The sequence below is a fragment of the Musca autumnalis genome, unplaced genomic scaffold, assembly GCF_047663935.1.
Source record: "Musca autumnalis isolate F117 unplaced genomic scaffold, ASM4766393v1 scaffold_5, whole genome shotgun sequence".
In the NCBI taxonomy this organism is placed as follows: domain Eukaryota; kingdom Metazoa; phylum Arthropoda; class Insecta; order Diptera; family Muscidae; genus Musca; species Musca autumnalis.
This window is the reverse complement of record NW_027412088.1, coordinates 7,769,261-8,057,618: the sequence shown is the minus strand read 5'-3', so window position 1 is coordinate 8,057,618 and position 288,358 is coordinate 7,769,261. Positions and strand designations below refer to the sequence as shown.

Sequence of the window (288,358 nt, the reverse complement as noted above, 5' to 3'; positions counted from 1 at the left end):
TCCAAATTGTACCAAATTTAGTACCATTTAGTACTTTTCGTACCCAAAGGTACGAATTTCCAAAACTATCTCAATCCTACACCCATACAGTAATCTTAATTCAAAACTTTAGGATTCCAGCTCTATCCGTTCACCCAAATCCAAAGTGAGTACTGCTCGTAATCATAAATACGAACTTCCAAAACCATTTCCTTATTTCAACGCCATTTCCCAACCTTGATTCCCATACCAAATTTAAATATGCAATTGGTACCAAATATGCAATTGGTACCAAAATATAAAAATATGCAATTGGTACCAAATTTAGAAACTTTTAGTACTTTTCGTACACTTATAGGTCGAGTTTCTAAATACCTTTTGGTACATCTTCCTAACTCTCCATCAATGACCACTCGTTCAAAATTTCAGAATTCTAGCTCTTCGCGTTTGCCTAATACAATGGATTCCATATTTAGTACACTTTAGCACTTTTCGTACCTTTCTACGACGAATTTCCAAAAACCCCTTTACACAAAAACAAATTGTACCAAATTCTGTACAATTCGATTTTCCAAAACAACCTTAATCCTTCACGTCGACAGTAACCATAATTCCAAATAACAGGATTCCAGCGCTATCCATGCACTCAAATCCAAGTTGTACCATTTGCTACATTTCGTACCCATAAGTACGAATTTCAAAAACTACTTCCATCTCAATCCTATACTCCAACAGCAGTCTGACCAAATTCCAGGATTCCACCTCTATCCGTTCTCCCAAATCCAAATTGTACCACAGGTAGTACCACTTAGTACTTTTCGTACCCTTACTACCTCAGTCCTACAATCCAATAGTAATCCTAATTTCAAATTTCAGGACTCAAACACTATCCGTCACCCAAATCCAAATTCTACCTCTATAGCCTACTGCGAACGGGTTGAAAATTCTAACTCTTTCCGTTTACTAAAATTCATACTTTAAATTAAAATAAATAAAATTAAAATACTTAAAATTCATGATTCCAGTTCTATCCGTTCACCCAAATCCAAATTGTAATAAATTTAGTACCATTTAGTACTTTTCGTACACATAAATACGAATTTCCAAAATTTCCCCAATCCTTTGCTCCAACAGTAATCTCAATTTCAAATTTCAGGATTCCAGCTCTGTCCGTTCACTCGAATCGCTATTGTACCAAATTTAGTACTTTTCGAACACATAAGTACGAATTTCCAAAACCACCCACATATCTCAGTCCTACACTTCACAGTAATCTTAATTCCAAATTTCAGGTTTCCAGCTACATACATACGTTCACCCAAATCCAAATTGTACTAAATTTAGTACCATTTAGTACTTTTCATACCCATAAGTATTTTCAAAACTACCTCAATTCTACACCCCATCAGTAATCTCAATCCCAAATTTCGAGATTCCAACTATATCCGTTCACCCAAATCCCCATTGTCCCAAATTTAGTACCATTTAGTACTTTTCATTCACATAAGTAAGAATTTCCAAAACTTCCCCAGTCCTACACTCCAACAGTAATATCAATTCCAAATTTCAGGAATGCAGCTCTATCCGTTCACCCAAATCCAAATTGTACTAAATTTAGTACTTTTCGTACACTCAAGTTTCCAAAAACCCTTTGGTGCATCTTTCTTACTCTTCATCAGTGATCCTCAGTCCAAATTTGAGGAATCAAGCTCTATCCGTTCACCCAAATCGAAACTGTACCAAATTTAGTACTATTTAGTATTTTTCGTACCCTATGTACGAATTTCCAAAACTTCCACAATACTAAACTCCACCAGTAATCTCAGTTCCAAATTTCGAGATTCCAGCGCTACCCGTTCACCCAAATCCCCATTATACAAAATTTAGTTCCATTTAGTACTTTACGTACACATAAGTACTAATTTCCAAAACCACCCTCATATCTCAATCCTACACTTCAACAGTAATATTAATTCCAACTTTTAGGTTTCCAGCTCTATCCGTTCATTCAAATCCAAATTGTACTAAATTTAGTACCATTTAGTACTTTTCGTACCCATAACTACGAATTTTCAAAACTACCTCAATCCTACACCCCACCAGTAATCTCAATTCCAAATTTCGAGATTCCAGCTATTATCCGTTCACCCAAATCCCCATTGCATCAAATTTAGTACCATTTAGTACTTTTCATACACATAAGTACGAATTTCCAAAAGTTCTTCAATCCTACACTCCAACAGTAATCTCAATTCCAAATATCAGGATTCCAGCTCTATCCGTTCACCCAAATCCCTATTATACCAAATTTAGTACTATTTAGTACTTTTCGTACACATAAGCACGAATTTCCAAAACTACCCTCAAATCTCAATCCTACACTACAACAGTAATCTTAATTCCAAATTTCAGGTTTCCAGCTCTTTACGTTACAACTGGTACTAAATTTAGTACTTTTCGTACACTTAGAGGTACCCTTTGGTACATCTTTCTAACTCTCCATCAGTTACCCTCATTCCAAATTTCAGAATTCTAGCTCTTCCCGTTTGCCTAATACAAAGGGTACCATATTTAGTACCTTTTAGTACTTTTCGTATACTTCTAGGTCGAATTACCAAAAACCCAGCCTTATCCCACCCCTACACACCGACAGCAACCCACATTCAAAATTTCAGCTTTCTAGCTTCGGCGGTTTCGTCTTGGCGATGATATGTCAGTCACTCACTCATCACTAAGCTCTTTTATATATATAGATATCGGACCACTCCTTCGGGTATCCCCCACACAAAATTACGCAAAAGTGTATTTTAAGACCTCCTCTCGAATCGTTTTGACTTTTGTTGTAACTAATTGTATTTGCTGCCCCCCCTACAACGGCTTAAGTTTTTTTCAGGGGCAAGTCCATACGTCCTGAGAAAATGGCCCGAAAAATGTAAAACCCACTATGGCACCATGTGTAGCGGATGGAGCGCACGTAACTCTCTAACAGATAAACCGATTTTGTCGAATATTTGGCTTTCGTAATATATTGTCCAAACTTAGTTTAATTTCAAAGAAGGAGCATATTGGTCCACTCGCTTGGGTGCCTACCCCACAAAAGTTCAAATTTTTCGCAAACATTATGCGCACGACAACTATCGAAGAGACTAACCGATTTGATCCATACTTTGGACATCTTAATATTTCTAAAAGACGTAGATCAAGTTCGAATATGGTAATTGGTCCACTCCTTCGGGTTTCCCTCCACAAAATTACGAAAAAGTGTAGTTTTAGACCTCCTCTCGAATCATTTGGACTTTTGTTGTAACAAGTTGTATTTGCTGTCCCCATTACAACGGTTTAAGTTTTTTCAGGGGCAAGTTCATACGTCCTGAGAAAATGACCCGAAAGCAGTAAAAACCCACTATTATTGCACCATGTGTAGCGGATGGAGCGCACGGAACTCTCTAATAGATAACCAAAATTTGGCAGTCGTAATATTTTAGGAAAACTTAAATCAAGTTCTAATATGGAACCCACAAAAGTTCAAAACTTTTCGCTGAAATGGTGCGCACCATAACTCTCAAAGGCAGTAACCGATTTTGGTCCATTCTGTGCACAACGATACGATATATAGACCAGGGGCCTAATTACGACATTCGATTCGATCGAGTATTTACTCGTGATTGAAAATATCGATCTATGAAAACCTATGGTTTCTTTAAAGAACTTTAAGAAGGTACAAGGTGGCGCAAAAGTAATCCTCCTATCAGAAAATGCTATAATTTTTGCGATTGGCCCCTAATGTCAGTTCTGTTTTGACATTTGTGTAGTAAACACATGCGAAATACACGTTGATAAGCAATGTTATGCTACACTGCTCCAGAACGGGGAATATTGGTGACTATTTATTTTACCAATAATCGGTCGCTGACTTTGGCACAACGTGAATTTCGTCGCTGACGTTTAGCCGCTCGCTTCGAAGAGACTGGCACAACACGAGATGCTGCCAGGCATGGCAGACCCCGGAGTATCCGTTCTGCAGAGAATATTGCTGATGTAGCCGAGGATGTCACGGAAGCGCCTTCGACATAGACCAGACGACGTGCCACGCAAATGGGTATCAGTTGACGATCTTTACAGCAAATTTTGTTAGGATATTTGAAGATGTTTCCGTACAAAGTCCAGACGGTGCATCAGCTGTTAAACGCTGACCTCCAATCGCGTCTAACATACGATCAATCCATCCTTAATCACCACCAAGATGAAGATGATTTTTCATCAAAAATAATCATGAGTGATGAGGCGCTCCAGACTTCTTTTTGTGGGGCTTTTTGAAGTCGCGGGTTTATGTCAACAAGCCTCAGACTCTTTCAGCTCCTAAAAACAATATCTACCAAGAATGTTAGCACCTATCGCCGGAAGTTTTGGCCAAAGTGATGTAAAATGCCATAAAAAGGGCTCAAATGACAATAAACTGTGGCGGCGGCCATTTATCTGATATCATATTCTCGACTTGATGTAAAAACCAGTAAGGAAAGGATCAAAGTCGGGCGCGGCCGACTATATAATACCCTACACCACTGTAAATATGTAAAATATATATGTGAGCTAAATCCAAATCAGAACAGATTTTGATATAATTTTTCACATTTTTTTGTAGACCAAATTCCGTCACATAGTCCAAATTTCATCAAAATTGGACATATATAGCGTGTTTCATGCATCAAATACCTCAAATCGTTCGAAAATATATATGGGAGCTATATCCAAATCTGAATCGATTTCGATATGATTTGCCACAGTTATTTCTAGACTAACCACCGTCACACATTGAAATCGGACATATATAGCGTGTTTCGTGCACCAAATTCCTTAAATCGGGCAAAAATATATATGGGGCCTATATCCAAATCTGAACCGATTTCTATATAATTTGGTACACTTATTTCCAGACCAAATCCCGGCAAACATTCCAGATTTTATTGAAATCGTACATATATAGCGCGTTTCGTGCATCAAATACCTAAAATCGGCCGAGAATATATATAGGAGCTATAGCCAAATTTGAACCGATTTCTATATAATTTGGCACACTTATTTCTAGACTAAATACCGTCGCACATTACAAATTTAATTGACATCGGACATATATAGGGTGTTTCGTGCACCAAATTCCTTAAATCGGGCGAAAATATATATGGGGGCTATATCCAAATCTGAACCGATTTCTAAATAATTTGGCAAACTTATTTCTAGACTAAATTCCGTCGCATATTCCAAATTTCATTGAGATCGGACATATATAGCGTGTTTCGTGCACCAAATGCCTTAAATCAGGCGAAGATATGTATGGGGGCTATCTATATCCAAATCTGAACCGATTTTTACCAAAATAAATAGCGTTCGTCCTTTGACCAAAAAAAAACTATCTTCCCCAATTTTCATGCGAATCGGACAATAAATGCGACCTGTACTTTGTTTACAAAAATACATGGACAGACGGACAGAAAGTGATTCTATGTATATCCCTAAAAGAAACTATGGGTCTATCTCGTTTCCTTTTGCATGTAACAAACTAATGCACAAAGACATAATACCCCTTACCGCAAGGTGGTGTAGGGTATAAAAATTAAAAGACCAAATAAAAATAATCCACAAGAAAAATCAAAGTTTTTCATTTTTTTTAAATTACAGCCAAAAAACTTCGGAAGATTACTTTTGCTCCACCTTGCAGATGGTGAAAATGTGTTTATTTGAAAGCAAAAACTAAAAAACAAAATTATTAATGAAAAAATTAAATATTTGTTGAATTCGTTGTACAATACTTTGGGTAATAATTTCGGAATGAGTTGTGCTAGAAAAATGTACGAAATTATTTATTTTTTAAAACTTTTTGACATTTTTGCAACAGATTGCTAATGCATCTACCTCAGTAAAGTTACTGTTGGTAGTGCCAATATGTTTTCATAGTTCGATTTTCTTCATACACGAGCAAATACTCGATCGAATCGAATGTCGTAATTAGGCCCCAGGTTATAATATGGGCAGTATAACAAGTGCAGTATAGGACCTTCTCTCGAATCATTTCTATTTTTCTTGCATCAGGCTGCACTCAAGTTTTTTGAGTGGCAAGTTCACACTTCTTGAGCATATATAGTGGCTGGTGCTCACGACAACTCTTGAATCGAATACTGCGTTGGTCTAAACTTGGCATATCGAAATATTTTTCGAATATTAGAAGAAATTTGAAGGTGGTACACATAGGTCCAGTCCTACCAGTACGTCTCCTACAGAAGTTCGAAAATATTCGCTAAAATGGTACACGCGATATCTGATAATCGGAGCAACCGATTTGGTCCAAACTTTGAATCTCGAAATATTTTGTCCAAACTTAGTTTATGTTCAGAAGTGGGCTCTATCGGTATTACCCTCACAAATATTCAACATTTTTGTTTAAGTGCGGTTAAGGGTCTGTCGGAGGATCCTTTGGAAATTTTTACCGGAAACCACTGGAAGTTCTACACGTTATTTACTTGTATAAAATGTATAAGAAGTACTTTTTTGCCTCCATATGTATTTTATGTATCGGCTATAAACAGTCGTACAAATCCATTTCATGCGCATTCGTAAACAAACTATTGGGACTCGGCTGATCAAAATTTTAATGTTTTGTCACCGACAACTGCCTATTGTAGAAGTGTAAATGATTGATTATGATAGCCAAAACTCACCTCATGTTATAGGGAGTCGATTGTAACTTGAGGAGGAAAAACCTCACAGTAGAAGAGCATGTTGTGATATCCGCCAAAGCTTATTTTCTTCAACTTTAATTCGCACGTCCTTAAGCTGTACTATTGCGAAAAACTTTGAAAATTTTACATAAATGTTTTAAACTTTTTTATCAAACGCCTAATTTGGATACGCGACCAACAAGTGCTACATATAAAATCTCAAAAAATTCCATTGATAACTTAATAATTTATAGGACGTCAAGGATTTGAGGACTGACCAGTTTCTCTGGACGAACTCATGCCTTAGGTGGTAGACCGAACATTTAATGCTTTCTCCTATAAACAGAAGAAAAACCAGTTACACGAAAGAATTCCCCTTTTTTTGTTAATAAGTGAAATGTTCCCATTAATTACCCCCAACTCTCTCTCTCTCTCTCCTACAAACCGAGGAGTGGCGCATCTAAAAACACCTAACTAAAATAAATATTAATTGAAATGAATACCGATCATTTCAATTAATAACAATTAATTTCCCAAGATTTCCTTTAATTTTATTAACATAATAAATTGTAATCCATTTAGAAATATACAAATCATTATGTGTAATTAATTCTGTAACTGGTTTATTTAATAATTAAGAATTGACAATATGTTTTAAACAATAAAATAAATATGACTTACATCTGTAATATGTTTTTCAACTTTTAAAGTTCAAGGTTACGAGCCATTCATTGAACGTCATCAGTAGGCATTAACGTCATCAGTAAAATAATAATTTTTGTCAATTTTTAAGAATTTTATAAAAAGGCAAGATTTTATTTGACAAAAGAGAGTTGAATCAAAAACTGAAGTATATATGTGGGGATTACTGAGTGAAATTGAACACTTTTTTCTAAATGAGGTTTTTGATTTCCTTTTTATACCCTACACCACACAGTGGTAAGGGGTATTATGTCTTTGTGCATTTGTATGTAACATACAAAAGGAAACGAAATAGACCCATAGTTCCTTTTGGGGATATACATATAATCACTTTCTGAGTCGATTTATGCATGTCCGTCCGTCTGTCTGTCTGTCCGTCTGTCCATGTATTTTTGTTCGCAACGTACAGGTCGCATTTTTTGTCCGATTCAGCTAAAACTTGGAAACTATAATTTTTTTAGCCATAGGAAGGACGCTATTGCTTTTGGTGAAAATCGGTTCAGATTTCGATATAGCTCCCATATATTTTTTCGGCCGATTTCGCGTATTTGCTGCACCAAACACGCTATATAAGTCCGATTTTAATGAAATTTTGAATGTGTGACTGAATTCGGTCTAACAATAATTGTCCCAAATAATAACGAAATCGGTTCCGATTTGAATATAGCTCCCATATATATTTTCGCCCGATTTCACGTATTTGCTGCACCAAACACGCTATATACGTCCGATTTTGAAGAAATTTGGAATGTTTGACTGAATTCGGTCTAGAAATAAGTGTGCCAAATTATGTTTAAATCGGTTCTGATTTGGATATAGCTCCTATATATTGTTTCAGCCTATTTCGCGTATTTGCTGCACCAAACACGCTATATATTCGTAAGTCCGATTTCAATGAAATTTTGAATGTGTGACTGAACTCTGGAAATATGTTTAAATCGGTTCTGATTTGGATATAGCTCCTATATATTGTTTCGGCCTATTTCGCGTATTTGCTGCACCAAACACGCTATATACTCGTAAGTCCGATTTCAATGAAATTTTGAATGTGTGACTGAACTCTGGAAATAAATGTGCCATATTATATCGAAATCGGTTAAGATTGGGATATAGCTCCCATATATATTTTACATATTCACAGTGGTGTAGGGTATCATATAGTCGGCCCCGCCCGACTTTGATCCTTTCCTTACTGGTTTTTGCTATGGTGATGCTGCTCATCAGCAAAACATTTCAGTTTATTTTTCAGATTTTTTACTAACGGTACCAGAGATCGCGCCTTGAAAAAGTCGAATTCTGTAAAAACTATATATAAGGGTCCAAGTAGAAAAAATATTTTTTTTTTGTATTTTATTTTATAAGCTATCTAAAAAAGTGGAAAACAATTTGTAGTGGACGTGGATGCAATTTTCGCGATTTAGTATTTAAAATCAATTTTTATCAATGATTGTACTCTTCGATTTTCTTGAAATTTTTGTTATATTAAACTACGATTAATTACAAAAGTTTTTTTATTTTATTTTTTATTTTTGTTATTATTTTTTTTTTAATTTGTCAGTACAATTTTTCCAATGTGAAACATTTGTTATTTTACCAAAAAATTAAAAAATCATTTTTTTTAACATTTGTTTTGTTGTTTAATTTAGAAATTTATCATAAACATCGTAAAAACGGAGTTAATTTTTAATTTTGAAAATGGATTAGCAATTATTGTACCAGCCGGACAATAACTTAACTCAATTTATGATCAAATAACTACAGCTAAGAATTATCGTATGACTGGGCATCCGAGACAAATTGTCTACCAAATATTAAAGTCAAATATTCTTCAGAAAATGATTATTTAAATATGAAAAAACTTCATTCAGTAATATCCACTATTACTGGTACGATAATAGCTAAATCATTTTTAAAATTGCAAATTGAAGAAGTTTTTGAGATGCAACGTTTTTTTTTTGGTAAAATAACATATTTTGCACAGTGGTATATAGGAAAAACTTTATTGACAAATTTTAAAAAAATAAGAAAAAATGGTAATTATTCGAATCCCACTATTAAATAGGACTTAACATTTTTGTAATTAATCGTAGTTTAATACAAAAAATTTTCAAGAAAAACGAAGAGTACAATCATTGATAAAAATTGATTTTAAATATTAAATCGCGAAAATTGCATCCATGCCCACTGTTCAAATTTTTTTTTTATTTTTTATTAGATAGCTGATAAAAAATACAAAAAAAGATTTTTTTTCCATTTGGACCAATATTAAAAAGTTATGAGTATTTCTTTGCCTATAACTTTTACAGAATTCGTCATAAAGAACTACAGATAGATCTTCAGAATCTTCAGTGCGGAACGATTGACTACTGAACCAATGTTTAGCCCATGGGTAAGAAATGAATAAACAGATTTTACGCAACCTGTTTCGGGTTTCAGGCATCAGAATTAAAGCAAAAAAAAAAAAAAAAAAACTGGCACGGGAGTTTCAGCGTGCATTGCAGATGTTTTTGATCTGCTTCAACTTTACAAAAGGTATCTCACTCCATCAGTGAAGTGACTCCTCTATTGCAGATACCTCCTTATTTGAAATTTCCTTATTCTATTCTCAATTTCAAATTCATTATTATTTTAGTTTTTATTGTTTTACGTTCACGTTTTAAACACAATTCAAATTATCGCAATAATACAATTATAAAACACAACAACAAATCCCCCGTTATAACTGGAAAATTCACTGGAATTATTTTTGGCCCCCACATTAGACAAACAAAGTTGTTGTTGTTGCTGTTGGGCCTGTTTTGTTGACTTTTATTTGCTGATATTGGGGTGGAGTTGCGATATCAGAGCAGCAATGATATGCCTCGATAATTGATTGATTAACAATTTAGAAGTTTCAGCACGGGACAACAACAACAAAAGCAACATTGCAAATTCTGGTTAAAGTCCATAGGTTTTTATTTGTTTTATTTTTTTTATAGATTGTTGTTGCATTTTTGTGTAAAAAACATTGGTAAACAAAAGAAGCAAAAGTTCATCGGTAGTGGAGAATTGTTTTTAGTTCTCTTCTCTCGTTCAACAAAATTTTTGTTAATAAAATTTGCCAATGTTTGTTTTTTTTTTGCTAGGAATTGGTGATAAAAAATGACTCAAATTTTTTGTTAAACTTAATTGTCAAAACAGAGAATAATTTGTTAATAATTGTGATGATAATAAACAAGCTTGACGGCCATTTGACAGTGCAGAACAAAACGTGATGAACTGGTGAGGAAGTTGTTGTTAACACCTTTATCAGGGCTATTTTTGTTTTAAGTCGGAATCAAAAAAGTTATATGGTTCAATGTTCTTGAAAAAAAAGTAAAACATTTAAAAAAGTAGAAAAAGAAAACAAGTTTGAAAAAAGAATAGTATGATCCCATGAGGAATTTGAAAAAATGTAAAATGTATTTATTAAAAAATGAACGTGAGCTATCTAGACTATCTCATGTTGTAGGATGCATGATGCTCCCAAAGCACAATCGATTCTGTTTATTCCCATTTTACCACGATTGCTTGGGATAACACATACAAAATTGTATCCATTATTTATAAAACCGCAAATCAACGTGGGCGTTATTGATGATATGTCATCAACCTGTTTTGTTTTTTTATAAAATATATTTGTTGCTATTTTTTAGAATTTATTATAATTTAAATAAATTTTATTTTCAAACAAAAAACCAAATACTTGACTTTAACCAGAATTTGCATATATAAAATCTTTTTATTGATATATAAATGTCGATTTTGTAGAGATTTGCATACAAATGTTACAAATTGTTATAGTATAATTCGTATTGTCACGGAACCGATGATTGTTAACAAATTAACAATATTTTCCTTTTAGCCAAGCTAAAATAAGAAGTAACCAACAGCTCTCACGAAAACAACAGTTAGTTATGAGTTAATGATTGAATTTCAATTATTGCAGTACAAATTAACGGAATTACACTGTAATGGATTAATGAAAAGAGACAGTATAGACATTTTGGCATAAATCAGTAGTATTTCAAGCTGTCTAAACTTTCCATATTATTCCGCTGTTTTTTTATTCTCTTTTTTTTTGGTTTGAGGCATATAATTAAATTTTATAAAATTCTATTGCGTTTCTTAATATTTATTTTATTTAATTAGACATATTTAAATGGTTCACGGAATCGCATTAAAATGATGGGGTTTTTTTGTCTGCGTCATAATTTACGTAAATGCCAGCGTAATGTAAATCCAGTTACAATGACTCTCTGTCTGAACTTTAGAAAAGAAAATATTGCATTTCAGTTCGATCATTTCGGTCAATTAACTTCAATTAATCCTATAATATTATTTGCATTTCCTTCCGTTGTAGCTTACATATAAAACAAAACAAAATATACTAAAGCTCAAAGACGTCACTATAAATCGTTTGTTCCTCCAAATTGTGAGGTTTGGTAATTTTCCCTTGCGTTTTATGTAACATTTCAGTTTTATTCGTTGCTGAATTCAAGTGTTTCAAAAATTCGCAAAAATGTTGTTAAATTAAAAAAAAATAAGTACAAACACACAAAACTAAAATTGTAACATTGTAACCACAAACTGCACCTGTTGAATGTGGGTCTAAAGACCTACAAGTTAACCAGGAAAGAAATTATACAACAACAAAAATTGTGGTTTCACAAATAACCCCATTTATTTTGTGTAGATTCTCTTTAATGGAAAAATGCTTATCTCACATTGAGTGAATCGATAATCCTCCAGTTGAAGTACCCTGGGAAAGGTTAACAGATTTTTTTCTATTTGACTTTTTTATACCCTCAGCATTTATGCTAACGAGGGTATATACACTTTCATACGGGCAAAATGTGCCTCATCGAAATAATGGTTTTAGACCCCAAGTATGTTTGGACGAAATGTGCTTCAAACAATTTGGAGTCGAATGAGCAATGTCCGTCCGTCCGTCTGTCTGGCTGGCTGGCTGGAGCGCACGATAACTCTCGAATGGATCAACCGATTCGTTCCAAAATTTGGCTTTCGTAATATTTGTCCAAACTTAGTTTAAGTTCGAAGATGGGTTATATCGGACCACTCCTTCCGGTACTTCCCCCACACAGAAGTTCGAAAATGTTCGGAAAATTTGTACGTACGATAACTCTTGAAGAAACTTACCGATTTGGTCCATAATTTGTAACTCGTGAAATGTCTACCAGATGAGGTTCCAATATGGACTCAATCGGTCCACTCCTTTGGGTACCTCCCACACAAAATTTCGGAAAAGTTCAGTTTAGGGCCATCTCTCGAATCGCTTTGATTTTTGTTTTAGCAACTTGTATTCACTGCCGCCCATATGACGCTATAAGTTTCATCAGGGGCAAGTCCATACTTCCTGAGAAAATAGCCTGAAAGTTACAAAAAAAAACCCTATGACACCGTGTGAGGTGGTTGGAGCGCAAGATAACTCTCGAACGGATCTACCGATTGGGTCCAAAAGTTGGCCTTCGTAATATTTTGTCCACTATTAGTTTAAGTTCGAAGATAAGCCATATCGGTCCACTCCTTGAGATGCCTTCCCCACAAAAGTTCAAAAATGTTCGGAAATATTGTGCGCACTATAAATCTTGAAGGGAGTGACCGATTTGGTCCATACTTTACACATCCTGTTATATCTATCACAAATAGAGCAGGTTCGAATATGGACTATATTTGTCCACTCCTTCGAGTATCTCCCACACAAAATTTCGGTTAAGTTCACTTTAAGACCTGCTCTCGAATCACTATGATTTTCGCTGAAGCAACTTGCATTTCCTGCCTTCATTACGACGGTAAGAGTTTTTTCAGGGGACAGATACTTCTTGAGAAAACAACCCGAATGGTGTAAAAAACCCCTATGGCACCATATTAGAGTGGGGCGATTTGAACACCATCACGGGCGCCCGGAGTTTCTGATTCTTGGGATTGTAGTGAGCAAAAAAGTCAACTAGACCGACCATATGCCCACGGTGAAAATCGAGCCCCCGGATTTTGACTTGAAGTTTTTTTCAAGGATTTTTGGATATTTTGGCATATAACAAAAAAACCACTGAGATTTTCGATCCAACACAAAGACAACAATTGAAGCCAAGGCAATAATTAAGAACTCTCTACTACATCGCAAAAGCATTGGAACGCTCCATCAGGTAGTTATGGTCTCGAGAAGGTGCACATTTTTCGGAAAATATCGATAAATGACACTGCGCTACAAAATGGGACTCAAAGTCAGTGGGTGGAAAATTCCTTGTGGAGATGAAAGCCCTTAATGAGTGTACTAAGAATCCAAAAGTAAATTTTCATCATAGGTCTAGTTTCCGAGATATCGCGTGATTAATGGTTTAATTTTGGCCCCTTAATTTGTGAGAAAATAGTTTTATATCTCTGTTAAGCGTTATTGTAGCTTCATTTTGAGATTACATGTTCTCAGTCAAATCAAATGGTAAATCTTTTTGTAGAATATTTCATCCCTCTAACTCAATTCCTTCCATGTCCTTTTCATCCTTTATTTTTTGAACCGTAGTAAAAGTACCACAAGACGAGATTTTACAGCATCCAAATATTCTGCAAAATTGTTGTTCAGAAGATTTTAAGTACGGTTCTCATTGATGACCAATCGATATTTCCCCGTTTTCAATGTCCTTTTTGACATTTACCCGGTTTTTGTTCAGAAAACTATGTTTTGTTTTTATGTACATTCGTTATTGGTCTGCGGTGCTTCAGAAATACTCACCATAAATAGCTCTTGTAATGACGAACACGTTAATAACAAATTTTATTGGAGGATAGATCCGGTTATCTAAATTTTTGAACCGGATATTCTGATATTAAAACCGATTTAGGAACCGGTTTTAAGTAACCGATTAACCGTATATGTATATCATTAGAAAGCTAATAAAATGGTCAATCAGAAAGCTAATAAAATGGTTCCTATGCTAGAACAAAAAAAAACCGCTTTCTTAAACCGATTTTGATGTAAAATATCACTGGGGTGAAAAATTCTTTTTGGCGATGAAAGTCGATTAAGATAATATTATAAATCTGGAAAGACAGTCATGCCATAGGTCAAACTTCTGAGTTATGGCGAGATGAATTTGTGTTATGTTGTTTTTTATCATGCCCTTCGTCATATTTTGTCCAAGCTGGCCAATACCGGTCCACAACTTGCGACTCTTCCCCCAATATTTAAAAAATTTCACTAGAATGGCATGTACGATATCTCTTGAATAGGGCAACCAATTTGGTCCAAACTGTGGATTTCCCAATATTTTATCCAAATTTAGTTTCAGTTTAGGATACCTATCCCAAAATATTCAACATTTGTGTCTAAGTGCAATTTAGGGTCTGTTCGAAGATCCTTTGGAAATGTATACCGATGCTGTTCGTTGTGTTCCTGTTTTCAGCAACATGGCATACTGCTCCAAAAGTTATACGATGACCCACTGAAACGACAAGTGGGTGCGATATCTATCGGAAATATATGACTCCCAAAATAAGATCCACTTCCATAATGAACAACACTTTCTTCTTCTGCTTTTTTGGCTTGGGGTCATTAAAATTGAAAAGACATGCATTTTTATACCCTCCACCATAGTATGGAGGGTATATTAAGTTTGTTTTTCCGTTTGTAACGCATTGAAATACTCATTTGCGACCCTATAAAGTATATATATTCTTGATCAGGGTAAAATTCTAAGTCGATCTGAGCACGTCCGTCTGTGGTAATCACTCTAGCATCCACAAAAATGGAGATAGGACGCTGAAATTTTGGGAAAATGCGTCTTTTGTTTGCAGGCAGGTCAAGTTCGATGATGGGCTATATCGGTCCACGTTTTGGTATAGCCCCCATATAACGGTACCCCCCGATTTACGGTATTTTGACGTTTTTAGCTACATTTTCAGACCGATTTGGCTATAATTTGACATTTGGGGTTCTTAAGTATCAATAAACATATAAAACAAAACTTGTGGACATAGGTCCACGTTTTGGTATAGCCCCCATATAACGGTACCCCCCGATTTGCGGTATTTTGACGTTTTTAGCAACATTTTTAGACCGATTTAGCTATAATTTGACATTTAGGGTTCTTAAGTGTTAATAAACTTATATAATAAAAGTTGTGGACATAGGTATACGTTTTGGTATAGTCCCCATATAACGGTACCCCCCGATTTGCGGTATTTTGACGTTTTTAGCTACATTTTCAGACCGATGTAGCTATAATTAGGGTTCTTAAATGTCAATAAACTTATATAACAAAAGTTGTGGACATGGGTCCACGTTTTGGTATAGCCCCCATATAACGGTACCCCCCGATTTGCGGTATTTTGACGTTTGTAGCTACATTTTCAGACCGATTTAGCTATAATTTGACATTTATTGTTCTTAAGTGTCAATAAACTTATGTGACAAAACTTGTGGACATAGGTCCACGTTTTGGTATAGCCCCCATATAACGGTACCCCCCGATTTACGGTATTTTGACGTTTTTAGCTACATTTTCAGACCGATATAGCTAAAATTTGACATTTAGGGTTCTTAAGTGTAACTAAATTTATATAACAAAAGTTGTGGACCTAGGTCCACGTGTTGGTATAGCCCTCATATAACGGTACCCCCGATTTTCAGTAATTTGATGATTTTAGCTACAATATTAAACCGAACAAGCAGTAATTTGACATTTGAAGTTCTTAGTGGTCACAACACCTCTCCATCAAAAATTGTCAACATAGGTCCATATTCGGATATAGCTCCCATGTAACGGTACCTCCCAAATTTCAGTAATTTGGCCATTTTAGCTACAATTTTTAACAGAACTAACTGTAATTTGACATTTGAAGGTTGTAGTGGTCACCACGCATCTGCATCAACAATTTTCAACATAGCCCCAATATAACGATACTTCCCGATTTTCGGTACTTTGAGGATTTTACTTAAAATGTTTAACCGAACGTAGGTCCATGTTTTTGTATAGCCCCAAAACAAACCTCCCGATTTTCCGTACCTTAGCTTTATTTTTGGACGAACTTTCTGTAATTTGAAATTTAAAAGTCAACAAAAATTCTGCAACAAAAATTGTTAATTTAAGTTCATATTTTCGTATAGCCCAGATACCTCCGAACTAGCTGTTAATGACATTTGAAGTTCCCACGTTATGTACCGATTTTCGATATTTTGAGGATTCTAGCTAAATTTTTTAACCGAATTAGGAGTTATTTGACATTAAAGGCTCCCATCAAAAACTCTCAACATAGACCCCGATTTAGCTATAATTTAACATTTAGGGTTCTAAAGTATCAATAAACTAATATAACAAAAGTTGTGTACATAGGTCCACGTTTTGGTATAGCCCCCATATAACGGTACCTCCCAATTTCTAGCCCACCAAAAATTGTCAACAGTTAGATATAGGCACAATAAAAAAGGGCCTCCCGAATGAAGCATTTTATGTACATTATCTGACATTTTAACGTACTCACTTAAAGTTGGGGACAGGAATGAATATTTTATGGTGGAGGGTATGAAAAGTTCGGCCCGGCCGAACTTAATGCTTTTTTACTTGTTGTTTTTCAATTTTGTTTTTTATTACCAATATTTCGACTATCTTCGATAGTCATCATCAGGGATTTGTGTTAATTGGATTATAAATGTTTCTTGTAGGTAACCGCGAGTTGCATCCTCTCCTTTTGACAAAGAATTTCCAACACTTTTAAACTTTAGGATTTGTCGGCAAGTTCAAATGTCCAAAAAGGGCCACAAAATTCTGAAAAGACCCTAAATACATTCGATCTGTCCGTAGATGAAAGTTTCATTTCACATAGGCTGAGGGTATATCTCAATCGGCAAAGCCGACTGATATTTTTTTACTTGTTTTCGATCACATTTCCTGAGTAGTCTTCAGTCATGAACAACTTCTCTATAAGTAGTATCTCTCGTGACTAGCCATTAAGAGGAGATCGACCCCTAAGGAGATATTTTAAATGGGTTAGCAATGTTCAGAAACTGTCCCCACTCACGCCACACTCAAAACAACGATAATAACTAATCTATAAAATGTCACGTCAAATATGAATTGTTGGATTTCACATTTTAATTTATGGTCTGAAGTGGTTTAGTCTATCGTCGGGTAGTTTTCCACAAATCAAATTAGCAAAGCAATAACTTTCTTTTAATCTCTGGACTGATAACAAATTTGAGCACCTACCTACAAAAAATGGAATATACATTTATTTGACAAACTAATATGAATTAGATCAAAATATTGAACCGAGTTTTGAAAAAGGACAGTATCTGCTTCTACGCAGATTAGTGAGCTATATGACGATAATGACATAGTCAAACTTATTACGATGGCAGGAACATGTTTGTGAAAGTCAGCCTAATACAGACAGGATTGAATGTTTATCCTAAGTTCGACTAGAACACACGATCTGTGGAAGAAATTAAAAATTCGCGTTATCGTACTTTTGTTTAATCTGATTTCAAACACAATGGTGGCGTGATTCTATTTCGCCGGTATTTCATTGTGTGTGTAGCCTAACTTTAGTAAACAAACATACATATCTAGTTGCTAAAACCGGAATTAAATTCTGAAACATCTCTAGGAACGCTAATTTATACCCACTTTTACCAATAAGGAAACCTGTTCAACACCTAACAGGACGATGTGACGTATGAGTAACATGATTCGACAATAATTACGTTACGTTCCATGTTTGGTAAAAGGAAGACACAAACCAACAAACATATTATGTATAACAAGTAATCAAATAAACAAAATAAAAAATATTCTTCGCTTAAAACAAAGAAATTGCAGGCGATCATGTGAAATTAATATTCTTCAGTGCCACGAAACTAAACAAAAAAAAAAGAAAAATAAAGCATATAACCAAATATTTTGGATAGTTTATCTGAATATTTTGGCCACACAAAACACAAGTGAGTGAGTGTGTGTATGTGCGTTTTCCCTCTTCCTCCGGTTAATAACAAAATAAATCAACACCTGAAATATTAATTGAAAACAAATATTCCCATAAAATAAAACACAACAAACAAAAATTCAATTGAATTGAAAAGATTTAATTAATTTTATGCAAAATACGTCAATGCGACGCGACAACGGTTTACGGTAACTGCCTCTCTAAGCGTTGGCAATAATTAAAATAAAATTAAAGAAACCCAAAAATCGGTGATAATAGCCATTGGCAGCTTAAGAACGAGCGCTGAGGGAAATGCCACAACAGAATATTGAAGATAATCGTGATTTGGCAAAAACAGCACCAAAACAAACAAAGCCTGTGCCAATGGCAAAACAAAATATGTAGCAGATCATGATGATGATGTTCATCAATGTGATGATGGATATTGAAAATGATGGTTGTTTTGTTGTTGTCATAATTGTTTATTTAATGTTCAACAATGGAATTATTGTTTGAAAATGTTAATTAAGCTTATTAAATATTTTTTTTTTCGTTAAATTATTAAATTATAAATTATTTATTTGTTGTACTTTCATTCGCTGTGCGACTTGTAGACTGACAGACACCCCCCTCAGCTGATGACGAAGTAGATTTAGATTTAGAAGAGAAAAAAACTGATTGTTGAAACTTCCTATTTCCTCGTTTACACTTGTTTTTCGTTTAGCCTATTCTCGTTGTTGTTTGTCTTCAAATTTGTCTCAAGCATGGGGAAGGAACGATACGGTTGGCCTGACACCGCTTAAAAGCTTAAGTCCATTAGTTTGAAACACTTGAGAAAATAAATAACATAATTTTTTTCATTTTCTACAGTCGGTTTCAATGATCTTCGGCGCGTCACTAGTACACATTTTTTTAATTAAAAATCGTACGATGCAATAGACCTGAGAGATGACTTGAGGTAATGAAATTATGCAGAATGACTAAAGATGAAATATTATGTTCGCTGCTCGCAGCCCCTCTTAGGAGGATACAATTTTTCGGGGGTTAGTCCATACCACCGGGTGCCACCGTATGCACGCCCGTCTTGCACGCTAAAGGACGTGGGTACGATTCTCCGGCCAGGCAACCTCAAAAATTTCAACGGTGGCAAAATACCCCTCAGCAATGTTGGCGACATTTACCGAAGTCCATACTTCGTGATATAATGTCCAAAAAGCTCAAGTTCCAAGAAGGTCTATATTGGAAAACATCATCGGGTACCTCCCTCACAATACTTCTGTTCATGGGCTGTTCGATGATCGATAGTACTTCTTGTGGCCCTGTTTACAGCGATAAAATTTTTGTCCATGTTTTCTGACATGATGGTCGAGAAGCTTTTAAAATCGCTGTTGCCAACTATATTGCCTGCTTGGTACTATCGAAAGTAGTGATTGACATTGGTCCAACCTTTGTCCATCGCAATATTTTATACGCACTTAAATCATGTTCGAATTGGGACATGTCTAGGATAATTTTTATATTTTTACATCAGCTCATAGTACGACAGTATAATTTTTATCGGGAGTATGTTTATCCATACTGGCTGAGATAAATACCCTGATAATTGTTCCACAAACATCCCAGATGGGACAAGGGGGAGACTTCTCTCATATCAATGAGTGCACCCCGATTCATATTAGCTCAATGATATGAGACCTACTGTTTATTGCCGAGGCTGAATGGCTGAAATACTCAGGAAATGTCGCCTACACCACTGAGGGGTATTTTGCCACCGTTGACAATTTAATGTTGCCGGACCTGGGAATCGAACCCACGATCTTTAGCGTGCAAGGCTTGTGTGCATACCATTGCACCACGGTGGCACCCATACCAATAAATACCCTATAACTGTAAAAACCCTATGGGTAATCCTAATCGTTCTTCCAAACTTAAGTCTAATTCGAAGATGAACTAATCGGTCCATTTCTTTTTTAACAATACACTTTGACACGATCAACTCTGTGCCTCATCGAAATAATGGTTTGGACAAAATCTGTTTCAGATAATTTGGAGTTCTCTCCTTACGTCTATTTGTCGGTCTGTCTGGTTGTCTAATGCCTACGATAAGTCTCGTCCTCACCTCATACTATTTTGATTAAACTTAGATTAAGTTCCAAGATGGTTCATATCTGTTCATTCCTTCAGTTACCTCACCCACAAAAATACAAAACTTTTCGCTAAATGACTAACAAAATTAGATTCAGTTCCAAAATAGACTTTGTCGGTACATTCATTCAAATTTCACACTTTTACTTTAATCCAATTTAAGGTTATTTCTCGGCTTGCAAGCCAATCGATTGTGTTGAAATTTTATTAGCGGGTAGTCATTATGAAGGCATAGGGAACCCAAAATTTTCTGAGAAAAAACACAGAGTTCCTCTACAAACGCCTCACCTTTTAATAGTTGGTTGGTATGATTAACGATAACTCACCACCTTTAACATTTGTCAAAGGTAAATTTGGAGATGAAACAGGGATCCAGATAAGTCCATGATAACAATCAAGACCCTAGTTCCCTATGTATCATCCACTACATCATACACAATGAATACAAAATTTTTATGTGTCTTAAAATCGTTAAAGAAGTCTCTATTAGACGAACGGTCTTTTCTTATGCACTGTTCAGCAATTGTGTGTCTAAAGAATCTGTTGACTGACAAAATACAAACAACTTCGATGTTTTTGATGTGTTGTTGTCGCCGTTGTTGATTTCTTAAATATTTACAATAAAGTTGTCAGCAGCCACACTTAAAGCAAAGTTCGAAAACCAGTCTGCTGGATCGACCGACTATACGATGAGAGTTGACTGGGGTTTTCCTTTTTTTAAATCATCCCCAGTCATCGTGAGTTACCATTTATGGGCGGAATATCAACATCAATAAACGTAGGTATTTGTAGAAAATATACATTAGGTTGTACTGAATTATTAGTTGTTCAATATAATTAATAGGAATTGAAAAATAATCTTCATAAAACTAAAAAAAAATCTTCATAATATATAATTTTATATAAAATTTACTTAGATAGATGTCGTACTGTACATATCGTACAGGCTCTGTGATAAATAAGTCGTTCCATATCCTTAAAATATAACTAGATTCGTGCTGCATTCTTTGATGTGAAATAAATCTCCACTCTCCCCTTCGGAATATTCGTGGAAAAGGTTTTTTTTTTAATATTGTAATGTTTCTATTTGAAAATTAAAATGTTTGTGTGCAAAAAGTGTGCATACCCTAATGTTTTAGGGGATTCTGGAATTCTTAGAAGAGTGAATGAGCTTAAACGTATAATTAGCGTTCAATAGTTAAATCGATTAATAAGTGGAGGCAAATGTACAAAAATCTTTAAAGAGACTCTCTTAACACTATCAAATACAAATACTTTTTCTGTCTTCCTACAGTGGAGAGCATATTTGCTGCATCATCCACGTTGGTAAGAAAATATGTTTTGTAACTTTCCAACGTAAATGCTTAGGTCTGTGAGGTAGGTATCATAAATATGGGCCTAATTAAGGGTAAGAGCATTACACTAATGGACCCAATCAACACAGTCGATATTGGCATTTTTGTTTGGATTTTTATCGAGAGAAGTATGGAGAAAAAAATTATAACATGTAGCACAGATCACAAAGACTACCAAAAACTTTAGTGTCATAGACGTATGTAGGTGTGCCCCTTAATATTGGGATATTCCGGGGGCCCTATCTCAGCAAGTATTAGTCACTCATTTGCCGATATTAAAATGTCTACACAATCCGCAAGGTGACTTTAATCTGGTTTAGAGCGCAAAAGTCTATAATCTTCCATCTTGGAAATGGATTAAATTTTGAGAGTCACTCCTTTGGATAGCTATCGTGCCAAGCAGCTATTTTAGTTGGTCACTGTATGAGTTTTTAGAGCTTTTGGGCCATTATGTCAGCTAACAAGAACTTTTCCACGAACATACTATCGTCAATAATAATTTCAAACAGTCGACAGTCAATTTCAAATTCGAACAATCCTCAAAATACATTTTTTCAAAAATGATGACATTTGGTGAGGTAGGTACCGGAAGGAGTTGTCCGGTGCAAAGGCTGGACCAATTTCACTGACAATTTGTCAGTCACTTCTTTCGATCCAACCAGCTATTTTAGTTGGACAAAGTAGGTTATTTTAAAGCTTTTGGAACGTTATGTCAGGAACTTGATCAAGAAAACCGTTGTAAACAGGAGCACATTTCAAAATAATGATCCCCAAATAGCCCTTAAACTGGACTTAAGCGAAAATTTTGTACTTTTGTAAGGGAGGTACTCGAAGGTGTTGCCCAATGTGCTGTACTATGTGCAAAGTTTCGACGTTATCAAATAACCTACAGACATTATTTACGTTATTCAAATAGTGTAGAAACATTATCCACGTTATCCAAATAACCTACAGGCAATATCCACGTTATCCACATAGTGTAGAAACATTATCCAAGTTATCCAAATAGTGTAAAAACATTATCCACGTTATCTAAATAGTGTAGAAAAATTATCTACGTTATCCAAATAGTGTAGAAACATTATCCAAGTTATCCAAATATTGTAAAAACATTATCCACGTTATCCAAATAGTGTAGAAACAGTATCCACGTTATCCAAATAGGGTAAAAACATTATCCACGTTATCCAAATAGTGTAGAATACATTATCCACGTTATCCAAATAGAGTAGAAACATTATCCACGTTATCCAAATAGTGTAGGCATATTATCTACGTTATCCAAATAGTGTAGAAACATTATCCAAGTTATCCAAATAACCTACAGACATTATCCACATTATCCAAATAGTGCATAAACATTATCCACGGTATCAAAATAGTGTAGAAACTTTATCCACGTTATCCAAATAGTGTAGAAACATTATCCAAGTAGTGTAGACAAATTATCCAAGTTATCCAAATAACCTACAGACATTATCCACATTATCCAAATAGTGTATAAACATTATCCACGGTATCAAAATAGTGTAGAAACATTATCCACGTTATCCAAATAGTGTAGAAACATTGCCCACGTTATCCAAATAGTGTAGAAAAATTATCCAAGTTATCCAAATAGGGTAAAACTATTATCCACGTTATCCAAATAGTGTAGAATACATTATCCACGTTATCCAAATAGTGTAGACATATTATCTACGTTATCCAAATAGTGTAGAAACATTATCCAAGTTATCCAAATAACCTACAAACATTATACACGACATCTAAATAATCTACAAACGTTATCCACCCTATCCAAATAGTGTTGAAACACTATCCACGGTATCAAAATAGTGTAGAAACTTTATCCACGTTATCCAAATAGTGTAGAAACATTATCCACGTTATCCAAGTAGTGTAGAAAAATTATCCAAGTTATCCAAATAACCTACAGACATTATCCACATTATCCAAATAGTGTATAAACATTATCCACGGTATCAAAATAGTGTAGAAACATTATCCACGTTATCCAAATAGTGTAGAAACATTATCCACGTTATCCAAATAGTGTAGAAAAATTATCCAAGTTATCCAAATAGGGTAAAAACATTATCCACGTTATCCAAATAGTGTAGAATACATTATCCACGTTATCCAAATAGTGTAGACATATTATCTACGTTATCTAAATAGTGTAGAAACATTATCCAAGTTATCCAAATAACCTACAAACATTATACACGACATCTAAATAACCTACAAACATTATCCACGCTATCCAAATAGTGTTGAAACACTATCCACGTTATCCAAATAACCTACAGACATTATCCACGTTATCCAAATAACCTACAGACATTATCCACAGTTGGGTGCCATCGTGGTGCAATGGTATGCACGCCCGCCTTGCACACAGAAGGTCGGGGGTTCGATTCCCCGGTTGCTTGCAACATCAAACATTTTTCGACGGTGGTAAAATACCCCTCAGTGACATTTCCTGAGTATTTCAGCCTTGAAAAACTTCTCCACAAGTGGTGTCTTAAGAAACGCCGTTTGGACTCGGCGATAAACAGTAGGTCCCATACCATTGAGCCAAATATGAATTGGGAAATGGCCTTCCATCTTGTTCCCAAATGGGCCTTTTTGTAGTCCTTGTCAACCTAACGTTGGTCACGACGATGGTTGACGTGCTTTCTGGCTGTGCGTAGAGCTCTTGGTTTACCCATAATTCCAAACTTTCTCAAGCTATGGCGGAAATAAAAACAGTGTAGAAACATTATCCAAATAACCTAAAAACATTATCTACGTTAACCTACAAACACGACCTGAGAGAATCTTGATCGTAATTCCGATCTTGTCGCAAATGGCTGTGGCTTGAGGGGAAGACTTAAACATGCTATCGAACATTGCACACAATATATGTATGTATTGGGGTAGTTAGTGGTGTAATTCTACGTTTACATTTACGAAATCCACTCGATTTAAACTGTCAATTCCTTTGCGTCAATGGAAATCTCATCTGAATTTCATTGGATTTTATTTGACGTTTGAGAAATGGAATTGACAGTTGAAATCGAGTGGATTTCGTAGTTGTAAACCTAATATAGTTTTAGCAAACTATTTCTGCAATGTATCATGCTCGCCACGACTTTTTTAACTCTGTGATACTCCTTTGTATCGCACTCAGGGAATTAAGGGTTTTTCTCTCTAATATGTCAATATACTCCTCTTGTTACTTCTGGAATGTTAGTGGCAAATAGTTAATTTTACTCCATTTTTTACTTTAGCCAAACAAGAGATGACAAATCATGAACATCACTGTTAATATTTATATCTTTTTCAATATCGTTTCAGGTGTTGGCCGAAAATGTTCATTGGTGGTGGTGCTGGTGTTGGTGGTGGCTGTGCTGTGGATGATGGGTTCTTCATAACGGCAGTAGTAGCAACTATAAGCTACGCTCAGCGGTTAAATTTACAGTTCATGGCTATTGTTCAAAGTCCATGTTTACGACAATTTACGACGAATAGTCTGGAAAGAATTACACACAGACAACGGAGTGTGACCGTAACACAGCACCTGCTGCCGCCGCTACATACTTTGCTGCTGGGAAAGGGAGGTAATCGATGAATGAATTGGACTTTGGAGTACGCAGCCAAAAATTAACAACAGCAATAACGAAAAGCTTTATTCTTTCTTACCCTCCGCCTAGCCCATGGTCGGACAACAACCACTCCGCACTCGAATAGAGTGGGGCATTTGCTGAGAGAAGTTGTTTGACCTGTTTTTTTAATGTTATGCTGTGTCATTCCATCTTAACGAAACTAAAGATTTTGACATTTTTTTGTGGTCAAGCTAAGATAGTCGTCTTCTCATCTCGTGTATTTATGTCAACAAGCTAATAATAACACGAATTATATTAGACAAATGAACATTTGTTGTTGTTATTCATATTAAATCTGACTATTTTGTTAATTCATGGCTTAAAATATTAAAAAAAAGAAGATTTTTTTGTTCGGATTCTGTCTTATTAAAGTGTCAATTAATTAAGACGGCATTGCTGGCCGGCCACTTAAAAAAAAAAAAAAACAAAAAATGATTGGCAAATCCCGATTACATGATTTGAATTTGAATTTTGATTTTAATAACATCAGACATAAAATCATTTTTGGCTTAAATATTGTAAACATTTATAAATATTTACATTTGTATCAATAATAGTCTGTCTGTTTTACTGTTTTATTTTCTAAAGTTCAGTGTACTCTTTATATCCATTTCAGACATAAAAAAACATTAATTTATTTGAGAATAAAAAAAATATTTTATTTAAACACGAAATAGAATTTTAATGAAGAATTTTTTGAATACATAAATTGGGTCAAAAACCCCTACAAATTGCCTATTAAAGGAGACATAAAAAATATGACTCTTACAGCAAAACCATGTCTCATCACGTTGACATATTTCATTGGTAAATCAACGGAAGACTGTAAGTAGCGGATCTTTTTTTTTTACGTAAATATGCTAAGAAGAGAGGGTGACGTAGGGGATGGAAGATACCAAGGAACGGTCCTGACCGGCTTTAACCCTCTCTCATCTCAAGTGGACACTGACCTCCCCGTGGTGTCACCCTCTAAAATTGCGAATCTGCACCTGGAATGTTCGCACTCTTTATAGAGAAGGTGCAGTGTACGCATTGGCAGATGTACTTGAAAAGTACAAGGCCGACATTACTAGCCATACAGGAAATACGATGGAACGAGAAAGGCGTCACAACAACACCTAAAGGTGACACAATGTATTATAGCTGCCATGACACAAAGCATGAGTTTGGTTGCGGATTTGTAGTTGGTCGGAGGTTAAAACATCTGGTCTCCAGCTTCACCCCAGTGAATGAAAGACTCGCTGCAATTCGATTAAAAGCAAAATTCTTCAACATCAGCTTTATTTGCGCTCATGCTCCCACTGAAGAAAAGGACGAACAGACCAAAGATATATTTTACGAGCGCTTAGAAGAAACTTATGACCATGACATTAAAATTATACTAGACCATTTTAATGCCAAAATTGGAAAGGAGAATATATCTGGCCCAAAAGTCGGGAAATTCAGTCTTTACAGTGAAACATCTGACAATGGTATTAGGCTGATAGACTTTGCAGCTGCAAGAAACATAGTAGTTAGCAGTACCAGATTTAAGCATCTCGATATTCATAAGGGCAACTGGCTGTCACCGTTTCAAAGAAAAAGAAATCAAATTGATCTCGTTGGAAGATGGAAGACACGCATCAAGCGTGCTGGATGTACGATCGTTCCAAAGGTTCGTACCAGAGTAAACGTAGCAAACAAAGTGCTAACAGACACAACACGGAAGTTGGACATCGGTAAGCTGCAATCACAACAGATAGCCACAGCATATTCCACTCAACTGGCCCAACTGCTTAATCAAAGCACTCCTCGTCCCGATAGCATATCAGGACAATGGCAAAACATTGCCCACTCCATGCAAACAGCCGCAAAATCAGTACTTGGATACCAGAGACCTCCACCAAGGAATCCATGGTATGACCAGGAGTGTCGTGCTGCTACCGAAGAGAAAAATGCGGCATATATGGCTACTTTACAATCAGTAGCAACGCATAGCGCAGGAGAGAGGTATCGGGAGAAAAGGAGAGAGAAGAATCGTCTTTTCCGAAGGAAAAAGAGAGAGAGATGGAAAAGCGGGAGTATGAACAAATCGAGATGTACAGGAGACAGAATGAAGTCCGAAAATTCTACCAAAGAGTGAAACATCAAACTGATGGCTTTGGAACTGGCACATCCTCCTGTAGAGACCAGCAAAGTATCTGATACAGATAGTGTGCTAAGGATATGGAAAGAGCATTTTTCCAAACTGTTGGTATCCCATAGTAGCGAAGTCGACGAAGATACCACAGATCCAATCCCAGAAGATGGTATTGAATGTATACCGCCCAGTCAAGATGAGGTAAAGACAGCAATAAATCGGCTGAAGAATAATAAGGCAGTAGGAGCTGATGGCTTACCAGCCGAGCTGTTTAAAACCGGAGGCGACACGCTGATAAGATGTATGCATCAGCTAGTTAGCTCCATCTGGCAGGGAGAACGCGTTCCCGACGATTGGAACCTGAGCATCCTGTGTGTCGTCCATAAGAAAGAAGATAAGACTTTATGCTCCAACTAAGTCTTCTTCCTATCCCCTACAAGATAGTCCAGGGATATTGTGCGAACGACTAAAGCCTATGGTCAACGAGATATTTGGGTCATACCAAAGGGGATTTAGACCTGGAAAGTCCACCATTGACCAGATTTTACCCTGCGGCAAATCCTGGAGAAGACCCAAGAGATGCAGATTGACACCTACCACCTTTTTGTCGATTATAAAGCAGCCTTCGACAGCCCGCTACGTTCAAAGGTATTTCAAGCTATGTCTGAATTTGGTATCCCCGCAAATCTCATTCGGCTTTGTAAAATGACTTTAACTGACACGAGATCCTCAGTTAAAATAGGAAATAACCTCTCCGATGAATTTTGTACCAAAAGAGGTTTCAGGCAAGGAGACTCTCGTGTGATTTCTTCAACATCCTGCTGGAAAAGGTTATTCGAGAGGTAAACATCAAAAGAAGTGGCACAATCTACACCAATAGCCAGATGTTACTTGCTTATGCTAATGATATAGACATCATAGGATGATCAGTAAAAGAAGTAACCGATACCTCGATCGAAGGAGAATCTGCTAAAGTGGGTCTGGCGGTAAACGGCGAGTAGACCAAGTTGATGATGTCGACGCGCAATGCGTACATTGAGATCGGACCAACTGTTGAAGTTGGTTCCTATAATTTTGAGGTAGTAAAAGACTTCGTCTACCTCGGCACCGCCGTAAACACAACAAACGACATCAGTTGTGAAATAAAAAGAAGAATTGTATTGGCCAACAGATGCTACTTTAGTTTAAGTAAGCAGTTCAAAAGCGAAGCCACATCTCGTCAAACAAAAATAACGCTCTACATAACACTGATACTACCCGTGCTGATGTATGGCTCCGAAGCATGGGTACTTGCGCAAGCAGACATGGCAGTGCTTGGTGTGTTTGAGAGAAAAATTCTTCGAAAGATCTACGGACCAATCTGCGTTGACGGTGAATATCTACGTCGCATGAACCACGAGCTGTATCTGCTATACAACGACATCAATATAGTTAAACGTATCGATATGCAGCGATTGCGTTGCCTAGGCCATATCATAAGAATAAGCGATGATGAACCCGCTAAAAAGGCGTATAAATTCGGGCCGCATGGCGGTGCACGCAGAATTGGCAGGCCAAGGAATAGATGGCGCAAACAAGTGGATGATGATGAAAAGGTGTGGTATTCCAGAAAGCGAAGCAACTTCTTTCTTTCTTTATTTCCACTTAACTCCTTGGGGAGCATAGGGCCTTTACAAAGTCCAAACTATTCTATCATTCGCAATACGTTTAATTTCATTCCAGCTACTGCCGCTGCTCTCCACTTCCTTCATCAGGCTTCTTCTCCAAGTGGTCTTTGGCCGACCCTTCCTTCTGTGCCCTTGGGGGTTCCAGTCTAGGGCTTGGCGACATATCTCATCTTGTTCTTTTCGCAATGTGTGACCAATCCATTGCCACTTCCTTCTTTTTATTATAACGGGAATAGGTTCTATATCACATTTTTTGTACAGATTTTCATTGCTTATTACATTTGGCCACCAGATTTTTAAAATAGATCGCAAGCATCTGTTTGTGAAGCTTTGCAATTTGTTGTTAAGGGTTGTTGTTGTTAACCATGATTCGCAACTATACAATAGTACTGACAGAACGTTTGATTTGAATATGTTGATTTTTGACTTCGTTAGTATAACCCTTGAGTTCCAGATGTTTCTTAATTGAAAGAAGGCGCTGTTGGCTTTACCAATTCTGAATTCAATGTCAGCCTGTGCACTGCTTTCGGTTGAGATCATGCTTCCCAGATAGCAGAATTTGTTTACGAACTCAATTTGTTCCTGTCCAATGACAAAATGATTGATGTTTGATGCTTTTATTGCTAAAGTCTTTGTCTTTGCGGTGTTAATTCTTAATCCGACTTTCGCTGAGTGGGCAACTAAGTCATCGAGTTTAGACTGCATGTCTGAGTGCTTGGTGGATAGTAGGCAAATGTCGTCTGCGTAGTCTAGATCCTCAAGATGGCTGCTTATAGTCCATTGGATACCACGACGGCTACCTGCGATTGTTTCCTTCATCACATTATCAATTACCAGAAGAAATAGTAGCGGCGACAGTAGGCAACCCTGCCTCACACCGGATTTTGGACGAAATGGTTCCGATAAACGGCAATTGTGTAGGACCCGGCAATGGAATCCGTCATACTGAGCTTTAATAAGGCTTATGAGCTTCGATGGGATACCTGTTGTTTGTAGTAGCTCCCATATTTTGGACCGGAATACGCTATCAAAAGCAGTTGTGTAGTCCACGAACGTCATATATATATTACTTTGCATTTCTATTGTTTGCTCAGCGATTATTCGGAGCGTATTTATATGGTCTACACATGACATATTTGCGCGGAACCCAGATTGTTCTTTCCGAAGATTTGTTTCTACCGTGTAGTTGATTCTATTAAGAAGAATTCTTGTGAGTATTTTGGAAGGTATGGAAAGAAGAGAAATCCCTCTATAGTTTTTACATTGGGAAAGGTCTCCCTTTTTCGGCAGTTTTAGTAGAATGCCTTGTAACCAGTCGTTGGGTAGTTTTTCTTCTCTCCAAATATCTTGAAATAGTGGGTAAAAAAGTCGTGATATTTTTGTAGGACAGCATTTTATTATTTCTGGGGGAATACGGTCGTATCCTGGAGCTTTGTTGTTTTTGAGCCTTTTAATAGCATTCTCTATTTAAATGAGGGATGGTGGTTCGGTGCTAAGTTGATTAGACGTAGGTATGGGTACGTCGGACATGGTATTAAAGTTTGAAGGAGAGTTCGGAGTGTTATCTAATGTTTCCATAAAGTGCGTGCGCCAGCGAGAAATTTGTTCATCAATGTTTGTTAGAACAGTCCCATCCTTTGATTTGATGGGGCGGTCATGTGGTTTATGTCTCCCTGCTAGCCGTTTTGTTATATCATAGACCGCTTTAGTGTCGTTCCTATTTGCCGCTTCGTTTGCTTGCATCGCAAGTTCATCAGTGTATGCCCTTTTGTCTCTTCTACAAGCAGTTCTTACTTCCTTGTTTTTTGTTGTGTATAACTTTTCCAATTCAATTTTTTTATGCGACGATTTTTCATTGTTCTTTGATATTTTCAGATTTCTTCTATCTTCTATTAAGCTCCAAGTTGATGGGCTCATCCATTCCTTTTTTCCGGGGGCATAGTGTCCAAGTACATTTTCGCACGTTTGTAAAAGATTATTTTTAATGTGTTCCCAGCGTTCTTCTATGCCTTCGTTTGGGACATTCTCCTGTTCTAACATCATATTTAAATCGTTTTCTACGGCTTCCTGATAACGAGGGTATTTTAATTTTTCTACGTCAAACTTCGATGACGTAAATTTTTGATGTGTATTTTTGATGGCGCTTACTTTCATTTGCACTATCGCGAGAAGTAGGTGGTGGTCAGAGCCAATGTCAGCACTACGTTTTACCCGTACATCACAAAGATTATGTTTCCATTTACGACTAATGCAAAAGTGGTCAATCTGGTTTTCAGTTCTCCTATCTGGAGATATCCATGTCGTTTTGTGACTACGTTTGTGCTTGAAACAAGTACCACCTACTATGAGGCCATGTCTGCTACACGTTTCTAATAGAAGTTCTCCGTTCTCGTTTCGTACTCCTATTCCGTGCTTACCCATACAGTGTTTGTAGGTTGTATTGTCTTTTCCTACTTTAGAATTAAAGTCTCCCATACATAACAGTATATCTCCCTTAGGTGTTTTGGAGAGTACTTTATCTAATTCACTATAGAATTTCGTCTTAATGTCTGAGACTGAAGGCTCTGTCGGGGCATATACTTGGACAATGGTGATATTTCGTATTCTGAAGTGGAATCTGGCTGTCAATATGCGTTCGTTTACTGGATTCCAGTTGATAAGGGATGTAGATGCGCTTCTGCTTAGGAGTAATGCAACACCGTCGCTATGTATATCCTTTTCATCCCGGCCAGAATAGATTAGAGTTTCACCTGATTGTAGTCGATGTAGTCCCGAGCCGTTCCATCTGCATTCACTTACACCCAAGATGTCAATACCCATTTTTTCACGTTCCTTTGCCAGTTGCGATAATTTTCCACATTCGTAGAGAGTTCTAACATTCCAGCACGCAATTTTGGTGCGTCTTTTAAATGCGAATGTTGATGTTGATTTAGTCTTTGTAGAGGTTTCTTTTATACTGTCTAAACATGAATTGCTCCCTCCCAGACCTGTGGAGCTTGCCGTCGAAACGGGGGGGATTTGACATTTGCCTGTGACCCCCTGGGAGATGTGTGATATTCCTTCGTGTTGTATTCATGTTACTTTGACATTTTGTCAGGGTTTCTCCAATGCTTGTAAGGACAAAGAAGAGCTTAGTAGAGCCCGACACTCTTGAACGACTAAGCACGGGTGTAGGCTTCCTGGAAGCTTGTGGGCGCTACCGTTGACAGTTATCTGTTCTTCCGCTACCATCCCTTTTACACAATCCGACCATAATTATGCAATTATCTGCCTGACCCTATTCCCCGACTATTTCGAGTTGGCTCATTGGCAGATGAGATATTGTTGTTTGGATGCTAATTTTAAGGACGGCATCTACTCGTCCTGACAATGAGGTGTTCGGGCTATGGAGCTTCCATACCCTATTCCTCATCCGCTGCTTGTTCGGGGTTGTTTATTCAATATATTCACAACTGGCCCCAACTAGGGGCTGTGCACTATCCACAACCTGTGACCCGTCCGGTAGCTTGCAGCTCAGCTCTCACGGGTATCTCACTCCCGCGAACCGGGAAAGCGAAGCAACAAATAGAGAGAATTGGAGATCTTTTCTTAGTTCGGCCTATAGAACAAATGTTCTGTAATGGGCCAGCTAAGTAAGTAAGTGGTATGAAACCTACCGATTCTTCACCATTATCCACTAATTCTGTCGCCCTTTCTGAGAGATGAGGACTTATTTCAGATATTCGAACTATCCGAACATCAAGGAAATTTGGCAGTTATCTAAAGCGTTGGTTGGTGTATTCTCAAATCTATCTAGTAAATCTTTGCTGGGCTATCGCATGGTTATGGAATGTACGGCGTTCAGAGGTTATGAATCGGGTGGTCTATTAATGGAGAGGGTTATGGTTAAATGCCTCAGAAAGCGCATTAAAAATGTATATGGCCAGTCGGTTATCGTCTTCCAAAAGTGACCTGCCTGGTGTCAGGCTAATAGTGCATTACTATCTTGGCTGCTTTTGCCATATAATCTAAGTATGGGTCACTAAAATTAAGCTCAAGCGAAATGGGTGTGTACTGGCCAGACTGGTTCAATGGGACTGCAAATCCATTGCTTCCACCACTCCGAAGACTGCAAGAATGTTTCATGTTCTGGAACTGGAACACCAATACTTGGTGTAAGTGACGGCGTGGGAGATTGCAGAGGAATTTTATAACCTAAAGACGAAGATTCACTGGGGGCCACGTTGGCTCAGCATGATGCAATATAATCCTGTTGCTGTAATCTCTCAGGAAGGCCAGGCATCAACGATTCCTGAAAGGTATGCATTTACGGCATCCGTTTCATCTCACCGACACCGACCTACGATGGATGAGACTGTGAAAACCGTGGTCTGACGTTACTCATTATTCCAGTACAGACGATAAGAAACAGTAGCAAGAATTCCGGGACATAGCGTATACAAACATGAACATGTTCTTGCTGGGGTGACGAACCCTGTTTTTCTGGGTTGTGCGTCCCATGAACGTATACATATATGGGATAACAACTTCGGATGTCACACTCATTAAAGTTCAAAATGTGCACTTAAGCTCAGTTTAAGGGCTGCTCGAAAATAGTTTTGGAATTTTCACCGAAGGTAGTCCTTATGGTTCTGATTAGAACGATTTTTTCATGGGCTAGTTGAAACTATAACTTTGGAAGGGATTATTTGCTACTTTCTGAGATTCCGGCCCGAAATGTCCCAATATTTCTTCTTACTACAAAACGACCGAATTGTCCCAAAACCTCGCCCATTGGTATTCCTGCAATATTGGAAAACGTGGTTGTATAATTTAAAAGGACGTACATCAAGCCTCAATTATTTGAAACACAATTGACTTTAAAAATCGAATGCTCTGGAACCTATAAATATTCATGAATTGATTACGCAAGAAACCACTTGATTCAAGTCAATTATCTCGACGAAACAGCCCCGACCACTGTTGCTGCTGCATCCACTGTCTCAAGAAGAAGAAGAAAAAAGATAAATAACCGAAATAAATGAGATTTTTAATTAAATAAAAATTGATTTAAGGAGGAATTTGTTTTAATTTTAATAACAAGACACGATTTCCAGACACAAAATTAAGAAATGATATCAACCTATTTGAAGCCATCCCCTACCCCCAATACGCCTCAAACAACAAATTAAAACGCAATAATGGCAGAACAAATGACAAGATGTCAGTGTTGCTTTGATGATCATCATAATCACCATCGCAATGATGATGACGATGTGCTAATGAAGTAATAACAGAATATCAATTAAAAATTAAAATCAACCGACCGTAGTACAACCACACTTTAAAATGGAAGCAGTCACACGAAAATAATTCCAAAAAACATAAAGAACAGAAACAATACACCGTTGACTAGTCGCACCGCAGCTTAAATGCACGTTTCGAGACGTGCTAACTTTTCTATAATTTTTTTGTTAATCACAAAAATCTGTTTAGTTATTTTTCAGATGATATGTATTTTATTTACTAGCTATCTGCATATGTGTGTGTGAGTGACATATGCAAATTAACCTCCAAATATGAAAATTTAAATTAAATTTGTTAACGAAGCTCAATAAATTAGGCAATCAAAATGGAAGTGGCATTCATTCTAAAAACACTCGTAAAGTTGATTTTAAGTCATTCTTGTTTGTCATTTAGTTGACAGACAAGACAGTATTAGAAAGAAAAACAAAACAAACAATTCTCTTGTTTTTTTTATATTATTTTGGAATTAGATTAAATTAAAAGTAACAGAAATTTAACCGGTTTTATTACACTTCATCAATTCATCAATTGTTATTCATCCATCAAAATACATTTCAGTTATTGGTAAAATATTCTAATTAATTTGCATTTTTGCTAATATTATACAAATGAGAAAGTTATTTTGTTTTTGTTTTTTGCTTTTCTATAAATAACTCTGTAAATTAGAATTTTTTAAATGCTTAAATCATGTTCAAACTTCTAGAGAGGTTTTTTCACTTTTCGCAAATACCCCGTCACGTTGCTAATCGTACGACTGAGTTTATGAACTTTGCATTAAGCAAAAGTGGTTCTGTTAATAGTTTTTTTCTTCTTGAAAAATATGCTAATAGTCAAAATAAATATTTATCTTAACACGTGCGTAATAGACAACTTCTAAATGGGAAAGCACAAAGCGGATCTAACTATTTTTTATTATCGGCGAAAGGGTGTTTCTCGAGGATTGATTAAAAATAAAATTATTTGACAAACTTTAAGTCTAATCTTCTATTTATGGGTAAAAGACTAATATAATGTAAAACGTTAAATATAAATGGAACTTCATGAAACTTCGTGATTTTAACTACGGTCCCAAGGAAAGTTACGAATCTTAATTTGTACCTTACGTCTCTCACTTTGGCCATGTAAACTACCACAGGCCAAGCCACTGCAGAACCATGTTCCCCTTCACCAACATGAACCGATATACTAAAGTCACCAGCAATACCAGGTGAATGAGAATTATTGCTTTAATTACACTGTGCAAAACTGGAAATGCAAACAACTTCTAATGAGCATTTTCTGAAAGTACATATTGAGACTACAAAAACCGTAATTTGGATTTGTGTTCTTAGATCGGGTTTATATTTTATGGCCTCATCTAAACCGACCTAAAATGAGCCTTTTTTCCAGTGATCGGACCTTTATCTCCGAAACTAAAATGAATTTTGCTTTGCAGTCTTCAGCAATATTGTAGCCCTAAAATATTGTATTGTAATATTGTAGCCTTAAAATATGTGTCAAACAGATGAACTAGGAAAAGCTGCATCTAGCGCATCAAACTCGTTTAATATATAAAAGTTCAAACAATGTTCACACAGGCTGTATATTCTCATGTTGGGGATTTCAATGAATTATTGAAATATTTACCAAATTGTTGTTGAAAAATTTGCTATAAACAATATAATGTTCTGAAGAGTTGTGTATTACATTCCAGAGAATATTTTCCCAAAAGGTAACATTAAGAAGAATTTAACATTTTGGGAGATACGTTGCGAAATATACACAAATTATAGAATTTTTAGATATATTATAAAATTTGAGGCAATAAATGCAGTTTTTCGAGTTCATTATTCCTCTAAATATTTTCATCTTGCTCTTATCTACAAGTTTGCTGCAGATGTTAAAACAAGATTCGTATTGGTTTCAGAGATACTGCCCCGATTTGTTTTAAAAATTCGATCTTTAACCATGTTTAGATGAGGCCATAAAAACCGAACCCGATCTAAGAAAACAGAACCCAAATATGGTTTTGCCTATTGGTCTCTACTTTCATAAAATTCTGGACAGAAGTTGTTTCCACGCGATTGGCTCAAAAATGTTGCACAGTGTTATTACACTGTTTTTGGTCTGCAGCTATAAAACCGATCAAATTTGAAGGAAACAACCAACTACAAAAATGTACCTCAGATCTCAATAAACATCTTTCTAGAACATACGAACTCTGTATAGACTGTTCTTAAAGGTCAAAATAAGAAAGCAAATTGGATATTTATCCTGTTTCTCCGGTTCTGGTCCACAGATACTAAACCGTTCAATATTCAAGAAAACAACCAACTGCAATAATGTAGTAAAGTCATCAGTGAACAACTTTGTGGAACATGCGAAATGTCTATGAACGGTTCTTAAAGGTGAAAATAGCAAAAAACATTGGAAAATATTCAATATTTACACTTTTTTCTACGATTCTAGTCCACAGATACCGAACCGCCCAATAATTAAGGTTACATTCAAATACAAAAATGTACCTTTGATTTCAATAAACAAGTTTCTAGAACAAATGAAGATTCTAGGAACGATTCTTCAAGCTCAAAATTCGATTATTTTTAGATCATTATTTCCTGTTCAGCTACGTAAATAACAAATCTCTCAACTTTTCTTGAGGTTTGAAAAGTTTGTTATTTCCAGACCAGTAGTGCGATTCTGTAACTTTTTTTAATAACGAACCGACATCGGTAGTTAACGAAAATATTCGGTTGAGTTAACGAATTTGCTATTCTGTAACTTTATGTTAACGATTGTAGAAATCGTTAACTCATACCGACGAAAATCGATAGGAAGAAAATGTCAAATATTATATTTTAATATTAATTAAAATATATTTTGAAGCTGAAAACATTATTTCGTTGCGAGTACAAAACATAAAGCGTTTAAGAAGGAAACAATTCAGATTTTTGAAGGAATTTGGCTCAAATGTGTGTCTTTTGGATGAATACGGATGCCAGTAATGAAGGATTTCTCAAGATGTTTTTATTGTGTGTGTGATTTAAAAGTAATAAAAGTGATAAAACCATCGTTAATCTTTTTTAAAAGCGCAGTTGTATTTTTTTAATTAAAAGTTGGGATCATATTTTGGGTTGTGGCGCTCTGTATGGAAATTCAGCTTTGATATTTGACATGACTTAAGCAGCTAGTTTATATATTCACATATTCAATTCACGCCCACATTAAATGAAATTTCTCATAGCGGAGAGTATGAAAAGTTCGAAAATCCAAGCTTATACGCCATTTTTAGCATTCTGATTGTTAGTGATGCTGAGTTAAAATCTATAAGATTATCACAGAACAAAGTAGGTTACAGTAATACTATTCACGTGTTGCTAAATTAAAGCCAACGAAAGATAGTGTTGCGGACATTGGCATAGGTCTTACATAGCAGTACCACACTTGAGTTCTTTTGAAGCATTAGATAACGTTTTTCCTCTTTAGTAAGTAAAACAAAGGTTAGCGTAATCTTCATATGTAGGATAGCATGGGGCAGCTTCGCCACTGTTGCGCCTTCGCCAGCGCCGATTTAATTGATGCTACATGAAGGTGGTCTAAAGGAAATTTATGAGTTAATCGAAGATCAAAGAGAACTTTGATGATCTTTATGCAGATTCAATAAAATCGGCGCTGGCGAAAGCACAACAGTGGCGAAGCTGCCCCATGCTATCATACATAGTTAACCCTTATGTAAACGCTTTAAGAAGATTTTTCTCAATAATGCAGAATTTACCTTGTGTACACTCCTCATTAACATAACATATGCTCATAAAAAACGCCGTTTTTAAAAGAAATCAACAAAATATTGCAATAAAGTACTGTCGTTAAGACTTAACAACAACTTTTTTTTGGTTGTTAACTTAACAATAATTTTCGGTAATTAACGACAAAATTTACCGACAAAAATTGTTAAAATTGGTATACAGAATAGCACTTACCGAAAATTATCGTTAACTACCGACATTCGTCGTTAATTCTGTCGTTAAGGAGTTACAGAATCGCACTACAGAACAGGGGGAAACATAAACAATAATTTAATTATTTGCGAATTTCAGCTTAAAGAATCATTCCTAGAATCTTTTTAGGTTCTAGAGAGTTGTTTATTGAAATCTTAGGTACATTTTTATAGTTGGCTCTATCCTTAATTTTTGAGCGGTTTGGTATCTGTGGACAAGAATAGGAGAGAATAGTGTAAAAATTGAATATTTTCAAAAGTTGTTGCTATTTTCACCTTAAGAACCGTTCATATACATTTCGCATGTCCCACAAAGTTTTCATTGATGTCCTTGCTACATTATTGCAGTTGGTTGTTTTCTTGAATATTGAACAGTGTAGTATCTGTGGACCAGAACCGGGGAAAACAGGATAAATATCCAATTTGCTTTGTTATTTTGACCTTTAAGAACAGTCTATACAGAGTTCGTATGTTCTAGAAAGATGTTTATTGAGATCTGGGGTTGTAGTTGATTGTTTCCTTCAAATTTGATCGGTTTGATAGCTGCAGACCAAAAAACGAGAAATTTTTTTAAAAAAAAAAATTGAACTTGGTGATTTTGACCTTGCAGATGAAGTTTGATGGATTATATGTATTCACAATTTTTGTTCTCTAAGACAAGAGCTACAACTTTGGCTCTGAGATAAAGTCAAAACTCCTAACGGTTTGAAGGATATAGTCCTGACTATATGACCCCTTTTGACATCAAAGCCTCAAAACTTTGGAGGCCTATAACCGCGTAAGTTGATGAGATAGGGAAAACGGCGAGACACGTGTCTTCTCTTTTTTGGTCTTCTATCACACTGTGAAGTCAGAATATGGTTAATAAAACATGACTCAAAAAATTACACACAGTGTAATGAATGGGCCAGGTAAGTCAGTAAGTATGTGGCCCGTTTTGTAAAACAAATGAATCGTTTGACGCCTTTGTAAAAAAATTCTTAAGGCGATTATATTTTGACTATAGTCGCAATGATCTTTCAGATGACTCTCATTAACTTCCACTTTTATACCCTCAGCATTTATGCTAACGAGGGTATATACACTTTCATAAGGACAACATATGGCTCATCGAAATAACGGTTTTAGACCCCAAGTACGCTTGGACGAAATCCGTTTCAGACAATTTCCAATCGATTTAGCCATGTCTGTTCGTCTGTGTGGCTGACTTGGCCTTTGTAATAGTTTGTCCAAACTTAGTTTTAGTTCGAAGATGGGTAATATCGGTCCACTCCTTCGGATACCTCCCCAACAAAAGTTCAAAAATATTCGGAAAAATGTGCATACGATAACTCTTGAAGGGAGTAACCGATTTGGTCCATACTTTGCACATCGTGGAATTTCTACGAAAGATAAGGTTTCAATATGGACTCTAGCGGCTCAATTCTTCGGCTACCTCCCAAAAACTGTTCCACAAAATTTCGGATAATTCCAGTTTAAGACCTCCTCTCGAATCGCTTTTTGTAATAGCTTGTATTCGCTCCCCCCATTACGATGGCACAATTTTTCAAGGGGCAAGTCCATACATCCTGAGAAAATATCCCAAAAGGTGTAAAACAGGCACCATTTGTAGTGGCTGGAGGGCATCGAACTGATCAACCGATTTGGTCCAAAATTTGGCGTTCGTAATATTTTGTCCAAACTTAGTTTTAGTTCGAAGATGGGCAATATTGGGCCACAACTTGGGTTAATATCGATCTTCTCCTTAGGGTACCTCCCACACAAAAGTTCAATATTTTTGTTTAAGTGCAGTTTAGGATCTTTTGGAAAACTATATCGATATTTCTCCTAATGGCCTTGTTTACAGCAATATTATGTTTTCCATGGACAAGTCCATGCTTCCTAATATAGTGGTCCAAATGATCGTAAGTTCAAATGTCCAAAAAGGGTCACACAATTCTGAAACCCCTCTAAAAAGAAAAGGATCTTGGTTTTGTAGCCAGTATTCGATTTGTCCGTAAATGAAAGTTTCAATTCACATAGACTGAGGATATACATATCTCTGTCGGCAAAGCTGACCGATACTTTCATGCTTGTCGTGATTAACTTTTAAATATATTTGTTATATTTTAAATGTAAAACACAATCATCGCATAATTACGCCATATACTTACAATGCTAGAATTCCGATAATGGCAATTGTAAATTATGTATTTAAATTCGATAGACACTTGTTGAAGGTCTTGAATTTGTTTTCGAATGAAATCGAAATTAAAATCACGCAATAACAAAAAAATGGTTGGTTTACATTAGAAAAAAATCGGCTGGCTACAATGAACAAAAAACTATTTTGGCCATATTAGCTATCAACGAAAATCCCTTCAATTATTTTGGCGACATTTGAAGTGTGTGTCTTGTGTTTGAATGTTTGCGTGTTTCTAATAAATCTTAACAAAATTCTTAAAGTTAATTAAGAGTGGTACGTGCCGGACTTTAAAATGGCACAATAACAAACGGACAAATATACATACATATATATTACATTTTGCATGTTGATGACATATAAATGTATGTATGTATGTAATTCTGTGTATGTGTCACAATAACTACCAAAGCTAACTACCAAACAAAATCTTTCTATCCACATACTCGTACATCATCTCATAAAAATGAAGTTCGTTGATCTGACATGACCTTTGGCAATGCAATCAGGCAGGCACAAAAGAAGAAATCTTGCTCGGAACTCTGTTAGAAGATAATAAACAAATAAACAAATATTCATTCAAACAAATGTCCATTATTCTTCAGGAGGTGGGGTAGATTTTGCAGAAGAAGTGACATTTTTAAAAGCTTTACATGAGAAAGAATTCTTCAATTGGTATTGGTATTCTTGTTAAAGCCAACTTTACAACTTACGTCTTCATTATTTCCCACACACTGCCACTCGTCGTTAAATGTGTTTCACATACATACAAACACAACTACTTCTGAGAGTAAATATACATATTTCTGGCATTACAAAAACGAGTCTGACAATGATTGTGAAACGCTTCAAAGAACACGTATGCCCTTTGGAATGTCTGCTGCGCGGCGTCTGTGTCTGATCTTCTTTTGAATTATCTCGCTTGACTTTGATTTTGGTAAAGGCCATACGGAAGTGACGGGAATTTGGGAATTCCCATGCGTTTGTTTTTTACAAATTAAGGTGATCAAGGATTCCTTCAGATAAGGTACAACTTTTATATTCCTTTCAAGAAACAAGTGTAATTTATTTATTTATTTTTTATAAACTGGTGGCAATCCATATTAAGGAGTTACAATTTGAAGATTATGAAAAAAGTGATATGTAAAATATGGTATAACAAATAATGTTGAATAAAGATGAGTGAACAAATTATTTGGATTACAAATTTATTTAAAACATTGATATATATATACTCATTAACATTAATGCATGCAGTCTTTAGAAGTATAAAACAAGTAAGAAAGTATCAGTCAGCTGTGCTGACGGAGATATACCCTCAGCCTCTGACCAAAAAAAAAAAAAACAAGTAAAAAGTATTAGTCGGATTTGCCGACAGAGGTATACCCTCAGCCCGTGTGAATTGAAACTCCTTTTTCCCAAAAAACGTATGTATTTAGGAGGACAATGATATGGATTAGGTCGACATCTCAAAAGTTTTGCGGTCCATTTTGGAAGTGGGTCTTATTTTGGAGTCATTTCTTACGAAAGGACCATTATATCAGGAACCATGCACTTGCTCACGAAAAACATTATATCGCTGTAAACAGGACTACTAGGAGTACCTACAGTAAAATTACCCAAGAATTCTCACACAGACCCTTAACCGAACTTAAACAAAAATCCTGATCATTTCTGGGCGCGGTGCGCCTTAACTAACTTTAAATGAAAGCTGCTTACACCTGGGAGGTTTTTGCGGATTTTGAAACTACAATGTTCATAGATGAGAAAAATCAAAAAACGAAACAAATCGCCAGAGGGATTTTCAAATAAATCGCTGTCAAACTTCAAATTTTTAGGGCTTTATTATGTTTTCACGATTTTGCTCGGAAACCGCAAGCCCTATCAAAATGGGATTAGAGCAAGCAGGATTAGATTAGCAGTGAAAATTCTCTACAAGATTGACCTTAATGTTATTTTCGTAGGTTTTACCATTTTTGAGATATAGAAGTTCAAATTGGGACAATGCACTGACTGTATCGCCTCCTTATAAAACAATGTCATAAAGGGTGCACCTTAACTAACATAAACCGCTTGCACCTGGGAAATTTTTGCGGATTCTGAGACAGCAATGTTCATAGATGTGAAAAATACAAAAAACAAGAAAAACGCTGGGTGGATTTTGAAATAAATCGCGGTCAAAGTTCACATTTTTAGGTTTTCAGGATTTTGCTTGGAAATGGCAAGTCCTATCGAAACAGGAGTAAAGAAAATTTTGTAGACGATTTTCACTGCTACAACATTTTCTTAAGACCCAAACAAAAGCATTATCTTCGAATTTCAGCTAATATTCGAAAAAATAATACGATATGCAAAGTGTGGACCAACGCAGTATTCGCTTAGGGAGTTGTCGTGCGCACCAGCCACTACACATGCTGGCCGTAGGGTTTTTTTTACAGTTTTCGGGTCATTTTCTCAAGAAGTATGAACTTGCCACTGGAAAAACTTGTACCACCATACTAGGGCCTTGAGTGCAACCTGTTGCAAGAAAAATCAAAACGATTCGATAGTAGGTCCTAACCTGCAATTTTCAAAATTTGGTGTGGGAGGTCTCCGAAGGAGTTGACATACATTGTCCATATTCTAACCTGATCTATGTCTCGTAGAAATATTACGATGTGCAAAATATGGGCCAAATCAGTTAGTCCCTTCGAGAGTTATCGTGCGCATCATTTTTGCGAAAAAAAAATTTGAACTTTTGTGGGGGAGGTACCCAAGGGAGAGGGCCGATATGGTCCATCTTCGAACTTATACTAAGTCTGGACAAAATATTACGAAGGCCAAATTTTGGACCAAATTGCCTAATCCGTTCGAGAGTTATCGTGCGCACCAGCCAGCCAAACAGACAGACGGATATAGCTAAATTGCCTGAAACGGATTTCGTCCAAACATATTTGGGGTCTAAAACCATTATTTCGATGAGGCACATTTTGCCCGTATATACCCTCGTTAGCATAAATGCTAAGAGTGGATATAATGGCGTATATAAAAATATTGATTTTGTATCACGAGTTTGTTTCAAAATTTGGGGTATTTTGTGACTTTGGTCAAGACCAAGTTCCGCATATGTTGTTGTACTGTACACAATGAACTTTTGGGGTTTTGATTTAGAAGTAGGCTGAACAAAAGTAATTTTGTTAACTTAAAATTATATAAAAGGAACAATTTTCATTTTTTTGACTCATCTCATCAAATTTCAATACATACTCCCAATACTTATTAACGATATTGATACTTTTTGTTCTTATAATATTTACACTTTTTATACCCACAGCCTTTAGGCTAGAAAGGGTATATACACTTTCATACGGGCAAAATGTGCCTCATCGAAATAATGGTTTTAGACCCCAAGTATGTTTGGACGAAATGTGTTTCAGACAATTTGGAGTCGATTTAGTAATGTCCGTCCGTCTGTCTGTCTGTCCGTCCGTCTGTCTGGCTGGCTGGTGCGCACGATAACTCTCGAACGGATGAACCGATTTGGTCCAAAAGTTGGCTATCGCAATATTTTGTCCAAACTTAGTTTAAGTTCGAAGATGGGTTATATCGGTCCACTCCTTCCGGTACCTCCCCCACAAAAGTTGCAAAATGTTCGGAAAATTTTTGGGCACGATAACTCTTAAAGGGAGTAACCGATTTGGTCCATACTTTGCACATCGTGAAATTTCTACCAGACTTAGATGAGGTTCCAATATGTATTCAATCGGCCCACTCCTTCGGGTACCTCCCACACAAAATTTCGGATAAGTTCAGTTTAGGACCTGCTCTCGAATCGCTTTGATTTTTGTTGCAGCAACTTGTATTCACTTCCCCCCATACGACGGTACAAGTTTCACCAGGGGCAAGTCCATACTTCCTGAGAAAATGGCCGGAAAAGTGCAAAAAGCCCCTATGGCACCTTGTGTAGTGGTTGGAGCGCAAGATAACTCTCGAACGGATCTGTCGATTCGGTCCAAAATTTGGCCTTCGTAATATTTTATCAAAACACAGTTGCAATTCGAAGATGGGCTATATCGGTCCACTCCTTCAGGTACCTCCCCCACAAAACTTCAAAAATGTTCGGAAAAATTTTGCGCACGATAACTCTTGAAAGGAGTGGCCGATGTAATCCATACTTTGCACATCCTAATATATCTACCAGATATAGATCAGGTTCGAATATGGACTATATTTGTCTACTCCTTCGGGTACCTCTCACACAAAATTTCGGATAAGTTCACTTTAAGACCTGCTCTCGAATCACTTTGATTTTTGTTGAAGCAATTTGCATTCGGTACCTCCATTACGACGGTAAAAGTTTTTTCAGGGGTAAGTCCATATTTCTTGGGGAAACAGCCCGAAAGGTGTAAAAACCCCCTATTTCACACATATGTTGCGGTCGGAGAGCACGATAACTCTCGAACTGTTCAACCGATTTGGTCCAACATTTTCGGTCCGATTTCGTCCAACATTTCCGGTTCACAATTTTCGGTACTTCTCGCCACTATTTAAAAATGTCACTAATGCTAGGACGTTATCACTTGAATATGGCAACCAATTTGTTCCAAACGTTGGATCTCCTAATATTTTATCAAAATTTAGTTTAACTTCTAAAATGGCCCATATCGGTCCTGCCTAAGGGTACCTGCCCTACAAAAGTTCAACATTTGTGTCTTAGTGTAGTTAATTCCTAATCCACATTTTTGTCGGGAAATTCAAATGTCCAAAAAGGGCCACAAAATTCTGAAGAGACCTTAAATACATTCGATCTGTCCGCAGGTAAATGTTTCACTTCACATTGGCTGAGGGTATATATCTGTCGGCAAAGCCGACTGACACTTTTTTACTTGTTAGTAATGTCATTAACCCATGTTATTCATTGTTCACCCATTTGTAAATCATTCAAGATGTTGAATTTATGTTTTAGATTTTCAAATATGAATCAGTATGATAATGTCGCGAGAGGGGAGGGGGATCTTGTAAGAGGTATGATAGGGCTGGCGCCAAAAGATTCGTCAGCAGGTAGGGCGGGTAAAGAACAAATATTCATCTAATGTTGCTCACCTTCGAATAACACCAATGTTCACACACACGCACCAATATACTCTTATACTGGCACATCTGTATGCACGTACTACCACACACACATATTCATAGCTACCTTAAAATCTTTACTTTTATGCGTACGTATCCAAATCTATACCCCAAAGGAGAAGAACTGCCCCAGACTGAGTACGGCCGGGGCCAGAAGGTAGCAAACTCTGAAGGGGATAGAACCAGGGATTTAGGACAAAAGCTGATCAAATTTCAAAACGATCCGAGAGGAGCTCTTAAACTTAACTTTTTCGGAATTTTGTGTGGAAGGCAGGTACCTGAAGGGGTGGACCAATATAGTCTATATTCAAACCTGATTAAATGGATGAAATAATATATATAACGCCTTGCTCGTCATCTTCTGATTACGAGCTGCCTCTATACTGGGCATAGGCTGTCTATAAATTGTCTCCATCTCTGCCGGTTTGTAGCTAATTCACTCAGTTCTGCAATGTTATTGTAGGAGCTTCCAATACTGTGGGACATAGAGTTAATTTCTGATATCGTTGACCTTCTTCATGTGGTTTTCGGTCTACCCCTTTTTCGGCTTCCTTGAGGGTTGTAGACTAATGCACGGTTGCATACGGATGAAATAATACGATCTACAATATTTGGACCAATTAGAAAACCCCTGCGAGAGTTATCTTGGAGGTTTTAGCCTATTATCTCAGCATGTATAAACTTCCTCTGAAAAAATGGTGCCGTCGTAATAGGGACCGTAAATACAATCTTCTGCAAAACAATTTAAAACGATCCGAGAGAAGCTCTTCAACTTCACTTTTTCCGAATTTTGTGTTGGAGGTACCCAAAAGAGTGGACCGATATAGTCCATATTAGAAGTTTGGACCAAATCGATTGCTCCCTTCGAAAGTTGTTTCACACAAATTTACAGAAAATGCTGAACTTTTGAATGGGAGGGTGGCGAAGGAGTTTCTCTTAAAATAACGATTACCAGAGATGTTTTGAAGGGCCAGAACCTCCAACATTATGCTTAGGGGTATTTTTGCCACCATTGAAAATGTGATATTGTCTGGCCTGGGATATTCAGTATGGAAGGAGCGTTTGTTTACCATTGCACCTCGGTTTTTAAAAACTTTAAAAAAATTTAGAATTTTCTGATTTTTTAATTTTTGCGTACAGCTTAATGACATGGATTTTTCTGAATGGCCTTGTTAATATTATTAAAATACAACCCGCTCTCTATAGCTTCGTTCCCGTACTTTTTAATAGTTAAACTCGAAAAAGAGAGAACTGTAAAAAAAAATATTCTCACACAAAAGTTTTTTTGAAATAGTTCGGGAACGGAAAAATGGAAAAGACGTCAAAAAACTGGAACAAATGTCAAAGTCGGCGTACCAGCCAATCAGACGCCGGCAACCATGTTACTATTTTTTACACGCTCAAATTTTCCGAGTAAAAAGTTTTTAAAGTGAGCGTAATAGAGCACCATTTTTGTTAAAAGAGAAGTGAACATTTTACAACTTTTTTGTGTACGGGAACGGTTTTTCGGATAAAATGTGTAAAAGTCGTAAAAATTGTAAAAACTTTTTAGTTCTGGAACAAAGCTTATATTTCAATAGTAACACTTTTAAAGCTTTTGTACTTTTATTTGTCATTGTCATTTTATACATTTTCCTATTGTGATTGATCTTAAATTTAACTGAGAAAATGCAACACTGTAAAATATATTTTATACTACTATTGTAAACAACTGTAAACTATTAAATAAAACATATGATACTAGATGTTATTCTCGCTTCTCAAGAGTTGTACATAAGCAGAGTGAATCTCAAATTTAATCACTTTGCAATCGGCAGTTGAGCCACTTGTAGTATCGTCCATTCCTGTAAAGTAAATTTTAGGCAGCTACAATGGTTTCCATTGTTCAACAAAACCAGGAACATCAATTCCGAAAAGTCACGTCGGTGAGTCATGACTTCTAATAAACCAAATACTCCATGCACAAGACTAGGCGACACATGTTTGACACACCTAACGCGTTTCATCTGTGATCATTTGAATTGTGCGAAGTTCAAAGTTTACACCCGAGGCATAATAACATGAGATAACGACATATCGCTCATTTACTCAAAGAGTGGCATAATTCAAAAAATGCGATTTCTGAGTTAGCAATTCTACTTTATCTTGTGTCAAATTTTCATGCTGATATCTCTAAAACTCAACGAGTTACAGCTCATTTACTACAAACTTCCCATAATTCATCACAACAGTTTTTGAGTTTACAAAGCACTAAAACAAATCAAATCATGCTTGATCTTGCACAGAAATTTAGCACTGATATCTGGCTAGCTGTTTGCAAAATATGGTCCAAGTAGTTATATTAGTTTTTGTGTAATAATCTTTTTAAGTTCGGAAGTCAAATTCCAATCGCGAACTTAAAACGGATTTTTCTCGAAACTGGATTTTTTGAAATGTGTCACTCTTTGTCTGTCTGACTTAACTTTCTATGAAACAGCTTATTACTATTTTTTATATCCGAGTGCACTGTAGGAAAATTCCTCTTGCAGATTCTCAGATCGGGTTCTTAAAATATTTGCGGCGCAGTCAATACTATGCTTATTTTTTCTACTTGTTTATTTTATTGATAGTAGTAGCCGTTCTTTTGTTTATTCCATATCCGTTCTGGAACATGTTTGAACAAAGTTTTGTGAGGAACTTATAGAGGCTGCATTGGTAGTCAGTATGGTATTGATTATGTTAAAAGTGGTGTTATTTAATTGTGTTTCATTAACAAACCTCAAAACAAGTTATTGAGACATAATCGTCTTTATAAATTATAGAATCATCAAATTGTGTATTATTAACACTGAATTTATGCCAGTACCAGATAATGGTGATCCATTCTAAGTTTTGTTAGACACTTGCCAAATGACGTCAGATATTTAAAATTGGTAATGAAGCATATACGAGTATACTATTTGCATATAAGACCGTCTGTCGATCAAGTTTTAAGACTCTGTTATGGGAATAATTAAAAATAAGTAGAACATACATACGTGGACAATTGGGACAAGAGTGAACTTTACGGAGGAAGGTAACCCGCAAAGGAAAATCCGGAGGCCAAGTTTACGACAGGAATCGTTTTAAAGTGAATCGAAATTAACATCTGTCTAGCATCTGTCGATTGATTCGTTTTTTGATTAACCTTTGCCTTTAAAAACAAATATCAGTGACAAATTAGCCGATAATATTCAAAAATATGGACATGTGTCAAACAGAATGAATAATTTAATTCTATCGTCGTTCTATTTTAAAATTTGATTATGCAAAAATTGTATTATTTCTATTGAATACTCCAAAACAAACAAAAAAGACCACAACAGGTCAACGATTTCACAAAAAGAAGAGAACATAAATACGGAAATTCGAAAATGTTCAAATAAAACAAATTTAAACTCGTTTCGGATTCTAAATCATGTGAAAATGAAACGAAGCGCCCGCCTAAACTTCAATGGCCTATGCAAAAGGGGGGAGAGAGAGGGTTCAAATGTGCCAAAGTTTACTTAATGGTCATTGAATAACTAATTTTAAATTAACTTCATGTAATTGACTAGAAATAAAGGCAATACGTTCTTTTTTGTTATTGTTGCTTTCTTGTAAAACTAATAATGAATTTTAAATATGAGATATGTTGAAATACATATGTTTTCTTTACCATAATTTGTTTTAACCAATACACTATGAACTTCCGGACAAACATTAAATATGTTAGGGTATATCAACAACTCATAATTATGCCGCAGCATAAACAAATTTATGAATTATTATGCAGAGCAAAACTACCAACAATAAGAGAAATACTGAAATATGCATGAAAAATTATGAAATGTTCTTCTTATTGGTTTCTACATAATTTAAATATTCGTTTTCACGATAGAAGCCTAGAGTGTGTAGAAAAATCTATGAGACAGGTCTACTTTCAGTGATTGGAAAGGGGACTATTACCCACGAACAAGGTGAAAATCGACCGTCACTGAGTGATATATGAGAATATCAATGATTCTATATTTCGGCCAATGAAGACTTCAATTATACCAACGAGTCAACACGGTGAGTCTTACGAACCCATTTGTACAGAAGTTTTAGATGGCTAAAAATACTCTGGAAATGAGAGTCAATATAATGCTTAGTGGTTTTTATTATTATTATTTATTCCTTTTTACTTCAATGTGGAGCATAGGGCCACAACAAAATTGTTCCATTCTAGTCTATTTAATGCTAAATGTTTAACTTCACTCCAACTTTGACCCGTACTCGCTGCTTCTGCCTCGACAGACCTTCTCCATGTATTTGCCGGTCTACCTCTCCTCCGGCTACCTTGCGGATTCCACCCAAGCGCTTGTCTGGCAATGTCGTCTCTGTCCTTCCGTAGGGTATGACCTATCCATTTCCGTCTCGTTATTTCTATGCTAACCGGTTCCTGTTTAGTTTCCCGCCACAGTGAGATGTTCGATATGGTGTTTGGCCAGAATATGCCCATTATCTACGCAAGCACCTGTTTATGAAGACTTGCAGGGATTTAACCTCATTTGTCGCTGCGTTCCAGGTTTCACATCCATACAGAACTACAGATTTAACATTCGAGTTAAATAACCTCAATTTTGTTTGCCTGGAGATAATTTGGGAGCGCCACACGTTTCCCAATGCACCAAACGCGCTACGTCCTTTTTTGATTCGGTGTACTATATCTTCCTTACTTCCACCGCTGTCATTTATTATGCTCCCAAGATATATGAAAGAGCTAACAGTTTCAATTTCTTCACCGTCGATGGTAATGTTTGATGTCATTGTTGTGTTAATGCACATCACCTTAGTTTTCCCAATATTTATCCTCAGCCCGGCTCTAGCTGCATAGCAGTGAATGCTTTGTAACTTTGCGGCCATGTGTGAGTGCTTGTGGGTGAGCAGGCATATATCATCAGCATAGTCGAGGTCTAGCAGTCTTCCTTATAGCCCCAATGGTATTCCGCAGGAGTTTCTCATCGCACTGCTCATTATCACGTCCAGTACGATATTAAAGATCAGTGGAGAGAGAACACACCCTTGCCTTACTCCTGCGTTTATGCTAATTTTATCGCTTAGCTGGGATTCGTGTAGGATTCGGCACGTGGCATTATCATACAGGGCTTTTACAAGGTTAATCAACTTTGCCGGAATTCCTTTGCAAACCAAAGCGCTCCAGATTGCATCGTTAACGTGGTCAACGCACGATCGGTGTGGTCGGAACCCTGCCTGTTCTCTTCTCAATAATGGTTCCAATGGTTCACCAAGGCGCTTGGCCATGATATGCGATATTACTTTCGCTACTGCATTCATTAACGAAACACCCCTCCAGTTCCTGCACTCTGTGAAGTTGCCTTTTTTAGGTAGTTTGATTATGATACCTTCATTGATTATACTAGGTAGTGACTCACTTGTCCAAAAGCTCTGTACTACCGGAAGTATAATCTGCGCACTGGTTTCGGTGTCACCTAATAGCAATTCTGGTGGTATATTGTCAGGACCAGGTGCCTTGCTATTTCGTAAAGACTTAATAGCTTCTATTACTTCGTTCCTGTTTGAGCTTTGGATCTCCATGTCTTCCCTGACTACGTGGTCTCTGCAATCACACAGTTGTTGTGTAGAATGTACCATTACCGATAGCATATTGGAGTAGTTGCTCTTGTTTGGATGTTGTTGATATGCCGTTCTCATCTACAAGTGGTCTTGATGGCACCATCTGCCTGCCTGATAATTCTCTAGCATATTTGTAAAGATCTCTGCTGCGATGTGTTACCGCGGCTACTTGTGCTTCTCTTGCTAAATTGTTTATCCACATACGTTTATCCTTCCTTTCGCTTCTTTTGACGGTACAGTTTGCTGCATTGTACTTTGTTTGCCACTCCTGCTTGGTGGCTCTTATTTTTGCGCTGTTGAGTTTATTTTTGATTTCCCTTCTTAGATTTATTGCGTTCCATGTGTCATCTGAGATCCATTTTTTCTAGCATTCTCCACAAAGCCTAGTTGCTGTTCAGCTACTTCTTTATATGTTTTGCTCAACTCTGCCCACTCCGTGTTAAGTTCTTTGTCTTGAAATACATTCCGCAAGGCTTCTGTGTATCTGGCTCTGATATTAGGGTTCTGCAGCTTATTTATATCTATACGCCTTCTTCGGGTTTTTATTTGCAATAGTTGCAATTTTTAATCGTTAAGGTTGCTACTAATAAGTGGTGATCGCTTGAGATGTCTGCGCCTCTTTTATTCCGCACGTCTAGTAGGGATCCTCGCCATTTACGACTAATGACGATGTGGTCAATTTGGTTTTCGGTGCGGTGATCCGGCGACGTCCACGTCACTTTGTGTACTCGCTTGAGAGTGAAGATGGTTCCGCCTATACATAGGTTGTTGGTAGTGCACATCTCGGTGAATAATTCGCCATTTTCCGTAAGAGAAATCCCCAGTCCATGACGACCCATAATGTTTCCATGCCCTTGTTTTCCGCACTTAGTTGTGCATTAAAGTCGCCCATAACAATCAGAATATCTCCCTTGTTAGTGCAATCGATGGCACGGGCTAAAGCGCTATAGAAATCTTATTTCACTGCGGTCTCTGCAACGTCAGTGGGTGCGTAACACTGGAAAATTGTTACATTACGAGCTTTTGTTAGTAGTCGTATAGATATTATTCTATCTGAGTGACACTTCCAGTCCATTAGTGCGGCATCAGATACCAAGGAACAGCCCTGTCCGGCTTTAACTTGTCAATGCCCAGGACGTATCTTGGCCCCTCTTTCATCTCAAGTGGACACTGACCTCTCCGTGGCGTCACCTGGATAGCTGCCTTTAACATCCGTTAAAGATAGTGAGCTAACATATGCCGCTCGTTCACCCATAAGAACGTTAAAAAGATGGGTTGACCGTTGGGCTAGTAACAAATTTCTTCAACATACTATGAAAAAAACACAAAGAAAAAAACAAACCCCTCTAAAGTTGACGACCCCCGCAAACATTTTAACGACAAATCTGCAAATCTGCACCTGGAATGGTCTCACTCTTTATAGAGAAGGTGTAGTTTACGCATTAGCAGACGAACTTGAAAAGTACAAGGCCAACATTACCATACAGGAAATACGATGGAGTGGGAAAGGCGTCACAACAACATCTAAAGATGACGCTCTGTGTTACAGCTGCCATGACATAAAACATGAGGTTGCAGATTTGTAGGTGGTCGGATGTTAAAACATCTGGTCTTCAGCTTCACCCCAGTGAATGAAGGACTTCCTACAATTCGAATAAAAACAAAATTCTTCAACATCAGCCTTATTTGCGCTCATGCTTCCACTCAAGACAAGGAAAAACAGATTAAATATAAATTTTCGGAGCGCTTAGAAGTAACATATGACCCAGAACAACGGTCATGACATTAAATTACTCTAGGCGATTTTAATGTCAAAATTGGAAAGGAGAATATCTTTGGCCCAACAGTCGGGGAATTCAGTCTCCACAATGAAACATATGACAATGGAATGAGGCTGATAGATTTTGCAGCGGCAAAAAACATGGTAGTAAACAGTACCAGATTTAAACATCTCGACATTCATAAGGGCACCTGGCTGTCTCCAGACCAAAAAACAAAAATCAAATTGATCACGTTGTGATAGATGGAAGACTTTCATCGAGTGTGTTTGATGTACGATAGTTCCGAGGAGCAAGCGTAGACTCGGAGACTCACCTTGTTGCAGCAAATTAAAATACGAACAGACACAACACGGACAGTTAGACATCGGTAAGCTACAATCACCACAGATAACCAGATAATCACAGCATATTCCACTCAACTGGCCCAATTTTTTAATCAAAGCAGTCCTCTTCCCGATATCTTATCAGCAAAGTATTGCCCAATGCATGCAAACAGCCGCCAAAATCCATACTTGGACACCAGAGACCTCCACCAAGGAACCCATGGTATGACCAGGATTGTCGTGCTGCTACCGAAGAGAAAAATGTGGCATACAGGGCTATTCTACAATCAGTAGCAACACGTAGCGCACGAAAGAGGTATCGGGATAAAAGGAGAGAGGAGAAAGGTCTTTTCTGCAGGAAAAAGAGAGAAATGGAAAAATCGAAAAAAAAAAATCGAGATGTAGAGAAGACAGAATGAAGTCTGAAAAGAAATTGAAAGAGTAAAACGTCCAACTGATGGCTATGGTACAGGTAAATCCTCCTGTAGAGACCAGCAAGGTAATTTGGTAACTGATACAGATAGTGTGCTCAGGATATGGAAAGATCATTTTTCCAAACGGTTGGTATTCGTAGTAGCGAAGACGACGACGATACAACAGATCCAATCCGATGGCTTAAAGCTAGAGGCGACACGCCGATAAGGTGCATGAATCAGCTAGTTAGCACCATCTGACAGGAAGAACGCCTACCCGAGGATTAGAACCTGGGCATCCTGTGTCCCGTCTTCAAGAAAAGAGATAATACTGTGTGCTCTAATTATAGAGGCACAAGTCTTCTCCCTATTCCTTACTAGATATTGTGCGAACGACTAAAGCCTACGGTCAACGAAATAATTGGACCATACCAAAGCAGCTTTAGATCAGCAAATTCACAATTGACCAGATATTTGCTCTGCGACAAATCCTGGAGAAGATCCAAGAGATGCAGATCGACACCTTTTGTCGATTATAAAGCAGCCTTCGGCAGCCCCCTATGTCCAAAGGTATTCCAAGTCATGTCTGAATTTCGCTCATTCGGCTTTGTAAGATGGTATTAACTTATACTCCTCGGTTAAAGTAGGAAAAACTACTCAGACCATTAAAATACCAAAAGAGGTTCCAAACAAGGAGACAGCCTTTCGTGTGATCTCTTCAACATTCTGCTGGAAAAGGTTGGCACAATTAACACCAATAGACACAAGTTAACTGCTTATGCTGACGATATTGACATCATAGGTCGATCAGTAGAAGGAGTAACTGATAACTTTAAGAAAATAAAGTAGGTCTGGCAGTAAACGGCGATAAGACCAAGCTGATGGTATCGGAGCGAAATGCGTCCAGACCAGATGCTACTTTGGCTTAATAATGAGCAATGAAGATCCCGCTAAAGAGGCATATAAATACGGGCCGCATGGCAGTACACGGAGAACTGAAAGCAAAAAATATAGCGAGGAATATAAATTTTTTCTTAGTTCGGCATATAGGACAAATGTTTTATAGAGGGCCAACTAAGTAAAGTAATACAAATGAAAATTGTATATGCCATATAATTAAAATGTAGCTAATAGTTGGGGTACCTTAACTCATAATAACATACATAGCTCTATAACCAATTACGACGTTACACCGTTCTCCCTCAGTGAACATGTTACGTCCGCCTTCTTTTGCCTTTACATTATATTAATTAATCATAGCTCCTCCTCCTTCTATTCCCCACCAGAAAAAAAAAATACTCCATGCATAACATTCAACGGCACATGTTTGACACACTTATGGTGTTTCATCTGTCATCACTTTCATTATGCGAAGTTCGAATATTAACCCGAGGCATAATAGCAATAGCATGAGAGAGAACGACGTATTAACCTTCGTAATTCATTCATAAAAATTGTGTTTTATTTGAGAAAAGAAACAACAAAACAATTGAATATAGCTATTTATGCACCTAAAAATCGGATTTTTTCATTCGTTTCATTCAAAGGTCAAAAACCAATTGTTCACACCATTCAATAAATCTGATAGATAAGTACCAAAATGTATCTGCATGAGATGGTGTGTATGTGTGTACCTGAGTGTGTTTGCTTGCTTATTAGTGGGTATTGATGTATACACGTCTCAAACAAATCACTCCCTCTGCCAACTAGCCATTAAATCAGTTAACAAAATCTTGCGATTTTTTTACATCAAACAACTCGACAATTAACCGGAGAAACTTTATTGACATCCATAAGTCAGTCAGCCACACAAATAAAAACAAAATTTTTAGTTGGCACAGTGGGATATAAACTGTTAAAGAAGTTAAAAAGCCCTTGAAATATTTAATATTACGTTTAAACATGAGAACGTGGTCACTGTTGAATTTCTTAGAACTTTTGGATAATTTTGTCAGGAAGCTAGGATGGATGAAAACTTCAAAACAATCCTTGAACTACCCTAGAAATGGACTCAAGCACAAATTTTGAACTTTTGTAAGGGAGGTCCCGGAATGAGTTACCCGATATAGTCTATCTTTGAACTTGATTTAAATTTAAGAGGGAAATATTACTATGCGCAAAGGTTAGACTAGTTTTAGTCACTAGTTTTTAAAGCTTTAGGGCCATTATGTCAAGAGACATGAATTTGCCCACGAAAAAAAATTATATCGTTTTACAGGAATACAAGGAGAATCTTCGGTAAAAACTTCACAATGGTCCTCCAACAGCCCTCAAACTGCCCTGAAGCGAATATCTTGATCTTTTGTGAAGAAGGTACCCCGAAGGTGTTGTCCGATATGGACCTTCCTGAAACTTAATGTGCGTTTGAAAGAAATTTTACGATGTACCCAGTTTCGGCCATATTGGCCGAAACATTGCAATAAAGGCCGCGAAGATACACGAAGTTTTTAACAAAATGTTAGATACCAACTGCCACAGTTGGTCCGAGCTTTCGGATTTTTTTAAAGGTATCAGTTACCGACCGACCCATGATGTCAATGTCGTCGCCATCGCATATAGCATTTTCTATATTCTGTCTGAAATCTCTTTCTTTGTACTAAACTACTCGGAGAGGTTCATTCCGCTTTAAACTGAGAACCGGGTATTAGTTATTGTCATCCTACAAAGCAGAATGAGCTTTGTCATCCTACAAAGCAGAATGAGCTTTGCGGGAATACCACATTCAAACATCGCTTGGAATACCTTTGAACGCAAAAATATGGCTGCCGAATACTTACTTACTTAGCTGCCCCATTACAGAACATTTGTTCCATAGACCGAACTAAGAAAATATCTCCAATCCTCTCTGTTTTTCGCTTCGCTTTCTGGAATACCGCGCCTTTTCATTTCTTCATCCACTTGTATGCTCCATCGAAGCTTAGGCCTGCCGATTCTGCGTGCACCGCCATGTGGCATGTATTCATACGCCTTTTTAGCGGGTTCATCATCGCTCATTCTTATGATATGGTCTAGCCAACGCAATCGTTGCATCTCGATACGTTTAACTATATTCATGTCTTTGTATAGCTTATATAGCTCGTGGTTCATACGACGTCGATATTCACCGTCAACGCAAATCGGCTCGTAGATCTTTCGAAGAATTTTCCTCTCAAACACACCAAGCACTGCCTTATCTGTTTGCGCAAGTACCCATGCTTCGGAGCCATACATTAGCACGGGTAGTATCAGCGTTTTGTAAAGCTTTATTTTTGTTTGACGAGATGTGGCTTTGTTTTTAAATTGCTTACTTAAACCATAGTAGCATCTGTTGGCCAATACAATTCTTCTTATTTCACAACTGATGTTGTTTGTTGTGTTTATGGCAGTGCCGAGGTAGACCAAAATCTTTAACTACCTCAAAATTTTAGGTAGCAACTTCCACAGTTGGTCCGAGCTCTATGGATGCTTTGTGCGTCGACACCATCAATTTGGTCTTTTCGCCGTTTACCGCCAGACCCATATTAGCAGATACTCCTTTGACCTTCATAAAGGTATCTGTTACTTCTTTTACTGATCGTCCCATGATGTCTATGTCATCAGCATAGGCAAGTAACATGTGGCTATTGGTGTAAATTGTGCCATTTCTTTTGACATTTGCATCTCGTATTACCTTTTCCAGCAAAATGTTGAATAGGTCACACGAAAGGCTGTTTCCTTGTCAGAAACCTCTTTTAGTACTGAACTGTTCGGAGAGGTTCTTTCCAATTTTAAATGAAGACCTAGTATCAGTTAAAGTCATCTTACACAGCCGGATGAGCTTTGCGGGGATACCAAATTCAGACATTGCATGGAATACCTTTGATTGGAGGGGACTGTCGAATGCTGCTTTATAATCGACAAAAAGGTGATATGTGTCGATCTGCATCTCTTGGGTCCTCTCCAGGATTTGCCGCAGGGTAAATATCTGGTCAATGGTGGACTTGCCAGGTCTAAAGCCACATTGGTATGGTCCAATTATTTCGTTGACCATTGGCTTTAGTCGTTCGCACAATATCCCTGACTCTATCTTATAGGCAATAGGGAGAAGACTTATGCCCCTATAGTTGGAGTATACAGTCTTATCTCCTTTCTTGTGGACGGGACGCAGGATGCTCAGTTTCCAATCATCGGGTACGCGTTCTTCCTGCCTTATCAGAGCGTCGCCTCCGGTTTTAAACAGCTCGGCTGGTAAGCCATCGGCTCCTACTGCTTTATTATTCTTCAGCCGGTTGATTGCTGTTCTTTCTGGGATTGGATCTGTAGTATTATCGTCTTCGCTACTATTGGATACCAGCAGATTGGATAAATGTTCCTTCCATATCCTGAGCACGCTATCTGTATCTGTTGCCAGATTACCTTGCTGGTCTCTACAGGAGGATGTGCCTGTACCAAAGCCATCTGTTTGATGTTTCACTCTTTGGTAGAATTTTCGGACTTCATTCTGGCTCCTGTACATCTCGTTTTTTTCACACTCCCGCTTTTCCATTTCTCTCTTTTTCTTGCGGAAAAGACGTTTCTCTTCTCTCCTTTTCTCCCGATATCTTTCTCGTGCGCTACGCATTGCTACTGATAGTAAAGTAGCTCTATAAGCCGCATTTTTCTCTTCGGTAGCAACGCGACACTCCTGGTCATACCATGAATTCCTTTGTGGAGGTCTCTGGAATCCAAGTATGGATTTTGCGGCTTTTTGCATGGAGTGGGCAATATTTTGCCTTTGTGTTGTTATGTTATCGAGACCAGGAGTGCTCTCATTAAGCTATTGGGCTAGTTGAGTGGAATATGCTGTGGTTATCTGTTGTGTTTGCAGCCTATCGATGTCCAACTTCCGCGTTGTGTCTCTTCGTGCTTTATTTGCAACGTTTAGACAGGTACGTACCTTTGCTGCAACAAAGTAATGGTCCGAATCAATGTTTGCGCCCCGGAACGATCCTACATCCAACACGCTCGATGAATGTCTTCCATCTATCACAACATGATCAATTTGATTATTTGTTCTTTGATCTGGAGACAGCCAGGTGTACTTATGAATATCGAGATGCTTAAATCTGGTACTGCTAACTACCATGTTTTTTTGCAGGTGCAAAGTCTATCAGCCTCATACCATTGTCAGATGTTTCACTGTGGAGACTGAATTTCCCGACTGTTGGACCAAAGATATTCTCCTATCCAATTTTGGCATTAAAATCGCCCAGAGTAATTTTAATGTCATGGGCAGGGCAACGGTCATATGTTTCTTCTAAGCTCTCGTAAAATATATTTTTGGTCTGTTCGTCCTTTTCTTCAGTGGGAGCATGAGCGCAAATAAAGCTGATGTTGAAGAATTTAGCTTTTATTCAAATTGCAGCAAGTCTTTCATTCACTGGGGTGAAGGTGGATACCAGATGTTTTAGTCTCCGACTAACTACAAATCCGTAACCAAACTCATGCTTTGTGTCATGGCAGCTATAATATACAGTGCGTCACCTTTAGGTGTTGTTGTGACGCCTTTCCCGTTCCATCGTATTTCCTGTATGGCAGTAATGTCGGCCTTGTATTTTACAAGTACATCTGCCAATGCGTAAACTGCACCTTCTCTGTAAAGAGTGCGAACATTCCAGGTGCAGATTCGCAGATCATGGTCCTTAAAACGTTTGCAGGGGTCGTCAACTTTTGAGAGATTTGTTTTTCTTTTCTTTCGTTTTTTCATAGTAGGCTGTTTTTTCTAGGGGAGGGTTACTAACCCGTCGCCCAAACCCAAGTTTTTAACGTTCTTATGGGAGTACGCGCGGCACATGTTAGCTCACTACCTTTAACGGGTGTTAAAGGCAGTTCCCCAGGTGACACCACGGGGTGACAAGATAAATTCTGGGCTTTGCCATGTTGAAACCGGTCTGGACCGTTCCTTGGTATCTTCCATCACCCACGTCAGCCATGGCTGCCGAATACTGCTTTATAATCCATAAAGAGATGGTAAGTGTAGATCTGCATCTCATGGGTCTTTTCCAGGATTTGCTACAAGGTAAATATCTATCTGATCAGTTGTAGATTCTCCAGGTCTAAAGCCGCCTTGGTACGGCCAAATTATCTTATTGACCCTAGGCTTTAGTTGTTCACACAATATCCCAGTTACGATCTTATATGAAATAGGGAGAAGACTAATGCCCCTAGTCATATGTATCTCTTTTCATATGTATCTCTTTCGTTCCAATCATCGGGTAAGAATTCTTCCTGGCATATGGTGCTAACTAGCTGATGCATATACCTTATCAGCGTATCGCCTCCAGTCTTGAACAGCTAGGCTGTTAAGCGCTCGTTAAATATGTTTTTGGCCTGTTCGTCCTAGTCTCGGGTGGGGCATTGGCACAAATAAGACTGATGTTAAAAAACTTAGTTTTTATTTTAATAGTAGAGGCTTCGGGTGCCACCGTGGTGCACCCGTCTTGCACGCTGAATGTCGTGAGTTAGATTCCCCTGCCAGGCAACATCAAATTATCAACGGTGTCAAAATTCCCCTCAGTTATGTTGGCGACATTTTCTAAGTATTTCAGCCATGTACAACTTCTCTACAAGTGGTGGTTTAGGACATGCCCTTCGGACTCTGCGATAAACTGAAAGTCCCATATCATTGGGCTAATATGAATCAGGGTGCACTCATTGATATGAGAGAAGTCACCTTGTCCCTTCTGACATGTTTGTGGAACAATGATTATAAAAGGCTTCGGTTTCTTGTGTAACCCAGAGACTTTGGGGTCCTGTCCCATATTGAGACTTTGGCGTCTAGAGAGATTTCGGCTTCCTGGCGCCAGAGAGATTTCGGCTTCCTGTGCTACACAGAGGTTTTGGCCCCTGTTCGTAGATGCATCTAGAATTTGTACTTATAGTTACTGCTGAATTTCATCACATCGTTTTCGTTTTGTTTCCGATCATCACCCGTAGAATTCCCGAACTCCATCATATCGCCGTCAATCAAATAACCAACAATCAACGTTAAATCGGATTATTCGTCATTCCCTATTGTAGTAGAAAATGCTTGACAATCAGCTTCGTCGTTCCCGATCATCGTAGAACCCGATTATCAATACATTCATTGTCATTACCGATAATCATTCAACAACGTCGTGGCTGATCATTCATCCAGCACTATCTTATTCTACCACAAGCAGCGAATATATTCGACTTATTCATGCAAAATTCGTTCAGTCAGAACAAACGTTCTTTTTTAAACACCTTAGTAATTAAGTACCTTCTGTCTGTCTGTGACTCCTATCAGTGCTGATATCTTATTCTCCTCCTTTCCATTTTTAACCACAAGGGAGACAGGAACAATTAAGACTTGTCTCACATCAATGAGTGCACGTCGATTCATATTGGCTCAATGAAATAGGACCTATTTTTTATCACCGGGTCCGAACGGTATGCCTTACGCGAGTACTTTGTAGAGAAGTTTTTCATGGCTGAAATACTCTGGAAATGTAAACCAGCGTTACCTTGAGGGGATTTGCCAGCGCCAATTATGTTGATGTTCTGATCAATGATTGAACCGCAAGTGCAAGGCGGTCGTGTTTACACCACTGCAGCACGGAGGCTCCCATTTTTAACCATTTATTTTGCCTAAATCATCCCACTGTGAAAAAAAACTAGCGTTCTATTGGTTTGCTGATCAACCCTACCGCAATCATCAAAAAAAGCAATGGATTTTTTTATGACAAGCCATGAAATGCGATATCAGGCGATAACATCAGATTTCTTTTTTATCCATCGGTAATATGACAAATAAACACCATACCGAACTTAACAACAACAACAAAATTTGCCAAGCAAACCACAGCCGCACCACCGACAAAAAATTGCAAATTTTGTTAAAAAGTTCGAGAACAAAAATAAAACGCCTGTAAATGGTAGTACAAACAATAAAAAATTGGGTATGTCTGGCCGTATGAATGTTCGTTCGTTCGTCTATCTGACTGAAAAATACGGTTCATTATGCAGATACTTTTGTGCGAATGTTTTGTAGGTAAGCATGCGTGTGTGTATTTTGCGAATTTAGAAATAAGAAATCTGAAAAAAATTAAACAGCAAAATAAAATTACGGTTTTCAACAACTTCGGCTAGTTTCTTAATTTGCCAAGCGGCGGCCCGACCAAAAAGCAGTAGAATTGTTAAGGTGTTGGCAGAATTCAGAATTATGGTTAACTGCCCCCTAAAGTCATGCAAAAACAAAAAACGATTAAACGCACACACTACCGTCTGCCTACCTCACTTGGCCGGTTGTTGGCTCCGTAGCTAGTTGGGTTTCAGTGGCTGCTTCTGTTGTCTGTTTTGGGGGTGGACTGTTTGTTACTGCTGCTGCCGCTTGATTTCTGCCATTGAATATCAATGAAATAATCAGAATATCAACCAACCTCCAACGTCAATGTTTGAAAGAAACATTGAACAAATTTGTTTTTTTGTCAATTAGATTTTATTCCATTGAAATTGTTTAAACATTTTGTTATTGATTTGTTATTTGAAACTGTTATTAAGTCGTTTTTTTTCTTGTGAATTAGACACTGCCAATTTGTTTACGTTTAGGCAGTGTCATGGAAAAGAAGTAAAATTAAGCGTAAATAAATAAAATCGTTAACAAAATTATACAAAATGTTCTTAACCTAAATCTTAAGCATGTCCAACTTATTTGTTCATGGCTTTAACTAGCTTTGATTTGTGTAGGAGGTTTTCGAAAAATAGGAAAATTGTTGTCTCTTGTGTGGTAATAGATTCAAACAGAATCCAAAGAGCCTTTAATGGCTTTATGTACTGAAGCTGTGATGTAGGGGATCAAAGATACAAAGCAACGATCCTGACTGGCTTTAACATGGCAAAGCCCAAGACTTATCTTGGTCCCTCTTTCATCTCAAGTTGACACTGACCTCTCCGTGTTACCTGGGGAGCTGCCTTTAACACCCGTTAAAGGTAGTGAACTAACATGTGCCGCGCGTTCGCCCATAGGCATGGTAAACACTTGGGTTGGGCTAGTAACCCAGTTGGTTGGTAGTTAAAACATCTTGTCTCAAGTTTCACCCCAGTGAATGAAAGACTTGCTACAATACGGATAAAAGAAAAATTCTTTAACATCAGCTTTATTTGCACTCATGCTCCCACTGAAGACAAGGACGAACAGATTAAAGATATATTTTCCCAGTGCTTAGAAGAAATATATGACCGTTGTCCTGCCCATGACCTTATAATTATTCTAGGCGATTTTAATGCCAAATTTGGAGAATATTTTTCGCCCAACAATCGGGAAATTCAGTATCCACAGTGAAACATCTGACAATAAAATGAGGCTGATAGACTTCGCAGCGGTAGAAAACATGGTAGTTAGCAGTACCAGATTTAATCATCTCGATATTCATAAGGGCGCTTGGCTTTCTCCAGACCAAAAAACAAGAACTCAAATTGATCACGTTGTGATAGATGAAAGACATTCATCGAGCGCGTTGGATGTACGATCGTTCCTAGAAGCAAACATGAACTCGGACCACTACCTTGTTGCAGCAAAGGTACGTACCCGATTAAACGCAGTAAATAAAGTACGAACAGACAGAACACGGAAGTTGGGCATCACTAAGCTGCAAACACAACAAATAGCCAGCCACAACCAATTGCTTAATCAAAGCACTCCTCGTCCCGATAACATATCAGGACAATGACAAAACATTGCCCACTTCATGCAAACAGCCGCAAAATCAGTACTTAGATACCACAGACCTCCACGAAGGAATCCGTGGAATCTACAATTATTGCAATACGTAGCTCACGAGAGGGATATCGGGAAAAAGGAGAGAGGAGAAACGTCTTTTCCGCAGAAAAAAAGAGAGAAAAAGAAAAGCGGGAGTGTGAAAACTTCGTGATGTACAGCAGCCAGAATGAAGACCCAAAATGACCCAATAGTAGTGAAGACGTCGCCGATACCACAGATCTAATACCAGAAGTTGGTATTGAATGTAAACGCGCGGCCAAGCTCGACTGGTAAGCCATCAGCTTATTTTTCAGTCGGTTTATTGCTGTCTTTACCTCATCAGTAGACAGCGGAATCCTATGCAAATGCATATATGGTTAGAATTTTGTAGAGAACTCATTTTATCACAAAATAAAACGAATCAGGCCTAGAAATTTTTGCATATCGTGCATATTTTGACATATTTTTACATATTTGCATAAAATGAGCATATGCAAAACCATATGCAAAAATACATACAAGGATTTGTGGTCTAAAAATCCCACCGAAATGGCTGAAATGTGGTATTAAGTCTTCGTTAGGGGTATGAGAATTTACACCTGAAATTTGTCCGCATGGGTCCACGACTTCGTATAGCCCCTATGGAGCGGTACCTCCAGATTTCTGGTATTTTGAAGGTTGTGGCCCCAATAACTCTCCGAAATGGCTGAAATTTTGTATTTAGTTTTCCTTGGGGATATAAAATATTTTACCTGAAATTTCTCGATATGGGTCCACGTCTTCATATAGCCCCCATAGAACGGTACCTCCGGATTTCTGGTATTTTGAAGGTTGTGGCCTCAATAACCCGCGAAAATGGCTGAAATTTGGTATTAAGTCTTCCTAGGGGGTAAACAACTTTCCACCTAAAATTTGTCGGTTTAGGTTCAGGTCTGCATATAGTCCCATAGAACGATACCTCCCGATTTTCGGTATTTAAAAGGATGAGCTGTGGTTATAAATTTCTCTATTTTATTGACTTGCCTGCAAAGAATTTTAAACAGAACAAGTAAAAAAGTATCAGTCGGCTTTGTCGACAGAGATACACCCTCAGCCTGTGTGGATTGAAACAATTTTTTTCCAAAAAAAACGTATGTATTAAAGAGGGTTTCCAAAGTTTTGGGCGTATGAATCGACAAAAATATTATTATATTAGGAAAATATGTAAAATGCATAAATTTTGCACATGCAAAAATTTATGCATTTTGCATATGTCATATGTTTCAACTGCAATTGAATCACAAGCCAAAAATATGTCCATTCCCAAAATTTGACATGAATCGGACCAAAAATAGAGGTTGCATAAAACTCCGCTGTCCACTCATCAGCAATAAACCGACTGAAGAATAAGCCGATGTCTTACCAGCCGAGTTGTTCAAAACTGCTCTGATATGGTGTATGCCCCAGCACCATCTGGCCGGAACCACAAGCACCAAAATAAAGGAGATAAGACTGTATGCTCTAATAGCCTAGACAGACGGCAGTCTTAATTTGCATTAACAGCCTTAATTCAAATTAATTTAAACATTATCCCCATTCTTAATGCACAAAAGCAAAGGAAATTTAAACTGAATTTAGCAATTTGAATATGGCAATGCTGTCAAATTTCCTTGTTTAAGAAAATAAAAAAGGAAAACAAATCAGAAATTTTCGCGTTTCTTTCAAATAAGTAGTTGTCTTTCTCGAATAGAATAGCAGCTAATCGTTTTTCGCGCGTTCTGTCCAATCTATTTTTAAAATTTTTATTTTCACAAGTATTTCATTACCCACCATACCAATTCTATCGAAAATTATATCTTCCTCAAATGTTTTTTAAATTTTTGCAATATTTTTATAATATTAAAAAGACTCAAAAATATCGCGAATAAATTAAAGTTATTGTTGCTTCATCGTGGTGAAAAGATCAAAGGTAGAAAGTGTATTTGTTTCGCATATTTTGGCGAACTTTTGTAAAGCTTTATGAAATGGTCTGCTGGGTACAAACAAACAACAAAAACAGCTGTTTCATAAATGCAGATACTATCGTCTGTCAGGGTGAAAAATTAATTCAAATTAGGACATTTTTAATGCAAATTAACTCTGCCGTCTGTCTACGGTATTAGCATAGGGACATAAGTCTTCTCCTTATTGCCAACAAGATAGTGTCAGGGATATTATGCGAACAACTAAAGCCTATGGTCAATAAAATAATTGAGCCATACCAATGCGGATTTAGACCTGGCAGATATTTTGCCTGCGGCAAATTCTAGAAAAGACCCAAGAGATGCACATCGACACCTAGCACTTGTTTGTCAATTGTAAAGCAGCCTTCGGCAGCCCCCTACGTTCAAAAGGTTTCGAAGTCATGTCTGAATTTGACATTCCCGCAAAGCTCATTCGGCTTTGTAAGATAACATTAACTGATACTCGGTCGTCAGTTAAAATTGGGAACAACCTTTCCTAACAGTTTAGTACCAAAAGAAGTTTCAGACTGTTATGTCACCCTTAATGCACGCAACGAAAACCACGTTACGTCGTGCAATAATTGCCCGATATTGATTTGACAATTATTTATTTCTTGTTGGCAACACCCAGGGGAAATGACGTGGCACATGAACTGCAACCAACTTCAGAGGACACGAGGGAAACCGATCCTTCCTCTTTTTTCTTGTGGTTGCGGTAGCAGAGGGATCAGCTGAAAATTGCAAGCTGTAAAAAGAGTTCATCGTGTTGGAAGTTTTTTTGTGAAACAGCTCGGACACAAGCCAAACAATTGAAATTGAGATTTGCAGAAAATAAAAACACACCTTGTAGGATGTGCCGACAAATAAACCTAGTTTAATTTTCGTGACAAACAACGGCTGAAACACCTTGCTGCAAATAATAAAACAAGTGTGCGAAAATTCATCTCGACGGCCACCTATTGCAAGTGAAAACTGCCGTCACCTCCACGTGTTTGAGCCTAGCATCCATGATAAGCGGCCACAACGAGAAGAAAACCACCAAAAGCTTGTCCTGAGTCGCCACGGAAGCTGCTGAAATCAGTGCATTTCTTTTGAACAACATCCCCTCGACTCTCTTGGAACTCGCAAACGAACCTGTGCGGCCACAATTAATTTGTCTTTTGGGGTATAAAACGGACTTTTGTTCCTGCTAGTGGCACTGTTTCATTCGCCGATCATCATGAGGATACCAGAACCCTGCCGGTTTGCTATGAAGTATATGAGTAGTTCGTGCTGATGAAGAATGATAATTTCTTATCACCAAGTACCATAGCCCAGATATAAGAACCGTCAATTTATCGCTATATCGTCTGCTCTACATAAATAAGTCCGCCCACACATTGTCCGTACATCATAACAAAATTAAGGAAAAAATACGTCGATCACACATCGAGGGCTGGTACAAGACAAGGAGGCAGCCTTTCGTGTGACCTATTCAACGTCTAGCTGGAATAGGTTATACGAAATGCAGATGTTAACAGAAATGGTCCAATTTTTACTTGCCTGTGCTGACGATATATGTAGATATCATGGGTCGATTAGTAAAAGAAGTAACTGATACCTTTAAGAAGATCGAAGAAGAATCTGCTAAAATAGGTCTGGCGGTAAACTGCGACAAGACAAAGTTGATGGTATCGAATCGAAATGTGCCCATAGAACTCGGGTCAAATGTGGAAGTTGGCAATTATAATTCTGAGGTAGTTAAAGACTTTCTCTACCTCGGTACTGCCATAAACTCAACAAACAACATCAGCTGTGAGATAAGAAGAAGAATAGTATTGGCCAACAGGTGCTACTTTGGCCTAAGTAAGCAGTTTAAAAACAAAGCCACACCTCGTCAAACAAAAATAACACTTTACAAATCGATACAGCCGTGCAATGTACGGCTCTGAAGCATGGGAACTTGCGCAAGCAGATAAGGCAGTGCTTGGTGTGTTCGAGAAGAAAATTCTTCGAAAGATCTACTGGCCAATCTGCGTTGACGGTGAACATTGACGTGTTATGAATACGTTATATCGAGATACAACTATTGCGTTGGCTAGGCCATGTCATAAGAATGAGCTATGATGAACCCGAAAAAAATGCGTATAAATGCGGACCGCTTGGCGGTACACGCAGACCTGGAAGGCCAAGGTTTTGAAGGAGTCAATAAGTGGAAAAAGAAATCAGACAACACGATATTCCGGATTGGCACGATAAAACAACAAACAGAAAGGAATGGAGATGTTTTCTTAGTTCAGCTTATGGAACAAATGTTCTGTAAAGGGCCAGCTAAGTACGAAAGTAATGTACAGAAACTTTTAATTTTTAAAGAAAGATTTAACAACTATCTTTAAAGAGATACCCATATTGTCGAATGTAAAAATTGAGGAAAAAATCATGGATACTTACGGAACTGAAGACCCATGTCTCGGGAAGTATTGGCTTCTGCAATATAAATTGTAGATCAAGGTTCCCCTGAAGTTAATCTTAATGTCTTTAAGAGGTATTATAAGGAACCCTGTATTGATGATTTCCTCTATCCACAGAATATTTTATTAACAATATGGTATTGTTTCAGTCTTGCACCCAATCCCCCTTAGATCGCATAAAACAATAACACGTTATTGCATCAGAAATCTAAAACAAATTTAAATTTCATCACAACATGGTGTAAATATTAAAAACGATTGCGAAATAAGTTCCCACTAAATAAACATGATTTTAAGTCTAGCTTTTCCATTCACATGCTCAGCATAAAACAGAAAATAACAACGATCCCCAAGAATGTAACTGAGGTTATTTGCAGGCTGTCAATTTCCAGAAAAATCTGAGATGAGAACAAAGAATGCCCAGCTAAAATGTAATTAGCCATTAAATAATAAACTAGAACCAGTTTGGATGGGGACAAGCCCTAAATATAAAAAAATCATCAATCCAATCAACGAAGCAATTGACAATGGCTAGACAATAACAACAAAAAATGTTTTCAAAATACTGCATACGTCAGAGATATTTTGTTAAAATTAATAACAAGCAATATTAACAACAGTTTTTTTTTTGCTTTTTTAATATTTTTGAAAATACATACGTTACACACACACAAACAAACCTGCATACCTTCCGACATACCGCTCATATACCACATATCGTCTGTATGTTTGTATGTATCAAGTCATTGGACTAGTTTCATAATGAACACAAAACAAAATAGTAAACAAAACTCAGCTTAACGAAAAACCAAACAAAAAAATACGCCAATCCATCAACAACATCGAATGAAGTACAGCCAACAAAAGCCTCCAGCAAAGACAACAACAGCAGCGACGTTGACTGCAGTCAATCATGACTGCTGCAGCAGTCAGTCAATAATCACAACAACTGAAAATTATCAACAAATTTGCAGCCTACAATGACCTTGAAGTCAACGACGAAGTCAAGACAACAACAACAGCATTGCTGCCAACAAATTGACCGATCGACGCTACAACACAGCACAGCTTAACGTATACATCGTAATGACCACAGTCACTTTAGCCAAGTTTTTGTTTTGTAGCTTTTAAAAGTGTAGAACAGCAGCAACAACAACAAAAGAGAGGTGGGATAAGCCACACACCACATCGCAGGTCAAACTTTAAAAGAAACACTGAACGGCAGTTGGCAAGATGTTAAATGTAGCGTGACTTAACGAGGTAGAGGGAGGTGTGTTTGTGTGTGGTGAGCTTTAAACAAAGCTTAATTGTACATACGAGTACACACTTTTCTTTATTGCCGACGTCTTACTGACCCACGGTCAGTTTGAACAAGGCATGGAATGACCGTGCATGGAATGTTTAAAAAAATCACGAGATCTGTATAAAATGTGTTTGCTGTCATTCTTGGTGTAGATTGATACCTGTCGGTGCACAGTGGTTAAGAACAGAATTTTTTTACAGAAAAGCTAAGCTATAATTTTTGGGAAGAGGTTTGTCTCTACTCATAAAACGTGGGGTAATTTTATTTGTATACAAGGACTCCTGCAGGTATATTCTGTAACTTTTAACAATTATCGATATTGTTTAAATTTCGGAAGAACTGTAACAGATATTGTGTTCATTGTTTTTTTTGTAAGGTAGGTAGGATTGTGGCTTTTAAAAATCGTTTTAGTAAATTACCGTAGCGTTTACACAACATGAGCTATTTTATTTTTCCTTAGGTACTAAATTTTATGAAATTCCAAATTTAGTGGACTAGAACTTTTGTGGGACAACACGGAACAAAGTTATGTTTTCACAGAAAGATGTCCAAGAGTCTTCTTTTTCAGCCCATATATACTTTTGTACCCGTCCCGGACCGAATTTGACCGCTTATAATTCGTCTGAAAGCTGATTGTGTTATCTGTCTAACAAAAAAAGAATTATAAAAATGTCTCCATTCGTTCACAAGTTACAGAATTTTGACCAGGAAAGAAGGTTCTGAACCACTGTGCGACGGTTCAATTTTTTTCGGGGCAAGTCCATAATTCTTGAGATAATATTCCAAAACCTCTAAGTAACCTTAACTAACGAATTGAGTACCGATTTTGCCGAAACTTGGCATATCGTATTTTTTTAACGATATCAAGTTGCAAGAAGGTATTTATTGGGAAACATTTTCGGATATATCCCTCACAAAAGTTCAACATTTTTGTTTAAGCGCAGTTTAAGGTCTAATGAGGATCCTTTGAACAATTTTACCGAGGGTACTCCTTGTGGTCTTATTTACAGCGATTTTGTGTTTTTCGTCATGATACCTGACATAATGGTATAAATGCTCTGAATTCTACGGTGATAAACTGAAGGCAAAGCCGACTGATACTTTTTACTTGTTTTACAGAAAAGCTCAGCTATCATTTTTGGAGGTAAAGGCTTTATTTCTATACAAGGGCTCATGTTCTCCATAGGAATAAAAAGCATTGCTATACCCGGAGCGAGTTTTGCCATAGTGGAAAATGTTTGCCTGTGAAATTGTCACTCACTTTTCGAAATTGCAGGAGGATGTTGATTAAGGAATTTATAGAATCTATAGCAGTCTTTGGCTTCGGTCTGTTGATGCACTGTTTTCATACAGTTCGCTATAGACTATCGGTTGACTTCCGATGAAATTACACCTTGGAGATCTTCATGAAAACATCATCTGAAATTGTTACGAATGTATTGGGAGGTGAATCTTTCATAACAGTTTAATGGCTGGAGCTACACAGCAGACAGGATGCCAGTAGCAACAGTCTAGTCAGCAACACATGTTGTTTACGAAGGCTACTAGAAAAGTTTCTGACTTAATAAAGAAAACGCGAATATTTATCATCAAAAATAGTTTTATTGTTTTCTAAAGTATTCTCCAGCATGACTTATATACTTTTGCAAGCGCTCACACCTATTGTCGAAGCACTTTTTCCACTCCGTTTGAGACACCTTCTGGCGACAAAAATCATTGACCACGCCTTGTTTTCTTGATGTGCGGAATAAATTGAAATAATTGGGTGCCAAGTGCGGCGGATAATCCATCAATTTCACGTTTTGTCTGGTCAAAACGACGCTGGTTTGAATCGATGTGTGAGAACTCACATTGACATGGTGCACAACTTCATGCAAACAAATTTTGGTGTACGACTCAGAATTGACCGTCCTACGTTGCTAAAGCGGAATAGTCGCCACATGTGCAGTTTTGCGGAAGAAACAGGCAACCATTTACTTCGAGAAGCTTCTCCCATGAACAACTATCGTTGCATTTGGCTCGTCTTTGAAGACCCAGACGGCCGATTACTATTTTGTTTCGGGCTCATACGCATAGATCCCTAATTCTTCACCTGTGACGGCCTTAGAAATGTCGTTTTTATACCCTCAGCCTTTATGCTAATGAGGGTATATGGTAAAAGCCAAAAACGTTTTGCAATCTATGAATCCGAGTTTCACCCTTTCAGAATTCGCGAACTGTTAAAATATTCTATATAGTATGACTGAAATTCCTTAAATTGAAGTGTTTTAGGAGGGATCCCATAATGTCGACCGTTAACATTCATTTTCATGGAAGCTGTGTTGGCATCAATGTAGAAAAACGGGTAAAAATGGGCTGAAGCCAACAAGTATTGTTATGTTCCCTTCCGATTTCTTGTTTAACCTTACATTTTATGGACATATGTTTAAAGAATCACAGAATACTCCACGAGGAACATAACACTAGTGTATGATTTTTCGATATAACCACTGCATCCACCTAAAATTGATGCTGACATTTTTAAAGCCGGAATTTCGAGGTTTTTTATTTTTTTTTTTAATAAATCGGACGCGCAACAAGATAATTTTCAATACTCATAATAGGCTTCTAGAACTCGTGATTTTACATCGTTAAATGTATATCTCATGAGTGTGCTCCATACAGCATCCTAGTAATTGAAGTCTAAAGGCCAAAATGTCATGCGTGAATTTTTTTTAAAAAACCTATTTTTTGAGTGTAGTATTTACAGGTGTCATTCAATTTTCTTTGAGCCCCGCATGAATTTATTTTTTTACGTGACGGATCTAATGAGCTCTTCCGCGATCGAATGGTAAAATTTTTTTCTTGCGCAAGTTCATACTTCCTGTGATATTGATTGGCCTAAGATTTCCAAGAAACCCTGACGGCACCAATCAAAACTGAAAATTCGCAAGATAATTCTCGCATCGTACTATTTCATCTAGTCATGTATCAAGTTTGAATATGGACTATATCGTTCCACTCCAGATTATTCTTTTTTCCAGTAGGTTGTTCTAGCGGCCTCATTTACAACGGTATATTTTTTTCCGGAATAAGTCAATACTTTAGGTGATAATGACCCGAAAGCTCCAGAACCCTGCCGGCACAAGGTAACTCTAAAACTTTTTCAAAAATTTCTTCCCAACTTCGTTTAACGCAATTTAATATTTCGAGTACTTTATGAAGAAGTTTGGTTACTAAAAATGTTTGGTATATGTCAATAATTTGGTATAGCCCCACATTACGTCACGAACAGCGAACTCGTGATACAAGATCAAGGTTTTGGTTGTTTTTTTTTTTTTTTTTGGTCAGTGACTTTGGTCAGTGACGGTATATCTCCGTCAGCACAGCTGACTGATACTTTCTTACTTGTTATACCCTCAGCCATTAGTCTGATACATCCAAAAAAATGTGCCTTATGAAAATAATGGTTTTATACCCTAAGTATGTTTGGACGAAGTCGGCTTCAGACAATTTGGAGTCCGTCTACCTGTCTGGCTGGTGCGCACGATAACTCTCGAACGGATCAACGAACAACATTTTGCACTTCGTAATATTTTGCCCAAACTTAGTTCGAAGATCGAACATGGGCCATATCGGATCACTCCTTTGGGTACCTTCCCCACAGAAATTCAAATTTTTCTGTAAAATGGTGTGAACGATAACTCTCGGAGGGAGTAATCGATTTGGTATAAACTTTGCACATCCTATTATTCCTTCCAGATATAGATTGGGTTGGAATATGGACTATATCGGTCCATTCATTCGGGTACCTCTCACTCGAAATTTGAAAAAAAAAATTGAAGTTTAAGAGCTCCTATTGTATCGTTTTGACGACGATATAATTTTTTTTTTGGGACAAGTCCAAACTGGCAAATCCGCAAGATAACTCTGGCTGGGTGTTTCTGATTGGTCCAAACTTTGCACCTTGTGTTATTTCATCTAGTCATATATCATTTTTATCCGCAAGATAACTCTGGCTGGGAGTTTCTGATTGGTCCAAACTTTGCATATTTCATCTAGTCATATATAATTTTTTTGGAAATCTTCTTGAGATAATGATCCAACATCTCCAAAAAACGCCTGTCGACACCAACTAAACTTGGTAGTATCTAAGATACCCCTCGAAAGGAGAAACCGATTTGGTCCAAACGTTGTATATCGTATTATTTCTCTTACAACTTCAAATTATGTCCGAATATTGACTAAATCCGTCCACTCTTTCAGGTACCTACCACACAAAGTTTGGAAAGAATGCAGATTAACAACTCGTCTAGAACCGTTTTTAAATTTTTGGTAAAATGTTGTGTATGAACCGGCTAAAAAGGCCTATAAATACGGGCCGCATGGCGACACACACAAAGCTGGAAGGCCAAAGCTTCGTTGGAGCGAACAAGTGACATTACTTACTTACTTAGTTGGCCCATTACAGAACATTTGTTCTATAGGCCGAACTAAGAAAAGATCTCCAATTCTCTCTATTTGTTGCTCCGCACTCTGGAATACCGCGCCTTTTCATCTCTTCATCCACTTGTTTGCGCCATCTATTCCTTGGCCTGCCAATTCTGCGTGCACCGCCAAGCGGTTCGTATTTATACGCCTTTTTAGCGGGTTCATCTTCGCCCATTCTTATGATATGACCTAGCCAACGCAATCGCTGCATCTCGATACGTTTAACAATATTGATGTCGTTGTATAGCAGATACAGCTCGTGGTTCATGCAACGTCGATATTCATCGTCAACGCAGATTGGTCCGTAGATCTTTCGAAGAATTTTTCTCTCAAACACACCAAGCACTGCCATGTCTGCTTGCGCAAGTTCTTTCCTATTTTGACTGAGGATCTCGTGTCAGTTAAAGTCATTTTACAAAGCCGGATGAGCTTTGCGGGGATACCAAATTCAGACATGGCCTGGAATACCTTTGAACGCAGCGGGCTGTCGAAGGCTGCTTTATAATCGATAAAAAAGGTGGTAGGTGTCGATCTGTATGTCTTGGGTCTTCTCCAGGATTTGCCGCAGGGTAAATATGTGGTCGACGGTGGACTTGCGAGGTCTAAAGCCGCATTGGTATGGTACAATTATCTCGTTGAACATTGGCTTTAGTCGTTCGCACAATATCCCTGACACGATCTTGTAGGCAATAGGGAGTTTACTTATGCCCCTATAATTAGAGCATACAGTCTTATCACAGGATACTCAGGTTCCAATCGTCGGGTACTCGTTCTTCCTACAAAATGGTGCTAACTAGTTGATGAATACACCTTATCAGCGTGTCGTCTCCGGTTTTGAACAGCTCGGCTGGTAAGCCATTTATAGCAGTCTTTACCTCATCTTGGCTGGGCGGTATACATTCAATACCATCTTCTGGGATTTGGCCTGTGGTATCTTCGTCGTCTTCCCTGCTATTGGATACCAACAGTTTTGAAAAATGTTCTTTCCATATTCTGAGCACACTACCTGTATCAGTAACCAAATTACCTTGCTGGTCTCTACAGGAGGATGCTTGACTCTTTGGTAGAATTTTCGGACTTCGTTCTGGTTCCTGTACATCTCGATTTTTTTCACACCCCCGCTTTTCCATCTCCCTCTTTTTCCTGCGGAAAAGACGTTTCTCCTCTCTCCTTTTCTCCCGATATCTCTCTCGTGCGCTACGCGTTGCTACGGATTGTAAAGTAGCCCTATATGCTGCATTTTTCTCTTCGGTAGAAGCACGACACTCCTGATCATGCCATGGATTCCTTAGTGGAGGTCTCTGGTATCCAAGTATGGATTTTGCGGCTGTTTGCATGTAGTGGGCAATATTTTGCCATTGCGCTGATATGTTATCGGGATGAGGAGTGCTTTGGTTAAGCAATTGGGCTAGTTGAGTGGAATATGCTGTGGCTATCTGTTGTGATTGCAGCTTACCGATGTCTGACTTTCGTGTTGTGTCTGTTCGTACTTTGTTTGGTACGTTTAACCGGGTGCGTACCTTTGCTGCAACAAGGTAGTGGTCCGAGTCTATGTTTGCTTCTCTGAACGAACGCACATCCAACACGCTCGATGAATGTCTTCGATCTATCACAACGTGATCTTGTTTTCTGACCTGGAAACAGCCAGGTGCCCTTATGGATGTCGAGATGGTGAAATCTGGTGCTGCTAACTACCATGTTTTTTTGTGGCTACGAAGTCTATCAGTCTCATTCCATTGTCAGATGTTTCATGATTTTCCGACTGTTGGGCCAAAGATATTTTCCTTTCCAATTTTGGCATTAAAATCGCCTAGTATAATTTTAATGTCATGGGCAGGACAACGGTCATATGTTTCTTCTAAGCGATCATAAAATATATCTTTGGTCAGTTCGTCCTTGTCTTCAGTGGGAGCATGAGCGCAAATAAAGCTGATGTTGAAGAATTTTGCTTTTATTCGAATTGTAGCAAGTCTTTCATTCACTGGTGTGAAGCTGGAGACCAGGTGTTTTAAGCTCCGACCAACTACAAATCCGCAACCAAACTCATGCTTTATGTCATGGCAGCTATAATACGACGCACTGTATTTACCTTTAGGTGTTGTTGTGACGCCTTTCCCATTCCATCGTATTTTCTGTATGGCAGTAATGTCGGCCTTGTACTTTTCAAGTACGTCTGCCAATGCGTTAACTGCACCTTCTCTATAAAGAGCGCCAACATTTTAGGTGCAGATTCGCAGATCATGGTCCTTAAAACGTTTGCGGGAGTCGTCAACTTTTGAGGTATTTGTTTTTCCTTTCTTTCATAGGCTGCTTTTTCTAGTGGAGGGTTACTAACCCCACGCCCAAACCCAAGCTTTTAACGTTCTTATGGGTGAACGCGCGGCACATTTTAGCTCACTACCTTTAACGGGTGTTAAAAGCAGCTACCCCAGGTGACACCACGGGGAGGTCAGTGTCCACTTGAGATGAAAGAGAGACCAAGATAAATCCTGGACTTTGCCATGTTAAAGCCGGTCAGGACCGTTCCTTGGTATCTTTCATCCCTACGTCACCCGAACAAGTGACATTAGAAAACTTTATATCCCAGAAAACTTTATATCCCAACAGTAAACAGAGAGGATTGGTGATCTTTTCTTAGTTCAGCTTGTGGAACAAATGTTCTGAAAAAAGCCAGATAAGTGAGTAATTTGTGTATACGTCCCAATTTTTCTGCGGGAAAATCAAAACTTCCTGAGAAATTGGCCCAAAAACGCAAAAAAACCCTAGGGACGTCAGAAGTATTGTGTTTGCTTCATTTTTAGGTCCGAGGCTGAGGGCGCCGCTGAGTGATACTTTCTTACTTGTTGCTTATCAAATTCTGCACATAGAAGTTTGGTGATTTAGTAGACCAATGGAGCTCATCTTCCATGGCACTGCGAAGAATACGACCCATCACATGATGCAGAGCTGGGGTGTCATCCACACCTCTCTTCAAACACTAGCTGCAGTCGGAATACAATGCCAGTAATGTCATTTAGCTGGTATTCACGTTTGTTGTATCGACATCAATCATCACAATCGATCTCAACAGGTTGAACACTTTTAACACATTCTGGAGTCCTTCTGCGGTTGTTTAAACTTTCCCAAAGCTCTCAAGGTATGTGGCAGTGCATGCTAGCTAGAACCAGATAAAGCGTACTTACCAAGTACTGCTTCAACCGAAAATTTTCAAGATTATCTTGTGGATTCCACACTAGCATAGGGTTGGGAAAGCGTGTGGCACATCGTTGCTGCTTTGTGGGACGACAGTCTTGCAATTTCTGTTGGGTTCTGCTTCCTTTCGCTATCTCCAGTGCTGTCGGATGAGTCTGTGGTATTTACTAAACAATCAGATATCGCTGAGCTGGAAAGTTGCTTCCATTGCCCTCTTTCGCTTGAATGAGGATAAGGTTGAGGATGGTACTGCCACCAGAAGGATTGCCGCTTGAGTATCTAATAAGAATAATTTATCATCCCAGTGTCAGCGGTGATTAAAACCCCACAGAAGATTTGAGTCTTATAAAACTTCTCTACTAATAGTGCTGTTACCGCCACTGGTGATCAATACACATCACGTCGCCCAGTAATTAAAATAAATATTTTTGTTTGTTCTTTTTTAATCAATCTTGATAACATGTATCAATTATTGATATTTATCTTTGATCCTTCATTACATTGTATTTCTTTGTACTAAAAATATGTAAAGCGAAGTTAAATTTAGAGTAACTAAAGAAGATCTCTTTCTTTACAATTTTTGGTCGAGCAGTTAACACACTGCAAATAAAATTTAACATTAATTTTAGCTGGTGGTTTGAAACCAAAAAGTATGTATAAACTTATATTCTAATGTGTAATAATTAATTTTCCTAATAAAATTGAATTCCTTTAGGAATTAAAACATTTGGTTGCGCCACAAGTTGGCAATAATGAAATAAATATTTTTCAATAAAATTAACCAGTGTTGGCGATTATTTGTTCAAATCATCGGCGGGCCATCTATTGTGAACAAATTTTTAATTCTTTTTGCTGTGACTAAGTAAGGCCGAGGATTTGCAGAAGACGCTAAATTGTCAAGATTGGGCTAAAAATTGGATTAAATCTGTACCCACTTTACCAATCGAAGCATAACCTCAAACCTAGCCACACGTAAGTATTAACATGGATTCTTCTTCTCATCAGGTCGAACCACATAACCTCAACGTCACCAACGATGCCTTGCCACAAGCATGCGAACTTTGCCACGAAAATATTATCGGTAACATTATAAACTGCCACGTCTGCAAAAGGCCATACCACGAATTTTGTGCAAAGGTTTCTCATCCCAACGAAGAGTTCACTTGCGTCTCATGTGCACAAAATACCACCAAATATTGTCGCTCTGTGCATGGTTCTCAATCATCATGGGACTCAAGCACGGCAAGCAGTAAGCGGGCTCTAGAGTTAAAACGGTTAGAGGAGGAGAGAGAATTAGCTAGAAAACGCGATGAAGAGTATCTAGCCAAAAAATATAAAATCCTTCAGGAAAATACGGATAATGGAGAATCTCCACCATCATCAAATATACAGGTAAATCAGACAGAAACGTCGGCCGAATTAAGGCCAATAAATGATTGCGAAGTCCAACATAGTATGAACAACCTAACCTCAATAAACACGTCATGTGTTCCAGTCATATCTTACACCGCACCTATTATGACAGCCACACATTCTTTTACGATCCCTACCAGTGCTTATGATTCGAATACTTTTAATACTACGCGTTTTACCGAGCCGATATTCAACCTACACTCAACAAGCTACCCAAATTGCACTATCCAGAGACATACTGCAGCAAATAATGGTTCACAGCGACAACAATCGTTTATAAACTCAGCACCAATGAACAGCGCTCAACAGCCAAGCTTTGAGGAGCAACAATCAACACATCGAAGGCTTACACCTAACCAAATGCAAGCTCGTCAAACCGTACCGAATGGCCACTATTTAGTTCTACCTACAACTGGTCTACATCTGTTTGCGGTTTGACAGATGCCGAAAATCTCATTAGGTTACAACGTGCACTTCGGGGAGAGGCGTTGGAGTCTGTAAAACGCATACTCATCCACCCCTCATGTGTCCCTCACGCAATTTCCATTCTGAGTGTATTATATGGTCAGCCAGAAAAAATATTGCATTCACTCAAAAACAAAATTAAAGCGCTGCCACAAGTAAATCCTAATAAAATGGACACAATAACAAATTTTGCTGTCCAAGTAAAAGGTTTGTTATCGACGATAGAAGCCTGCGGTTTGGATGACGAATTAAACAATTCATCTCTGCTCCAGGAATTGATATCAAAGCTGCCGTCATATTTCCAAATAAATTGGGGAACACAAAAATTAATTCTCCAACAAAACGGTAAGAAGGCAAATTTATCGGAGTTTACTGCATGGATATTTGATATTGGCTTGTCAGCGAGTACTGTAAACATAGCAGGTACAATTACACCCTCTACTTCGTCGTCCATTCGTAAACAGAACTCATTTTTACATACCCATGTGGAGACAAAGAGAAGAAAATGTTTAATATGTAAAGGTGAATGTGATAACATTGCAAATTGCAAAACATTCACCGCAGCTGATCGAAAAGAGAAGTGGGAATTAGTAAAGAAACTGCAATTGTGCAAGCATTGCTTAAAGAAACATTCCGGTATCTGTTACAAAAAAAACAATATCTGCAATGTTAATGGCTGTCAAATAAAACATCATCACCTTCTGCATGGTGATAAAAACAACAACACTGATATGCAGCCCAACAGGCAGACTGATGAGATTGAAACAAAATTGAATGAGAACAATGAAATTAACAGCGAGCACACTGTTAACTCACATAACATAAATAAACAGAGCGTTCTCTTCAAAATTATCCCAATAAATATTTATGGGAACAACAACAATGCCGTGTCAACATACGCTTTCTTAGACGATGGTTCGTCTGTAAGTCTAATTGAAGAAGAAATATTAAATCAATTAGAACTAAAAGGGGAAATGGATCAGCTGTGTATGACGTGGACAGCGAACATAAAGAGAACTGAAAATAACTCACAACGATTGAATATCAAAGTGAGTGGTGATAACAATAAAAAATTATCATTGGACGTGCGTTCTGTCAAAAAATTGATGCTGCCAAAACAAACACTCGATTATGAGTTATTAAGCAAAGAATTTCAATATTTAAGAGGTCTGCCAGTGGTAAGTTATTCCGATGCTGTACCAAAAATATTAATTGGTTTAAATAACGCAAACATGATAATTACACAGAGGGTGAAGGAAGGCGGTATGAAAGAACCCGTTGCCATCAAAACACCACTTGGTTGGACAATTTGTGGACCTTGTCACAATGACATTTTCACACTTTACAACATGCACATATGCGAATGTGCCGAAAGAGACGACAAAATACAACAAATGGTAAAATTGTTTTATAATATAGAAAGTTTGGGAATCAGCTGTGCGAAAACTTTGCAGAGCAAAGAGGATGAGCGGTCATGCGAAATTTTGGAAAAATTCACAAAGCAACGTGAGGATGGCCATTATGAAACGTCACTGCTGTGGAAATATGACAACATAAAGATGCCGAATAATTATGATATGGCGAAAAGAAGACTTGTATGTCTCGAGAATAAACTTCATAAAAATCGTGAGCTGTTTGAAACTTTTTCGAAAACATTAGCACAATATGCTACAAAAGGTTTCATCAGCAAGATCGACATATCAACCAAACATGCAAATGTTTGGTATTTACCAATTTTTCCCGTCTTTAATAGGAATAAACCAGGCAAATGCAGAATAGTTTGGGATGCAGCAGCAAAATTCCAAGGTATGTCGTTGAACTCTATGTTACATAAAGGTCCCGATCTTTTGTCTTCACTACCAGCAATTCTCTTCAAATTTAGGGAGAAGTCAGTGGCCATTTGTGGTGACATCGAACAAATGTTCCACCAAGTTTACATTCGTGAAGAGGATAGACACGTTCAACGTTTTCTATGGCGAAATTGTGAGACAAATTGAGAGCCAGATGTTTACATTATGAATGTGATGATATTTGGCGCTTCTTGTGCTCCATGCATCTCACAATATGTAAAGAACATAAACGCATCTAAATTTGAGAGTCAACTATCACAAGCTGCTGCCGCTGTTAAAGAAAATCATTATGTTGACGACTTTCTGTATTCCACAGATTCTGTTGAGAAGGCCATACAAATAGCAAAAGAAACCCAGTACATACAGAACAAAGGTGGTTTCAATCTGAGAAACTGGTGCTCCAACAAAATAGAGGTGGTCAATGAGTTAGAAAATAATCAGCTGGAATCGGAGAAACAATTAAATATGTGCACGGACAGACAAACTGAAAAAGTTCTTGGAGTTTTTTGGAAGCCAGCTGATGACACAATTATTTTTAAAATATCACCACATATTTGGAACAATGAAGTAATTCGTGAAGCGAAACCGGTAACTAAGCGTCAAGTTTTAAAAATACTCATGACCATATATGACCCTTTAGGTCTAATCGGTAATTTTCTGATGTACTTGAAAATTATTCTACAGGAAATCTGGAAAAGCGGAGTAGAATGGGACCAGCCGATTAATATTGAACAACAAGAGAAATGGTGTAAGTGGTTAAAATATTTACCAGAGCTGGAGAAGGTAAGCATACCGCGATGCTATTTAAAGTCACTCATTGATTATGGACATGCTGACCTACAGTTACACACGTTTGTAGATGCCAGCGAAAACGGATATGCAGCCGTGGTTTATCTTCGAATTTCAAACAACGATGAAACTGTTTGCTCTTTGATTGGTTCCAAAACGAGAGTGGCTCCACTACGTATGACATCGATACCACGTTTGGAACTAATGGCGGCTCTCATCGGCTCTAGGTTTGCCAAAAACATAATCCAGAATCACTCCCTTCCGCTTAAGGCAAAATATTTTTGGTCCGATTCCAGAACAGTCCTGAGTTGGCTGACCAACAACAGCAAAAAGTACCACCAGTTCGTTGCCCTTCGAATAAGTGAAATTCTAGAGACCACCGAGCTAAATGAATGGCGCTGGGTTCCTGGTAAGCAAAACGTAGCAGACGAGGCAACAAAGTGGGCCAAGAGGCCAGATATATCGAACGATAGCCGATGGTTTACAGGACCGCCCTTTCTTTTAGACCCTCAATCGAAGTGGCCAAAAGATGAACCAGCAGAACTGGTTGGTCACATAAACATACATCAGGATGAAGAAATATTAATTGATCCAAAACGTTTTTCCAAATGGAACCGGCTTTTAAGATCTCTTGCATATGCAGTGAAATATAAAAACATACTCAAACGGAAAACGAAGATAGAGTCAGAACTTACATCCGAAGAATTGTTCGAAGCAGAATGTCTACTGTATAAAATGGCACAGCAGGAGTTTTATTCCAACGAAATCTTCGTTTTAAAATCAAATAAGTTTGTAACTAAATCAAGCCAGCTATATCGACGGACGCATTGGGAACGCAGATGTTCCAGAATCAACAAAAACCCCAATAATTTTACCAAAAGGGAGCAGAATAACATTTTTGCTGATTACTCACTTCCATTCAAAAATGCATCATTTGAATCAAGAAACAGTGGTGAACGAATTAAGGCAAAATTATTACATCCCACGAATGAGAGTAGCAGTTAAAAATGCAGTGAAACAGTGCCAGCAATGTAAAGTAAAAAAGAGTGTTCCAGTGTGTCCACGAATGGCAAAACTTCCACCCGCTCGTCTCGCCGCCTTTTGCCCACCGTTTACGTACACGGGGGTCGATTACTTCGGCCCAGTAATGGTAACAGTCGGGCGACACACGGAGAAACGATATGGAGCTCTCTTTACTTGCTTAACATTAAGAGCAGTGCACATCGAGGTAGTCAACACTCTCAACACCTCCTCCTGTATAATGGCTATCAGAAATTTTATTTCTCGCAGAGGAACACCAAGAGAGTTTTATAGTGACAACGGCACTAATTTTGTGAGTGCAGAAAAAGAAATTCGAGCAGCCGTAATTGAAATGGATAAAAATGAGTTTGTTCGCAATTTTACCTCTGCAACAACAACATGGAAGTTTAATCCACCCTCCTCCCCACACATGGGAGGTGCATGGGAAAGAATGGTGAGGTCAGTTAAGACAGTTTTCTACAATATAACTCCAACTAGAGTACCAAGTGAAGAGTTACTTCGAAGTATGCTTGCAGAAGTAGAAAACATAATAAACTCTCGACCCCTGGTGTACGTTCCAATAGATCACGAGAATGCAGAAGCATTGACACCAAATCATCTGCTGTTAGGCTCTTCAAATGGCATGAAACCTTTAGCATCGTATGACGACAGCGCAGTGGCTCTTCGTAATAATTGGCTATGCTCTCAACAGTATGCAGACTCATTTTGGCGGCGGTGGGTAAGGGAATATTTACCTTGTTTAACAGTAAGATCAAAATGGTATGAAAAGGCAAAGCCGCTAAAAGTTGGTGACTTGGTTATTGTGGTCGACCCATCGAATCCAAGGAACGTGTGGCGTAAGGGGAGAGTACTGGAGACAACTCTAGCAAAGGATGGCCAGGTGCGAAGCGCAAAAATTATGACGTCCAGTGGTATATTGGTGAGACCTGCAACCAGATTAGCTGTGCTAGATGTGGCGGAGAAGTAGGAGTATGTCTTCGAAGGCTTCTCGTCATACTGAGGGGGGGTGTTACCGCCACTGGTGATCAATACACATCACGTCGCCCAGTAATTAAAATAAATATTTTTGTTTGTTCTTTTTTAATCAATCTTGATAACATGTATCAATTATTGATATTTATCTTTGATCCTTCATTACATTGTATTTCTTTGTACTAAAAATATGTAAAGCGAAGTTAAATTTAGAGTAACTAAAGAAGATCTCTTTCTTTACAATTTTTGGTCGAGCAGTTAACACACTGCAAATAAAATTTAACATTAATTTTAGCTGGTGGTTTGAAACCAAAAAGTATGTATAAACTTATATTCTAATGTGTGATAATTCTTTTTCCTAATAAAATTGAATTCCTTTAGGAATTAAAACATTTGGTTGCGCCACAAGTTGGCAATAATGAAATAAATATTTTTCAATAAAATTAACCAGTGTTGGCGATTATTTGTTCAAATCATCGGCGGGCCATCTATTGTGAACAAGTGCCGTTTAACACGCCGTTTGGACTCGTCAATAAAATGGAGATTTGATAGCATTGAACTAATATGAACTGGGTTCACTTATTGATATGACAGAGCGGAGCGACCATTATATAGTAGTTACCATATTTCAGAATATCTCCCAAAGCAGTTTTTTAGATCAAATTTTTAAAGAATATCTAAGAATATTCTAAATACTTATTTTTAATATTTTAATTTTCACCTAAGAACCACTGTGCAATAACATCTTCTTTTTGTTTCAATTGCTGTTCACAAAGCAACAATGTTCTGGCAGAATATTTATTTATTTTTTGTTCTTATGAAACACGCCCATCCCACATCTCCTGACTACAAACACACCCATACATACGAGTACATACATACATTCAACTGCTTCTAGCCATCCAACAGCATTCATTATTTTGAATTGATTATTGCCGGCATTTCAATCATTAAATTCAGTGATGCTGACTGACGGTGCAGTTGCAGCCGGTACTTTTTGTTGCTTTTGGAATATTTTCTGATGACGTATTGAAATTAAAGTTTTTTCTTTTGGTTTTTGCTTTTTGTGTATGGAATGGAATATTTCATCCAGTTTATTTTTAAACGTTTTTCAACCACTCCATTCCTGCATGATGGAATGTTTCAGAATTCAATAATTCCATTCGCACATGCCAGCAGACACTTAGAATAAACGAAAAAAATAGAGCTACGACAAGGCATATTTTGTAGTGGGTGATGAACAAAGGACGAGGCAACATTTCTGAGGTGTATCAAGTTGTAGTTGTTTGTGTGCAAAAATTTATGATAATGAACTTCTGATGTATGATAAAGAACAAATATTTCTTCAGATACATATATCCAATAAATATTCAGAAATATCCAACAAATATTCTCTACCTATATAACCTTTAACATGGACAATGGACGTTGCTTTCATTTGCTCAGTGTAATCGTATTTGAGACATTAATTGATTTAGGTTTGGCAACCACGCGTCCAATAAAACAATTCATTGATATTCTTGACACAATTGAATAATTGAATTAAATTATAGAATAGAATTGATTCTAAAATTCCATTCTACACACATTCGGCAAACATAATCATCAGGTAAGAGGGAGGAGGTGAGACAAGCACACGACATCATCACTCCCGAACTGTGTGTACTCATAAATGTTAACAACCATAAGTGGAGACAGATCATTTTGATTTGGAAATTTGGAATTGAAAGAAAAGAACAGAATCATGAATAAGAATGAGTAGTACCGGTTGTCGGGGTGTGGTGTCAAAATCAGTTACGTATTCATCTTTTGGCAATATTTTTTTAATATCAAATAATTCATTCATTCATTGATCATTCATAGACAGCAGCTAAATTTTTGATTTTAAAATAAAAGAGTTTAACACTTTTGCTTTTGGGGTTTCTTTTGGTCAGGTGAAATGACATCATCGGAATTTGCAAATATCACATCAAAGCTGATATTTCTGTGTATTCGAAAGTTTTTTAGTGTCTTTGTACAACACGTGATTCCTAAATCAATATCAGGCGATATTTTAAAATCAAGAGAAAGCAGAAATGGCCACAAACTGTACTGCAACAAGAGGTATGCAATATTTACTGCCTCCGTTCATTTATTATGCGATTTTATTTTTGGCATCCCAATATACATATTTTTGCAATTCATATTATGTTTCCAAAATGAGTAAAATATTTTGATACATAAATTTGAATGGTGTTAAATTAGAGCAGAGCAGAAACTGATGTAATACCAAACGGTTATAAGGAACAATACCGCCCTAATTTCAGAGAGAGCATGAGCAGAACTGGTAAACTAGTCGACCAAACGGTTATAAGGAACAATGCCGCCTTAATTTCAGAGAGATCATGAGCAGAGCTGGCAAACTATCGATGGTCGGACTGTTGTAAAGCTTTGTTTATATCGGACTCAGAAACAATTACACTGGTCAACACGACTTTTGTTTCAACCGAAGTTGTTGTTGTTTCTAAATGAAATCGGCGAGCTATTTTCAAATCTGGTCACGGTTTTTCTCCATCAGCTCTTGTTCTTGAGATATAGCTCAAAATCGGTTTTTACTAGTTTTACCCAGAATTTCGTTATTTTCGGATACAAACAAATATTTTATTGCGGGTTTTTCGACACTAATATATTAAGAAGATGTTATACGCTCGATACAAAACATTTTTTGAAATAATTATGGCGAATATATATCAAAAACAAGTAAAAAAGTATCAGTCGGCTTTGCCGACAGAGATATACCCTCAGCCTGTGTATATTGAAACATTTAATATCAAAAGTTTTGCGGAGGAGATACTAAAAAGAATGGATCTCCAGCCACTACATATGGTACCATAGGGGTTTTTTAGAACTTCAGGGATGTGTGCTCAAGAAGTATGAACTTGCCCCTGAAACAACTTTTACCATCGCAATTGAGGCAGCAATGCAAGTTGCTTCAACAAAAATCAAAGTGATTCGAAAGCAGGTCTTAAAGTGAACATGTATCCGAAATTTTGAGTGGGAGGTACCGGATGGAGTGGACAAATATAGTCCATATTTGAACCTGATCTATATCTGGTAGATATATTAGGATGTGTAAAGTATGGACCAATTCGGTCACTCTCTTCAAGAGTTATCGTACGCACAATTGTTCCGAACATTTTTGAACTTTTGTGGGGGAGGTACCTGAAGGAGTGGACCGATATGGCTTATCTTCGAACTTAAACTATGTTTGGACAAAATATTACTAAGGCCAAACTTTGGACCGAATCGGCAGACCTGTTCGAGAGTTATTTTGCCCTCCAACCTCCTCACACGGTGTCATAGGGGTTTTTTTGCAACTTTCAGGCTATTTTCTCAGGAAGTATGGACTTGCCCCTGATGAAACTTATACCGTCGTATGGAGGGCAGTGAATACAAGTTGCTAAAGCAAAAATCAAAGCGATTCGAGAGATGTTCCTAAACTGAACTTTTCCAAAATTTTGTGTGGGAGGTACCCGACGGAGTGGACCGATTGAGTCCATATTAAAACCTGATCTAAGTCTCGTACACGCTCCACGATGGACAAAGTATGGACCAAATCGGTTACACCCTTCAAGAGTTATCGTGCGTACAAATTTTCCGAACATTTTCGAACTTTTGTGGGGAGTGGACCGATATAGCTCATCTTCGAACTTAAACTAAGTTTGGACAAAATATTACGAAAGCCAAAATTTGAACCGAATCGGTTCATCCCTTCGAGAGTTATCGTGCGCTCCAGCCAGCCAGACAGACAGACAGACAGACGGACGGACATTGCTCAATCGACTCCAAATTGTCTGAAACACATTTCGTCCAAACATACTTGGGGTCTAAAACCATTATTTCGATGAGGCACATTTTGCCCCTATGAAAGTGTATATACCCTTCATAGCCTAAAGGCTGAGGGTATAAATATAGAAAACATACGATGAATTTTGTAAAAATTGCATATTTTGAGTACTTTAAGCTGTAATTACGTCATCGGGGGAAGTCATAGGAACTTCATATGGTATTCTGGATATGCTCAGGGTGTCTATTATATAGTCCTGTATTCAAATATATAATATAAAGTTCATAGCGCCCACGATTCGCCCATAACCTAAAAATCGTCATGAAGACTGCTAAAGGTACCACTTTGGTATTGTATAAACGGATTGGGTTGGAACTTCAAATTTATGTATAAGGGTCAATACTTTTGTTTAGATAAGGAGTTTTTTAAATGCGTACAAAATCTGAAATTATGTATGGAGGTCGCTGTGGGCCAAGTTATGGAGGTGGTGTTGCAAATCCTATTATAGGGACACGAAAAGTACTAAATTTGGTGCTGGGTGTGGGGATAAAGCTGGAATTATATAGTTATACTTTCATTTGTTATAAAGATCACACTAGAAATTGAGATAAAGTCCTGAGTTTGAAAAATGAATATAGTTCCATTGACTCTATGTTCACCGAAAGCGGTTTCTAAATAGTGTACAGAAATCAAGTAGTCAAACGTGAAATATCTTTTCAACAAAAAGGTTTGTTTTTTAACGTTTTAGGAAGTTAATTCGAGGCCCATGTCTATGCGATAATTTTATGTTGTCAGGGGGAACAAAAAGGCCTAACAAATTCATAAAAAATTACAGTTAGTTTTGTATGAAACAAGTTTTCAAAACTTTCTTTGTGCAAATTCCGAAAATACAGGTACTTCGCATGCAAAATATGCATGAAATCTTCCAAATGCTCTAAATCATCAAAACGTCCGTCCTAATAAATGTGGAGTGGATTGAATTGGATATTTTCTAACCTAAGTTTTTATATCATCTGAGAATTCAAGGTCCAAATTTAAAACAAAAAAATGGGACACTGTAAGTATGTTATATCTCAAAAATTACAAAGTCGATATGGAGTTATCGAAAACGTGGATTTCTATGGCCATTATGAATACCGAAAATTTTATGAGCCTATTCGGGCTCGAAACCGCTGAAAGTAGAACCTTGAATTTTGAATGTGCGCTATTGTTGTGAAAGGTTAAGACACAATTTCCATGGCGAAATATTTTCCATATAAAATATTGTTTATTTATATTTTATTTCCCTTCCGCATACGAAGTAGCGGGTATTTGCTAGTTAATTTATATGTGGGATTCTATAGTAAACATATTGAAACTTAGGAAACCAAAAAAAAATTAGGTCAAAATAAGTGAAGGTGTGGGCGTGGCGTGCTCCTAAAAATTACAATTTTTCAGACCATTTGGAGTCGATTTAGAAATGTCCGTTCGTCTGTCTGTGGCTGGCTAGTGCGCACGATAACTCTCGAACAGATGAACCGATTTGGTCCAAAATTTGGCCTTCACAATATTTTGTCCAAGCTTAGTTTAAGTTCGAAGATAAGCCATATCGGTTCACTCCTTCCTGTACCTCCCCCACAAAGGTTCGAAAATGTTCGGAAAATTTGAACGCACGATAACTCTTGAAGGGAGTAACCGATTTGGTCCATACTTTGTACATCGTGAAATTTCTACCAGACTTAGATGAGGTTCCGATATGGACTCAATCGGTCCACTCCTTCGGGTACCTCCATACAAAATTTCTTGTATTCACTGCATCCCATACGACGGTACAAGTTTCATCAGGGGCAAAACCGTACTTCCTGAGAAAATAGCCTGAAAGGTTCAAAAAACCCCTATGACACCGTGTGTAGTGGTTGGAGCGCAAGATAACTCTCGAACGGATCGGCCTAGTCGATCCAAAATTTGACCTTCACAATATTTTGTCCAAGCTTAGTTTAAGTTCGAAGATAAGTCATATCGGTTCACTCTTTCAGGTACCTCCCCACAAAAGTTAAAAAATGTTCGAAAAAATTGTGCGCACGATAATCCTTGAAGGGAGTGACCCATTTGGTACATACTTTACACGTCCTAATATATCTACCAGATATAGATCAGGTTCGAATATGGACTATATTTGTCCACTCCTTCGGTTACCTCCCACACAAAATTTCGGATAAATTCACATTAAGACCTGGGGCCTAATTATGTGATTCGATATCGAGTTGTTTCGACCTGAGTACTCAAAGTTGGGATGACAACATTCGTTATCGAGTAAAATTATCGAGTAATTGAGCATAAATTTGCGAGTAATTTATCGAGGCCAAATTGCCTATCGTAAACAAATAAAATTAAAGATTTCTTATTGTCTTTTTGTTTAAAATGTAAAAATGTTGTTTGTTGTCGTTTTATAGAAGAAAAACGATGTTAGTAAATAATTGGCAGCATTTTTTAGACAATATAACAAGAGAAATTGGGAAAAGTCCTTTGCAGTCGTTTTTAGAAATTGTGATAAATTTAGAATCAAAATGCAAGCAATCATTAAACAAAAACTAGTTTTGCAGTCGTTAAAAAATAAGTTGAAAAATAAACATTTCTGCAAAACAGAAAAAAATATTTAATATTAATAGCCTTTATTTTATAAGTGAAGTACATTTTAAACATTTCATCCCCCGTTGTTTACCAAAGGAAATATTCTCTCAGAGAGGCTAATGCAAAACACCCACCAAACTCTCTCTCATTTATTTTGAAAGAGGATTATTAAGGTAGATGTATTAGCAATCCTTTACAACAATGTCAAAAAGATTTCGCAAGAATTAATAATTTTCTTATTTTCTTAGCACAACTTCATACCGAAATTATTATTCAATGTATTGTTCAAAAAATTCCACAAATATTTACATTTTTCATTCATGATTTTGTTTTTTTGGTTCTTGCTTTCAAAAAAACACCTTTTTTACATCTACCTTCATAATATTCAGGGGCAAAACCATACTTCTTGAGAAAACAGCCCGAAAGGTGTAAAAAATCCCTATGGCACCATATAATAATTGTTCCACAAACATCCCAGTTGGGACAAGGGAGACTTCTCTCATATCAATGAGTGCACCCCGATTCATATTAGCTCAATGACATGGGACCTACTGTTTATTGCCGAGTCCGAACGGCGTGTCCTAAGACACCACTTGTAGAGAAGTTTTACAAGGCTGAAATACTCAGGAAATGTCGCCAACATCACTGAGGGGTACTTTGCCACCGTTGAAAATTTGAATCGAACCTACGACCTTTAGCGTGCAAGGCGGGTGTGCATACCATTGTACCACTATGGCACCATATGGAGAGCTCAAATCGAATACTGCGTTCGTCCGCACTTTGGATATCGTAATATTTCTTCAAATATTTGAAGAAATTCGAAGGTGGTGCTCGGTTCCGGTACCACCCCCACAAAATTTCGAAAGTGTTCGCTAAAATGGTACGCGCGATATCTCATAAACATAGCAACCGATTTAGTCCAAACTTTGGATCTCTAAATATTTTGCCCAAACTTAGTTTATATTCAAATGTTGGTCCTATCGGTCCATTTCTTGGGGCACCACCCACACAATTGTTCAACATTTTTGTGTGGTTAAAATTTTAAGGTTATTCGAGGATCCATTGAAAATTTTTACAGAAGGTTTTCCTAGTGGCGATATTATGTTTTTCGTAGGCAAGTATGAAACAAAAGCCATATCTATATCCCCCACAAATTTTTGAGCTTTACTCGTAATCCAATCCATATTTTTGTGTTTTTTTTTTTTTTTGGAAAAAAGTGTTTCAATCCACATGGCTGGTGGCCAAGACAAGAAGTACTATATCGGACAAAACCTTAGGGTGCCTCTCTCACAAATGTTCCAATTTTCCGTTTAAATGAAATTAAAAGGCTGTTCGGAGATTATTTCGTTGAAGGTTGTCCCTGTAGTTTTGATTACAAAGATAAAATTGGTTTCGTGGGCAAGTCCTTTTCTTCTGGCATAATAATAGCTACCTCACACATCCCCGAAGGGACAAGGGAAACTTCTATCATATCCAAGAGTGCACCACGATTCATATTATATCGATGATATGGGACTAGTCCGAACGACGTGGAGAAGGAATCATCTGCAAAAATTCAACCTCTCTCTCTCGATAAGGGTGAAAAAACGCCAAAACCCTCTCTTAAGTGGGCGAAGGATTATGATTTTGTTTGTGTAGCTGATTGGGTCTTACTTGAGAGCTAATATATTTCTACCTTCCCCCATCTCTTGCAATATCTTCTCAGTTTTGATACCACGGTCTTCGGTGTCATCTTTCACCTGTTCTTTCCATCGAAGTATTGGCCTACCAACTTTTCGTTCTTCGCCTTATGACACGCCCATGCCAACAACATAATCATTGTAACCCAATACGTTTAACTATGTCGATGTCAGTACATATCTGTTATAGCTCGTGTTTTATTCGTCGCCTAAAATCACGAGTTCTATAATCCTATTATGAGTTTCGAAAATTATCTGGTTGCGCGTCCGGATTATTAAAAAAAATTAAAAAACCCCGAAATTCCGGCATCAAAATGTCAGCATCAATTATAGGTGGATGCAGTGGTTATATCGAAAAATCATACAGAAATATCATTTTCCCAAAGGAGTATTCTGTGATTCTTTCTTTGGGCATAGGTCTATAAAATGTAAGGTTAAGCTAGAAATCGGAAGGGAACATAACAAACTTGTTGGCTTCAGCCCATTTCTACCCACTTTTCTATATTGATGCCAACACAGCTTCCACGTAAATTTATTTTAATGGTCGTCATTATGGGATTATTTCTAAAACACCTAATTTAAAAGAATTTCAGTCATACTATATAGAATATGTTAACAGGTCGCGAATTCTGAATAAGTGAAACTCGGATTCATCGATTGTAAAACATTTTTGGTTTTTACCAATATTTTGATTCTTTTTGCTTCTTTTGCCACAAGGTAAATATATTCTCAATTGTGGATTTGCCGAGACAAAAGCCACATTGGTATGGACCAATTATTTCGTTGACCATAGACTTTAGTCGTTCACACAATATTAAAAGACACTATCTTGTAAGCAATAGGGAGAAGACTTATGCCCTATAGTTAGAGTATACAGTCTTATATCCATTCTGGTGGACGGTATACAGAATGCTCAAATTCCAATCGTCGGGTAGGCTTTCTTCCTGTCAGAGGGTGCTAACTAGCTGGTACATACACATTATCAGCGTGTCCCCTCCAGTTTTGAACAGCTTGGCTGGTAAGCCATTGACTTCAGCTGATTTATTTCACTATTTACCTCATCTTGGCTGGACGATATACATTCAATACCATTTTCTGGTATTGGATCTGTGGTATCTTCGTCGTCTTCGCTAGTATTGGATACCAACAGATTGAAAAAATGAATTTTGGGACCTCATTGTGGCCCCATGTCGATTATTTTCTCACTCCCGCTTTTCCATTTCTCTCGTTTTCCTGCGGAAAATACGTTCCTCCTCTCTCCTTTTCTCCCGATACCTCTCTCGTGCCCTACGCGTTGCTACTGATTGCAAAGTAGTCCTATATACCGCATTTTTTCTCTTCGCTAGCAGCACGAGACTCCTGGTCATACCATGGGTTCCTTGGTGGAGGTTTCTGGTATCCAAGTAAAGATTTATCGGGTGGTTGCATGAAGTGGGCAATACTTTGCTGATTATCGGAACGAAGAGTGCTTCGAATAAGCATGTGGGACAGTGGAGTGTGTGGCTATATGTTGTGATTGCATCTTACAGTGTTGTGTGGAGACTGAGTTTCCCGACTGTTGGGCCAAAGATATTATCCTTTCCTATTTTGACATTAAATTCGCCTATAACAATTCTAATGTCATGGGCAGGACGACGGTCATACGTTACTTCTAAGCGCTAGTAAAATATATCTTTTGTCTGTTCGACCTTCTCCTCAGTGGAAACATAAGCGCAAAGATGTTAATTTTTTTATCCGTATTGCAGTGAGTGTTTCATTCACTTGGCTGAAGCTGGAGACCAGATGTTTTAACCTCCTTCCAACTACAAATCCGCAACCAAACTCATACTTGTATGTCATGGAAGGTGTTGTTGTGATGCCTTTCTCAATCTATGGCAGTAAGTTCAGTGTTCACTTGAGATAAAAGAGGGACCAAGATAAGTCCTGCGAATTGACATGTTAATGCCGGCCAGGGCCGTTGCTTGGTATCTTTCAAACCCTACGTCATCCTCGGTCTCGGAACTATATTAAGGAACTTGTTCCTTTTGGGAAAAGAACTAGATCGATCCGTACTGGGAACCAGATTTCTCTCGTTCTTCTAATATGCTACTAGTTCCTAGGTCTTTTTGTAAGCGGGGAACAGCACCCAGTAACATTTTGTACAAAATCTCAAACAAGTAAGTACATCTATGTATATCGATTTTAAATATTCTAAACCAAAATTTATAGAAAATTTTGACATAAACAAATCTCATCTCTATTCTGTAACTCTTTTCTTTTGTTACCGTCAAGAATCTTACATACTTACTTAGCTGGCCCATTACAGAAAATTTGTTCCATCCACCGTCCAGAATCAGTAAAATTAAAACATAAAATTATGAATTAATTAAAAGTTACTTTCGGTATCGGTAGGTCCCAACGAATACTTTATTTTATTTTTGTCGGTTGCATAAAAATGTTGCAACTTCTACTACTCATATTTTAAGAGCTATTGAACTGAAGTTGCAACAATTAAATTATTGATTAAATAAAACAAATAAATATAGATAATAATTTTTGCTTAAATGCAAAATAGTTTAGATTGGTCCTTTATTTTCCATACAAAATATATAAATATGTTTTTCATTATAACTGTTCAATAAATTCCGGTAAAGGGGTTTATGATGGAGTTGCCGCTTTTTTCAGCATTACGTTAAGGTCCACAGATTGTCGTGTATTAATAAATGTAGGAAGAGCTGGGAATCATAGGTGGGTTAGTTGCAATGTTTGCGGTTTTTAATGTGTGGTAAATATGTATGTCTTCATTATTAAGTGTTTAGATAAATACATCTGTATGTGTGTGTACATTTGTGTTTCTATAATTTATTTTAATTAAATAATTTCAATAGAAAAATATTTAGTAAATAGTATATTGTTGTATATGTATTCTACATTTTTACTACTACTTCCGCTTAATTGTTATCAGACTTTTGAGAGTAACATTTAAATAACACAAACTTTTAACTAACTGTGGAAAGTTTTTTTTATATAATCTTTTTATCAACTACCTGTTGTTCTATTTATAGGAAAACAAGTACTATTATCGTATTATAAATATTTTAATATTTTTTTTTTTAAACAAAAAACTATAAACTACTAATAAATAGCACCAGGCATTATGTCGTGTGCCGGTATTTGCATTAGCATTTGCACCATTTGCATTCCCTCAGACCAAACTTGTTCCGATACTTCCGATTACTAATTGTTGCAAATTGTATGCACAAAGTTATGATGGAAACAAAAATAAGGTCGCTCAGAAATACGTCAAGCATGGGGCCAATTCAATGCATAATTCAAAAATTGCTGCTAATTAATACCTACGTTGTGCTGGCGATCGATCGCTGCTCGCCATTGATTTTTTTTCTTTGCTAACACTGCTCTAAGACAAAGTATGAACGCATAAAAGGTTGAATCGTTTAAATGGCAAAAACATAATTGTTATTATTAAAGTTATAGATTAGAACTTATGTAAAGAACTCAATGCGAAGCTAATAAACATTGAAGAGATAATGATTGTTTTCGATTGATGATTATTACTGATATTTTTCACACAAACACATCGTTTTTCTGTATAAACAAGTAAGAAAGTATCAGTCAGTTGTGCCGTCAGAGATATACCCCAAGCCTCGGACCAACAGAAAAGAAGAAACGCAATATTTCTGACGTCTGTAGGGATTTTTTTTAGTTTTTGGGCCAATTTCACAGGAAGTATGGATTTGAACCAAAAAAAATGTACCGCCGTAACAAAGACCGTATAAACAAAATGTCGCCTAATCCGAACTTGAATGAAATAATACGATGTACTTCGAGGGTTATCTTCCGCTTTTTTGGACCATTATCTCATGAAGTCAAAGTTCACATTTTTAGGATTTTTGGTCTTTCACGATTTTGCTTGAAAACGGCAAGCCCTATCGAAATGGGACCAACGAAAATAATGTGGAGGATTTTCACTGCTACAACATTTTCTTTAGTCTCATTTCCATAGAACTTGCCGCTTCCAAGCAAAATCCTGAAAACCTAAAATAAACCTAAAAACGCGAACTTTGATCGCGATTTTTTTTTAATCCCTCTAGCTATTTTTTCTTTTCCATGAACATTGCTGTTTCAGATTCCGCAAAAATTTCCCAGGTGTAAGCGGTTTTCATTTAAAGTTAGATAAGGAGCACCGTGCATGACATTATTTTATAAGGAGGCTACACAGTCAATGCATTGTCCCAATTTGAACTTCTATATCTTAAAAATTATAAACCCTAGGAAAAAGCCATAAAGGTCAATCTTGCAGAGAATTTTCTACAGCTACACCATTATCTTTAGTTCCATTACTATAGGACTTGCGATTTCCAAGAAAAAATCGTTAAAACCTAGAAAATCCCTAGAGTTGTGGAATTTGACCGCGATTTATTTGGTAATCCCTCCCGCAATTTTTTTTTTATTTTTCTCATCTATGAACATTGTAGTTTCATAATCCGCAAAAACTTCCCAGGTGTAAGCACCTTTCTTTCAAAGTTTTTAAGGCGCAGTGTGCTGTACTTTTTTAAATTTTGTGTGGGAGGTACACGAAGATGTATACGATTTAGTCCATATTCAAGCCTGATCTATGCCTGAAAGTAATAATACCATATCCAAAGTTATGACCAATTCGGTTACTCCCTTCGAGAGTTATCGCGCGCATCATTTCAGAGAAAATTTTTGAACTCTTGTGGGGGAGGTACTGTAAAGAGTGGGCCAAAATGGTCTATCTTCGAATTTAAACTAATGTTTTGTTCCAGAACCTGCAAGAAGCTACTACTTGCTACTACGATAACATTTTTTCCTTTATGTTATCGAAGAAAATAGTAAAAATTAGTAGATTCTTGCAGTACTGGAACAGACCATATATTTGTACAAAATATTACAGTACCAAAACATAGAACAAATCGATTGCTCCATTCGAGAGTTATCGTGTGCAACAGCCAGACAGACAGTCAGACGGGCGGACATGACTAAATTAACTCCAAAATATGCGAAACGGATTTGGTCCAAACATACTTGGGATCTTAAACCATTATTTCGATTAGAAAAAAAATTTGGTCGTTAGCCTAAAGCAGAGATGAACACGCTGAGCGAGCGCCTTTAATTTAAATTACAATTCAGCATATAAATGCTCTCGCCGTGTTTTCATCTGGCCTAAAGGCTGAGAGTATAAAAATATAATATGTATTTTTAATAGGATGTTATTTTTCTAAATGTAGTGAAAATGTGTGAAATGGGAGCCACCGTGGTAACGTGGTGCAGTGGTAAGCACGTCTGCTTTGCACTCGGAAGGTCTGCGGTTCAATCCCTGACCACTCCGCGATAAAAAGTAGATCCCATATCATTGAGCCAACATGAATCGACGTACACTCATTGATATGAGAGAAGTTTTCTTTATCCCTTCGAGGATGTTGTGGGAAAATACATTTGAAGTGTCCTCTTCGGAACAGAATGCCTCTAAAAATGTTCAAGTTTCGCGGACAAAAAGAACTGATTTTGGGAGTATTCCCCTAAAACAAAAGACAACTATGGAAATCCCAAAAGATGGTATTGAGTGTAAAACACCCAGCCGGGATGAGATAAAGACAGCAATAAACCGGTTGAAGAATAATAACGCTGCATTAGCCCATGGTTTATCAACCGAGCTCTTCAAGACCAGAGTTTAGACGCTGAAGGGGTGTATGGATAAATGAACAGAACCTAGCTGGACTAATTGCGGTGTTAACAGGTCGCAAGACTATTAGTAACCATGCAAAGCGTACACAGAAAAAAATATTTCAAGGATTTGTACATATTTTCGTTCGTGATGTAGTTTTTTCATACTGTACAGGTACCTCACATAAGATACATGTGCAGTTTCTTATTTCCATCGAAAAGCCACTATTTTTTTTTTTTAAAAATATGTAAGATTTTCATGAGATGCAAAATCACTTTCCTATTTTTCCCTCTATTCCACCATTTGCTCTCATATTTCCTCTCTTGTTTGGTAAATGCTCTCAACTTAGTTCTCGTTTTCTTTTGAATGGTCTCGTCGTCTCACCATCGTAGCTTTGTTCCTTTACTTTTTTAATGGTAAAAGTGGTAAAAGAGAAAAGTGTCAAAATAGCTCAAAATTCCTCTCTCATGAACATTTTTACCAGAAAAGTAAAGGAACGGAAAATGGTAGATCTGGTAGGAATGTCAAAAATAAACATAAAAAACCAATTTTCTTCTCTTATTTCACAATTTTTAATTTTGTTTTGTCAGCGTTCAATTTTTTTCTTTTTATCGTTCATTTTCTTCTTCATTGTGAAATAATCGTCAAACAAAAGTCGAAAAATCAGTTCTACCATTTTTTACCTGCAGAAATTATTTTGGTAGCCTGTGGTAGAAGAGAAAGGCATATGTGCTCTCTCTCCTCTCTCACTCTCTTAAAAATAGCTGCCAGTTTTACCACTTTTTGGGGTTAAGGAACGCTTTGCAGGTTAAAAATGGTAGCAAATGGTAAAAATGGTAACCTCAAGTAAGTAAAGGAACACAGCTCGTATTGATAATGTATCAACAAACCACAACACAACCCCCACCATCGTCTCACCATCACATTGAGAATACATCAGGGATAATCGCCACTGGGCTCGCGAGCCGTGTCTGTGTGAACACAAACAATCTCAATTGTGGTGAGTTTGAACGTTACTCTCACCACCGATCATCTCCTTTGTTTTTGCAATGAATTATCGCAAACGATGTATATCTAGAGTAGGGGTGAGCACGCCTGTGTGCTAGCACACAGGCAAATTGTGAAAACGTACTCTTAGTTTTTTATGAACCATAAACAATTAAAAGTTTATGCAATTTTTTATTTATATTTTTTAATAATTTGCATTGTGGACGATTTTAGACAACATTAATATTTAGAAAATTATGAAATAAGTAATGAAACATCAAGAAAAATTAAATATTAATTCTCTCTTAAATTTGCCTCTCTCTCGATTTTGCTCAGCTCTGATCTAGAGAGGGTGAGATAATCTCGTGCGTGTGCCCAACACAAACGAAGTGGTTGCATTTGTTGTTGCTGGTGAACACTGACCTAAACTACCACTGTAGGTCGCAATAATTTTGTTGTTAGTTAACTGACAAACCAAACTACTACAGTGCGTTTGGTGTCGAAAAAAAAACAAAGTGTTTGCATGTATAGTTCGCAACTACAATTTTTTTAATTTCTTTAATATAAAGGCAACATATAATATCTCAACCTAGTGCTGATGGACTCAGCATGTATGTACATATGGTTCGTATTGTTCTGCTATGTTCACAAGACGATAACAACTACAGGTGAGAATCCATTAGAAGAAACGGTAAATTACAATAAACAAGTAAAAAAAGTGTCAGTCGGCTTTGCCGACAGATATATACCCTCAGCCAATGTGAAGTGAAACTTTCACCTACGGACAGACCGAATGTATTTAAGGTCCCTTCAAAATTTTGTGGCCCTTTTTGGTCATTTGAACTAACCGACAAAAATGTGGATTAGGAATTAACTAAAATTTTGATAAAATATTAGGAGATTCAAAGTTTGGACCAATTTGGTTGCCCCATTCAAGTGATATCGTCCTAGCATTTTAGTGACATTTTTAAATATTGGGAAGAAGTACCGAAAGTTGTGGACCAGTATTGCCCATGAAACTAAGTTTGGAAATAATATGACGAAGACCAAATGTTGGACCAAATCGGTTGAACATTTCGAGAGTTATCTGCTCTCCGACTGCCACATATGGTGACATAGGGGTTTTTTTTACACCTTTCGGGCTGTTCTCCACAAGAAATATGGACTTGCCCCTGAAAAAACTTTTACCGTCGTAATGGAGGCAGCGAATGCAAATCGCTTCAACAAAAATCAACGTGATTCGAGAGCAGGTCTTAAACTGAACTTTTCCGAAATTTTGTGTGAGAGGTACCAGAAGGAGGAGTCCATATTCGAATCTGATCAATATCTGGTAGATATATTAGGATGTGCAAGTATGGATTACATCGGTAACTCCCTTCAAGAGTTATCGTGCGCAAAATTTTTCCGAACATTTTTTAAAATTTTGTGGGGGAGGTACCTGAAGGAGTAGACCGATATAGCCCATCTTCGAGTTTAAACTATGTTTTGATAAAATATTACGAAGGGCAAATTTTGGACCGAATCGACAGATCCGTTCGAGAGTTATCTTGCGCTCCAACCACTACTCACGGTGCCATAGGGGCTTGTTGCACCTTTTCGGCCATTTTCTGAGGACTTGCCCCTGATGAAACTTGTACCGTCGTATGGGGGAAGTATATACAAGTTGCGGCAACAAAAATCAAAGCGATTCGAGAGCAGGTCCTAAACTGAACTTATCCGAAATTTTGTGTGGGAGGTACCCGAAGGAGTGGGCAGATTGAGTCGATATTGGAACCCCATCTAAGTCTAGTAGAATTTTCACGATGTGCAAAGTATGGACCAAATGGGTTACTCCCTTCGTAACCCATTAGTGTTACTACTGGCGCCTTTGGGAGTTGGTTAGAGGAGGATGATAGAGCAGCATAGTTCGTAAGAACTACACTCTAAATTTTTTGCAACAAGATTCGACACAAATGTGCGGAATTTTAAACATTTTTGTTGAAATGCGATTTTTACGCACAAAGTGTGCCGAAATTGTAAACCTTTGTGCCTAAAGTGAATGAATATGCTACAATAAATGCCTAAATTTGAAACATTTTATGCGTAAAAATCTTATTTCAACAAAAATGTTTAAAATTGCGCACATTTGTGTCGCATCTTGTTGCAAAAAGTTTAAAGTGTATATTCATAATTATTTAGGAATCTAAAGCTCAGCCTTTATACGAAATAGATAAGGATACATCGCTTAAAAATCGGCTGTCTATATTTTATCATAGGCGAGTAAACTAATCTACAAATTTTACAATTCGTTCAAAAAAGAATAAAAGTTTATACAAAAGGCAACAATTAGGACAGTACTGCCTAAAGTCCAATAAAATAGATGAATCTAAAGTCAAAACTTTCATTCACTTAAATACAAAATCTAAAAATCAAATAAATATTCAAATGCAAAAAATTCCTTAAATTTACCGCATACCAAACCATTTGGCCTCAAACTCAAAGTACAGCTTATCTTTCATACAGGTCGCTTGGTTTAGTCTACTTTGGTTTAATTTTTGTTTTGTAATTCAAAACAATCCGAGCGAGTAATTAAAATATTTTATTTTATGTTTCAATTTCAAAGAAAGGAAAGGAAATTAACGCATAAATTCTTCTTTGTTTTTATATTGTAATTGTATTATTATTATTGGATTTTTTCGACTTACCTTTGGTGGCGGATTGGATGTATGGCTAGCATTAGCATTCTAGCGAACACTTGGAATACAACTTAAAAGTGGAACGGGATCGAGAGGCTAAACAATGTAGCCATTGATTTAATTTTAAACAACTATTTAATAAGCAATTTTCACTACAAAGAGTAAACAAAACAACAACTACAACAACAATGGGTAAGGTCAATGAAATTAAACTACAAAAACAAATGAAGAACAACAAAATGAAAGATATACCAAAAAAAAAATAAATAAATAATTAAAAAGATGTTATATGGAGGTGTATGTTATAAGTACTTAAGTACTGTTATAAGTACTTAAGTCAAAATTTCAATAAAATCGCTCTCATTCTGTAGCTAGATTTGAAGGCTTAACATCATTACCACGCTTGCCCAAGTTGATGGACCTAGATGTTTTGCTGGAAATAATAGCTAAATGGAGAGTCAAGTATCATTTTAAATTAATTTCGTTGTTTTGTTCTTCTTTATTGACGCCCAACTCGTGGCCATGTAACACGACCACTCTATCATCAACAGCCGAGGACAACAACAACATTGAATGCGAAGCGTACGTATCTGGTGAAGATCAGTTGGCAACGTTTACAAAACTTATCCAGGCAATGCGTTATGATGGCAATCCCATGCGTTTTGTACTAGGCGATCCCAGAAACATAGAGATGTCTCTGTTGTGTATCAGTTTTGAACAACTTCCATCGACAATCATCCGGATTACGCAGCAAATTTGTGGATTGGCGTAAACAAGAACGTCAACTCCTTCGATCAAGCAAAGGCATTGATCAAAAACACATTTACGTACAAGTATGAATGCAAGCAGCAAAGACGACGCAGGCACATTCATCTGTATGAAAATGAGGGTTGAAAAACAACATTGTGATGATGTACTACAACAACCACACACAAAACATCAAGAAGAAAACGCACAATGGTGAACCGACGCACATCAAGCAAGAACAACAACGTCCGCACACATCAGCTCAAAATGTGCGTAACGTTCAGCCGAGAAAATCAACGCTTGCTGTGTTTGTCGTGCATATTGTGTTTACAAGCAGAACATCAATAACGCGAATATTAGAAGATCCCAGCAGAAAGATGTTTATCCAGGCAATTTGTGACAATTGTAACTGTGTACTTACTGTTGAAGAGATTATCGCTGTATTTGGACAACCTTAGCAGCCAGAAGATTCGCAGTTGTTATTCAATATTCTGTTGACTGCCAACCGATGACCTTAACCTATCATAGCTTTTTCCGACGAGTTTTACCAGGTTGTTTGGAGAACCAACAATTCGTGATGCAAAATAACTCAAGAAGGAGATTATGAGGAGTTTTACCAGCTTGTTTGGAGAACCAACAAGACTTGCGCAGCTTTACTCCAGGGGGAGGTTTCGATGACAGTCTGTTACATTGTTTGGACATGCAATAACAACTCCATCTACACACCATTATTGCAGTATTATTGAGGACATACCCGATTCAACAAACCATAATAATCATGCAGTTTACCGCAGCAGATTCAAAACTTATTGTTTCTGATGCTTAATCGGGACGATTGGAGCATCAGAAGGGGGAGACTGAAGCGGATCAACTTTAATTATTATAATTTCCCTTATGTATATATTTTATTTTACTACTTTACGTATACGTTTTCACTAATTCAATGAATATTACGAAACATATGCTTAAATATTTGAATTTAACAGCTAAAAATGCAACCATGTACATATTTTGTAAATAGTACAATTAATTACATCTTTGATATTAATACCATTTTTGTACAACTAATACTATTCGCGTCTCATCCTAAGCACTTAAGTAAATCGAAATTTCAATAAAATCGCTCTCATTCTGTAGCTAGAGTTGAAGGCTTAACATCAATACCACGCTTGCCCAAGTTGATGGACCTAGATGTTTTGCTGGAAATAATAGCTAAATGGAGAGTCAAGTAACACCTTAAATTAATTTTGTTGTTTTGTTCTTCTTTAATTTGAAGTAAAAAAAAATAAAACATGATATTAGCTGTGTCTTTTTACGTGATAATTTGTAATAATTATTACTAATGTTGCAGATTTTGACAGTTGTATAAAGGAAAAGTTGCTGAAAAAAATGTTTCAGCAACATTTAGTAAGTAAAAAGACACACCAATTGTTTTATTAATGGAATTGGAAAAAGTTGGTAATAAATGTTGTATTATTATTTGGCTGTCTATAGTTTTTTCCGTTACTTTGTATCAAATATAAATATAAATAAATAGGTACATAAAAAATAAATGCATAAATAAATAATTAAATAAATAAATACATAAATAAATAAGTACTTACTTAGCTGGCCCATTACAGAACATTTGTTCCATAGGCCGAACTAAGAAAAGATCTCCATTTCTCTTTATTTGTTGCTTCGCACTCTGGAATACCGCGCCTTTTCATCTCATCATCCACTTGTTTGCGCCATCTATTCCTTGGCCTGAAAATTCTGCGTGCACCGCCAAGCGGTCCGTGTTTATACGCCTTTTTAGAGGGTTCATCATCGCTCATTCTTATGATATGGCCTAGCCAACGCGATCGCTGCATCTCGATACGTTTAACAATATTGATGTCGTTGTATAGCAGATACAGCTCGTGGTTCATGCGACGTCGATATTCACCGCCAACGCTGATTGGTCCGTAGATCTTTCGAAGAAATTTTCTCTCAAACACACCAAGCACTGCCATGTCTGCTCGCGCAAGTACCCAAGCTTCGGATCCATACATCATCTCGGGTAGTATCAGTGTTTTGTAGAGCGTTATTTTTGTTTGTTTGTTTGTTTTTAAACTGCCTACTTAAACCAAAGTAGCATCTGTTGGCCAATACAATTCTTCTTTTTATTTCACAACTGATGTCGTTTGTTGTGTTTACGGAGGTGCCGAGGTAGACGAAGTCTTTTACTACCTCAATATTATAGGAACCAACTTCCACAGTCGGTCCGAGCTCAATGGACGCATTGCTCGTCGTAACCATCAACTTGGTCTTCTCACCGTTTACCGCCAGACCCACTTTATAAAGGTATCAGTTACTTCTTTTACTGAACGGCCCATGATGTCTATATCATCAGCATAAGCAAGTAACATGTGACTATTGGTGTAGATTGTGCCAATTCTTTTGACGTTTGCCCCTCGTATAACCTTTTCCAGCGGGATGTTGAAGAGATCACACGAAAGGCTGTCTCCTTGTCTGAAACCTCTTTTGGTACCCAACTCTTCGCAGAGGTTCTTTCCTATTTTAACTGAGGACCTCGTGTCAGTTAAAGTCATTTTACAAAGCCGGATGAGTTTTGCGGGAATACCAAATTCAGACATGGCTTGGAATACCTTTGAACGCAGCGAGCTGTCGAAGGCTGCTTTATAATCGACAAAAAGGTGGTAGGTGTCGATATGCATCTCTTGGGTCTTCTCCAGGATTTGCCGCAGGGTAAATATCTGGTCAATGGTGGACTTGCCAGGACTAAAGCCGCATTGGTATGGTCCAATTACCTCGTTGACCATAGACTTTAGTCGTTCGCACAATATCCCTGACACGATCTTGTAGGCAATAGGGAGCCGATTTATTGCTGTCTTTACCTCATCTTGGCTGGGCGGTATACATTCAATATCATCTTCTGGGATTGGGTCTGTGGTATCTTCGTCGTCTTCGCTGCTATTGGATACCAACACTTTTGAAAAATGTTCTTTCCATATAATTTTCGGACTTCATTCTGGCTCCTGTACATCTCGATTTTTTCACACTCCCGCTTTTCCATCTCTCTCTCTCTCTCTTTCCTGCGGAAAATACGTTTCTCCTCTCTTCTTTTCTCCCTGCATCTCTCTCGTGCGCTACGCGTTGCTACGGATTGTAAAGTAGCCCTATGTGCCGCATTTTTCTCTTCGGTGGCAGCACGACACTCCTGATCATACCATGGATTCCTTGATGGAGGTCTCTGGTATCCAAGTATGGATTTTGCGGCTGTTTGCATGGAGTGGGCAATGCTTTGCCATTGCGCTGATATGTTATCGGGATGAGGAGTGCTTTGATTAAGCAATTGGGCTAGTTGAGTGGAATATGCTGTGGCTATCTGTTGTGATTGCAGCTTACAGATGTCTAACTTTCGTGTTGTGTCTGTTCGTACTTTGTTTGCTACGTTTAAGCAGGTGCGTACCTTTGCTGCAACAAGGTAGTGGTCCGAATCAATGTTTGCACCTCGGAACGATCGTACATCCAACACGCTTGATGCATGTCTTCCATCTATCACAACGTGATCAATTTGATTTCTTGTTCTTTGATCTGGCGACAGCCAGGTGCCCTTATGAATATCGAGATGCTTAAATCTGGTACTGCTAACTACCATGTTTCTTGCAGCTGCAAAGTCTATCAGCCACATACCATTGTCAGATGTTTCACTGTGGAGACTGAATTTCCCGACTGTTGAGCCAAAGATATTCTCCATTACAATTTTGGCATTAAAATCGCCTAGTATAATTTTAATGTCATGCGCAGGGCAACGGTCATAAGTTTCTTCTAGGCGCTCGTAAAATATATCTTTGGTCTGTTCGTCCTTTTCTTCAGTGGGAGCATGAGCGCAAATAAAGCTGATGTTGAAGAATTTAGCTTTTATTCGAATTACAGTAAGTCTTTTTTGATACCAGATGTTTTAGCCTCCGACTAACTACGAATCCGCAGCCAAACTCATGCTTTACGTCATGGCAGCTATAATACAGTGCGTCACCTTTAGGTGTTGTTGTAACGCCTTTCCCAATCCATCATATTTCCTGTATGGCAGTAATATCGGCCTTGTACTTTTCAAGTACGTCTGCCAATGCGAAGACTGCACCTTCTCTATAAAGAGTGCGAACATTCCAGGTGCAGATTCGCAGATCATGGTCCTTAAAACGTTTGCGGGGATCGTCAACTTTAGAGGGGTTTGTTTTTCTTTTCTTTCGTTTTTTCATAGTAGACTGTTTTTTCTAGGGGAGGGTTACTAACCCGACGCCCAAACACAAGTTTTTAACGTTCTTATGGGTGAACAATGAAATAAATAAGTAAATAAATTTTAATAAATTTCTCGTTGGAATCGGCTTTAATGACCGTTTATTTTTGCAAGGAAAGCCGAAGATTCGAATTCCATTTGAGAGAAGAAAAGTTCGATGACAAGAAGCCACACCACATCCTATATGTCTGATGAGCCGCTCTACCAACGGCGAAACATGCATGTCACATAGTGGTGGTTGTGTGGGTTCGAATCTCGGCTTTCCTCGATTCCAACGAGAAATAATTTAAAATTAATATTAAAAATAATCTTCACCCTAATAGGCAACATTTTCAAATAAATTAATTAATCAATAAATAAATAAAAATGGTCAAAAACAAATTAAACATCTTCGGTTTTGAAAAAGAGCCAGGAAGACAATGCTACATTATATAGTATATAAAATAAAATTTATATATGTATGTAAATATCAACTTCCAACAGGGGGCTTCACTACAATTCTTCTAACAGAATTATTTCTACGAGTATTAGAAAATAAACAACTCAACTATTTTTTGTTTTGTTTTTTATATTTCAATACAATTTATTATCACTTGGCTGTTGTAAGTGTGTTTGTTGTATAATTATTATATAGAAATTCATATTGTTGTTATTTATATTATTTTAATTTTTAATATTATTTTAAGTTTTATTAATATTGTTCAGTAATACTTTTGTGGGATGTTTTGGGATGGAAATAATTGGGATTTATCATCCATGATGAGTTCATAGATATTTTAAATGGTTTATTGGTTACTAAATTCATTCTTTTTTTTTTGTTCTTTATTAAATCAATACTTTCTATATAAGATATGCCTTATGGTTTTCTTTTATTTTTATTTATCAAATGTAAGTATTCCGAATTGCAAGCCAATTCTCATATAAATCTACGTTTATGAATTATTATTAATGGTTTTTTTTTATTTTCTACAATTAACTCAAACACAACAACTGAAATCAGAGGAACTAAGGGTACTTATATGGGTACTTATTACAACTTAGAATAGAATACAAAATTCTAATCAGAATCATATCAATAATAATAATAATCTTAATAATCGTAGTAATAATTGAGCGAATTAACTAAATCGTATGATTTTATTGCACTACATTGGTATAACATTTTTTCTTTGAGCATTTTTTGGGATTTTTTCTTTTCTTTTAATTGGCATTTCAAACAACCGAGAACAAAATTTTTCTACATGTGTAATAAATCTTATAAATAAATGTTGTTTTATTTTTTGTTTAAATAATCAACATAATTATGTAACAAATTAAAAAATTACAATTGACTAAAGGAAATACTATTCGAATATATTTAAATGTACGTAATACGTATGTATGTGGTGTGTGTATTGCACAATGTAATTTCAAAATGTTTTGGTTTTAAGTTTAATGACTCTCAAATTAAAGTATCTTTTTAATCTATATTATTCATAATAATATTTAGGTGTATATACAACTGCCGTCAATAAAATAGCAGCACATCATTGTAATTTTAACACCCTCTTTGGTAAAAGGTCAAAGGTTAATTGTAATTAAATGTTATATAATTGCTATTTTATTGCACATCTGTGTAAATTATTAAAGGGGTTTTATTTTGTATAGATTTTTATGTTTGTCGGTTTTGGTTTTTATTACAGAGAAGAAGTCTTTACACTTTACTTTATAATGAAATCACAATGAAGTCATTTTATCTTTATTTTATTAAAATGTGGCAAGTTCTCAGTGAAACATAAGACGATCAAAGTCGAAGAGTTACTCACACCTGCCTGAAGGCAATATGTGCAAGCAAATACATATATGTAGCTCATTTACTCAAAGAGTGGCATAACTCAAAACTCTTATTTGTCTTGTGTCATATTTTCATGTTTAAAACTTAATGAATTACAGCTGATTTACTAGGAGTTTGGCAAAAATTAAGAAAAATACTCAAAATTATGCTTGATATTGCACAAAAATTTGGCACTGATATCTGGGTAGCTCTCTGCAAAGGATGGCTCTAACTACTAGTTAGTTTCTGTGTAATTCAAATTTCAATCGACAACTTAAAACGAGTTTTTTTCCCGAAACTGCATTTTTTTACCCTCCAGCATAATATAAAAGGTATAATTAAATTTGTCATTCCGTTTGTAACGCATCGATATATTCGTCGTAGACCCTATAAAGTATAAGTATATAGTCTTGATCAGCATAAAATTTTAAGTCGAAATAGCCATGTCCATGTTTAAAGTTTTTAGCCTCATTATCACACCGAAATGACTGAAATTTGATACTTAGACTTCTTTAGGGGTATAACACTTTCCACCTGAAATTTGTCGATATAGGTCCACATCTTCATATAGCCTCCATATGAACAGAACCTACCGATTTTGGGTATTTTGAAGGTTTCAGCTTCATTATCAAACCGAAATTGATGACATTTGGTATTTAGTCTTCGATGGGGGTATAAAATATTCCAGAAGAGAATTATCAGTATAGGTTCACATTTTCATATAGCACCCATAGAGCGGTTCCTAACGATTTTCGGTATTTTGAAGGTTGTGTCCTGAATATCCAACCGAAATGGCTGAAGTTTGGTATTTAGTTTTCGTTAGGGGTATAACACTTTCCACCTGAAATTGGTCGGTATAGGGCCACGTCTTCATATAGCCCACCTAGGGCGCTCCCTCCCGATTTTCGGTATTTTGAAGGTTGTGTCCTGAATATCCAACCGAAATGGCAGAAGTTTGGTCTTATTTTGAATATCCCACCGAAGTGGCTGAAATTTTGTTTTAGTCTTCGTTAGGGATATACAATTTTACACCTGAAATTTTCCGGTATAGGTCTACGTCTTCATATAGGCCACCTAGGGCGGTCCCTCCCGATTTTCGGTATTTTAAAGGTTTCAGCGTCATTGTCAAACAGAAAATTATGACATTTGGAATTTAGTCTTCGATGGGGGTATAAAAAATTCTAGAAGAGAATTATCAGTATAGGTCCACATCTTTATATAGCCCCCCATAGAGCGGTACCTACCGATTTTCGGTATTTTGAAGGTTGTGGCCTCAATATCCAACCGAAATGGCTGAAATTTGACATTCAGTATTCATTGGGGGGCTTCCAAACTTTTTCCCAGAAATTTGTCAGTTTAGGCCCAAGTTTTGATATAACCCCCATATAATGCTACCTACATCTCGATTTTCTACATATATTCTCAGGTTACAAAACTTTACCCAACAATTTTGTCAGTATATATCCATGTTTTGAAGGTTTTAGTCACCTTATCTTACCGAATTGGCAGGAATTTGGTGTTAGCCATATTGTCTAACCAAAGTGGCTGATAGTGGTTTTTAGTTTTCGATGGGTGTAGTCTCCATTGAAGAGGTATTGTGGTTTTTAAGATTGGAAGGTGCAACGATACCGATAAGAGCTTAGTACTTCAGTACAACTCATGGTGGAAGGTGTAAAAAGTTCAGTCCGGCCGAATTTAACGCGATTCATACTTGTTTGGGATGTGGAACTCTTTGAGTAAATGTGCGATATGTTTCCACAAATATCCCCGGAAGAAAAAGCGAAACTTCCCTCATATCAATACATGGACCCCGATTCAAATAAGGTCAATGATATGGGACCTACTTGCATAGCCGAATAAACTGTCATGTCTATATTTGCATTGAGAAAAATATAAAACAATTCAGAAAGTGCCAATCAGCTGTGATACATATATCCTCAGCCTCGGACCTAAAGAAAAGAAGCACACAATATTTCTGACGACTATAGGGATTTTTTAAGTTTTCTGGCCAATTTCTCAGGAAGAATAGATTTGCCGCCGAAAAAAATTGTACCATGTTTACTAGGGCCACATGCAAAACATGTTGCCAAAAATTTAAAAACGATCCCAGACGAGTCCTTAAACTGCCGTCTTACAAAACTTTGTGTGTGTGTGTGTGGGGGGGGGGGGTTGCTAATGGAAAGAGTTGTCCGATGTTGTCGATTTTCGGACATAACTCGAAGTTGTAAGAAATAATACGATGTACAACGTTTGGACCAAATCGGTTTCACCCTTCGAGGGTTATCTTACGTACTACCCAATATAGTTAGAGATTTATGGGCCAGGAAGTATTGACTTGCCGCGAAAAAATTGCGTCATCGTAACAGTGCCCTCAAGAAGATCTTTTTAGAAGAAAAATTCAAAACGATCAGAGACGAGCTGTTAAACTGGACTTTTCCAAGTTTTTTTTTGTGTGGGAGGTACCCGAAAGACTGGGCAGATAAAGTCCATATTCCAACCTGATACATAACAAGATGAAATAGAACGATATGCAAAGTTGGACCAATCATAAACACCATTTGAGAGTTATATTGCGGATTTGCAATTTTAGTTGATGCCGTCAGGATTTTTTGTAGCTTTTAGGCCATTATCTTAGGAAGTATAAACTTGTCCTTGTACCGTCGCAGGGAGTCGCATGGACAATCTGCTGAAAAAATGTTTAAAACTATCCGAGAGAAGGTCTTTTTCGGGATTTTGTGTGGAAGGTACCCGAAGGTGTTGGATGTACGATCGTTTCGAGGCGCAAACATTGATTCGGACCACTACCTTGTTTCAGCAAAGGTACGCACCCGCTTAAACGTAGCAAACAAAGTACGAACAGATACAACACGAAAGTTAGTCATCGGTAAGCTACAATCAACTAGCCCAATTGCATAATCAATGCACTACTCATCTTGATAACATATCAGCGCAATGGCAAAGCATTGCCCACTCCATGCAAACAGCCGCAAAATCCATACTTGGATACCAGAGACATCCACCAAGGAATCCATGGTATGATCAGGAGTGTCGTGCTGCCACCGAAGAGAAAAATGTGGCAATAGGGCTACTTTACAATCCGTAGCAACACGTAGCGCACGAGAGAGATACAGGGAGAAAAGGAGAAAGGAGAAACGCCTTTCCCCAGGGAAAGGAGAGAGATGGAAAAGTGGGAGTGTGAAAAAATCGATGTACAGGAGCCAGAATGAAGTCCGAAAATTCTACCAAAGAGTCAAGCATCAAACTGATGGCTTTGGTACAGGCACATCCTCCTGTAGAGACCAGCAAGGTAATTTGGTAACAGATACAGATAGTGTACTCAGGATATAGAAAGAACATTTTTCAAAACTGTAAGAATCCAATGGCAGCGAAGACGACGAAGATACCACAATCCCAATCCCAGACGATGGTATTGAATGTATACCGCCCAGCCAAGATGAGGTAAAGACAGCAATAAATCGGCTGAAGAATAATAAGGCCTATGGCTCAAAACCGGAGGCGACACGCTGATAAGGTGTATTCATCAGCTAGTTAGCACCATCTGGCAGGAAGAACGAGGACCCGACGATTGGAACCTGAGTATCCTGTGCCCCGTCCACAAGAAGGGAGATAAGACTGTATGCTCTAACTATAGGGGCATAAGTCTACTCCCTATTGCCTACAAGATCGTGTCAGGGATATTGTGCTAACGACTAAAGCCTATGGTCAACGAGATAATTGGACCATACCAATGCGGCTTTAGACCTGGCAAGTCCACCATTTATATTTACCCTGCGGCAAATCCTGGAGAAGACCCAAGAGATGCAGATCGACACCTACCACCTTTTTGTCGATTATAAAGCAGCCTTCGACAGCCCGCTGTGTTCAAAGGTATTCCAAGCCATGTCTGAATTTGGTAACCCCGCAAAGCTCGTCCGGCTTTGTAAAATGACATTAACTGACACGAGGTCCTCAGTTAAAACAGGAAAAAACCTCTCCGAAGAGTTTGGTACCAAAAGAGGTTTCAGACAAGGAGACAGCCTTTCGTGTGATCTCTTCAACATCCTGCTGGAAAAGGTTATACGAGAGGCAAACATCAAAAGAAGTGGCACAATCTACACCAATAGTCACATGTTACTTGCTTATGCTGATGATATAGACATCATGGGCCGATCAGTGAAAGAAGTAACTGATACCATTATGAAGGTCGAAGGAGAATCTGCTAAAGTGGGTCTGGCGGTAAACGGTGAGAAAACCAAGTTGATGGCGTCGACGCGCAATGCGTCCATTGAGCTCGGACCGACTGTGGAAGTGGGTTCCTATAATATTGAGGTAGTAAAAGACTTCGTCTACCTCGGCACCTCCGTAAACACAACAAACGACATCAGTTGTGAAATAAAAAGAAGAATTGTATTGGCCAACAGATGCTACCTTGGTTTAAGTAGGCAGTTTAAAAACAAAGCCACATCTCGTCAAACAAAATAACGCTTTACAAAACACTGATACTACCCGTGCTGATGTATGGCTCCGAAGCCTGGGTACTTGCGCAAGCAGACATGTCAGTGCTTGGTGTGTTAGAGAGAAAAATTCTTTGAAAGATCTACGAACCAATCTGCGTTGACGGTGAATATCGACGTCGCATGAACCACGAGCTGTATCTGCTATACAAACGTATCGAGATGCAGCGATTGCGTTGGCTAGGCCATATCATAAGAATGGGCGATGATGAACCCGCTAAAAAGGCGTATAAATACGGACCGCTTGGCGGTGCACGCAGAATTGGCAGGCCAAGGAATAGATGGCGCAAACAAGTGGATGATGAGATGAAAAGGCGCGGTATTCCAGAGTGCGAACCAACAAATAGAGAGAAATGGAGATCTTTTCTTAGTTCGGCCTATGGAACAAATGTTCTGTAATGGGCCAGCTAAGTAAGTAAGGAAGGTACCCGAAGAAGTGAAATGATGAAGTCCATATTCGAACCCGATCTGTACATTTAAGGCAAAATACGATGCGCAAAGTTTGGATCAAATCGATTGTTCTCTTCCAGAGTTATCGTTCACACCATATTACAGACAAATTTTGAACTTTTGTAGGTGAGGTACACAAAGGACTCCATCTTCGAACTTAAACCAAGTTTGGGCAAAATATTACGAAGTGCAAAATTTCTCGAATCGGTTGTTCCGTTCGAAAGTTATCGTGCGCACCAATCAGACAGACGGACAGACATTGAACAATCGACGCAAAACTGTCTGAAACACATTTCGTCCAGACATACTGGGGGTCTAAAACCATTATTTCGATGAGGGCATACCAAAGTGTATATACCCTCTTTAGCTTAAAGGCTGGGGGATATAATAATGATAGCTTACTTGACGCATGTTATCGTTAACCTATTGTTATAAAATTTAGTTTTTAGAGATTTTAGGTTAAAGTGGAGTACACACTATCATTCAAAACTGACAGTCAACGTACTTCTAGGACAATTTTCCGGCAAATAACAAATTTTATTTAGCTAAAAATGTTTGAACTACATTATATATAGCATTATTTAGCGTTTACAAAAGAAAATTTTCAGTTAGGCTTTAATATTCACGAAATATACCTCGATGACTGTCAGTTTTGCTTGTCAATGTGTACTATACTTAAGTAAAAAAATTTGAGGTATACGAATTTTAATAAAAATTATTTGTTAGGGCCACCCTAATGTACACACATCTACATTAGCTAACAGTACGTTTACACATAACTGGATTTAGTTAATCCAGTTGGTGGCAACTGTCAAATTTATTGCGTGTACGTCAAACAAATCCTCAAAAAGGAGGTTAACCCGGCAACAAAGCTCTAATGTAAACATGGCCTAATATTTCATTTCCTTTCTTGTGATCCCTTTTTCTCTTGCATTACACGTAGATTTGTCGTGGATTTCTGGGTGATGAATTTTGCAATCCAAGTATGGATATGCGATAGACTGTAAGTAGCGGATAATACGTTGCCATTGCACTTGAATATTATCAGGACAAGGAGTATTTCGAGCATGTGGAGTGGAAGGAGTATGACTCAACTTCCTTTTAGGTTAGGTTCTCAACCTAACCGGGAAGAGGGGTGATACAAAATCACCACATTTACATAGGGACTTAAGCCATAGGAGGCCTATTGTGCGTTATAATTTGGTGTTAGGATGAGGTTATAGTTAAGAATATAAGAAATTATTAATTAATTTGTTAAATATTAACGTTTTTTAGAGATTATCTCCTATTGACATAGTTTCTTAAATTGTTTAAACTCTTTTGCCCTAATTTGATCAATTCCTTAAATTATGTTGTTCCCTAATAGCTGGGTTCTCAGATTTGTGGGGAGCTGGCAACGTTACATCTCCCTCTCCGAATGCTCTGCATTCACTGTTATCTACACAACCTACAAGGTGGCGCAAAAGTAAACTTCCGATGTTTTTTGGCTGTAATTTAAAAAAAAATGAAAAACTTTGATTCTTCTTGTGGATTATTTTATACCCTCAGCATTTATGCTAACGAGGGTATATCAGGAATATTGTCAATTATTTCATATTCCATTTCAGAAAAAAAGGATAAATTTTTTTCGCGCTACATCAACGATTTTTGATATGTAGGTTAAGAAAAAAATTCCGAGTACGAATCTGGTCGCGAGCCAATTTTTGGTTGTTGCGGACAAAAGTTATGGCGCTTTTATTTCGCTTTTTAAGAAAGAAAATATTATAAAAACGCTAATTATTTTAATGAGCACAATTGTTACAAAAAAGTTCTCTCGAAGTTACTTCAGCGAGTAGATTGCATAATACCTGCAAAATGTTACACAGAATTCGCGGAATGTACAAAAAATTGATAAATTATTGAATATAAGTCTACTTTTTTCAAAATTAAGGCCCATTTAGTGGTCATAAAATTAAAAAAAAATTGCTGTGGATCCAAACTTCACGGCAAATCAAATGAGACTACAATCATACAGATTGGTGTTATAGTTTGGATGTTACAGCCAAAATAAGCACATATTTCGGTCAAAAAAATAATTTTTTGTTTAAAAAAATATTTTTCACATGCTTTATGTAGTAGAAAATATTGTAAAAATTTATAGGAATACTTCCTTCATTTTGCTTAAATCTCCCAACAAAATAGACGGATTTTGCTTTATTTACATTCATATTAAAGCTTTCCCATTAGGGAAGCTAATTGGGTTGATGGGGATATATGTCAAAGCTTCTGAAATGGAAATAGAGGTCAAATAACCCATTTTTATTTATATGCATTTTTAAATACGTGTAAATCGCGTAATTATCAAAATCAGTTTGTCCGCATGTGATTTTCATGTACATTAATACCGTATCTTTTAATTTGAATATAGTTTTCGAAATTTAATTTGGTGGCTAAGATGTAGCATCGGCTGCATCTTAGTGCCTAAAAACCTATATAACGTCGCTAACTTGCGCGGAGTGCGTATGCTTTTTGTCCGCATCCGATTTCAGTGTCCACCATAAAAATCTACATCGATATATGTATATCTATTTCAAGGCGGTCAACGAAGAACCGTGGATGTAGCATCACACACTATTTTTTGGGATAAAATGAATGTAGCTCCCTTATCAGTGAAGTTTTCAAATCTCTGTTTCCGCTAAAACAAAGATGCTGTATTAGTTGTTTCATTGCAGTGGAAACGAACCGCAGAAAACGCGATAAAATACGCGATATTTCCAAAAACAATTTTAGGTGATTTTTCTACTTTGGATTTTCTTGTAACTCGCGTTTTAGTGGATGGATTTTCACGGAGAATGATTTATTAGATCCGGAACGTAAAAAACTAAAATGTGCAATCAAGTACGAGGAAATCGAATGACAATTGTAAAAATTAGGCCCGAATAATATGATTTTTAGAAAAATATTCACACAAAATTTCGTCATTTCGATACATATTTCTGTGAAGCTGTGGAGGCTACATTCACGATATACGTATCAAAAAGCTCAGAATCGCAAGTACTATAATCCTATTAAAGCCTTTTTGAAAAATCTGTTTGCGGAACGCGACTAGAAGAAAATGTCAAAAAACACTGTAAATTTGGCTTCAAAATGTCATCGTCATTTATTGGTAGACGCTGATGAAATTTTGAAAAGTTATACATTAGTGAGATTATCCTTATTTAGTTGGCTTCAACTTTTACTTTGACAGGAAAATCGTGAGAAGTGTGGTTTACTCACAAATCGAGAGAAAACTAAAAAAGACACGTTGGCTTCAACCCATTTTTACCCATTTTCTAACATAAATATAGCCACAGCTTCCACGCAAATTAACTTTTGAGGCCAATATTTTTTGCCACGTCCAAAAACATTTCATTTTATCCATAAACAATTACTTTGTATAATATACAATCACAAGTCGCGTGTTCTAAAAGGGTAAACCTTGGCTTCAGCTATGTTAAATTTTCAAAAATATTGGTGATATACACTTTCATACGGGCAAATATGTTTGGACGAAATGTGTTTCAGACAATTTGGAGTCGATTTAGCAATGTCCGTCCGTCTGTCTGGCTGGCTGGAGCGCACGATAACTCTTGAACGTATAAACCGATTCGGTTCAAATTTTGGCTTTCGTAATATTTAAGTTCGAAGATGGGCTATATCGGTCCACTCCTTCCGGTACCTCCCCCACAAAAGTTCGAAAATGTTCGGAAAATTTGTGCGCACGATAACTCTTGAAGGGAGTAACCGATTTGGTCCATACTTTGCCCATCGTGAAAGGTGTAACAGACTTAGATAAGGTTACAATATGGACTCAACCGGTCCACTCCTTCGGGTACCTCCCACACAAAATTTCGGAAAAGTTCAGTTTAGGGCCATCTTTCGAATTGCTTTGATTTTTATTTTAGTGGCATGTATTCACTGCCCTCCATACGACAGTACAAGTTTCATCAGGGGCAAGTCCATACTTCCTGAGTAAATAGCCTGAAAGTTGCAAAAAAACCCCTATGACACCGAGTGAGGTGGTTGGAGCGCAAGATAACTCTCGAACGGATCTGCCGATTCGCTCCAAAATTTGGCCTTAGTAATATTTTGTCCAAACATAGTTTAAGTTTGAAGATAAGCCATATCGGTCAACTCCTTCAGGTACCTCCCCCACAAAAATTCAAAAATGTTCGGGAAAATTGTTCGTACGGTAACTCTTGAAGGGAGTGGCCGAATTGGGCTATACTTTACACGTCCTAATATATCTACCAGATATAGATCAGGTTCAAATATGGACTATATTTGTCCACTCCATCCGGTACTTCCCACACAAAATTTCGGATAAGTTCACTTTAAGACCTGATATCGAATAACTTTGATTTTTGTTGAAGCTACTTGCATTCGCTGCCTCAATTACGACGGTAAAAGTTTTTTCAGGGGCACGTCCATACTTCTTGAGCAAACATCCCGAAGGGTGTAAAAACCCTTATGGCATCATATATTGTGGCTGGAGATCCACTTCCATAACGGTCAATGTTCGATCCATTCCTTTTAGTATATCCTCCGTAAAACTTTTGATATTTAATCCTAATCAATAGTTTTGTCGGTTCAAACGCCCAAAATGTTTAAAACCCCCTAAATACATACGCATTTTGGGAAAAAAATCGTTTCAATATACACAGGCTGAGGGTATATGTCTGTTGGCAAAGCCGACTGATACTTCTTTACTTGTTATTAGGTCTTTTAATTTTTTTACAAGTCGAGCATATGATATCAGATAAATGGCCGCCGCCACATTTTTTTGTCATTTGGGCACTTTTTATGGCATTTTCCATCACTCCTCAAGAATGTGAGGACCGGCGATAGGTCCTCACATTCTTGACGGATATTGTCTTTTAGAGCTGAAAGAGTCTAAGGCTTGTCGACATAAACCCGCGACTTCAAAAAGCCCCACAAAAAGAAGTCTGGAGCGGTCAAATCAGGCGATCTAGCCGGCCAGTGCAAATCGCCAAAACGGGAGATTAGATAAATAGTCACCAATATTCCGCGTTCTGGAGCAGTGTAGCGTAACATTGTTTATTAACGTGTTTAATACTCAAATGTCAAAACAGAACTGACATTAGGGGCCAATCGCAAAATTTATAGCATTTTCTGATAGGAGGATTACTTTTGCGCCACTTTGTATTTTGTGCAGATGTGCTCTTGTAGCCCCTGGTGTCCTGTAAGGCTGCCTGTCAGTCTTCGAATGTATTTTTTTGTTCAGTAATAGTAGGTCCCTTGTTTTATCCACGACTGGATTTCCCCATAGGGCTACATTTTACCTTTGTGATGATTTTCAGTCTTGGTGCTGTAAAGACTCTCTGACTTTGATCATGTTATACTTAATCAAGTTTACTTCGTTTTGTTTAAAGATACGTAAGGATGGCGTGGGATGAGTTAAAGAAAAAATTAAATACTTTATTATTATTTAAATGATTTGATGCTAATTATTACATCTTGTTATTCACAATAACCGCCACCTGCGTGTTTATAAAAAAAATCGTTCTCTGTTTCGATATTTGGTTATTTTAAATATTGTTGTTGTTTTTTTAAGTTAGCTGATATTTTGTTGTATATGTATTTGTATTTAGCACTTGTATTTTTGGTTTGCAGTTGTATTATGGCGTTCCTTTTGTCAATATAAATGTCATTTAAAAGTTATTCTAATTATTGTTATTGTTGCCATTGTGGTTCTTGTTACTGTATTTCAGACTATCGGTTTTTGTTCAGTAAGGTGTTGTGGGATGCTCGAGTTCGAGACCACTGCAAAAAAAATCAATTTAAATATTATGATGGGCGGGATTTGAATGAAGGGTGAGAGGAGGAGGCAAAATAGGGGTTGTATCAAAAATTAAATGATCTAGAATGAAAACCAAATGCAATAATTGTGGTTTTTACTACAAGCTAGAATTCAAGTAGTCCAATATACATACATTTGTAACGTATGTATTTAAATATGTATGTCTGGTTGTGTAGTATTCTATCTGTAATAAATTTAATTATCAATCGCGATGACATAACGAGTTAAACGATATCTTAATATGATCATTTATTACGTCTGTGTTTAATTTAATGATTAGAATTTCTAAATCTTTTTTACCTACCTCATTTGGCCAAGACTAGTCTTCCATAAATAATTTTATATCTATGTGTGAGTATTTGTTGTGTTAGAGTGAGTGTGTGTGTTTTATATGTTTGCTATACAAAATTTATTCTAATTGAAATCTTAAGAATTCTAATTGGAAAGTGGAATGAACCCATTACGCGATGTATATTTCAAAATTAATTTAAAGAAATACACACGATGTTACCTACACCTTAAAAATGTTTATAAAATTTCAAAATTTTAGAACTTTTAAGGAAAACGGAGATATTGGATAACATTTTTTTGGAAATTAGAATGAAAAACAACTAAAATTAGGCATAACCAGGTAACAACTTTTTATTACTTTATCTAAATCGAAATCAAACTTAAAAACTTATAACAAAATTTCGTAAAAAATCAGTTTTTATGTAAAAAAGTACTAAGCATGATGCAAATATCAGGTGACCCAGTGCCTTATCTTGCTTTAAAAATGTATTGTTTCAGTTACAAATAAATAAGAAATATCACTGAATATTTCTGACAAAAATGTAGTGTTCATCGTTTTGACAGCAAGAGCCAACTAAGCCCTGAATTTGTCTTCTGCTGCACCTTACTAAATTCTTCTTGGCACTCATTCTAATTTCCATATGTTGTCAGGCACCCAAACTTGTTTGCTTTTAAAAATACAACTTTAAAACTTTCAACTGTAATTATTATTCAAAATAATTCCTTTACAAGTACATATAATTTTAACACTCCCACAATACGGTTGGAAAATTACAAAAATGACTTTCAACAATCACCTGACGTAACAATAACTACCGCATTTAATTTAAATTGCAGAAATATATACCCAAATATTGTTTCCGAGTTTAAAATTTACGTAATTTGAAGTTGTTGATGTTGTGGGAAGTATTATTGTGTGAATTTGTGTGTATATTTCAAAATTGACGTAGGAGATGAAAGCTACGAAGCAACGGCCCTGACCGGCTTTAACATGGTAAAGCCCAGGACTTATCTTGATCGCTTTTTCATCACAAGTGGACACTGAGCTCTGCGTGGTGTCACCTGGGGAGATGCCTTTAACACCCGTTAAAAGTAGTGATCACACATTTGTCGGACGTTCACCCACGTTAAAAACTTGGGTTGCACGTTGGGCTAGTAATCCATCCATCCCTCCAAAAATCGACATATTATTAAAAAAATTAAAAAAACCTCTAAAGTTGACCAAACCCGCGAACGATTAAAGGTCCATTATCTGCGAATCTACACCTGGGGCTGGATTCTCGTTCTATGAAAATTTGAAATGAAAAATATTTTCTTTGTAATTGTTTTCATTTGACATTTATTTCCTTTATAAAATTTTTCATTTCACATTTTCATAGAAACAGAATTGAGCCCCTGAAATGTTCGCACTATTAGTCCCAATTTACATTAGGCGACTTTACTTGCGGCAATTGTCAGTTTGTTGGTGAGAGAAGGTGTTGAGAAGCAAAGGGTTACCATATGCCTCACCTCTCTCTCCATCAAACTGACAATTGCCACAAGTAAACTCACCTAATATAAATTGGGACTTATGCCCGTAATCTCTACGCGTAGTTATCTATGAGTTCATAGATATCCCCCGTGTAAGCAAAATTTCATAATTTCAATCCACAGGTAACGTTACCGGGTCGAAAACGGCCCTGTTACTTACACCAAGGATTTTGCCTGGTTCATCGTTGCCAATGTGTTAATAATTGTAAAACACTTATATGTGGCAATGTTTTTACGAAATCATGAATGAAAATCACCAATGTTACCATATATTTTCAAAATTTACACGCCTCGGTAAATGGCACGTTGAAATTACCAAACGCGTAGGTAAAGATAACTAATAGGTAGCTACCTACCCGGTTACCTAGGGCTAGAAATTACGGGCAATAGAAGAGAAGGTGTAGTTTACGCATTGGCAAATGTACTCGAAAAGTACAAAGCCGACATTACTGCCATCCAGGAAATACGATGGATTGGGATAGGCGTCTAAAGGTGTTGCACTGTATTATAGCTGTCATTACATAGAGCATAGGTACCACCGTGGTGAAATGGTATATACACCCGCCTTGCACGTAGAAGGTCGGGGGTTCGATTCCCCGGATTGGCAACATCAAATTTTCAACGGTAATCTTGGCGACATTTCCTAAGTATTTAAGCCATGTAAATCTTCTCTACAAGTGGTGTCATAGGACACGCCGTTCGGACTCTGTAGATCCCATACCATTGAGCTAATATGAATCGGGGTGCACTCATTGATATGAAAGAAGTCTCCCTTGTCCCGCCTGGGATGTTTGTGGAACAATTGTTATATAAAGCATGAGTTTGGTTGCAGATTTGTAGTTGATCGGAGGTTAAAACATCTGGTCTCCAGCTTCAGCCCAGCGAATAGAAGACTTGTTGCAATACGGATAAAAGCTTTTATCAGCTTTATTTGCACTCATGCTCCCACTGAAGACAAGGATCAAGAACAGACCAACGAAAAAGAAACATATGACCGTTGCCAGACTAATGACCTTAAAATTATTCTAGGCGAGTTTAATGCCAAAATTGGAGAGGATAATATTCTTGGCACAATAGTCGAGAAAATTAAATCTGCACAATGAAACATCTGACAATGGTATGAGACTGATAGACTTCGTAGCGGCAAAAACATGGTAGTTAGCAGTACCAAAGTTAAGCATCTCGATATTCATAAGGACACCTGGCTGTCTGCAGACCAATAAATGGAAGATATTCATCGTCGTCGTCATAGACTCGGACCACCACATTGGTGCAGCAAAGGTACGTACCCGATTAAATGTAAAAAATAAAGTGCGAACTGGCACAACACGGAATTTAGACATTCCAGTCACAACAGATAGCCACAGCATATTCCACTCAACTGTCCCAATTGTTTAATCAAAGCCCTCCTCGTCCAAATAAGATATCAACACAGTGGCAAAGTATTGCCCCAGTGGCAAATAATAACATGCAAACAGCTGCGAAAATCCATACTTGGATACCAGAGACCTCCATCAAGGAACCCATGATATGACCAGGAGTGTCGTGCTGCTATCAAAGGAGAGAGTAGACCCGTCTTTTCCGCACGAAAAAGTGAAATGGAAAAGCGGGAGTGTGAAAAAAAAAACTAGGCGTACAGGAGCCAGAATGCAGTCTAAAAGTTCTACCAAAACAAGTAATAAAGTATCAGTCGGCTTTGCCGACAGAGATATACCCTCAGCCTGTGTATATTGAAACAATTTCCCAAAAACGTATGTATTTAGGGGTTTTTTTTAAATTGTGGGCGTTTGAACCGACAAAAATGTTGATTAGGATTAAAGATCAAAAGTTTTGCGGAGGAGATACTAAAAGGAATGGATCTACATTAACCATTATGTAAGTGGATCTCCACCCACTACATACGGTGCCATAGGGGGTTTTCCACCCTTCGGGCTGTTTGCTCAAGAAGTATGGACTTGCCCCTGAAAAAACTTTTATCATCGTAAGTGAGGCAGCGAATGCAAGTTGCATCAACAAAAATCAAAGTGATTCGAAAGCAGGTCTTAAAGTGAACTTATCCGAAATTTGTGTGAGAGGTACCGGATGGGGTATACAGATATAGTCCATATTTTAACCTGATCTATATCTAGTAAATACATTAGGATGTGTAAAGTATGGATTACATCAGTCACTCCCTTCAAGATTAATTGTGCCCACAATTTTTTCGAACATTTTTGAACTTTTGTGGGGGAGGTACCTGAAGGAGGGGACCGATATGGCTTATCTTCGAACTTAAACTATGTTTGGACAAAATATTACTAAGGCCAAATTTAGGACCGAATCGGCAGATCCGTTCGAGAGTTATCTTGCACTCCAACCACCTCACACGGTGTCATAGGGGGTTTTTGCAACTTTCAAACTATTTTCTCAGGACTTGCCCCTGATGGAACTTATACCGTCGTATGGGATGCAGTGAATATAAGTTGCTACAACAAAAATCAAAACGATTCGAGAGCAGGTCCTAAACTGAACTTTTCCGAAATTTTGTGTGGGAGGTAGCCGAAGTCGTGGACCGATTGAGTCCATATTGGAACCTCATTTAAGTTTGGTAAAACTTTCACGATGTACAAAGTGTGGGCCAAATCGGTTACTCCCTTCAAGAGTTATCGTGCGCACAAATTTTCCGAATATTTTCGAACTTTTGTGGGGGAGGTACCGGAAGGAGTGGACCGATATAACCCATCTTCGAACTTAAACTAAGTTTATGCAAAATATTACGAAAGACAAATTTTGAACCAAATCGGTTGCTCCGTTCGAGAGTTATCATGCGCACCAGCCAGACAGACAGACGGACAGACGGACGGACATGGCTAAATCAACTCCAAATTGTCTGAACCACATTTCGTCCAAACATACTTGGGGTCTAAAACCATTATATGAGGCACATTTTGCGCGTATGAAAGTGTATATACCCTCGTTAGCATAAATGCTAAGGGTATAAAAAGCACGAACAGGCACGAGACGGACATTAGTAAGCTGCAGTCACAACAGATAGCCACATCATATTCCACTCAACTGTCCCAATTGTTTAATCAAAGTATTGCCCACTACATGCAAAAAGCTGCGAAAATCCATACTTGGAAACCAGAGACCCCCATCAAGGAACCCATGATATGACCAGGAGTGTCGTGCTGATATCAAAGGAGAGAGTAGAAACGTCTTTTACGCACGAAAAAGAGAAATGGAAAAGCGGGAGTGTGAAAAAATCTAGGCGTACAGGAGCCAGAATGCAGTTTAAAAGTTCTACTAAAGGGAGAAACATCACACTGATGGCTTTGGTACAGGCACATCTTCCTGTAGAGACCAGCAAAGTAATTTGGTAACTGATACAGATAGTGTGCTCAGGATATTAAAAGAACATTTTTCCAAATTGGCGAATACGACGAAGATACCACAGATCCAATGCAAGAAGATGGTATTCGATGTATACCGCCAGGCCAAGATGAGGTAAAGACAGCCATAAACCGGCTGAAGAATAATAAGGCAGCAGGAGTCGGTGGATTACCAGCCGAGTTATTCAAAGCCTGATATGGAGCTATTGACCAGATACCATCTGCTATTGACCAGATATTTACATTTCAGCAAATCCTCGAGAAGACCCAAGGTAACATTTGCTACATTGTCTTAGTAAGCAGTTTAAAAATAAAGCTACATCTCGCCAAACAAAAATAACACTTTACAAAACACTGACACTACCCGTGATAATGCATGGCTCCGAAGCCTAAGTACTTGTGCAAATAGATAGGCAGTGTGTAACGTGACAATATGAGCACGTACATAGCACAACAACACCACTGTTAGCGCTCTGACCGCATCCAACTATTTCTAGCTGACACCCACGCCGTAATAGAAAATACAATGATGAATTTCGCTCCAGTGTATTTTTGCGTCACTCGTTGTCACTGCCTACAGCTAATAATTCTCATTCGCTTCATACTCCTAGTTATTGAAGTATTTCAGTTTTGGAGGCAAATGGTGAGCTCTGGAACAAAAGACTGTTCTAAATCCGCCAAATTACACCTGGTGTAACAGTATTGGAAATTATTTTTGGAAACAACCACATCAAGTTGTGGTGGTTGACGCATTTAACAGGGCATTCGTGCCAGCTGTTCCACAGGGCATTCGTACCAGCTGTTCCACAGGGCCTTCGGGTCAGCTGTTTCGTACTTAGCACACAGTAGAGCATGGTAGACATTAGATCGTAGCCTAGACTAACACCCGAACATCAACAGCCGAACTCCGAATACCTCGTGGTCCCGAACATCTACAGCCGAACTCCGAATACATCGTTGTCCGGAACATCGACAGCCGAACTCCGAATACCTCGTGGTCCCGAACATCTGCAGCCGAACTCTGAATACATCGTGGTCCCGAACATCTGCAGCCGAACTCCGAATACATCGTGACCCCGACCGTTCACACCCGAACGCATGCTCCCCGAACATCTACAAACTGTCATTTCGATTACCTGCGAGCATTGTCAACTTAGCTGATTCCCGATCATATACGAGCCGCCAGTTTCCCGATTAAGCGCCAGTGAACCATAGCATCTAGCAGAGGGCACGCCAACTCGCCACAAAGTCCCCAGCTGCCAAAACTTCTGCAGTAATGCCGAAACCGCCGCAATCAACTCCAACGATATCCAACCCATATACATTAAATAGATAGAATAGATTGTAAACTAGTTATAATCAATAAAGATCTGATTTAACCCCCAGGAAAGGGAGAATACTAGTCTTCTCATTTCGTAAGGTTTAGGAGGTCCTTATGAGCTTACCTCAGTCGACGACAAAACCCCGTTACAAGTGCTTGGTGTGTTTAAGTCAAAAATGCTTCGAAAGATCTACGGGCTAATATGCGTTGACAATGAATATCGACGTCGTATGAACGACGAATTGTATCTGCTATACGACGACATCAGTATATTTAAACGTATCGAGATACAACGATGGCGTTGGTTAGGCCATGTCTTATGGGCGATAATGAACACGCTAAACAGGCGTATAAATACGAGCCGCAGAACGGTAGAGGCAGAACTACAGGGCCAAGGCGTTGATGGAGTAAACAAGTGGAAGACGAAAAACGCGGTATTCCAAATTGGAGAAATAAAGAAACAAATATAAAGGAATGGAAACCTTTTCTTAGTTCGGCTTAGAGGACAAACCGCTCATTTACTCAAAGAGTGACACATCTCAAAAACTCGAGTTTCGGGAAAAACGAGTTTTAAGTTGCCGATTGAAATTTGACTTTCCAAGTTAAAAAACAAGTGAGCCAAAGCTATAGTCGGATCGGGGCCGACTATGTGATACCCTACACCACTACCCCTGTTCATAAGCTTTTGACTAATAAAATTCAAAATATTAAAATTAGGATAGCTTAGCGCCTTTGCTCTGAATGTCTTCAATAACACAGGTCAATTTTTTTGAAACGCATTTAAGTGCATCGACAGTACAACCCAAATAAAAAATGGAAAAGTGGGATGTATGCCAACCATCAATAGGCTTCTTTCTGTGTTAGACCCCCATCAACCCCCAAAATTTCGTGAGGATCCGATCAAAATTTCGTAGTGTGACTGCACAAAAATGGAAAAAGGGATGCATTACCGACTATTGCGATATCTCTGTTGTTTGACCACCTATGACAACCTACTTCACATCGTTGTAAAGGTCATATTTTCTACTTTTATTGTCAGGTTTTGCTTTTGGTATACCCCGTATAGAAGCTGAGATATTCGCTTTGGAAAAAAACGTTGTCTTTTTCTCCAAATAAGTTTTTTGCCCATTACGACCCCTAAATATTATCCGACCATCACCAAAATCAATAGGCTTCTTCATCTGTGAGACCCCCATTAACCCTCAAAATTTCGTGACGATCCGATCAAAATTGAGACCTGTAGCGTGATTTCCAAAAAAGTGGAAAAATTGGATGTATTACCGACTATTGCGATATCTCCGTTATTTGGTCACCTACGCCGACCTAGTTTACATCATTGTAAAGATGGGATGTTCTACTTTCATAGCCAAGCTTTGCTTTTGGAAAGTCCCCAACCAAAGCTGTGATATTCGTCATTATAATTAAAATTGCAAAAATGAAAATTTGGGTTTTCTTTGCGACTATTGTGATATCTTCGTTGTTTGATCACCTACGAGAACCAACTTTACATCATTAGAAAGGCGATATTTTCTACTTTTATCGTCAGGTTTTGCTTTTGGTATATTTCGTATAGAAGCTGAGATATTCGCTTTGGAAAAAAACGTTGTCTTTTTATCCACATAAGTTTTTTGCCCATTCCGATCCCTAAATATTATCCGACCATCACCAAAATCAATAGGCTTCTTCCCTTCCGGGACCCCCATCAACATCCAAAATTTCGTGGCGATCCGACTCAGCTCGTCGAGACATTCATTTTGGTATATATAAGTATGGGTCTACGACCATTATTTCGATGCGTTACAAACTTTTTGGCCAAAACCAACTTATAATACCCTCCCCACATAGTGGTGTAGGGTATAAAAATATTACACATAAAATAAAATAACTACTTGGACCATATTTTGCAAACAGGTAGCCCGATACCAGTGCTAAATTTCTGTGCAAAATCAAACATGAATTGAAATGTTTTAGTACTTCATAAACTTGAAAACATTTTTTTGTTGAATTATGTCAAACTTGTGGTAAATGAGCTGTAACTTCTTGAGTCTTAGAGATATCGACATGAAAATTTGACACAAGATAAAGTAGAAGTCGTAGAAAAAATAGAAATTGCTAACTCAGAAAATGAATTTTTGATTTATTCCACTCTTTGAGTAAATGAGCGAAATGTTCTGTAGAGGCCCAACTATGTAAGTAATTAATATTTCAAAATTTAACAACAAATCTGACTATTCCCATAAAAGGCTAAAAAGATTCGTTAAAAAAATAAATTGAACATTAAGAAGAAATGGAAAAAGTAGAAGGACAATTAGACAAAGTAACGTTGTTGGTGTTGACCATTTACATACAGGATTTGTAGAAATGCATTGGACATTCCTATTTCAATATTATGCCTGCCCGTGTACTCGATAATTTGTCTTAATTATTGCAAACGTTTCGAATTTTGGTGTTGTATAATGAAAAAGTTGCTAAAAAAGTGTTTCAACAAAATTTAGTAGAAATTATCAAGTACAAGGACAGATCTATTTCCTAAGACAACCTGTTTACTGTGTTCATTTCAATTAAGAAATTAATTTTTCAAATTCGTTTACTTATATCGTAACTCTTAAGATAGCATTTAGAATTGAATCTATTATAGATTCTTTTTAAATAGATCTTTTTTAATACAAAGAAATAAATAAATAAATAAATCCTTCTAAGGGTTAGGAAAATGGAGGGAATCTCGGTTTCACATTTTTAAGGTTAGATTTCATAATTATGAAAATAATAATTGCTACAATAATAGATAGGTATAATTAGGAATTATTTAAAAAATAACTACCAATTCCTGTAATAATAAAAATGAATAAATGCTAATAAAAATGTTTGTTTATTAATACTTTCTCATTAATACTTGTAACTAATAAAGCCTAGCTCGTGTATTTACCACTACTACTTAAATGAAAATTATAGCAAAACTACAAAATGACATTTTTTTAAACCATGTTCGAATGATTGGTTGTTACGACAATATCTATGACTTGATGTAATTTCCGCAAGTGTTACGAGTATCTCAATAATGATTTTCTTAATAGGGGTTAGTGTCGATAATGTGTAATTATTTGTTTTGTTAAATTCATTATTTGTTGTTGTTTTTTTTTTTGTTAGTGTAAATTAGTTAAGGGGTAAAATAAGAGGGGAAATAGGTATGAAGGAAAACACACACACTTTTTACGTTTCATTTAATCCATTCAACTCAAAACTTTGATGTTCCAAATTACGTTTCAAATCGGCTAGGGTACGTTGAATTAAGGCCGCTTTATCTGTGCTGTTGTTGGTCAGTGTATTGGTCGAATGAAATTCAGTCTTTAATCCATTGTTTGGGGAAGAGAAATGATTTAAATCGTGATGACCAGTTGATTTTAGTTTAGAATTGTGTTGCATGGCGAAATCACCACTGCCGGTGTTGTATACTTTTAGGCGCTGATGTTTTAATTGATCTGTGTGAGAAGAGAGAAAGGAATTATTATACAATAAATAAAAAAAGCATTAATAAATTTTATTAATAATATAAATTAATATGTTTGAGCATTGTTTTAACAAAATTCAATATAATTAATACAAACTAAAGTCAATAACGTCTAGGATTAATGTAAAATGTTATATTATTTCGCATATTTTTTTAGACCATCCTTAAATTAACTATTACCATCAAACATCCCAGATAGCCCGATTTTATATTTAAGTCGCTAGTGTGGAGTCTCAATATTATGACCAAGTCCAAATAATGTGTCAAAAAAATAAGTAAACAAGTATCAGTCGGCTTTACCGACAGAGATATACCCTCAGCCTGTTTGAGTTGAAGCCTTCATCAACGGACAGATCGAAAAGCGTACACACAAAAATACTTTTCCCTAAAAAATATGTTTTTACATGGTTTTCTGAATTGTGTGGTTTTTTGTACGACGTACATATGAACTTGCCGACAAAAATATGGATTTGAATTAAAACTCAAAAGTGTTGCGGAGGAGGTGGATCTTATATTTGGAAGTCATTTCTTTTTGATAGACATCGCACCCCTCAGGTGATTTCAGTTGGTCACCGTATAGTTTAGAGTTTTTGGACCACTACGTCAGGATGCATGGACCAGTGCACGAAAAACATAATATCGCTGTTAACAGGACCACAATGAGTAGCTTTTTTATAAAATTTCAACGGATCTCTTCGAACCTAAACTGCACTTAAACAAAAATTTTCAACTTTAGTGGGGGAGGTACCCTAAGCAAAAGACAGATATGGACCACTTTACCGTACGCTCCAGATATTATACATGGTGCCATAGGGGTTTTTACAGCTTTTGGGTCATTTTCTCAGGAAGTGTATTCCCATATTAAGCTAAAGGCTGAGGGTATAAAAATACAGTTGGGCAATCTCGTTCAATTGAAAGATCCGGATCACTATCTCGTTCAATGGACACCGGTAATTTCTTTGAAAAAAAAAACTGCGTATACTTAATATCACACGTTGGTTTTTTATGATGTTACTCATACGTCTTTGAACGAGGACAGTGATCCGGATCGTTCAATTGAACGATATTGCCCAACTCTAATAAAAATGCCTGAAGTCTGTGTGTAAAAAATTAAGTTTTAAAAGGAGTGGACCTAAGTATTCTATGGACATCTCACTCAGATCCTTCGTCCGATACAGACCATAATTTCCAATCGATCAGAGACAAGGGCTTAGTCTGCAAATGCAACTGTCTCCGCAACAAAGTCAGCCAAATTACAGACTTTATGTTTCAGATAAATATCATGGTTGCCCCGATCCAGGAAACAAAGCTCACCGTCACCTGTAGGTTGCAGTGCAGGTTACAATGTGTTGCGAAAGGATCGTACAAAAAGAGCAAAATGAGGACTTGCTTTACTTATGCAGCAGTTTGTAAAGTACAGACATATCTCGCTTGACTCTAATTATTAATAAATGGACTTTATCGATGAAAAGAAGACGAAGGAAGACGTTCCCACGAATGTGGCAACTGATCTGATAAAAGACGTGTACTGGTAACCCGTGATTTCGCTTGACATATATCACTTTTCTATGATCGTTTCAGTTAACAGACCTCGCAACTTCATGACCACTGACCGCCGTACTCTTCTGAACAATGGAAAAGCTGATTGGTAAGGGTTCAGAGAATTTGCAAATCATCTCTTCAAAGAGCTGTCCATTCCCTCAGATACTCGGGTAGCTGAGAGAATTTTCTGCGACAGCCGAGACGACGGAACTAGCAAATGCGCGTGATGAGCTTCGTCGTACTAACCTTGAGTTAGAAGACCCAAGATTTTCAGATTTTACTCTTGAAGTCAACACGTTTCGAAAATTCCACACCCTCCAGAGGAGAGATCGTAATGTAAGCAGATGATTGTATGATCTTGGCGTCGGGTACTATCGTCGGTGACATTTGTCATATGTTAAAAGTCTACATAGCTGACCTAGTGCAGTTCTTCCTTCTGAAGAATATGAAACAGTAAGGAAGTATCATTTAGCTGTGCCGGCAGAGATATACCCTCAGCCTCGTACTTAAGAAAAAGAATCAATGACAATACTTCTGACGTCTAAGGGGTTTTTTTGAGTTTGTGGGCCAATTCCTCATGTTCTTAAACTGCACTTTTTCCAAACTTTATATAAAGGAGTGTTCCGATGTAGTCGATATTCGGACATAATTCTAGGCTGTCAGAAATAATAGGATGTACAATGTTTCGATCAAATCGGTTTCCCTTTTCAAGGATTACCTTACATATTTCCAGTTAAGTGGACACCGGCAGGCTCTTTTTTTGGATATTTTGGTCCATTATCTCAGGAGGCCCCAAAAAATTGAGTCGTCGTAAAAGAACCCGCAAGAAGAACTTTTAAAAAAAAAAATAAAAACGGTCCGAGATGATCTGTTAAACTGCACATTTCTAAAATTGTGTGTGGGAGGTAGCCGAAGGACGGCCCGATATATTCCAAGTGTGGACCAATCAGAAACTCCCTGCGAGAGTTATATTGCGAATTTTATGTCATTTCAGTTGGTGCCGTCAAGCTTTCTAGGAGCTTTTATGCCATTATCTCAGGAACTATGGACTTGCCCACAGAAACAAATTTACCTTCGCAAAAGGAACCGCAAGGACAACCTGCTGAAAATTTTCAAATCTATCTTTTCTGAGGGAGGTACCGGAAGGAGTGGACCAATATGTCCATCTTCCAACTTACACTAAGTTTGGACAAAATATTACGAATCCACTGCCACACTGTTCACCACTTGCATGGCTGAAATTAACATATTGGTCGATGGTGTCCTGATTCCGACTCCAAAATATTGGGTGTAACGTTCGATAGCATATTTTAGTCGTCCGAACAAGTTACAGCTATTTTCGACGAGATCAGAAGTAGGAACCAGGTCCTCAAGACGCTGGCCGGCAGCACTTGGGTTCTGACAAAAAACTTGTTAATCTCTTAAACTATGGGGCAGTCGAAGAATATTCAAACCTACCAGGACTGAACCATAACAAGCTATGCGACCTAACATTCATAGTGGCTCATGACATATCGAAGGCCATGGGCGAAAGTCAGCCATGCCAAACCGTTCTAGAGCATAAAGAAGAAATGGACACATCGCAGTGAAGCAAATTCACATCACAGCTAATGAGTACCTCATGTTGTATGATTGATATTAGGTCATGGTAATATAATGTATACGTCCCAAATATGTGAATGAATTTATTACAAGCATTTGGAAGGCACAGAAATTTGATTTTGTTTACGTTATGGCAACAATCACACATATTGTCTCTTCATTCTTCTCTTCGTCTTCCATGTTTCAGTGGAAAAAAGACTCTCTTACCTTCAAGAAGTTTGAACAATTGTGCTAACTGCATCGATTTACATGTTGGTCAAGAAAGAAGCAAACACTCACCTTCATTATGCACCGCATTATGTCTCAGCATATTTTTCTCAAACGTCGAATGACTCTTGTACACCTTGCGTTTTAGTGGCTCACTTTGTGGACAATAATTTAAGGTAATCTTTGGACCCACAGTTGTTGCCTGCTGGATAATATTGTGATTCTGAGCATCGTTATATTCGGCATTCGTCTCCTGATAGGTTTGCAAATAATTTTGATTTAAATGATCATTGATTTTCATGGCACTATAATCCTGATCCGAGTCACTCCACTGCGATGACATTGGGTGAGAGTGGCCTGCCAGGGATTGAGCTTTAGCTACAATACCGCCGGCAGGTGCTGTTAAACGTCGCTGTTGCAATGGTGATCCAGCTGGACTGAGATTTCTTCGTTGCACCAGTGGAGAATTCAGCTGCTGCTTGCGCATTCCCGTTTCCGGGGCAATGTTTTGATTTATGAAATTTGTCAAATGAGTTTTACGTGGACTACAGGCACCCAATTTGGGACTGCCGGGAGGAGATTGTGTTTCCAGTTTTAACATTTCAATACGTTTGTTAACGGCAGCGGTCAGTTCTTGTTCGGTTAACTCGGAAGTTTTGTTTTTCGATTGTTGGGCTTGTTGTTGTTGCTTTTGTAAATCAATTTCACAGTTTTTAATCATTTCGACACGTTTATTGGCCAAGGGGTTGATGCGTCGTGGACTTGGCTGTGGAGTTTCACGTGGTATGCTGAAAGGGGGAAGAGGATCAAATGTTAATTATTGAGATTGCAATGTATGTGTCTGGTGGCAAACTACCTCTGAACACTGTTCCTCATGGATTGCAGAATCGATTCGGCTTCCATTATCAATTGTTTGTATTTTACATCTGCCTCAAAGTCAGCCTTCAGCAGAGCCTTTTCACTTTCGGCAATGGTCATAAACCGGGTTTCTCTTACATCGGTAAATACCAAGGAACTGGAACGGTGGGATAGCTGATGGGGTGTTGTTTGGCTGTACCTAGAGCAAAGAGAAACGATATTTAATATTAATTTTTATTATACATATTATTAATATATTTCCTCCATAATTCAATACCCCTACAAATTATCGACTTGCCACCGTAATTTAATTTTTTCTTTACTCACCTATGTCCATCATTATTCCTAATATTTTTCCTCAAACAAACCGGGGTGCCACCAACACTTCTCGTCTCCCTTGGCTTACGCATTGGTGACCGACAATTATCCTTACCCTCCGAACTCTTCTTGCGTGTCTTGTGAAAACGTTTACGTCTACGCTGGACACTACCAGCTGCGGCGTTCAATAGATTCTGTTCTCCCGACATTTTGATGCTGCGATTACTACGTCTCGAACGTATCGATGATCCACGTTGTCGCTGTTGCATTACAGGGCTGCCATAATAACAAGCACCCATATTTATTTGATCACGTCGATCGAAAATCTCCTGTACCGATGCTGTATCAATGAAATCAATGTCCAACAGATCATCTGTATCACATTCATCGCCGGCATCTTGGCCGGTATCCAAATCGGTGGGACAGTCTGTGGGATCTGAATCGCTGCTGTTATGGAGAAGAAAACAAATATTGCAAAATTATTTGAGAGAAGTTTTTCTAATGAAAAATCCAATACAGCGAACTCTTTCGAAAGTGGAAACAAATACACAACTTTTTCTATTAAAAGATGTCTTGATGCGAAAAGCTTGATTTTCCGAAGAAAACAAATATTTCTTTCATCTTCAATTTTTTCTCCCCCCGTTCCTACTCACCTCAAAATATCAGTCTCCTTCTCGTAGATGTAGCTCTCATCAAATTTACCCATCATTTCGTTAAGTGTGTTATCGTCATCACTGACAACAGCCAAAGGAGCCTCAGGATGTTTTTTGTGTTTTGGACTGGCAACTGGCACAACGACGGCAACAGGTTCCACAGAATGCTGCTGTTGTTGGTGCTGGTTCTGGTAATGGTGATGCAATTGCAGTGAGCGTTTGCGTCTCACCGTATTCGGAGTGTATGGGCGATGTGCATTTTCCACTTCAGTCAATGAGGATGAAGACCCCGATGAAACACACGTTATGCTGTTAAGTGAACAGGTAGGTAGGTAGGTGGGTGGGTGGTAATGGTTGACAGCAAAGGGTGGTTCGGTTGGTTAACGAAAAAAGAATCAGAAAAAAAGAAGGGTTTTGATTTAATTACTTTAATTGCTCTCTTGTTACCTCATTTGATGCCAGAACATGCATGTCCTGTCTCACTTACTTGTTATTGTTGCCACTGCTGCTGCTGTTGCTTTTGTTCGTGTTGCTGTTGTTGTTGTGGCTTGTGTTGTGACTGCTTAGGTTGCTGCTACTGCCACCACCACTGTTGTGAATTGTTTTCATGCTCAGGGTACCGCCCCTGCTACTGCCACTGGCACTGCCCGAGTTGTAATGACGACTTGAAGAGTTGACAATGCCACTAGGCAACGATGTGCGATGCTGAAAATCCTGCTCCTGCAAGTGTATGGTTGACAAGGCGGACGTTGAGTGTGACGAAGTGGAAGATGACATAGTCATAGAAGAGGAGATCTGCGATATATTCATAAGATTGCCATCATTGAGCTGCGATACTTGTTGTTGTTGGCCTCCATGCATTGTGGAGCTGGAGGAAGACGTTTCTGTGGTCGAATACCAGGGATTGGTGCGTATGCGACTACGTTGACGTGGTGATGGTGCTGTAGATAAATAATCACAACAAAAAATAAGCGATTAATTTTAGTATTTTTCTTTTTCCTCCAGCCTACAGCTTACATTCAAATCCCTTGAGTGTGGGTATGACAATGGTATTGCGTATGGGCAAAGGACTATGTTGGCCTGAGGCATGAGCACCATATTGCAGAGGATGTTGTTGGTTCACTGTTTTGTCATAGAGTTCCATGGAATTGGGGTGTTTAACGAGACCACTCTCACATTCTTCAAGATTACGATGAGCAAATGATGTTTTGGGCTAAAAATAAAAACTGCTGATTAACATTCCCCCGCACCACTATCGGCCCAAGACACTACTTACCAAAGGATCTATGGGAGACATTTCCTCAATTTTATTCAAACCAAATTTATAACGCTGGGCCTCTATGGCCAATGAGTTGACACTTTTGGGAAAATAATGGGTCCCGGTTCTCATGTTAACATAATATTCCGGTGGTGTGTAACCTGCTCCTGGTGAAGTGCCATCCGTAGAATAGCCAGTAGAATAGGCACTTTCAGGAGATGACAGGCTTACCATTGGGGCATTTCCAGAATTTCCCTGAACCCCACCACGAAATTTACTCCTAGTGCCACCATTACGTCCCTGGACATTTTGCACCGTAAAATTGGAACCATTTCTGGGAATGCATTCCTCACTTCCCGTGCGAAAACCAATGACAGTAGGATTTTGTATTTTCGATGGCAGCAAACGGCCATACCGCGTGGAGGCATCATCTTGGGTTTGTTTTTCATCCGAAAACACGGGTATCCTTTGGCCGCCATTTACAAATTGTTCCGATTTCGGCCTTTCAATGTCATTCAGTATGTCCTGCAGCAGTTTTTCAGGATGCCTTATAAGAGTGCCTATCTCCTCATAGTGTACAGCATTTGGATCATCATCATACGTCTTGGTCTCATCTGGTGGGGTATATGAGGGTCGACGTTCTGCGACATTGGCATTGGTCACATCTGCCAGGACACTCAAATTGGCCGAATTCAATTGGCCATTATTATTGGAATGCATAGAAGGCTCCTTGGAACCAGTCGACCATGACAGGGACGAAAACGATGAGGTGGAACAGTTCAATTGATGTTGCTGCTGTTGTGATTGGGGCTGTAGCTGATTCTGACTATTGTTGGGTGGTATTGGTGGCGGATACTGTTTTTCCTCACACGAATTCTCCCTGGTGTTGGGTGCCGTGTGATGATTACGCAAATACTGTTGGCTGTGATGTTGTGGAGCATAAAGGAAATTATCCGATTTGGGAGACATTACATGCTCCCCATCTGGTGACTGCCAGCCATAACGACTCTGAGTCTATCGATAAGAAGAGGATAAAGGAGAAGACATAACAGTAAACAACAACAACGTCATTTAGATAGTCTTTGTTTTTGGCACACTTACATGATTTTGTATGGGCGATACTTCACGTCGTCGTACAGGACTCGAAATGACACTGCTACATCCTGTGTGATTGGCACTGGAAGATGCCTGAGAATTGGAATTACTTTTATATGGCGATGAACAGCTGCCATTGCCCTGCTGATGATGATGCTGTTGTTGTTGTTGATGATGGTGATATATCGTAAATCCTGTTGCAGCATGCTTATGTTTATGGTCGTTGGCTGCTGTTGTTGCTGTAATTTGTTGTTCCGACACCGCATTTTTATTCTTATTACCCTTTTTACGAGACCTCACAATGTGATTCTCCATCCATGATCGTAACTTGGAGCCAAACATGTTGTCGTCTGTCGTTTGTTGTTGTGATTCTTCCTTCGGTCGAAATGAAGTGTTAACTGCTTAAGGTGTGCGTGACAACTCCGCGAAGAGTCTTTTCATTTAAGTTTATGGTATTTTAAATATTGATGATTACCCATTGTCAGTATTGGACGGATATCTTTGGTAAGACCTTTGATGAACTAGAAAAGGGAGAAGGAAAAGAAAAAAGCAATAACAAGTTTTCAAAGTTAATTCAAATGCCATCAAATTTAGGATGTTATAAGGCTCGTTTTCAACACACATAGCATGAGATTTGAGCTATAATTGACGGCAATGATTACAGTTAAAAGCGTAAATTTTAAATGTTGCCTCGTAATGGAATGAGCTAAGGATGCTAAGGGAATACGACATGACCTGAGTTCTAATCGGTCATAGTAGCAATGTGGCTGCTACAATCAAAAACATTCCATAGCTACGAATTTTCGTGATACAATACAGCTTGTGGAGGAAAATAAAGACGACATTGAAGCCGAAAAGATAAAAAGTTAATAAACCGTCAATATAGGCCCAAGTACACGGATAAATGCCCTGACATATATTTCAGAGAAATGTTTATTGTTTCATATTGTTAAAACCGAACAATACATGGCGACCTTGTAAATCTACAATATTAACTTTTGTTATAAATATAGGCAGAAATAAAACTGGAGTCACATACAAACATAAGACCAAGATCTGGTTCGCCCTACATTGCCGGTCAATAAACATTTTTCCTCTTACTAAAAAAAATAAAATAAAAGTACAAGTAAAAAACATTAAGTTCGGCCAGGTCGAACATTTTATACCCTCCAACATAAAATATTCTGAAATAAAAAGTTTTCTGTTAGGTACAAAAATTGTTCGACCACGGATACCCCAAATGCCTAAAAGTCAAAAATTTATCTAAAAATGTCTTCAATCTGTTGGTACCTTTATATACGGTATATACCAAAACATGGACATATGTGGACGATTTTTGGTGGAAGAATTTCGGAACCTCTGAGAATGTCAAATTACAGCTAGTTCGGTTAAAAGTTGTAGGTAAAATCCTGAAAATACCTAAAATTGCGAGGTACCGTTCTATAGGGCCTATACCAAAAATGGACCTATGTGGACGATTTTTGGTTGAGAAGTTTCGGGACCACTAAGAACCTCAAATTTCAGCTAGTTCGGTCAAAAATTGTAGCTAAAATCCTCAAAATACCGAAAATCGATGGGTAACGTTATTTGGAGACTACACCATAACATGGACGATTTTTGGTGGAGAAGTTTTGTGATGGCTGAGAACCTCAAGCGTCAAATTACAGCTAGTTCGATTAAAAATTGTAGCTAAAATCCTGAAAATAACGAAAATTGGGGGTATCGTTATATGGAGGCTTTGCCAAAACATGGACCTAAGTTATCGATTTTTGGTGGAGAAGTTTCGGCAGCCCTGAGAACCTCAAATGTAAAATTTCAGCTAGTTCGATCAAAAAATGTAGCTAAAATCCTCAAAGCACCTTAAATCGTGTGGTACCGTTATATGGGGGCTACACCAAAACGTGGACCTATATAGCATATCTTCGAACTTGACTATGGAAAAAAAGACTCTCAGGTGCAAAATTTTATTTCGGACGCAAGTGTGATTAGAACAGACGGACATAACTAGATGGTCTTAGGATTTTATCCTGATCAGGAATATATCTAAAATTATAAAAGAGTTCAGTAATGATGACTGTCTGACTGACTGATAATCAACGCCCAGAATAAACGGCTATAGCTAGAATCTTGAAATTTTGGGTAAGGGTCACTCTCCGTCCGAAGGTAACAGATAAGGCTGGATTTTTGGAAATTCGATCTAGAAGGGTACGAAAAGTCCTAAAAGGTACTAAATAACGTACCATTTGTATTTGCCGAACCGGTAGAGTTAGAATTCTGAAATTTGAAATGAGGGTCAAAAATTCGAACTACATGTGTACGAAAAGTACTAAAATGTACTAAATTTGGTACTATTTGGTATTATCTGAACGGATAGAGCTAGAAGCTTGAAATTTGGAATGAGAATCAAGGTTGAGAAGTTGGGTTGATACAAGAAGATGAAGATGAAAAGTACTGAATGGTACTAAATTTGATACAATTTCGATTTGAGCTAACGGATAGAGTTGGAAACCTGACATTTGGAATTAGGATCACTGTAGGAACGTAGGATCGAGATATGGAGGTAGTTTTGGAAATTCGTACTTATGGGTATGAAAAGTACTAAATGGTAATAAATTTGGACAATTTGGATTTGGGTGAACGGATAGCGCTTGAGTCCTGAAATTTGAAATTAGTGAGGTAGTTTTCTGTAGGACTGAGGTAGTTTTGGAAATTAATAGTTATGGGTACGAAAGGTACTAAGTGGTACTGCATTTGGTACAATTTGGATCCTGTTATTTGGAATTAAGGCTACTGTTGAAGTTAAAGATTGAGGTAGTTTTGGAAAATCGTACTTATGGGTACGAAGAGTACTTAGTGGTACTAAATTTGGTACAATATGGATTTGCGTGAATGGATAGAGCTGGAATCCTGATATTTGGAGTTATTATTACTGTAGAAGTGTAGGATACAGGTATTTTTGGAAAGTCGTACTACGGAAAGTACTACATGCTACTGAATTTGGTACAATTTGGATTTAGATGAACGGGTAGCGGTGGAATCCTGCAATTTGAAATTATGATTATTGTAGGCCTGTTGGATTGAGGAAGGAAAATTCGTATTTATGGGTACGAAAGTTCTAAATTGTTCTAACCCCCTGTTTTTGTAAAAAAATGTATTCTTCCCACACGAATTGTCAAATTTTGTACATCGATTTACTCGCTTTAGCGCAAATATAGAGCGCTGATTTGTAAATTAGGAATTCTTAGCGATATATGGAACGAGTATACGAAAAATTAGGTATGTATGTCTTCAAGTGGCTGAGCTTTGAATGCCTAAATTATTACGAATATAGACGAACGAACAAAAATAAGTTACAAAAACAGGGGGTAAATTTGGTACAATTTGGATTTGGTTTAACGGATAGAGCTGATGTTCTTAAATTCGGAATTAAGATTACTGTTAAAGAGTTTTCGAAAATCATACTTATGGATACTAAGAGTACGAAATGGTACTAAGTTTGGTACGACATGGAATTGGACGAACGGAAACAGCTGGAATCTTGAGATTTCAAATTACGATTACTGTTATTATTTTGTATTACTATCAGTATTGGGTTGAGATATGCCGTCGAAATACGTACAATAAGTATACGAAAAGTACTTAATGGTAATCAATTTGTTGTTGGGTGTAGGCACAGTGCTGGAATCTGTATATTTTGGATTTATGGTGAGTATTCAAGTGCAACGTTGGTCTCGCTGTTAATGTGTAAGGGTGATCTGATCGGCTGTTCTTTTTGAAAATCTAACTAAAGGGGTACGAATAGTACTAAAATAAAAATAAATATTGATTAAAATTGGTATTAGTGCAAAAAAGTTTCAGTGTTCGCCATTTCCATATAATATATTTTTTGTTTTTTATATCGTTTCCGCATAAGAAGTAGCGGGCACTTTGCTAGTATACTTTATATGGTGGCAAATGATTAGTTTGATGTGTTACAAACAACAAAACAAAGTTTATATGCCCTCCATACTATGTTGGAGGGTATAAAATAATTAAAAGGACTAATGAAGGCCACTGAAGGAATCATCCCGGAACAGGGTGCACAAAATCAGTTCATTCATTTCTTACTCATGGGCTGATCACTGTTTCAATAGTCAATTGTTCAGCGCTGAAGATTTTGAAGAACTATCTGTAGCTCTAAATGATTACCCAAATGCTTGAAGACCCACTGGAAAAAAGATGCCTGAAGCAACCAGTGCTGTAAAATCTTCAATCCTTCAATCATTACAAGAAGGTACTACATGGCACGCCCGCCATGCACACTGAATGTCAAGGCCAAAAACATTACCGTAAAGCATTTCAGTCATGTAAAGCTTCTCTGCAAGTGGTGTTGCTCAAAACCCCGGCTATACAATGGAGGTTCCATCTAATTGAATCAGACTGCACCTAGCGATATGAGGGAAATAGAATAGTTGCCGGCAGAGATATACCCTCAACCTGTGTTAATTAATACATACTTTCATCTATGGATAGGTCCATTGACGGCTCTGGAACCGAAATTCTTTTCCCAAAAATATGTCTTCAAATATATGTCTTGTGGGCTTTTTAGGCGTATGAAACTGAAGGAATGGACTATGTTGGTCCATTTGACAGGCATTCCTTTCGATATTTATAGGATCTATGTCAGTCAGTCAATACTTATCACGCCCACCAGCCATTTTTGTTGGTCATCATAGAATTATTTAAAACTTTTGGATCAGCGATGATCTAACTCATTATTTGGTTACCGACGAAAATCTGTAAAATTAAAACGCAAAATTATTAATGAAAAGTTCAAGTAAAAGTTGTCAGCACTCTTGCTATCGGTAGAACTTTAAGGCAAACCCTAAATTATTGCGTGTTTTGTTTTGAATAACGCACACGCAACACGCTATAATTTAGATTTTGCCTTAACAAATACTTTCTAACTCAAAATAACTGTTAGAGAATCGCACTAGAGGAAGCATGGACTTGTCCGCGACTTGTCACTGCAAACAAGACCAAAGGAATACCTTTGGTAAAAAATTCTGAACGATCTTTAAACAACCCTAACTACACAAAAGAGAATATTTTGAACTTTTGTGAGGGAGAAGGTGTTTGTTGTCTGATAAAAAAATCTTCTTGGAACTTGTTGTACGTACGGAAGACCTTTTGCAAAGTTTCGGCCTAATCGGATTCTCAATTCGTTAACTAACTGTTCGGTCGCACGGTCTGTTCTGGTTAAATACTCGACTTATATATGGGGATATGTCGTATAATACTGTTGTGGTACTACATTTCCCGAATCCAAGCTGATGTTGGGCAACTGGAAAACAGGTTCTCATTGTGGGGAAGAGTAGTGTCTCTAGAATCTTTGCTACTGGCGGCACACAGTGTCACGACCGTGGCCAAAAATGGTAAAAACTAAATACTTCGTTGAACAAATTTATTGATGGGGAGTGATAGAAAACATACATAGTTTTTGCTATACGAGGATTTAAATCCGACAATTTTAGTTAATACGTGTTTTTGTGTTTTTTTCTAAAATTAATAAATTATATTATGCGTTAATATTTAAAATTTAAAAGTAACGGTGGCTGAAAAACTGTTTCCTAAGTTCTTTTGGGATGTAATAAACTTGGCTACGCTTTGGTTTGCATGTAAATATTAATCATATGGCGTTTACATTTACCCAAACATGTATTACTAAGTTTATTAATTTTCTGAAGCAAATTTTAAATTGAGTGGAGTGGGGAAAAATGGTATAAAAAGGTATATCGATAGTTTTTGCTGTATGAGTAGTAAAAGTTGAGTACTTCAAACATATAAAGGTCCCAGCTGCAGAGGTTTGCAAACGAATGTGTCATTTCTCTTTTTCAGCGACCACCTCACTGAGAGGATACCCCCTTTTTTAACAAATCGTTTTATGGTGTTGGCTATAGCGCGAAAATGAATGAACCGATCATCATATATTTTTGTGGGCTTATTAAGTAGCTAATAATCTAGCTTTAAAATGAGAGAATTTTAAAAATATCAATTAAAAAAAAAACTGTGAACAGCGAAAATGAAAATTCAATTTTTACCAATCGGTCAAAACAAAATTTTAAAGGAAATTTCTCATATTTAAAGATAAGAGTTTGATATATTCAATATGTTTACAAACAATATGAAGACTAAACACCAAATTTCAGACATATCGGGTGGATATTGAGGTCACAACACAACACCGAAAATGAGGAGGCACGGTTCTATGGGGGCTATAGGAAGACGAGGACCTATACCGACATATTTCTGGTGGAACGTTATAAGTCCCCCAACGGAGACTTAATACCAATTTTCAGCCATTTCGGTGTGATAATCAGGCTAAAACCTCCAAAATACCGAAAATCGGGAGGTACCGTCCTATGGGGTTATATGACGGCGTGGACCTATACAGACAAATTTCAAGATGAAGGTATAATGCCCCCTACAAAGACTAAATACCAAATTTCAGCAATTTCGATGTAATAATGAGGCTAAAATCTTCAAAATACCGATAATCCGGAGGTACCGTTGTATGGGGGCTATATCAAAACGTGGACCTAAGCCCACAATTCTCTGTTGGAATGTTTGATAACTCTGCCGAAGACCAACCACAAAATTTGAATACTTTCGGTTGGTCATTGTGTCTAAATCATTCAAAATACCGAAAATCGGGAGGTACGGTTCTATGGGGGCTATATCAAAACGTGGACCGACCAATTTTTTGTCCTGAAGATTGTAAGTCAGTAATAGGTACGTGTACCAAAATTTATGCACCTACGACAACTCCTTCTATTTTTGGCCACAGTTAATATGAACTCGCGACATTGTGCGGCAGGAGGGAGATCGGCCTGTACGATTCGCCTATGCTGGCATCCTTGCCAGCCGGATTGCTCTATAAACAGTCGTTTAAAATAAGACGCGCACCTGTTCGGATCTGTCACTGTTGGTCATTGTGTCTAAATCATTCAAAATACCGAAAATCGGGAGGTACGGTTCTATGGGGGCTATATCAAAACGTGGACCGACCAATTTTTTGTCCTGAAGATTGTAAGTCAGTAATAGGTACGTGTACCAAAATTTATGCACCTACGACAACTCCTTCTATTTTTGGCCACAGTTAATATGAACTCGCGACATTGTGCGGCAGGAGGGAGATCGGCCTGTACGATTCGCCTATGCTGGCATCCTTGCCAGCCGGATTGCTCTATAAACAGTCGTTTAAAATAAGACGCGCACCTGTTCGGATCTGTCACTGTTGGTCATTGTGTCTAAATCATTCAAAATACCGAAAATCGGGAGGTACGGTTCTATGGGGGCTATATCAAAACGTGGACCGACCAATTTTTTGTCCTGAAGATTGTAAGTCAGTAATAGGTACGTGTACCAAAATTTATGCACCTACGACAACTCCTTCTATTTTTGGCCACAGTTAATATGAACTCGCGACATTGTGCGGCAGGAGGGAGATCGGCCTGTACGATTCGCCTATGCTGGCATCCTTGCCAGCCGGATTGCTCTATAAACAGTCGTTTAAAATAAGACGCGCACCTGTTCGGATCTGTCACTGTTGGTCATTGTGTCTAAATCATTCAAAATACCGAAAATCGGGAGGTACGGTTCTATGGGGGCTATATCAAAACGTGGACCGACCAATTTTTTGTCCTGAAGATTGTAAGTCAGTAATAGGTACGTGTACCAAAATTTATGCACCTACGACAACTCCTTCTATTTTTGGCCACAGTTAATATGAACTCGCGACATTGTGCGGCAGGAGGGAGATCGGCCTGTACGATTCGCCTATGCTGGCATCCTTGCCAGCCGGATTGCTCTATAAACAGTCGTTTAAAATAAGACGCGCACCTGTTCGGATCTGTCACTGTTGGTCATTGTGTCTAAATCATTCAAAATACCGAAAATCGGGAGGTACGGTTCTATGGGGGCTATATCAAAACGTGGACCGACCAATTTTTTGTCCTGAAGATTGTAAGTCAGTAATAGGTACGTGTACCAAAATTTATGCACCTACGACAACTCCTTCTATTTTTGGCCACAGTTAATATGAACTCGCGACATTGTGCGGCAGGAGGGAGATCGGCCTGTACGATTCGCCTATGCTGGCATCCTTGCCAGCCGGATTGCTCTATAAACAGTCGTTTAAAATAAGACGCGCACCTGTTCGGATCTGTCACTGTCACGCGATTGAAAACAACCGTCGCACAGTGGTTCAGAATCGTTTCTTCCTGGTCAAAATTCTGTAACTTTTGAACGGATAGAGATATTTTCACAATTCTTTTTTTGTTAGATAGGTAACACATTCAGGTGAATTATAAGCGGTCACAATCGGCCTGGTAGTTGCAGAGGAATTCAATGTTAAAGTTAAACTTTTGAATTTTTTTTATTATTTTTCATCAAAATATCAGCGTTTTTGTGTTTTTATATTTTCTTATATATTAAAGATGGTCAAACGCCAATAAATAAACTATAAAAATACCAAAAAAAAAAACTAAAAAAAAATCGAAAAAAAATGTTAACATTTTTTTCACAAAAAAAAATACAAAAAAATTAATTTTTTTCAAAAATTAAAATAAAATGCTCCTTGGTTTTCATAAAACTAATATAACCCATATGAAAACTCATATAGTCCAAAAAATGTTAATTTGCCTAAAAAAGCTGTAATTCCCATGGGAAATGGTATGGAAAAGAACATTGTTCCACAAAAGTTCTAGTCCACTAAATTTGGAATTTCATAAAATGTAGTACCTGAGGAAAAATAAAATAGCTCATGTTGTGTAAACGCTACGGTAATTTGTTTAATGGCTTCAATCCTACCTATCTAACAAAAAAACAGCGAACGCAATATATGTTTTAGTTTCCGAGAAATAGCTATTTCTTTCTCCAGAAGTGTTCAAAAATTACGTATTTCTCAAACATGGGGAAAATGTTCGTCTTTAGGGGCACCCCACGCCCGCACCTTCCAATATTTTGATCTAATTTTTTGGTTTCCTTAGTTCCAATATGTTTACTATCGTATCCCATATAGAAATTAAATATCTGTTACAAAACAAAATTTTGATTTTTGGCCAGGAAAATCGTTTCTTGAACCATTGTGCGTCGTTTTTCTTCTTTTCCGGACTCTTGAGTGAATTGCCCACAATTTAGTTAATCCTGTTCCAATATTGCATTGCTTCAGTGATCGAGCCACTTTTCCGCCTATTTTAGTAGGCGAGCATGACTTCAAGAGTAAAGACCTCGGTACAATCTTGATTAAATAATTGCTGATAAAAAAAAATAAAGAACGGCAGAGCTAAATTTAACTAGGTTGCCATTTCCATTTTAGTCTTCTATAAAAAAAACATAAGCAAAAAAGCAAGCCGCTTTTTACCGAGGCCTTAAGTTCCCTAAATCTTGGCGGGGTTCGTACGATGGACGTAGCCCATCAAGCTCATTTGCTAGCTCTAACGCTTCTGCTGGAAAATTTGTATCGGAAAATTCTCTTAACTACCTGAGGATCTGAGAAGTTATGAAGTCGGGTAGTTTGTTAACAGAGACGATGATGGGCTGAGCCAAGGGAAAAACGGGTTGCACGGACACGTCATTTATCACACCGGTAGCAACATTTGCTACGCGATCTGCGGCAATTTCCTTTTATACCCCTAGGACTGTCTTCTTTCAAAATGTAGAGCTATTCCCAGCAAAATTTGAAGGAAGGGATTCCATGCGATGACGTGATTTCATGGCATATTTTGCATGGGTTCAAACGAAGTCGTGAAAGATCCAATCTTTTCATCAGCATTTGAACCCATTCCATCGATCCAATAGAGATGCATTTTGTGTTTTTATTTTTACACATTTTTCTAAATATATAAGATTAATTATTTACGATAGGCTTGATGCTGTCGGAGACTCGAAATCACAACCAACGATGTTAGAACTCTCGTCGTAATGATAATGCCATTGCAAAGGGTTGGTGAAAATCGCATTCCAAAGCATTGGTGGAAATGACATGTCAAAGCATTGGTGTAAATGACATGCTTTGGATCCAAAAATGAATAGCATCTATTGGGGTCCACGCTCATATAAAATTCATAGATGAAGATGCTAAAAAGATGACATGCCAGCTCACTTGCACCCATGATTGAATGGCATCTTTGGCATCGAACATTTTGCTGGGTATTAATTTCCAATTATGGGTCACTAGAAGAAAGCTCAAGCTCGTGGTTTCTAAGGAAGGCAAATCCTCCTTCTCCCCTTCTTGTACGATCCTTTCGCAAAACAATGGCAAAGTTGCAAGTTATAGGCATCCGTAAGCTTTGTCTCCTACATTGCGATGGCCACGTAGGAGACAACGATGCATTTTCGGAGCGCTCAACAACAACATGTGCAGCGATGTATCGTATTCCAACGATGAATCCGACGACGAAGTTGAAAAACACTCTGGGAGATAGGTACTGTCAGCACTCTACGCTGTTTAAGGACATCGGCCAAGTTTAAAACGTTTTTCACCCATTATATGTGTGGACGCCAGTTGTACGTGGTATTCAGTAACATTAAGTCCAAGACACGTAGGGTGAAACCGGCTGTTCCCTTTAACATCTACCTCCCTGTATTCCACCCACTCCAGAAGACATTGAGATCGTAAAGTATTCGGATGATTGTACGATTTTGGCGCCAAGTACCTTCCCCGATGTACTCCTATTTGATGTATCTTACCACTTTTTTCCAGAAGAGGAATATGCAAATATCCGGACTAAATCGATGGCCACTATGTTCACCGCATGGACTGCAGAGGTGAGCACTGAGTTGAATGTAATGGTCGATGGTAACAGAATTCCGACCACTAACTACCTCAACATCATAGAGGTCACAGAATGTTAACGTCGTCTGCGACAAGCTGAGCTGAGAGCATTGTCCTCAAGTCTCTAGCCGGCAATTGACGTGCACACCATTAAACCATCTTGACCCTTGGTCAATGACCAAATACGTATAACGTGATAGGTCGGTCTGTGGTAAGCTATGGCTATGTGGCTCCAGTGTGATCTGCGAATATAAGTTGAACGTGTTGGAAAAATATTCAAGCCTCCCAGAAAGCCGCTCTGAGACCTGCAACAGTGTGTCTCCTCATATCTTCAGTGAACCATCTACATGAGGAGGCAAAGATTTTTCCAGGACAGCAACACAATGTCATGCTCTCGTTACAGTGCTTTCTCGACTGTTACCGTGAGAACCATACTATTCATCATACGGTGGGTAGGATGCCCCCCAAGCAAGCAAGGGAGGATTTTCAGGATCTAGAATGAGAGGTCCAACGTTACAAGAGAGAAACCCTATAACAGATCAGAGGGTTTAAATAGCACTGACACAGAAGCAGTCCCAGATGCCATAAGGAACATCAGCTGCCACGAAAACCAGAGTAGTTTTGGCTCAACTAAGATCGAGATGGTGTAGCCGTCTAAATTCCTATATGGCAATGATTGATTACACCGCGTAAAACATATGTCTAGCATGCGGCAAAGGCTACACGAAACATTGCACCTTATGAACTGCCCCGCCAAACCTATTCAACTAACAAACTTACAAACATATCATATACAGTTACAACAATGCTGGGATAGGTTCTGGTGCACCAATCAGCAACATAACACGTAGCGCAGTAGTCTTGGAGGCGGTTAAGATCAGAGCAGCCTGGAAAGTTCACCTATTCCCTACATCTATTAAATTTCACCGATGTTGATATGTGTCTAGCAAACGGTATAGAAGATCCATAGCCCGGCTAGAACCAAAAGAACTCGCAGCAGGGATTCCGGAATATTGCCGCTCACTCCCACGGTGGTAAAAATACATAAAAACACAAACACATAATTGTAGAGGTGACGGACCCTGGTCAAAGATTCTACCGAGTCAATCCGCTGCAGAGAACCGACCGCCATATCTCGCTAAGTATGGACTTTCCCCCAAAAAATCTATTATCGTTCTGGTCAGTGCACCAAGGACAACCTTTGATGACATTTTAATTTGCTGCCTTATTCGGGTTAATTTGTTTACTTTTCTCAGAGACTGTGTTACACTTTGAGAACTCCACCTAGAGAGAAAAAATACATTCTTCAAAAAATAATCAACAAAAAATTTGTTGAATATTTAATTTCTATTTCAAAACAGATTTATCGTAAAGATAAATTAATGGGACATGTCATCCCATATTTATTTTAAATTTTAATTTTGTGACGTAGGGGATGAAGGATGCCAAGGAACGATTTATCTTGGTCCCTCTTTCATCTCAAGTGGACACTGACCTCCCCGTGGTGTCACCTGGGGAACTGCCTTTAACACCCGTGCCGCGCGTTCACCCATAAGAACGTTAAGAACTTGGGTTTGGGCGTCGGGTTAGTAACCCTCCCCTAGAAAAAAAACAGCCTTCTATGAAAAAACGAAAGAAAAGAAAAACAAATTCCTCAAAAGTTGACGACCCCCGCAAACGTTTTAAGGACCATGATCTGCGAATCTGCACCTGGAATGTTCGCACTCTTTATAGAGAAGGTGCAGTTTACGCCTTGGCGGATGTACTTGAAAAGTACAAGGCCGATATTACTGCCATACAGGAAATACGATGGATTGGGAAAGGCGTCACAACAACGCCTAAAGGTGACGCACTGTATTATAGCTGCCATGACGTAAAGCATGATTTTGGTTGTGGATTCGTAGTTAGTCGGAGACTAAAACATCTGTTATCCAGCTTCACCCCAGTGAATGAAAGACTCAGTGCAATTCGATTAAAAGCAAAATTCTTCAACATCAGCTTTATTTGCGCACATGCTCCCACTGATGAAAAGGACGAACAGACCAAAGATATATTTTACGAGCGCTTAGAAGAAACTTATGACCGTTGCCCTGCCCATGACATTAAAATTATACTAGGCGATTTTAATGCCAAAATTGGAAAGAAGAATATCTTTGGCCCAACAGTCGGGAAATTCAGTCTCCACAGTGAAACATCTGACAATGGTATGAGGCTGATAGAATTTGCAGCTGTAAGAAACATGGTAGTTAGCAGTACAAGATTTAAGCTTCTCGATATTCATAAGGGCACCTGGCTGTCGACAGATCAAAGAATAAGAAATTCAATCAATTGATCACGTTGTGATAGGTGGAAGACATGCATCGAGCGTGTTGGATGTACGATCGTTCCGAGGTGCAAACAAAGACTCGGACCACTACTTCGTTGCAGCAAAGGTACGTACCGGTTTAAACGTAGCAAACAAAGTGCGAACAGACACAGCACGGAAGTTGGACATCGGTAAGCTGCAATCACAACAGATAACCACAGAATATTCCACTCACCTGCCCAAACTGCTTAATCAAAGGCCTCCTCGTCCCGATAACATATCAGGACAATGGCGGAACATTGCCAACTCTATGCAAACAGCCGCAAAATCAGTACTTGGATACCAGAGACCTCCACCAAGGAATTCATGGCATGACCAGGAGTGTCATGCTGCTACCGAAGAAAAAAATGCGCCATATAGGGCTATTTTACAATCAGTAGCAACGCGTAGCGCACGAGTGAGGTATCGGGAGAAAAGGAGAGAGGAGAAACGTCTTTTCAGCAAGAAAAAGAGAGAAAGGGAAAAGCGGGAGTGTAAAAAAAAAACGAGATGTACAGGAGCCAGAATGAAGTCCGAAAATTCTACCAAAGAGTGAAACATCAAACAGATGGCTTTGGTACAGGCACATCCTCCTGTAGAGACCAGCAAGGTAATCTGGTAACTGATACAGATAGTGTCCTCAGGATATGGAAAGAACATTTTTCAAAACTGTTGGTATCCAATAGCAGCGAAGACGACGAAGATACCACAGTCCCAATCCCAGAAGATGGTATTGAATGTATACCACCCGGCCAAGATGAGGTAAATATAGCAATAAACCGGCTAAAGAATAATAAAGCAGCAGGAACTGATGGCCTACCAGCCGAGCTGTTTAAAACCGGAGGCGACACAAGGTGTATGCATCAGCTAGTTAGCTCCATCTGGCAGGAAGAACACGTACCCGACGATTGGAACCTGAGCATCCTGTGTCCCGTCCATAAGAAAGGAGATAAGACTTTATGGTCCAACTATAGGGGCATAAGTCTTCTCCCTATCGCCTACAAGATAGTGTCAGGGATATTGTGCGAACGACTAAAGCCCATGGACAACGAAATAATTGGACCATACCAATGCGGCTTTGGATCTGGCAAGTCCACCATTGACCAGATATTTACCCTGCGGCAAATCCTGGAGAAGACCCAAGAGATGCAGATCGACACCTACCACCTTTTTGTCGATTATAAAGCAGCCTTCGACAGCCCGCTACGTTCAAAGGTATTCCAAGCTATGTCTGAATTTGGTATCCCCGCAAAGCTCATCCGGCTTTGTAAAATGACTTTAACTGACACGAGGTCCTCAGTTAAAATAGGAAAGAACCTCTCCAAAGAGTTTTGTACCAAAAGAGGTTTCAGGCAAGGAGGCAGCCTTCGTGTGATCTTTTCAACATCCTGCTAGAAAAGGTTATATGAGAGGCAAACGCCAAAAGAAGTGACACAATCTACACCAATAGCCACATGTTACTTGCTTATGCTGATGATATAGACATCATGGGACGATCAGTAAAAGAAGTAACCGATACCTTTAAGAAGGTAGAAGCAGAATCTGCTAAAGTGGGTCTGGCGGTAAACGGCGAGAAGACCAACCTGATGGTGTCGATGCGCAATGCGTCCATTGAGATCGGATCAACTGTTGAAGTTGGTTCCTATAATTTTGAGGTAGTAAAAGACTTCGTATACCTCGGCACCGCCGTAAACACAACAAACGACATCAGTTGTGAAATAAAAAGAAGAATTGTATTGGCCAACAGATGCTACTTTGGCTTAAGTAAGCACTGTGAAAACAAAGCCACAACTCGTCAAACAAAAATAACGCTTTACAAAACACTGATACCACCCGTGCTGATGTATGGTTCCGAAGCCTGGGTGCTTGCGCAAGCAGATAAGGCAGTGCTTGGCGTGTTTGAGAGAAAAATTCTTCGAAAGATCTACGGACCGATCTGCGTTGACGGTGAATATCGACGTCGTATGAACCACGAGCTGTATCTGCTATACAACAACATCAGCATAGATAAACGTATCGAGATGCAACGATTGCGTTGGCTAGGCCATATCGTAAGAATGAGCGATGATGAACCCGCTAAAAAGGCGTATAAATTCGAGCCACATGGCGGTGCACGCAGAATTGGCAGGCCAAAGAATATATGGCGCAAACAAGTGGATGAAGAGATGACAAGGAGCGGTATTCCAAAAAGCGAAGCACGAAACAGAGAGAATTGGAAATCTTTTCTTAGTTCGGTCTATGGAACAAATGTTCTGTAATGGGCCAGCTAAGTAAGTAAGTAAGTAATTTTGTTTGAAATTTGAAGGGTTTTTTGAAGCGCTTATCTCGCCTTTTAGGTTGTTATACCCTCAGCCTTTAGGCTAAGGAGGGTATATACACTTTGATACGATGAAAATGTGCCTCACCGAAATAATGGTTTTAGACCCCAAGTATGTTTGGACGAAATGTGTTTCAGACAATTTGGAGTCGATCTAGCCATGTCCGTCCGTCTGTCTGTCTGTCTGTCTGTCTGTCTGTCTGTCTGTCTGTCCTGCTGGCTGGAGCGCACGATAACTCTCGAACGGATGATCCGATTCGGTTCAAATTTTGGCTTTCGTAATATTTTGCCCAAACTTAGTTTAAGTTCGAAGATGAGCTACATCGGTCCACTCCTTCCGGTACCTCCCCCACAATAGTTCGAAAATGTTCGGAAAGTTTCTGCGCACGATAACTCTTGAAGGTAGTGACCGATCTGGTCCATACTTTGTATAGCGTAAACTTTCTACCAGAGGAATATGAGGTTCCAATATGGTCTCAATAGGTCTACTCCATCGGGTACCTCCCACACAAAATTTCGGAAAAGTTCAGTTTGGGGCCATCTCTCGAATCGCTTTGATTTTTGTTTTAGCAACTTGTATTCACTGCCCTCCATACGACGGTACAAGTTTCATCAGGGGCAAGTCCATACTTCCTGAGAAAATAGCAGGAACGTTGCAAAAAAACCCCTATGACACCGTGTGAGGTGGTTGGAGCGCAAAATAAATCTCCAACGGATCTTCCGATTCGGTCCAAAATATGGACTTGGAAATATTTTGTCCCAACATAGTTTAAGTTTGAAGATAAGCCATATCGGTCTACTCCTTCAGGTACCTCCCCCACAAAAGTTCAAAATTTTTCGAAAAAATTGTTCGGTAACTCTTGAAGAGAGTGTCCGAATTGGTCTACACTTTACACATCATAATATATCTACCAGATATAGATCAGGTTCAAACATGGACTATATTTGTCAACTCCATCCGGTACCTCCCACACAAAATTTCGGATAAGTTCACTTTAAGACCTGCTCTCGAATCACTTTGAGTTTTGTTGAAGCAACTTGCATTCGCTGCCTCAATTACGATTGTAAAAGTTTTTTTAGGGGCAAGTCCATACTTCTTGCGCAAACAGCCCGAATAGTGCCCCTATGGCACCATATGTTGTGGCTGGAGATCCACTTCCATAACGGTCAATGTCGATCCATTCCTTTTAGTATCTCCTCCGCAAAACTTTTGATCTTTAATCCTAATCAACATTTTTGTCTGTTCAAACGCCCAACATTTTTAAAACCCCCTAAATACTTACGTATTTTCGGAAAAATTGTTTCAATATACACAGGCTGAGGGTATATCTCTGTCGGCAAAGCCGACTGATACTTTTTTACTTGTTTTTTTTTTTAAGTCTGGAGTATTCCCCAATGGCTTAAACTTCATCATTACTTTCTTTGTTACAAAAATTTACAATAATTTTTGAACTTCAACGTGTATCTTATTACAGTTATTTTGTTATTGTATTATTGATCAACAGTATTTTCTTTTCACCTTTCACCTTTGCCTTCTTAATGCAAATCTGTCAAATCTCAGTAATCTTTATCCGATTTTTCTTCACATAAAAAGTTAATCAATTTATTTTATTTCCAATACAGAACTCCTCTTCTGAATCATTCATTCAAATCACGAATTTCCTATTAACAATAAATCCGATATGTTTAGAAACATTACAAGGATACCATCCGACATACCAACAATCCAAGAAAAGAAAAATGTTAAGGCTTATCAGTTCAACTTTTGATAGTAGACCAATCCAAAACAGAAGACAAAAAACAAAGATAATGATAATGAGAAAAAGGGGAAGTGTTGTTAAGTTTTAGTTCTTCACACAACAACAAGAAAAGCAAGGATATGTCTCTGGGGATCAGTTTGGCAAACGGTTATGGCCAATGAGGAAAGATAACAAGGCCAAACGTACTACTAACTCAATAGCGACGATTTCCATAGTGTGATAACAGCGGAAAACACAACAAAAACAATAGGCAGGAAACTTTCTTTATGTTTAACCTAAAAACATCAGCATGCAGAGCATTGCAAATAACGAAAGTAGTCTGTCATTCATTCTGTAGTCAGTCCATTGGTTATACCCTGCCATGGCAATAAAAAGGAGGTGGGGCTGGGGGAGAATAAAAACTGAACTTAGTTTTCTGTTGCGGTATGCAGTAGTCTATCCAACTAAATGTTGGGAACACATTCCCATTTACATAGAGAAGACGTTTCTTCTTTATTTTTTCCGTTTTTTGGTTCATTGTTCGTTCGTTTGGGGAAAGAGACAAGCTGGGCTGGAAGACGATTACATTGAATGCGTTGAATAATGTTTTATTACCTTTTTCACAATTTCCTTAGCCTTCTTCATATCCTTTTTTATTGTCCTCATAACAGTTTTTCAGCAATAACTTGAATCTTTTTGTGCTTTAGTAGCAATGTTCGTTCACACACACACACACACACACCGGCACACAAAATCACTATCGCACACTCATTTATATTCGTCTCCCTGTTGTGAGATGCATATGAGATGCTTTGGTTGTTACTGATATTATTGTTGTTGTAGTGATGTTGTTGGTGTCAATGGGATAACGTGGACAACAACGGGTGGTGATGTAGGTTGGAGTCTTAGTTAATGCTTATGGGCAACCCAGTGGTGTAAAATGGGGGGAGCCAGGATGAGCATAGATAACGTCTAGTGTCTCGTGGTTTCCTTGTTAGTTTTTGTAGTTCATCTTGGATGTTTGTGTGTGTGTGGGGGTGTCTAATGCGGTAATGATGCCAGTGTTTATGTTAAATGCCGCTTCTTCTATTCTATGCGCTTAGTTTTGTTTACATTTACTCAACATCATCACGGGCAGCACGAGAGATAACGACAATGCCATTCAAATGACTGCGAGTATTGGTGTCCGTCCATCCATGTTGGCATCCACGAGTAGTGAGTTAGTGAGTGTTGTTGTCGTTGTTGCGATAAACAAACGCAGAAGGATGTTGTAAAGTTAACGTTACATGAAATAATGAGAGCAAGGGCAATTTTCCAAAAAAAGCGGACGCCAAAAAGAGGAAATGAGAGAAACACGTAAAATGAGAGATGAATTGAGATGAAAGCAGGAGATGTGTGTTCAGGTTCGACATTTGTTTCTTTTTTTGCTGGCTTTGCTGGAACACTGAACAAACAACAACGCAAAGTAACGTTTATAAAATTCATGCTTACCGGAAGTCTGGAGTCTGGCAGTTTTAAGGGTGGTTGAAGAATGATGGTGGTGGCTGGCGGCTGTGTAGATGATGATGTATCGTGATTTATATAAACCGAAATGTAAGAAAATTCCTTACTTTTCTTTTTCTTTTGGAGCTTTTAAAGGAATTTCTGGCAAATCTTTTCAGACATGAAATAAATATTTAATTATAGCTGCTGCCGTTGCTTTGCTAAATGCTTGCAATGATTTCGGCACGTTCTTGCGGATTTTATTACAGCATTTAGAATAAATAAATTGTTTATTGCATCCACGAAATATACATATATACATGTGTGTATATAAAACCAAGTGAATATTTGTATAATATAGCTTTGATTTATTGTTATGATTTTATTTATTCGCACTTTTTTCACCAAACGACAAACACTTATACTTAATTCACTTATCCAAAACTAATTTCAAAAATGGTAAATTCAATTTCCGTTTTTTTCCTCAACTCCACACAGACTCAATCAATATACTAGGTGTTGGTATTTCAAGTTATAGGTATGTCTGCTGGGCTTCTTTTTATTTTTTTCTTCTTTCACCAAAAAAAACCTTTCTTAAAACGAAACGACTACACTTTACCGTTATGTTAATGTTATTCAAAACGCAAACCGTGAGCAACTGAATTCTGTGTGAATTATATTCAAGATAAATTGTCCTCCCTGGAGCAAAATCGTAGCACACAAACAACCACACACAGGCAGCAGGCAGGCATTGTTCAGATTTGCTTGGAATACTCCATTGAAATTCATGGACTCTTTTCGGTTGTTGTTGTTTTGTTTTTATTGTCATCTTCTCCCAATGTAATGCACTTGCGCAATTTCAATTTTTTTGCAAATATCTGTTTTATTGTTGGGATATTTTTAAATACTCATCTCATCTGATTGCCTCACACAATGCACAGAGTACAACCACAACATCAGTAAGCATAACATGACTGCCGAGTGCTGGCATTTGGATAAATGTTTTTGTTCTAGCCATGCCACCACTCTTAACACCCCCTTGAGAGGATATGTGGTGTTATTCGGTTTCTGGTCTATTCTGTTCTTCCGTTTGTCATTGCATCTAAATTTGCGGGAAATCTTCTAAATACGCCGCCAAATCCATGAATAAACAATAACACATAATGAGTGTGTGACATTAAAGCGAGATGTGTGCGGCACGTTATCACCAACATAAGGCACGGCGAGACCATGTTTATACACTACACCACACTTTGGTAAAGGGTATTACATACATATGGATTTGTGCACTTGCATGTAACAAGCATAAGGAATCGAGCAGATACAGTTGAACCTCGATTATCCGTGAATCGATTATCCGGGAACCTCCATTATCCGTGATAGAAAAGAAATGTTGGACTTTTTTCCATTTCTTCTATTTTTGGTTATAAACTTCATAGCCCGGGAGTAATACCCTAGACAGACGGCAGAGTTAATTTGCATTAAAAATTTCCTAATTTGAATTAAATTTTCACCCTGACAGACGATAGATTCTGCATTTATGAAACAGCTGTTTGTGTTGTTTGTTTGTACCCAGCAGACCATTTCATAAAGCTTTACAAAAGTTCGCCAAAATATGCGAAACAAATACACTTTCTACCATAGACCTTTTCACCACGATGATGAAAAAAATAAATTTAATTTATTCGCGATATTTTTGAGTCTTTTTAATATTATAAAAATATTGCAAAACTTTAAAAAACATTTGAAGAAGATATAATTTTTGATAGAATTGGTATGGTGGGTAATGACATTTTTTGTGAAAATAAACATTTTAAAAACAGATTTGTTAGAAGGCTTTAAAAACGATTAGCTGCTATTCTACTCGCGAAAGACCACTACTTATTTTGAAGAAACGCGAAAATTGCTGATTTGCTTTCCTTTTTTATTTCCTTAAACATGGAAATTTGACAAAAGACAATTGATTTTCAACAGCATTGCCATATTGAAATTGCTAAATTCAGTTTAAATTTCCTTTGATTTTGTGCATTAAGAATGTGGATAATGCACGAATTAATTTGAATTAAGGCAGTTAATGCAAATTAACGCTGCCGTCTGTCTAGGGTATAAAAACACTTTCCAATTAATCTGATTAAGCAAACAGAAGGTAAACAAACGAAAACTGGAAATTCTCCACAATTTGTGTATTTATGGTATCACAAAAACCATGGGACAAAGTCCATTCAGATGAATCTGATGATGATGATATTATGTATCCTGCTAAAATTTGGTGGATTACCGTAACGAATTTAATAAAAATTGCAGATTTTCATATTATTGTACAACATTATGTCATTTTTACTTAAAAAATATGTTCAAAAACTGCGTAAAAGCATTGCCTCCATTATCCGGGAAAATCGATTATCCGTAATGCCTCCGGTCCCGACCATCACGGATAATCGAGGTCCGACTGTACATAGAACCCAAAATACAGATCGCATTTATTATCCTATCCGGGTGAAAAGTCAGATTTGGATATAGCTCCCATATATATTTTCAACCGATTTCAGATATTAGCTGTAATTTACTTATTTATTTATTTATTTATTTTTTTTATTTGTTTTATAAACCGCCTGTGGCATTGTTTGATCTGATAGTGCAAACCACCGTAAAGAGCTAAATGCCACCATTGTAGCACCCGGTCTGATAAATAACGTGTCCTGGCAACACGTCATTTCCCTTGTTCCGATCTTTGCCTCCCGACTTCATAACCTCTAGCCCTCGTAGTTTTCTGAACCACCGAAAAACTGATTTAGGGAATTTACCAATCACCGTTTCAGAGAGCTGTCCATTACCTCAGATCCTCGAGTAGCTAAGAGAACTTTTCGGGTCATTATTACAGTTGCTGCAGCTTGCCACATCCCGAAACCAGACCAAATTTCCCAGCATTGGCGACGGGACTAGCAAATCAAAGTGATGAGTTTCGTCGTACGAACCCAGAAGACCGTAAGAGAAAATTTATGGACTTTTAACGACCCTTTGTTAATTTTTCACATTTCATTGAATATGTTGGAAAACATGAATGAAAATTCGATACATTTTCAATTTGAATGTTTCCATATCATTCCACTAAATGCATAATTTCTTACAGATAGTAGAACTCTAGCAAAAATGTTTGGGATCGCTTGAAATTCTTTGCTGTTCAATCTTTTATTTTTGAAATCAAAAAAGAATGTGTTTATTAGGGCTTTAGTTTTTCAAATATAACAAAATTTCACACATATTAACTATTTTTACCGCCTCTATAAGCGGTGTTTTAATGTGCGGCACGTCATTCGGGCTTACGTGTCATTGATATGAAGAAGTCTTTATGGGATTTCTTTTAATGATGTATTTTTCCTCAAAAATATATATCCCTAACATACATCGAACATAGAAATAAATATATAAAACTAGCGGACCCGGCGAACTTCGTCTCGCTATTAAGGAATAAAATTTCATACAAAAACTCAATTTTCGATTTATCCAATTTTCCGACTTTTCCAGAGAGATTTTCCAAAATTTTCTTCCGTAAAGACCTTCTCCTCGAAAATACGAATAACTGACAACAAATTTTACAGAAATCGGCCTAGCCGTTCTCATTTTATGAATTACTATACATTTTTTACACCATTTTTATATATATAGATATATATATATATATATATATATATATATATAGATATAGATGTCGTTTGAAATTTGACACTAACATTACAGCCCAGTTCAGTCAGCGGGGTAAGGAAAGAGAGGAAAGAGAGAATGCATTTGGTTTGTTGTTACGACAACGTATATAGGCTGACATCAATGCTGAAGACCCAAGAGTTAGAGAGCTTAGTCTTGAAGTCAAAAGGCTAATAGACGAGCATGAGCGGGAAACGATTAAATCATTCTCGAATCCGGTAAAAAAGGGTAATAGAATGACTGTTACTTTCAACGGCCTGACAGTGACATATCCGAAGAGATGGGCGTGTTAGCATGACCGGTTATTGTTAGAGTTGTGTCGTTCATGAACGAACCGGCTCAAAGGAACGATTCCGTGAAAAGAACGAACGGATGCGTATCCAGCTCATTCTTTTACATCGTTCATTTAGATCCCCGATGGACGAGTCATTGCTGCTTACAAAATTAGCAGCATTGGTTTTGCTCTAAACAAACGCTGCGTTAGCGGAAGCAGCACAAATTTCCACACAAAACAAACAATGATTCAGAGAGCTATGCTTGGTTTACATTCGGCGTCGTTTCGTGATTTCGAAGGCGTTTCGTGATTCCGCGCGGAATCAAGCAAAATTTATCATGATTTCGCATACAAAAATGAAATCATCTCATTTCGTGATTTCAGCGAAATCAACATCGAAATCACAGTACACATGATATACAACCTTGCTTTTGCCTAAAAAGGTACCAAAAGTTGCAACACTTTTCACGTATCACAATAAACAAGGTAGATGTGCGAATTGCTGGAATAAAAAATTTTAATATCAAAATTTGTAAACAATGTGAAAAACTATTAAATTACATTGTTACAATGCAATTTTTATTGTGTTCCCGTACTTTTTTAATGGTAATGTTAGAAAATAGACCGAATTGTCAAAAATTGCTTCCCCATACAAATTTCGTAAAAAATACGGGAACGGAAAAATGACGGAAATTGCAAAAACTCCAGCAGAAATGTCAAAATCAGTGTATCAGCTATAATATTAGATACCAATGAACATATGAACATGCTTGCTGCTAGTTTCTACTAGGCCAAAATTTTATGGCAGAAAACAGGAGAAGAGGGTGTTATTCGGCGCTATTTTTGTTTATAGAGAAGTACAAGTCTTGCTAGATTTCGGAGTACGGGAACGCGTTTTTAGCACTAAATGGAAAAACTACTGCAAGTACTAATATTTTGCAGGTTCTGAGCAAAACTTTTATCTATCAAAATTTATTATTATGATGTCTCAACGATAAAATAATTTTTTATTTTTTCATTTGTTAGTACTATACATAATTAATACGATATATAAATAATTTTACGATAATTTTCCAAATAAAGTTGTAAAGTTCTATATTGTCGTATATTTTTGACGATCAAATCAATTTACAATAAATTGTTTTGAAAATGATCAGCTGCGCATATGCATCTACCTTTATCATTGCGATATGTTTGAAATCAACAAAAAATAAGTGTAAACAACGGGGTGTATTTCAGGATTTCGTGAAATCCAGTGGATTTTGGAGCGCAAGTGTAAACTTGGCACTACTCTCGCTCAGTAACTCACCTCATTCAGTAGCAGATCTCGGTCATATCTTTCTTTTGCATCATTCGTTCATCTGGTTCTTTCATATCAAAACCACCACCACTACGTTCAGAAACAAAACCACCCCCATTAGCACACAAACAAGCAAGTAACACAACAGTTGTGTCATTCGTGAACGAACATTTTCAAAAGAACGATTCGGTGAAAAGAACGACGGAGTCATATGCAGCAGAGAACGAATGACTTCAAAAGAAAATAATACAGTCAAATGTATTGTTGAACGAAAAAGAGCCAACGAACGAAGTAAATGACCCGGATCTTTTTGGTGAACGGAATGAAAAAGATCGATCCGCTCAATGAACGAGATTGCCCAACACTAGTTATTGTATTGATTGTAGAATTTAAAAACATGAATGTATTTCTGACACGGCATGAATGTTAACGGCTTCTTAGTAGTGTGTACCATACATAGAGATGGACAGTGGGTAAATACCCAATGGGTAAATACCCGGTAAATTGGGTAAATACCCATTTGTGGGTATTTATTTGGGTATTTACTATATTGAATCGCTAATACAACATCTTAGACCCTATTTCTGGGTTTAGCTTATGAAATCGATTCAAAATGGATAGTTTTACAATACTTTAAACAAGTGGGTAAATACCCGAGTATTTACCCAAGTGTTGGGTAAAAACTCATTAACTGCCGAACCACTTGACGTAGGCTGACAAAATTTGTCTCAAATCTTACTTATATCAAGAGAATATCTAGCATTGAAAATGGGGTCTCTGGGTCCATGTTTTGATATAGCCCCCATATAACCGCACCTCCCGATTTAAGGTATTTCTTGTCTATTTGCCTCATTTTACAATCATATTTGGCACAATGAGTTCTCAATATGTAGAAAATATCCTTGCAAAAATTTGTCAACATAGGTCCACGTTTTCTAATAGCCCCCATATAAGGGTACCCCGATTTCGAGTATTTACCCAAATGTTGGGTAAAAACTCTTTAACTGCCGAACCACTTGACGTAGGCTGACAAAACTTGGCATAAATCTTTTTTATGTCAAAAGAACTTCTGGTACTGAACATGGGATCTCTGGGTCCATGTTTTGATATAGCCCATATATCCGTACCTCCCGATTAAAGGTATTTTTTACCTATTAGCCTCATTGTACAATCATATTGGCTGAAATTTGGCATAGTCAGTTCTCAATATGTAGAAAATACCCTTGCAAACACTTGTCAACATAGGTTCACGTTTTCTAATAGCCCCCACATAAGCATACCCCGATTTCGAGTATTTACCCAAATTTTGGGTAAAAACTCTTTAACTGCCGAACCACTTGACGTAGACTGATAAAACTTGGCATAAATCTTTCTCATGTCAAAATAACTTCTGGTACTGAACATGGGGTCTCTGGGTCCATGTTTTGATATAGCCCCCATATAGCCGTACCTCCCGATTTAAGATATTTTTCAGCTATTAGCCACATTTTACAACCAAATTGGCTGTAATTTGGCACAGTGAGTCCTCAATGAGTATAAAATATCCTTGCAAACATTTGTCAACGTAGGTCCACGCTTTCTTATAGCCCCCATATATGGGTACCCCGATTTCGAGTATTTACCCAAATATTGGGTAAAAACTCTTTATCTGCCGAACCACTTGACGTAGGCTGACAAAACTTGGCATAAATCTTTCTCATGTCAAAATAACTTCTGGTACTGAACATGGGGTCTCTGGGTCCATGTTTTGGTATAACCCCCATATAGCCGTACCTCCCGATTTAAGGTATTTTTCATCTATTAGCCAAATTTTATAACCAACTTGGCTGTAATTTGGCACAGTGAGTCCTCAAGGAGTATAATATATCCTTGCACATATTTTTAACGTAGGTCCACGCTTTCTTGCAGCCGCCATATAAGGGTACCCCGATTTCGAGTATTTACCCAAAAGTGGGTAAAAACTCTTTAACTGTCGAATCATGTTATGTCACCCTCGTTGCGCCCTTTACAATCCATGCGACGCATTACATCTATTTCACCCTTAAATTGACAAACGTTTTCTGCAAGGTGGCAACATTGTTGCTAAATGACGTGGCACATGAACTGCAACCAACTTCAGTTGCAACCGAAGGGAACACGATCTTTTCTTGTGGATGCAGTAGCAGCGAATAGACAACAAAAGAAACTTGCGAAAAAAAAATTGTAGTCTGGACATAACAATTAGCACTGCCCGTTTGAACAAACCGCCGAGTCACGTGCGAGTGCAATTTTATTTTCGCAAATAATTGCTTATTTTGCTCTTTGGATTAAATAAAACAAACCATAAATTACATCGGGACCATAGCACGAGGGAATGATAACGGTACTCCCTCGTGTCACCATCATCATTGGTACCCGTCAATGGACATGCAGTTAAGGTCCAAGAAGTGCAACAACGTTTATCCATGACAGTTTCCAGTAAATCCAAAATGGCCACAAAGATCGACTGCTGCCATACAATGATGTCATCATAAGCTTACGCCACATAACCTCCCCCTAACGCTGTCCATAGCCAGGTTACACCACCATCCGCATATTGCACAATTTGCCTCAAACAAACGAAATAGCCCATATCAATCATCTACAATAATTTTGCGAAAAATCATTACGCGTGATCGGATAAAAATCCGTGCGGAAACGTGCCTTAACTGCCCATGTGTCCAGCTGTACCGCGCTGCTCAACAGGTGACCTCAGCAAAACGTTCGCCCGCAACAACCCTTGATAGTTCGTCTGTACCAAACGAGTGATACCATCCTATAAAAGCCATCGAAATCATATAAAATCCTCTGTGATGAAATCTACCGCAGGCCCGGAACGGTTCAGCCTATACCATCGCACTCATCTGTTCAGAGACATCACCATGGATGCGTATATCAATTTTTGAATCGACAGTGCCGATAACCTGTGAGAAGTCCGGAACTTTTCAGCCCCAACCACCATATACCATCTGTCAATAGTCCGTACTCGGCAGCCCTCTTCACCACAATAGCCTCACATTCGATAGCCTTCAACGCCGTCCAGGTTATTAAACATCTGCCCAAATCAGCGAATATCATCAACTACCATCATTATACTCTCATAGTCCGTGAACTCCAACATCATCACCTGACAAAAGACCGCAACTTTTCAGCCTCAATCATCATCCCTCAATAGCCGAAACTTATCATCACCAACCATCATCATTTTATCAATCATCCCTTCAATAATAGTACTGAACTTTTCAACATCATCATTCTATTGTAGCAGACCGGGATTTTTCAGCCTGGTATCGTCATAATCACCTGCCAATAGCACCGAATTTTCTTTTACCAATCTCAACCCACCTCATGGCCTATCGACGACATCCACCATCACCATTTGCAGCTAGGAACCTGATTTTATTCCAGTCTTTGTCTACGTCACTTCAGTACTTAAGGAATTATCATCAGAACATTCTCATCATCACAAAAAAAGAAATTAGTCATCAACAGCTGACAAGACAAAATACCTTGCAAGTAGACAAACCCCATGAGAGGGCATTCAGACAGTAAGTCAAAGATTGTAGAGATTAAATAGAATTGTTGCTCAGTATTTGTTTTGCCTCATAACCCAAATATGTTATCATGCTAATCAATTCTATTTCAGCTTTATTTAAAATTGTTGACAATTATTAGAGATAATAATTTTTTTTTGCCATTTATACTACCGAATTTATTAACGCATTAATTATACCCAATACGTCATAAGTCATATTGCCTTTAATTATTAAATTTCTGCACTGTGTGCAAATATCATTGTGAATAGTTCAGATAAACTCGATTTTATTCACCATTCCGTTCAGATAAGAACTGAAGCATATTTCTAGGCATATTAGTTAATTTTTGTTATCTAGTATTAAGCAGTGGATAACTATCAAATTTCTGTTAACATCCGATGTTAGTCCCATCTGCTTAATAACAGTAGTGTTTTCATAACAGACCCCGCATTCAAACGAGCTCGTTAGGAAGGGAAGGGTTAAAAGTTATTCATCTTTTATGTGCATAGTGGCACTCAAATGCAGAGATGGGATCACCATATGGGTGATTAATTTTACATATTTCAAATTCCGAATTTTCTACGCATCTGACTGAATTTTGTTAATCATAATTGTACTGATTAAACAGTAGCACCTGTTTTCAAAATCTCATTTTTTTAAGAATTTTGGAGACGAGGTAATTGTTTTCCAACAAATTCAATATTTGATAAATGTATATAAACCACCTCTGTTACCCCCAATCCTTTATTATTAGCTATATACTAGTTTATCATTCCATATGATTTTTTTTGATTTTTTTTAAATTTGTTAATGTCTATCCCAGACTATTAATAATACTTTTTCCTGAATTTTTAACTGAATTGATCTAGTATTCTGAAATCTACGTTAAGCTCAATTAGACATCAGGATTCAAAATTATAGATATACTTATTAATACCTTTCGATTTTCTAAAAAAAAAAATAGTGCACAATGGCACAACAAACTGGGATGGACATCCGTTCATTTTGAATCATTTTTAGTTATCCGGTGTATGCATATTTACACCTAACAAACAAATTGTCAGCTATTTACGTCGTACTTAAGTAATCAATATTCTCAGAATTTATTGTTGATCTAGTTTCTTATATGTAAGAAATTTTCTCTTATGCTTTGTTATTATCCTCTGAATAAATGGATAAGTGAAATGTTATACGAAAATAATTCTTGAGCATTATGATGTGTTAAAAAGCTTCCGGTAAAGGTAAGGTAGAAGGAAAGGGTCAGCCTACGGAAATTTTTGGGAGTCATCATCATTGATGAGGCTCATTGGGGATTTGTGTAGAAATCCATTGGGAGGGCAAGGTAACCCAACCAACACCTTGGGTACCAAATAAACAACGGCAACAACAAATCTTTTAATTCTAAAATAAGCGTTTCTTTTATGAATGTGTGTTTTGATAATGAATCAATATTTTTGTTTATGGCTGGTCAGGAGTGGCCACTGAGCTAGGCCGAATTCCTTCAATGGCAAGTGTATACCAGCGACACCTTGGTATGCCTCATTCCCCCTTTACACTCCAAACTAGTTACATAACAATCACTTGACGTTGGCTGACAAAATTTGGCTCAAAACTTTCTTATATTAATAGTATTAAAGGTATAGAAAATGGAGTCCCTGGGTCCACTTTTTGATATATCCGTACCTCCCGATTTCAGAAACCCATCGAAACCACTGATCTAGCAGCGCAAAAGTCAAAAAATCGAACTATAAAATTGCGAGATATTTTCCACTGTATCGATTATAGACACTTTGCAGACAAATATTTTGTTTTTTCATTTTTGTTGTTGTAAATATTCACTCAGTTATTCACTATCAAATACAAAAGTTTTTGTTGCATCAGATTTTAAAAAATTGTTGCAAAAAATTAACTTCAAATTTGTTTAAATGTTAAATAAATTCGTAATGAAACTGGACAAGATTTATTTTTAATTAATAGCAGAGGGTGTGATTTAAATTATAAAAATTAGTTTGGGGTCTGGAGGTACTTACTTACATAGCAATAAATTTTCAAAAAATCCAATTTTTTAGTGTTTTTATGGGTTGCACGCGCTTGTTCCATAGAGTGCATCTTGTAAACTTAGCCGAACTTAGGTTCGACTATTTTTTTGGGAATGAAATTGGACTCTCTGGATATGGAATTACCACATTAGGGCTGCAAATATTTGCAAATCTTGTGATAACTGTACTTTTTAAATATGTGATTTTGCTTGAACTTAATCCTATATCAAAATATGGACCTATCATTAGAAATGTTTGCAAGGAGGAGTTCTACCCCCGGAGACACTATAATACCATATTATAGCTAAATATGTTATTAAATATGGGATAACAAGTAAAAATTCAATGAATCGGGAGTACCATAAAAGGGGCTACATCGAAACATAAATCCGTGTTGAAAATGTTTTGAAAGAAGATTTTATACGCAGTGAGAACACGGAATGCAAAATTACAGCCAAGTTGGTTTAAAAATGTGGACATGATATTCAAAATACCTTAAATTGGGAGGTACGGTTACATGGGGGCTGTATCAAAACATGCACCTATGTCCATAATTTTTTAATTTATGTTTGTATAATAAAGTTCTTTGTATTCTTGTTTTACACAAATAATAAACGCATTTTTATTTATTCTGGGAAGAGTGCCTTTAAATTCAATCCAAAAGACTATATAAAAAGTTGTGATTTGGATCGAAAACGGAGTGCATCCTAGCTGTGTGCTGTGGAAGCAAAATGGAGTGCATCCTAGTTGTGTGCTGTGGAAGCAAAATGGAGTGCGTCCTAGCTGCGCGCTCTTTTGTAAAATTCATAAGTGAATTCATAGGAAAAGATGTACTCCAACGGCAAATGTACTGTACACTTGTAGTGATTCAACTGCATCCGCGGGTGCAAACTTTTTGCTGGGAAATTTCTATGTGGTTTGTTGTGAAACAACACTTGCCACTACCTGTAAAATAATGGGGCTGGATTCTTGTTCCATGAAAATGTGGAATGAAAAATGTTATAAAGTAAATAAACGTCTTCCATTTCAAATTTTCATTGAACAATCATGTTTCCATGACTCCACCTCTATTATTGTGCCACGAAGAGACTCTGGCTAAGGCATACCCACCCAGCAAAAAAATTTGTGCAATTGGAGTTATGATTTCACAACATCTTTCGATGTAGTCCAACAGAGTTATGAAAAATGCACTCCGTTCGATATATTTTATAAGCAGTTGCTGTAGAGATCCCCACAGAAAAAAAAAAACAGTTGGTTGATCCCTTCACATTTCTTCAAAAGACAAACAAGAGTGTGTACATTTCGGAGAATTTGTTATAAAATAAAGAAATAAAAACTTAAGTTGCGAACATTTTTTGCGGTAATTCACGTAACGGAACTTTTTAATCGAGCGGAGTTGGAGTCCATGTCGAAATCTGAACTAGTGATGGGATGATGAAGCAAAATCAGATGCGCTTGTATTAAATTGAGAACGGAGGAAGTAAACTCAAATGTGATTGAATTTAATGGAAACTTTTTTAAATTTGTGTTTATATAATAAATTTGTGTTTATATAATAAATATAATAAGTCCCGGTCCACACAAGAGTGAATTTCATTAAAAAATTTCATGAAATTAGGTGTTCTTAGGTTGAATTCTCCACTACAGCAATTTCATGATTTTACTCTTCCATGGAACTCGATCTATAGACGCATAATTTCATGTCAAAATTTCAATGAAATTACTCTAGTGTGGCCCGGGACTAACGTTCTTTGAGTTCTTGTTTTACACAAATAATAAATGCGTTTTATTTATTTTGGGATATTCCGCAATGGCTTGCATTTTTATTGCATCTTTAGACTGACTAAAAATGCAATCCGAAAAGTGTATTTAAATTCAATTCAAAACACTACATCAAAAGCTATGATTTGGATCGAATATAGAGAGCATCCTAGCTGTGTGCTGTGGAAGCAAAATGGAGTGCATCCTAGCTGCGCGCTCTTGTAAAATTCATAAGTGAATTCATAGGAAAAGATGCACTCCAACGGCAATTGTACTGTACACTTGTACTGATTAAGCTGCATCCACGGATGCAGTTGAATCACTACAAGTGTACAGTACAAGTGCCGTTGGAGTAAATCTTGTTTTATGAATTCTATGATTTAGTGCTGCCACACCTAAGTTTAAAAAAGAAAAATCGCCAAAGTCAAGGCAAATGTATATAAGGTAAATACATGAATTACAATAACTAACAAATTTACAAAAACAACATTGTTGTTATTGAAAATTAATTGCCAAAGAAAATATTGAACAATAGGGTCGTTCCAAAAATTGTTTTAGGAAAAACAAAAATATATTTTGAAAATCCTCTAAAATAGAACAAATTTGAATCAAAATGTAAATACCCAGCAAAAAGTTTGCATCCGCGGATGCAGTTGAATCACTACAAGTGTACAGTACAAGTGCCGTTGGAGTACATCTTTTTCTATGAATTCACTTATGAATTTTACAAGGGAGCGCTCAGCTAGGATGCATTCCATTTTACAAGGGAGCGCTCAGCTAGGATGCACTCCATTTTACAAGGGAGCGCTGACTAAAAATGCAATCCGAAGAGTGCCTTTAAATTCAATCCAAAACACTACATCAAAAGCCGTGATTTGGATCGAAAATGGAGTGCATCCTAGCTGTGTGCTGTGGAAGCAAAATGGAGTGCATCCTAGCTGAGCGCTCCCTTGTAAAATGGAGTGCATCCTAGCTGAGCACTCCCTTGTAAAATGGAATGCATCCTAGCTGAGCGCTCCCTTGTAAAATTCATAAGTGAATTCATAGAAAAAGATGTACTCCAACGGCACTTGTACTGTACACTTGTAGTGATTCAACTGCATCCGCGGATACAAACTTGTTGCTGGGTATTTACATTTTGATTCAAATTTGTTCTATTTTAGAGGATTTTCAAAATGTATTTTTGTTTTTCCTAAAACAATTTTTGGAACGACCCTATTGTTTAATATTTTCTTTGACAATTAATTTTCAATAACAACAATGTTGTTTTTGTAAATTTGTTAGTTACTGTAATTCATGTATTTACCTTATATACATTTGCCTTGACTTTGGCGATTTTTCTTTTTAAACTTAGGTGTGGCAGCACTAAATCAGTCGGGTTTGGCAGTCTGGCATCCCACTATCAGCTGTTGACATCTTTCACCTCTCGCGCTTCAAGGAAGAAGAAGCAGATTTCAGCATTACACTCGTCTGGTTCAATGTGGTTACGATTTTAAACTAGAGGAGTTGTATACAAAAAATAAACAAAGAACTTGAAATACGTAACAAAATGAAATGTTACTATGAAGAACTTGGAGTTGAACGTGATGCCAGTGATGGTGATATCAAGACAGCGTATAGAAAGCTGGCTTTAAAATGGCATCCTGATAAGAATCCAGACAACTTGGACGAGGCCAAAGAACGATTTCAACTCATTCAGCAAGCCTACTTGGTGCTTTCTGATTCACAGGAGAGGGCATGGTACGACAATCATCGAGAACAAATATTGAGAGGCAAGAATTCCAATTATGAGGATAACTGTTTGGATGTATTCCAATATTTCACAGTATCCTGCTTCAAAGGATATGGAGACGACAGTAAAGGTTTCTATGCCGTATATAGAGAAGTGTTTGAGAAAATTGCCGCAGAAGATGCTGAATTTATGGACGATGAGGAAGAGTTGGAAAATATCCCCTCATTTGGTGATTCCACGAGTAGCTATGAAGAAGTGGTTGGGCCCTTCTATGCTTGGTGGAGTGCGTATTGTACAAAGAGAACTTATACATGGCTGTGTCCCTACGACATTAAGGAAATAAAAGACCGACGAATTTTAAGAGAAATTGAAAAGGATATGAAGAAAGTTGTTCAAAAGGCCAAAAAGGAACGTAATGAGGAGGTAAGCAAAATCACCTGTAAACATATAACGTAAATATTAATAAATGATCTTCTCACACAGGTCCGCAACTTGGTGTCATTTGTGAGAAAGCGCGATAAACGTGTTCAGGCATACAAGAAACAGTTAGAGGAAAGGGCAGCTTTCAATAGGCAAAAGCAAGAACAAAATCGTTTGGAACAAATCCGCAAACGCCAACAAGAGTTGGCCGAAATGAGGCAGAATATCAAGGCGGATCAAGGAGACGACTATGAGGAACAACTAAAACAATTGGAACAGCAATATAGCAGCGATGAAGACGATTATTGTGATGAGGAAGAGGACGATGAAGATGTCGAATACGATGACAGCAGAATTGATGAAGATGATGTACAGAATGATAGCCATGAAGAAGAATTGTACGATGATTTGTATTGTGTTGCCTGCAATAAGGCATTCAAAAATGAAAAAGCCTTTGCCAATCACGAATCTAGCAAAAAACATAGAGAAAATGTTGAGAAACTTAAATTGGAAATGCACGAAGAGGAGAATTTATATCATGGCGAAGAAGAGGAAGGGGACATTGAAGAAATTCCTCAAAAGGAAATAGAGATAAATGATATAGGGGAAAAGGAATTAGATGATGACGAAGCAGAAGAGCCAAGCAGTGTTAAAAAAACAAAATCCCGCAAATCGAAAAATAAAAAAGATTCTAAAAAATCAAAACTGCCGGTATTAATCAACTCCGACGAGGACGTTGAAGAAGAAGATCAGTTAAGCAAAGAAACAGCAACATTGAACATAGATGACGATGAAGATGATGATTGGGATAATTCAAATAAAAAATCCGCTAAAAAATCTAAGAATAAAAACAAAAATGTAAAGAACAAATCAAATGCACCGGATGCAAAACCTGTTATTAAAGAAGAAACTATAAAAGAAGACAAATCTAAGACAAAATCTAAACAACAAGAAAATCAGGTGACTCCCACAGACAATGAAAAAACCCAACATATCTGCGCCACATGCAAGTCTCATTTCGAATCCAAGAATAAACTGTTTTCTCATTTGAAAATTACCAACCATGGTGTGTATATACCCAAGGCAAAGTCTTGTGAAGAAGCCGGTACAAAAAAGGGCAATGGAAAGAAAAAGTAATACTGAAATGTGAAATCAGCAGATGTTGTACATACAGGCATGTCACAGATTCCGATCGGAATGGTTTCAATTCCGTAATTTCATTTCGATCGAGTTTTAGCTTCTCCAGAATTCCATCGATTTGGTGAATTCCGAAAATCTTATATTTTAGTATAAATATGGCAAGAAACAAAACAAAATCATATGCTAAGAAAACACTGTAGAAGTGGGAATTCTGAAAATATTGTGTTTAAAGGAACCTTTTTTGTGCGAAAATGATAATTTTTATTGAATTTTCAGTTTTACTGTAATTGAGGCGCAAAAAATCATCATTTAGAAACGATAAATCTGTGTTCCAAGAAAAAAAGTGATTTTCACAAAAAAAATTATGTGGCAACACTTTGTTAATAGTTGGTTTTGTTGATTGAGAAATAATGAAAATTTGAAAAAAATTTCAATAAAATGATAAAAAAAAATATGAAATTAAATGTGATTTTGTTAATAAAACAATATTTATTATTTTTAAGTGCTTTTGGAGTGTTTTAAAGTTACGTGTTACCAAAAAATACAATTCCACTTGATAAACCAAAAGGTTTCTGAAGAAGCTAAATGCGGAATCAATTCCACTTTCGACCGGAAATGGTTTCTGTGACATGCCTGATAGTTTATAAACAAAGCTAATTACTCTTCGAAAGTCAGCCCAAGAAACAGGTCATATGTTTTAATTTTTCCTGCCATTAGTTGTTTGAATTGATTTTGAATATCAAACTTAAATTGTTTATAGTTGTATAATCTCCATAATTGTGTTGTAGTTTATTCATAGAAAACATGTAAATACATTATGAAAAAAAACTAAAATAAATTACAGTCGAAATAAAGGTTCGTCAACTAAACTAAGAAATAAAATATTCTCAACTTCTTCCTTCTCATCCATCCATTCATACATACATAAGTACAATAATAGTATTATTAGTATTATTATACAAATTCATATTTATGTTCTAAACAATAGATTAAGTACACTTCGATATGTGAGTGTGTGTATATAAATGTAAATATAAACAATAATATAAACATTCAATATACTATTTAAAGATTCAAAAAATAGGTAAACAACATAAAACACTTTGTGCTCTCGTAAGTGATGTCGATGTTTGGCCGTTAAATTTTGTGACGCATCTGCCTGCTTACTTACAAACTATGGAATACAAACTAAACGATCTCCTCCTTCAACACGACGTTTAACGCGCGTACGCATATTGGAAGATTCAGCTTTGAGACTAATGCCAGCACATACAAAACATAAAATAACGCCCCCTATAGCACTGTAGAATGAAATGCCTGAATGGACGAAAACCAAAGTGGGTAAACATTAGAATCAAATAAATCACTCAATAGTATGTGGAAGAATATCAACAACTGACCTAATGAACAACCAGCGGCATAGAATGGTTCAGCGTCTGGACCACAAAGTAGTTGTACCCTGGAAGCGGACCAGCCCATCGGGTGTAAGAATAAGCTCAACATAACGCTTATGCCTGAAAAAAGTACAAACAAATGGTAAATATTAAGATTTCTTTTCTAAACAAGTTTTATTAACTCACCTGCTGTGACTTGGGCACAAGCGGTCATATTATGAAGGCTTTTGCCAAATATCGATTGTCTACAACATGACACCAAGGTACACAATACTGTTAGCGTCAACAATGCAAAACCCAGTGATATGAAAAACATTGCAGCCTTCCATGCCGATGGATAGATCTCACTATCCGTTGCAAAACCATCCAAATCAAATGAACCACAGTGGAAATGTGAGCGTCCAGCCTCGCTTATAGCTCTACATCGTGTATATATACCAACTGATGGATATCTGTGGGTGGTCATCGATGACGTTTGATTCTCTGTTTTTGCTGTGAATTTCGTTGATAACGTGATTATCTGGGGAGTGGGTCCAATTAGCCATTTTGGTGTTACTATAGCCGTCACCACAAACATATCTGCTATTAGACTAAGGAGAAACCATACTAGGCTACCTCCAGTAATGATCATATAACACATGATGGAAGATGCTGTGCCTTTTATTCTATGAACTTGAGATATATTTTTTCATTTCATGTCCATTGGTTATTAGTGGTCCTGAAAAGAAAAAAAATAGAAATGTTGAATTAGTTAACTTGGTTTAGAGTGTTTGTTGTCGTATATTCAATTTATCATAATTTGCCGCATTATTTAACAGAAATAACTGGGATTAGGAATTTTGTCTTGGCTAGAAGAGCTGGTACCTATTGAGAATGCTGGTATTCAAGATAGAGAATGCATACTTTCCCATGGGAACAAATTCCTAATTCGAACTTCATTCAGAATGAGGGGAGATGGGAAAAAAATCCCACAAAATTTTATTCAGAATACGAAAATGTGGGAATGGAAAAATTTCCCAACTTCCATGCGTTCAGAATAAAATATCAAAATGAATATTGAGGGTTTTTTCACATTGTGGCGTATATGGTATTGCGGGTCTCATTGGATACAAGGGTCAAATTCGGAACATTGTAAATATAGGTCTTTGTGTTGGTAAAATCTCCACGCAAAAGACAATCAACATAGATCCATGTTTTGCTATATAACCAATATGAAGGTAGCACCCGATTTTACGTATGTATTTTGAAGTGTTTTCACTGGAATGACATCGTGGTCTTATTCATATTAAACATTGGAACATTAGAACATTCATAGATGAAAGGAAACTAAGTCCAGACAATTCGTTGTGAAAGGTATAAAAAGTTCGGCAGGGTTGAACTTAACGCCTTTTTGACTTGTTTATTGAGTTATGACTGAGTGGTTTTGTCTCTGTCTTAAGCCCTAATGTAGACGGTTTCCTACGCCGATGACTACGCTCTGGCACCTGGCGGAAAATTATCCTTAAATCAAGTTCTTCAATAAGTAGCAGGCTGCCGGAAGAAATCCCAGATCCCAAATTTGGATGCGAATTAACATTTGTTTTACCTAAAACTTATACTCAAACTAGAGCCTCAAAAGAGGCTTAAAGTTTTGTCCTGATCTTTAATAGTATCTAACTGGATCCAGTGAGGATTTGGTGAAGAAGCTTTTTAGCCATGTAAAACATATGTACAAGTGCACTGTACAGTAACCTCTTTTTAGAGAGTAAAGCATTTTATACTCTTTCAAAGGAAAAAATTAAAAAAGTAAAAAGACAACATTCAGTAAAAATTTTTAATTTGATTAATATTTACGATTATGATATTTGAATATTTTAAACTTTTGACAACTGCCTAAAGCTACAAAATTTTACTGAACAAAATTCCTTCAGTAAGTCCCAATTTACATTAGGCAAATTTACTTGCGGCAATTGTCAGTTTGTGGGTGAGAGAGGGTGTTGAGAGGCAAAGGGTTACCATATACCTCACCTCTCTCTCCATCAAATTGACAATTGCCGCAAGGAAAATTGCCTAATGTAAATTGGGACTTACTGAAGGAATTTTTTTCAGTAAGGCCCATACCTATATACGGACGTATACCCAGGGCGTGTGTGGTGAAAAAAGTAGAACACATGTTTTCTTATGAGAACTACCGAAATACGTCGAGCGTATACCTTTTGTAAGTTGAACATTTTCAACTTTGACAGAACGTACGATATGTTATTGTATGTATGTATGTGTTTGTTTTGTATTTTGAAAACAAAAGCCCAACAAAACATGAAATACAATTTATTGGAAAGAAAAATGTTTGTTTTACGAATGAAAACATTTAATAAAGTTTCAGTCGCGGTTTTTGTGTTTTAAATGGGATTTCGGATTCAACGTATTTGGGTAATACGGACGCTCAGAGAGCGTTGTTGTGGTAGGTAGGTGAATATTTTTTGTACGTCACGACTTAAATTAGGTATAGCTGTAAAATTTTGTAGCTTTAGGCAGTTGTCAAAAGTTTAAAATTGCCAATTTTTTCAATTCATTCTCTTTTACTGAACATTTGTGTAAAAAACAACATTCAGTAATAATTTGTAATAATTATTACAAATTATCGAGTACGCAGACACACTTATTGTAAATATTTAAATATTGTAAGCGATCAGTAAAATTTTGCAACACTGTCAGTTCGTTTTGAAAAACATTACTCTCTGTAATAGAGGGTAATAAATGAAGTTGAGCCAATGGGGGAATACTCCACTCAAACAATTGAAAATGAGATTGAATCTTCAACAATAAACAATACAAACAATATTTTAAATATTTAAATGCCAATAAATGAATTAAGTACATTTTACAATCACATCAAAAGGGTTGGTTCATATTTTGACAACACTTGTCCATAATCAAAAAATTGTTTGTAGGGCAATAATTTCAAATCTGACTTTTTTAATAAACATTTTCAAATTTTAACAGTACTTTTATCTCGTTACGAAATATTTAAAAACTATCTGTTCTATTTTAGCAATGTAAGGTCAATGTAATTTCTTTCTTATCACTGTATTTTATCACTTAAATTAAATCATGAGCACTTTTCTTTATTCTCGGCAATTCATTGAAAACTATTTTCAAACAGCAAGTTGCAAGCGATAACATATTTTGTGTGTCACTTTATCTTGTTCTAGTTTAATGGATGTAATGGAGACCAAACGGAATCAAATCACTCTCGTTTTTTTTCTTCCAACGGAATTGCATTTTTTATCTGATAAGAACGGAGCAGCAACACAAACAAAAAACACCCAAACAGCACGCACAGAATTCAATTTCATATCGATTTTTATGAGATTTGTTTTATTATTACTTCTTTTTTCTTTATTAATTAACCATCTCAATTCTTTAACAAAAACGACAATAACAAAGAAGTTCACTAACAAAGCACTGAAATTGCATGATGTTGAAATATTTCCAACAGCTACCCAACAAACAACCGCACCCCAAAACAACGGAAAAGGCAAAACAAACATTACCGACTATCGATGCCGTTGATGGTGATGATCGAATAAAATGTAATGTTTAGCGCAGTTGTTGTTTTTGTTATTGTTTGAAAGAAAAGCTAAACAATACAACAGAGGTCTTTCTTCGTTTCCATTCTTTAAACAGCGGAAGTGTAGTGTGCCGCACTCTGTTTGCTTCTAGCAATGCATTCAAGCTTATGGTTATGCATAGTTATGCTGCTCTGCTTTGGAAGTTCAAAATATATTTACAACCACCACCACCACAGCAAGCCACCATGGAATACAAACAATGGCATAAATGCAACTTTATTACAACTTATTTACACTGGGTAAACAAAGTCAGCACATGAGGGATGGAACATTTTTTGTCCTATATTTATATATATTTTTTGTGACTGAGAACTTGCAAATTTTTGCTGGGAAATTTTGTCCCGCAAAAATTTGCAAGTCTGATCAGCTGACTTTTAATCACCTGTTCAATGTAAACAACTCGAAATGTTAACATTTTTGACTAAGAAGATTTCACAATTGCACATTTTTTTTAGATTCTAAAGCGTTGTGGATAGGATTAAAGCATTAAAGCCCTCGGCACATACGGTCCGTTTAGTGACACGTTGCGACACGCGTTGTCCCAAAACAGTTAAATTATGTTTAACTTTAATGCGTCAGCCATGTTGTTGTTTTTCAAAAAACTTGGCTTCATTTACACATTTTTCATGTGGTTGTGTAACGCAACGCAGAACGCACCGTATGTGCCGAGCGCTTAAAAAAGTTAACTGCAATTTTAAAATGTATGTTTTTGTTCCGTTTGGTTTAAAATATCAAAAGAAACAAAAACAAATTTCATTCATTTTCGGAAACAGCTGACTTTCTTGCAAAATGCTGTTCGATAACTTTCTGCAATTTTTCTTGCTTGAGAGAGTAAAATTCACTGAGAGAGGTTGCTGGAACTGACTGAGTAATTATTGCTGGGAAAGTTATCGTACACACCCAATATCGATTAGTTGTCAATGAGAGCCGTATCTAAAATTTTCTGAGCGACATTTTTGCAGGATATGTCGAAGCTGAAAAATTTCATCTTGTGGTACTTTTATAGCGGCTCTTAAAATAAAGGACGGAAAGGACATTGAAGGAAGCGAGTTACGAAAATAATCCTCATTCGATTTGGCTGAAGACATGCCATATCAAAAATAAAAACATAGATTATAGGGTCTCCAGTGAAAAATTCATCACGCCATAACTCAAAAGTTCGACTCACGGCGGATCTGCCCTTTGTGGTTATGTATGTACTCATCATGGGCTTTCACCCCCAAAAGCAAATTTCCACCCCCCAAAATTTCGGTTCACACTGTAATAATAGTTGCCTCGTCAATGCCTTTTTTGATTTGCGACTTTCGCCTTGTCCGTTTAATTATGTGTTCTGAGTAGAAGGCAAGCTTCCTTTAATAATAAATCATCAAAACCCCCATAGAACGGTATTTCCCGATTATCGGTATTTAGAAGGTTGATAATGGGGCTATTATCACACCGAAATAGGTGAAATGTTGTATTTAGTTTTCGTTGGGGGTACAACACTTTCCACCTGAAATTTGTAGGTATAGGTCCACGTCTCTTCATATAGCCCCCATAGAATGGTACGCCCCGATTTTCAGCATTTTTAAGGTTGTGGCCTCAATATCCCACCGAAATTGTTGAAATTTGGTATTTAGTCTTCCTTGAGGGTATAAAACTTTCCGCCTGAAATTTGTCTTTATCGGTCCACGTTTTCATATAGCCCCCATAGAACTGTACCTGCCGATTTTCGGTATTTTAAAGATTGTAGCCTCAAAATCACACCGAAATGGCTAAGATTTTTTATTTAGTTTTCGTTGGGGGTATAAAACTTGCCACCTGAAATTGTTCGGTTTAGGTCCTAGTCTTTATATATTGGTCCATGTTTTGGAAAGAAGGATAAATGTCGTCACATGATGACTCTTTTAAACAAAAGGAACGAATTGTTCTTATTCGCGGTGGAGGGTATAAAAATCCGGCCGAACTTAACGTGGTTCTTATTTGTTAGCTAGAAATATTTTTACATTGAAATACTTGACCATGATCATTTTATTCGACCTCTTGAAGATAGATGTTTTTAAAAATATGTATTATTAAGGAAGTATGTAGATAATTTTGAGGTTATGTTACACTCAAGTTTTTCACCGAAATCCAATTTATTCCCGTTTATTTCCTGTTAAAATTTATTTCCGTAATCAACAATTATTTATTCATATATTAATTTGTCATTCAATTAGGCAATGAAAAATACATATTTTATTTAAAAAATCGGATAATTTACTGAAGTTAGTTGATGTGATTCTTTATTTTGCTCCTTGAAAAAGACCACCAAATGGTTCGAACAGTGGCTAAACTGAAATTACTCTAACTGAAATACCATTCGTTACAAGTTCAAGCACAACACATCGCTTCCAAAAACAAAATCTGCTGACATTGAGGTAATTAATTAGTTCACATTATTTTGCACTAAAAATCTAATTGTAATTAGATTTTATAAAATATTAACCTAATTTGCAATTTTAATCATTTAAGTGGTTGTTCCATCATTTCAATGGAACGGGGTTTTGGTGTAGGCAAACTTTTGTCAACAACTGTTCGTGATACACGCATCCAAACTCATTAAATTGGAAAAAATAAAGAGGGAGTAATAAGACCCAATCATACACAAACGGCGCGCACACACAACATACACAGCATGATTGTAATCATCATCATCATCGTTATAGTTGTTGTTGTTATTAGTGTATTTTTGTTATTGTTTATAATGAAGTATGACTGTTTAAATGAAATATACTACTATGTAATAATGAACGAAGACCATAACAATATTCAAATTAGAAAGATAGACAGACGTCCATAGAGCAAGAGAGGAGTTTGAAAAAACCATACAATGTCCAGTCAGCTTAGGGGAAATAGGTACTGACTGGGCTTGGACGCGATCATAGTCACATATACAATCGAAAACATAAAAATTATCAAAATAAAAAAGTATTAAAACGTAACAAAAAAGGGCAAAAAGCTGCAAAAATGGCTATGGGGTGCGGCAAAACAGCCAGACAGCCGGGGATTCATTATTGTTATTGGCCCTGGTGGTGGTTGTTGTTGTGGTGTTAAATACAAGGAACACATCCAAACATAAAAAACACATGGATACATATACTGCACCGCGGAGTTCCATGATAGCAAGACCACACGTACACAAAAGTGTTTGTTGAACAACAAATATTTCATGTTCTGGACTACTTTCAACATTGTTAATTGTTCCGATACAATGTCTCCACAATTCACTTCAAAACCCCACAGAAAATATCTTTTCTTAATTAGTTAATTAAAGTTTACATCTCTTGCACGGAGCAAAGACACACCCGCACTAGTCGCACTAGTAAGATTGCGTTTTTTTCTTCTACTTCTCTACCTAAGAAGGTTCTCCATTCAACAGGCGGCTGGATATTTGGAATTTGCGCTGTAGTTTTTCGTTTTGTTGTTTTTATTTTGCGATTTTATTTTGGCTAAAAACGGATTTAAAAAAATTTGCGCCCGACTTGCTAGAGAATTCAACAGCTACTGACTAACTGACAGACAGTGACTTCATCCAGAACCAACAAACAACAACCAAAGAGTCCAAATGAAATAAAATATCAACAACATAGCACATAAGTGGAAATAAAGTTGCTGTGGAAGCAATGTACAAAAGAAAATAGTAAAAAAAGTATTGAGTCAATGCTTGTTGTGTACTCCAGCCGCCACCAGTCAGTCAGTTAGCAAGCTAAAGAGCCAAGCAGACATGTGGCACGCACATACAAACAATGCATGAGCTTTTTTGTTCAGTACACCCCTCTAGCCCGCCGCAAAATGAAAATTTGAATTCCTGAATGCGCCCGCGCAATATGGGCTGGGTGCTTTGGCACAGAACACAACCGCCATAAGCTCAAGTTCGCCATAGGCAGTTAGTAGTTCTCTTCACCACTCATGATCAGCTGAAGAGAAATCAAAGTATCTCAATATCCGGCTAGACAATGAACATTGATTATTAAGTGGCCTCACTAGTTAAATATTTTGAAATTAATAAAACAAATGTACAAGGACCATACTAAGATAGAGTGATATATGAGACAAAATCCAGTGATTCTAACCTTAGGTGTTACGGCACGTAATAAAAAAGGGGACAAAAGTGCATTCCAGCTATTCAACAATGGGGTACAAAAGAATACAATATATCATCGCGGATAGTGTTTGTTCTCCTAAAGGGGTGTTTACACTAGCCATCAATGTCATATGACCCGAAATAAAAACATTCCATTCCATTCACTACGAGTAATTTCCTGCCGAGGAGGAACCACCAATGCCACCAGGAACGCTAAATCATCCAAAGCGTTGGGCCCTGATGGAATCTCCATGGCAATGCTGAAGCAGCTGGATGAGCCGGGAGTGGATTATCTCACTAAAGTTCTTATCTTGTCGCTAACAACACTCATTGTTCCCGAAGTCTGGAAAATGGGCAGGGTGGTCCCACTACGGAAGCCCGGCAAGGATGCCAGCAAAAGTAAATCGTAAAGGCCGCTTTCGCTTTTGTCGCCCGTAGCAAAGACCCTTGAGGCCTTAGTCCTCCCCAGTATCAGAAATAGCTATCAAGTTGCCGATCATCAGCATGGATTCCGTAAGCAGCACAGCACGACAACTGCGCTGCACGCCATTATCACATATATTTGTCAAGGACTCAGCAGAGACGGCCGTGCGATAGGACAGTGATGGTGGCGCTTGACTTATCAAAAGCCTTTAATACAGTCTGGCACTCCACGCTGTTTGAGGACATCGAGCAGACAACCCTCCGGCCAAGCTTAAAACGTTGGATAGTCAATTATATGTGTGGACGCCAGTCGTACGTAGAGTTCAGGAACAAGAAGTCCAAACCCCGTAGTGTGAAACAGGGAGTTCACCAAGGTGGGGTGATACATATCTCCGGAACTGTTTAACCTCTACCTCTCCTGTATTTCACTCCCTCCAGACGGCATCGAGATCGTAACGTATACGGATGATTGCACGATCCTGGCGTCGGGTACCTATCCTGATGACATCTGTGAGGGACTGAACAACTATTTAACCGATCTTACCACCTTTTTCCATTCGATGAATATGCAGATTTCCGCCACAAAATCAACAGCCACTCTGTTCACCACATGGACAGCGCAGTTTGGAAGAGAATTGAATTTCGTGGTCGACGGTAGCAGAATTCCGACACACAAACTGCCCCAAAATTTTATGGGTCACATTCGACGCACGCCACAGCTATCTGCGACAAACTGAAAAGTAGGAACAAGGTCCTCAAGTCCCTAGCCGGCAGCACTTGGGGTGCAGATAAAGAAACCTTGTTGACCACATATAACGCGATAGATCGGTCTGTGGTAAGCCATGCGGCGCCATGTTATACGAACAGGAAAAAGATTCAAACCTGCCAGAATGCCGCCCTGAGGACAGCAACAGGGTGCCTCCTCAAGTCTTCAGTGGACCATTTACATGAGGAGGCAAAGATTATTCCAGTAAAGCAACACAATGAGATGCTTTCGTTGCAGTACTTGCTTGGGTGTTACCGTGAAAGCCATCCCAATCACCATCTGCTGGCTAGCCGCGACACTTTCAGGCATATCAGGAAGGATATTCATGCTCTAGAGAGGGAGGTCCAACAATATAGGAGAGAACCCCTAGATCAACAGACATCAAGCAGGTTTAAATAGTATTCAAGGCCATAAGCAAATATACGGGCATGCTGCTAAAAAATCAAATCGATTTGAGACAAGTTTTCAGACTGTTCTTTTGCAGGAGTGGATCGATATTGTCCATATTCCGACCATATTCGGATAGTGAACCAATATGGACAATCTACGAACTTCAATGAAAATAAAAATATTACGAGGTCCAAATTTTGAATCAACATGGGCAAGGTTAAATCGACTCCAAATTGTCTGAATACAACGACAATGTTGACTACTTGAGTTAAAAATTGTCCCGTCTATGTAACAACGTACATGTGGACTACTTTGACATACAATATGAACTGCCTTTATAAAGGGTTAAGATTCGGCTTGACCAAAGTTAAAATACATTTTTCTTCGTATTTACATTGGAAGCACTGTAAACTAGTATAAATTTATTCCAATTATTAATAATGCAAATAATCAGGCTGAGAAAAATGAGGGTCCCTTGTGGCAAATGCAAATTAAAAAAATAAACAATTATGCCGTAATATGTAGTTATGAAGATAATAAAAGCAGAGCATGTCATATGCCATATACAGATGAACAATTGAAAACGTATGTGTACATACATATGTATATAAATATATAGACAATATGTAATATAGACCGACTTTCACTATCTGAAAATGAGAAGAGCCCAGACATGAATGTGTAAAGAAGATAAGCTGTGACAGCAGTAAATTTTGTGATTGATCATGAAAAGCATCTAGTCACAGTTATCTTTATAATAGACTGCATTAAATTGTTACAAATACGATGATGGCGGCGAGAGGCAGAATAATAGCCACAACCCCTGTTTGGATTGTAATATTCAACCTGCACTTACAGCTCTTACGCATTGAAGGTCACGAGTTAAATGATCCTCCACCACCATGTTCGGCATATGAAATGTTAATTGTAAATACCAAACAATGTGTATCGCGTTGTCCCATTAATTGTATTGATGGTGTGTGTTTTGAGGATGGCCAGTGTCCCTGTGAAAATTCATATATGACATCATTTGATCAAGGTTTGATATGTGTACAGCAATGCTTACCTGGTTGTGTTGAGGCGGGGGGTTATTGTGCTGCTCCGGATATATGTGTGTGTAAACACAAAGGTTCCACTTTTGATCCAGTAACAAGAAAATGTTGGAAGCATTCTATATTTCGAGATAAGTGCCAGGGGTAAGGGCAATCCTTTGTTTGGTTGTGTATACAAATGATTCATTGTTTTTGTTGATAATTTCATTTTACACCTGGCGTCTAGGCGCTGTATCTATGGTCGTTGCAATCATGAGGGTATTTGCACCTGTGCGCAAGGATTCAAATCCACAAATAATATTTTCGGTCAACTTTGTGAACCTGTTTGTAAACAGTAAGTAAAAAATACTATTCACAATTGCTGTAGTTGTTCGAATTTTAAAATTCAAATATTTCAGGAAGTGTGGACGTCGCGGTTATTGTTTTTTACCCAACATGTGTGCCTGTCGAAAGAAGCACGAACACTATGGTCCCGACGGGTTATGTTATCATGACGATGTTGATTATATATTTTAAAATATATGTTGATAATGAACCGAGCAATATGTATTGAGTTTTAACACTTAAAACATTTGTATTAACGGGAGCAAGGAATTTTAAATTTCGTCATGATTTATTTATGTATTTTTTACCTATTCAGTAAAAGCAGGGTGCTGTATACATAATATATTGTAAATTTTGATCATACATTGTTATCTTAAGTTTTACACAATATTATAACAACTCTATTCAATTATAACGTTTAAAAAAAGGCTCAATAAATTAAATCTTAAATCTTAGCAATATGTATAGGAAATTACTAATATATTTAAGTCCAACTTCATCAAAAGTTTATCATGTCATATTTTAATTAAATTAATGTATATTTTTATAATTTAAAATATTTATGGTATTTAATTCTAACCAAATTACGGTTAAATCAAGTGGGTAAAATCTTTTATTGAAAATATAATACTAAGGACAACAAGTGAGCCAAGGCTATAGTCGGGTCGGGGCCGACTATGTGATACCCTACACCACTACCCCTGTTCATAAGCTTTTGACTAATAAAATTCAAAATATTAAAGTTGGGATAGCTTAGCGCCTTTGCTCTGAATGTTTTCATTAACACAGGTCAATTTTTTTGAAACGCATTTAAGTGTATCGACAGTACAACCCAAATAAAAAATGGAAGAGTGGGATGTATGCCAACCATCAATAGGCTTCTTTCTCTGTTAGACCCCCATCAACCCCCAAAATTTCGTGAGGATCTGATCAAAATTTCGTAGTGTGATTGCACAAAAATGAAAAATAGGATGCATTACCGACTATTGCGATATCTCTGTTGTTTGACCACCTATGACAACCTACTTCACATCGTTGTAAAGGTGATATTTTCTACTTGCCTTGCCAGGTTTTGCTTTCGATATACCTCCTACAGAAGGGAGATATTAACTTTGAAATAAAACGTTGGTCTTTTTTCCAAATATTTTTTTTTCACATTCCGACCCCTGAATAATATCCGACCATTATCAAAAATCATAAGGTTTTTCCTCTGTGGGACCCCCAATAACACCCAAAATGTCGTGACGATCCAATTAAAATTGCGACCTGTAGCGTTATTTCCAAAAAAGTGGAAAAATGGGATGTATTACCGACTATTGTGATATCTCCGTTATTTGGATACCTACGCCAACCTGTTTTACATCGTTGTAATGATGGGATTTTTACTTTCATTGTCAGACTTTGGTTTTGGAAGGTCCCGAACCAAAGCTGTGATATTCGTCATTATTATTAAAATCGCAAAAATGAAAAGTTCTGTTCTATTAGCGGCTTTTGCGATATCTTCGTTGTTTGACCACCTACGACAACCTACGTAACATCGTTGCAAAGGTGATATTTTCTACATTCATTTTTTTGATATACTTATTTTAGAAGCGGAGAGATTCGCTTTGAAATACAACGTTGACTTTTTCTCCAAATAATTTTTTTGCCCATTCCGAAAAAATGAAAAAATGAGATGTATTGCCGACTATTGTGATATCTCCGTTATGTGGCCACCTACGCCAACCTACTTCGCATCACTGTAAAGATGAGATTTTCTACTTTCATAGTCAGGCTTTGTTTTTGGAAGATCCCCAACCGAAGCTGTGATATTCGTCATTATAATTAAAATCGCAAAAATTAAAATTTGGGTTTTATGTGCGACTATTGCGATATCTTCGTTGTTTGATCACCTACGAGAACCTACTTTACATCATTAGAAAGGTGATATTTTCTACTTTTATTGTCAGGTTTTGCTTTTGGTATACCCCGTATAGAAGATGAGATATTCGCTTTGGAAAAAAACGTTGTCTTTTTATCCACATAAGTTTTTTGCCCATTCCGACCCCTAAATATTATCCGACCATCACCAAAATCAATAGGCTTCTTCCCCTCCGGGACCCCCATCAACATACAAAATTTCGTGACGATCCGATCAAAATTGCGACCTGTAGCGTGATTACAAGGTTTAGATGGACAGACGGACAGACGGACGGACGGACGGACTGACGGACGGACACACATAGCCAGATCGACTCAGCTCGTCGAGACATTCATTTTGATATATATAAGTATGGGTCTACGACCATTATTTCGATGCGTTACAAACTTTTTGGCCAAAACCAACTTATAATACCCTCCCCACATAGTGGTGTAGGGTATAATAACTAAGGAATATTTTTGTTACATTTTTATTATTACTGATATATTGGTTAGATGTCTAAGGTCACATAGAGGATTACAGTTGGCAAGCAACAATAATGATTGCCTCTAAAACCCCCTACCGCCATCACCTAAAATTGATGCTGTTGCAATCTACTTCATCGTTCAAAAACGTATTAGTAATTTAATACAAACCAACTTGTTATATTACGTATACGTAGTTTTTTTTCATACAAACTACCGGAGTCCATTGAACGAGATAGTGAACGAAGTGGTTTAATTGAATGAGATTGGTACAACTCTATCGAAAACAGTAAGCAGTCATTTAGACTAGCCGTAATAGCTCGTTTAGACTAGCCATAAATCGTCGACTGGATTTAATAAATCCAGTACAAATCTCATCGCATTTAGATATACATTTTGGAGGATTTAAATAGCAGTCAGCTGATTTTTGTTCATAGCACAATTACCAAGGTAGATGCATCAGCCCATCTGATCGAATTTGAAACGTTGTTGTAAATTGAATTCGTCTCAAAAAAACATACGCCAAATTACAAATTTGTTGTTTAATATTGAAAATCTTAGCACATTATGCTACTAATGCTAACTAAAGATCAAATAAAGAATTATTTTATTGATTAAGTCCAATTTACATATGCATATTAAATGATTTCGTTTTACGAAATCCTAGAATCAAATGAAGTGTATTTACATCTGTTTTTTTGCGTCATTTGCTTACGCACACAATCGCACATACACACTCATACAATAACACAAACACACGCACACAATATATTTATTCAGAGAAATGGGAATTTCACAACACAAATGTGTATCAAATAACTTAAATTAATTCTAAAAACAAAAAAAAACATAATTTTGGCAAGTTTTTTAAACATTTTTTTTCACTTTTGTCAGCGTTTGAGTATTTTTGTTTTTCTACAACACACACAAACAAACAAAGACATCTTAAAACAGTTGCATTTTTTGGTAGTTTATGACAAAAAAACTGGGCTGCTTATAATAGTATGGTGTTTTCGTGCGTTGTTTAGAATAAATGACGTAGATATTGTCATTTATTTTTGTATGGTAAATGACGCAAAATGTTGCCTGTTTTAGCAAATAAATGACGAAACAGCTCTAAATGACGAAAAAGTTGCTAATGTAAATTGGACATAAATGCATCAGCCCATCTGATCGAATTTGAAACATCAAAAGAATTTTTCGTAAATTGAATTCGCCTCAAAAAACATACGTCAAATTACAAATTTATTGTTTGATACTGAAAATATTAGCACATTATGCTACTAATGCTAACTAAAGAGCAAATAAAGAATTATTTTATCGCAGTTTGCCCATCTAAAATAATTAAACGAATTATTTTATCATGTAGACATCATAAATATTAGTATTGGTTGATTAAAATCAGATTTGTACATCAAAACAAATTGAATTTTTCCGCCTTGTTTACAAATTTTTACACTTTAAATAATTTGTAGTGTAGCAATTTACAGATGCATTTACCCTGTTTCTTGTACCAGCTTGCAACTTTTTGTATTTTCTAGCAACATGTTTGCAAAAAACAGAGTTGTATACGAGGATTTATGCCAGATTTAATACAAATCCACTCAATACGAGGATTTATTTTTGTATGGGAAATCTGGTAGATTTTGGCTAGATTTAGCAAATAAAATAAATGGGCTATAATTTTTTTTAGTATATGTGTGTTCGTATACTCAAAATTTGTACAAATTGTTACTGGATGTCGTTCGTTTACTCTACAGTACAATGCAAAAGACCTTAGCCGGTTACAAGAAGTTATAGCTCATTTAGACTAGCCATAAATCCTCGACTGGATTTAATAAATCCAGTACAAATCTCATTGCATTTAGATATACATTTTGGAGGATTTAAATGGCAGTCAGCTGATTTTTGTTCATAGCACAATTAACAAGGTAGATGCATCAGCCCATCTGATCGAATTTGAAACGTTGTTGTAAATTGAATTCGTCTCAAAAAAACATACGCCAAATTACAAATTTGTTGTTTAATATTGAAAATCTTAGCACATTATGCTACTAATGCTAACTAAAGATCAAATAAAGAATTATTTTATTGATTAAGTCCAATTTACATATGCATATTAAATGATTTCGTTTTACGAAATCCTAGAATCAAATGAAGTTTATTTACATCTGTTTTTGCGTCATTTGCTTACGCACACAATCGCACATACACACTTATACAATAACACAAACACACGCACACAATATATTTATTCAGAAAAATAGGAATTTCACAACACAAATGTGTATCAAATAACTTAAATTAATTCCAAAAACAAAAAAAACATAATTTTTGCAAGTTTTTTAACCATTTATTTTCACTTTTGTCACCGTTTGAGAATTTTTGTTTTTCTACAACACACACAAACAAACAAAGACATCATAAAACAGTTGCATTTTTGGTAGTTTATGACGAAAAAGCAGGGTTGCGTATAAAAGTATGGTGTTTTCGTGCGTTGTTTAGAATAAATGACGTAGCTATCGTCATTTATTTTTGTATGGTAAATGACGCAAAATGTTGCCTGTTTTAGCAAATAAATGACGAAACAGCTCTAAATGACGAAAAAGTTGCTAATGTAAATTGGACATTAGACATCGTAAATATTAGTCTTGTTTGATTAAAATCAACTTTGTACATCAAAACAAATTTAATTTTTCCACCTTGTTTACAAATTTTGACATTTTAAATTAGTTTTATTGTAGAAATTCACCGATGCATCTACCTTGTTTCTTGTGCCAGCTTGCAACTTATTGTATTTTCTAGCAACATGTTGCAAAAAACAGAGTTTTATACTAGGATTTATGCCGGATTTAAAACCAATACACTCAATACGAAGATTTATTTTTGTATGGGAAATCTGCTAGATTTTGGCTGGATTTAGCAAATAAAAGCTGATAATGCGCTAAATCCGGCTAATGAAGTCATATCTAAATGGGCTATAATTTTTTTTTAATATATCTTGAATAAAGGTTCAACATTTTTGGGAATATTGGAAAGTAAAGCAACCGTAAGTTGTAATTTATTTATAATAGCCTGAAAATGTTTAAAAAAGTCAAAGTCAAAGGGTGATTTGGAAAAAATATTGGTCTGTTCCAGTACTGCAAGAATCTGCTAATTTTTACTATTTTTTTTCGATATCATAAAGGAAAAATTGTTATCGTAGTAGAAAGTAGTAGGTTCTGGAACAAGTCTGGTCTTCGGATTCTTTTTTATGTCCTACACCACCCTGTGGTAAGGGTATTATGTGTTAATGCATTTGTATGTAATATTCCTAAGGAAAATAGAGAGATCCATAGTTCCTTCTAGGGATATGCATAGAATCACTTTCTGAGTCGTTCGCAAAGCACATGTCGCATTTATTGTTCGATTTGGCTGAAAATTGGTGAAGGTCATTTTTTTAGGCTAATGAAGAACGCTATTGCTTTTGGTAAAAATCGGTTCAGATTTGGGTATAGCTACCATATATATTTTATGTATTTGATGCACCAAACACGCTGTATCTGTCCAATTTTGATGAAATTTGGAATGTGTGATGGAATTAGGTCTATAGATAAACCAATATAGATAAACCAGAGTTGGATATAGCTCCCATATATATTTTTCGGCCGATTTGAAGTATTTGAGGCACCAAACACGCTGTATCTGTCCAATTTTGATGAAATTTGGAATGTGTTACGGAATTAGGTCTATAGATAAATTTGCCGAATTATATCAAAATCGGTTCAGATTTGGATATAGCTCCCATATAAATTTTCGGCCGATCTTTGGTATTTGGTGCACGAAACAAGTTATATATGTCCGATCTCAATGAAATTTGGAATGTGTGACGGAATTTGGTCTAGAAATGAGTGTGCTAAATTATATCAAAATCGGTCAAGATTTGGATATAGCCCCCATATATATTATTGACCGATTTTTGGTATTTAGTGCACGAAACACGTTACATATGTCCGATCTCAATGAAATACGGAATGTGTGACGGAATTTGGTCTAAAAATAAGTATGCCAAATTTTATCGAAATCGGTTCGGATTTGGATATAGCTTCCATATATATTTTTGCCCGATTTGCTGCACGAAACACGTTATATAAGTCCGATCTCAATGAAATATGGATATAGCTCCCATATATATTTTCGGCCGATTTGAAGTATTTGAGGCACCAAACACGCTGTATCTGTCCAATTTTGATGAAATTTGGAATTTGTGATGGAATTAGGTCTATAGATAAATGTGCCAAATTATATCAAAATCGGTTCAGATTTGGATATAGCTCCCATATAAATTTTCGGCCGATTTTTGGTATTTGGTGCACGGAAGACGTTATATATGTCCGATCTCAATGAAATTTGGAATGTGTGACGGAATTTGGTCTAGAAATGAGTGTGCTAAATTATATCAAAATCGGTTCAGATTTCGAAATAGTGGTTTTACACCCCAAGTGTCTTCGGAAGAAATCTGTTTCAGACCATTTGAATTCGATTTAGCCCTGTCCGTTCGTCAATTAGTCTGTTTTGGTCCAAACTTTGCACCTCGTAATATTTTGTCCAAACTTAGATCAAGTTCGGAGATGTGCTCTATATATCGGTCCACTACTTACTACTTTGGATACCTCTTCACAAAAGTCCAACAGTTCAATAACTCCCAAAGAAAGTGTCCGATTTGGTCCAAGCATTACAATCGTAATATTTCTTGGAGACATACGGGTATGTTCTGAGACACACTTCACCTCTCACTTCACACCTCAAGCATTTTGATCACCCCATTTACTTCTATTTTTTGCGAATTTCTTGGGACTAAGATTCACTAGGGTATTTAAAAAGAAGAGTACGCCCCAGTCCATCCATAAAATACTCGAAAAATCCGCGTAAATGGGGTGAAGAAAATGCTTGAGGCGTGAAGTGAGAGGTTAAGTGTGCCTCAGAACATACCCGATAGATCAGGTTCAAATATGGACTAGCTCCAACACAAATTTTCAAACTTTCTCAAAAATGCAGTATAAGATCAACTTTCGGATTGTTTTGCAATTTTTACATTAAGTACTCCTCGCGGTTTCTATTACGATGGTATAATTTTTTCGTGTGGCAAGGTCATACTTCCTGATTTAATTACCCTGGAGCGGTAAATAACCAACATCATTCAACTAAAATGGTTTGTGCGTAAAATAGGTGCTCCACACTTTTTTACATCGAAATAGCTCTTTCAATCTTACATCGAATTCTATGATAGAGTATGTCGGGCCACTCCTTCTGCTACCACCCTCTCAAAACTTTTGAGGAGGGTTGTTAAGCAATCAAATGTGTGTGTGGCTGAGTGTGTCGTTGATCATTTCGCACATTAAATGTTTGCCAAAAATTCTTTTTGTTTCGGTGGTGAATGAAACAACTCGGCAAAGCATAGCCGAAGTATATTTCAGCAATTGTATAGTTTTCATCTTTTTACATTGAAAAGTTTGTGGTTTTGTTTTGGTTGTGACAATGAAACGATTCAGAGAAGCTGAAAAGTTTGTGGCTTTGTGTGATTGGTACGGGAATCGTTTTGTTTGTTTACGTTCATTGAGTCAAAAGTTCAAAGAGTTTGCCATAATTACAGATTGAGACCTGTTTGCGGATAAATTATAATTTTTTCTTAGGGAAGTATGGACTTCCGGTAACCATGTTTTTTCATGCCCCCAGCCATTAAGCTAGGTTAGGTTAAAGGACGCGGCTGTCATAATAGACAGCTGATCCACTCGGAGACCTTATGGTCCACTGTGTTCATCCTGGTAGTGTACTAAAAGAAAGAAATGTTATGCAAATGATAGACGTAGTGGATAGAAAGAGTATATATGATTAGATTAGAACTATTAAGGTATGTGGGTTTACGTATAGTGGGTATTTGTCATGTTTCTTTCATCTTCACACAGCTTGCTTTAGGCTAAAGAGGGCATATGATCAAAATCGTGCGTTATCGAAATAAGTTTTTTTGTTACATTTGACATCCGAATTAGCTTTAGATTGACGTTTCGAGTTTTATATAAACCAAAAATCCTCTTACCCTCTTTAGCGAAATTTCAAATTGAATCAGTTATAATCTCACTTTTGAAATTCTCTGTGGGCATTAAATATTCCTATCAAATGTATTGTGAATTTAGCTGTATGACGCCAAATTTAGTTGCCATCCGTAATGTAAAAATTGCCATTGGCAAGCTACTCGATGCTGGTCGCAAAACGGAATAGACCCAAAATATATATGTATATAGACTTCGGAAGATACTAAGTACCCAATAATCTTTAAACGAAGGAATTTTTAAAAGATTGTGGACTGTAAAGTTCGAAATTTCGGTTCTTATGCCATAAATCGATTAATTTTTCTTAAATACCTCATTTATAGACAAGATTTCTATGTACATGATATTGTAAATTTTATGTCAAAGAATCTTACATTATGTACGGAAATAACCATATCCAAATAAAATTATTATCATCCAAAGACACAATTTTAAGTTTGATGATGCAGATCCATATAAACTTACATACATACATATATTCTGTTTCTGTTTTTAGATATTCTTAATTTGTTTTTTATATTTATAGAAATCATTATCACAAATATTTGGAGCTGCAAAATTGTTTAATAATGACAAATATAAACAGAGCGATTAAGAGGACAACAGTTTAGTGAAATTTCTCTCTTAATACAATGTTATGACAATGTCTATGAAAACAAAATTGAAATTCGGCGGTATATTAAGGGCGTCTAAAATTCCACACATTGTATTTTCGTTTTGTTCTCATTCGTTTATAAAAAAATAGCAAATTTTGCATTTTATTAATATTTAACACGCATCAAGTGAGCAAAACTAGCGACTGTTAAGAGACTGCTATAATGAATTGTGAGCATAAGGTTTTTTCTCTGTCCGAAAATATAATTTGTAAATTTATGCTCCAAGCATATATTATTGTATGTATGTGTGTTGGAATCATAAAATACCGCATTATGCATAGATGGGCAAAATTTCTCTTAAATAGAATTTAAAGGAAAATTAGAACGGGGTTTTTGTTAAAATTTCTTTGCCTTTTTAATATTTTTTAAACACAGACGGTATCTTAACAAGTCCAAAAAAACTATTATATTAAAAACAAATTTGCAAAATTACTCGTAAATGTTTATTTATGTTGAAACAACGAAAAAGAGAAACAAAACATAGCAACGCTGGCGTGCAAGAAAGCCCATCTATGGCATTATGTGCCTGCCAAGAGAATTATAATAACCTAAAGAGATTTGCCACAAAAGAAAATCCTCTCCACAAAAATGATTATTATGAAAATGTTAATAAAAACAAAAAAATATAATTTGAAATCGTTTTAAGCGCGTGTAAGACATATATTTATATGTAGATATGTACATAGTATATCACACAACCGCTTATTTACCTCATTCTCATTCATTGTGTTTGTTTACAAATGTCTTACTTTTTGTTTATGGCAATTTTTTGTTGGTTTCCAAACCGGTAAAAACGTATGATTTTTTCGCCGCTCAGTTCTTTAAATATTAAAAAAAATAAATAAATTATACAGTGGGCGACACTAAATTGGTATGCCGTTCATCACTTTCAAATGTTAATAAACAAAAATTTAATTTTTGAATTTTCTGTTAGATTTTCTTGCAGTTTTCTTTTGTAGCATACTTTCGAGCGCACCTTAAATAATAGGTGTGTTCGTTTACTCAACAATTTGTACAAATTTGTACAAGTCCAGTAACTTCTTGTAATCGGCTAAGGTCTTTTGCATTGTACTGTAGAGTAAGCGAACAACATCCAGTAACAATTTTTACAAATTTTGAGTAAACGAACACACATAATATCAGGAAGCATGAATGTGCCCTTTGCAATCAGAATCACAAGGACTATAATTGATGAAAATTTCAAAACAATACTCGAACCAGGGATGCCAACTGTTCCGAGGTAAAAATCGCTACAGCCACATACGCACCATAGGTCTGTAGCGATTTTCAACCTTAAAACAGTTGACATTCCTGCTTGAACAGTGGTTTTTGTACGTCAAAAATCACCACAAGTAGCGGGAAAACCACCAAATTGGCACCCCTGTCTCGAAGAGCCTTAAACTGCACTTAATAGTGCGTTTGTGTTACCCAAAGTTGTCCGATACAGACCTTATTGGAATTTGATTTACGTTTGAAATAAGTATTACGATGTGCAAAGCTTGGACCAATGTCAGTTAATTTTTTCCACAGTTTTAGTGCCCAACATCCATTTTGGTTGGTCATCGTAGTATTTTTTAGGGCGTTTGCATAGATTGTACCACCTAGCACATTATATCGCTGCAAACAGGAGCACTAGGAGTACCTTAGGCAAAAAAAAAAAAAAAAATCAACAAAACCGTCCTGGAACAGCCACTTAAGCGAACATTTTGAACTCTTGCGAGGGAAGGTGTAATCAGAAACAAAAGAACTGCTTTCATGACAATTTCAAAACAACCAAAAGGACTGATCCGATATAGACCTTCTTGGAGTTGATGTACCTTTACAAAATCGTATACTTAATTCGTATGTTATCATGTTCATCAGTTGTTTCTGTTGTAGCACCATAGAAACCTACGTAGAAGCATAGGTTTAATGTTCATCAGTCCTGATCCGTTCGAGAGTTATAGAGAGGAGAGTTCTCTCATATCAATGAGTGCACCCCGATTCATATTGGCTCAATGGTATGGAACCTACTTTTTATTGCCGAGTCCGAACGGCGTGTCTTAAGAAGATTTTCATGGCTTAAATACTCAGGAAATGTCGCCAACATTACTGAGGGGTATTTTGGCACCGTTGAAAATTTGATGTTGCCTGGCCTGGGAATCGAACCGCAGACCTTTAGCGTGCAAGGCGGGTGTGCATACCATTGCACCACTGATATGAAACAAACAAGCAATGTTACATATATTTTCATTTCTCTTCTTCTTTAGGAAGCTAAAATGTTTAAAATTTAAAAGTTTCTACAACTTTTCCTATCTCTTTCAGGATGAACACAATGGACAACAAGGCAGGTGCCTCTTTCCTTCCTTAACCGATTCACAATAAATTAATTTTTCTAAAAAAATATATCAAATATATCTTTATAAAACAAATTATAAGACTATTTTTGATGCTCTCTGTATTTTAAGATACATATATATGTATGTACATTCATATGGCTAATGTACATACACACATATTGTATGTTTGAAGAACTGTTTAAAATGAACCACATACGTGACGCAATTACGTACCGAATCAATTTATAAAAGCTCCCTTAAACAAAACAAGATAACAATGAAGTTCAAAAAACGATTTGAAAACCTTTGTTATCCTTTTTATATTATGGCGCAGTTTTTTTCAGAGCATGTGTTTTTTTTTTTTAAATTACAAAAACATAATACAATTAATATCAACAAAAAAAGAAGTGCGTTCTGTTCTAGAAAATATTTCACAGATCAGTTCAATACACAAACACATGTATGGCTGGGTTTTATAGGTATGTACGTATATTTTATACTACGTAGTATATATGTATGTACATATTTGTATACAAATAACAATATATCGATTTAAAAATATGAGACAATTTCAAAGAAACTGCATATTTTGTTTTGGAAATAAAATATGGACAAGCCTCCGCCAGTGCCATTTGGACCACAACAAGTTGTGGTGTAAAAAGAAACCTGTCTTATAATAATGGGAGTATCATCTCTATTCCAATCTTTTTTAGTTAATTGTCCATTGTAAATATTGCTTGCTGTAGTTGCTGTTACCTACCTCTGTCACCACCAGTCAGACCACATTTCTCTCAGGCCGTGTTTAATGTGCTCTCTTTATCTTTCCACTGGCGCCTCTCTGCGCGCGACCCAGCAACTGACAGACCAACCATACAATAAAGAAATGAAAACACACTTTAGGAGCACAGGCCTTACCAAATTTGTATTCAGTTGAAGTCTAACTCTCCATAGGTACACATCTGGTTTTGTGGCAGAAAGGTGGTTTCAGCGCGAAAATTCCAATTCGATATCTATACGGAGAACAGAAAAGAATACTTAATAAACAATTGTTTTTTAAAACAGAATTCGAAATTATAATTTTGTATTTGTTAAAAAAGATTCACTTTTCCCTCCATTAAACAAATAAATACAACAGCAACAACAAAATGTGCAACCTAAGGGTAAGTTCTTATTTTATACGTTTTATTTTCTGTGTTGATTTCTGTTCTTATGTTGCCAGTTTAGTGTTTTTTATAACAGTGTGTTGTGTGGTGTTTACTTAAAAGTCCTTAAGGATATTGAGGTCATTGGTACAGCTAAAAAAGATGCTTCATTGAGGTAGATGACATTTTAAAAAAATTTACGTGTAATATTTTCGATTGAGATAAATACAATAGGACGATCTTCAGACGTTATGTAACATGCTGTATTGTTTTTGTGGCAACAGCAACAACAATATACATTTTGGATACTTTTAGTGAAAGGCACAACATAAATTGTTTGGTGACTGCCAGGTAGAAATTTTAAAGGAACGATTCTTTTCAATTCAATGTAGGGGCAAATACAACAAAAAATCCAAAAATGCCTCATGATCCCCCACGAAGTAAAAAAATGAACGTTGGTAGTGGGTTCGAGAAACGTGTTTTCGAAAAGATATCGTAGTTTTGAATATAAAACAACCCAACAAAACTCCCATTTACATAATTACCCAATTTAAGAAAAAGAAAGTAGTTGGCTTCCATTAAGAATTGGGGGGAAGACAAAAATAACGCTTCTAGTTCAGTCTAAAGAAACCTTTCTTTAAAATAACATTAAATACTATTTGCAGGTTATGTCTTAACAATTTATCTTATTATGATTACCCACCGAGCAATATGTGTCAACAAGCTATCATTGGGGTAGACCACTATCTACCCTAAGGCTAACTTTAATTAATTGGGAAGTTGCTAAGTATTGATAAGTCAATATGATTTAGAACAAATTTATTGATTGGGGGTACAAGAATGTATTGTTTGTAGTGATAATTACATAAATAAAATTTGTGCAGTATCAACTACTATTTTTACTATACATACATAGAATATTTAAAATGTACCCTTATCCTTTCTTTTTTTTTAAGAAAATAAATTGAAATAATTTTATTAAAAAACATTGCGATAAGAAAATTTCCACAATAAATTTATGTGTTTACTTCGCAGTTTCTTGACCTATACAACAGTCACAAATAAACATTTTGCATGAAAATATTATATAATGACGATGATTATACTGTAAATATATATATGGGGCATGCATACTACCAAAATAATGGAAAATATGTTTATAAAAAAAAACCTTAGGACTTAAAAAAAACTTTTAACTGCTAAAATGTGTACTTCTAAAGCAGTAATGTACAATTTAAAGTTGTTATTTATTATATGTCCATTTAAAACACATCAAATTTAAATTTATTGGTATAATCTATTTTAGTTTTGTTTTTAGAGTGTTAGTTTGCCTAACATGTTTAAATAAAAACATCTATTTTTATAAAAGTTTCCACACGTCATTTGTCTGCGTAAATGTTTCAAGATGTTTCACGCCTTTGTTGTTTTATTTTTAATGGACATTTTTGAAAATATATATTCCATCGAAAAGACTTGACCGATTTTGTTGGAATTTTCTTTAGTAGTACGTACCCATACATACGTGTGTATTTATGATGATTTGGTAATGTCAAGAAAACTTTATAACAAAATATAATAAGAAAACAATTAAAAACATTTAATCATTGTATAAAATTGTCATTTTTAAACATGCAATTTGTGTTTAATTCAACTGTAAAGGCTTATAGTACATTTACATATAACTGGATTTAATAAACCCACCGCGTTTCCAATGTCAATTCCGCTGGGTATACGTCAAATAAATCCTCACAAAAGTAGGTTAAGCCGGCAAAAAAGCTATAATATAAACAAGCTATGCTAAAAAAAGTGATAATCGATTAATTACACTTAAAATTTGTTAATAGACTATCGTTGTATTTGTACACACATAAGCTCTGTTCCTTTACGCGCAAGAATCTTCAAGTTTTACCACTTTTTACTCGAAAAGCGTTCCTTTACTTCAGACACCATATAATTCTTATGGAAGCAGTTTACAACTTTTACTACTTTTGCCGGTTTTACCATTTTCAAAAGTAAAGGAAGAGACCATGTATGTATAGTCTGAAGTTCTTTTAACATACCTTATTGAAGTTTTTTTTCGAACATCTGTTAAGAAGCCCTCCCAAAAATACCAATACGAAGTGTTAATTATGTTTATTACGACATAAGTTTGTTGTGACTAGTCAAAGATTAAAGTGTTAATTATTTTCTCCGAGATTGGAAGCTATTTGCTGCACATTCAATAATAATAAAAATGCGTTTTCGTCATAAAATGCACACAGTTACGTTTAACGTTTTACAGAAAATTGCAACATATGACCAAAGATAATTTTCCCTTCAAGTCATTGTAACACAATTCATTTATTGCTTTCAGAACGTCCAATTTCAACATGCAATCATTGAACTCCATATTTATGATGTAAAATGCCATGCATGCAAGCAAAAAAAAAACGAATGACTGACTTGTTTGCAATAACTTTGTATGTAATTTACTTGTTTCCATTTAAAGTAGGTAGTAGCTATATGTAGACAAAACAAAAACAGATGAGAACATGGAGACAACTTGGATAGTCAAGCTCTGTTCCAGAATTAAAGAGTTTTTACAATTTTTACCTCTTTATTTAATTTTTACCTCATAATTTATATGAAAATCGTTTACCACTTTAACGACTTTTGTAAATTTTATCAGTTAATAAGTGCGGGAACAGGACATAATGTGTATGGAAACCAGAATTTAAGTTTATATCCATTATTTTTGAGGTTAATTAAAATACATTTACAATTCGTTGCAATTACTTTCGATCATCTTTCACAGCTATTTTACAAATTTGTCTCTATTAGCTTAAATATCAAACAAAGAACATATAAATAGCTCTCAATAAGAAATGAAAAGTAAACCCCTATAAATATCTCCACAAAACACTGTTGGGCAGAAATGCTCGGCCTCATACACAAAAGTGTAAAAAATACATGAGTCTCTCGCAATTTGCCCACCATTGCCACAAAATATGCTATAATGACACATTCATCTTTGACAGTTATTAGTACATATGCAACTTCTATAATAAATTCGGCAAATCTTGAAAAATCAGGAAAATACCTCTAAATAAGATATTTAAAGCAAACCCCGAAAAATATTCCCACAAAAATGTACTACAATGACACATTTAAGTGTGTGGCGTATTAAAGACATAAAATACCCCCTGGATTTTAGTAGGTTATATAAAAAAAGTTTATTTTCACTTATTAGTACAATTCTACATACAAAAATTCATAAATATGTACGTACATATATACTATAACAAAATAAACAATAAATATATGTATATATTTATGTAACTGTATGTTTGTTGCTCACTTTATCAATATTTTGAAACTGCAAAAACAACAATTTAATGCCAAAACTTCATTCAAATTCATATTCTTATTCTCTTATCAGTTGGGGTCCCAAATATATATTTTAAAGAAATTTTAAATGTTTAGCTAAGGCGCGTGTATGATAGGCAAGTGGAATTTTTTTGTTTTCCATTACTGTAAGCACGTAGACACAGGTTTGTGTGTATGTTTGGATACGAATACATTGTTGTTGTTAAAGAAACACAAAAAATTGTTAAATTGATTTAAAACATTTGAGAGATTAGAATCAACAGCTAACAACTCCTATCATGGGGGTAATAATATTTAGGCCAATATATGTACATACACATACGTACATACGTATATACATGTGGTGTACGTACTTATAATTGGATACAGATAAGATGTTATCATTATGACAAGATGTCAAACATTTTGAGCCCTTTGTAGAAATCGGAAACATGCTTTGGATTATACATTTAAGCACATAGGTACAAATAATATAATTTTTTAAACATTATTATTAACAAACGCATTTTAATTGTACTAATATGTGTGTATACGAATATTGGTTTGAAATCCTATAGAATGTGTAATTGTTTAGTGATCATGCCATAGTGTTCAGAAGACATAAATATTATATAAGACTAGAGGCAGCCACACTATATGTGTGTTCGTTTACTCAAAATTTGTACAAATTGTTACTGGATGTTGTTCGTTTACTCTACAGTACAATGCAAAAGACCTTAGCCGATTGCAAGAAGTTACTGAACTTGTACAAATTTGTACAAATTGTTGAGTAAACGAACACACCTTATATTTAGGACTACTGTTGGGAAACTGAACGAACTAGTTCACTGTCCTAGTTCAAAAACGTACGAGTAACGTCATTCAAACTAACGTGTGATATTACGTATACGCAGTTTGTTCATATAAATAGATGAAATAGATACTGAACTAGGTCGTTCAATATAGTTCAATTGGCACAACTCTTGGTCTGTTCCTTTACTTTAAAAAATGGTAACAGTGGCAAAAAATGGTAAAAGTGGTGAACTGGTCTCATATAAATTGTATGCTTGTTGAAGTAAAGGAACGCTTTGCAGGTTAAAAATGGTGAGAAATGGTAACCTCAGGCAGGTAAAGGAACAGAGCTTCTATTTAGGACTACGTCATTTTGACGCCCAACACAGAGTATGTCCATATTTACATTAGGCAATTTTCCTTACGGCAATTGTCAGTTTGATGGAGAGAGAGGTGAGGCATATGGTAACCCTTTGCCTCTCAACACCCTCCCGCACCTACAAACTGACAATTGCTGCAAGGAAAATTGCCTAATGTAAATATGGACTATACCTACTACAACTTTCGCAAAGTATGTAATATAGCTTAACGAGCATGGTACAAAAATGAAAGATTCATAATACCTAATTAATATAAACTTTAAATAATACACAAACTTTAATGTTTATTTATATTTCGTTTTAGAAAGCCACTTCAGCTCTACACAAACTATTCGTTTATGGCGGTCTTAAGTACGGTCAACCCAGTCACTCCGTATTATCCAATGATGCCAATGGTTTTGCCAAATTCTGGTGCAGAGCTACAACAACAGAAAAATATCCATTGGTAATTGCCACCCGTTATAACATTCCATTTTTGCTCAACAAACCAGGTTTGGGTTATTATGTAACTGGTGAAATCTATGAGGTTGATGAGAGAATGTTAAAATCTTTGGATAACCTCGAGGACTGCCAAGACATCTATGTGAGAGAAATGCGTGATATGAACATTGGCGTTGGTGAAGGGTAAGTGGAGACAATATACTTTGATACAAAAAAGAAAAAAAAATATATAATTTATTAATTTTCTCGTTGGAGTTGAGTTCAAGTCCTGAAGATGTTATTGCAAGTGAAAAAGGAAAGTTGAAGATTCAATTCCTTTTTCACTTGCAATAAAATCTTCAGGTCATTAAGTTCAACTCCAACAAGAAACTTAATAGAATTAACATTAAAATGATCTTTGCCTAACAGGCAAAATTTCAAATAACATATAATTAATTTTTTTACATTTACGTTTGCAGAACGGTCCCATGCTTTGTCTACTTACTAAATAAATATCCTGAAAAACTTTTGAATCTACCCTTCTTGTCGAGCTATGAAAATAGTCCCGCCCATCCCTATGTTATGCGCAACAAACGCCACCACAAACATCCACCCAATGAGGATTTGGCCTACAACACCACTGCCGCTGCCTAAATGCGGACTGCATATCATTTGTATTATGTGATTACTTCAAGTGGACTCAACAATCTTCCATCAGAGATCATTGTGTTATTCCGGATCTATTGGTTATATAGTTTTTTTAGAAGTACGCAGCACTTGCTCATAATTTTAGTCAATAAGTATATTTTTAAATTTCGAAAATTTGTGATTCGAAATGCATTAGTCTTTTTACAATTGTAAAAATAACTTCTAAGAAATGTGTATTTAAAGATACACGAGTTGATTGCATTTTCCAAAAATAATGGACCTTACAAAAAATATAATTTATATATAAAATTGTTTAAGTTGTTTTTATTGGACACGATATGAATCTCTGGCTATTAAATTTGGAACAAATCTAGATTAACCACTTGATTTACATACAGTTACCCCATAAATCTCGGGTTTTATGCTTGGTTTACATTTACGAAATCCACTCGATTTCAACTGTCAAATCCATAGGTTAAACGTCAAATGAAATCCAGATGAGATTTTATTTGACGTTTGAGCTATGGAATTGACAGTTGAAATCGAGTGGATTTCGTAAATGTAAACTTAGCATTAGGGTAAGTAATGATTTTTATGAAACTCCAAGTATACAGTTTTATTTCTTCTCACTAATAACATAAAGGAAAAAATGTTATCGTAGTAAAAAATAGTAGCTTCTTGCAAGTTCTGGAACAGAGCAAATATTTACTGCCAAAAAAGTATATTCCATAATACAAATAACGGTAAATTTTACAAAAACCAAAAATTATAGGGACAACCGTTCACATACATTCCAAGGAAATATGAGTCTTATCGTACAGTTAGCAGCGAAATGTATAAATTTTATTATTTTGGCGAATGTTTCTGGGTGTCTGAGATATATTTTAGAAAAAAATAATAATTTTTGGGGGTTAAATGCGGTTATTTCAGGTTATAGTTCTTGTATAACTCGGTAAAGCCGACCATTGCTTAATTCTTTGCGTTTTTAGGTATTGTACTTTATAAAAAGCCCAAAATTAGGTGTTATGCCAAGTTTACACTAGCGCTTCAAAATCCACTGGATTTCACGAAATCCTAAATACACCTCGGTGTTTACACTCATTTTTTGTTGATTTCAAACATATCACAATGATCAAGGTAGATGCATATGCGCAGCTGATCGAACATGTATTTTCACAAGTTGTTGTAAATAAATTAATCATCAAAAGTATAAAAATATAGAACTTTACAACTTTATTTGGAAAATTATCGTAAAATTATCTATATATTGTATTAATTCTAACAAATGAAAAATAAAAAAATGATTTTATCGTTGATACATCATAATAATAAATTTTGATAGGTAAAAGTTGTGCTCAGAACCAATAAATGGGATTATTCGTGTTCATTATGTTTCCAAATACATTATTTTTGTTCTTATGCAGTAGTTTTCCCGTTTAGTGCTAAAAATGCGTTCCCGTACTCCGAAATCTAGCAGGACTTGCACTTCTCTTTAAACAAAAATAGCGCCGAATAACACCTTCTTCTCCTGTTTTCTGCCATACAATTTTGGCCTAGTAGAAACTGGCAGCAAGTATTTTTATTGGCATCTAATATGATAGCTGATACGTTGATTTTGACATTTATGCAGGAGTTTCTGCAATTTCCGTCATTTTGTCACATTGTTTACAAATTTTTATACTAACATTTTTTGTTGCAGCCATTGACCATCTACCTTATTTATTATGATACGTGAAAAGTGTTGCAACTTTTGGTACTTTTTTAGGCAAAACCAGGGTTGTATATCATGTGTACTGTGATTTCGATGTTGATTTCGCTGAAATCACGAAATGAGATGATTTCATTTTTGTATGCGAAATCATGAAAAATTTACCTTGATTCCGCGCGAAATCACGAAACGCCTTCGAAATCACAAAACGACGCCGAATGTAAACCAAACATTAGATCGCAAATCTTGAGAACCCAGAAAGCTTTGAAGTTGTTCTTGTGCATAATATACCTTCCTGGAAGTGGATAAATGCGCATTTTCCTTCGATCCGAGCTTAGTGGGCAAACTCGTCTTATGCCAATTTACCGTTATTTGTATTATGGAATATACTTTTGTTATTTTAAAGGTTGTTTATTAGCGAGAAGAAAAAAACTGCATACTTGGAATTTCATAAAAATCATTACTTATCTTAAAACCCGAGATTTATAGGGTGTACGAAAGCTTTTGTTCCTAACTGTACATTTTTAGCCATAATCGTACTGGACACATCTGTAGAGGTTGGAACATGATAAAAACCTTCAGGGTTATTGCAATTTTCGTCACCTGTGACAAAGACAGAGGTGTGACTTCCCATTGCGTTATGCACAAACACACAGAAAAGGACAAGGGGAAGAACATCGGCCGATTTCTGTCTTAGATTCTGTAATATAATTGATTTGTACCTTGAGAATTTCGCTGCATCCATCCCCATGTCCACACTAGAGTAATTTCAATGTATGGCCAATTAAGGCCAAAACAGAATCAATCGTCGCTTGCTTTGCTTGCTTCCCAAATGTCAAATTATAAAGGAATGCCAGAGCATCCTAAAGTGGAACGCAGGCGGATTTGCAAAGAGGCTCTGGCATTCCTTTATAATTTGACATTTGGGGAACCAAGCAAACTTAAAGCCACACGCTGAAACTTTCATACGAAACTTTCCCATTATTTGGCGTTCTTATGCTTGGTTTACATTTACGAAATCCACTCGATTTCAACTGTCAAATCCATAGGTTAAACGTCGAATGAAAACCAGATGAGATTTCATTTGACGTTTGAGCTATGGAATTGACAGTTGAAATCGAGTGGATTTCGTAAATGTAAACTTAGCATTATACTATGTTTACATTTACGAAATCCACTCGTTTTCAACTGTCAATTCCATTGCTCAAACGTCAAATGAAACCCAATCGATTTCAAATGAGTTTTTATTTGACGTATACGCAAAGGAATTGACAGATGAAATCGAGAGGATTTCGTAAATGTAAACATAGTGTAATGCTAAGTTTACATTTACGAAATCCACTCGATTTCAACTGTCAATTCCATAGCTCAAACGTCAAATGAAATCTCATCTGGTTTTCATTTGACGTTTAACCTATGGATTTGACAGTTGGAATCGAGTGGATTTAGTATGGAACTCGATATCGATCTGTTTTAAAATTTTAAAACAACAAGTTTTATTTAAAGTGGGATGTAGTTAAAATTGATTTAATTTCGGGAAAGGCAAAGAATACTAGTTTCGTCCAACGCCACTTGGACTCATCAGTTCTCTTAGTTCTTTGTATTGAAACAAAGAACACTTCCCCAATTTTATGACGACCAGAGCTCAAGAATAAACGTAACCGATGAATTCGTTTAAATGCGAAATTAAATCAATTTTAACTACATCCCACTTTAAATAAAACTTGTTGTTTTAAAATTTAAAAACAACAAAACCCGAGATTAACCTGAATTATTTTACAACAATAAAATAACACACATCTCAACAAAACTGCCAAAAGTGAATCTAAAAATAGACACACAGCACGGTGACGATAGTTTGTTGTTGTTTACAACAAACCATCAAAACTTGTTATGCGTTTCTTTGTCCCAATTTACATTAGGCGAGTTTACTTGCGGCAATTGTCAGTTTGTAGGTGAGAGAGGGTGCTGAGAGGCAAAGGGTTACCATATGCCTCACCTCTCTCTCCTACAAAATGACAATTGCCGCAAGTAAACTCGCCCAATGTAAATTGGGACTTTGCAATGCAAAGACCATAACAGTAGGAAGTAGTTACTTGGTTTACATATGCTGCTTCGAGATTTTTTAAATGTTTCTGATTAATTCGCATTTAAACGGATTCATCGTTTACGTTTATTCTTGAGCTCTGGTCGTCATAAAATTGGGGAAGTGTTCTTTGTTTCAATACAAAGAACTAAGAGAACTAATGAGTCCAAGTGGCGTTGGACAAAACTAGTATTCTTTGCCTTTCCCGAAATTAAATCAATTTTAACTACATCCCACTTTAAATAAAACTTGTTGTTTTAAAATTTAAAAACAACAAAACCCGAGATTAAGCTGAATTATTTTACAACAATAAAATAATACACATCTCCACAAAACTGCCAAAAGTGAATCTAAATATTTTTGAATATTTACATTTTTATTTAAATTAAGTTTGAATAAAAAAGTATTTTTTTTTAATTTCAGGTGTTGGATCATGGTGGTATAAGAAGGTGTTACATCAAATCATACCAAACGTCAAAATTGTTCACAATAATGCCAAGTTTACACTTGCGCTCTAAAATCCACTGAATTTCACGAAATCCTGAAATAAACCCCGGTGTTTACACTTATTTTTTTGTTGATTTCAAACATATCACAATGATCAAGGTAGATGCATATGCGCAGCTGATCGAACATGAATTTTCAAAACAAGTTGTAAATTGAATTAGTCATCAAAAATATACGACAATATAGAACTTTACAACTTTATTTCGAAATTTATCCGAAAACTATCTATATATCGTATTAATTGTGTATAGCACTAACAAATGAAAATATATAAAAATGATTTTGTCGTTGAGACATCATAATAATAAATGTTCATAGATAAAAGTTGTGTTCAGAACTTGCAAAATATTACTACTTGCAGCAGTTTTCCCGTTTAGTGCTAAAAATGCGTTACCGTACTAAGAAATCTAGCAAAACTTGTACTTCTCTTTAAACCAAAATAGCGCCGAATAACACCCTATTCTCCTGTTTTCTGCATACAATTTTGGCATAGAAGAAACTAGCAACATGTTCATTTTCATCTAAATACGATAGCTGATTTTGACATTTTTACTGGAGTTTTTGCAATTTCAGTCATTTTTCCGTTTCCGTATTTTTTTAGAAATTATTATGGGGAAGCAATTTTTGACAATTCGCTCTTTTTTTCTAACATTATCATTAAAAAAGTACGGAGACACAATGAAAAATAGCATTGTAACAATGTAATTTAATATTTTTCACATTGTTTACAAATTTTGATACTAAAATTTTTTGTTGCAGCAATTGACCATCTACCTTGTTTATTGTTGTACGTGAAAAGTGTTGCAACTTTTGGTACCTTTTTAGGCAAAACCAGGGTTGTATATCATGTGTACTGTGATTTCGATGTTGATTTCGCTGAAATCACGAAATGAGATGATTTCATTTTTGTATGCGAAATCATGATAAATTTTGCTTGATTTTGCGCGAAATCACGAAACGCCTTCGAAATCACGAAAACAGGCCGAATGTAAACCAAACATAAGTCCCGGTCCACACTAGAGTGATTTCATTGAAAAAATTGCATGAAATTGTGCGTCTCTAGATCGACTTTCATAGTAGAGTAAAATCATAAAATTGCAGTAGTGGGGAATTCGAATTAAGAACGCCTAATTTCATGCAATTTTTTCAATGAAATCACTCTAGTATGGACCGGGACTAACGCATTGTCGAAGGTCACACTAGAGTGTTTTCATTGAAACTTTTAGGTATTTGTAGATCGAGTTCCTCACTACAGCAACTTTATGATATCACTCTACTGTGAAACTCGAACTAGGGACCCTTGTTTTCATGAAATTGTTTCAATGAAACACTCTAGTGTGACCTTCGACATTGCTGTGAATTGCTTGTTTACCTTTTGCATGGTGGAATAAGGTGTTACATCAAATCATGTCAAACGTCAAATTTGCTCACAATAGGTCTGTACGATAACCCAAAAGTTTGTGCAAATTTGCACAAACTTTTACAAAATGCTGTTCGATAACAAACTTGCAAAGTAAAAGAGAGAGAATTTGGAGACAATTGTGAGAGAATATTGGAGAGTTTTGGAGACTTTTGCAAATTTGCAAATTTGCACAAACTTTTACAAAATGCTGTTCGATAACAAACTTGCAAAGTAAAAGAGAGAGAATTTGGAGACAATTGTGAGAGAATATTGGAGAGTTTTGGAGACTTTTGTTTACAAGTTTTTGCAAGGGAAATTTTTCTTGTAAGAACTTGCAAGTTTGATCAGCTGATTTAAATTCGAATGTTTTGTGGCGGACGTCTTGGCAAAAACATAAACAAACGTTTGGCTATTAAAATAAATAGATATAAAAAAGGGAACAAATATTAAATAAATTTTGGAAAACGATAATGTAAGTAAAATAACTTATTTTGTAGCTTGTGGTGACTATTTTATTATTTATTTTATTTAATCTTTTTCCGCCAACTTCTTCTTGTTTATCAAATCAGCTGACTTCTTGCAAGTTTTTACAAATTGCTGTTCGATAACAATCTACAAATTTTTTGCTTCGAGAGAGTAAAAATGGTGGAGAGAGGTTACTGAGAACTTGCTGAGTACTTGCAAGTTTGATCAGCTGATTTAAATTCGAATGTTTTGTGGCGGACGTCTTGGCAAAAACATAAACAAACGTTTGGCTATTAAAATAAATAGATATAAAAAAGGGAACAAATATTAAATAAATTTTGGAAAACGATAATGTAAGTAAAATAACTTATTTTGTAGCTTGTGGTGACTATTTTATTATTTATTTTATTTAATCTTTTTCCGCCAACTTCTTCTTGTTTATCAAATCAGCTGACTTCTTGCAAGTTTTTACAAATTGCTGTTCGATAACAATCTACAAATTTTTTGCTTCGAGAGAGTAAAAATGGTGGAGAGAGGTTACTGAGAACTTGCTGAGTACTTGCAAGTACTTTTTACTTGCGAAGTTATCGTACACACCTAATAACGTATTACTGTGAATTGCTTGGCATTACACCTTATTATTCCACCATGCCTTTTGTATGTGATTTTATTCACAATAATGCGTTTTGACAACTACCCAGCAAAAAGTTTGCATCCACGGAAGCAGTTAAATCACTGGTGCAAGTGTCACGAAGTGCTTCTTTTTCTATGAATTCCTCAGTGAATTTTACAAGGGAGCGCGCAGAAAGGAAGCACTCCATTTTGCTTCCGCAGCACGCAGTTAGGAAGCACTCCATTTTGCTTCCGCAGCACGCAGCTAGGAAGCACTCCATTTTTACAATTTTTACCACTTTTACGAGTTTTGCGTTCCCGTACACAAAATTTGTATGAAAATCGTTTACGACTTTTACCACTTTGTAAAGTACGGGAACAGGCCATTAATAAGACATTTTAATTTTATTCTTATAGGCCGTTTATATATAACAAGGTTAACCCAGTGGGTCTGGGTTTCAAATGTTATTTCCATTGTATATACTTCAAACAAATCCTTATAAAGAAGGTTAACCCTGCAAAAAACTATAATATAAACGCCGTATTACTTTAATTTCATTTGTTGAATGAAAATTGAATTTTTTATCGTTTATACATAAAAGTGCTTGTTGGATGTAATCCAAATGTGAGGAAAAGGATTGCCTTTTTCATTAGTCCACTGGAAGCGCATCCATGCATGTAATGAAATCCTCACTCCAACTTGCACCACTTCCATTTTTTTTGCTGGGTAGTGTGATAATCAGCTGTTTTTCCCGTTGTAGCTGTACCATGATGAAATTATAAGGTGGCGTAAAACGACCAGCTGATTGGTTTCAATCTGTCAATTTGTTTGTTATTGTGAATCATTTGTATGAAAACGTTAACAAAAATTTTGACATATTGAAGAATTTTCGGCCAAAATAGAGTTGTTGTTGTGCTACTTACGTGACCTTATAAATAGATCTTGAGCTGTACTATTGTGCCATGATTTTGATCTTGTCCAGTTTCCATATAACGCCACAATAAAAAAGTAATCAACAAAATTCCCTCATATTGTCATAAGAAACTGTTAGTGGCAACACTGCTCAAGAACCAGACATTGTTTTGGCGCGAAATTGCACACACACATACGTAGTTATTCACATAAACATCAAATGCCAGATGGTATTTTTTGGCTTGCTTTGTTGAAGAAGTTAAAGAAAGAATTGAAGAGTAGTTGGAATTTGCGCTGAAGTTTGCACAATATAGGAGAGGAATAGAGTGGAGTTATTTATTACTGAAAAAGCAGAGTAAAATTTGCTTATCTTTTAATTTAAATTTAGTACAGCAGTTTTTTGTTTTGTGTCCACAATAATGGTGTTAAAACAAATCGAAGAAGTAAATACTCCCATTGTTAAATGGATTGGAGCGCACGATCCACTTGTTACGGTCGATCATTTGCAACACAAAAACGTCTATTTTTATGCCAAGTGTATTATCGGGCCATTAACTTTGAGTGTGGGAGACTTTGTCCTAGTGTCGAATGCAGATTCCCCTGTTCCAGACACAGTGGAGGGTTGCGACATAGCCAAAATTCTTTACTTGTACGAATTGAGGGAAGTTATGCCCGATAAGGACCCCTGCCGTGCCGTAGTTCAATGGTATTCTCGTCCGGAATGTGTTCCCCACAAACACTTTGATGATGACACAATTTGTGTTGATTTCAATACAGAAGTTATAGAAGAACATCGACCATACGACGCAGACATCTCTCTGGAGACAATCTATCGTAAATGCAGTGTTATTTGTGGCACACCTGAAAATTCGGCAGCTGGTCTATTGCAAAGTTTTAATTCGAAACGAACAAATTGTCCAATGTTTGTGTGTCGATATAAATTTATTAAAGTAAAGAACTCCTATCGTCTGGAGCCTTTACAATTTAGCAACGAAGATGTTGCTGCGAATGGCGAGCGTAGCCGAAGAAGATCGACAGCTGCTGCTACAGAATCTAAAGCTTCATCGGCCAAAAAACCTAGACGTTCCTGTGTCACCAACGACGAAGGACGTAAGCGGCGCGCCTCGGTTAGTGCTACAAACGCTTTGGAATTTGTAGACCTTGCTTATTTCAATGAGGAGAACAAGGTATCGCCAATTAAAATTATAGGAGGACGTAGTGTGGTTCGTCTTTCGGCCAAAAAGAAAACAGCAACAGGTGAAAAGTCTAAGGGAGAGGATGAAATAAATGCCAACTACTTACCAGCATCACCTTTGGCAGAACAAAATATTAAAGTCACACCCAGATCACGAGCCGCCGCAGCAAAAAGAAATTTGAATCTGAGTTTGGACAATGGAGCAGATACAACAGCAGATTCAGATTGCCTTAACTACTCGATTGTAAAAGATACTCCAGATCGAAAGGAACCTCCAAATGAGATGAAGATAAAGTTGAGATTATCTGAAAGGTAATTTAAGGGTAAAAAAACTAGAACAGTTTTTTTATACAGTATACTTTTTATTAATTTAGGAGACGTTCAACACGACTCTCTTCTATGGAAGAAGATCCCTTAGCTATTCGGCCAGAGTTGGAATCAGAATTACAGAATGCCAAACCGAAGGATTTACAACCACAAACTCCTTCCAGAAAATCTAAACTTGCTTCGGAAAGTACACCATCTGCTAAAAAGAAAAGTGAAGCCCTAAAGAAAACACAAACTACAGAGGATATTTATCACACACCGACCAAAAAAGTCAAAGAATCTACTGCAGAGGGTACTCCTTCGCAAAACCGTAGAAAAAGCATATTGAAATCGGCCACCACAAGGCTAGGTATGTAATGCCAATAGTTTACGCTCCCAACTTGATTATAAATATTACTATTTTTTTAGCTGAAGGTACACCCAGAAGAAGTATACAATTGTCTAGCATTGTAGAGCAAAGAGTCTTTAACGATGATGATATCATCAATACACCAAAGCGTTCTAAAGCCAGAAAAAGTATAGCACTTGCAGTGGTGGAAAACACAAAAACTGCTGCAGATGATGACGATGAAGAATATACCCCCAAGAAGACCACACAAAAAACACCTTCAAAAGGGCGCAGAAGCACATCAAAGGCCGCTGATGCCCCTACAACACCTAAAACCCCTTCCCAAAAACTTAAAATGATACGTTCTGGAGAAATTAAACCTACCCTAGAAAAGCGCGACTCTTTAGCTGGTTCTGAAAGGGGAAAAACTGATTTACAAATAGCACGCGAGCGCTTGCATGTCTCCGTTGTGCCTAAAAGTTTACCCTGTCGCGAAAAAGAATTTGATAATATCTACACATTTCTGGAAGGCAAAATTCAAGATCAGTGTGGAGGCTGTATGTATGTGTCTGGTGTTCCCGGAACGGGAAAGACCGCGACTGTCACAGGTGTTATTCGAATGCTACAGAAACGTGTGGCCGAAGATGATTTACCTCCATTTGACTTTTTGGAAATAAATGGTATGCGTTTGACTGAACCCCGCCAAGCTTACGTCCACATATACCGCCAGCTAACTGGTAAAACAGTATCATGGGAACATGCTCATGCTTTGCTAGAGAAGCGATTTACCACCCCAGCTCCAAGACGTGTTACAACTGTTTTGCTGGTAGATGAGCTGGATATATTGTGTAATCGTCGGCAGGATGTTGTCTACAATCTACTTGATTGGCCAACAAAGTCAGCAGCCCGCTTGGTTGTGGTAACAATTGCTAATACCATGGATCTGCCAGAACGTTTGTTAATGGGAAAAGTGACATCACGTTTGGGTTTGACACGTTTAACATTCCAACCGTATACTCACAAACAATTACAGGAAATTGTAACCGGTCGTTTGCAAGGTTCCGAAGCATTTAAGGGCGATGCTGTTCAATTAGTTGCGAGGTAAGTAGATTTGTTTTTGGCGAATGTTCTAGCTACATTGTGATACATATTCTTTCAATTATTTAGAAAAGTTGCAGCTGTGTCTGGTGATGCACGTAGAGCACTGGATATTTGTCGCAGAGCCACAGAAATTGCCGATGCTGCAGCCTCTAAAGCTGCCGAAAAGGGATCCAGCGATTCCAAACAATGTGTGAATATGTTGCATGTACAGCAAGCCTTGAACGAAATGATATCAAGTGCCAAAGTACAGGCAATTAAGAACTGTTCACGACTGGAGAAAATATTCCTACAAGCTGTGGTTGCAGAAGTTAACCGTACCGGCGTCGAAGAAACCACATTCATGGGTGTCTATACACAAATGGAAACCATTGCAGCTTTCATGGGAGCCACAACACCAGCTCCAGGTAAATATTTCATAAACAGCGACATTTCCTTTCTGAGCTTATATTCATTGTGAATATATATTTTATAGGTCGAGCTTTGCGCATATGCGCCAAACTTGGTTCGGAACGCCTGCTTATTTGTGAACACTCTCGCAATGATATATTCCAAAAAATACTTCTCAATGTCAGTATGGATGATATACATTACGCCCTGAAAGTGGACAATACAAATTGATTAGCAAATTAGAATAGTTTGTCACTCCCCATACTTGTTTAGTTGAACCTAATGTTACACAGTTAAGTTTAGTTTTGAATCAAATTTAAATTTCAATGCCAAATTTGTTGGCTACAACTTTCTTACTCGAAATATTTTACACACATAACACCTAATTATATTATTATTGCTTTTATTTATTGAATTCGTAAAATAATCATCACTTTTGTTTATCTTCGCTTTTAATGTTCTTTTTTTATTGGAATAACCTAAAGTACAAATTTGTTACAATAAAATTTAAATAAAATACTAAAATATGAAAGCATTCATAAAAGGCCTTTGGTGCAAATACTGAATAAATAAAAAGATGATAGCGAAAGCCCATCAGTAACAACCAGTATACGGCCACCGGCATTACTGTGGTGGCTGTAAATAAACTTATGACTAGATAGAGGTCTTCTTCGGTACTTTCAAGCAGTTGAGCATTTGAGACCTGTTCCTTCTCTTGACGTAAAGGTAAACTGCTCTTCTGTGTAACAAACATGTGCCACATTAAATAGAGGAATGCATTAATGGGGGCGCAATAGGTATTAAATGTTATCATTGCACCGACTATAATAGGATTAAAGGATGACAAGCCAATATAGCCAGGATTTATGTCAATTGTCGAAAGGCTATTGGAATTTCCCTAAAAGGATGTTACATACACATTATTAGCTTTTGAAAATTACAACTTGTTAAGTGCTTAATGTACGCACCTGAAAGAAGTAAAACATATTTCCCAGAAATATGGTTATAACAGCTTTGTAGACCAGAATGTAGCAACGATTGTACAATTTCTTATTGTACAGGTGTAAATTGTCACATAAATAGTAGCTACTCTCCAGACACAGCAGCATTGCTGGTAACAATATGACATTGTGAGGCTTATGCAATAGAGCCGAAATCAGCAGGCTTATGGTTAAATTGGACCCCAACAATTCGACAAGATTGCTTTTAACGCCATAGCCATAATGTTTTGGTTTGCAGAACACAATACGATAACGAATAAAGGCGGTGCCTACCACACTTATCCAAAATACAGATAGAACCAGCGGGTTCGATTGACTCCACTCCCGATAGAGAAACACAGAAAAAAGTGCAGTACAACAGGTAACCATTTGTAAGGGTGTATTTTGCTTTCGCAGTGACCAAAGCAGGAAAATTAATGCTACAAGAATGTACAAATAAATGGGTACTAAAATCGAAATAATTAAAAGACTTACATACCTGTGGCGAAGGTTAACAAAAGATAATAATGGTTTTGTTCCCTAGATAAAACATCACCTGGAATAAAAACCTTTAGTCATACCGAATAGAAATTTAAAGAGCTATCAACGTCATACCTATGTCCTCCAAATGACGCCATTTATCACCTGTTTGATTGAGACGACGACACAAGACTATTGCTAACATGGCCAAAATCACATGGCGTATTTGCCAAAGCTGTGAAATAAGATTACCACCCACATTGTTTTCCAATTTCCACATTTTCCGCATGCTGTAGTAGACATTTTGTGCTGCCAGATAAATAAGTATAGTGGGTGTCAGATAATACCACGTTTGATGTTCCTCTTCAATTAACGATGATGAGGCCAATGAGAAGGTGTGAAATATAAAGAATGCGAACAACATCCAAGGAATGGTAAGCCGAAAGTAACATTTACGATCATACGACATGGGTATAAGTATTTGGACAACTAGCAGAAATATTTCAATTGCCAAGTATATGCTAATCGCTATAGGAACTGTAAGAACGGCTGAATAGATAAAGTGCCTCGAATAGATAAACTCGAAGAAGTGTGCTATGCAATTTAATGCAAGTGCCGCAACAATGCTCAAGAATAAACGACCAGAAGAGAATTGTTGCCACTTTTTAAAGTTATCTTTGGTACCAAAGAGCACTTTTGTGAGGAGGTGTATTGCAGTCTGGAAAAGAAACAAAAGTTGTTAAACACAAGGAGACATTAGATATTTGAAGCTACATGTCTTCTATGAAAATCTATTAACAAATCGAAAAGTCAGTTGTTGCAAACTCATTAAGGAATCGTTAGTAACAGTTTTACTTACCGTTGTTGTTAGAACTAGTGATATGAATATTAAATCATTGTCATATTTTACTGAGCTATCCGAAAGTATTTTCGAAATATTCTCTGAAAGGCGAATATAATTCTTTTTTGCCTTGTCATATGCTAAAAAGCTTGTTAAATTACTTTCCAAAAAAAGTTTATGTTCCATTTCTGCTTCAGTTAACCAAAAATAGTAATCTGAAAATCCTAAAAGAAATAAAAATCAAATTTAAAGGAGCTATTACACAATGTTGTAGTGTCATTCGTTATACCTTGAGCTTTAATTTGACTTAAAGTATATTTCCTTCTAAATTTCTCCATAAGATGTAAAGCATTGTAGTAATAGTAATATAATTGTTCTTCCTTTGGGAAATCGTCTATGAAGTCCGAAATTAAACAACCCACAGATGAGAAAGGTATATCAACACCCAACAACACAGCCAATGTAGGTGTCATATCGATTTGATTGTAATCCACAGTGCGGCTAAAAACACAAATTATGAATACAATTTTTTGTAGATAACTTTACAATCGTGTCTTACTTTCGTTTTGTACATTTATCGGAGAATAACATAAGAGGTACGTATAGCTCCTCTTTATCGCTACCGCCGTGACTGCCACCATTGCGCATACCGTGATCACCAGTCACCAACAGAACTTTATTTTGGAATTCCTGTTAAACACATTTATTTGTAAATGGATACAATTCCAGCTATTTGTTTATATGTATGTAGGTATAGGGGGTGTAACTTACTTGGCTGGTTGTTATGTACTTTATAACATCGTCCATTTCATGTAGTTTTTCAAAGATCTTGTAACTGTGAGATCCTTCCACGTGACCAATGTGATCTAAACCCAAATAATGCAATATCATAAGTTGCCAATCCTTTAGTGGAAGCTCCTCTCGAACATTTGCTGTGATATTTTTATCACCCTTGAATGAAGGGAGACAAACTTAGATTTTGTTGGTACAATCAGAACTTATGAAATAAATTCTCACCTCATAAAAATCATTGACAAAAAACGAATCCATATTTGGTTTTTGCCTTAAAAACAAATCCGGAAAAAGTTGTACCCATGTCCGATCGCCCGAAAAGACAATCTGTTTTCCTTTGTCACGTACTCTATGTAAAAGGGAATCAGCTAGTTTTTCCGTGTGACCTAAATTAAGCACAATGTCGATGAAATTCGAAACTGTTCCAGTTGTAATACTTTTCAGGCGAGGCATGGTAACTGTTGGTACATTGACTTTAATGTTTACATGATTACAAGCATTTCCATAGGAATATGGCATATTGGTCGAGTTGGCGAAATCCCAGCGCCAAGCATCGATCAACATTAAAATAACCTGGTCGTGCTTTGGTGAAGGCTCAGGCAGTCTGTAAACAACAGTAGAGATTTGATATCATTCATTTCCAATTCTTGCACAATTACTTACTTCTTATCAAGCAGAGATAGTGTGGAGGAGTTTCCATAATTGTTTCCCACAGTCAGATTTCGTGAGACAGGAAAAAAACCAACAAGAAAAAGCAGCGAACCTCCAACGAATATAGTGAGTATGTGGAAAAGGTAATTAAATGGATGGTCCATAAGAAATAATTCTAATACTACTTGGACCCTTTTTTTAATGAAAATACCGGCCGAATCGTCATACAACCACCCTCTTCACCCTCTTTTGATGACTACCACTTCTATACGCTGTTTTACATGTACGCGATTGCTCGAACGAGAAATCGTCTCCTCTTTGTGTTTGTTATTCTTATTAAGCAGAGTTGCAAAACATAGTAAGTCTGTGTTTAGACACGCAAATTTCTCGGGAAAGTAAATTGAGTTTTTTGAGAGAGATCGGAGAGGAAAGAGCACCTCAATACTCTTTTCTACCCCCTATTGCCTAAAAACCAAGATCTATTTAACAGGTCACGTAAGTAGCACAACAGCAACTCTATTTTGGCCGAAAATTCTTCAATGTGTCAAAATGTTTGTTTACGTTTTCATACAATTTATTCACAATAACAAAATATTTGACAGATTGAAACCAATCAGCTGGCCGTTTTACGCCACCTTATAATTTCATCATGCTAAAAACTCAACTTACTTTCCCGAGAAATTTGTGTGTCTAAACACGGACTAAAAGAAACTGAAACAAAATGTAGCTTTGCAACGAATTTGGGCATAAAAAATTATTATTTATTTTTTAGCATTTTAATATTATTCATTGCACAATGTAGGACGGAGCTAACAACTGATTACAATTTTTTTCTTATTGTCAAAGACGTATAGTTGTAAAGACTAGAAGAAATGCATTTTCCAAAAACATGTGATAATAGTTCCACATTTTGGTTACAGATGGCTACACAACTCACTGGAATTGATAACAGCAATTTCAATCGCTTTTGATTCCCATTTATCCGCACAGAAAACATAAACGTTGAGTTTTGTGGCTAAAATTTTTTTCTTTTCTTTTTTTTTATTGTTTATTCAATGAAAAAATCAATAGCGAATGCCGTCAAACCTGAGTTTTATGCTAAGTTTACATTTACGAAATCCACTCGATTTCAACTGTCAATTCCATAGTTCAAACGTCAAATGAAATCTCATCTGGATTTCATTTGACGTTTAACCTATGGATTTGACAGTTGAAATCGAGTGGATTTCGTAAATGTAAACCAAGCATTAATGTTTTTCTTGTCAATATTCCAATCTTATATGCTGTTTATATTAGAGCATTTTGCGGGGTTAACCTTCATTATCACGATTTGTTTGCCTAATCTCATCAAATTTATGAAGATTTACCACACAAATTTAAATCTTTTCATGACCGGATTTGTTTGAGATCCCGCCCGAAATCTGGATACTAATATAACCCAACACTGTTTTCGTACTAAAAAATGCAGCTCATTTCCCTTTGTACGAAAAGTTGCAAGCATTTTCTTGTTTACATTTTGCTTCATTGTCAAAAATACGCAGCAACACACATAAAAACAGGGAAAAAATATTAAAATAAATTCGCAGAGGTAAGTAAATAAATACATAAATATAAATAAATATTTGAATACCAAAATATAATAACACTTATATTTCTTTAAGAAAACGTCTGCAACAAGAGTGGTCACACATCAGAATGCTTAAAAGCTTGGATAAAAAATAACAACAAGAAGCAGAAACAAGAAGAATCCACAGTTTTCCAGTTGTCCAATATCAATTCCGGAAAATGCATAATTGTACAGCCAACAGCAATGAATGTCACATCCGTGCGACCCCGAACAGTCATAGTAGCTCTTGACATATCCAAAGCCTACCGTAAACTATGCCAAGCTGTTCAAGGCTATTGAGAAGACTACCCTCCAACAGTGTTAAGCCGACTACCCTCCAACAGTGGTTGAAACTCTCTACTTTTTAAAGTTCCATAGCCTCCAGACACCATAGAGATTGTAATTAATGCGGACGGCTGAAATAAGGCTCCCCCTGAACGTGTTGATGGATGGTGCCCTGATTCCAAACAGTAATTACCCCATGTTATTCGGTGTACGTTCCACAGCATGTTTAAGTCTTTCTCACAGCCATGACTATTGGTGAAAATATCGGAAGGAGGAACAAGGTCCTCAAGTCGCTTGTCGGAAACAGGGTACAGAAAAAGAAACCATGTTGAACCTTTAGGCTGGTCTTTGATAAGATATGCGGCACCAGGGTTCTATGGAACGATACCCAGCATATGGTTTGGGACCACACGACACGCTGCATTTGCTTAGCTGCCCAACCAACACCACTCACCTGTCCCTTGAATCTTCATGAACTCAACCAGTCCAGGTTGAAGAATTTTTCAGCCTGGATACAGAGGAACGAGAACCTCCCCTCCTTCAAACTGACAATTGCTGCAAGGAAAATGGCCTAATATAAATATGGACTATATTGAGCAACTGCAAATTTGAATTTGTATTTGAAAAATTAAAAGATATGAAACACAGAGGTCTAAAGCAAACAAAAATTATAAATTTTAATATGAATAAACACACAAAATGGTTGGATAACTTTTCTCGTTTTTTAATTACAATTTGCTTAAAATAGGACAATGCTACAATAATGGCAAATGACAAATGTCTGAAGTATTGTGTTTCATAACGCCGTAATACTTAACAAACTTTGATATTTCAAAATGTCACAATTGCGCATTTTTATTTAACGCGGGTAAAAAGAAAACATGTATCATTTTTAGCTGCATTTTCGAGGAACAGCTTAAGTGTGCAACTGAAAAATTCTGACGAAGTTTTAAAACCACAAAGAAACTGACGAGACGGAAGTTAGCCAATTTTTAACAAAATAAATGGTTTGAGGGTAAGGGCACAATCAGCAGCGAAACGACATGTTCAATATATACATATATCATATTGTATGCGCCTTTTCACAATAACACAATAAGCCAATTGATTGAAATCTGTTTTTGTATAGGCCGTCAAAATTTACAAAATGCTCACATAATAGCTGGATAATTGGGACTTGCAATACCATGAAATATGCGAGCCACATTGTGAAATTATTTTCGCGGCACATGTTAATGAGATTTATAACATCTGATTCAATATCACCATCCGAGACATTTGATTCCTGTAAAAAAACCATTACGACCCTAGTAAAAAATAGTCACTGTTGTACCTCATCTTCCAATTTGAGAACTTTGGGAAAATCATTCCGGAAGTAGTCGCGTATAATCTGGTTATTGTAGGCCAACTGGCGGGGAAAAAATATATTGTTATTGTGGCGATAGGTATTAGGTATTTTTTTCTTACCTGGATATCTAAGGCATCATCTATTTATAGTAAAGTCTCCAGTGCCTTTAAACAGAAACCCAAATCATAGAAATTAACTGCAATGGGAGATCGTTTTGGATAGCCATAGGCTGGGAGAGAAAAGGCAGATATTTTGCACCAGCTGTTTTGGGCTAATGAAACATAATCAACCCACTTGGACCCATTCTAACGCCACTGTTCCCACCAAACCAATTGCTGCTGCCATATCCACAATTGAAAATTATATAATATTAGCACTTCTAGAATATTATAGAAGAATTGATTAGCCTAATTCACAAATATGTTTTAAATATGTTCACTTACTTCAGATAGATATTTTTGTCCTAAGATTACTCATTTTAGAGGGAGCATTTTGGGCATTTGGTGTATCCGTTGTGTCACTGACATCTAAACCGACAGCTTTAAGAATTTGTTCAGAAATGTTATGGCTAACATACTTTTTCTATTGGTGATAATGTTTTTTTTAATTGGTGATGCTGTTTTTCTTTTTCCTTATCTTCGGAGGCACCATCTTCTTTTATCATCTTCGCTGCTGCTTTCTCATTAATCTAAAAGAGTTACATATTTAAATCAAAATGTTCCCTCACAAAATTAATCATACCCACCTATTTTCCTTCTTCATTGACCTCTTCCAATTTGTCACTTTGATAAATAGCTGCATTAGCTGCCTGTGGCAATTTGGAAATATTTGGACTATGTACCGCCAATGCTGACCATTTGTTCAGCTTTCCTCCAAGGTTGGAAACGGTGATGGATCTTCCTCCAATTGGGCAATCAGCGGCAGCCAATTTTTTATTTCCGATCTTGCCTACAGGTACGCGAGAAACTGCAAATAAGTTTTTATTTTCCAATTCTATAAAAAATTTAAATAAATTATTAATGTACATATCAAGGCGAATTTTACACCATGGTACATATGTATGTTTATTTGATGTTTTGTACGTATGTAAATTATTTATTTACGATCTTTATTTCATCACATTGGCCTTTTGGTCAATGCATAATAATAACACAACATTGTTATTGATTTCTGAATTACTTTATTATTAGTACGAGCTAAAGGCCTGCGTACATAAGCTGCTTTGCCTGATTGCCTTGCTTTGCTGCTTCAATAAAAAAATAAAAGAACAAAGAAGGCCGACCCAATTTCCAACTGATGGCAACCCAGTTCGAAATTTCGTCTTTATTCTATTATTTTTATTACGTCAGAAATGAAGCAGGTAAGCAAGGCAATCAGGCAAAGCAGCTTATGTACGCAGGCCTTAACCGCTCCCATTAAAGGTATAAATGTAATTGAACTAAAACTAAAAGTATAGCTAGCCACCACCAAATTGTATAATAAGCATATTGTGGCAATTTGGGCATTGACACAAAGTCAGCACCTTATTGCCCTACTTAATATTCTTATTGTCGCAATCAGGGCGTTAACAGCTATGTCAGCACCTTATTGCAACTATTCAAATTTATTAATAATATTAATTTATATTTTTAACTACATATTTAATAGCATATTTGTTTCCTGATAACTGCTCTCCCTTTAAGAAGTGGGTGTCCCAGCCACGACATAGCTTTCAACAACTCGATGAATTTTCTTAGAAGCACGTCTTGTCTTAAGATATTGGCAAAGGGTGATAGCGCCACTAAAAGATAGACTTGCTGTCATTGCAACGGCAAACAACATTTTTGGGGAGCCATCTGATGCAACGTCATCCCTAAGTTCCTTTATGATTTTCAGGTTTTGCTCATTCATTCGGTGCAACATCGGCAGGCTTAAAACATCATTATGGCCAATGATGTCCAGTAACGGTGAAGAGGCTATTCCTGGTGCTTTCATTAGGTTTTCCATTGTGGTTTATGTAATTGGTATCATTTATTGTAGCTGTGTTCTCAAAGGTGATGAGACAAGTACCGCTTATGGTCATTTCAGGGCTGTTATCTGTTCTAACCCTTGCGGATTGGTCGTTGATTACTATTACACCCTCGTCCACGATGGTTATAGGTCTTAAGTGACTTGGTTGTGTGTGGCATTGGGCAGAACCTCCTGAATGAATTGCACGCGCACAGGTATCGCTTTTCATTACTCTGCAGAATGTTGCTTGGTTGACCTTTGCACAATTGTTGACAGCTATGACCCTATCGTCGCATTCTGCAACTGTATTTTCTTCCAACTGCAATATGGTGTCGTTATGGTTTACAGGAAATATTATGACCGCTTGGCAGCTGGACTCTACTCTAGGATATTCGGATTTCGTGAAAGCGAGTGGATCCAGGAGTGTGGGTGAAAACATGTCTTATGGTGACACTATCGGTACTTAGTAGTGCGCATGATGGAATAATAAGGTGGCGTAAAATAGCTTGGTGGTTGGTTTCAATCTGTCAAAACTGTCTGTCTGAAAACTTAAACAAACATTTTGATATTTTGAAGAATTTTCGGCCAAAGTTGGGTTGTTGTTGTGCTCTTTATGTAACCTGGTAAATATATCTTGACCATTATTTAGTCGCGCGTTTAGATCGTCGTCGCTCGATCATCGTGGTTGCTGTTTGTTTGGTGATTTATTATTCAATCCGATCGCAGGTGAGCTACATATATTATAAATAATACATGCACTACATAACTTATTCTAAATGGTTATTATAAATTCACATTAATTAATAATTTTACATTAACTAATAATTTTAATTAAATTGCAAAATTATAAACCTTTCAATAAATAGACTTCAATTTATTATTCCCTAAATTTGGGGAGTTTTTAACGTTATATTTAGCTAGTGTGACAATAATCTTAAAATTCAGAATTTGAGCGAAACTGTGCAATTTTGGTCACTATTATTACTTATATCCAAGATTTGCCTATGAGTTGGTTTCATTTGCCTTTCCGTCCCATTTCGCTATTGATTTTTTAACCGGCATATAAAAAAGAAATTGATCTCTTGAATTATCTTTGTGGACCTAACGGCAATGCTATTGTAATATTGATTTATTAAACAGAAACAAAAATACAGCTTGGACAATGCAATAAAAGGAAAGAAAGCAAATAAATCTATCGCAAATTGACCTTTCGGGCCACTCCCCTTCTAAAAAATCGTCGAAAAATTGTTCGAATTATATAAGTAAAAACTCAGATTGCTGACCTGTGCTGTAATATAAGTGTCCATTTCAAAACGAAATTTTGTGCTTTTATTTCTATTTTCGATGAGGTTAAAATACCATTAAAATCATTTCCCACGGAGGATGAATTCACTCATATCCATGATAGAGTTTTCAGAGAATGCGGCAATCAGTTCTAAGGGTTTTAGCTATGGCTAAAGTAATACGGCGTTTATATTATAGTTTTTTGCAGGGTTAACCTTCTTTATGAGGATTTGTTTGAAGTATATACAATGGAAATGACATTTGAAACCCAGACCCACTGGGTTAACCTTGTTATATATAAACGGCCTATTATGTCCAAGATTGTCTAAACATTATTATGCCCTTTTTTCTCACATGCAAAATTTAAGAGCTTTTGTGTATTCATTACAATAACAAACATGTCGATCTACTGAACATCTTTAGTGACCGATTTTTCTCTAAAATTCATGTACATCCGATTTAGGAAATACCTAGTCTGTCAAGTTAAGGTAGCGGTGAGCGAAATTGCGATATGTAAATCATATTTTAAACATAAATGTAATCCAAATTAATAAAAAGTTGACACCAACTTTAAAGTTGCCTAATGCTCATGAAATAAGGTAAAGTTTGCAATAGACTCAACTCAGAACAAACAATACCTAAGTGGATACAATGCGAAAACCTTGTTAATATGTGCGGTATTTTGTTGAATTTGAAAAAATAAAGCCCTAATATGCATATGTACGTGTGAATTTTGATTTGCAAAACAAGGGTTTGAAAAGCGTCAATTAATTCTTAGCGATTTCGAGTATTTTGAAAGAGTTATATTTTCTGCGAGTTATCAGTGAAATGACATAGAAACGTTAAAAATGAAAATTATATTTAATCAAATGTTACATTTTTTAATTAAAATATTTTATTGACACTTCCTTTGTTTTGTTTACAAATGCCTATAGTTTAAATTCTACCTTCTACCTTCGCAGCCCTGAGAGGTTTCTTGTAGAAGATATCTGATGGTAATATGTGTTTTGTTTTAATGATACTAGAAATTGCTCTATTAATAGACCAACATTTGCCTTGGATCGTTTGTTTGCATTTGATTTACTATTATTCTGCCAATCTTAATGATGGACTAAGCAATTGGACAAATTACGTATATTTATTGTAGTAAAGAAATTAGGGTACATTTTGAATTTTGGTGGAGGTTCGTTTGTTAATTCAACTTGAATTTAATCCAGAGAAGGATTTAAGAAATTTCTAATTAATGGTAAAGTGAGATCTTTGCTAATAAATTTATTTAACAAAATTCAATTATGTTAAAAACAAATTTTTAACAGATCAAGAGTGTCCTTTAATCAAACTTCTAAGATCGTTAAACATTTTTTCTTCCATAAAACAATGTCCGAAGAAAGGAAAATTAAAAAGAACAAAAATTTAGAGAAAAAATCTGAGTGCACCAATGATTTTTTTACTTTGGCTAAGAAAGAACAATCCCTTTCTTAAAGTGCGGAAAATCATGTAATCATTTGAATAAAAAATTGGAAAATAAATAAGTTATTCTCAACTAAGAGGTAGTATTGAGTTTCTAAAGATTAATATGCCAATGTTAGGTAGAAGCTAGAGTTAGGACAGATAGTAATATAATTGCTAGGACGAATCATGGAATCATGGCTTAAATAGAACGGTTTGCTAAAGCTGTCGTCAGTTTGCAATTTTTTCTTCGGTTGTCTTATAAAATTTCAACCTGTCTGCTGAATAATATGCTAAAAATGGGATTGTATGATATTTTAAATCGTTTTTAGAAAATTTGTATGAACAAATGTATCATTTGGTGTTGAAATAAACACTTAATCATATCTATAAACCAATTTTGTGGAAAAACCTTGGAACTTATTAATTTTTCGCATTTTTCTAAAATACTCATAAAAAATCTTATAAAGGAGCTCACTTGATGCTCTGCTTGTATTTACTACTTTCGAAATTTTAAGAAACGAGGACTCTAATAGATTACTAAGGGCAAAATATGAGATTAATGAATATTACTAATAATGCGAAATATTAAATGGATAAATTAATATTTTTTAAGAAAACAAACTTAAAAATCAACTAAATTGGATTAAATACAAATAAGATTAAATAAGATAAAAGATTGCAAAAAAATTTAATAAAATGAGCAATAAGTATGAAATATGGATAGTAGGCTTTTTTGCCTTTGTCAAACACCCTATTTTGCCTGTGTGTATTACATCTGCTTAACGGGTTTTTATTGTTTATTAGCAAACGATGTAGTACTTTATATCGGCTCTTCTTTTCTAAGAGCAAACCATGTGTTATAATTTTGTGTGAATTCTTTCTTACAAAATTTTTATTAATATATTTAACCCTCTTGTCATTTTTATCAGACTGTGTTACTTCTTTTGGCTGAAGTATTTCATTTTTTTTATTTTAAATTCACTTTTAAATTGACTTAATCTGATTTTGATATAGTCATGAAGATACATTTTATTATAATTTTTAAAATCTTTCTTGTAATCCATAATGGAAACTTCATTTATTTCATTTAAATTTTCAATTAACTTGTCGCTACTGTTATTTTCTTTTTGTTTGTCCTCCAAAAATAGGGGATATCTAAGTCCTTTATTTTTAAATTGAGATTTAACTTTAATAGGTATAATTTTATTATCAGACTTTAAGCAGGCCAAAGACTTTTCGATTATTGCCTCGTTTGAGGTCAAAAATTCTTTTCGGTTTATTTATATCCAATTGTTTATAAGTGCTCGACACTTTTTGTAACGTGTGATTAATTATCGGAGCTAAAGTGTTTAAGGTTATAGCCTCGTTAGAGGTCGAATATACCTTATTTCTTCAGGTTCGATTTCTTAAAGTTATTCCGTATTTTATTACGGCTTTTTGATTGTTCAATTATCTGAACTGAATTTGAATTATTTGTATTTATTGGAACTAAACTGTTTAAGGTTACTGCCTCGTTAGAGGTCAGTAATTCCTTGGGTTTATTTAGTTCAACATTTTTTAATTGTTTCCTTTAATTTATTAGGGAATTCTATTTGTTCATTGGGTGTCCCGTAACCAATTTTAACTGAAGAGTTGACCATTTTCGCTTCGTTAGAATTCGAACATTTTTCCGAAAAACATTCATGTTTTTACATGAAGAACTATCGTCAATTTTCCGTCTATCCTCTTCCGTACCTAAGGAGTATCTATTGGCATAAATGTGGTCAAATCTTGATGTTATATCGTCAAATTGAAGTTGGAATTGTTTCTCTAATCGCTCCGTTCGTTTGCGGACGTCATTTTTCACCGCCGCTTCTATCACCTTCTGTAGCTCGATTATATCCATGTCTATTATGGACGAGCACTTCAGGATGAAACTTTCACGAAAGAAAAATTTAGCCGAAAAAACTATTTTTAGTTACATGTTATGATATCACTTACACTGAATTATTAAATTCTTGTCACATTTTCTAAAACACATTTCCACATTATTTTTTTAATTCTTTTTTTTCTCAAAAAGTGCATAAAATTTTGAAGTCTATGTTTTATCAAAAAGTCTACTTACATGTCTTTATTTTTGATTAATTTAATATTTACAAATATAAACTAAATCTCCAGTTGCTTGTTGATCCAAATGTAGATGATGGTGTTGTTATAGTTGGGCGTGGATGATCTTACTTTGTTGGGCGCCAATTATTTATTTACGATCTTTATTTCATCACATTGGCCTTTTGGTCAATGCATAATAATAACACAACATTGTTATTGATTTCTGAATTACTTTATTATTAGTACGAGCTAACCGCTCCCATTAAAGGTATAAATGTAATTGAACTAAAACTAAAAGTATAGCTAGCCACCACCAAATTGTATAATAAGCATATTGTGGCAATTTGGGCATTGACACAAAGTCAGCACCTTATTGCCCTACTTAATATTCTTATTGTCGCAATCAGGGCGTTAACAGCTATGTCAGCACCTTATTGCAACTATTCAAATTTATTAATAATATTAATTTATATTTTTAACTACATATTTAATAGCATATTTGTTTCCTGATAACTTGTATACATAAACAAAAATCAGCTGTCTGCTGTCATTTATATCCTCATAAAGGCATATATAAACGGTTAAGATTAACCCACTGGATCTCTTAACCCTACTGGGTTAATCTTCAATAGTATAAACGCCCTATTAGTATGATGGCACAATAATAAAGGTTCAACGGCAAAAACAGCTGATTATCACATTAGTTGTCAAAATGTATTATTGTGAATACAATTACATACAAAAGGTAAATAAGCAATTCACAGTAAAGCGTTATTTTGACGATTATTGTTATCGATGTAACACCTTCTTATTCCGCCATGCTTAAGGGCTGTTTACACCATCTATCAATGTCATATGAGCTGTCATTTCTTTCACCCATTCGACATTCTCTATGTTTGTCAAAATTGACGTCATCCATACAACTTTCAATTTGTGCGTTCATACCTACAAGTGTTATTTTCGTATGACATAACCTATAAATATAAAAACAGCTGTTTTTGTCATTGTTTACATTTATTGTTGAGTTACAAATTTGCGCAAATTTTTAATTTTGGTTGAAGGAAAATTAATATCTAGCATGTTTGTTGTGGTAGAATAGGTTTTTGGGGTTATAGAGGCATTCATGTTTTGCCACAAAGCAATAATTTCCAACACTGCTCCTTCCGACCAATCGATCTGAAAATAACATTATAAACACCCTTTATTTACTTTTCTAAATACTTAAATATACATAACTTTCCATTTTCTTTTTTAAAAGATTTTGTTTTCAATTTATTTTTGAGAATGCCACAAAACAGCTGATAAATTTATGTTTACATACGAGAATGCCGTATCAAATAGAGCGCTCCCTAAATGAAAAATTTACATATGAGTTGCCAAATCATTTTGATAGATGAAAATTTTCATAGTGGTCACACTATGTGTACAACAATCGCAGGTAGAAAATTTGACATCTCCCAGCAAAAAGTTTGCATCCACGGAAGCAGTTAAATCACTGGTGCAAGTGTCACGAAGTGCTTCTTTTTCTATGAATTCCTCAGTGAATTTTACAAGGGAGCGCGCAGAAAGGAAGCACTCCATTTTGCTTCCGCAGCACGCAGTTAGGAAGCACTCCATTTTGCTTCCGCAGCACGCAGCTAGGAAGCACTCCATTTTTACAATTTTTACCACTTTTACGAGTTTTGCGTTCCCGTACACAAAATTTGTATGAAAATCGTTTACGACTTTTACCACTTTGTAAAGTACGGGAACAGGCCATTAATAAGACATTTTAGTTTTATTCTTATAGGCCGTTTATATATAACAAGGTTAACCCAGTGGGTCTGGGTTTCAAATGTCATTTCCATTGTATATACTTCAAACAAATCCTCATAAAGAAGGTTAACCCTGCAAAAAACTATAATATAAACGCCGTATTACTTTAATTTCATTTGTTGAATGAAAATTGAATTTTTTATCGTTTATACATAAAAGTGCTTGTTGGATGTAATCCAAATGTGAGGAAAAGGATTGCCTTTTTCATTAGTCCACTGGAAGCGCATCCATGCATGTAATGAAATCCTCACTCCAACTTGCACCACTTCCATTTTTTTTGCTGGGCTCATACGACATTGACAGATGGTGTAAACAACCCTTTAGTATCATGGCGGAATAAGAAGGTGTTACATCGATAACAATAATCGGGCCATTTACCACACCAAACGTCAAAATAACGCATTACTGTGAATTGCGTATTTACCTTTTGTATTTAATTTTATTCACAATAATACATTTTGACAACTAATGTGATAATCAGCTGTTTTTGCCGTTGTACCTTTATTATTGTGCCATGGGGGTACTTCCAACAGAAAAATTAACAAAAATTAATGGGTCGATTACGTATTGCGACACAAGTCGTGTCGCGTTGCCAGATGCAATTTTCACACTACGTATGGTAAAAGTCGCCCGACGACGTCAAATTCTGTCGCCATAATGTTCATTTTCGGGCGACAACAAATTAGCTGTCGCCGTGTATATTTACAAGTGAATAAAAACGAAAAACTGAAACATAAGTAACATTTTCATTTATTTTAAGTGAATTTGTTTAATATTACATACATATGTACGTTTTTGGTGCTTGAGTACTTATAATGGCAAAAATTAATACAAAACAGCAATTTGAAATGCTGATAGAAAAAATGGAAGTCAACCCAAACGTAGCTCGTGGACGCCAGCTTTTTTGAGAAACTAAGGCCACTTCTAAAGAAGTATGGTAGGATGTTGCTGAGCAATTAAATAGTTGTGGTCCACCAACCCGTACACCAGATGAATGGCGCAGAGTTTGGATTGATAATATCGCAACTACACCAACGTTTACAAAATTTTTCCTCTATTGACTGCAACACCACAGATACTACTGACAATATGGGTTGAGCCATACCGAGGTAAAAGTCATTAGCTGTGTCTTTTTACGTGATAATTAGTAATAATTATTACTAATGTTGCAGATTTTGACAGTTGTATAAAGGAAATGTTGCTGAAAAAAATGTTTCAGCAACATTTAGTAAGTAAAAAGACACCCCTATTGTCATGGGATCTTTTGAAAACTTCCATCTACAAAAAAACCATTAAGCAGCACACACTTTAAGGAGTGGCTGCATGACTGTTGATCCACGGTAATTTTTAATGCCTCTTCTATATACATACATATATAAAGAACTGCGTCTTTTGGAAGCTGAAAATAGCATTTGAACCTAAATTATAAGGCCGCCATCAGACCATCTGCTTTTTCACATGTATGTTGTCACTTTGGGTATACTAATATACAGAACAGCTGATGCCATACATGTGAAAAAGCAGAAAATTAAAAAAAAGAACAATTATTTTTGATTGATAGAAAAAAAAACATCTACTCACAATACTGATGCAATTCTAAGGATTCGATTTTCCTCTTAAATGTCTTCTTATAGATGCTACGTTAAGTACATCTCCTCTATCATCATAAATGATTCCACTGAGCTTATAATTTTAGGAAAATATTTCTTTTGTTTACAATTTGTTCTGATATTTTTTCTCATTTATTCAAATCAAAACAAAAAACGATCCGCTACATACATACAAATTTTAAATTTTGTCGCAGAGACGACTGGCAACGCGACACGACTGGTGTCGCAATACGGAATCGACCCATAAATAAAACATATCGCCATTATAAATGCCCGAAGTCGTATCTCCGAAAAAAATAATAAAATTAGTTTTTTGATTGAATCTAAATATAAAACTAAAATACATGCTCCTGCATTCAAGTTTCTACGTTAAAAAATAACTATCCTATCCAAGAAATGGAATTTCGGAAAATGGGATATGTATTGCAGATTTTGTTGTAATGACGGATGATCCCAACATCAAGCGTTTCCACGTGTTTTGTTTCATTACTTACTCCCATTCGTATATGATAGATAATATCCCAAAAACTCGCCCTCATCAGATTAATATTCCATAAAACAGTTTTTCATTGTTTAACGTTTTTTGCTTCTCCTGTAAACTTATGAAATTGGTACTTACAACTTTTGGCATTTATGATGACGATATTCTATGCCTGAGATGGTATTTCCAATGAATAAAATATCAAAATCATTTCTGATTTTTTTTTCTTTTTTTAATACTTGAAACCCGACAGAAAGGCATTAATGTAATAATACTGCTATATATAATATGTAATGTAAAGGAATTATCCTGGTATATTGCAAATAAATGCAACCATCGTTACTTTTTCATCCTAAACTCTTTATTACCATTAATTTTCTGATCAGAAGAAATACATATACACACATACATATATAATTTGTTCACCCAAAGAAAAACTCAAGTCGGTTTCTTAATAATATTGTGTGTTCGTTTCATATGACCATTTAGACCGACAAACTGATGAAATTTCGCATCACATAATTTACAGGCGAATTTTTTTACTTCCGAATGAATTTGCCGGTGTCTGATCAAAGAGTGGCAATTGGAGAAACCTTTGCCGCATGTCTCACAAATTTTATCTCGTATGTTTAAATGTGATTTTATGTGATCGGTCAAGTCTCGTTTCTTAAGGAAATCCTTTGGACACATGGTGCATTTAAATGCTCTAATTTTTGTGTGTATGGCTGTAACATGATAGCCAAGTTGAACTTTCAGTCTAAATGCTTTGCCACATAGTTCGCAGACATGCGGTTTCTCGGTCGAATGTATTGTGCTGTGTATCCTCATCTCCGATGCAACGGCAAACTTTTTATCACAAAATTTACAAGCATATGTTTTGCCCACATGTATCCTAAGTGTATGACCATGTAATGCAAATTTCGATTCAAATCTCCTTTCACATTGATCGCAACCAAATGGCAAATCGCCTATTTGATGAATTTTATAAAGATGGGTTTGCAAATTGTGCCGCAGGTTGAAATTTTTCTTGCATACACTGCAAACAAAACGATGACGGATGCGTTCATTGGGCAAAAAGTTGCGGCATTTCTTGTAATATTTTTCGTCTATTTTGCTCAATTTACTATTTTGGTTCACTTTACGTTGTTTCAGTTTGTAGTACCACGATTGCAATTGTTCGATGGCAGATGTTATGGTATCTTCATTGAAATCAATATTGTGCTGGTCTTTGAGTATACTGGAAAACTCTTCTAAAGCTCGATGTCTACCATCAACATCGCCATATGATGGATGGTCGCCGTTATACAGTATAGGAAAAGTGCTAAATATATCAATGAACGTTGATGTCATCTCATCCCATTCCTTCAATTGCAGTGGCTTCTGGAAAATAGAGTGCAATGTTGGATATACAATATTTCAATTATACATTTGGAAACACTTACTCCTTTTGCTGTAAATTGAGCTCCAGTGATATTTTTCTTGATCAGTAAATCTTGGAGAAAGTCACATTTTTTGTAATAGCTTAGTGCAATTTCTGGCAATTTTTTGGGGTTTTTAGACTCTAGATGGTCCTTAATTATAGCACAATATTTATGGACACTATTCAATGCTTGGTTTAGTGTGGTTGCTTTCATAAATATGTTAAACTTCTGCATAGCGAACATAATCGCTTTTTGTGCATCTTTGCGTGCCACTGCATTTTCGAAATCTGGATTATTAACATCCCATAGCACAGGTTGGCCTTTGTAAAAATCCAAAAAATTTTCCAAAAAACGCTTTTTTCGGAAAAATGTCGGAACAAACTGTAATGGGGGAAGTTGCTATATTTAGTTGCATATTTTGATTTAGCCGCACATTACAATTGACTACATTACCTTATCGGTTACGGGCATATCCTCATTTTCAGATTCCGACTCACCGTCTTCGTCCACATCTACTTCATAGTTGTCAATGTCGTCATCAGATTCGTTGTCTGGTACATAGTCTTCATCCCTATCATCACTAAGTTCATCTTCCATGGCATCTGGGAATTCTAAAGTTTCGTTTTCTTCCAGTACATCCATGGGATCAACATCCTGTTCACATAGTATTCATGTATGAATTATCTCCAACATAGATTTAAGAAGTATGTGCTACGCTCTTACCTCAGTTACGGTTTCAATGGCAAATTGTGTTTCATTTGGCCCTTCCTCTATAAATTCCATTTCATGTTTGATTTGTACGAGTGGTTTTTCATCTTCATTGTCGGTGTCTAGAATATCGTCCTCTCGCTTAATATTTGGTGAGGCAACAAAATCCGGTTGTAGTTCTTGAACGTTGCATTTCTCCTCATCGTCGGGATAAACATCATTGCCATCTAGAGTTTTGTGCTTTTTCTTAATATGTTTTGTAAATTCGGTATATCCTTTTGATTTCTTTTCACAGAATATGCATATCAAAGTAAAGGACTTTTTTATTTCATCCAAATAAATATTTCCGCAAATAATCATTTTGTTTGTAGATTTTGTTATTCTAGTAAATTTATGTGTATTCTTCTTTTTATTGGAATTAATCAAAGCGAGATGATACCAAGTGCTTTTCTGTCAGAAATGGTCATGGTACTTTTTAGTCGATCTGGCAACTTTCCCAATTGAGTTCTGCTGGAGGTAACCCTGCGTCTACACAAGACAGGACAGTTGACTTCATGTATTGATTGTCAGAATACCAAAACTTGCCTGTGTGACGTAGGCGTCCTGACAACTGCAAAAACAGTTGTAAAATTATGAATGAATATCATCGATTTCCTTTTATTTTCCGTTCACATTTTTTGTTTTTGTTCATGTTCTGTTGTTTTCAATACATTTCAATTATTATCTCACACATTTTTACAAAAAATGTCAAAAATTTGTTATGGGTACTTTACACGATATGTTTTTTACATATGAGTTGTCACTTCTCCCATACAAAATGTATATGCAAAGTGACAGCTCATATGTAAAAAACATATCGTGTAAAGTACCCATTAGCCTTTAAGGCCTGCGTACATAAGCTGCTTTGCCTGATTGCCTTGCTTACCTGCTTCATTTCTGACGTAATAAAAATAATAGAATAAAGACAAAATTTCGAACTGGGTTGCCATCAGTTGGAAATTGGGTCGGCCTTCTTTGTTCTTTTATCTTTTTATTGAAGCAGCAAAGCAAGGCAATCAGGCAAAGCAGCTTATGTACGCAGGCCTTAAGGCCTGCGTACATAAGCCGCTCGGCTTTCTTGCTTAATTCATTTCCGGTAAAAGACCAAAGGCCAAGTTCGACCTAATTGAAATGTGGTTCTGACATTTCTTCATTCCATTACCAGAAATGAATTAAAGGGCTGTTTACACCATCTATCAATGTCATATGAGCTGTCATTTCTTTCACCCATTCGACATTCTCTATGTTTGTCAAAATTGATGTCATCCATACAACTTTCAATTTGTGCGTTCATACCTACAAGTGTTATTTTCGTATGACATAACCTATAAATATAAAAACAGCTGTTTTTGTCATTTTTTACATTTATTGTTGAGTTACAAATTTGCCCAAATTTTTAATTTTGGTTGAAGGAAAATGAATATCTAGCATGTTTGTTGTGGTAGAATAGGTTTTTGGGGTTATAGAGACATTCATGTTTTGCCACAAAGCAATAATTTCCAACACTGCTCCTTTCGACCAATCGATCTGAAAATTACATTATAAACACTCTTTGTTTACTTTTCTAAATATTTAAATATATATAACTTTCCATTTTCTTTTTTAAACGATTTTGTTTTTCTTTTTTTTTTTTTGAGAATGCCAGAAAACAGCTGATAAATTTATGTTCACATACAAGAATGCCGTATCAAATAGAGCGCTCCCTAAATGAAAAAATTACATATGAGTTGCCAAATCATTTTGATAGATTAAAATTTTCATAGTGGTCACACTATGTGTACAACATTCGCAGGTAGAAAATTTGACATCTCATACGACATTGATAGATGGTGTAAACAACCCTTAAGTAAGAAAGCCGAGCAGCTTATGTACGCAGGCCTTTACTGTCTGTGAAAAACTGAAGGACAGCTGGGAGGCAGCAGACAAATGTATGTATGTGTTAAGGCCTGCGTACATAAGCTGCCTTGCCTGCTTACCTTGCTTACTTCTGATAAAAGAATAAAAAAGAAAAGGGCAACCCAGTTCGAAATTTCATCGGCCTTCTTTAGTCCCAATTTACATTAGGCGAGTTTACTTGCGGCAATTGTCAGTTTGTTGGTGAGAGAGGGTGCTGAGAGGCAAAGGGTTACCATATGCCTCACCTCTCTCTCCTACAAAATGACAATTGCCGCAAGTAAACTCTCCCAATGTAAATTGGGACTTTTTCCTTTATTTTTATTATGTCAAAAATGAAGAAGGAAAGCAAGGCAATCAGGCAGAGCAGCTTATGTACGCAGGCCTTTAGTAAATCAGAGTTGTATTTGAAGACAAATTGTCTGGTGTAAATGCCTAGTAAAGGCCATGGTATAAATAGAAAGGTATAACAGAGCTCAAGGCCTGCGTACATAAGCTGCTTTGCCTGATTGCCTTGCTTTGCTGCTTCAATAAAAAAATAAACGAACAAAGAAGGCCGACCCAATTTCCAACTGATGGCAACCCAGTTCGAAATTTCGTCTTTATTCTATTATTTTTATTACGTCAGAAATGAAGCAGGTAAGCAAGGCCAAAGACATAAAGTAATAAAGACCTGACAAAATGCATGCAACAAAAAAATGTTTTCGATACTTTGTATAGAAACATTACCCTTAACAGGTTGCAGTTAATTCAAAATCGCAACCAAGGAGGAACATTTCATGTAATGGTATCAGAAACGAAATTTATATATTCAAGGATCTATTCAAGAATAATTCCATGTCAATTGGATCGGTAAATTCGGTTAAATACGTAAAAATGTATAAAAGAAAAAAATGTTATATCACCATATCGTAACATAACATTATGTTAAATTCAAAAGCCATTCACTGAAGAATGATAGCAAAAGAAATGTCTTATCTCATGGTATAAGTAAAGAGGTAGATTTAAATGAAAAAATTTATAGAACCCTTGTTTTTATTGAATTCCTAAAACTTCAAAATAAAAGCAACAAGTGGGTTTGTTTACAATCCATTTTTTGAGCATTTTATAAAAGACGCGAAAAATGAATGAAGAGTTAAGTTTTCTCCACATAATCGAGTTGTGAATATGATAAACTGATTGTTTCAATGAAAATCTCACCAATTTCTTCCATACAAATGGTCTAAAAACAATTTTAAAAATCATTGAATTCGATTGTTTTTAAAATTGTTTGGCATATTATTCAAACACCACACACACATACACAGTTTGTCTATATTGTTTTGAAGTTTTAGGCATACTCGAATGAAAAAAATTAAATTGACATAAAGCTTTGGCTAACCTTTCTTATTCAACCATGTCTTATCTTGTTGTATTTATGTCTTTGGCAAGGCAATCAGGCAAAGCAGCTTATGTACGCAGGCCTTCACATCTGATTTAAATTTTTTTCTGAGTGTGACCGACTTTTGTCAATGTGTGTGTATGTGTTTATTTTGAAAAATATTAAAAATGTTTTCAAAATAGATTCAAAATGAATTGCAATGAAATCGTTAATTACAGAGCCGTTGTAGAATATATTTATTAAACTTAATTTGAAAATAAGTTTTTGACTGTGTTTCGATGTATATGTGAAAACAAATATTTATGATTCATTCATTTTCGCGCTGTTTTAAGGAATTGGATAAAATGACAAAAAATATCAAAAAACAAAGGCAACCTGTTGCATATGCCAGTATAACAAATCTGACAGGAAGCGGACATACGTGTAGGGTTGAATTTCTATCGTTTTTTCGAACATGTTCTACCTTCCTTATTGTAACATGGTAAAGGCCTGCGTACATAAGCTGCCTCTCCTGTTTGCCTTGCTTTCCTGCTTCATTTCTGACAGCACATAAAATAAATGAATAAAGAGGGCCGAGCCAATTTCAAACTAGGTTGCCCTTTCCTTCTTTATTCTTTTGTTTTTGTTATGTCAGAAATAAAGGTAGAAAAACAATGAAATACGCCGCTTTATCACGCTCAGTTTCATGTAAAAGACTAAAGGCCTGCGTACATAAGCTGCTCTGCCTGATTGCCTTGCTTTCCTGCTTCATTTTTGACATAATAAAAATAAAAGAATAAAGAAGGCCGAGCAAATTTCGAACTGGGTTGCCCTTTTCTTTTTTATTCTTTTATCAGAAGTAAGCAAGGTAAGCAGGCAAGGCAGCTTATGTACGCAGGCCTTAAAGGCCAAGTACTACCTAATTCAAATGAATTAGGCAGCATTTGAATTAGGTAGTATAGTATATATAGTATAGCGTGAAAAAATCGGCGTATTTTATTCTGTTCATACCTTTAAGCAGGAAAGCAAAGCAACCAGACGAGGCAGCTTATGTACCCAGGCCTTTACTCTTGAGCCAGACATTAATGTGCCGTTTCCACGGTACGTCGTTCGTTCTCTATTCGTTGTTCGACCCATAACTACGAAAAAATTACTTACTTCCCCACACAAAATTCTATGAACGAACGACGATTTTTCTACGTTGTTCGAGTAGTACTCTCTGAACGACGAATAAAAAAGTCCCATCCCTATCAAATGAGGGAATTTATCGAAAAAATTAATTATGACATGTCTAAATTCAAAATTGAAAAATTTGTTGAAAACACAAAAAATTTTAGAAAAAAAAAATATGAATGAAAAATAGTGAACTAAACATTTTACATAGATGCAGAAGAAAGAAGGTTGTGTTTCCTTTTTAATTCCACACACTTCTCTTGTCAATAAGTTCAAAATCGCGTAAAAAATCAGAAACAAATAACTAAAAGTCTGTATACACAAACATTGTTTTGACATGTCTCTCTCTTTAATTTTGAAAATAGAAACATATATAAATAAAATGAAAAACAAAATTATTCAGAATTTATCGAAAAAATGAATGAAAAGTATGTAGTTAAATATAGAATATACATTTGAAGGAAAGTCTATTGCTTTTCCTGTCCATTTAATGTATATTTTATGTGTGTTTCGGCTCAAATTTACCTGAAAACAAGGAAACAAAAATGAAAGAAATTTTGTTTATGTTTCTGTTAATCGTGTACGTCGTTCGACAGGCGAACAACGTCATTGAAACGATCGTGTGAACATGACATAATAGTACGTTTATATATAACCGGATTTAACAAACCCACTGGGTTTTAAATGTCAATTCCATTATATATACGTCACACAAATCCTCATAAAGAAGGTTAACCCTGCAAAAGGCTATAATATAAACATGGCCTAACAGCCTGTTTCATTATGGATGTGCACGATAACTTTCCCAGCAATAATTACTCAGCAAGTTCCAGCAACCTCTCTCAATGAATTTTACTCTCTCAAGCAAGAAAAGTTGCAGAAAGTTATCGTACAACATTTTGTAAGAACTTGCAAGAAAGTCAGCTGTTTTCGAAAATGTATGAACATTGTTTTTGTTTCTTTTGATATTTTAAACTAAATGGAACAAAAACACAAATTTTAGAATTACATTTTACTTATTTAAAGCAATAACTCTTTAGAATCTAAAAAAATGTGCAATTGTGAAATTTTCTTGGTGAAAAATGTTAACATCTCAAGTGGTTTACATTAAACAGCTTATTAAAAGTCAGCTGATCAGACCTGCAAATTTTTGCGGGACAAATTTTCCCAGCAAAAATTTGCAAGTTCTCAGTAACAGAACTGTCAAAAATCTCCCTCAACTCGCTCTCTTTTGTTGGATAATTTTGTTATCGAACAGCATTCAGCAAAAATTTTGAAGAATTTGTAAAAATTTTTGGGTTATCGTACAGACCTTATGTCAAACGAAAATGAAAGCGAAAGAAAAACTACTTAACTCGTGTATGATTTTCAAATTTTGTAGTTGTTTCGAATCAAAAACAAGTGAGCCAAGGCTATAGTCGGGTCGGGGCCGACTATGTGATACCCTGCACCACTTCCCCTGTGCATAAGCTTTTGACTGGTAAAATTCAAAATATTAAAATTCCCAGCAAAAAGTTTGCATCCGCGGATGCAGTTAAATCACTAGAACAATTGCCGCTGGAGTACATCTTTTCCTATGAATTCACCTATGAATTTTACAAGAGAGCGCGCAGCTAGGATGCACTCCATTTTGCTTCCACGGCACACAGCTAGGATGCACTCCATTTTCGATCCAAATCACAGCCTTTGATGTAGTGTTTTGGATTGAATTTAAATGCAGTCTAAAGATGCTATAAAATGCAAGCCATTGCAAATATCCCAAAATAAATAAAATACATTGCTTATTCGTGAAAACGAATGAAAAACTACTTAACTCGTGTATGATTTTCAAATTTTGTAGTTGTTTCGAATCAAAAACAAGTGAGCCAAGGCTATAGTCGGGTCGTGGCCGACTATGTGATACCCTGCACCACTTCCCCTGTGCATAAGCTTTTGACTGGTAAAATTCAGAATATTAAAATTCCCAGCAAAAAGTTTGCATCCGCGGATGCAGTTAAATCACTAGAACAATTGCCGCTGGAGTACATCTTTTCCTATGAATTCACCTATGAATTTTACAAGAGAGCGCGCAGCTAGGATGCACTCCATTTTGCTTCCACGCACACAGCTAGGATGCACTCCATTTTCGATCCAAATCACAGCTTTTGATGTAGTGTTTTGGATTGAATTTGAATGCAGTCTAAAGATGCTATAAAATGCAAGCCATTGCAAATATCCCAAAATAAATAAAATACATTGCTTATTCGTGTAAACAAGAATATTAACTTTATTACACTAAGGGCCATTATTATATGTGCTCTTTTACTATCTGATGGATTTGAAAACGCAAAATAAACCAATTTGGAGGCATTAAAAGTATAATTTTTACAATGAAAGTTAATGCAAATAAGCTCCTCCTTGCAATTCAGTCATCACTTTTAACTGTAAGTTAACCGGAACGCTATAAATCTGTTCGGTAAATTCAAACTATAACAAAAGAAGACTTATAATAATGAGGGTAATACAAATTATAAAAACTCTCCATTAAATTTAATCATAACTAATGGTATGTTCCAGAACTGCAAGAATCTACTAATTTTTACTATTTTTTCCGATAACATAAAGGAAAAAATGTTATCGTAGTAAAAAATAGTAGCTTCTTGCAGGTTCTGGAACAGAGCATAAGTTTACTTCTCTGCTCTGCTTTTTGTGACACCACAACTGATATTACTTCGTCATCCAAATGGTTTTTTCATTTTTCCTCCAACTCCAGTTCAGATTTCCAAAAAAACTCGAACTCCACTTAAAAAATAATTTGCGTCTCGTGAATTACAGCAATGTTCGTATCTTTAGTTTGTATTTCTTTATTTTTTTAAACAAATTCTTATAATTTTAGACACTTTTTCTTGTGTTCAGAAAAAAAGACTGTGTCTGTAGGGATCAAAAAATTTACTAACTTGGCTAGGGATCTATAAGCGAGTGCTTCTAAAATGTATCGAGTGGAGTGCATTTTTCATAACTCCGTGTGGACTGCATCGAAAGAAGTATTGAAATCATAACTCTGCATTGCACTACTTCCAAATTTTTTGCTGGGTTGGGTTAGCTTAGCGCCTTTGTTCTAATTGTCTTCATTAATGCAGGTCAATTTTATTGAAACGCATTTAAGTGCATCGTCAGAATAACTCAAATAAAAAAATGGAAAAGTGGGATGTACGCCGTGACGATCCGCGACTTGTAGCGTGATTACGAAAAATTGAAAAATGGGATGTATTAACGACTATTGCGATATCTCCGTTATTTTGCCACCTACGCCAACCTACTTTGCATCATTGTAAAGATGGGATTTTCTACTTTCATCGTCAGATCGAAGGTCCCCAACCAAAGCTGCCATATTCGTCATTATTATTAAATTCGCAAAAATGAAAAGTTGTGTTCTATTAGCGGCTATTGCGATATCTTCGTTGTTTGACCACCTACGACAACCTACTTTACATCGTTGCAAAGGCGATATTTTCAACTTTCATTGCTTTTGATATACCCCTTATAGAAGCGGATATATTCTCTTTGAAGTAAAACGTTGACTTTTTCCCAAATAAGTTTTTTGCCCATTCCGACCCCTAAATATTATCCGACCATCACCAAAATAAATAGGCTTCTTCCCCTCCGTAACCCCCATCAACACCCAAAATTTGGCGATCCGATCAAAATTGCGACCTGTAGCGTGATTAAAAGGTTTAGATGGACAGACGGACGGACACACATAGCCAGATCGACTCAGGTCGTCGAGACATTCATTTTGGTATATATAAGTATGGGTCTAGGACCATTATTTCGATGCGTTACAATCTTTTTGGCCAAAACCAACTTATAATACCCTCCCCACATAGTGGTGTACATGGTACAATTATACAGGTAGCATTATCATGCCAGCTGATGGTAACATAATGTGTCAAGTGCATTGAATTGATGTCAAATTTTGACACCTTATGTTACCAACAATTGCCGACGCGGCTACCTGTGTATTTGTACCATGGTGGTGTAGGGTATAACAAAGTCAATATTATCATGAAGAGCAAAGTTTAGCTGTTTTTCGTCCGCATTCATTTTCTTTCCATGAAAAAAAAACTTGTAGGAGACATAGGAGGTGAAGATGCTCCCTTTCTTCCTTCTTATCCATAAACTCAAATCATGTTCATGAAAATGTTCGTAGTCAAGGACCAATGGTAGAACAATAAAAGGTAACAGCAATACCCAGCTGACTGAACTGAGAACTGAACTGCTAAGCGGCCCATACACCATGCAAGCAAAAACTATCTCGGAAGTGACTTAGACATGTCGCCTAGGGCGATGAGAACAGTCGCGGCGATAGTCGCGGAAGTCACCCTGAAGTGACCTCCGTTGTGAAGAAATGAACCACTCCGGCGTGTCGTCTTAGAAGTCATACCAGCGACACTTCTAGAAGATCATTTTCGTGATAGTTGTTGGAATTAAAAATATATATATATATATACAGTTTGTCAAGTAATTGTTTTCGAAACAAGAAAACTACTATTTTTCTGTATTAATTTATGAAAAATGACTGATAATTGGGATATAAATGTCGGGTTCTTTGCAAAAAATAGTTGGTAGACTTATTAAAGACAAGATAGGATGTATAAATAAAAATTTGACCCGCGTAGTCCAACAAAAAATAACGAAAACCCATAACTACATATAATTCAAGCTGTCAAATAAATGTTTTCAAAATTTAATGGAAGTTCCAAAATAACTCATATTTTTGGTAAATTCTTGAAAATCATGACATTTTATGAATGTTATTCTTAAAAGGGGTTAACCACTAACAAGTCTCAACAATATTAGGCATAAAATATGCCTATTAGGAGGGTTACCATATGGACCAAGGGAGTACCAGGTCATATTACATGTAAACAGTGTCCTATAGGTCTTACACCGAGAATATCTGAAAATTAAGGCGTTTTAAGAGTTTTTTTAATTCACCAGGATGGACTGCCATCAATTACAATAAATATTACCTTCAGAATAATTAGATCAGTGGGGTTGCCAGATCTACTAAAAGGTGACAGGTTATATAAACGGTAAACGAGGCCACCTGGATCCATAACCAGGGCCTAAAATTTGTTTATATAGCTCAAATTGAATAAAGGGATAAGGGAATTCTGCAACATAAACCAAAATACGACATAAAAGTACAAAAATCGCTTAGAAATGCATATATGAGATATTGTCAGTCTATGCTGATTTTTAATAGACCTCCAATTTCAATTGTTTATAGCGAGTTCAGAGGAATTCTCCAAGTTTTTTTGCTTCCATGCTAACACTGAAGCATTATTTACTTATCAATATAATTTTTCCCTTAAAAATGTACTGCAGAGTACGCGAAATGTGTCCAATATGTCGAAGTATGCATTTCTGAAAATTGTCGAAACCTTTACCCCATACATTTCTAAGCAATATTGGTCTCCTACTGCGAAACTTCTGGTTGTTTAGTGAAATGTCATTATCTTTTAATTAATTTTAAGTAAAAAAACAAACTTCGGTGCCCTTTTCCGGGGCCCAGGTGGCCTCGTTCACTGTTTATACAACCTGGTACCTTTTTAGTCGATCTGGCAACCCTTCTGATCTAATTATCCTGTAGGTAATATTTATTGTATTTGATGGCAGTCCATCCTCTTGAACTAAAAAACTCATAAAACGTCTTAGTTTTCAGATATTCCCGGTTAAAGACCTATAGGACACTGTTTACATGTAATATGACCTGGTACTCCCTTGGTCCATATGGTAACCCTCCTAGTAGGCATATTTTATGCCTAATATTGTTGAGGCTTGTTAGTAGTTAACCCCTTTTAAGAATAACAATCATAAAATGTCATGATTTTCAAGAATTTACCAAAGATATGGGTTATTTTGGAACCTCCATTACATTTTGAAAACATTTATTTGACAGCTTGAATTATATGTAGTTATGGGTTTTCGTTATTTTTTGTTGAACTACGCGGGTCAATTTTTAATTTATACATCCTATCTTGTCTTTAATAAGTCTACCAACTATTTTTTGCAAAAAACCCGACATTTTTATCCCAATTATCAGTCTTTTTTCATAAATAAATACAGAAAAATGTTAGTTTTCTTGGTTCGAAAACAATTACTTGACAAACTGTATATACTTTTTTATTTTTTTTCTACCTATTTTTATTTTAACTTTTTTATTATTTTTTATTTTCGTTTATTTTTTAATTTTTTATTATTTTTATTTTTTTAAGTACGATCTTTTAGAGAAATTAAGGCTAGGGTACATAAGCTGCCTCGTCTGCTTACCTTGCTTGTTTCTGATAAAAGAATAAAAAAGAAAAGGGTAACCCAGTTCGAAATTTGATCGGCCTTCTTTATTCATTTATTTTTATTATGTCAGAAATGAAGCAGGAAAGCAAGGCAACCAGGCGAGGCAGCTTATGTACCCATGCCTTTAGTCTTTAGAATCTCCGCCTACATTAATTCTGTCATTTTAAAAATGTGATGTTTTGTTGCCTGACCTGGGGCTGGATTCTTGTTCTATGAAAATTTGAAATGAAAAATATTTCCTTTAAAATAATTTTTTAATGCCCGTTCTTACATCTTGTCTTTAAAGTCCATTTTAGTTATACCTTACTTTAAGAAAATTAAAGAATAAAGTTCGCATTACCAGCGATTTGTTATTACATCTTCCATTTAATAAAATTGTTAAATTTTTTAAAAATATGGCAATATCAAGCAAAAAAGTCTGTATACATAAAATTTACTCAAATCTGATTGCTTGATTTGAATTTGCTGACAATTTGTCTTGCTTTTGGTGCAGCATGCTCTCGGGCGCAGTTTAAATTTTAAAAGGAACACAAAGTTCCTTTTTATTTATCTGACACTTATTACTAAAGGGAACATGTAAGAACAAAAAACGGATTATCTGTCCGATACCGGACAAAATTTAACTAGAAAAAGAATGTGTGTGTGAATTTCATGGATTGAGGAAAATCATGACACTAGGCGTTTGCACCAGACAGCTTGTCTTCAAATACAGCTCTGATTTACTAACACATACACACATTTGTCGGCTGTCTCCCAGCTGTCCATCATTTTTTCACAGACAGTCGGGTTAACAAATTTTTGAAATTTTTTGTAAAAATGTGTGAGACAATAATTGAAATGTGTTTAAAATAAAAGAACATGAAGAAAAACAAAATATGTGAACGGAAGAAAAAAGAAATCGACGATTTTCATTCATGATTTTACAATTGTTTTTGCAGTTGTCTGGACGGCCACGGCACACAGGCATGTTCTGGGGTTTTGACAATCAATACATGTACTCAACTGTCCTGTCATGTGTAAACGCAGGGTTACCCAGGTAGTGGCATCGTAAAATTTTGAATATGTAATATCAAAACTTTCTTTATGTTGTTGGAAAATTACAACAAAAAATTGTGCCATGAGAAAAATCAAAATAGTTTTGATTTTCAAAATGAAACCTAGTCAATCCGATAAATACATAAATGGCCGCTTTATCTTATGCTTGGTTTACATTCGGAGTCGTTTCAATATTTCAAAGGCATTTGTGCGGAATCCAACAAAATGTATCATGATTTCGCATACAAAAATTAAATCATCTCATTTCGTGATTTCAGCGAAATCAACATCGAAATCACAGTACACATGATATACAACCCTATTTTTGCCTATAAAAGTATCAAAAGTTGCAACACTTTTCACGTATCACAATAAATAAGGTAGATGGTCAATTGCTGCAACAACAAATTTTAGTATCACAAGTGTAAACAATGTGAAAAAATATTATATTACAATTGGTCTGTTCCAGTACTGCAAGAATCTACTAATTTTTACCATTTTGTTCGATAACATAAAGGAAAATTTGTTACCGTAGTAAATAATAATAGCTCCTTGCAGGTTCTGGAAGTGGCATTCTGTTACAATGCTATTTTTCATTGTGTTCCCGTATTTTTTTAACGGTAATGTTAGAAAAAAGAGTGAATTGTCAAAAATTGTTTCCCCATACAAATTTCTTAAAAAATACGGGAACGGAAAATTGCAAAAATTCCAGCAGAAATGTCAAAAAAATGTATCAGCTATCGCATTTAGTCCCGGTCCACACTAGAGTGGTTTCATTGAAAAAATTTCATAAAATTATGCATCACTAGATCGACTTCCATAGTAGGGTAAAATCATAAAATTGCTGCAGTGAGGAATTCGATTTAAGAACGCCTAATTTCATGAAATTTTTTAATGAAATTCACGCTAGTGTGGACCGGGACTTAGATGCAAATGAACATGCTGCTAGTTTGTACTGTATGCCAGAAAACAGGAGAAGAGGTTGTTATTCGGCGCTATTTTTTTTAAAGAGATTTGCAACTCTTGCTATATTTCGGAGAACGGGAACGTATTTTTAGCACTAAACCGGAAAACTACTGCATGTAGTACTATTTTGCAGGTTTTGAACACAACTTTTATTTATCAAAATTTATTATTATGTCGTCTCATCCAGAACTGCAAGAATGTACTAATTTTTACTATTTTTTCGATAAAATAAAGGAAAAATTGTTATCGTAGTAAAAAATTGGTGCCAACGTGGTGCAATGGTATGCACACCCGCCTTGCACGCTGAAGGTCGTGGGTTCGATTCCCCGGCCAGGTAAACACCAAAATTTTCAACGTTGGCAAAATACCCCTCAGTAATGTTGGCGACATTTTCTGAGTATTTCAGCCATGTAAAACTTCTCTACAAGTGGTGTCCTAGGACACGCCGTTCGGACTCGGCGATAAACTGTAGGTCCCATATCATTGAGCTAATATGAATCGGGGTGCACTCATTGATATGAGAGAAGTCTCCCTTGTCCTGTATGGGATGTTTGTGGAACAATTATTATAGTAAACAAGTAAGAACGGCGTTAAGTTCGGCCGGGCCGAACTTGTTATACCCTCCACCACAAGTTGTATTGAAGTAAAATGGAATAATTTGTTTCCTTTCGTGTATGAAGAAGACTTAATACTAAATTTCAGCAATTTCGGTTAAACAATGTGAGGCACCATTCTATGGGGGCTATTTCAAAACGTCGATCTATACCGACAAATTTCTTACGGAAAGTTTTTAGGCTCAAAGAAGACTAAATACCAAATTTCCTATATTTCGGTAAGAGAATGTGGCTAAAACTTAAAAAATACCGAAAATCAAGAAGTACGCTTCTATGCGGATATAGGAAGACGTGGACCTATGTATATTGATAATACTCTTCTGGAATATTTTATAACTTTTGGAAGGCGAAGTAACGAATTTCAGCCATTTCGGTTGGATATTGACTTCACAATCTTCAGTATTACGAAAATCGGGAGGTACCCTTCTATGGGGGCTATGTCGAAACGTGGACATATACCGACGAATTTTAGTCAGAAATGGGGCAATATGAATACGTGGACCTGTACAGATATATTTCTGGCGAACAGTTTTACATCACATTGAAGACTAAATACCAAATATCAGCCATTTTGGTGGAATATTGAAGACACAACCTTCAAAATACGAAAAATCGGGAGGTACCTTTCCATGGGGGCTATATGAAGGCGTGAACCTATACCGACAAATTTAAAGGGAAAGTTTGAGTACCCCCACTAAAGTCTAAATACCAAATTTCAGCCATTTCGGTGGAATATTGAGGCCACGACGTTCAAAATACAGAAAATCGGGAGGTACCGTTCTATGAGGGCTATATGAAGGCATGGACCGATACCGACAAAGTTCTGGGGGAAAGTTTTATACCAACAACGTAGACTAAGTACCAAATTTCAGCCATTTCGGTGTGATAATGAAGCGAAAACCTTCAAAATACCGAAAATCGGGAGGTACCGTTCTATGGGGGCTATATGAAGGTGTGGACCGATACCTACAAAATTCTGGGGGAAAGTTTTATACCCCTACAGAAGACTACATACCAAATTTCAGCCTTTTTGGTAGGATAATGAAGCTAATACCTTAAAAATACCGAAAATCGGGAGGTACCGTTCTATGGGGGCTATATGAAGGTGTGGACCGATACCGACAAAATTCTGGGGGAAAGTTTTATACCCCTACAGAAGACTACATACCAAATTTCAGCCTTTTTGGTAGGATAATGAAGCTAATACCTTAAAAATACCGAAAATCGGGAGGTACCGTTCTATGGGGGCTATATCAAAACGTGGACCGATGTATCCCATTTTCAATACCAACCATCCTACAAGTAATAAAAACGTCTGTGCCAAATTTTGACTCTCTATCTTTAAAATTGCGAGCTGTATCTTGATTTCAACAGACAGACGGACGGACGGACTGACAGACGGACATGGTCAAATCGACATAGAATTTTATGCTGATCAATAATATATATACTTTATAGGGTCTCCGACGAATATTTCGATGTGTTACAAACGGAATGACAAATTTAATTATACCCTCCATATGGTGGAGGGTATAAAAATTGTATGTTCTGGAACAGAGCACTGATGTCTCAACGATAAAATTATTTTTTATTTTGTTGATTTGTTAGTACTATACACAATTAATACGATATATAGATAATTTTCGAAATAAAGTTGTAAAGTTCTATATTGTCGTATATTTTTGATGACTAATTCAATTTACAACAACTTCAAGTAGCTTTTGTCATTAAAGGAGGCACCCAAAAACTCCATGACATAGTTCGAAACATAATCACGAAAGCTCAATCCATAAACAAAACGAACTACCATATTAATAATACGCAAAATCCTATCTAAGCATAATTGACTCGTGCCAGATATAACTTCAATACCATAAGTAATAGTGGAGATCGATAAGGCATGCGCAAGCTGTTTCCTTACAAAAAGTGGCAGATAAAAGTTTGTACCCAAATACCCAAACACATTATGCCATGTTCATACCAGCATTTGAATAACGTCGTTCGTTCTCATCATGGTAGAATAAAGTAAAGGTAGGCCACAGCTAACAGCTGATTACAATTTTTTTCTTTTTGTGGCCTAATCTGTCAAAAGCAGGGTTGTCATTTTGTACTGTTTTTGACATTATGCAATCATAAAGGTAGATGTATCGCTGAATTGTTCCAACAAAAAAAATTCTGCTGTAACACTATATCTTAAAATTGACAACAAGGACAAATAATAGCTTTGTTCCTTTACTTTTTTAATGGTTAGAGTGGTAAAAGAGAAAAGTGTCAAAATTATTCAAAATTGCTCTCTCATGAACATTTTTAGCAGAAAAGTAAAGGAACGGAAAAATGGTAGGTCTGGCAGCAATGTCAGAAAAAAACATAAAAAATCAATTTTCGTCTTTTATTTCACAGTTTTTAATTTAGTGTTGTCAGTGTTCGACTTTTTCTTCGGGTTTTCGTCCATTTTGTGAAATAATCGTCAAACAAAAGTCGAAAAATCAGTTCTGCCATTTTCTACCTGCAGAAATTTTGCTGGTAGCCTGTGGTAGAAGAGAAAGCCATTTTCGCTCTCTCTCCCCTCTCACTCTCTTAAAATTGCTTCCAGTTTTGCCACTTTTCGGGGTTAAGGAACGCTTTGCAGGTTAAAAATGGTAACAAATGGTTAAAATGGTAACCTCAGGTAAGTAAAGGAACACAGCTATTATATCGTAATTTGGGGTCGAACAACGAATAGAGAGCGAAACACCGTCAACGAATAGAGAGCGAAACACCATCAGTCTGAACAAGGCATTAAGGTGGATGAATTGACATACAAATAAATAAATTGCAGCGATGTAACGAGGATGTTATTTACGTTTATTTTACAATAGGCATGTTCGATAACTTAGCAAGTAAAAAGTATTTGCAAGTTCTTGCAACTTCTTCTCATTTATCATTTACTGAACAAGTTTGTTATCGAACAACATTTTGTAAAAGTTTGTACAAATTTGTACAAACTTTTGAGTTATCGTACAGACCTAATGTGACCGCATCCATGGTACAATAAGAAAGGTAGATGCATCGGCGAATTGCTACAACAAAGCAACTTTTTTTGTAATGTAAACTGTAAAAATTTTCGCCAAATGGTCTCTTGTTGTCTCTTTTTATCGCTTGTGTTTGTCTATATAAGTGTAGACATGCTATCTCTTTCTTACCGAATCATATGGTTTTTTGTTTTGATTTTTCATGGCGAATTCCTAGTTTTTTGACGTTTTAGATTCGATCAGCTGGGCTGAGGCATCTACCTTTCTAATTGTACCATGACCGCATCTGAATGATGAACAAACTGAATGAGAAAGATCGAACCATGGTACAAATACACAGGTAGCCGCATCGGCAATTGTTGGTAACATAATGCTTAGTTTACATTTGGCGTCGTTTCGTGATTTCGAGCGCGTTTCGTGATTTCGCGCGGAATCAAGCAAAATTTATCATGATTTCGCATACAAAAATGAAATCATCTCATTTCGTGATTTCAGCGAAATCAACATCGAAATCACAGTACACATGATATACAACCCTGTTTTTGCCTAAAAAAATACCAAAAGTTGCAACACTTTTCACGTATCACAATAAACAAGGTAGATGGTGAATTGCTGCAACAAAAAATTTTAGTATCAAAATTTGTAAACAATGTGAAAAAATATTAAATTACTTTGTTACAATGCTATTTTTCATTGTGTTCCCGTACTTTTTTAATGGTATTGTTAGAAAAAAGAGCGAATTGTCAAAAATTGCTTCCCCATACAAATTTCTTAAAAAAATACGGGAACGGAAAAATGACGGAAATTGCAAAAACTCGAGCATAAATGTCAAAATCAACGTATCAGCTATCATATTAGATGCCAAATAACATGTTGGCTGCTAGTTTCCACTAGGCCAAAATTGTATGGCAGAAAACAGGAGAAGAGGGTCTTATTCGGCGCTATTTTAGTTTAAAGAGAAGTGCAAGTCTTGCTAGATTTCGGAGTACGGGAACGCATTTTTAGCACTAAACGGGAAAACTACTGCAAGTACTAATATTGTGCAGGTTCTGAGCACAACTTTTATCTATCAAAATTTATTATAACGAAGTCTCAACGATAAAATCATTTTTTTTTAATTTTTTCATTTGTTTGTACTATACACAATTAATACGATATATAGATAATTTTACGATAATTTTCCAAATAAAGTTGTAAAGTTCTATATTGTCGTATATTTTTTATGATTAATTCAATATACAACAACTTGTTTTGAAAATTCATGTTCGATCAGCTGCGCATATGCATCTACCTTGATCATTGTGATATGTTTGAAATCAACAAAAAATAAGTGTAAACAGCGGGGTGTATTTCAGGATTTCGTGAAATCCAGTGGATTTTGGAGCGCAAGTGTAAACTTGGCATAAGATGTCAAAATTTGACATCAATTCAATGCAATTGACACATTATGTTACCATCAGCTGGCTTGATAATGCTACCTATATTATTGTACCATGGATCGAACTGAGTGTGGAACATGGTACAATTACCAGGTAGATGCATCAGCTAACAACTACAACAAAAACGAGTTCAGTACTGTGAAATGTCAAAAATGTCTTCCAAAAGTCCGTGTTTAGACACACGGGAAAGTAAATTCAGTTTTTAGGCAATAGGGGGTAGGAAAGAGTATTGAAGAGCTCTTTCCTCTCCGCTCTCTCCCAAAAACTCAATTTACTTTCCCGAGAAATTTGTGTGTCTAAACACAGCCAAAATAAAGCGATTCACGCAATTTTTTTCAACAAAATTTTGTTAGTCAGTTATTAATAAACAAATCCGACAAAAATTCACAATTTTTCTTTTAAATTTTTGTTTTTTTAATTTTATGTTTTCAATTACAACAACTTTTTTGACAGCTCACAGTACATCAGCTGCGCTGATGCGGGTACCTGTATGATTGTGCCATGGTGTGGAATTAAAGCAAAAACATTTGCTCTGTTCCAGAACCTGCAAGAATCTACTATTTTTACTACGATAACATTTTTCCTTTATGTTATCGGAAAAAATAGTAAAAATTAGTTGATTAAAGTAAGAAAATGAACTATACAAATGAAAGGAATTATATGCTCAACTGGAACTATATGAACTGAAGGAACTATATAAATGCGAGAGTCGGATATAGTTCCAATAGTTCCTTGTCCAGAATAGTTCCTTGGAACTTGTTCGTTCCGGAACTACACAACTCTAGTATATATTCGTCAACAAAATCTACAATCAGAATGATTATTTGCGGAAATATTTATTTGGATGAAGTAAAAAAGTCATTCATTTTAAAATGCGTTTTCTGTGAAATTGAATCAAAACGATATGCCGAATTTACCAAGCATATTAAGAAAAAGCACAAAACTCTAGATGGCAAAGATGTTTTTCCTGACAACGATGAGCAAAAATTAAACCTTCAAGATCTGCAACCTGAAGATGTTGTTGCCTCACCAATAATTAAGCGAGAGGACGATGAAAAACCACTTTTACAAATCAAACATGAATTGACATTAATAGAAGAGGTTCCAAATGAAACACAATTTGCTACTGAATCTGAATCTGTAACTGAGGTAAGAAGGTAGCACATACTTCTTAAATCTATGTTGGAGAAAATTCATACATAAATACTATGTGAATAGGTTCTTGATCCCATGGATGTTCTGGAAGAAAACGAAACTTCAGAAATCCCAGATGCCATGGAAGATGGACTTAGTGATGATAAGGATGAAGACTATGTACCAGATAACGAATCGGACGACGACATTGACAACTATGAAGTAGATGTGGACGAAGACGGTGGATCCGAATCTGAAAATGAGGAAATGCCTATAACCGATAAGGTAATTTAATTGAAGTGCGCGTTCAAAATTTAGACTCCAAATCAAACTATTTATCCCCATTTCAGTTTATCCCAACATTTTTCCGTAGGAAACGTTTTTTGGAAAATTTTTTGGATTTTTACAAAGGTCAACCTGTGCTATGGGATGTTAATAATCCAGATTTCGAAAATGAGATGGCACGTAAAGATGCACAACAAGCTATAATGTTGTCCATGCAAAAGTTCAATATATTTATGAAACCAGCCAAAGTAAACCAAGCATTGAATACTGTTCATAAATATTGTGCTATAATTAAGGATCATATAGAGTCTAAAAACCCCAAAAAATTACCAGCAATCACACTAACTTATTACAAAAAATGTGACTTTCTCCAAGATTTACTGATCAAGAAAAATATCACGGGAGCTCAATATACACAAAAAAGAGTAAGTATCTTCCAAATAAATAATTGAAAAATTGTATATCGAAAAATGTCGTCTACCTTCTTTCAGAAGCCATTGTATTTGAAGGCATGGGATGAAAAGACATCGAAATTCATTGATACATTTAGCACTTTTCCTATACTGTATAATGGTGACCACCCATTATATGGCGATGTTGATGGTAGACAGCAAGCTTTAGAAGAGTTTTCGAGTATACTCAAAGATCAGCACAGTATTGATTTCAATGAAGATACCATAACGTCTGCCATCGAACAATTGCAATCGTGGTACTACGGACTGAAACGACGTAAAGTGGACCAAAATAGTAAATTGAACAAACTAGAGGAAAGATATTACAAGAAATGTAACTTTTTTCCCAATGAATACCTCCGTCATCGTTTTGTTTGCAGTGTATGCAAGCAAAATTTCAACCTGCGCCATCATTTGCAAATTCATCTTTATAAAATACATCATATTGGTGAATTACCATTTGGCTGCGATCAATGTGAAAGCAGGTTTGAATCGAAATTTGCCCTACGCGATCATACACTTAGGTTGCATGTGGGCAAAACATATGCCTGTAAATTTTGTGATAAAAAGTTTGCCCTTGCCGGGGATATGAAGACACACAGCCTAATACATTCGAACGAGAAACGGCATGTCTGTGAATTATGTGGCAAATCGTTTAGACTTAAAAATCAACTTCGCAATCATGTTACATGTACTCACACAAAAATTAGAGCATTTAAATGTACCATGTGCCCAAAGGATTTTATTAGGAAACGAGAGTTGACCGATCACATAAAAGCACATTTAAATATAAAAGATAAAATTTGTAACACATGCGGCAAAGGTTTCTCCAATATTACCGCTCTGATCAGACATCGGCAAATTCATTCGGAAATAAAAAAATTTGCCTGTAAATTATGTGATGCCAGATTTCATCAGTTTGTCGGTTTAAATGGTCATATGAAAAGAACACACAATATTATAAAGAAACCGACTTGAATTGCTCTTTGGGTGAATACAATAAATATATTTCTTCTGATCAGAAAGTGAATACGAATAAATAACTTAAGATGGGAAAAGAGAACATGGGTGTCCTTATTTACAATCCCCTTAGATGACGCAGTAAAATTTCACGAAAATACATTTAGTGGCTCTTCACAAACATTATCAGTATTGGAATTCTGTAACCAATTTTTTGAGTTACCGACAAAAATCGGTAACATTAAACCCCAAAATTATGAATGAATAGTATCAATAAAAGTGTACAACACTGTTGCTATCGGTAGGATTTATCAACAACTTTAGCTTGGTTGTTAACTTACCGAAAATTTTCGATAATTACCGAAATTATAAGCGTTTTAATTTTAGCGATATTTGTCGGTAACTCGAAAAATGAGTTACAGAATTCCACTACAGGGTGATAATGAATTTAAACTGCCCGTAAGTTTTGTCTCTGCCATTTCAACTTAAAAGGAAAAGTGAGAAAACTCACGGGGTATTGATATTCATAATTGGCCTATATATTTAAGTATAGACCTATTTATGTGGTTTTCGCATAATAGAATCCGAGCATTCATGCCTGTAATTTCTAGCACTAGGTAACCTGGGTAGGGAGCTACCTCTTAGATATCTTTACCTACGCGTTTGGTAATTTCTACGTGCCATTTACCGAGGCGTGTAAATTTTAAAAACATGTGGTAACATTGGTGATTTTCATTCATGATTTCGTAAAAACATTGCCACATATAAGTTTTTTAAAATTTTTAACACATTGGCAACGATCAACCAGGCAAAATCCTTGGTGTAAGCAACACGGCCGTTTTCGATCTGGTAACGTTACCTATGGATTGAAATTATGAAATTTTGCTTACACGGGGGATATCTATGAACTCATAGATAACTACGCGTAGAAATTACGGGCATCAGTCGATAGGTTTTTACGACTTATTTGACATTTCTATTTATCAGTAATGTGATTTACCAAATCGTTTTTATTAGTATCATTATCTTTTTTTTTGATTCCTTAAAAAATCGGTAAAATTAAAATTCTTCTCATTTGGTAGTTAACAGCATTTGTCGGCAAGCCAGCGACCAAGTATTTGCAGGTAGGTCTCGTCGCACTGATCATAAATATATATACTATTTATTGTTTAATGTCCCTTTGTAGGCAATTTGGCTAGAAATTTCTAGTTTTTAAAGTTATTTTCTAAAAAATGACTATGAAAAATCATGAAAATTAAGGGTTATGTCCAGAGTACGTACAAACAAACTAATGATATATGGAAAGTCCTGTATTAGCCAGACTTGTCCTATATTATACTAGTCTTTAACGGCGTTGTCTGATGGATGGAAAAATATGGGACATAGAATAAAATTTTTTGCACTTTACTTTGAAAAATGTTTTCAGAAATATTCTTAACAATGTTTTGACCATAGCTGTGTTCCAGAACTAAAAAGTTTTTACAATTTTTACGACTTTTACACATTTTACTCGAAAAAGCGTTCCCGTACACAAAAAAGTTGTAAAATGTTCACTTCTCTTTAAACAAAAATGGCGCTGAATGACGCTCTCTTTAAAAACTTTTTACACGACAAATTTGGGCGAGTAAAAAAATAGTAACATGGTTGCCGGCGTCTGATTGGCTGATACGCCGACTTTGACATTTGTTCCAGTTTTTTTGACGTATTTTCCATTTTTCCGTTCCCGAACTTTTTGAAAAAACTTTTTTGTGACAACAATTTTTCTCTATTTCTCTCTTTTACGAGTTTTACTATTAAAAAGTACGGGAACGAAGCTCATGTTTGCTTTTATAAAAACAAAAATTTCAACACCCTTTGTTGCAATTCAAGCCCAAACAATAAAAATATATAAACATAAATAAAAAAACATAATAAAAAGAAAGATAACATTTGATCTGTTCCAGAACCTGCAAGAAGCTACTATCTTTTACTACGATAACATTTTTTCCTTTATATTATCGGAAAAAATAGTAAAAATTGGTAGATTCTTGCAGTACTGGAGCAGACCAATTATGAAATTGGTTTGAATGTTGAAGAAAGGAATTTAATTGAATTGTACATAGCATTCATAAAATTGGTCCTAACGCTGGAGAAAAGATCGGATGTTTCACGTATTGTATTTATTTACAATTCTTGATATTACAATTGTATTCTGTACATTCCCATGGGAACTGTTTCCCATGGGGAAATTTGCTTTTCAAATCTGGTAACTCATTTTTCACACAGTTGCAGTTGACCAATCGAACTAAAACTTTACAAACTTTTCAGATTTGGATGACAATACATGAATATGAAATCAAAACCAATATTGGTCCATTTTTACAGTGTTGTACAGTGTTCAATTTTACATGCTTTTCAAATCTGGTAACTCATTTTTAGCACAGTTGTACTCGTAATTGACCAACCGAACTAAAACTTTGCACACTTTTAGATATGGATGACAATACATGCATATAAAACCAAAACCAATATGGGTCCATTTTTTCCTGTAGCTCCCATCCAGCGGTACCACTCGATTTAAGGTATTTTATCGTCATTTAAAGCCCGTATTGGCTGTTTTTTGACAACTAGGGTTTCCAATGGTACAGAAACGTACCCATTAAATATTATGGACATAGGTCCACGTTTTGGTACAGCCCCCATATAGCGGTATCGCCCGATTTCAAGTGTTTTAAGGATTTTATCTTCATTTTTATACCGAATTGCGTGTAACTTGGCATTTGGAGATCCCAGTGGTACAGAAATTTCTCCATCAAAAATTGTGACATAGGTCCAGGTGTTGGTATAGCCCCCATATTACGGCTCCAACCGATTTCAAGTGTTTTTTGTCTTAATTTTTTGGCCGAAATGGCTGTAACTTTGATTTCAAGTTTCAGTGTTCTATTTTTAGATGCACTAAAAATTAGAAAATAAGTATATAATTAAAAAAAATTAAGTAACAGTGTTTTATTTATAACAGTGTTTTATTTATGGATTGACATTAAAATTTTTACACATTGTTTGGCCTCATGTTGAAAGGCATGTAATGCATTTGGTAAATACAATGATAATGACATCTACGTTTCCGACGTTATGGAAAATTGGAAAAATTATTCCTATTCGCAAGAGTGATTCCACTGACTCTTATAGACCCATTTCAATAATGCCCATTCTATCGAAAATGTTTGAAAACATTGTTAAATCTCAGATTCTTGAGCATATTACCTCCTTGCGTCTTCTTCATGATTCACAGCAAGGATTTAGACGGAATCGTAGTACGACTTCTTTGCTTTTAGGGCTTACTGATAACATCAGGAGCGTAGTGAGTAGTCGAGGATGTTGTGTTCTTCTTTCTCTGGACTTGGAAAAAGCCTTCGACAGGATAGATCATACTATACTTGCAAATAAATTACATTCGCATTTCAATTTTTCTGTAACTGCTTGCAATCTTATCCTATCATATCTTACTAATAGGTGTCAGTATGTCGCTTGTAATGGTCGTGCTTCCCAAATGCTGCCCGTTTTGAGTGGTGTTCCTCAAGGAACGGTACTTGGTCCACTACTTTTTATAATGTACATTAATGATCTTTTCCCATTACTTTCCACATCAAACTGTATACCGTTTGTATTTGCTGATGACATACAAATTCTTTTTAAAAGTGAAATGGGCTTTCTTGATGTTTTGCAAGCTTCTATTGACTCTTCAATGTCAATTTTATACAATTGGATGTGTTCTAATAAACTTAATCTAAATGCCTCTAAGACTAAAGCGATACAATTTGGTTTTGGTGATAATGCATCTATTATCTTTGATTCCACTTCTATTGAATTTGTTGATCACATAAGATGTTTGGGTTTGATTTTGGATAGACACCTTAATTTTAAAATGCATTTTAATTCAGTTGTTTCTAAGATCAATTTCACTCTTAGAAAGCTTTATAATTTGGAGCTCAATTTTCCACAGCTCATTAAGAAAAAACTAGTACATGCTTTTATAATGCCAATAATAATGTATTGCTTAGAAGTTTATTCAGGTGCTTGTGGTTCTGTTATGAAAAAGGTTAGGCTTGCTTTCAACAGGGTGATTAGATACATATACGGTATTGGCATCCGGCAACCTGTGACAGAATACGTAAATAATTTTCTTGGCTGCAGTTTTCGTAATTTTGTGTGTGTACGAAATATGATTCATTTCCACAAGATTGTTAGACTGCAGTATCCACGTTCCCTATCCCAATTTTTCAAATTTTCTAATTCGTTAAGAAATCCCCAGCTAATCTTTCCGAGACTAACACCGATCTTGGAGCATTCTTTTCATGTAAGGGTGATTCGAACATATAATCCCTTGCCGCTTCCTTTGCGAGCTTTCAATTTAGCTCAACGTACGTATCGTAACAAACTCTTGCAACATCTTCAATCGCCTGAGTAATATATATATATATATATATATATATATATATATATATATATATATATATACATATACATATATTTAGTAGTTTAAAATCCCCTTCATTTCCTGGAGCATAATAATTCGATCAATTAAAATGTTTTATATTCAATATCTTTATTTGCAATCTTGTGTTTTAAATCATTTTTTTTAAATTTTTTTTATGGTCCACTAAATACTCAACATTTTTCTTTATGAGACAATGTAAAATTTATATGCTGCGTATACATTTGAATGTGGGTGTACCCGTACTTCGTGATTTATGAACGATTTGGTGGTTTAGTTCATATTCATGTGTGAACGCAGTTGTTATTGGAGTAGTTCAAATTATTCGATTGCTTGCATTAAATCTTCATTTTTGAAATTTCACTAAAATCAAAATATTTCAAAAAAAAAATTGTAATTTTATTATTTATTTATATTTATTTATTTATTTAATAATATTAATATTATAGTAAATATAATATTAATATGAAAAAGTGACTAGCATTGGCTGCAGAGGCCATCAGCTAATACATTGTATATAAATTGACTTATTTAAGGTAGTGAACAATTAAATTACAGTTTTTGTATTCGATATAAAATTGTAGATAGATTTGATGTTGTCAGCATTGGGGTATCTAAGCATTTCCATTCCATTGTTGTTGAGAATTGTTTGTTGCATGAGGGACAGGCTGGTACAAGAATTTAGTATGTGCTGGACAGATGATATATTGCCACATTTAATACATTTGTTGTCAAGGTTCTTGTTTAGCAGATGTTGATGTGTGGAAATTGTATGTCCCATTCTGAGTCGGGAGAAAGTCCGAATTTGTTTTTTATTCACATTAGTCGGGTATACGGCTGGAGAATAACTGAGATTAATTTGACTATAGTGGTAGTGTTGATAAGTAGTCTTAACATCTTGGAAATGTTGTTCAAGTTTGGAACAAATACATTTTTTTAGATCAAGCTTCTCAATCAGGGGATCATTTAATAATGGTGCTATACACGCATATTTGGCTGCCGAATCTGCATTTGCATTTCCTTTTATTCCAACATGACCAGGTAACCAGAATAATTTTAAAATGTTGTTATAGGATATAAGACAGTCTCGTATTTTATTAATAGATTTCCATTTTGTATTAGAAATGTTGCCAACGGCCTTTAAAACTGATAGACTGTCGGAGAAAATGACCGTTTTGCATTTGGTGAATTTGACAATATCTATTGCAGATAAAATTCCAGCAGCTTCAGCGCTGAAAATTGAAGACATGTTATTTAATCTTTTGCAACCAAGAATTAAGCCAGTATCGTCAACTACAGCATACGCAGTGTTACAATGGTCTTTTGATGCATCGGTGTACAAGAACTTCCACTCAGCATGTTGACTAATAAAAAGTTTGACATATTGCGAATAAACCTCGGTTGGCGTGCAATCTTTTTTGTGTATGGAGAGGGAGATATCACAGTTTCTTTCCGGGAGCATCCAAACTGGATGAATATTTTCATATTTCATCAGTTTATCTTCTATGTTTAATATATTTGATTTTATGCATTCGTAGATAACTGAGGGTGTTTTTGGTATTCTCTTTGCCACCATTACCTTAGAGACGTCTTCGTCTATAACTGATGAATTGAAAGACAGTATTTTGGGTAATAATTTATTCTTTATCTCAATTACCCTGTCTTTTAGCGAAGGTAATCCGGATTCAATCAATAGAGTTTGTATGGGTGTTGTTCGGTAAGCGTAAATGCTAGCCCGAATGCAATCGTGGTAAGTAGAAGATATGTATTTCATTGTAGAAATTGGACTGTTTCCAAACAGATATAGGCCATAATCGATTTTACTTAATATTAGCGTTCTGACGAGATATGTTAGAGTGTTAATATGTGTATAAGAACGACTGGAAAGATATTTAATAAGGTTCGCTCTAGGAACGAGATCTTTTTTGAGTTTTAGTAATTGTTCTCTCCAACGATAATTTTTTTCAAAAGTAATGCCCAAAATTTTTAGTTTTGTTACTTGGGGTATTGAGATGTTGTTAATGGTTATCTCCTCGGGATTGCATCTGTGTTTTCTACATATATGTAGTACTGAAGATTTAGGTAGGGAAATTTTCGCACCAGATGTTTTAGACCAATTCATTATTTCAGTAATAATGCTTGAAAATAGATGATTTGTTTTGTTGTTATCTTTATTTATGCTGATGACGTATAGGTCGTCGGCATAAAGACAGTGATAAATTTTTGGATGTCGGTTAATGAGTGAGCTGATTTTGTTGAAAGCAATTTGAAAGAGTACAACAGACAGTGGGGAGCCTTGTGGAATTCCATTTTCTAGTCTGAATGTACTGGAAAAATGGTTATTAATTCGTACTTTAAATGTGCGTCCAGATAAAAACGATTTGACGAAGTTTAGAATTTTAGGTCCAATTCCCCAGGAAAGCAGTTCATTAATAATTACATGCATGCCAATTCTATCGAAGGCCTTGTCAAAATCTATCGCTAAGATAGATGCATGATTTTTTGCTGATAGGGCTTTAGTGGTGTAGAAGTCTATGTGTAGTAGAGCGTCTGTGCACCCACGGCCAGATTTAAAAGCTACCTGATTTAAAGCGATTAACTTTCTAATGTTTAAGAACCAGGTTAGACGGCTTGCGACAATTCGCTCCATTAGCTTGGAAAGACATGGCAATAGTGATATCGGCCTGTATCCGGAAAAGTCGGATTTGTTTTTATTGGGTTTGGGAATTGCAACTACTACTGCGGTTTTCCAGGAGTGCGGAATTATGCCCGTGTCGAAAATAAGATTGTATAAATCAATAAGTTTATCGAAACCTTTGTTAGAGAGATTCTGGAGCATATTGTAGGAAATTCTATCGTGTCCTGGTGTTAGTCCCTTCACCTTATTCAGCGCGAGAGAGAATTCTGCCTTTGTTATATTGATTTCAATCATCTTGGCATGTTTATTGGTAGCTACGTTGAAGTATCTTTCACAAACACTGTTTCTATGTGTACAGAATTCATTTGAAAAATTGGTGTTTAAGGAGTCCTTCGACCAGCGGTTTCCAAAGTACTCGGCTATCTCCTGTGGTTCTGTGATAGTTCCATTATTGGTATTAATTGCAGCAATGACAGAATTATTAGCGCTTTTGTTTGTTAGTCGGTTGACTTTGCTCCAAACCAATGACAGGGGGAATCCCTTGATATGGTTTTTGTGTAGTTGATAAAACAAAACATTTTAGCCCTTTTATTTTCCAGTTTGAACCTGGCATTAGCTTTTTTATAAATGATCAAATTGCTTTGGTCTGGATGTTTTCTGTATTTCCTATAAGTAACTATTTTATCTCTACGCAAAGAGGACAGGTTCTGATTCCACCACGGAACACTTCGTCTTTTGTGTGAGGTTTTTTGTGGAATTGCATGGTTACAGCTTTTTCTTATTGCCTTGGTTATTACAGCATTAATTTTATTTGGGTTGGTCTGAAAACATTTATTACTTAGCTCCTCGTCAACAATATTTTGAAAAAGGGACCAATTGGCCTTTTTAAAATTGAATTTGTGGATGTGTTTTGTGGGAGATACACTAGGACCCAATGTTATGTTGGTAACAATTGGGAAGTGATCACTACCGTGTAAATCATCTAACGTATGACTCTGCGTAAGTGGCAGAATAGATGGTGAGCAACAAGTAATGTCGATATTTGTAAATGAGTTAAATGTGGAAAAGTGAGTTGGTTTGCCATTTAGTACACAAAGATTGTGCAGAGCGCGTTCTAGTTCTAATCCTCTTTGATTGTTTTTGTTTGATCCCCATAAAGTATTCCAGGAATTGACGTCTCCCAAAAGTACAACTGGAGTTTGTGTGTTTTGAAATAAATCCAGAACATCATTTGTTGAAAATGTTTCATTGGGGTGTATGTAGATGGAGATAATAGTAAGTTTAATATTTAGAGTAATTTCAATAACAATGTTCGAAAGTTTTGATGTGTTATGTATAACTTTATGTGGAATGTGCTTTTTTATGAATACTGCCAATCCACCTTTTGCGCTGGTGTTGGCAGGATCATTATATGAGTAAGATTCATAGGCGTTTGGTGGTATTGGTTGGGATTGAAACGGTATGTGTGTTTCTTGCAGTGCAATTAGGTGTGGTGATTCGTCTTTTATTAATAGTTGAAGATCTGCGTAATTATTTATTAGTCCCTTAATATTCCATTGAATGATCTTAAATCTGTCCATGGAGATATTAAAAGATAAATAAATAATAAATAAATTTAAAAAAATGCTCTGTTCCAGGGCCTGCAAGAGTCCACCATTTTTGAAATTTGTCTAAAATAATCAAAAATTGTGGACCCCTGCAGGCCCCGGAACAGAGCAATTGATTATATTTATTCTTTCATGCTAACATCTTCATCTATTTCAGTTCTTCTCTTCGAAATTGTTGCTGGGATATGTTTTTGAGTTTTTTTATTTCTCTCAATAGAGGATTCTCTGGAGTTATTTTGTTTATTTTTATTTTCTTTTGTGGTTGTGGATGCTGCTGTCAAATTTGCAATCTTGGTGTTAAATTTGTCAATCAGCTGTTCTTTGTTGATGGTTTGAATTGTTTTTTGTTTAAATTGTTCTTTTTCTTTTGTAGGTGTGCTTTGTGTTTTAGTACTTTCAGTAGTTTTTTTATTTGTTGTTGAGCATGTTGGTATTTGGGGTAGAGAGATTTCATTTCTTCGTACACTCTCAGTTAAATTTGTTGTGTTTGAAATTGTTGTATTTTCTTGGTTGATGTCGTTTTCATCTCGGTTAACGGACTTTTCAGAGTTCTTCTTGTTGGATGGTATGTTTAGTCTTTTTCTTCTGCTCTCTATTGCTTCTTCTAATGTTTCCTTTGGTAGTTCAAATGAATCAGTAGTTGGTGTGTTTTTTAGTGCCTCTTTAAAAGAGCACTTATTTCTGATTTTTGTTTTGAGAATTTCCTTTCTTTGCTTTATTGCGGGACAATTTTTGTTGTTTGAACGATGTTCGTGATTGCAGTTAACGCATTGAAGTTTAACGCAAGGGGAAGGGTCATGTATTAAAGAAGCACAGACTTCGCATGTAGCATTGTTTTGGCAGTGTTTTTTTGTGTGACCGAGCTTAAAACAGTTTTTGCATTGAATGGGATTCGGAATATATTCCTTAACGATGCAACTGATCATGCCGATTTCAATGGTCTTGGGTAGTTCATACGAATTAAAGCTCAGAACATGCATTGGTGTATTCGAGACTTTACCATCCTTGTACGAAGTGATTTTTTGGCAGGCAACAACACCTTGGTTTTTCAATCCATTAGTAATATCTTCTTCAGTGAGATTAGTGAGCAAGTCAGAATAAACAAATCCTTTAACTGTGTTTAACGAAGGGTGAAGGAAACACTCAATGGCACAAACCCCTGGGAGATTTGTAGCCTTGAGGAATCTGTGAGCTTGCACTTCATTTTTTGTTAAGAAAAGAAAGTTACCGTCTCGTGTGAAGATAGTTTTTAAGGGCTTTTCACTTGAGATTCCTTGAATGGCTTTGGTTACTAGAAAGATATTGTAGCTTTTTAAAGGAGTTTCGGGTATTTTACTTTTCATCACAACGTATTTTGGGCATGGTTGATTTCTTTTGGTTTGAAATAGTTGAGGATAATCTAGTGTATTTCCTAGATTATAGGTTGTGTTTTGTTTTTGTTTTTTTCGTTTCGGTGATGTGATATTCCCATCATCTTGGCTGAGAATATCGTAATAATTTCCTCCCGAGGAGGAAGCCATGGTGAAAAAACTTAAATGTCACTTAAAGTCTTTTTTGTTGGCACGGATAATGAGAGAAAAAAATATATATATAAAAGTAAGGAGTCGCGGTGTTTGTGTTTAATAAATTATGCGAGCCGAACTTGATTTGAAAATATTAACTTGAGAGAGAAAGTAAACTGTTCACAACGAGTGTTGACTGTTAACTGTTATTTATATTTATTTTATACTAAAGCTCTGTATTTTTGTTATGGAGTAGTTTAACATCCCTTTCATTTCCTGGAGTATAATAATTCAATCAATCAAAATGTTATTCAATATAGATTAATTATAATTACTACATATATTTTTATACATAGTAATTGAGTTTTGGAGTAGTATTGTTATCCCTCCCTTAAATTACTTAATTTTAAATTATAATGGCATTATATTGTAGTGTACAGCCTTAAGGTCGAAAGACTGGGCATAAGAGAATTGAAAAATAAATAAATGCACTTAAAACTAGAAAATAATTTTTCATGATGGAATCTCTCAAATAAAACGCTTGCCGTTCAATATTGTCACAATTTTTGATTCAAATGCAAGCGTTTTATTTGAGAGATTCCATCATGAAAAATTATTTTCTAGTTTTAAGTGCATTTATAAATAAAACACTGTTACTTATTTTTTTTAATTATATACTTATTTGAAAAATCTCAACTCGTTTCCAATTTATCAACGTTTACATTTTTATTTCAGTAGGCCTATTCTGTAACTTTTAACAACTATCGATATTGTTAAAAGTTATAGAATAGACCTACAGGTTGCATAATTTCCAATGACAGTCACTGTATATACTATTTATTGCGGAAGTCCATACTTCCCGATACCTATATGGGCCTCTGATGTTACGTATCAAATCATATTACATGTAAATAATGTCCTAGACTAGGAAAAATTTCATGAACATGATTTGAGTTTATGGGTAAGAAGGAAGAAAGGGAGATCCTATACCTCTCTCCTAAAAGTTCAAAAATTTGCATGGAATATTTTTAATGTCAGGCCATGGTACAATTACCAGGTAGATGCATCAGCCAACAACTACAACAAAAACGAGTTCAGTACTGTGAAATGTCAAAAATGTTTTTCAAAAAAAAGCGATTCACACAATTTTTTCAACAAAATTTTGTTAGGCAGCTATTAATAAACACATTATTACAAAAATCCGACAAAAATTCACAATTTTTCTTTTAAAATTTTGTTTTTTAATTTTTGCTCTGTTCCAGAACCTGCAAGAAGCTACTACTTTTTACTACGATAACATTTTTATACCCTCCACCCATGGTAGAATAAGAAAAGGTAGCAGCAATACACAGCTGACTGAACTGGGTTGTAACGTTAGTGTCAAATTTCATATGACATTTTATACATTTATTTCTATTTCGATGTACATTAGGGACATATATTTTTTGAGAAAAAAATATATCATTCGGAAAAAACCATTTCCCAGATAGACTTCTTCATATCAATGATATGTAACCTCCTCCAAGTTCGAACGATAAGCCGCGCAGTAAATCCCCGCTTGTAGAGGCGATACAACGTTTGTTAATATGTGAGGTATTTTGTTAAAATTTAATAAAAATAGAGCCCTAATAAACATGTGCTTCTTTGATTTCTAAAACAAAACATTGAAACAGCTTCTCCTTTTTCTATGAATTTCAAGCGACCCCAAACTTGTCTGCAAGAATTCTACTTTCTGCGAGAATTTATGCATTTAGTGGAATGATGTGGAAACATAAAAATTGAAAATGTAACGAATTTTCATTCATGTTTTCCAAAATATTCAACCAAATGTGAAAAATTATTAGTTTTTTAAATTCCAATAATTTATAGACATTTCCTTGTTTTGTTTACAAAAGGTCTGTTCGTTTACTCAATAATTTGTACAAATTTTATGGTCTTCCATTCCTTATGATTTTTGTAGTTTTGGTTGGGGAGCCATTTATTACTGTTTTTATTGAGATTTGCTCTTAATTATTATAAGTTTCTACTTAGGTTGTAAAAATTTTTGTTAATACTATTTATTGGCCTTGGAGGCTTTAGTATTAAAAATGAATTGAATAAATAAATAAATAAATAAAATTTGTACAAGTCCAGTAACTTCTTGTAATCGACTAAGGTCTTTTGCATGGTACTGTAGAGTAAACGAACAACATCCAGTAACAATTTGTACAAATTGTAAGTAAACGAACACACCTAAATACATCTGGCAGTAACGTTACAAACAAAAACAAATTCCTTTGTGGTTGTTGTTCGAGTTGTATTTGTTGTAGTATTAACTTTACCTTATATTTGTTCTACCATGCCCTCCACCATAGGATGGGGGTATATTAAGTTTGTCACTACGTTTGTAACTACTCGAAATAATCATTGTAGACCCCACAAAGTATATATATTCTTCATCAGCGTGCAATTCTACATCGATATAGCCATGTCCGTCCGTCTGTCCGTCTGTGGAAATCACTCTAGCGTCCGAACGGATTGACGTAGGTTGATGAAATTTTGGGAAAATATGTTATATTTACGTAGGACTTTTGGTATTGAAAGCGGGCTATGTAGGTCCACGCTTTCGTATAGCCCCCATACAAAATGACGCGTGACGCGTCGTCGTTTTAAGGAATTTTTAAGATATTTGGCCCATTTTACTACCGAATTGGTTGTAATTTAGTAATTTGTGTCTCCAGAGGCCAAAAAATATTCCTACCGAAGTTGGGTTATATAGGTCCACGTTTTGGTATAGCCCCCATATAAGGCCCCATATAAAGTACGCGTCATTTTAATATATTTTGAATGTATTAGACCCATTTGACCACAGAATTGGTTGTAATTTGGTATTTTGTGTCTTCAGAGGCCAGAAAACATTCCTACGAAAGTTGGGTTATATAGGTCCACGTTTTGGTATAGTCCCCACATAAGACCCCTTATAAAGTACGCGTCATTTTAATATATTTTGAATGTATTAGACCCATTTGACCAAAGAATCGGTTGTAACTTTGTATTTTGTGTTTCCAGAGGCTAAGAAACATTTCTACCATAAAATGTTCATATAGGTCCACGTGTTGATATAGCCCCCATAATACAATATCTCCCGATTTTCGATATTTTGAACGTTTTAGCCTCATTATCACACCGATATGGCTGAAATTTGGTATTTAGTCTTCTTTAGGCGTATAAAACTTTCCCCCAGAAATTTGTAGGTATAGGTCCACGCCATCATATAGCCCCCATAGAACGGTACCTTCCGAATTTCGGTATTTTGAAGGTTGTGGCCACATTAATCCACCGAAATGGCTGAAATTTGTGGTGGAGGGTATAAAAAGTTCGGCCCGACCGAACTTAATGCTTTTCTTACTTGTTTTCTTTATTTTATCGAAAAAAATAGTAAAAATCATGGTTTAATAATAAAGGTTAGCTAAAGCTTCCAGTCAATTTAAATTTTTTTCTTTCGACTGTTCCTAAAACGTCAAAACAATATACACAATCTTTGTTTGTGTGTGTGATGTTTGCCAACAATTTTAAAAACAATCGAATTCAATGGTTTTCAAAATTGTTTTTAAAACATTTGTATGGAAGAAATCCTTCAGCTTATTATTGAAACAAACATTTTATCATATCCACAACTCGATTATGTGGAGAAACCTTGGCTCTTCATTCATTTTTCGCGTTTTTTATAAAATGCTCAAAATTGGTATTTTGTAAACAAACCCACTTGTTGCCTTTTTGTTTACTAATTTTGAAGTTTTATGAATTCAGGAAAAACAAGGGTTCTATAGATTTTTTTCATTTAAATCTACCTCTTTACTTATACCATGGTAAAAATTAGTAAATGCAGTACTGGAACAGACCATTTGTGTGTTTCAATTACAACAACTTTTTTAACAGCTCACAGTACATCAGCTGTGCTGATGCGAGTACCTGTATCTCTTGTGCCAGACTATGAAAATTTTCATGAAAATGGTTTGAGCTTATGGGTAAAAAGGGAGAAAGGGAGCTCCTACACCTCCGCTCTCTCCTAAAAACTAAAAATTTTTCATATTTTATTTTCAGTGTCTGGCACAAGAGTATGATTGTGCCATGTGTCAGGCTCAAGAGTTATCTCCAGCAGAACCATGGCAGAACTACCAGGTAGTGGTATCACACCAGCTGATCGAATATGAAAAGTCAAATCCCTTTATAAAAAATTTATTTTTGTTGTAATTTCCCCAACAACATAAAGAAAGTTTTGACATTACATATTCCAAATATTACGATGCCACTACCTGGGTAATTGTGCCATAAGCAGAACTCAATTGGGAAGGTTGCCAGATCGACTAAAAAGTAGCATGACCATTTCTGACAGAAAAGCACTTGGTATCATCTCGCTTTGATTAATTCCAATAAAAAGAAGAATACACATAAATTTACTAGAATAACAAAACCTACAAACAAAATGATTATTTGCGGAAATATTTATTTGGATGAAATAAAAAAGTCCTTTACTTTGATATGCGTATTCTGTGAAAAGAAATCAAAAGGATATACCGAATTTACCAAACATATTAAGAAAAAGCACAAAACTCTAGATGGCAATGATGTTTATCCCGACGATGAGGAGAAATGCAACGTTCAGGAACTACAACCTGAGGATATTGTTGCCTCAGCAAATATTAAGCGAGAGGATGATATTCTAGACACCGACAATGAAGATGAAAAACCGCTTTTACAAATCAAACGTGAAATGAAATTTATTGAAGAGGCTCCAAATGAAACACAATTCGGCAATGGAACCGTAACTGAAGTAAGAGGACAGCACATACTTCTTAAATCTATGTTGGAGATAATTCATACATAAATACTATATGAATAGGTTCTTGATCCTATGGATGTAGTGGAAGAAACCGAAAATTTAGAATTTCCAGATGCCGTGGAAGATGGACTTAGCGATGATAAGGATGAAGAATATGTGCCAGGTAATGAATCCTTCGACGATATTGACAACTATGAAGTAGATGTGGACGAAGACGGTGGGTCCGAATCTGAAAATGAGGAAATGCCTGTAACCGATAAGGTAATGTATTTAATTCTAAATTTACTCCAAATAAAAGTATTCATCTTAATTAAGGCATTTCCCCATTGCAGTTTGTTCCAACATTTTTCCGTAAACAGCGTTTTTTGGAAAATTTTTTGGATTTTTACAAAGCCCAACCAGTGCTATGGGATGTTAATAATCCAGATTTCGAAAATGATGTGGCACGTAAAGATGCGCAAAAAGCTATAATGTTGGCCATGCAAAAGTTCAATATATTTATGAAAGCATCCAAAGTAAATGAAGCTTTGAATACTGTTCATAAATATTGTGCTATAATTAAGGATCATCTAGAGTCTAAAAACCCAAAAAAATTGCGAGAAATTACACTGGGTTATTACAAAAAATGTGACTTTCTCCAAGATTTACTGATCAAGAAAAATATCACGGCAGCTCAGTTTACAGCAAAAAGAGTAAGTATCTTCCAAATGCAAATGTAATCTTTCACATTGCAAATATTGTCTTCTCCCTTCTTCCAGAAGCCTCTGCAATTAAAGGAATGGGATGAAAAGACATCGACGTTCATTGATACATTTAGCACTTTTCCTATACTGTATAATGGCGACCACCCATTATATGGGCATGTTGATGGTAGACATCGAGCTTTAGAAGAGTTTTCCAGTATACTCAAAGACCAGCACAGTATTGATTTCAATGAAGATACCATAACGTCTGCCATCGATCAACTGCAATTTTGGTACTACAAACTGAAACGACGTAAAGAAAACAAAAATAGAAAATTGAACCAAATAGAAGAAAAATATTACAAGAAATGTTGTAACTTTTTGCCCAATGAACACATCCGTCATCGTTTTGTTTGCAGTGTATGCAAGCAACATTTCAACCTGCGCCATCATTTGCAAACCCATCTTTACAAAATTCATCAAATTGGTGATTTGCCATTTGGATGCGATCAATGTGAAAAGAGATTTGAATCGAAATTTGGCCTACGTGATCATACACTTAGGATACATGTGGGCAAAACACATGCTTGTAAATTTTGTGATAAAAAGTTTGCCCTTGCATCGGACATGAAGACACACAGCCTAATACATTCGAACGAGAAACGGCATGTCTGTGAATTATGTGGAAAATCGTTTAGACTGAAAACTTCACTTGGCTATCATGTTACGGCCATACACACAAAAATTAGAGCATTTAAATGCACCATGTGTCCAAAGGATTTCCTGAAGAAACGAGACTTGACCGATCACATAAAATCACATTTGAATATACGAGATAAAATTTGCGAGACATGCGGCAAAGGTTTCTCCAATATTCACTCTTTGATCAGACACCGGCAAATTCATTCGGAAGTAAAAAAATTCGCCTGTAAATTATGTGATGCGAAATTTCATCAGTTTGTCGGTCTAAATGGTCATATGAAACGAACACACAATATTATTAAGAAACCGACATGAATTTTTCTTTGGGTGATAGATATCGTCATTACTAGGCAAAAGTCATTAATTTTCGCTTCAGTTATTCATTTTTATAACACTAAAGTTGCAATGAACCGAAATTGAATAATAATAAAAAAATAAAGATGGAAAAGGAAACATGGTTGGGATTATTTGCAAACTGTATAAACTACAATGCTCAAATTAGAAGAGCAAATACAGTGTTTTAGCAAATTTTAGCTTCAATACCAACAAGATTATCGTTGAAAACAGCTTAAATATGGCCTATTTGGTCTATATTTTGATAAACTTCCCAAATATAGTAACAGCATAATTTCTGGTATATTAGAACATTTAATATAAGGATTATAATTGTGAATTAATTTTTTGTTATACAATTTTTTCATTTGATTTATATTTACCACAAAAACTACTGTATGGAATTTTTAACGGTCATGAATTTATCGCATAGTCTCTTTATTTTGCTATTGTTTTTGTTGTACTCTATATTGTTTGTTTTGGTAATTCAGTGACATCATTGCTGTTTTTTTTTTTTTCAACACTCTTGTATCTGTCATCGCTCAATGTGAGTTTCTTGCACTGACATCGGTAACGACGGAGACTTGGCCTAGGTACATAATTTATGGGTACTTTACACGATATGTATTTTACATATGGGTTGTCACTTTTTATATACAAAATGTATACGCAAAGTGACAACACATATTTAAAATAACATATCGTGTAAAGCAATGAACGGAAACAAACAAAACGATTCCCGTACCAATCACACAAAGCCACAAACTTTTCAGCTTCTCTAATAGCTATATTACATTACGTGTATTTCATGTGTATGTTTTGAATTTGTTTGTCCTCGTGTAATTCTTTGTGTGTGCGAAAAATGACATTTTACATATGATTTATAATTTTTGCGATTACACCAGTATATGTTTTTTTGTGTGACAAAACCTATAAATGTAAACAAATCCTTTATCAAATCGATTTATTTAATTTTCTTTAAGAAATTATTTCTTTCAGCAAATTTTGCAAATTTCTGCTTTTATCAAAACAAACAAATCAGCTGTTTTCTATTTATTGTACATACAAAAATAGGAAGGGCTCTAAAACGAAAATGTTACACATGGGTTCACACATCATTTTGATAGATGAACTTTTTTATATGGATCACACTATGTGTACAACATGTAGATGTAAAAAAATGCAAAACATACACATGAAATACACGTAATGTAATATAGCTATAAATCGTTTCATTCTCAAAACAAAAACACAAACTTTTCAATGTAAAAAGATGGAAACCGTACGATTGCGGAAATGTAACTTCGGTTATGCTTTGCCGAGTTGTTTCATTCACCACCGAAACAAGAAGTATTTTTGGGAAACGTTTGCCGTGCGTATTGTCAACGACACACTCAGACACACACACATGTGATTGCTTAACAACCCTATAAGATAGCATCAGCATACCACAGTGAATTTTATCAACCACCAAACGTTTTTGGTTTATTCACATGTGTTTAGTACTATTCCGTTTTCTATCTGCTCTTGTGGAGTTGAGTACTTTTCGTTTTGTTCGCACTCACGAATATAAACAAAACTAAACAGCGAGCTCGGCCAACGAGGGTTATGTTTCGTTTTGTATTGTTCCTATGGAAAATACGAAACGATTGGAAATGTTATTTAAAGTATTTTTACGTACTCTGGTGTAAAGTACCCATTAGCTGACTTACGAAACGTCAGTTGCTTTGTATTCGCGCATGAAACTAGGGGTTCTTAAATCGAGTTCCATAGTAGAGTAGATTTTATGAAATTGCAGTAGTGCACGAATACAAGGCAACTGACGTTTCGGAAGTCAGCATTTCTTGCTCCGCTTCAATTCTGACAAAGAAGTAGTTTGCAATTTATATTTATCAGAAATGAAGCGGATCTAGAAAGCAGGCCGAAATTGTTGCTCTGTTCCAGAATATGCAAGAAGCTACTAATCTGATTTTTACTACGATTACGACTAATTATTTTGAGATCCTAGAGCGCTTTGAGTTGTTCTTATGGATAATATATGCTCCTGAGCTTCGCCAAATATGCCAATTCCTGAGTTTTTCATAAATTTTATAGTTTTTACAGCATACCAAAGCGGTATTTGCCCTATGACATACCTTAATTGGTCCATAATGACCAAAACAGGCTGCCAATGAAAGCAATGAAGACAACTTTAACCTGTTTTGGTCATATGGACCAATTAAGGTATGTCATAGGGCAAATACCGCCTTGGACCCCAAACACACAATTTCAAAAGTAAAGCACAGAGGAGACTCTTTTGTGGTATGGCGTTGTATGAGTGCTTCCGGTGTAGGAAATCGTGTCTTTATCGAAGGAATTAAGGATAAGATGTATTATTTGATCATTCTGAAAGGATAATTTAAAATTTAGGCGCTGAAAAAATGGGATTTGGGACAACATTCCAATTTTATCAATATACAGTCAGGGACAAAAGTTTACATACACCCCCTAAATCTCGGGTATTAGGGTTAGTAGTGATTTTTATGAAATTCCAAGTATGCAGTTTTATTTCGTCTCACTAATAAACAATTTTTAATAGAACAAAAGTATATTCCATAATACAAATAACGGTAAATTTTACAAAAACCTAAAAATGATGGGGACAAAAGTTTACATACACCCCAAGGAAATATGCGTATTGCCGTGCAATTTATGGAATTAACAGCAAAATTTATACATTTTATTGTTTTGGCGAATGCCTCTGGGTGTTTGAGATATATTTTAGAGAAAAGAAAACCATTTTTGGGGGTCAAATGCCGTTATTAAGGGCAAACTTCTTGTTTAGTTTGTTAAAGCCGACCCTTGCTTAATTATTTGCCTTTTTGGGTAATGCACTTTAAAAAAAAAACACAAAATTAGTGTCAGATTACAAATTTTGGGGCCCTAGAAAGCTTTGGAGTTGTTCTTGTGCAAAATATTGTTTCTTGGACGTCGATAAATGCGCGCTTTTCATCAGATTTCTCAGGAAGTTAATAGATTCCGCGGAATTCTTGGTGCAAATTACATATAGGAGGCCTTGAATTGCCTTGTAATATGGTCTGATACAATCCTCTGGCATCAATTGAATCAGAAATGTGAAATATTCTGTTACAAACCTGTTCCCGAAGCTTCCAAAGCATCAAAATGTAAGCACTACCAAAAACGCATGAAATTTGTACTGTGAACAACGTTGTTTTCGTATTATGATCATTACCGTCACTATAGGGGCGAAAAGTTTCGTATAATTGTACATTTCTGAGTTAATTGATGCCAGAGGATTGTATCAGACCATATTACAAGGCAATTCAAGGCCTTCTATATGTAATTTGCACCAAGAATTCCGGGGAATTTATTAACTTCCTGAGAAATCTGATGAAAAGCGGGAATTTATCGACGTCCAAGAAGAAATATTTTGCACAAGAACAACTCCAACGCTTTCTAGGGTCTCAAAATTTGTAATCTGACACAAATTTTGTGGTTTTTTTAAAGTGCATTACCTAAAAACGCAAAGAATTAAGCAAGGTTCAGCTTTAACAAGCTATATAAGAAGTTTGACCTTAAATAACGGCATTTGACCCCCAAAAATTATTTTCTTTTTTCTAAAATATATCTCAGACACCCAGTGGCATTCGCCAAAACAATAAAATGTATAAATTTTGCTGTTAATTCCATAAATTGCACGGCAATACGCATATTTCCTTGGGGTGTATGTAAACTTTTGTCCCCATCATTTTTAGGTTTTTGTAAAATTTACCGTTATTTGTATTATGGAATATACTTTTGTTCTATTAAATATTGTTTATTAGTGAGACGAAATAAAACTGCATACTTGGAATTTCATAAAAATCACTACTAACCCCAATACCCGAGATTTAGGGGGTGTATGTAAACTTTTGTCCCTGACTGTATGAGCCCGAGCACAAATCACGTATTTGTCCAAAATGGATGCTATGTAATTGCCCAAAAGTGATTTAAACACCTCCCCGATCCCCGGATTTGAATCCTATTGGTAATTTATGGAGTATTTTGGAGACAAATATAAAAAATCGTAACATCTAAAGTATAGGAACCCTGAAAAATGCCTTACAGGAAGGATGGAGAAAAATTCCGATATCTTGCCCCGAAAACTTAGTTAAATCTTTGCCAAAAAGGCTAAAAGCTGTAAAGGATAAGAAAGGATGCCTTACCAAGGGCTGAAACCCTAAAAAATCCTTTTTGTTTCATGAAATTTTAAAATGGATACTTTTCACTGTGAGGTAGAAATTGATGTTTAACCATTTTTATTTTATATAAATTTACTTGAATTTCGTTAATTTTATTATATGTAAGTCAAGACACCAATGCAAAAATATAAAAAGGAATGAACTCGCTATCATTAACCAATTCTTAGCAATCGCAGTTTTAATGGAAGAAACTGAAGTGGATACTTTTGACTGTGATTCACTATACCTTCTTTTATTTAATTTGCTTATCTCCGGCGGTTCAACTTGTTATTTATTTAACTCCTTAAGGAGTTTTAACTTTGTTTTTAAATTGGTGAAAAATCGAAATACGTGTTTTTTTTAAGATTTTTGGACTTTTCAACATTTGTTCATTCCTCAATTAATTCCTGTAATGCACGTTCGGCATATTTTGTGTATGAGGATGATTGATGTTGTTCGGTAATATTGCTACTTTCTGTGTTTTGTTGTTTATGTGATTCAAGGTGTGATTTATGATATTTTTTAGTTTAAGTGGCTTATAATTTTTATCTGGAAAGTTTCGATGTAGGTATGGTGGGGTATATTTAGTTATTTTTAATTTTTGTTTAAAATATGGACCTCCTTTGGTGCGATGGAGGTGATATGCAATTATTTTACGATCTATTTTGTAAAATGATGCCGCTGCGGTTATGGTAATTTTTATCAGTGTTGCACTTATCTATTGCTTGTTGTAGAGTTAGTAAAGTACTACTACTTTCGTCTTTTTTTTGTTTTTGGTGGGGGTTCTGATGTTTCATCAGCATCATTTTCATCACCAACATCAATTTCAAGGACATTTTTATTACCATTTTCATCACCATTTCCATCAAAATCATTCGCACCGCCATCACCATTTCCACCATCATTATTCGCACCGCCATTGCCATTTTCAGCAACATCATTTGCACCGCCATTTTCAGCAACATCATTCGCACCGCCATTTTCAGCACCATTATTCGCACCGCCACTTTCAGCACCATCATTCGCACCGCCATTTTCAGCAACATCATTCACACCGCCATTGCCATTTTCAGCAACATCATTCGCATCGCCATTGCAATCACCATCAAAAATCAACGCCATTTTCATCACCGTTTCCACCAAAATCATTTCCACCGTCATTATCACCATAATCACAGTTTCCACCATACCCACCGTCGTCATTTTCACTGCTATTTCCACCGACACCATCACACATCTGAATCCCGGACAATTTCAATGTTTCCTGCAACATATGGAAAAGTGACATGTTTAAAGTGCACTCTCCATAATACAGTAAGTCCGTAACATGTTTTAATATCTCTGCTGATATGCCGGGTAGGATAATGACAATTGTGGTTTTGTTTTTTATTAAATGTCGGAGGGTAGAGCTATATCTTGTTAGGAATAGGGCATTTATTTCAACAAATTTGCCTCCGGCATGAATTTTGACGGTGGTTTGGTGGTCGCGACTTTTTGTCGCTGTTTGCATCATTCGTGCATAATATTTATGTTCTACGTTTATGTTGTTTTTCTGCAATAATGAAGGAAAATAATTAAAGATTTAAGGCCAGACATTGCACGTGCACAATATGTGCATCAAACAACAACAAAAAATACCTGCTGCACATTATTTTCAGACCATTTGAGGAATTTTTAACGTTGTGCTCGTGTGCAATCTGTGCATCAAACAACAACAAATACCTGCTGCACATTATTTTCAGACCCTTTGAGGAATTTTTAACGTTGTGCTCGTGTGCAATCTGTGCATCAAACAACAACAAAGTACCTGCTTTGGAAATTTCATGCAAATTTTCTGACCCTTTTCATATGATAAACACGTGCAAATTCACTTATAAAAAATGTTATTCTGACGCATGAATTCCTTCGACAAGTGTCTGTCAAGTGAAAAGTGTTTGTGAAGTGAAAAACAAGAAAATGGAACCCCAGCGAACCATATACAACATTTCAATTGGAAACATGGCAAACCCGAAGGCGATTATTCCGAGGAGGAAAGAAGGTTAATTCTGGTGATGGCATTAAGCGGGAGAAATACACAGTCTTACATAAGTATACGTACGCCCCATAACTCTGGGGTTTTAGAAAAAGTAATGATATTTATGAAATTCCAAGTACACAGGTTTATTTCGTCTCACTAATAAACAATATTTAATACAACAAAAGTATATTCCATAATATAAATAACGGTAAATGTTACAAAAACCAAAAAATGATACTTACAAAAGTATACATACGCCCTAAGGAAATATGAGTATTATCGTACAATTTATGGAATTAGCAGCAAAATTTATACATTTTATTGTTTTGGCGAATGTGTCTGGGTGGCCGAGGTATATTTTAGAGAAAAAAAAATAATTTTTGGGTGTTAAGTGCCGTTATTTAATGCCAAACTTTTTGTACAGCTCGTTAAAGCGGACCCTTGCTGATTTCTTTCCGTTTTAGGTATTTAAGTATGCAAAAGCCACAATATTAGTGTCAGATTATAGATTTTGAGATCCTAGAAAGCTTTTTAGTTGACCTTGTGCATAACACACCTTCCTGGGTGTCGATAAATTCACTTTTTTCCTAGGATATCTCAGGAAGTTAATAGATTCCTCGGAATTCTTGGCTCAAATTACATACAGAACACCTTGAATTGTGTTTTAATATGGCGTTTTATAATCCTTGGACACCAATTGAATCAGAAATGTACAATTATCCGATACTTTCCGACCCTTTATTTACGGTAATGGTTATAATACGAAAACTACGTTGTTCACAGTGTAAATTTCATGCTTTTTGGTAGTGATTATATTTTGATGCTTTGGGAGCAGGTTTTTAACAGAATATTTCACATTTCTGATTCAATTGGTGTCCAAGGATTATATAACACCATATTAAAGCACAATTCAAGGTCTTGTGTATGTAATTTGAGCCAAGAATTCCGAGGAAACTATTAACTTCCTGAGATATCCTAGGAAAAGTGTGAATTTATCGACACCCAGGAAGGTGTGTTATGCACAAGGTCAACTAAAAAGCTTTCTAGGATCTCAAAATCTATAATCTGACACTAATATTGTGGCTTTTGTATACTCAAATACCTAAAACGGAAAGAAATCAGTAAGGGTCCGCTTTAACGAGCTGTACAAAAAGTTTGGCATTAAATAACGGCACTTAACACCCACAAATTATATTTTTTTTCTAAAATATATCTCGGACACCCAGACACATTCGCCAAAACAATAAAATGTATAAATTTTGCTGCTAATTCCATAAATTTTACGATAATACTCATATTTCCTTGGGGCGTATGTTTACTTTTGTAAGTATCATTTTTTGGTTTTTGTAAAATTTACCGTTATTTATATTATGGAATATACTTTTGTTGTATTAAATATTGTTTATTAGTGAGACGAAATAAACCTGTGTACTTGGAATTTCATAAATATCATTACTTTTTCTAAAACCCGAGATTTACGGGGCGTACGTATACTTATGTAAGACTGTGTACATACAGCGTTAATCAGCAGCTGTTGGATTTCGACACACCACCTTTGGAGACTGCAGAGTGGTAGTACACTCAGCATAAACTGGGATTTTCGGAATCAACAGCTACGAAGTTAAGGCAATTCTTCGAAACAAAAACAGAAAAGGAGAAATTGTGTGTCTTAAGCTTCGATGCCATAAATATAGTCGCGCAACGAGACAGGAAGACACAATATGGATTCCTGCTGACGAGTCTTTTCCGCGATTGGAGCCTCTTCATCGGCACTGTGGGCTGGCGCAACTACCCACCCCAGCGTTTTGAACACTGGTTGAGCACAATTTACACCGCAGCGGAGAATTTGAATCTTAATATCCAGTATAACGTTTGCGATGCCGATAGTGTTCATAAGCCGATTTCGCCTTCCTTCAGTTGGAACATAATTAAAACTGTGTCTGGAGGAAGAAGCCGAACCAGCCGAAGGAAGATTTGGGGTATTGATCCACAACATCTGGTGGTGAATGTAGTCCATGCATTCAGGAAGGGCAAATTGAGATACAACAGAACAAAAGTTACGTTTGAGTATATTGCGTAGTTCCAATCCAAAGGCCCCAACGGAAGCAACTTTATTGAAAATCGCTATGGTTATGAAATCTTCAACCTGGCAAATTACATGCAATTATTCGGCAGGCAGAGTATTGAACATCTGATCAGTCTGATGCAGATTCGACCAGTGAACCCTCAAATTTGTCTCAGTCTTGTCACTCTTTTTGCGTTTGCTGTCTCGAGAATACCCTCTGCGAGAGAAAAAAGGACACTGTCTGAGTAGAAGAGTATTCTGAAAAGAATGAGGCATCCCTGCGTAACAAACTTCATATCAACAGTAAACGCGTGGGAATTAATGTTAGAGAAACATGGAAAGTTAGCTTCAAGAAATTGTCAACTCACTACAGCATTGAAAATGTATTCTATAGAATAAGAAGACGATGTACGTCGACACCAACATCTTATACAATGCGGTATTTCAAATCGCGCTGTGATTCGGCTCTAGAAGGATCAAGAAGCCTGGAAGAAGCCAATATACTCGTCTGGTCTGAAACCCGGTTTAAAAAATAAGTAAATAAAATTAAATATTTAAATAGTTATTAAGATTATTTAAAATAGTTATTAAGAAAACTATTTGTAGTGAATAAATAATAATAATGTATTCTGAATTTATTTTTCGGTTCATTTAAAAATTGGCTGACAAGCGAGAATTTTGAGGATATGGGAGAAGTTAACATCTATTAACCGAAGATTTTCACTGATTTGAGACGTCAGGGCCAATTTGGAAAAATTATTTAAAAGAGTTGTGGTAACTTTTAATTAATATTTATGGCCTGTTTCTATAGGACGATTCGAATCAAAATTCGTTCAAATTTAATACCAAAGAGTGCAGTCCGACTCTATTTTTAGCTCAATGATTGGGACTTCCCATTATAATAAATCTTATATAGCTTTAAACGTATTCAGATAAATAAAAGAAAATATACAAGTGTATAAATAAAAACACAAAATTCATCTCAATTGGATGGATGGAATGGGTTCAAATGATAATAAAAAGATCGAAACTTTCACGAGAAAAACTAGAGATTATCAGAGAAAAAAATTGCAAAAAAACTTACCCGAAGCATATGAAATCGAAGACATGCAAGGGAAGCCAGGAAGCCAATAATCACTTGCGTAAGATTTAAAAATGTGACACCACACTGTGAGATTATCTTATAAGGCAAAGTTGAAGCATTTGTAGGTAATTGGGAGTCCTAAGGCTAAAGCAAAGCCATGTAGCTGAACCAAACCACATAAATGGCTCCAACATATGTAACGTAATGGAACCGGTGCCAAGCGTAATGAGGGAGACCAAAGTGCAGGATTTTCAAGACCCCCAGATATCAGGTAGAATTGGTAGAATGTTACCAAAATTGGTAATTTTTTTGGAGTTGGTACTTTGGCAATTTCGTTTTTGGGTTGGTACATGGTTTAATAAGAAAGGTTAGCCAAAGCTTTATGTCAATTTAAATTTTTTCATTCGAGTATTCCTAAAACTTCAAAACAATATACACAATCTTTTTGTATGAGTGTGTGGTATTTGAATAATATGTCAAACAATTTTAAAAACAATCGAATTCAATGATTTTTAAAATTATTTTTGTAACATTTGTATGTAAATAAATCGTCAGGTTATCATTGAAACATTTTATCATATCCACAACTTGATTATGCGGAGAAACATTGGTCCTTCATTCATTTTTCGCGATTTTTATAAAATGCTCAAAATTGCTGTTGTAAACAAACCCACTTGTTGATAAAGTTTGAAGTATTAGGAATTCAGGAAAAACAAGGGTTCTACTATAGATTTTTTAATTTAAATCTACCTCTTTACTTTACCATGGTTTGGTAGCTTTTTAAGGTCTAAAGCATACCCGACCAAGAAGAGCGAGCGTTTAAATTGTTTATGTGTGGGTAAAATTACACTGACAGAACAGGGTGATGATTTTCATATTGAATATGAAATGAAAAACACAGGAAAAAAGTTGTCACGGCGTGTTAGCGTTCAGAGCCAAACATAATGGTGGGTGTGTGGGTTCAAATCGTTGGCTTTCCTTTTTCATTTGCATTATAGATCATAAAAAAGCTCCACTAATAAATTAAAAAAAAAATTAATACTAAAAATGATCTTCGCCTAAAAAGGCAAAATTTTCAAATAGAAAAAATATATTGTTTGCGCGTTCGCTTTGTATGACTAAAATTAAAAATAATATACAGTGAATCACAGTCAAAAGTATCCACTTCAGTTTCTTTTATTAAAACTGCGATTGCTAAGAGTTGATTAATGATAGCAATTTCGTTCTTTTTTATATTTGTACATTAGGGTCTTAACTTAAATATAATAAAATAAAATTAACGAAATTCGGGTAAATTTAGATAAAAAAATAAAAATTGTTAAACAACATCGATTTCTACCTCACAGTGAAAATTATCCACTCATATTATTTTTCGCACATTTCCAGTCATTAAATGATATTTTGTATGCGTATTATAATGACGCCTAAGGTAAGATGGATATACATTTGTTATTGTTGCATTGCAGACGAGGCATTCTGCGTCATTAAAAATATTAATACAAAACAAAAATCATTTTCAAATTCTTCCCTCCACATATTTGCTGTACAACTGCAAAATCTTTTCAGTGTATCAAAAAAAAAAAAAAAAAAAAAAAAACAATAAAGCGGCATCAACCTGCTTGCATGACATTCAGTACAAAACTGAAGTAACAAAAAATCAAAACATTTGCTCTCTTACTTTGCGTTCGGGTCGCGTGTGTGTGATTTGCCGAAAAACTTCGTAACCATATCAATACCAACGAACGGGTTTGGTCTAAAGAAGTATCCAATTTTTGCTTTTCCACAGAAAAAAACATTAAAACAAATGTGTCAACGACGTGATAGGAAAATATCATAGTATCGTCAGTTGATATTATGTGTCTATTATGAACAGTCAGGGACAAAAGTTTACATACACCGCCTAAATCTTGGGTTTTAGGGTAAGTAATGATTTTTATGAAATTCCAAGGTTACATTTTTATTTCTTCTCGCTAATAAACAATATTTAATACAACAAAAGTATATTCCATAACACAAATAACGGTAAATTTTACAAAAACCAAAAAATTATGGGGACAAAAGTTTACATACACCCCAAGGAAATACACAGTCTTACATAAGTATACTTACGTCCCATAAATCTCGGGTTTTAGAAAAATGATATTTATGAAATTCAAGGTACACAGGTTTATTTCGTCTCACTAATAAACAATATTTGATACAACAAAAGTATATTCCATAATATAAATAACGGTAAATGGAATTAACAGCAAAATTAATACATTTTATTCTTTTGGCGCATGTGTCTGGGTGTCCGAGATATATTTTAGAGAAAAAAATAATCTTTGGGTGTTAAATGCCGTTATTTAATGCCAAACTTCTTGTATAGCTCGTTAAAGCTGACCCTTGCTGATTTCTTTCCGATTTAGGTATTTGAGTATACAAAAGCCACAATGTTAGTGTCATATTATAGATTTTGATATCCTAGAAAGCTTTTTAGGTGACCTTGTGCATAACACACCTTCCTGGGTGTCGATAAATTTACATTTTTCCTGGGATATCTCAGAAAGTTAATAGATTCTCAGAATTTTTGGCTCAAAATATTGCCCTTTCAAATATTAAAAAAAATGTAAAATATCCATTTTTTCTTATTTTAAATATAACATGCCGACTACTGCATCATCTAGTGCCGACAATTGGGAAATGGTGAAAAAACAGAATTTGCATATTGAACACAAATAGCTTAAAAAGTTGTTTATATAATCTAAAACTACACAAAATTACGAATCAATTTCAATTTGATTGGGCATTTAGACTCGGAAGGACATACGGCTAAAGATACGAGAATCCTTAAAGTGCCGACTACTGGTGCAAAAAAAGTATCCACTTCACTTTCTTTCATTAATGGGTCTATCTTGTATTGCCACTAAACTTGAGTTGCGTTGTCAGTTGTCTGCGCGACTGAGACGAAATGTTGTACCATTAATGTCAACTCAACTGGGTGGTCGATAAACATGTTATCGATCAGTGTTTTTTCAAACCTGTGACCTCTATTCGCCAAAAAAAAAAAAAAAAAAAAAAAAAAATTTTAAAAATAGTTGCGCTTTGGATAACTCTTTTGTGTATTCTGGACAATATTTTAATATTTTGGCTGAGTTTTCGAGAAAATTTGGAAAACAACCCAAGATTGGAATATAACGTGCCCATTGAATCTTCGGATCGTCAAGTTTTATTTGCTGTCCCAAAAAATGATAAGTTCGGTGGAATTATTTTTTAATGATGAAGAAAATGTACAGGACATTGCATCTATTAGAAGAAATTTGAGGGACAAGTCGAATCCATTGGAATTGCCATCTGCACTGTAAGCTGATGATCATGTGGAAAGATCTATATAATCAGTAAATTATTTCAGGTTTAAGGCGTATTTTCGATTGCCAAAGGATGCCGTAGTTTACGTTGTGGAAGCGTTAAAGGACGACTTCAAAGTAAGTTACAGATCAACAGCAATACCCCCACTTTTAAAAGTGTGCGCAGCTTTGCGATTCTTTGAGGACGGAAGTTTCCAAAAGTCCCATGGCAATGATTTCAACAATTGCATGGCTCAATCTACATTGTCGAGAGTATTGAAGGAAGTTGTCCACTTGATAGAGGACAAATTGTGCCAAAATTGGATCGTTTCGAAGTTGACAGAGGAGGAAAAAAGGCAAAATAAAAACAGTTTTTATTCAAAAACGAAATTCCCTGGTGTAGTTGGCTATATAGATGGTCCAAAGGAGGATGTTCGTCATTTGTACTTAAACTGAACCTACTGTATTTGTCACCAAATTCATTTGCAAAAGATTTGCTGCTGTCCGCTCCAAAGGCGATAAATTCACTTATTGTGATGGACCTCCACCAGTGTCGTTGAAGTTTCTTTTATTTTGAGGCATTTTCTTTTTCAACTTTGCTTTAAAGTGAATCCAGACTCTGCCACTCTTCAGGTGTTCGTGTTGGAGGTTCATGGCTGTTTAAACTGTCCGAAATGAACCTTTACGCTTCATCCGCTGTGGCTTTGGTTTCACCAAAACTCCCGTACTCCTCGGGCTAAGTTTGTATTTTCACTCAGTTTATCAATTAATCGGGTATGTGATGAAAACCGAATCGACTCGATTTGCAGAATCGAAATGGTATATAATCGGATTGCCGTTGATGATATATATAATGTTGCTTCGCAAAAGCCCCTTATTTGAATAATATCTTTAAAACCCATTTTCAGTTTCATTAAAATATTCACCAAAATTAGAGATATACGATTTCGATTTATGGCAAAACGAGTCGAATCGTTTTCCATCACATACCCGAATATTTCGAACTGTTGCTTTGTCGTTATTTTCACCATATTGATACACAAAATTAATTAATGATGCAAAGAATCAATAATTGTTAACAAAATGTTTATTTTTCCTTCTATTTTACTTCTTGTTTCTTCGAAAATGTTCACTGCAACTGAAAATTGCTGGTTGCTGAAAAACTGCCGCTTCGTCAACTGAGATTCGCAACTTCAGTTGAGAGTTGCCATACGTGGATCAATTTTGACAACTGGCAACGCCACTCAACGATAATTGTTATCGATGATCGACCCCTAAAACTGCGATTTCTAAGAGTTAATTAATAGGTCTGTTCGTTTACTCAATAATTTGTACAAATTTGTACAAGTCCAGTAACTTCTTGTAATCGACTAAGGTCGTTTGCATTGTACTGTAGAGTAAACGAACAACATCCAGTAACAATTGGTAGAAATTTTAAGTAAACGAACACACATAATGATAGCGATTTCATTCTTTTTTATATTGTTACATTAGTGTCTTAACTTAAATATTATAAAATAAAATTAACAAAATTCAGGTAAGTTTAGGTAAAAAATAAAAATTGTTAAACGTCGATATATGAGCCCGAGCACAAATCACATATTTTTACAAAATGGATGCTATATAACTGTCCAAAAGTGAGACAAACACCTCCCCGATCACCGGATTTGAATCCTATAGACAATTTATGGAGTATTTTGGAGACAAATATACAAAATCGTAACATCTAAAGTATAGGAACCCTGAAAATGCCTTGCAGGAAGGATAAGGAAAAATCAGATATCGTGCACCGAAAATTTAGTTAAATTTTTGCCAAAAAGGCTAAAAGCTGTAAAGGATAACAGAGGATGTCATACCAAGGGCTGAAACCCTAAAAAATCCTTTTTGTTTCATGAAACTTTTGGAGTGCATACTTTTCACTGTGAGGTGGAAATCGATGTTGTTTAACCATTTTTATTTTTTATCTATATTTACCTGCATTTCGTTAATTTTATTTTTTTATATTTAAGTTAAGACACTAATGTAAAAATATAAAAAGGAATGAAATCGCTATCATTAACCAATTCTTAGCAATCACAGTTTTAATGAAAGAAACTGAAGTGACTGTGATTCACTATATATGAAAAGAAGTTTTGACCTTTCCATTGATGCAAATTAAAGTATCGGTTACCCTGCGTTTACACATGAGAGGACAGTTGACTTCATGTATTGATTGTCAAAACCCCAAAACTTGCCTGTGTGACGTAGGCGTCCAGACAACTGCAAAACAGTTGTAAAATTATTAATGAAAATTGTCGATTTCCTTTTGTTTTCCGTTCACATATTTTCTTTTTGTTTATGTTCTTTTGTTTTCAACACATTTCAATAATTATTTCACACATTGTTACAAAAACGTCAACAATTTGTTAACCCCACTGTCTGTGAAAAAATGATGGACAGCTGAGAGACAGCCGACAAATGTATGTATGTGTTAGTAAATCGTATTTGCAGACAGTCTGTCTTGTGTAAACGCCTAGTTAAATAATGGAATTGTCAAATTTATATGTGGGTTAGAACTTCAATGCAGTTATTCCATTATAAACTTTTTATGGTGCACTCTTGCACTGATCCGAAAAGTTCAGTTCAGACAATTGATTTCAATTTGGCATGTACAGTGAAGCACAGTCAAAAGTATCCACTTCACTTTCTTTCATTAAAACTGCGATTTCTAAGAGTTAATTAATGATAGCGATTTCATTCTTTTTTATATTGTTACATTAGTGAGGAGTAGCTTCAAAGTAAATCTGTATATATTATTGGTATGCATATTTTTATATTAGTTTTTAGTTTCTTGTTCTTACATTATATTTTTATCGAGTAGTTTTTCCTTTTTATTTGGTTAAGCAATTCTTATGCATTTTGTAATTTACACTGATAGGCCGGATGGCTTTGAATTACAAGTTAAATAAAATTGAATTGAATTAGTGTCTAACCCCCTGTTTTTGTAAAAAAAATTTATGGTTCTCACACGAATTGTCAAATTTTGTAGATCGATTTACTCGCCTTAGCACAAATGTGGAACGCTGATTTATAAATGAGGAATTTTTAACTATATTTAGAACGTGTCTACGAATAATTAGGTCTGTATGTCATCTAGGGGCTGAGCTATGGATGCCCAAATTATTACGAATTTAGACGAACGAACAAAAAATAGTTACAAAAACAGGGGGTAAATTTTAATATTATAAAATAAAATTAACAAAATTCAGGTAAGTTTAGATAAAAAAATAAAAATTGTTAAACAACATCGATTTCTACCTCACAGTGAAAAGTACGCACTCTAAAAGTTTCATGAAACAAAAAGGATTTTTAGGGTTTCAGAACTTGGAATGACATCCTTTGTTATCCTTTACAGCTTTTAGCCTTTTTGGCAAAGATTTCACTAAGATTTCGGGGGAAAGATATCAGAATTTTCCCCATTCTTTTTACAAGGCATATTTCAGGTTTCGTATACTTTAGATGTTACGATTTTTTATATTTGTCTCCAAAATACTCCATAAATTATCTATAGGATTCAAATCCAGGGATCGGGGAGGTGTTTCAATCACTTTTGGACAGTTACATAGCATCCATTTTGGTAAAATGTGATTTGTGCTCGGGGTCATATATTGATAAAATTGGAATGTTTCCCCAAATCCCATTCTTTCAGCGCCTAAATTTCAAATTATCCTTTCAGAATGTTTAAATAATACATCTTATCCTTAATTCCTTCGATAAAGACACGATTTCCTATACCGGAAGCACTCATACAACGCCATCCACAACAGAGTCTCCTCTGTGCTTTACATTTGAAATTGTGTGTTTTTGTTTTAATTGAATACGTAGTGTGTACTTTTTCAATTTTCTTCTTTAAAAAAAGCGATTTCCTAACCCTGGAACCTATCTCCGAACTTTACATGAGTTTCCATAGAAAAACTTTATTCACTTTGCGTCGTTTCACTTTGAGTCGTTTTTTTTTTTGGAACGACGCAAAGCGAGGTCTTAGTGTATTGCAAATATTGTCTTCTCTCTTCTTCCAGAATTCCCTGCAATTAAAGGAATGGGAAGAAAAAACATCGACGTTCATTGATACATTTAGGTTTTTTCCTATACTGTATAATGGCGACCATCCATCATATGGGGATGTTGATGGTAGAAATCGAGCTTCATCAAATTGGTGATTTGCCATTTGGATGCGATCAATGTGAAAAGAGATTTGAATCGAAATTTGGCCTACGTGATCATACACTTAGGATACATGTGGGCAAAACACATGCTTGTAAATTTTGTGATAAAAAGTTTGCCCTTGCATCGGACATGAAGACACACAGCCTAATACATTCGAACGAGAAACGGCATGTCTGTGAATTATGTGGAAAATCGTTTAGACTGAAAACTTCACTTGGCTACCATGTTACGGCCATACACACAAAAATTAGAGCATTTAAATGCACCATGTGTCCAAAGGATTTCCTGAAGAAACGAGACTTGACCGATCACATAAAATCACATTTGAATATACGAGATAAAATTTGCGAGACATGCGGCAAAGGTTTCTCCAATATTCACTCTTTGATCAGACACCGGCAAATTCATTCGGAAGTAAAAAAAATTCGCCTGTAAATTATGTGATGCGAAATTCCATCAGTTTGTCGGTCTAAATGGTCATATGAAGCGAACACACAATATTATTAAGAAACCGACATGAGTTTTTCTTTGGGTGATAGATATCGTCATTACTAGGCAAAAGTCATTAATTTTCGCTACAGTAAATCATTTTTGAGGAAAAAGGTCAAAAAGTTATAACACTAAAGTTGCAATGAACCGAAATTGAATAATAATAAAAAAATAAAGATGGATAAGGAAACATGCAAACTGTATTAACTACAATGCTCAAATTAGAAGAGCAAATACAGTGTTTTAGCAAATTTTAGCTTCAATACCAACAAGATTAACTTTGGAAACAGCTTAAATATGGCCTATTTGGTCTATATTTTGATAAACCTCCCATATATAGTAACATCATTTAATATAAGGATTATAATTGTGAAGTAAATTTTTATTATACAATTATTTCATTTGATTTATATTTACCACAAAAACTGCTGTATGGAATTTTTAACGGTCATGAATTTATCGCAGTCTATTTTGCTATTGTTTTTGTTGTACTCTATATCACCGACGTAGCCAGGGGGGGGCCCGGGCCCCCCCCCCCGAAATGATTTTCGTTCCCATAGGATATTACCTTATGTTACACATTTTTTTTTAGTTTTTGAGTAAAATGTTAAACTGTTTTAAACTTTACAAGAAATATGTAAAGTATTTGGAGGAAGTATTACAGAGAATTATTTAACTACATTGGTATACATTATTGTCCAACATATTGGAAAGTATAAAAATAAGGAAAAATTTTCTGCATAGTTGTTTTTAAGTTTTAAGCTGTTCTTTAAGCGTTTAATCGTAATTTTAGGCTGACTGTAAGTGTTACTGAGTTCAGAACAAGACGTTTATTTGTATTTATTGAACGTTTGCAGCATATTACGTCCAATACTTTGGCTTAAAAAACACCATTTGGAAAAAATCTTCCGATCTTTAGCTTTTTTGAAAAGAACAATAAAATCTTAATGCTTAAACTTTGTGGTTTTAAATTTTTGTATAGAGTCTCTAACTCGTTTTTCTAATGAACTATTTTGAACATCATAACAATTACAAATTCTTTATTATGTTTGAAATTTGCAAAAAAACATATCAACCATTTTTATGATATAATTCTGTTCCACCGCAGAATTCTGGTCTTTTGTTACAAATTAGTAAATGCCTATTGTACACAAAAAAGGATTTTTATGTTTTGGTCGACCTTTCGAATGTTAATAAAGTCAAGGTTATTGAGATTGAGGTCAATGTTTATATTTTATTTATTGCATATTATTTCCAATATTTCCAAATTACATTAAATTTCATTTTCAGGGATTTTTCTGTCGATTACTCTTTGAATTGTATTTTGAGAAGTACTTTCAATCGATGCACATTTTTAGAAATGTTCATTTTGCCTTCTTCGGCAAAGGCCTTTGTAACGACAAACGAAATCAGAAAAAAGCTAATCGGAAACAGATTCGTCTTCGTCAAAATCTCAACAAGTATC

At 36.2% G+C, this 288,358-nt stretch overlaps 10 protein-coding genes and 1 long non-coding RNA gene across 23 annotated transcripts; 6 read left to right on the top strand and 5 right to left on the bottom strand.

The window, feature by feature from the left end:
* Positions 1 to 128,098: 128,098 nt before the first annotated feature.
* On the bottom strand, positions 128,099 to 155,661 carry LOC141387269 (uncharacterized). 4 transcript variants are annotated; one of them, XM_073956740.1, is made up of 11 exons: positions 155,011 to 155,661; positions 154,135 to 154,689; positions 136,310 to 136,824; positions 135,227 to 136,222; positions 134,968 to 135,163; positions 134,438 to 134,891; positions 133,951 to 134,259; positions 133,307 to 133,744; positions 132,978 to 133,178; positions 132,194 to 132,909; positions 128,099 to 128,741 (listed from the first exon to the last, which is right to left on the bottom strand). In XM_073956740.1, the coding sequence occupies exons 3-11, from the start codon at positions 136,643 to 136,645 to the stop codon at positions 128,473 to 128,475; spliced, it is 3,915 nt and encodes a 1,304-aa protein (XP_073812841.1). In that variant the 5' UTR covers positions 136,646 to 136,824; positions 154,135 to 154,689; positions 155,011 to 155,661; the 3' UTR covers positions 128,099 to 128,472. The 4 variants fall into 4 exon arrangements, with proteins under 4 accessions (XP_073812841.1, XP_073812839.1, XP_073812842.1 ...); XM_073956738.1 differs by lacking the exon at positions 154,135 to 154,689; XM_073956741.1 differs by lacking the exon at positions 154,135 to 154,689 and having other exon boundaries at positions 133,307 to 133,741.
* A 13,308-nt stretch (positions 155,662 to 168,969) lies between these two features.
* Positions 168,970 to 171,805, top strand: LOC141387277 (dnaJ homolog subfamily C member 21). Its single transcript, XM_073956749.1, has 2 exons — positions 168,970 to 169,786; positions 169,847 to 171,805. The coding sequence occupies exons 1-2, from the start codon at positions 169,181 to 169,183 to the stop codon at positions 170,918 to 170,920; spliced, it is 1,680 nt and encodes a 559-aa protein (XP_073812850.1). The 5' UTR covers positions 168,970 to 169,180; the 3' UTR covers positions 170,921 to 171,805.
* Positions 171,677 to 179,443, bottom strand: LOC141387281 (LHFPL tetraspan subfamily member 2a protein). 8 transcript variants are annotated; one of them, XM_073956757.1, is made up of 4 exons: positions 179,305 to 179,443; positions 172,504 to 173,035; positions 172,324 to 172,437; positions 171,677 to 172,240 (listed from the first exon to the last, which is right to left on the bottom strand). In XM_073956757.1, exons 2-4 carry the CDS (start codon positions 172,955 to 172,957, stop codon positions 172,098 to 172,100), a joined length of 711 nt encoding a protein of 236 aa, XP_073812858.1. In that variant the 5' UTR covers positions 172,958 to 173,035; positions 179,305 to 179,443; the 3' UTR covers positions 171,677 to 172,097. The 8 variants fall into 8 exon arrangements, with proteins under 8 accessions (XP_073812858.1, XP_073812861.1, XP_073812863.1 ...); XM_073956760.1 differs by having other exon boundaries at positions 179,255 to 179,383; XM_073956762.1 differs by lacking the exon at positions 179,305 to 179,443 and adding an exon at positions 178,171 to 178,253.
* Positions 179,444 to 182,470: 3,027 nt separating this feature from the next.
* LOC141387284 (uncharacterized) lies at positions 182,471 to 183,441 on the top strand. The gene is made up of 3 exons (XM_073956765.1): positions 182,471 to 182,808; positions 182,891 to 182,998; positions 183,063 to 183,441. The coding sequence occupies exons 1-3, from the start codon at positions 182,531 to 182,533 to the stop codon at positions 183,178 to 183,180; spliced, it is 504 nt and encodes a 167-aa protein (XP_073812866.1). The 5' UTR covers positions 182,471 to 182,530; the 3' UTR covers positions 183,181 to 183,441.
* Positions 183,442 to 195,340: 11,899 nt separating this feature from the next.
* Positions 195,341 to 201,472, top strand: Tina-1 (Troponin C-akin-1). The gene is made up of 3 exons (XM_073956764.1): positions 195,341 to 195,596; positions 200,400 to 200,719; positions 200,995 to 201,472. Exons 1-3 carry the CDS (start codon positions 195,582 to 195,584, stop codon positions 201,167 to 201,169), a joined length of 510 nt encoding a protein of 169 aa, XP_073812865.1. The 5' UTR covers positions 195,341 to 195,581; the 3' UTR covers positions 201,170 to 201,472.
* Positions 201,473 to 208,913: 7,441 nt separating this feature from the next.
* Orc1 (origin recognition complex subunit 1) lies at positions 208,914 to 212,729 on the top strand. The gene is made up of 5 exons (XM_073956742.1): positions 208,914 to 210,363; positions 210,426 to 210,727; positions 210,787 to 211,807; positions 211,874 to 212,211; positions 212,280 to 212,729. Exons 1-5 carry the CDS (start codon positions 209,276 to 209,278, stop codon positions 212,423 to 212,425), a joined length of 2,895 nt encoding a protein of 964 aa, XP_073812843.1. The 5' UTR covers positions 208,914 to 209,275; the 3' UTR covers positions 212,426 to 212,729.
* On the bottom strand, positions 212,629 to 216,398 carry PIG-G (phosphatidylinositol glycan anchor biosynthesis class G). Its single transcript, XM_073956743.1, has 10 exons — positions 215,951 to 216,398; positions 215,513 to 215,891; positions 215,267 to 215,446; positions 215,055 to 215,185; positions 214,785 to 214,996; positions 214,514 to 214,719; positions 213,790 to 214,372; positions 213,674 to 213,730; positions 213,163 to 213,614; positions 212,629 to 213,092 (listed from the first exon to the last, which is right to left on the bottom strand). Exons 1-10 carry the CDS (start codon positions 216,100 to 216,102, stop codon positions 212,661 to 212,663), a joined length of 2,784 nt encoding a protein of 927 aa, XP_073812844.1. The 5' UTR covers positions 216,103 to 216,398; the 3' UTR covers positions 212,629 to 212,660.
* A 2,134-nt stretch (positions 216,399 to 218,532) lies between these two features.
* Positions 218,533 to 222,356, bottom strand: LOC141387285 (uncharacterized). 3 transcript variants are annotated; one of them, XR_012408521.1, is made up of 5 exons: positions 220,357 to 220,371; positions 219,923 to 220,170; positions 219,621 to 219,865; positions 219,297 to 219,556; positions 218,533 to 219,237 (listed from the first exon to the last, which is right to left on the bottom strand). It is a non-coding gene; the product is annotated as an uncharacterized lncRNA (long non-coding RNA). The 3 variants fall into 3 exon arrangements; XR_012408522.1 differs by lacking the exon at positions 220,357 to 220,371 and adding an exon at positions 220,281 to 220,295; XR_012408520.1 differs by having other exon boundaries at positions 219,923 to 222,356.
* A 7,879-nt stretch (positions 222,357 to 230,235) lies between these two features.
* Positions 230,236 to 232,635, bottom strand: LOC141387275 (uncharacterized). The gene is made up of 4 exons (XM_073956747.1): positions 232,041 to 232,635; positions 231,771 to 231,971; positions 231,339 to 231,698; positions 230,236 to 231,276 (listed from the first exon to the last, which is right to left on the bottom strand). Exons 1-4 carry the CDS (start codon positions 232,383 to 232,385, stop codon positions 230,335 to 230,337), a joined length of 1,848 nt encoding a protein of 615 aa, XP_073812848.1. The 5' UTR covers positions 232,386 to 232,635; the 3' UTR covers positions 230,236 to 230,334.
* Positions 232,636 to 250,644: 18,009 nt separating this feature from the next.
* Positions 250,645 to 269,606, top strand: LOC141405945 (uncharacterized). The gene is made up of 8 exons (XM_073990842.1): positions 250,645 to 251,043; positions 251,113 to 251,313; positions 251,379 to 251,738; positions 251,805 to 252,740; positions 267,322 to 267,759; positions 267,829 to 268,029; positions 268,101 to 268,460; positions 268,527 to 269,606. The coding sequence occupies exons 1-8, from the start codon at positions 250,711 to 250,713 to the stop codon at positions 269,466 to 269,468; spliced, it is 3,771 nt and encodes a 1,256-aa protein (XP_073846943.1). The 5' UTR covers positions 250,645 to 250,710; the 3' UTR covers positions 269,469 to 269,606.
* Positions 269,607 to 278,055: 8,449 nt separating this feature from the next.
* Positions 278,056 to 286,957, top strand: LOC141406128 (uncharacterized). The gene is made up of 4 exons (XM_073991236.1): positions 278,056 to 278,129; positions 280,439 to 280,471; positions 280,657 to 280,689; positions 286,275 to 286,957. The coding sequence occupies exons 1-4, from the start codon at positions 278,056 to 278,058 to the stop codon at positions 286,837 to 286,839; spliced, it is 705 nt and encodes a 234-aa protein (XP_073847337.1). The 3' UTR covers positions 286,840 to 286,957.
* The last annotated feature ends 1,401 nt before the right edge of the window (positions 286,958 to 288,358 follow it).

Bases quoted from the DNA above. Each gene is read 5' to 3' on its own strand.
- LOC141387277 (XM_073956749.1), top strand. From the start codon at position 169,181: ATGAAATGTTACTATGAAGAACTTGGAGTTGAACGTGATGCCAGTGAT. The intron at 169,787-169,846 runs GTAAGCAAAATC...CTTCTCACACAG, and splicing joins AAAAGGAACGTAATGAGGAG to GTCCGCAACTTGGTGTCATT.
- Orc1 (XM_073956742.1), top strand. From the start codon at position 209,276: ATGGTGTTAAAACAAATCGAAGAAGTAAATACTCCCATTGTTAAATGG. The intron at 210,728-210,786 runs GTATGTAATGCC...CTATTTTTTTAG, and splicing joins ATCGGCCACCACAAGGCTAG to CTGAAGGTACACCCAGAAGA. The intron at 212,212-212,279 runs GTAAATATTTCA...TATATTTTATAG, and splicing joins AGCCACAACACCAGCTCCAG to GTCGAGCTTTGCGCATATGC.
- LOC141387275 (XM_073956747.1), bottom strand. From the start codon at position 232,385: ATGATTATTTGCGGAAATATTTATTTGGATGAAATAAAAAAGTCCTTT. The intron at 231,699-231,770 runs GTAATGTAGTCA...CCCCCATTACAG, and splicing joins ATATGCCCGTAACCGATAAG to TTTGTTCCGACATTTTTCCG. The intron at 231,277-231,338 runs GTAAGTGTTTCC...TCTATTTTCCAG, and splicing joins CTCAATTTACAGCAAAAGGA to AAGCCACTGCAATTGAAGGA.
- LOC141405945 (XM_073990842.1), top strand. From the start codon at position 250,711: ATGATTATTTGCGGAAATATTTATTTGGATGAAGTAAAAAAGTCATTC. The intron at 251,044-251,112 runs GTAAGAAGGTAG...CTATGTGAATAG, and splicing joins AATCTGAATCTGTAACTGAG to GTTCTTGATCCCATGGATGT. The intron at 267,760-267,828 runs GTAAGAGGACAG...CTATATGAATAG, and splicing joins GCAATGGAACCGTAACTGAA to GTTCTTGATCCTATGGATGT.
- LOC141406128 (XM_073991236.1), top strand. From the start codon at position 278,056: ATGAGGCATCCCTGCGTAACAAACTTCATATCAACAGTAAACGCGTGG. The intron at 278,130-280,438 runs GTTAGCTTCAAG...AAATCTTTTCAG, and splicing joins ATGTTAGAGAAACATGGAAA to TGTATCAAAAAAAAAAAAAA. The intron at 280,472-280,656 runs ATAAAGCGGCAT...TTGCTTTTCCAC, and splicing joins AAAAAAAAAAAAAAAAAACA to AGAAAAAAACATTAAAACAA.
- LOC141387284 (XM_073956765.1), top strand. From the start codon at position 182,531: ATGTTAATTGTAAATACCAAACAATGTGTATCGCGTTGTCCCATTAAT. The intron at 182,809-182,890 runs GTAAGGGCAATC...CCTGGCGTCTAG, and splicing joins TTTCGAGATAAGTGCCAGGG to GCGCTGTATCTATGGTCGTT. The intron at 182,999-183,062 runs GTAAGTAAAAAA...CAAATATTTCAG, and splicing joins TGTGAACCTGTTTGTAAACA to GAAGTGTGGACGTCGCGGTT.
- LOC141387281 (XM_073956757.1), bottom strand. From the start codon at position 172,957: ATGTGTTATATGATCATTACTGGAGGTAGCCTAGTATGGTTTCTCCTT. The intron at 172,438-172,503 runs GTGAGTTAATAA...TACTTTTTTCAG, and splicing joins TTGTGCCCAAGTCACAGCAG to GCATAAGCGTTATGTTGAGC. The intron at 172,241-172,323 runs GTCAGTTGTTGA...TCGTCCATTCAG, and splicing joins TGCCGCTGGTTGTTCATTAG to GCATTTCATTCTACAGTGCT.
- PIG-G (XM_073956743.1), bottom strand. From the start codon at position 216,102: ATGGACCATCCATTTAATTACCTTTTCCACATACTCACTATATTCGTT. The intron at 215,892-215,950 runs GTAAGTAATTGT...TGTTGTTTACAG, and splicing joins CTATCTCTGCTTGATAAGAA to ACTGCCTGAGCCTTCACCAA. The intron at 214,373-214,513 runs GTAAGTAAAACT...TTTCTTTTCCAG, and splicing joins CACTAGTTCTAACAACAACG to ACTGCAATACACCTCCTCAC.
- Tina-1 (XM_073956764.1), top strand. The intron at 200,720-200,994 runs GTAAGTGGAGAC...TTACGTTTGCAG, and splicing joins AACATTGGCGTTGGTGAAGG to AACGGTCCCATGCTTTGTCT.
- LOC141387269 (XM_073956740.1), bottom strand. From the start codon at position 136,645: ATGTTTGGCTCCAAGTTACGATCATGGATGGAGAATCACATTGTGAGG. The intron at 136,223-136,309 runs GTAAGTGTGCCA...TCTTATCGATAG, and splicing joins TATCGCCCATACAAAATCAT to ACTCAGAGTCGTTATGGCTG. The intron at 134,892-134,967 runs GTAAGCTGTAGG...ATTTATCTACAG, and splicing joins CACACTCAAGGGATTTGAAT to CACCATCACCACGTCAACGT.